Source organism: Phacochoerus africanus, chromosome 1 (assembly GCF_016906955.1).
Source record: "Phacochoerus africanus isolate WHEZ1 chromosome 1, ROS_Pafr_v1, whole genome shotgun sequence".
In the NCBI taxonomy this organism is placed as follows: Eukaryota; Metazoa; Chordata; class Mammalia; order Artiodactyla; family Suidae; genus Phacochoerus; species Phacochoerus africanus.
The window spans coordinates 177,971,861-178,260,218 of NC_062544.1; the positions used below are offsets into that span (position 1 = coordinate 177,971,861).

Genomic DNA, 288,358 nt, shown 5'->3' on the forward strand with positions numbered 1-288,358 from the left:
GCCATGGAATGTTTGTCTTCTTGACCTGTGATTAAATTTAAAATTTCTATTATTTCTCCTATAATTTATTTTGAAACCAAAGCCCCCCTTTTTTTTTTTTGTCTTTTTGCCTTTTCTAGGGCTGCTCCCATGGCATATGAAGGTTCCCAGGCCAGGGGTCTAATCAGAGCTGTCCCTGGCAGCCTATGCCACAACCACAGCAACTCAGGATCCAAGCTGAGTCTGCAACCTACACCACAGCTCACGACAACGCCGGATCCTTAACCCACTGAGCGAGGCCAGGGATCAAACCTGCAACCTCATGGTTCCTAGTCAGATTCGTTAACCACTGAGCCACAATGGGAACTCCAAAGCCCCACATTTTTATACATCTTTCAAGAGTTTGAAAATACACTACCATAAAATTATCTGCTTATATATTTTACAGTTCAACTCGCAAAGCAAAAATAATCCATAGCATTAAAAACAATGAATCTGAAGATGCTTAATTCAGGTGAGGAGGCATCCTAATTTTAAGGGCTTTTTAAAGCCTGTACCAAATAAAAGATATCATTTGGATTTTTTTGGTTTTCAGCTTTTGCTTTCACTTTATGGCCATACCTATAGTATATGGAAGTTCCTGGACTAGGGATCAAATCGAAGCTGCAGCTGCAGGCCTACCCCATAGCCACAGCAACACCAGATCCCAGCTGCATCTGCAACCTACCCTGCAGCTTGACCTACCCTCCAGCTTGTGGCAATGCCACCAGATCCTTAACCCACTGAGTGAGGCTAAGGATTGAACCCGCACCCTCACAGAGACTATGTCAAGTTCTTAACCCACTGAGCCACAATGGGAACTCCAGTGATACCTTTTGTATGTGACTGAAAATGTTCTGTTATCCAGAAAAAGACAAACTCTGTTTTAAAAGTAAATGAACCTTCCTATATTTTTGTAAATGAGAGTATCACTTACGTTCCACCCTATCCCTAGTATATCAGCTTCACTTTGACCTTTACCAGGGAAAGGGAGGCCAAATGAGAAATAAGAGGAAGTCTCAGCAGAGGAGGGAGGAAACAGTGGTGTAGGGGAGAGGCTAGGTAGGGGGAGGTAAGGAGCCTTCATTGAATAAAACACGAAGTTCACACAAGTGAATCATTGATCCAAAATAGTTGAGCTCAAAATGGAGGATATTCACCTTACACCTCAGCATTGAGTTTTGGTGCAGGTTCTTTTTTTCTTTCTGTTCCCCTTTGAAAGCTGAGACTTATTCAGAGTTGTACAACAAATTATTCAATCTTTACAACAGGTCAGGGCAACATTAGAATGTCAATTTACTTTAACTTGGAAAATGTCAACGATTTATAATTTGTTAACCACCCTACTGGCTTTGTTTCTGTCTATGGACACCTTCATTTTCATGGATCTTACTCATTAGAGAGAAGTCTATTTATCATGATTCCAATATTATTGTTCTAATGTAACAAATTCACCAAACAATTGCAGAGTTCCAGATCCCACTCACTGCTGGCAGCTGGCCCACTCTAATCGCCAACGGTTAAACCTGCATTTGGTCACTAATACACTAAAACATTACTAATGACATGGAGGTATGACAAGATAAGACCAGCCTCATAATGAATGACTCCACAAAAGCAAAATGGCAAAAGTAATTATAGAATCACATGGACCGCTGGCCTTGAATTGTCACGGACATCCCATTCCATGTTCAGCTAAAACAGCTCAGAGATAACCTTATGTTCATCAGAAGCTGAGGCTGTATCACAGATGTACTTCAATTGACACATGCTTCTGTTTCAAGAATTGTTCTATAGGAAAACATCAATTTCTTTATTACTAAGACGAATTAAATAGTTTTCTATGTTCAGATTGTATCTTGACTACACAACAAGCCCTGTGCAAATAGGAGTAAATGATTTTTTAATTTTTTAATAATCTTATATTGGGTTTTATTAAATACAACTCAGCAACTCCAACATCCCATGCATTCCCATAAAACTTTGCAAGAAATTTTAACTTATACATGATAGGTAACTATCATAATTACCAAAAAAGTTGAATACATTTAAATATACCAAATTTTAATTATATAAAATTATAATCAAGAAAAATCTAATCAACAAGCTGAATAAAGATGCAAATAAAATTGTATAGAAATATTTTAAGTTACTTAATGTAGTTTTATAAGTGTTTTGATGCAAATAAAAATCCAATGGGCAAAATAATGAATAAGTCCATAATACTATTAGGCTTAACATGGAAAACTGAAAATTTTTTAACTAAGCAAAGAATGGATTTCTTCACTGTGGCAACAGTGCAACAGTCTGGTTGGTCCATCATAAAACTGACCCCACAATCTAGCCCTGATACTGTCACTTTTATCCAGATGGATATTTTTCTTCACAGCCCGTTAATAGACAGTGTCAACGGGATGATAAACACCAGAATCTAGGCACATATATCAATACACTCTGACAGGAGGAAAAAAATACTGAAATAACCACAAATTCTAAGTAGACTTACTGCTGCGATAATCTCTACAATGAATGCAACACGTCAAAGTATTTCTAAACATTATCCATTTGTTTGAGTTCTAAGTCTAAAATAGCATCATCCTAATCTTATCAATTTGAAGTTCAGAAAAAAAACAAAGTCAGGGATGTGTTTGCTCTTGTAGCACTTGCAATTCCAATGACTGGTTCATCACTAAAAAACACCATATATTGGTTTTTGATAAGCTGAAATTAATAGGAAGTGACCAGTGAGACACAGTATAGTCAGGATAAGGAATCTATAAAGGAAAGAAAAATGTTGTCAAGGGATAGGAAAGAGATACGGGAAGTTTCTGAGATCCCAGGGAAATCTTGATATAGGACACTGGTTTCTGTAGAGCATATTTACTGCATACTGAAGGAGTTTACAGAGACTTCCATTTTAAGCTTTTGCTAAGAAGTATCATTTTTATTTCTCATTTTGCCTCAGACAGCAAGAGAAACAGAGCCAAAACTGGAGCCCACAGCTGCAAACTGACAAGACCTTGTAACATGTTTGTTTTATTTTTTTAATTCACCTTACCTTGGTTTAATTTTATTTCTTCATATTAAATCTATTTATTTTACTTTATTTGATGTACTTTGATAAACTGTTTCAAATTTCTCTTGGAAAGAAGTAGAAATAAATACCCTTTTTCATCGAATCTAAGTCCCCCTTTATTGTAAGACATACCATTTGTGTGTATGCCATTAAGAGGAGAGCAAAAAACCAACAAGGAACACAACAAAGCCACCTGAACTTTGACATGTCATCAATTCTAAGATACATCCTGATTTCAGAGATGATAAAAGAGAAACAAAAAGTCCATCTATGAATCACTGAAATACAGTAACATCATTCTCACTGACATATTTACTGACCATTCAATTTTGTGCTAGGCTTTGGAGGGCAAGACCAAGAATTTGAATTGTGTGGAGTTCCATCGTAGCTCAGTTGTTGGGTGTTGAACCTGACTAGTATCCATGAGGACTCAAGCTCTACCCCTAGCCTTGCTCAGTGTTGAGAGGATCTGGTGTTGCTCTGAGCTGTGGCGGTGCTGTGAGCTGTGTGGTGCAGGTTGCAGATACAGCTCAGATGTGGTGTTGCTGTGGCTGTGGTGTAGGCCAGCAGCTACAGATCTGATTCAACCCCTAGCCTGGGGACCTCCATATGCTGTGCGTGCAGCCCTAAAAAGACCAAAAAAAAAAAAAAAAGGGTATCAGAAGAGAAGGTAGTCTGAACCTTCAAGAAGCTTCTCATCTCATTGCATCTTCAGGGATTATATGACCTGCAATGTGCATTTACGTATTTACGTCCATCAATTACTCAAAGAATGAGGTATATTTATCACAAATGCGTATATTGAGACTAAAACTAAACCAAACTTATAAAGTTTTTCTTTTCATATGAAAAAAGACATATCGGAGTTCCCATCGGGGCGCAGCGGTTAATGAATCCAACTAGGAACCATGAGGTTGCGGGTTCGGTTCGGTCCCTGGCCTTGCTCAGTGGGTTAAGGATCCAGCGTTGCCGTGAGCTGTGGTGTAGGTTGCAGACGTGGCTCAGATCCTGCATTGCTATGTCTCTGGCCTAGGCCGGCGGCTACAGCTCCAATTCGACCCCTAGCCTAGGAACCTCCATGTGTCGTGGGAGCGTGGGAGCGGCCCTAGTAAAAGGCAAAAAGATTAAAAAAAAAAAAAAAAAAAGACATACCAATACCAACTGAGTGGTCTCTTACATCTCATTTTTTTATGCAAAATATAAACTATTTTCATTTCTGGCATCTCAATTATTATTGAGTCAATTATTATTGAGATGATTAAACTTCAACTATTTGATTAATGATTAAACTCTGTTGTGTTAGTTAATTTGTTAAATGTTAGTGAAAAATTTAATCAGGAAGTGGGAAAAGCCATCTCCTGTAGCAGTATCCCATGTTGGGGAATTTGACTCCTTGGGCTTTTCATATCTAGAATAAAATAAATTTTACATGGATCATGACACTCCAGGTACAAGTGAAAAATAAAATTTCTCTTGAGTTTTTAGTGTTGTATATGGATATAGAGAAAATGAGCCATTTAAGTCAGAATTTCTGATTTTCATTAAGTGGTAGATATGAGAAGATTTCCATTTTTCTTTAAGGTAAGGACTATGATAACTTTATCCCTGTAACATTTCTAACTGAATGGCAAATCTTATAAATATATATTTAACTTCAAGCTACTCTCCAGTTATAATAGAGACAATCAAGTATCATACACCTATATATTTTTAAAACATTCCATACTGAAATAAAACATGATTGTAAGATAATTGGAAATATGAATAGTTGAAAGTTAACAGTGATTTTGCCTGAACATACAACATTTAAACATTAATGATAGTAGAAAGCTAATTAGTAAATTTAATTAGATGTATGCAAAATAGTATAACGAGAAGAGTTAAAGCATATTTAATTTTTAATCCAAACACAAACTCTGAAGTGGAAAACCAGCTAAAGCCAATCACTGTAAAAGGTAGAGACTGACATATTTTAAAGACTACTCTATTAGCACACCGAATGAATTGATATCTAAAATTAAATGCAGTAATATATTCTCTTGTGTCTTAAAACACACACACACACACACACACACACACACACATACAAAATGCAATTACCTAATTGTTTAAAGACAAAAATTTGAAATGGAAGGGTGAACAAACGTATATGGAAAATGACAGCAGGGAATATAGTTTGAAAAATGAATTTTATTATATGCAGATAAGCAACCATAGCAAGCCGTTCAGTGGGCCAGAGAAACCTAGAAAGCAGCAAAAGTAAAAGGAGACATGTCAGGGATAGTGCCCAGTTTCACTGAATCTGATAGCAGGGCAATATGATATGGAAGTCAAAAAGGTCAGGGCTATTTCGGGGAATATATTTTACAGACAAGTCGATAGTCCCTCTCAGTACACTTGATATTGAAACCACACCCAGAGCTCAGAGCCAGGGAAAAGGTTCTATTGAGAGTAGATCACAGTCCTCACTGCACATTGTGATCATCTGGGGAGCTTTACAATACTGATGCCACACCAGACACTCCAATTTAACCATCTGGGGTGGGGCCAGGGCATGAGGATTTTTTTAAGCTGCACCAGGGGATTCTAATGGGCATCCAGTGTCGAGGCCCTTGGTTTGGAAAGACCTTGGAGCACTTTGTTCTGGCTTTCGCTGTTTGGTAGGTATGTATCTTTTTCTTGGAAGTGAGTATAATTTTTGGTTTTTGCCTGCTATTCTTCAAAGTAGAAATGTGATGTTGGCACACAACACAAGTAAGAAACAATGTCAAGATCAAAAATCAGAGATATGTTATCCTAAGCACTACAGTCAAGTCTGAAATGTTTTCCAGTGTCTTCTCTGTATGATGGATAATTATGCTAAGTATTGACCATGAAAAAGCCTGGCTTTATGGCTTCTCATCAGGGAACTTAAAATACAACATAATCAAACATGGATTGTATTTGTCAGGGTTTAGTTTTTTTTATATAATGATTTTTATTTTTTTCATTATAGCTGGTTTACAGTGTTCTGTCAATTTTCTACTGTACAGCATGGTGACCCAGTTATAGATACATGCATAGATTCTTTTTTTCTCATATTATCATTCTCCATAATAAGTGATTAGATATAGTTCCCAGTGCTACAGAGAAGGATCTCATTGCTTATCCATTCCAAAGGCAATAGTCTGCATCTATCAACCCCAAGTTCCCAATCCATCCCACTCCCTCCCCTCCCTCTTGGCAACCACAAGTCTAATTTCCAAGTCCATTATTTTCTTTTCTGTGGAAAGGTTCGTTTGTGCTGTATATTAGTGTCCAGATATAAGTGATATCATGTGGTATTTGTCTTTCTCTTTTGGGTGTGTGTGGTGGGGGGGAGGACTAAACCTGGATATGTGCAATCCCACTCTTGGGCATATATCCGGATTGATGTTCCCTCCACACACATCCATGGCATGCTGTAGTTCCCGGGCCAGAGATCAAACCCAAGCCACAGCACATAGCAGTGACAACACCAAACCCTTAACTGCTAGGCCACCAGGGAACTCCTTGTCAGGGTTCTTAGTAGCAACAGAAACAGCTAGCTTAGGCAGAAAAGGAATTCTTAAAAGGCTACTCTCTAAAAACCAAGAACCATACTTGAGGCTACAAACTAGTAACAGTGCTCCAAACCACACCTCAGCACTAGCCAGTGAGAACCCTGCTGCCTGTGGGCACATACCTGGTCAGTCACCAGCCTCACACACTGCTGGCATCCTCAATGCAGGCTGTAGAATGCTGTAGCCAGAAACCCCACCCACACCACAACAGAGTCCTAGCAGTCCCTGTGCTTCCACATCACTAGCCACTGGATCTAGGTCAGCAAAGCCACATACCCATTCCTCATGCTCAGGGAGGCTGGCATTTCCCACATCCATAGTGGAACATGTTCTTTCTTTCCAACTAAGACTCATAAGGTGAGAAATTCTTCTAACAGAAAGGGGAGTACATTCACTGAGAAGCCAAAAAAATATTACAAATGGCTTCTACGAGGATCTTTTACTTTTCCTGGAATTAACTAAAGCTAAAGGAAATTACTTGGTCTGCATTTTCTTTTGTCTATAGTTTGCCGTATTCTGAGACTAGACTTAACTTCAAGTTCCCATGTTCATTTTCATGTTCTTAGATTCATCAGTCTCTCTGACATGCAAATATTTTATTAAGCACTAAAGTAAAGTTGCACGGTTCATACCTAGCATACCAAGTTCTTATGCTGGTTTCCCACATTGTGTTGTGGTATGTTCTTATACTTAAAATTTGCCAAGTATGGGCAGGTATTACACATTGTAAAATATTGATGCATTCTTAATTATATGTGGAATATGAAACAGTCATGCCCCTTACCATATTCTGGACATTTATCCTAAAATTTCCATTTTATGTTATAAGTAGATCTCATTTTTAAAGGGCACAAACACCAGGTATATGCCAGGAACTATGAGGTTTAACACGGTTTTGTAGCCCTGAGATCCTAACTTGCTCAGGAAAGAAAAGTTTGTGCTGGCTCGAAGACCTCTCTAAAATTTCTTCTCCCTGCCCGTGATGCTTTGATTATTTCTAAAACATTTTCTGATCCTGTAAATTACATCTCCTCTTGCCATTTGTTGGCAGAAATTTTGAAAAGAGTGGTAACATATACTTTTTCAGAAACAGCTGAATGGTATGATTTCAAACCTACTTAGTTACTGTTTAGCAGTCTGGCCTTGTTCTGACAGGTTAGTCCAAGTCCTCTCTTTGGAAATATATTAGGTTATTATCTCAAGTACAAAATCAAGTGAATCTTCTCCAAAGCTTTGTTAAAGTCATCTCATTCAATAGGGAACTTTGTCCCATGAGAAGGAAAGAGGGCATCTTTACCCAACAGCAAGGATCCAGTTCAAACTAGAAAAAAATATGGAATAGTCAATCCCAAGATACAATTAACAGAAATAACTTTGGAGGAGGGAGCCTATATTCCCACAACATATCTTCCTAATGTAGAACTCTAAGTTCCCTTTTGGGAAAATAAAACAAGAGTCAAGTTAGTTTTGAAAGAGAGTATTTCTAAACACAAAGGATTCCAGCTCTAAACAAAGAATAATCACAAACAGGGCTTTTAGGAGTTACTAGGTTCCACCAATTCTATGAATTTTTCTGTAGAGAAGGTGCAGAGCTTTCAACACAATCAAAAAGGGATACAGCTCAAAAAATGAAAGTTAGGAAGCAGAACTCTGGAGAATATAGAGTCCCTTCCCTCTTCCAAGGGTGAGCCCTTCAACCACCAGTGGCCAGCCATGTAGCTGAAACAAGGAAATGTGGTAAAGCCAGTTTCCCAAATTTGAAATTTCTCTGGAGTTATAGTTTCTGTGTTTCTTAAACATAACTTCCAAAATCCTTATTTTAAGGGGATTTCAATAAGGGACTGAATTATTCTTCTATTCCTTCAAGAACAATGAGTCTCAAGTGGCTACCCCATTCCAATGTTTATAGACATGGTCACTGTCACCACCATTCCCAGTCTGAGCCACCACATGGCAGCAGGTGATCATGCTGTTTAAGAAGCAGAGATGTCCCTCTGTAGTAGGAGATATCATTATATGGAGAGAAACAGTAATCATGAGTGTGGCATTCAAGCCACAAAAAATGGCATTTTTTTTTTAAATTTAAAATGCTACTTGGCAGTTTAAAATTTTAAACGGTAAAGTAGACTCTTCTAATACTTTCCATTGTGTTTCCACAAAATTCAAAGGAGATAGTTGTCATCACATATGGCTAAGTGATTCTTTTTAAAATACTAAAAATATTTGATTTGTAATCCAGATAGCCCAGTCCTCATCAGCTTGTGATTATAAAATAGGTCATGACTGAACTGATCAGTAGCCTTTTCTTTTTCAAAAATTTTGAAAGTGGCCTCCATTATTCTCAGGAGTCCTCTACAATCCCAGGGTACTTTGTTTATGATGGTAATACACCAACACTTCCCCAAGTGAGTTCTCTGGAACATTAGACCGAGAAGAAGCCCCGGGAAGAAGACTCAAAGTCTGGAAAATACTGCACCTGGATCCTTCCTTGGCAGGAGACCATGCACAGTGAATCAGTATAGACAGTAAAAAGTTTCATTTTGCCTTCTCTAAAGTTACTTGGCTCCTGAGCTGGAAAGTGAAGAGTTTGTGGTAGAAGCATGCATTTACTCTCAGTGTAACATTCTCCAACTTCAGTGACTTCATCCTTGTTAAGTAGGTAAGGCAAATATCAGGTGTTCCATGTTGGAGATGAGAAAATTAAAGCATTAAAAGGTTAAATGATTTATTCAATGTCACCCAGGTATGTGTGACAAGGCTGAGACTCGAGTCCAATGCTTTTTCTATTACCCTGCTGCTTTGGGGCTTCCAAATAGTCGCAAGAAGCTGGGACAGCTGCTTACTAAATGCTATCTAAACAAAGAAACACACCTGGGCCTTCAGAGAAGCCACTGTAGGAAAACTTTCCTGTCACATGATTTCCTCCAAATTCTTGATCTAATTATCCTACCCTGTTACCTTATTAAGGCCAGAAAATCCCTATTGCTTTTTCTCACCAACCCACATCCAAATTATATATTAGCCTCTCTCAATTCACACCAAATCTGAAATTTTCAATAAATGATGAAATTTAATGAATTGGAGAGAAAAATATATGCAAACTTTATATGTAATGCTTAAAGATTCTTTTAAGCCTCTACAAATGTAAAGTTAATCATTAGTTTATGGGACATGAAATACATCAATTTGATTTGATCACAAAATCATTAGGTTTCATTACAGTTCAAATAAACCATTTAATGGATTCATTGAATTTACATTTACGTGTATTATAAATTCATATAAGTGGATCATTATGTTGCCAAACTTGAGCTGGTTTTAATATTTTTGAATTTTTGAGAAGCAGGCACACGCTTGGGAATAAATGAAACATTATACATTAGTAAAACAAAAGGTTATAATATTTCCTGGACAGAGTCTTCCTGTATAGGACAGAAGAGAGACCATATTTTTTACCAAAAGAGCTCAGGAAAAAGAAAAAAAATTTTTTGAATGATGAAGCTATCACCACAGGCAAGTACCAGCTTCTATTGTCTAGAAACTTATAAGGACCAATTTCTGCCTTTCAAAAGTTTCCTTTGCACCTTTTTTGTGAACTTCTGAAAATTACAGTTTTGTCCTGAAGGAAACACATTTCTTCTTGCCTGCTTTCCAACACACCTCACTTTCTCCCACCAGAGGCAGCCTTGTGTGGATGTACCTCAGTGGGATTCAAGAAACAGCCTTCCCCACCCCTGCTCTGTTCAAGTTCCATAACATTGGTGCCTCCTTGGCATATCATCTGGGAGTTCAAAAACGCTGGCCAGTCCCCTCAGCCTCCTTCACCCCACCCACTCACCAGCCTCTGACTGGTTCTTTTCCTAAAACTCCTCAGCTGCATCACTGCTTGGGATCTTTATCTCTTTTCAGCTAATCCTCACTCCACGGTTGCCTCTTGTTTTTCAACTCAGGTAGGTCTTAAAAACAAAATTGATCAACTATGTTGGAAGAATCCAAGTTGTGTGTAAGGTCTTTTCCCTGTCATTTCATTCATCCACTCCACATTCTTTTATTAAGAGCCAGCTCCAGCTGGTTTGTGTTCTGGGTGCCAAGGATACAGAAAGTGTTAAAACAGGACCCCTGGACTAGAAACACTCAGGCTAGCAGAAAAACAAAACACACACAAAAAAATTGAGTCCAAAATAAATTAGGACACCACAGAGTACACACAGGGTCAAGTGTTGAAGAAACAGAAAGAAGCAAATGACTCTCCTGGGAGAGTTAGGGAAAGGAGGAAGCCTTACAGCTAAGTCCTCAAAGGTAGACAGGAGTTGATCAGTCTGAAAATCTGAGCACGAGCATACCTGAGGCAATGGCATATTTTAATTGAAATAAAATAGGATGGCTACATGCATTTTAAGACACATGCCCATGAAGTGTTGGAGGTACAAATGCTGTCAACTTCAAAACCTCTGTGAGAGAAATTTACACATTCTGACCCAAAGGAGGCACATCAATCAACTTTTGGCATTCCCTCCACCTTACCTCACGGTCCTGTCAGGAACCTCTCCACACCTTCACCGACAATGATTTAAATAGGTTATCCCTTCTCCTGAGTTTTCAGGCCTACCTGTTAACATCCCCTCCTTCACACCTGATAAATGAACCAGCAATTCGTTCTCATGGAAATACAGCTGTAAAGGTTCATAAATAATAAATTAAAACTTGCAGTTCCCATCTAGGTTAAAATAATCTTCAGACCGACTGTTGGCAGAGCATTTAGTCAAGCCCGTGATGGAATATGGTTCCACTACATTCAGTTCTAATTTGTGCCTGAGGAGAACTTTTCAGGTAAAGGTGGACGGCACAGCGTCAAAAGTACCTGGCTGTCAGAGTTCCCGTCGTGGCTCAGTGGTTAATGAATCCGACTAGGAACCATGAGGTTGTGGGTTCGATCACTAGCCTTGCTCAGTGGGTTAAGGATCCAGCGTTGCCGTGAGCTGTGGTGTAGGCCAGCGGCTACAGCTCACATTTGACCCCTAGCCTGGGAACCTCCATAATGCTGCGGGAGCGGCCCAAGAAATGGCAAAAAGACAAAAAAAAAAAAAAGTATCAATGCCTGGCATTACATAGGCATATGAGCTAACTATAGTTTGGGAGGATTTAGTCATGATTCGTCCCTGATCCTGGTTTTCCTCATCTCAAAAACAAAAATTAAGAAATGAACAAAACCTCTGCTCCCCCTCTCCACCACATCTCCTTTATTTCCCCAGCAATTTGGGGTGCAAACCCCTCCACTTCCATTTCTTTACACCCATTCCCCTCTCTGACACCTTCCCCACCCCCACACAGTGAGATCTTTGTCAGATCACCCCAATCCTAGTCTACTAATTCTGCCTCTTGAAGATCTCTAATGACCCCTAATCTGGAATCAAGTGACCCCATCAATGGTTAATGTTTTATTCCACATTATGTATTATTCCTGCCCACCATCCCCCTGTCTCAAAGCCACCATCTATTTGGTCATTCATCAGACATCTAGTGATGGACCCAAGTCTGTGTTAGATACTGGGGTTAGCACTGTCTCTGCCCTCAAGAAATTTATAATCCAATATGGAAGTTAGAAAAGAATCTCATAGTTACAAACAGGCATGGCATGTTATTAGACAATTCACTGGGTGCATCCTTTCACCCAACAAACCAAAGCCAAAGAAGACTGCCTGGAGAATGTAACCTGGGTTCATAAGGTTAAGGTTGAGTTCACAAGGAAGGAAAATCAGGCAAGATTCCTGAGAACAAAAGTACATCTATGCTTCTTTTTTTTATTACTCAATGAATTTATTACATTTATGGTTGTACAATGATCATCACAATCCAATTTTATAGGATTTACATACCACAACCCCAGTATATCCCCCACCCCCCCAATCTCCCCATCCCCTGAACTGTATCTTTGGAAACCATAAGTTTTTCAAAGTCTGTGAATCAGTATCTGTTCTGAAAAGAAGTTCAGTCTGTCCTTTTTCCAGATTCTACATGTTAGCGAAAGAATTGATCTTGGTGTCTCATTGTCTGACTTCACTTAGCATGATAATTTCTAGGTCCCTCCATGTTGCTGAAAATCCCAGTATTTCATTCCTTTTAATGGCTGAGTAATAGTCCATTGTGTATATGTACCACCTCTTCTTGATCCACTCCTCTGTCAATGGGCATTTAGGTTGTTTCCAGGTCTTGGCTACTGAAAATAGTGCTGCAATGAACATCAGAGTACATGTGTCTTTGCGAGTCATGGTTTTCTCTGGATAGATGCCCAGGAGTGGGAATGCTGGATCAAATGGTAGTTCTATTTTGAGTTTTCTGAGGAATCTCCATACTGCTTTCCACAGTGGTTGAACCAATTTACATTCCCACCAACAGTCCAACAGTGTAATAGAGTTCCTTTTTCTCCACACCCTCTCCAGAACTTATTGTCTGTAGACTTTTGGATGATGGCCATTCTGGCTGGTGTAAGGTGGTACCTCAGAGTGGTTTTGATTTGCATTTCTCTAATAATGAGTGATGTTGAACATCTTTGCATGTGTTTTTTGGCCATCCATATGTCTTCTTTGGAGAACTGTCTGTTTAGATCTTCTGCCCATTTTTGATGGGGTTGTTTGTTTTATTTTGTTTTGTTTTTGATATTGAGCTGCAGAAGGTGTTTGTAAATTTTGGAGATTAATCCCTTGTCAGTGGATTCATTTGCAAAGATTTTCTCCCACTCTGTGGGTTGTCTTTTCGTTTTGTTTAGGGTTTCCTTTGCTGTGCAGGACATAAATGACAGCAACATCTTCTCAGATCCACCTCTTAGAGTAATGACAGTAAAAACGAACAAACAAACAAACAAAAACAAATGGGACTTAATTAAACACCTATGCTTCTCCAGTCCTGCTTCTCTACCTATCACTCTATCTCTTTTCTTCCATGATTCTGGGTATAAATAGAGGCTCAGTCCTCACTCCTCAGTGTTTTCTCTACTCACTTCTACTCATTAACTGATTCAGATTAACTACCTGCAATATGAGATGAGAGTCAAATGTGAGCCTCCTAGCTGAGATCCCCAACTACCTGCAGCCCAGCCCCACATGAAGAGCATGCCACCTCCTGGTCATCAGGGTGTTCAGACCCTGGCTCATTAGCTGCCCATGAGCAGAGGCCCTTCACAGCTGAGGATTTCCAGCGGTAGCACCATCTTTCTTCCAGGAACCAGAATTCAAAACTTTGAGGATACTCTTCTTTTCTCCTTCCCCCTACATAGTTTTCTATGTCTTCATGAATGAAGAGAACTACCATCATCATGGTTCTCCTTCTTCTAAAACTTCTAAAGAACTCTCTTTTGACCTCAAAATAAAATAAATTTTTGAGTCTAGATTTAAAACTCTCCATAATATGGTCACATTACCAATACCATGCTTTCTCACCACATTAATATTACATTTGATGGTTTTGAAGGTGTCTTCCCAAACCACTTTTGCAAACATGATCCCTTTTCATCTACTACAATGCCCCATAGGATAGGCAAGGCAGGCATTATTATTCCTTTTTTTTTTTTTTTTAAGAAGACAAAACCAAGACTGAGAGACAGAGTCAATCAGGTCTTCTAATTCTTTTGTTTTGGTTTGGTTTGGGTTTTTTCTCTCTTTTTTTTTTTTTTTTTTTTTTTTTGCTTTTTAGGGCTGCACTCACAGCATGTGGAGGTTCCCAGGCTAAGAGTCGAATCGGAGTTGTAGCTGCTGGCCTACACCACAGCCACAGCATCTCAGGATCTGAGCCGCATCTGTGACCTACTCCAGAGCTCATGGTAATGCTGGATCCTTAACCCACTGAGGAAGGCCAGGGATCGAACCCACAACCTCATGGTTACTAGTCAGATTCGTTTCCACTGTGCCACAACGGGAACTCCAGGTCTTCTATTTCTTAACTTGGGGGTTCTTCCCACTGGCTCACATCATATTTCATGTTTTGATTTGTTACAAGCACATGAATTACTTCATTTGAGTCATATATTCTCTCCAAGTTGTGAGCTTCTAAAAAGAAGGAAGAGTGAGTTTTTATCTGTAACTCCTAACATGGAACTGCACTATGCATCAAAAAGACACTCAATAAATGCTTCTTGAATAAATGTTCTAGACCATGTGTTTCTTCTTGGGGAAGTCACAGTCTTACTCCTTTGCTTAAATCTCCTCACACTTAGCTCTTCTGATTAGATCCTCTTAATCTAAATGTTTGACCACAGCTGACAAAGCCTTCATAATCCTGTCCTGGCCAACCGCTCTGATTTCATCTTCTCCCTCTTGCCTGCCAGGATTCTTCTTTCTGTTACTCAGGTTTGCAGAGCTCATTCCCACCTTGGAGCTTTATGCCAGCTGCTTCCTTGAGCTGGAGTGTTCTGTGGCTGGCTCCTGCTCATCATTTAGGTCTTGGCACAAATGCCACCATCTCAGAGAAGGCTTCCCTGATCACCCAACCTAGAGTCAGCCCCTAGTCATTCTTTTCCTGATGTAGTTTCTTCCCAGCACATATAACTCTAAACTTAGTGATCAGCTATGTATGTGTTTTATTGCTTATCTCCTACTAGAAAGTAGAAAGTAAACTCAATGGGTCTGAGACATTATCTCTCTTGTGTCCCTGTGCCTAGATTAGGGGAATATCTATTTGTCAAATGAAGGATGAATGAATAAATGAATGAATGAAGAGTGAATAAAACTCAGTTTCATCTATAATATCAAGAAGTTGAAGTAGATAACTTCTAAGGTCTCTCTCAACCTAATGTTCTTTAATGAATCCAGCCTCTTGTTTTTTCATAGATTCATTGTTCTTTAATGAATCAAGACTCTTGTTTTTTACAAGGTCTTTTACTGGTTATCATTAGGTCATGTGTTCTTCTTTCCCTTGACTTTAGTTCTCTCACTGAAGAGATTCCCATGAGTAGAGAAACAATATCGAGAAGAGAACAAGGTCAAACAATACAGATCAGGTAAAGAACACCTTGCTTCATATTGTGATGCAGCTGCCTCTCCTGTCACAGTTTTGTAGTGGGCTACAGTTCCCACAATCACATTTGCTATCAACTTTTTGGTTTTTAATATGTTTGCATTATTTTTCCAATATACCCCTTTGTTTTCTTTGGTCTTGATAAAGATATTCCCAAGACAGTTATTATTTCTGAGTTTTCCCCAAGGTGCAAAATACACTGACTGAGAAATCAGTTCTTCAATGGGTAATGTTGGCACATACATAATGGGACAAGTCAGCATGTAACTTCAACTGCCAGTGACAGAAGTTGTATGTGTTTGTGTATCATTCTCTTCCTACGTTGGGCATCTAATTACGGCTGAATTACAATTATCCATGGAAAATATTATTTTGCAGCTACCGTGAAGACAGTAGATATGTAAGACATTGTGATAAAGACTGAAACTAGCCATTTTAAGTGTTTCCAACCATCATGAAGAATAACCAACTACTAAAAGTGGCTGCAAATCACTAATGATTGCTGACCTTTACCTCTGCTTATCTTGGAAAAACAAAATCTACCACTGGATACTTCCTTTATCAAAAGCCTCCAGGAAATGCACTTTGAAATTTGTTCAAAGCATACTGAATATTTACCCATAATTTTAGCAACTTTTGACTTTCAGTGTTTCCTGGCCTCATTGCAACTTACTTACATGAAAATAAATTGAACAGCCTTCCTTAAAACCTGACAGGGTTGGATGTCCTTATTGTTCACAGTATGAAAAGGTCAGAAAAAGGAAGAAAGCCTCCTTAGTGACTCCTGTGGCTTCAACTCAAATAGAACTCTCAGTAGACTGGCCTTGCACACTTGACTTTTGTTTAGTTACATCATCACCTCTGCTTTGCTTTTTTGGCATGAAGCTGCCAAGCGAATCAGACTACAAATCATTTTCTGCCTTCACCCACAGATAACGACCCACAGACATCTTAGATTGCTATAGTTAATTAGCACTTCAAAGAACACAGAAAAAAACAGTAGCTGAGCTTTGATCAAAAGGTAAGAGTTTATGGTGGCTGCTTCTGGCACAGGGTGCTGGCATGCCTAACCCCAGACAACTGGGGAGAAAGGAGTCACCCGAGGATAGTCACCAAGGACAGAGGGTTCTCTGCCTGAGCTAGACCCTCTCTTAGATTTCTGCTTAGCTTCTGCTTAAACCCCCGTTATTTGATTACAAAGGTAAGATAAACGGATCCCCAAGGACTACATCAATTAAATTAATAACCTAGAATTTCAAGGACAAAAACTCCCAAGTCAAAAGATTCAGAATAATGGAATATTTACAGAAAAACTGTGAAAACCTGTCTTCCAGCAGTGAACTTTATAAAATAAAGCCACCTCAAATGTGCCAGATTTAATTGATGATCATAAATAATGCTACAAAGTACATTATTATTAAATATTTTCTCCCTTTAAAAAGGCTGGACAGAAACAATAAAAAAATAATATCAAGTCAATTTCAAAGCTAAGATGTAAATATCATAATTAGTTGTGCTCTGGGCCTTTATATTTTCATGAAAGCTTTTCTACTGATAGAGAAATAATTTATGAAAACAGAAGAACTATTTATTGCAACTTGCCTCATGGTCATTATTGATCATTTAATTTATAGCCAGAATAGTTTATTTCTACCTTTGAGGACATTTTAAGATCTGTTTTTAAATCATTACTATATCTCATTTCATATTATCTAAATATATAATCCAGAAGAAACAGCTTAAATTACTCTCATCACTTCAGAAAAAAAAAGTGATCTTGTTTCTTAATCATGTCTTTATCCTAGAGATTAACATGTTTTTTTACTGATCATTATTTCACTCAGATAAAAATAAATGTGGGAGTTCCTATCATGTCTCAGTGGAAAGGAATCTGACTAGCATCCATGAGGACTCAGGTTCAATCCCTGGCCTCACTCATTGGGTTAAGGACCCGGCATTGCCATGAGTTGTGGTATAGGTCGAGGATGCAGCTTGGATCCAGTGTTATTGTGGCTGTGGTGCTGACCAGTGGCTATAGCTCCAATTCGACCCCTAGCCTGCGAACCTCCATATGCCATGGAGTTGGGCCTAAAAAAGCCAAAAAAAAAAAAATGTGTGTTTCCTAGTACTGCAACAAAGACCAAGGACATATCTCCTAATTTCTCACTACTGCTAACTTAACTCAAGGGAAATTCTCCTTAGATAATCAGGAAAGGAAATCATTTTATCTCTATTGTTTATTTAAAATAAATATCAAGTGCTAACAACCAAACATGGAAAAATATCATTTGGCATTATAGATGGATAATGCTCAAAAAGATGTAAAAAAAGATAAATTTACATTTATAAAGGAAAAATCCCCCCAAAATGACTTAAAAGCAATATATAGTCTTCTATTCATTATGCTGTAAACCCATAAAAAATAATAGCTAGCCATGTTTTTAACCCATTTTCCCCTCCCCCAAACTATTCTCTAGGAGACCTTTAAAACCAAGTTTTAAAAGCCAACATTCAGTTATTCAACAGTAGAAAAACCAAAACTGGAAGAGGAACGAGTTGCCCAGCTTAATTCTGCTGTAGTGCCAAGCCTCAGCTAGAGTTCAGGACTCTTCCAAGACCACTGAACATGCCCCACAGGTTGTGGGCTGCTCACCTCCACTATATACCATCTGTGTAGACTATGGTACTCAGTGGGCAGAGCGCAACCAGCCCATCTGTATGTGGCAGTCCTGTTTCAGTGCTGTATTTATTCTACTTGATCTCACCGCTGTTACTTAAGTCTTCATTCTCTGGCAAACATTCTCCTACTGTCTTTTTTCACCTCCCTAGTACTTAACGTTTTTACTTCCTGTGTTTTAAGAAGGGAATTCTGGATGTTTTTATTGACCTAAAACTATCAATGTTTCATGCAATATTCGCCCCAAAAAGCTATGTTTAAGTCTACCAATTAAATTTCACAAATAAATTTCAGGGAGGATGTTATTTTTCCTCATGGCTAAGTGGTATAGAAAAAAGAACATGAGATTTAATGTCAAACAGATCTTCCTCAATATCTGACCTTAGGACATTTTCTTAACCTCTTAGAACCTCATTCAGCTCCTTCTTCTGTTAACATGGAAGAGATAAAAATTACTTTCACATCTTCTTGTAAGGATGAAAATGATGTACCTGAAAGAGCTTAGCACAAGTTGGCATAATTTGTGCTCAGTATGTACTAACTTTATGATTCTTTATTATTGTCCTTATCATCTTGAGCAAGTGCCAATACACCATTATGGTACTGAGTTTTCACATGCTTTCCTTATTTTTTTTTCAAACTCAAGACACACTAGTGCTATTCATCACAGGACACAAGACATAATGAGGCAATTCAAGACTTGTGCCTGACCTCATCTCCTCATGTCTCTTAGGAAGACACTGTCACTATGACATGTGTCATGGACTGAATGTTTGGGTCCTTTCTGCCCAAATTCACATGTTAAAGTCCTTACCCCAAGTGTAATGGTCTTTGGGAGGTAAATTAGGTTAGGTTAGGTTATGAGGGTGGGGCCCTCACAATGGGAGTAGTGGCCTTATAAGAAGAGAAGGATTTTTCTCCCTATCTCTCCTTGCACTCATGCTAAAGGAAAGGACATGTGAGAGCACACCAAGAAGTCAGCTGTCTATAGTCCAGGAAGAAAGCTTTCACCAGGAACCAAATTCATGGGCCTATTAATTTTGGACTTACCAGCCTCCAGAACTGTGAGCAATAAACAGTTGCTTATAAACAGACGGCTGATGTTTTTAAGCCATCCAGTCTCTGGTGTTTTGTTATGGCAGCCCAAGATAATCAATACAACATGATAACAATTTGATGGCACCCTACACTCTACTAGGGAGCACTGAGTAGGTCTGTGGCATTTTGATACAGAACATTCAAGAAAACTATATATCAGCAATAAGAGATCAATGCAGAAACTGATTGTGCACGTTTGAAAGCTGACAAGGCAGTCCACACAGAATTTTAAATCTTCAAGTTCATTCTGCCCAAGGGGTTCACAGTTAGCAAATAAATGGCTTCAGTGTTTGCTTTTCCCCTGTTCAGTATAAATAGGCCCTTTTTCTGGATGAGCAGTAATTTCCCAGAGTAGAATAACATATTCAACCTACTTCTGAGGCATGCAAAGTCTCTGCTTCACCTACAGGAAGAGAGCTGTGAATGATGAAGAAGGTGAGGGATCAGGCGGTTTCACACACATGTGGTTTTCCTATAAAGCAGCATATGTTTTTCAGGTTGATGTTAGCCAGATTAAATTGATCAGGTCTTTGCTTACTAAGAGTAAAAGAAATTTCTGGGCTATATCAAGTGAAGCGACAATCAGACAGGTGATAGCCCTGCATTGGAAGAATACTAACCACATGGACATTTCTAGATGGATGATGGGGTGTAGGTGTATTTTTTCTGCTGGGATGGGAATACAGCAAAGAAGATTGTTGGATAGATTGTTGAGCATGATCATTTTGTATCCAGAAATGAGATACTAGTGCTATTCAAATAGGGATGGAAAAATCTATCACTTCTGAGACAACTCCTTGAATGATTGCAGCCCTTTATTCTGAAATGAAGTGTCAGGGACAGTCATCCAGGCTTCTTTTCCCTTTTTTCTGGTGATCAGAAAGAAAGTGTAATTCTGGAGCTAAAGGCCATGCAGTAAGGTCAAATGTGGTGCTTCAAACAGTTCCCGCAACTAAATATTGTGCATTTTTCCTATAAAAAGCCATAGCTTGAACAAATTGAGCCACTCACCCCAACACTCTTTGTATTTCCCCACCCACTTATTATGCCTTTGCTCTTGCCCTTCCCCTAAATCCCCCTCACTACCTGGTGAAACTCTACTATCTCCCAAGGCTCAGCTCAAATTCTACCTTCTCTCACTGTGAAATCCCCACACCTCCCTTGACAAAAGTAATACCTTCTTACCCTTAGTTCCCAGAGCACTTTGTTTGTCCCTCTCCACTACACTGGGCATATGCCTTCACACATTCTAGTTGTATATTTCATCCCCTCCTTTGCCAAGAACATCCTGGAGTCAGGAGCAGTCTGACTCATCCCTTGCAGCACCTCACAGTAGGAACTCTAAGTATTTATTGAGTGAATAGCATGTCTTCTCTTAATTGTCTCTCATAAATGGTCAAAATTGCAATCAGCTCAAACCATACAGGATTTAGGACCAGCTGCACTGCACAACTCCAGGGGCCCCATTTTCATTGCCCACAATGTAAACAGTCCCCAGAAGTCCTGCAGTGCAGCTTCGCTCATAGCCTCAACCCTTCGGCATGCATGAGGACTTTAACAACTGAATTCAGAAGAAAGTCTGCTGCTAGATGGGTATCTCAGTGCCTCCTGGCTATTCATTTGCAGGAATAAACACTGATATTATGTTATATTTTTTCATGTTCCTTTTAAATATATCAGTACGAAGGCTTGGAGGGGGGTAGGTTTAGGGGCTAACAGACTGGGAGAAAAGATAAAGCAAGAACCAAACAAAAAGGGGTACATTTTTTGGAAGGCCCATTAGAGAGATGTGCCCCCTTCTTTGTCTTACCCCGGCCTTTGGACCACACTAAGAGGACCTGTTTTCTCTCTGAAAGAAGAATCTTTATTGGTCACAGCTGTACCTCATCCATAATGTACTAGCCTGAAGAAGAGGCAAGAACCTAAACCTAGAAGCTGCTCCAAGAAATGACAAAAAACCCCATGAAACAGCACATTGCTTTGATATGGTCTCTCTTCAGATTTAATCAAGTTTATCCCCAGAGGACACCCCCCAAAATTACATCTTCAGAACTAAGGGTCTGGGGACAGCACTGGGGGAAGGAAGCCAGGGGAAACAGTACTTACTGAGAGGGGTGGGGTGGGATATGAAGAGTCTCAGCTTTCCAAATAAGACTGCAGGGTGTAAAATGTGAGCAGTCCAAGGCAGAGAAGTAAAGGGGCTTACCCATGTCACACAGCAGAGTAGGGAGGATGACAGCACAGGGCTCCAGGTTCCCCAGGCTGAGTTCTAACCGCTACCTCCTAGCATCCCAGTGCCATACGATTGCCTTAAGGGCTTTACTCTGCCTAAGTGTGGTGCACCTTCTCAGGGCAAAATACACACAACAGCTGTGGCTTCAACCTTGTCAACTCCAATCTAAGATAAAGAGTTAACTGCATTTATGCCCATTACAGATGTATTTGTGTGCATTATTATTATTACTCTTAATCCCTGTTTCAGATAATAGCCATTAAAGTAAGGGTTTTACAGTCCATATAAGTACTGGAAGAGTGAAGGTAAATTTTCTTTCCTTGCTTGTGAGGTGATCCTATGGATATAAAATTCATTCTTTGAGAAAAAAAAACAAAGATTAGATTAACCAAAGAATTTGGTAAGCTATCTAAGTACAAGATGAACACACAAAAATCCCTAATTATTTTTTACAATGGTATTCAATAGGTAAAAATGGATATTGGGGAAATGTTTAATTCATAAGAGAGATGTCTATAACATAGGAAAACAGCCCATAAAAATATTGTCCAGGCCTTGTGAAGAAAAACACAAAATCTTATCAAAGGACAAGGTCTGAATAAAAGGGAAAATCTATTATGTTCTTGAATGAGAAAATGCAATATGATAAATTGTTGATCACCTAAAAGTTAACATATCATATAAAAAAACGTAATTTTATTCCTATTGGACTTTGGAGGAAGGTGGGTTGAATAAAGTTCCTATGGAAATATAAATCACCTAAAGATAGCAATGATGATAATAATAATAATAATAATAATAATAATAATAATGTCAAGCGTTTAGAGCAGAGATTGGTCAACTTTTCCGATATAGGCCCAGAAAGTAAATATTTTAGGACTTGTGGGCCAAGAGGCAAAACTAAGAATATTATGTAGGCAACTTGTCCAACAATTTAATATGCCACCATTTAAAAGTATAAAAACCAGAGTTCCCACTGTGGTGCAGTGGAAACTAATCCGACTAGTATCCATAAGGATGAGGGTTCGATCCCTGGCCTTGATCAGTGGGTTAGGACCCTGCATTGTCGTGAGCTGTTGTGCAGGTTGTAGACATGGCTCGGATCCTGAGTTGCTGTGGCTCTGGTGTAGGCCAGCAGCTGTAGCTCTGATCGGATTCCTAGCCTGGGAACTTCCGTATGCTGCAAGTGTGGCCCTAAAAAGAGCACAAAAACCATTCTAAGCTTGAGGGCAGTTCAAAGCAGGGACAGACCACATTTAGTTCACAGGCCATAATTTGCTCATGCCTGGTTTTGAGAGTCAAACCCCAACCAATGTATGCTCTTTCAATGGAAACCCTAGTTATAATGGAGGCAGCATTTTTTTTTTCCAAAGGAAAAGGAACCACTGAGTTGTGTGTGCTTTGGGGTCTTTTCAGTAACAAAATCTACATTATGGAGCAGATAATTCCTTCAAGTGAAACAGTGATTGGACCACAGGTTATTCACCAAGTCAAGGTGTTCTGGGCCAAAACCCTAGGAGCTATTCAGGATCAGTAAACATTTTCCATACTAGCACTTCTCTGACTCTTCATTCATTTCAAACCTCTCTACCACAAAGCATCATTAAATTAATTTTATCTTTAAAAATAAATAGTAATAAAACTTTCAGGCAATAAAAAAGAAGGAGGAGGAGAAGAGGGAGGAAAAGGAGAAGTGTTCTCCACTGCATTGAATAGACACAATAGCAGGTGTGCCTGAAGTTTCCAGGGAAATAAGATTTCTCTTGTAAAACTCTAGGGAAACAAATACATACAAATGAATCTACTATCTTAACACATTAGGAAAAAAAAAATACGCTATCATTAGAAGGTCAGGATGCTGAGATCCCTGAAATGCATTTCTCTCCAGTGACCAAATTTTACCTAAGTTCATAATGAAAATTTACATCCCTGGTGGAGAAGAACCCTCTGGAGCTATGATCTATGCACATTCTTTCATTTATTATCTTAAACAATTCAACACCAGAAAGTTTATCACACATTCCCTCACCCCATCTAAATATGGATCAGACTTTCCACATCTCAAGCCCCTCTGTAGCCCTCAGTCACTGAATCCTTCAAACAACAGTTTGAAATCATTTGCTGATTAGAATTTCCATTAAGACTTTAGTCAGAGAATAATTCTGGTCCTGGTTTCCCTATTAGAAATAATAGTAAATTATTAACCAGTATCTCACAAAACCTTCAGAACAGAACAGATCACCTAATCTGCACCCCTTAGAGAAACTGACTAATTCTCAAATTTGAGTCACATAAGCATCTTCATGTTGGAAAAGACCCTTGGCATCTATGCCAAAACAGAAACCCAACCCTTCTTTGTGTTTCAAGGATTCCATGCCTTCAATCATTTATGGGATTCCTCTTAATTTGTGCATTAATGTTATATCCTGGTAAATTTTATTCTTTGGTATTCATGTTTAGCTTCAGCTGGATTTCAAAATCCCAAGTCTGACCTGTCTATTGTCTCCTATATCCAATAGGATTAAAGATTGGTTTCTGGGGCACACAGGCCTAGTAGTTGTGAAGTATGGTCTTTTCCTGTGGACCAGCACTTGTCCCTAAGAGAACAAAGGTTTTTCTTAGTCCTGCTTGAGAATAAGTTAGGACCAACTGAGATGACTTAGTCAATATGAGTGAAAAGAGAGTGTCCCTCAAGGAAGGGGCTCCATCTCCCATGTTGAATAGTAGGAAGGGCCCCAGGAATAAGATAAAAATTTCCATAATCTTCTCTGCAGAGCTTCAAAGGTTCTTGGTACCCAGAGCACAAGCTGAGTCCCAAAGGGGATCCAGAAGGATTCACAGTATGAATCAGTGACTCTTAGATTGTGGTCAGCTCACCTGCATGTGGAATAGCTGGCTCCTTTATACATCTATCCACCCACCTAAACCAATCCCCACTATCCATCCCTGGATAAAGACACTTTTTTTATAGATTTCTCAGAGCCTGCAGCATTATGCTTTGCAGGCACTATCTACTCAGGACTTTCCAGTGTTATGCCATGGCATGGGCATGTGTTGGTCTCCTGGTCCTCTCTCTGTACCTGTCCAATCAGGACGCCCACAGCCCTTTGAGGCATCCCTAGCTTGCAACAAGAGAAGATTCATAGCTCCCTTCCTGATCTGGCCAGGGATTACCACTCCTCTCACAACACCTAATTCAAGACTTCCTGGTGGCACATTAGGTGGACTAAAGACTCCCTTGGGACTTTCAGTGGTTACCAAGGGTTCTACTAAGTGCCACGTGATGGGATAAAGTTTTAAGGATGCAAGAAGTGCTTCTTCCATCTCCAAAGGATAAAAATGTTTTAAAAACCCACTTTACTGGCTAATGGAATCTAGAGAAAATAAAATGGGCTTGCCATTTAATATACGTAAAGTAGCTACCACCGTGACCTGGCTGGTCTTAAAGCATGACAGCAATAGTCTTAATCACTGCTGTGCTTCCCCAGTTCCTACCAACCCAGCTGAACCAGTGTCTTTAATATCAGACACTGAATTAGATTCTGGGGGCACAGAAGAATCTAGGCCATGGTTTTACCACTATGGAGCCTGTAGACTGGGAATGAAACTCAGGATAGCAAAGGTCTTGCTGCAATACAGCATGATAGAGGAACAGCTGGATCATAGAAGACAAGGAAGTTCTTTGTGATACTACTTTGCATGTTGCATGCATCCAACCCTCACTTGGCCAAGGTCTTCTGAGCCTGCAGCTCTCATCTTGACAGTAGTTTCCTCTAGGACTCCTTCCCTGATTGGCAAGATACCTAATAAGACCACTGCTCTGGAGGGACATAGACTGGATCATCTTGTCCATCACTGCCCCTCACCTTGGGGCTCAGTCCAGTGCCTGACACTGCTTAATAACTGTCTGTTGAATAAATGAATAAATAAATGAGTAAACAGACTCCATAAATGAGGTAGCTATTGAACCAAAGCCTTGAAAAATGAGGTGGAACCTGCCAAGAGGAGGAGAAAGTAGGAGTAAGAAACAGGATACATGTCTAAGGCATGCAAAAGTCTGGCAACCTACCACTATGGTAGGTTCATGTGTAAATAAACCCAAGGATGGGTGGGGAGGAAGTGATGAGATCAGGCAGAGATTTATTTTTATTTGTTTTCTTTTTAGGGTGGCACCTGTGGCATATGGAAGTTCATGGGCTAGGGGTCAAATTGGAGCTGTGGCTACTGGCCTATACCACAGCCATAGTAACTCAGGATTCATGCTGCGTCTGCAACCTGTGCCATAGCTTGCAGCAATGCTGGATCCTTAAACCACTGATGGAGGACAGGGATTGAACCCACATCCTCACAGACACTATGTCAGGTTCTTAACCTGCTGAGCCACAACAGGAACTCCCAGGCAGAGATTTAGGTTGGAATCAGCATATAAAGACTCTTGTATGCCAGGACCTTATCCTAGAGGCTGCAGGGAATTTGCTGATCTCCGTAAATAAGATATAACAAAGTTAGCCTGTTCTATTTTTTTTCCAAACGATAACCAAGAACAGTGCAGAAAGTAAATTGAAGGTTGCCTGGGCCCAAGCCAAACACTCCCAATGCCTTCTCCCCCTGCTTTAAACTCAACTCTTGCTCTCTCTTTAATACCCCCTAGTGACTATTTTGCATTTTTTAGCGAATTTGCTATTATTTTACAGTGTAATGAGTTTGCATGTCATAACCTCCCTCTGAGATCCTGGAATGCATTTCTCTGTCTATATTCTTTCCATCTCCTAGAATAAAGATTCTAACCAAGGAATGTGACTGGGATACAGCCTCTTTGTTGGCGGGGGTTTTCTCTCATCCTTCGTGTAACAAAACCTTGTGAGCCTCCATCATATCAGTCAGTGCAGCAGAATGGAAGCAGGCATGTTTCCATGGGCCTCAGTGCAGCTACCTGGCCATACCCCAATGCCTGTGCATGGCAATGCCAGGCCTGCCAGTTTCTGAAGACAGCTCTGCCACAGAAGTTATTCCAGCTCTAACAGCATCTCAGTGGGTAAGCTGGTCGCCTGCCATCCTTCAGGGCTCCTCAGTGTTTGGGAGGTCACTGTTATTGGGGCCCCTGCTCCAGCGTATTTGATATAAACAGCCAATCGGCTTACATCAACACCTTCCTCAAATCCTTCCTGCAAGGAGTCTGCAACCTCTGCCTGCTGTTCTGTCTAAGCGCGTGCTTTGGGGAAGAACGGTGACAACATCCCCTTGAAAGAGAAACCAGAAAGAGAGAGTCCCGAAATGCAAGAAAAAAGAGAAAGGTGAGCTGGCCAAGATTTTAAAAGAGCCACATCTCCATAGGCTTCAAGATAAAAACCATTTTTGTCTAATAAAGGGATTATCCTAGAGTATTCATGTGTGGATTTATGGTTAAAAGACAGGCAACCTCCTTCTACTCCATAGGAACTAAACACACAAATCCTCTTTGCAAACAAATGGAAAGCAGCATAACAGATTTTAAAGAAACAGTAGATTGCAAGCATTCCAGCCTAAACCCTCAGCCCCGCGACCCACCAGTGCAGCCCATTCCAGGACCCCCAGCCCAAACCCCATCTTCCTACTGCCCCTTGCAACCCACCTCTCCTCCAGCTCCTCAATTCTACCTTTAAACTCTTTAAGCTTTACCTGCTTTTGCACTTTGCAAAATGCCCTTGGGACCCCAAGCCTCCCACTTGTCCTGTCATTTAAAAAAAATAATAATAAAACAAAATTTAAAAGAATCAGCTGTCTTCTCTTTGTTTTGTTAAAAAAAACTCTTAGCCTCAGTACCTTAAAAATAAGACAGTGGGCATCTAGGAATAATATGCAGCTTACTGGAACTAAAAGCTTAATCCAAATTAACTAGGAGCAGGAAATATAAACATATTTTCAGCCCCTTATTAATAAAAAATCTAGCACTGTTTCAAATGCTTATAGGGCACATGACATAGGCAATTCTGGTTCTTTTCTGTTTCAGCTTTATTTGGACTTTTTTGTACTAATGAAAATCAGGCATTGGAAGTAATGCTGCTTTGTGTTTATAATAAAACCTCATTAATTCAAATGCAACTAATTTATAACTTGTGATAATTTTACCACAACAGAGCTGAATTTGCCAAAGTGCAATATGTGATTTTGCTAAGCAAATTAATAGTTTAAATCAAATTTTAGAAAGACTATTTAGCTTCCCCAAACAAATTATCCTTAAGGACATTATTAGTAGGTATTTGCATGCAGAAACAGGAAAATTAATACCCATTTGTGGTTACAGTTCCACAGTCCATTCCCTTATCTAAAACCCTCAGATACAGATGAATTCAGAACTTTTCAAGTTTTAGGAAGTTGATAAAGTGTGCATATCATATATTATAGCACACCCTGAGTAGAATCCGAGGCAGTACCCAGTAATCAATGTGCATGAATATGTACACCAAGTGAGACAAAGGGTATACACAGCTTTATGTAACTTCAGAGCAGCTTGTTCTATCAAATAAGTTCAGATGAGGTCAAGTTTTGCCAAAAAATAAATTATGGAAATAACTTCCAGTTTCCAGATAAATAACTTCCTGGAGTGTCTAGATTCTGGAAAAGGGCCTGAGGACCTGTGCTGAATTATCCCTTCACAAAAGAAGCTTCAGGTTAATGAATCTGGAGTCATTGCTCAAAGGACAACTTTGAGAATGATAACATCGTGATGATTCCAATAACTAAAGCTTTCCATCTCTAGACCAGCTTTCCCATCAGATGGCCCACCTCAGCAGTCACTTGGCCTGTATATAATTTCTTAGATCTAAAGAAACCTCCTTTGTGATCCTCCAAAGTAGAACAGGACTTAAGTGTTGCATCCAGACATCTAACTGCCTCCAGAGGTGACCACAGTTATGCTGAAAAAGCAAGGTCCCAGTGCCCAAAATAGGCCTCACATTCCACAAACATTTGGCATAAGTGGATCACCCCAAACGTCTCCATTCTTCCAACTTCGGGCTACTTGTTCCTGAAGAACAGCTGTGGTTTTCAGTCTATAACACATGCCTAACCTAATCTTTACAAATTGCAATTAACAGTCAAACTCCACCATCCAGCATTCTCCAGAAAAGGTTTTTGTTTTTGTTTTAAAGAGGTAGATCAAATATTCATCAGAACCCATCTTCAGAAGAAAAGTAACTTTTGGTCTGATGAGGAAAAGTTGGTGGGAAATCATACCACACACCATTTAGTATGAACTAAGGGCCTCAGAAGTCCTTTTTGTTTACACTGGTTTATCTACCTAGTGGTTTATCTATCCAACAAACTTCCCAGAACTGAAAAGAATTAAGCTAAATATAAAGTTATGACAAAGTGCCATTGTTTCTCTTGAACAGTTTCCTACTGATTCTCTGCAAAAGATGCTTGTAGAAATTATTTGGCATGTGTTGTTTATCTGTTTGCATTCCTTTTCGGTTTCCAATTTTATATTATGAACTTGCCAGTAAGGCAGCATTTCATGTGAATTTTTAATATTTTTTTTAAATTGTGCAGAGATTTTTCAATAACCTGTTGTTAGTGAGTTTCCCCCTTAAAGGTATGTCCTTGTCAAATACCATTCTTTTAAAAATCTTTGGAAAATATTTACTTTATTACTTTTCTCTTCACTGGCAATACAGTTGTAACCTTAAAATAATTTGTTTAATGTCAGTTTTTAAAGGATCAGAGATTGCACTAGAAATGTTCATAAAGCCAGGAATTAGAGACTATTTTCCCCTTATTGTCCATGTATATATCAGCCCTAATTCACCAGTGGAACTGGAGGTCATTATTTCTGAATTTGCACATTAAAAATAACATCTACCCATAAGGGAATATCTTTAAACCACAAATGCCAGAAATAACAATTGTATTAAACTGCATTTCATGAATACATAATAAAGTTCAATTTACCACTATTTATCATGTTACTTAAATTAAATCTATAATGGAAAAGAAATTTAGTTCTGTTTGAAAATAACAAATTCCTTTATGCCAATTGCACAGGATTTATATTAGCCCCAATGCATCCATGTCAATTTATTTGTTTTTTGCTTAATTACTATTGCTTTCTATTGTTCGGATCCTGGGGGACAATTCACATTCTTTCATGTATTTTTTAAAGCTTAAAGAGACACATACACATAATACATTAAAAGTTACTATAATTCAGTTATATTTATTTATAAAATCTGAGACTTTAAAAAAATGGTATTTTAACTCATATATACATTCTCACCCCCTCATAAAACCTCCAACTTATATTTGTATACTTCATTAAGGTTTTGACAGTTGCCTGGAGTTGCCAGAAAAAGTCACTGTAAATGCAGACAGTGGTATTTTCAGAGCTAGTATTCACACACATTCACAAGTGGGGAACAGAAGAAATTCACCAGAAAATTCAAGACACACATCCTTTAAACTACCTGCACATCTTGGCAAAGGAGGAAGATAAGAAAGCGCTGAGGTGTCTTGAATTATCAAGTTATTAGATATTATTGAAGAAAAAATAATTCACTGTTAATCCTATATTGAATACATTAATATTTTTGACATGAGTTTATCCAGCAGTTTTAGCTGTGTCTCCATCTTAGTAAATGGCCCCATGATCTATCCAACCACCCAGACCAGAAATCTCCTAGTTTTTCTCTTCCAATCAATTGGTCACCAAGACAAGACCTTTGCAGTCTATTCTATGATAGTTCTCCATGCCATCTCCTCCCTGCCTGCCCCAGCTCTGCAACTGCCTAAGTACCAGCCCTCTGGTCTCTCTTCTGGGCTGGTACTTTAGTCTCCTAACTGATTTCCCAAGTGGCAGGCTGGCTCTCTTCTCTTAAAGAAAAAAAAAAAAATGCTGATGGTGCTACTCCCTTGCTTAAACTCCGTCACCAAAAAGACAAAGTACAGATCTGCACCATGGCTTACCAAGTCCTCTGTGATCTTGTTCCTGCCTTTGTCTCCAACTTTATCGCCCACCAAATTCACCTCAGAATGGCTCCAGCCTCACCAACCTGTGAGCCACTGGCCCTGGTGCAGCCTTTCCCAAATGTCTCCCTCTGGGTGCCCCAGTATGCATTTGTCAGGGCTCAGCTCAAGTCTGATACTTCCCAAAATCTTTCCTGGTTCCCCTCTTGCTCCACATGAAGAGACTGAGCCCTCATCATTACACTCTCATTTCCCAGGTGCACCTCCTAACCTACTCTCTGACCATTTTTATCGTGCTCATTTGCTTACATCTTTCCCTTCTTGTGTGGAAATCTTTGCAGACAGAGGCTATGACTTATTTATCATTGTATCCCCTATACCTTGCAGTCTGTTGGGTATAGTAAATGTCTAATCGATAGTTATTTAACAAATTCAGAAGAATCTGGCACACACGCTTATTTATGACTCCACATACCCCTCAAGTTAAGAGGGGAATCTTTTCTGGTAGGAATAGGCTAACTGTTGTGAAATACCCTTTAGCACCCCTAAAGTATCTTTTCTAATCATTCTGTCTAAAGCCCCAAATCAAATGCATTTCCCTTGGTGGCATATAATGACCGCCGTTTTGCTATGGTGTTATCTGGAAAATGTACAATTACTACTTAGCACTTATCAGGTGGCATGTTTATCACCAGAACAGGGCTCAAAAAATTCTTGAAGAAATAGCTTCCCTGCAGCTAATGTCTTCAAAGTCTCCTTGAAACACCAAATGAGGCAGGCTGACTCAGCACTTCCAGTAACACTCTCTTCCTCAAATGAGCTCTGCAACACACCATCATTGTAACTGACAGGCATCTGAAACTTGGGTCTGCACAGAGAGGACGATGGACGTTCATGATTTACACGAGCACAGGCAGAGCTTCCCCTCCCAGAACAGCCATGTGAGCCATCAGGAGTCCCCTTACCAGATTAGGAGGGAGGCACAAAGCACAGAGAATTCTGGCCCAGACTCTGCCATAATCACTGATCACATTGAGATGGGGAAAGAAAACTTATAATACGGTCCCCCAATATTTTCTAATCTAAACTCAAAGTATCTATTATACAAGTAGAAGTATTCATTATGAGATATCAAGCCAAATATTTTAATCAAGAAATAGGGACAACCATGATATAGAGAGGGTAGTAATAAATAAACTGAAACATCTTTGGAAAGACATGATTCTCTTCCTAGTACATGTGCAAGGAAAAAAAATGAGGAAAAAATAATAACAGAGAAACCATAGTCAAATTAGACTGTACTCTGAACCAAGCAGAGAAATAAAATCCTATTTTCCATCTCAGAGCTCACATTTACCAAAACGTAAAGAAAGAAATTTACTGCATATGATATGTTTGGTCAGATCAGTTTTTAAATCATTGTAACTAAATTAAACTCTTCTCCTAAGTGAAACAAGCACAAAACCAGACTTACTGAGCCACAATTTCTTGAGTACAGAAAAGCCCATTCAAATCTGTTCAATACAATCTAAAAAAGAAAACACTGATACAAATTATCTTCTTATAGTTCAGAATAGTCACATGAACTGGGCATAAAAAGGGTTGAACACATTAGCTGTAAATGCTACTCAATTTCTATTCAACAGATGTATCTCCTTTCTTGAAATAAATACTCACTCAGCAGGCTACATTCTCACCTTAAGGGTGAAACTCAATGGCAGCTTTCAAGATAGCTATGACATGAACTCGTGTATCAGAAAAGTAGAGAAATACCAGTATAATCCTTTAAAGCTGTGATTGAGAAGTGGCATTTGGACAGTATTTAAACTTGGCTTTGGCCATGAAAAAGATTAAACCAACTCCAGTTCTCTCCTAGCCTTATTTTTTCCTCATTAGTTAGATGTCATATAGGAAATGAAATTATTATAAACATATTTGACTTGTTTAAATAACTTTAAAAACATAACTTATAATCAGTGGGTTTCAAAATTCAATAAATCCTCTCACTTATTAGTTACAGAATATAGTTGCCTTTAACCTAATAAACTTAACATGGCTTTAAGGAATACTCTTTCTTGGCAAGAATTAAATTGGCCTGGTTAATTTACATTGTTTTAAATTTAGAGAGAACTGTGTATTGACTCATGATTACAATAAGCAAACCATTTCCATGAAATGGTCTGAATTAACCTCCATGCTATTTATATACACAGCACATATCACTGGATGCATTGAAGTCTACTAGATGGGAATTTTGCTTTCAATCAGCAAATTAAGCTTGTAATTTAATCCTTAGCTAACTATCAGAATAAGGGAAGTTTAGTATTTCATTATGTTCTAAATGATAGGAGTTCATTGTTTCTGCATGTTTTGATATACCAAAAGTAGTTAGTGCCTAAAGTTAACATAAAATCATAGAGTATTTGGGTGTGTATTTATAAAACTTATGTAATAAAATCAAAAGCAGCTAAACTATAGATGGAGTGATGACTGCCAAGTTAGTTCACTGGTATGTGTAATGAAAGAGTTGGGCCCAAAATCTTCCTGACCTTATTGATCAGAAAGGTATCCAATAAGACCATTCACCCAAAAGACCTAATGAAGACACAACTACCTGTCAGCTAAATACAGTGTTTACCTGTCAGTTAGGATCTTAACACTGTTAGTAGTCATTTGCTATCTAATCATGAGGAATCTATGTCAACTCAAAATAAGAAAAATATTCAGGATTAAATTTGTTAACAAAATCTGACACCCACAAAAGACCTGAAGAACAGCAGGTATGTGACTGGGCAGAAAAACACTGAAAGGACCAAGGATTACAACTTCTAAAAGAAGATATATTACCATTAAACAAGATACTGGTAGTAACAATATGATTTTAAAACTTCTTTGCAGCCACAAAAAAAAAATCAAAGAGAGATTTTTAACTGCATGTTTTCTTTGGCAAGTCCATGCTATGTCTTAAAATGGAGGGTTTTTTTAATATATAAGTTACTTGGTTATCCATATATTCTGCACCCTAGATCTCCCCTTCTACTGCAGATAGATCTAGCAAAAGTACTGTTTTTACCACTGATGTATTTGGCCCATAGCATTCCAGAAATAACTGAATCAAAATAAAGCATTTGATCTATTCAGACAGAAAGAGATTAGTGGTTGCTTATAGCTGGTGTGTTTGGAGGGGTGGCTAATGGGAAGTGACTGCCTGCAGATAGGTATGTGGCTTCTTTGGGGGACAATGGAAATTTTATTAAAACTGACTGTGGTGATGGCTGCTCAACTGTATAAATATCCTGAAAACAATGAATTGTACACTTTAATTGGGTGAACTCTTCAGTATGTGATTTATATCTCAATTAAGTTGTTAAAAAGCATACCACAAAGTTAATAAAAAAATATATGAAAGCAGAAGAAAAAAAAGCATTTGATTTTTACTCACGATCTCTCATGTCCCTCCAGCCACAGTTCATTTTTGTCTCTTCCAGTTGATTATGCTCATTACCACTTCAGGGCATTTGCTTGAATACAATGTGCTCTCTGCTTAAACCCTTCAGTCTCTATGTGGCTGGCTCCTTTTTCTCAACTCCTCGCCCACTCTACCTTAAGGACTACACAGCCAACCCACCATCACATGACAATTTTTTTTTTTTTTGGCTGCGCTCACAGCATATAAAAGTTCCTTGGCAAGGGATTGAAACTGTGCCACAGCAGTGACCTGAGCCACTGCAGTGACAACACTGGATCCTTAACCTTCTGCACCACAAGGGAACTCCCATCTTTTCTGTTCTTCATTGCACCATTTCCCCCCTTAGAATGTAAGAACAGGGAGGAGACAAACTTGTTCATGGCTGAACCCCCAGAGCTGGTCAGTGTCCAGGACAGAGTAAGTGCTCAGTAAACACTTGTCAAATGAATCATTTCTATGTTTATAACTCACCACTCTAAGTGTTGTTTAGTCAAGGTCAGATCCTGATACTTTAGAAGTAGAAATGTCAGTAGAAGAGAAGCAAAATACTTGACACCACTTATCAGGATCTTGGGTCTTGCCTAATTGCATCCATCCAGAGGGTCAGATTTGCTATAAGATTAGGTAATATTCCAGGATTTGGGGGTGTGGGGTGGGCTTCTATTTTCTAATTCTTTTCTCACAAAAACAAAAAACCATTCTTTTTGGCTAAGGAAGTTTATGGGAAATAGAAAGAATGTAAAAATAGCAATATCATCAGCCTTTCTCCATGGCCTCACTTTTCATTACAAACAAAAATGAAAATAATTGTACATGGCTATTCAGAAGAAAATGGAATCTATAAGTAATTGACAATAAATTGAAATACAGTAACTTTAACAAATACAAAGTCACATTTGAGGTACTTACACTTTCAAAAAACACTGACTTAAAATAGTAATGATAATAGCTGATATTTATTAAGCTTTTCTCAGTGCCAAGTACTATTATAAGCAAATTCTTTGTTTTAAATAATTTAATCATCAAAAAAACATATAATGGGTGCTATTAATTATCTGCATTTCACAAATTTTTTTAAAAAAATGAAGCACAAAGAGTTTATGTAACTTGCCCAATGTCACTTAGTAAGTGTAACTAGAATTCAAATCCAAGGATCCAAACTTTAGAGTCTACACTCTTATCACTGTTCTCTATAGCCTCATTAGGCTAGAGGTATCACATAAGAGTAGAAATAACATATATAAAATTCTTATCAAAAGTCTAGAATATTACAGGAACTTGATAGTGTCCTTAGCACCATTTATATTTCTACATCATCTGAGAGAAGGCAATTCAGAGGATATTAGCCCCTACCTACCTGGGTATACCTGGGTATGGGCCTCAGGTCCTTGAACCTGAGCTTGTTAGGAAAAATTGATCAGAGCTGAAGTCAAGCTATCAGCCTGGAGTGAAGAAATCAGAGATCAAGATTTAGGAAGCAATCGAAGCAGCATACAGGAAGTCAAGCAAGGAATGTAAGAGATGAGAATCATTTTGTCAAGTCAATATCAGATACACTGTAAGCCTGATAAAGTCAAGGTTAGGAACAACAAAAATCAGAGTGAGAATGATAAAGGAAGCTGTTGAAACCAATGGGTTTAAAGAGGCAGAATAAGACCAAAAAGCAGAGGGGACTGTGGACCTTTATACTCCGTTGGTCCTGAAGTGGAGGAGGGGCGGGAGTGAGGGATTTTTTTCCCATACCACATGCTGGCTCATACACTAACCTCATGTTTTCAGAACCCTCTACGTTCCCACAGGTCCTGACAACTCCATTTCACAGTGGCAGACACTGATTTGTGTATATAAATAATGTTAATCATTTTTCAGAGCACCTATTTATAATCAGTGATCAAAATTAAATTATGCTTAGATGCTTTTCTAGGAAAAATTTAAGATAACTGAGAGAACTATCTTAACACTGAGAAAAATAACATCTTTTATATTTTTGCTTCATAGTTTCCTTTCTTATTGAGGCATAAGCCTTAAGAAAAAGAATGAGAGAAAGAAATCCACTATCTTAACACTGAGAAAAATCACATCTTTTATATTTTTGTTTCATAGTTTCCTTTCTTATTGAAGCATAAACCTTAAGAAAGAGAGAGGGAAATCCAAGAACGGATGGACAGTATCAGTCCTGTCCCAATCCTGATGATCAATGGCTGAGGGTGACTTTTTTCCTCCCATCAGCCATGTCTTGGCTCTATAGGGCTGGTCCCAAGGGGAGACAATGACTTTCGTCAGAGCTTTGGGAAAGCCAAGAACGTGCCATAGCATCCAGTTATACTCTTAGTAAGCAGTCGGAAGTAAGATCCAGAAAACAGGTCTTTATCAAGTACAGTCTTAAATTATGTCAGAAGCATAAACATAGGTATGATCTAAATATTAAAAAAAAATAGTTTTTACCTAAAGATCACTATTTTGTATTGTCAGAAGGCACTTCCCTGGATGAACAATTAAAAGAGAATTTGTTGGAAGTAACAATTCCCTTGATTGGTTTCTTCTTTCCCATTGTTTACAAAGTTTCTGTGAAACTGAGAAAGACCATGGAATCATTTCTAAGTTAGACCTGAAGAGGAAGAAGGCATGGAAAGCTCTCCTTTTTAAACTGGGGGGTTATTTCTCAGAAATGACCACAAAGGGAGTCAAAGATGTCACTGAAGTAATATGTCAGAGTTCTGAGCAACACAGGGATTTTCTGAATTGTGAATCTAATTTTACATTTTCCCTTAACTTCTTCTGGAATAAGCTTCCAATTTAGAGTCCCATCTGTAAAGTAATAGAAATTATCTACTTATAAGCACCAAGAGAAAGGAATTTCCTGGTATGGCAATCTGGTACCTCATTAACTGGTGAAAAATGTCTACAGATTCAGGATTATGAATGTCACTAATACATCTAAAATCAGCACGTGTCAGTCATCAATATTCATATTCCTCAAACAAAACGACTCATACTGTAGCTGCTCATAAATCTGGCACAAATGGGGGGGAAAGAAAAGAGAGAAGTGAAGAGATAAAGAAAGAAAGAGCTCAGGGATATATGGAACACAAGAGGGGTCTCCATTCATTCAGTCTAACATCTGCTCAGCCTGAAGTGGAACCACCTGTTAGTTTATTAAATTGTAGAATTAATTTATGTGGAAATAAGAGAGGAGGGGGAAAGGAGGCTTTAATTCATACCAAAGGGGAAAAATTGTGTGTGTGTGTGTGTGTGTGTGTGTCTGTGTGTCTGTGTTTGTGTATCCTCTATTTGCTATCATCTTTTAAAAAACGGCTTTCATGGGCATAATCAGTGCTATGAATGACTAGGCTCATTATATAATTAATTGAAGAAATGAAATGTTTCCCATGACTGTTATGTAGGCATATTGCCTATAATGTATTCATCGTCTATTTCTTTGGTCCTCCTTGAAGAAAAAGACCACTGATCCCTTAGCAATTGCACAACAGCAGCAGCAGCAGCAGCAAAATGAGCAGAGAGCCCAAAAGGATTTCAGCAACACCAAAAAAAGTCTTACCTTCAAAATACCCGTCTATTTACCCATGTTTGTGGGGGTTATTTTCATTTCTCCTCAGCAAAGCAGAGGAAAATAATACAGCTTCAGCTAAGAAAGCTTAAGAAATCTTGTTCTGAGTAATGCAGAAGATTCCATTAACCTCTCTGCCTCCTTTAATGAAAGACATACTGCTTTGCTTCCTCCAATAGTCTCAAATCTCAGGATCTCAAATTTGCTAAATTAAAGTGATGGATATTATATCTACAGTTGATTTCCTCCTAAGTTTGCCAAGAATGTCAGATGGTCATCGAGGAGCACAAATATGAAAAGAGATGAGAAGAGCTATATAAACGTTTCTATGAATGTAGATAGAGATTTCCTAGTATCTCCCACATGTCAACATATCACATTTGTCTTTTTATAACCTGTGTACTGGTTATCCAAGTTGATCACAATTACCTGAGGCACTGCATATGACAGCCTCTTGCAACGTCTGCTTATCAATCACAACAATTTAGAATTTTCTTTTTGTTGTGGTTTTTTTTGGGGGGGATTTCTTTTTGAGTTGCATTTCATTTTTTTCAAACAATTAATGTTGTCCTTTTCTAAAGACTTTCATGCAGTCTAGACTTTATGAGGCAGCTTCCTTAAACTGTGCTTTTTGTCTGATTAAGGTTCGTAAACCTCCTTGTGTAAAAAACGAGAAGAGATTATTTCAAGTTGCATCTTTTTTTGTCTCTTGAAAAAGTTACCAAAAAAAAAAAAAAATCGAGGCCAACTTTCCATAAAGCTTTTTATAAAATGCAGTTGGAGAAGCCAGCCTTCCCTGGAGACTTATCCAATTACACGGACTGCGTGGTCTTACCCTAAGAGAGAGGAGCATTCAAAATTGTGTTTTTCTGATCATGGCAGTGAGTGTAAAGAGAGAAATCTAAGAAATTCAATTATCTCCCTAGGTGTCACTCAGCTTTGGGACTAATATAATTGGCTATAAATAATACGAGTACGTTTCGGGCAGAACCTCTGTGGGTTTCATTACAAATCCCCTTGCTACTGAGTTGCTAACAATTGGGCTTGCCATGTGGGTTAGTTGGGGTTGCAACTGCAAAGAGGTTATTTTGCCAACCACTGGTTTTCCTCATTTTCATGGACTTCTTTCTATATTTTAATTAACATCCCCAGTGTAACATTTTAAGCATGTATTGCCTTTTCAACACACACCAAAATGACCTTTTAAAGTAATGGTTTAAAAATCCAAAGTAATGCTTGATTACTAACTCAATGCCATAGAACATAACTTTTCTCTTTTTCATGCTCCTGAAATTGAATGGAATTCTACAATAATGTAGAATATGAATAGGAATGGCTGATGTAATAGAATTCTAATTCCCAAAGGCCCATGCTCGTGGCCCATTCTGATTTTGTGTGGCGGTTTCCCTTGACCACTCTCCAGCCAGGACTTCCCAGCCTTAAAGTGGGGAAAGCTGTAGCTCTCTACTTTATTGCCTGCACATAGTAGGCAATCAATAAAATTTGTTGATTTTATCCTAATTAAGCCTTTTGAAAACTGAAACATGTTGATAGAATGTTTGAATAGTGCCACGAAGGATGAGGCTTGTGTAACCATACCCACATGGATGGGCAAACCCAGATGTATTTCGAAGTTACCCAGTGTTCCAAAGAGTTTTTCAACTGTTTTAAGTTTAACCAAATCCTAAACACATTGTGCCAAGTACTATTTTCCTTTAAGTCTCAAACCCATGTGAATTTTAAGGGAAATTAAATCCACATGTTTCTGATTCATTTTTACTTAAATCATTAAAATGCTGTTTTGGATGAGCCATTTGACTTCCAAGAAGCTTTTCTTCACAAACTCTTTTACGCCTTTTTGGTGTGGGGTCAAAAGCAGGAAGTCATCCTTTGACAATGATAAATTAATTGTGACATCAAACACTGCAAATCCAAACTCCAGCACTCTAACAATACTTCAGCAGTTGACAAGTTCACTTTCTTAATTTTCTGTGGGGAAATGCTTGCATTTTTCTTCATTTTGCCAGCATAACCTAAGAAGCAAAACGTCTCATCTATAAGCACTATATAACATAGAATCCAGATTTAAGGTTTTACTGTTTTTGCAAAAAGAGGCAACAGCACCATTTTGCAGCTCTGCTCTATTTGAACAATCTTACCCAGAAAAAGTTGGAAAATATATAGTACAAAATCCTCTCTCCTTCACCCAAATTTAGCTACCCTGAGCAAGGCCTGATAGGAAGTTGCCCAGGACATTGCAAGGAAAACAGTCATAAAATCACAGGTCCCTAAAGTTTATCATACTAAGTTAAGTGCATCTGACAGAGAAAGACAAATATCATATGATATCACTTATATGTGGAATTTAAAAGTGATACAAATGAAAAAATAAATAAATAAATAAAAGTGATACAAATGAACTTATTTACAAAACAGAAATAGATTAACACACATAGAAAACAAACTTGTGGTTAGCAATGGTGAAACGGGGAGGTATAAATTAGGAGTTTGAAATTAACATATATACACCGCTATTTATAAAATAGATAAACGGCAAGTTCTTTCAGTAGAGCCCAGGGAACTATATTAAATATCCTGTAATAACCTATAATAGAAAAGAATCTGAAAAAGAATATGTACATATGCGTAACTGAATCATTTTGTTATACACCTGAAATATTGTAAATCAATTATATTTCAATTAAAAAAAACACAATGGTCTCACCTCATTCTTCTTTTGATTTCATAGTTTACATTAAGGCTCCCCTCTGTAATATTCCACTCTTAAACAGCTTTAATTTTTCCCTACCATCTCTAACTTCAAACTTTCATGAGCCTTCCCCATCTTTTGGGGGGGGAAAAAAGAGAGAGAGAAAGAAAAGAAACACTTGACCTGGATGCCTCCTCCCTTTAACTAACTTCCTATATCATTCCTTCCTTCCACTTCCAAATTTCCAAAACTTCGCCTCGCTAACCATTCTCTCTCTACCACCAACTGTCTCCTTAACTTCCTGTGATGATCAAAACTTCACATTTTTAGTTTTGATCTTGGAGTTGACTGGACAATCCCACATAAATATCTTGCCACCATTTCAAATTCAATTTGATAAAAATTCAACCAAAACTCATTCCCTGCTGCTGACGTCCCCATTTCTGGAACTGGCACTGTGCTTGAAACTGCTTTGTCACATTTCCAGTCAATAACCAATTCTGGGGGGCAATTTGTCATGAAAACCAACCTTGAATTCTCCCATCCTTCTTATTTCCATCACTCAGCCCCTCACTGCCTCATAACTGTGCCTTCTGAATGATCTGTTTATCTTGGTTTTCCCCCCAAATTCCAGCTTATATCTGGCCAACAGATTAATCTTTTTAAAATACCACGTTGCTGATTGTACTCCCCTACTTGAAAACTTCACTGGCACCCCATGGTCAAGAAACCAAAATTAAACACCTTAACCTTGCATTTGCATTCATAAAATAGCTGAAAGCATGCAGAAGTTCCTGGGCCAGGGATGGAAAGCTAGCCACAGGAGCGACAACGCAGGCAGAATCATTAACCATTAGCAACCAGAAAATGCCTGAAAACTCTTTATATCTGGACTTAATCTAAAATTTCATGAATTCTCTCTTCTAGGCCAATTGATCAACTAAAGTTCCATAATATAATTTCTCCCCTCCCTCACCATCTCCCCTCCCTTCCATCCCCAAATCTTCCCTATCCAATATAATTCAGCTCTCATCCAAACTCATTCGCAATGAGCCTTTTCCAGATTAGGCTTTGTCAGTCAAAAAGTTCTCCCTTCTTTTATATTCATAGCCCTTATTTTTCCTATTACAATAATTTGTCTTGTCATAATTTATGTAGAGTTCTGAATGTGTTATCATTTTCAAATGGTATGACCTTTATCTTCACTTTAAACTCCTTAAAGCCAGGGGCCCCTTATTGCTCGCATGTTTCACTATTTGACTGAGTAGTTAGATCATTGATAGCAAGGAAATTATATTAAGCATCAGCTTTAAAATGAAATAGGTACCAGTTCCAAGTCTTTTACATATACCTAGATACCTGGTGATTGTCCTATATACATAACTCAGCACCATAAACCCTAAAGTCATATTTCAACACCATGAAGGAATAATCTGACAAGAAGGAAATCTACTTCAGTTACACCATAATATGATATGCTGACATCACTATATTTGAGAAGTGCAGGTACACAAAAATATCTAAAGATGGAGAAATTGTATGATAAAATGGGACTATACAAGTTGATGGTAATGGTCCATATTTAACAATTTAATAGCCAACAATTATAGGAAATTTACGGTATTCCAGCCTCTGTTCTAATCTCTTAGACATATTATCTCATTTAATTTTCACAATAACTCTGTAATGTATGTATTACTATCTCGTTTTACCAATGAAGAAAGACGAAGGCTCAGAAAGGGTAAACAACTTGCCCAAAGTCACAGAATCTATAAATGGAATAGCTGGGAAAGCCCAGCACTAGTGGAATCCAAAGCCAGAGATTGTAACCCTTACATAATCCATGTCATTCAACTACATCATCTATTTGGAGTATACATCAGATATGTTTTAGTTTTAATTAATTTATCAATTAACCTTTCCATCTTAATTTTATTTCATAATATCCTCCTGCCTAGAAGATAGGTAGATAGATATTCTGAAAACCCAACAATAACATTTTACAATGTCTTAAAACTGAGACCAAAAAAAAAAATCACTGATCTGAAAAATATATGTCACTGCTTTGAACATCATTTGAGGGAGAGTAAATTACATGTGTTGTAAAGAAAGATGTTCTAAATGAAGAGACTGGGAAGAAGTAATTTCACATCGCAGCATTTATACATATCACTCACTTCGCCAAAGTACATGGCCTCTCTGGTTATCTCTTTCTTCATCTGTAGAATGAACTAGGTGATCTCTGATTATCCCTTTCAAATTTAAAATTCTTTGATACAATCAATATTCACAAGTCAGAAGCAAGGAGGAATAGCAAACATTTTCTGGATATATTTCAAACACTCAGTAGCATTAAATCTAAAATTCAAGCCCTGATTTGAATTTCCCATTACTGGTATAATCATACCATTTAATTGTGGTTCACACTCAGGAATTATGAGTCCCTGTCATTCGTTACTTGTGGGACTTCCTGACTAGACAATAGGCTCCTTGAAGAAATGGACTGAGTGTTCTTTAATTCTATATCCTCAGTGCCTACATCCCCAGTGCCATACAATACAAGCTTTCTACATACTGGCTGAATGAATAAGTGGGAATTTAGGGATCTATAGAAAATACAAGTAACCACAGCAATCTGTGTGAATTCAGGAAAGGAAGAGCAGCAATAAATAATATTTAAAATTTTTTTTTCCAGAAAAAAGAATAATTGCAAAATAGAAACAAATTGTGCCTCTCCTGGTGCCCCTTCTTACCTAACAGACCTCAAATGTGAGTGCAGAGGATTGGTGACGTGTAAAGCTGCACCTCATCCAACCAACAAAATGTACCACATTCAGTGAGAACTCAGGAAGTTTGCATCTGGCATCTACTACAAATGTAGCACTTCTCTTTGACAAATCAGCAGTTACGGGAGCAAGAGTTGCTCTTAATTTAGGTCTTCTTTGCTTCCAAAATATTTTAAATCAAATACTCATGCATCACAAATCATGAAAAATATGAAAATTGGTTGATGCTACAACAGATTCAAACAATATATATTTAACCAAAGAAAATCAACTGTAGGTTATCAGTATTAGTGAAAAGGGTATTTAAGCTGGCCAGACACAAAATTAGCATACAGAAATAGTTCCTACACAGTAGTTAGATGTACTTCAAAAAAAATAATGGAAAATAGGATACCACTACCAATAGAAGCCAATTGTATGCCATAAAGTACCCTAGCATAAGATGTCCAAATAATGAGTACTCTACAAGGAAAACATACAAACTTTTTTAAAGAATATCGGAGACTATTTTATCAATTGGAGACACAAACCTAATTCCCAAAAAGAATGTTCCAATATTTTTAAAGTATAAATTCTCTCTTCAAATTAAGCTATATGTTTAATGCAATCCCAATCAAATCCCAACATTAAATTTTATGGAACTTGACAAGCTGATTCTAAATAATATAAAGATAAAAGCCAAGAATGTTTGAAAAACAACAATATGGTGGCATTTACCCTATCATATATCAAAAAATATTTGAGAACCATAATAATTAAAAGAGTGTTATATTGATGCAGAAAGAGACACGGTTTAGTGGGATATACTAAAGAGTCTTAAAATCCATGGCTATGTAAGAATTTGTTTTATTATAAATAGGGTCTTATAAGTACCAAAGGTGTACTACTTAATAATTACTACAAAAAGTTAAAAGTATAAGAGAAGAGCTTTTAAATCTTGTGGTAGTAAAGGCCTTCCTACACGATATATAGAATTTACTACAAGCCATAAAAATATTAGCTTTGAGTACATAAAAAGTTTTAATTTCTGTGCAAAGAAAGATGCCATAAACGATGTTAAGGGATAAGAAACATTCATCAAAAGACACCATTAAATGAGTAAAAAGCGAGCTAAAAAATTGAAGAAGATATTTTTAGTACATATATGTAACAAAGAACTCATATCCAGATTATGTGAATGATTCCTATAGATCAAACATTTTAAAAGGTGATCTAATAGAAAAAATAATCAAGAAATTTATACCGCATGTTTCATGTGAGATATTTCACATAAGAGAATATCCAAATGGAAAATAAACATATGAGAAAATGTTCAGTCTCACCAATCATTAGGGAAATGCAAACTAAAACCACATTGAGATCTCTCCATATCCACCAGAATGGCTGAAATTCACCAAAAAAATTCCTGACAATACCAAGTATTGGTAAGGATATGGAGCAGGTGAAATTCTTGTACCTTCCCTGTATGAATGTATGCTTGGTATGATCTCCTTAGCAAAGTGTTATCTACTAAAATCTAACATATACACACTCTATAAATATACACAATCTCCCCAATGTATTCCCAACAAAAATGCAGTTCACCATAAACTATACAGCAGTGAAAAAGATTATTTTTTGGTGTTTAAGTTCCTCCACTCTTAATGTTTGATTGTGTGATTGGCCACTTTCTGGCACCTAACCTACTATTGTGTATAGAGACAATGGATAGAAAAGGATCTGATGAGTATCAGCATCCTTTTACAAGATGTCTTCTTCAGGTGAAAATGTGATAAGAGCCTCATCTGACCATGAAGGAGGAGCTGTTTAATCTGGAGAGCAAGGGAGCTTTAGCGGGAGCTGGGAGTCCTACAGAGTAGCAGCTCTTCTGAAACCTACTGTCTATACCTATTTCAGTTCTCTTACTTTCACTTTTTCTTGATCTATTACTGAACTTTCACATTAAAAAAAACTCAAGGAAACTATGAATTCAACTGATAGGGTAATTTTGGAGCTCACAGGATCAAACTTTGATTTGATATTGAGCTACATCAGTCCTGGGGGTTTAAGAGATAAAAGAGTCTTTTAGCCTAATTCTAGTTAAGTCCTCCTATTTCAATTCAACGCTTTGAGTCAAAAATTTAGGGGCTTAAACTGTTATTCCTTCTATCTAAGCTGCCCCGGGCTCTAGAGTAATGAACCTGCTCACAACCTTGAATACCCTTTCATACTGACTTAAAGCAATCACAAAATAGTTTTCCACCATTTAAGATGTATGTTTTTTGTTGAGGTTAAAAAGAAATCTGTAATCAGACATAAAGAACAAAGTGGACAAGAATGTTATAATCTGACTATATAATATTCTTTCATTCTTGATGGGTCACTAAAATGTCACAAAAGATTATTCTCTATGTTAATTTTAAAGTTGTCCAGTTAAACCATTATTTGGTATCCTTTCAACAAACTTCTTTATTGAAACTTTCTTCTCAGAAATATTCATGTATTATTCAGAAAACATTCAAAGTTTGAGAAACATTTTTGTTTTACATAAGATGTACAAATTTGAGATAAGACAATTTAAAAAACACCTAACTGTAGCTGCAACACTATCCTAGCTACATTGTGATGATTATGTTGTTCTGTCAGCTGTCCATTACATACTACTGGATTTTAACAGTGTAATTTACAAAGGGGCCAAAAGCCCCCCAATAGACAACATCTATCCTCAACAAACACTTCACTCCACGTCACCACAAGCAATGATTTAAATAATTCTACATAATAGTAATTATTTTACCACCCCTTACTAGCTACTGCCAAGTTCAAATCTTTGAACACTGTTGCCTTTAGTTATGTTCACACTGCGTAACCAGTTCCAGACCCTCCTCATCTCCTTGAAAATCTTTCGATTCTGACCCACTCTCTTATTGATTACTATACCTTCTGGAGTCTTTTTTTCTTTCTTTTTTTTTTTTTTGTAATCAGCAAAAATCATCTCTGGCTAACTTAAGCAAAAAAGAATTTTGGCGGAGTTCCCGTCGTGGCGCAGTGGTTAACGAATCCGACTAGGAACCCTGAGGTTGCGGGTTCGGTCCCTGCCCTTGCTCAGTGGGTTGGCGATCCGGTGTTGCCGTAAGCTGTGGTGTAGGTTGCAGATGCGGCTCGGATCCCGCGTTGCTGTGGCTCTGGCGTAGGCTAGTGGCTACAGCTCCGATTCGACCCCTAGCCTGGGAACCTCCATATGCCACGGGAGCGGCCCAAGAAATAGCAACAACAACAACAACAATAACAACAACAAAAGACAAAAAAAAAAAAAAGAATTTTGGGGAAGGCCATCAGATATCCCATTTTATCCATGGAAATCTTGGGACTTGAGCAGGAACAAAGGGAGATTAGCATAAAACAGGCCTAAGTCCTACTACAGAAACAGTCTGGTGAGGACATGGCTACTGGCACTACCAACTCTGCCATGAATAATTAATCAACTGTCCCCATGGTTTTGCAAGCTTCAGTGATTTAGGCAAGAGTAACCAATTTGCCAGGGTGCTTAGATGTTTTACTGACCAAAAAAAGAACTAATGTCTATTAATCAAACAGAAAAATAATCAAAGGATGTGAATACTTCATAAAAAGATAAACAAATGGCCCATTAACATATAAAAACTTTTACCTCAATATGAAAATACAAATTATAGGCATAATAAGAAATAATTTCTTACTAAAAAACTGACAGAAAAATAAAAGACTAATAATGAATATGGAGGAAAACTGGCACATTCTATAATATACATATTTGATGATAGTGTTGACTGGTACAGTCTTTTAGATGAGGAGTTTTTCATGATCTATCAAAATTTGCAATGTGCCCCGGAAATTTGACTGCTAGAAATCTAACCTAGGGAAATGTTCACATATGTCCACAAAGATGGATATACACAGATGTCCACTGCAGCACTGACTGTAATTGTACAAGTGGAAACTTAAATGTCCTAAAGTAAAGGCAGGTTAAATAAATTATGATAAATTCCTACAGTGGAAGTCTGCAAAGTCATTATTAAAAAAAAGATGGACTTATATACAATGCTTAATATCTCTCTTATGTATACTCTTAAGGAAAAGAGGCAAGTTTCAGAATAAAATTTAAAAAGCCATTTTATATAAAATAAAAAATAATATGTATGCATTTAGGTATGCAAAGAGAGGGTGCAAAAACATGCACACCAAACTTAACAGTTGCTACTTGTGGGGATCTAAGAATTGGGGGCTTCCAAGAAAGGGGACTTCTACATTTTGTTCTGTGAACATACATACTGTATAAATCTTTAAAGCAAGATATGTATCCATCTTTCACTTCTATTTTAAGAAATGCAGTATGTATGAGGTAGTTGATGAAACTGAAAAGGAGTGTTTCCCAGGAAGTATATTAATCAAAAAGGAGCACAGACTTTATATTTAATCAAGACTTGAGTTCAAATCTTTACTGCACCTCTTCCAGTATGTCTTGGAAAAATTACTTAGCCTCTCTGAGCTTCAGTTTCCCCATCTGTTTATAAAATGAGAAAAATAACAGCATCTTTCACAGAGTGGTTGTGAGCATTAAATAAAACAACTAAAATGATCAGTGCTGCACACAACCCACTGCATGATAATGAATGGTGACCATCTCTCACTCCTTTTTTTTTTCTATGTAAAATGAGGGAAGTATGAAGCATCACCCTTTTGACAACATATTCTACTCTAGAATCCCACTGTATGAGAAATAATTTATACAGAGAATTGTTGTTGTGTCCTTAGTTTTCAATTCACCCTCAAGAGGGTTTATAATCATGATTCCCAATTTCTCATTTGGGGGAGCTAAGTCCCCAAAAGACCGAATGCCAACTGCCTGGCTTAGGTCCCCAGCCCCACAGCTAAAAAGAGGACACCCAACTTTGCACCAGCTTCCGGTCCCCAGAGCCCACCCCTTTTCTAGTTAGACCTTAATATGTACTGCTTCAGAACACGTAGCAGAAGAACTCTGGCAGAAGAAAAACTCAAGCATTTGTTCGAAATATTTCTGCACAGAAAATCACATGTAGCTTTTGGTTTTACGCTTAAAAGTCTCTCGCTTTTTTTTTTTTTTTTAAGAGTCCAAAATCTGATCAATAGCAGGGAAGCTGTAATACTGATCCCTTTCACCAGAGAAATTTACAACCTAATAGGGCTTTAGAGCCAAGATTTTCACAGCAGTGAAAACGTTGTGGCCAGAGGGAGGGGGGTAAAAGAAGACGTGGGCGATAACATCCTTGGGCCATCTCTAAGCTCCATTACACCATCCCAAAGAAATATAATAGGATTTGAGGCCCAATTATTACTTCCTCCATCTAACCCCCCTTCATTTAACATATCATTTGTATTTTTAGACAAGTCCCTCCGGGCTCTCACACTTTTGTAGGTGAGTCAGACAGCAAGAGCCGTGGCAGCTATCCAAGGAAACTGATCCCCCTTTTAATGCTCCTTTCTGGTTACCTGCTATAATGTAATTATCATGTACTTGAAGCAATTTTCAGGAAAATGACTTGACAAGAAGAACTCTGTCATTTTGTAAACAAGAACAAACGTTGTAATTGGATCTTAATTACACAATGCTCCGAGAGGCTATTTTTATTTCTTTGTTTGTTAATGCAATTATTTAGCTTCCTTATTTTAGCCTTGACCTTGCAGGAAGAGGGTATTTTCCAGTCAGCATAATGCTTTATCTTTGAAAGCTACAATCAATAAGGATAATTAATGATGCCGGCTGCAATGATAGCCTCAGCAATCATTATCCCACATTAATCCCTGCAGTCAGACTGGGGTCAAGGCCATCTAAATCATTCACCTAGGGGTGGAGAAATTCAAATCATTTACCAATTTAAATCCTTGCAAACAAATCCCACTTTATTTTCAAAGCAGTTTGAATGCTGACCGGGTTTGTTTTGTGTATTTTCACTAGGCGCTTTTTTTCTTTCCATGACCGAATATATACTTTATTTTAGCACTGCAATTTTGCTGTTTGTGTTTTGATAAATTAATGCTAAAACTCACAGCACATGAAATGTCATTGTGCCTGGAGGTACGTGGCACATTTAGCATTTTACTCATCATCCCTGGCCTTAAAAGACGAGGGGCGGGAGAGAGAGGGGAAGAAGAAGGGACAGGGAAGGAAGAATAGAGGATGGAGGGCAGAATCAGTGTTAGTGGCCTTAGGCTGGCAGAGACCTGGGGAAGAAGGTAGAAACTACCTGCTGGAGAATCTTCGACATGGAACGGCAGGCTTACTCAGCATTATTGAAAGGAATGCTGGATGTGAACCTTCACGCTGGATCTTGCAAAACAGCCTCTTTGGAGGTCTGTTTCACCCTCATTTTGGCCCTTTTTCCCCTGCCTTTCTCTAACATGCAAGTTGGATGACTTGATGTATGCTTCTAATTGTCTGCTATAGATCACACTCTGTTATGAAGAATTCCACTGGGCTCCCAAATATTTTTCAATGATTTCATTTTAATTAGTGCTTTGCTATAAATCATATTCTTCGTCTGCATACACTGGAGATGATATCAAATTGATGTCTTGTCTCTTCCTCTCCCCTCCTCCTAAACCCCCCGACCACCCTTCTTTCTCTTTCCAGAAATGAATTAGCAAATAAAGGGAAGTCTGTGTTACACTGGGTCTCAATAAATATTTGTTGATACCATATAGCCAAATTTACCTCAATCCTCTTTTTTTTTTTTTTCAAGTCATGTAACATATGGGAAGGAATTATAGCAACTAAGTGAAATTTCCTGGCATGGTAATTAGGGAGTAGGATATTTACGGGTGTTTGGGGAAGATGGAGGAGTTAGAGATAGATGCTAGAAGCAGGGGAAAAGATCTGTAAAATGCTCAGCCAGAGTCCCTCTGTCCTCTCACCGTGAGAAATTCTCTGCAAAGACTGTATTACAAACTGCTGAGAATTTATCATCCGTTGCTTTTTCATTATGAATAGTGAGTGCTAAAGAGAAAGCACTTAACGTGTCTAAGCATAGTTATTATATTCACGACAAGGAACCCTTTCTAATGAGATTTTATTACTATTTCGCCATCTCCCAAATGCAGATCCTTATGTCATCCTGGCAAAAGAAAAACAAAAGATATTTTCTTAGGTCTTGGAATAGATCTGAGTGAAAGGAAAAAGTGAGTATAACTGAATTAAGAAGGGGAAAGTGAGCTCTGTGTTTGAACCTGGGAAAGCACATGCCATTCTAGGCTGGACTGTGGGTGCTCCAGCTCCCATCTGGCTGTCTAGGCTTTCGATCTTTTATGAGAAGCCCAGTTTTTGCATATATTGTCTTTTTCTACCTTCACTCTGCCCTATCTGGCCTCTCACCTTCCAATCCAATAAACACATTTTGTAGAGTATCCCACAAGCAAATCTGGTACATAATTTGCAGACTCTGTGCTAAGTGAATATGTGGAATCTCACCTAGGACAATCAAGTCAATCTCCCCTTCTTGTGAGCCAGTCCCTCAATCCACAGTGGATGGGCACCCCTCCCATGAAGGGACTGCAACTTCTGCTCTGGGTGAGCTAGGACCTGCATTAGTAGTAAGATCTAGAGAGGCCCCTACTGCATCACTCACCCAGCACCCTATGGAGCTGCCAGCTTGGGGAAGGGATGGCTGCTACCACCCTGATCTATAGAGATGCCAGGGGACACACAGCCAACCTGAACCCAACGGGGCTCAGAGGGGAATGTGAGCATGCCCCCCATCTTAGCAATGTGACCTGGTCATCATTTCCCAGGGGAAGGAGACCGCAGGTTTGGAGCAGGCAGGGAAGGGGAGGCTAGGTGAGGTGGGACACCAGAGGGCAGAGAACAGCCAGCTGAGAAACCATGCTGAAGAGGCAAGGGAGGCCATGTGAACTCCAAGTCCAACACACCCTCCAATATCCATTGTACTTCACTTACACAAACTCAAAGACATGACAAATCCAAATATTAAATTGTTAAGAATTTCAAGATAGTAATTGCAGAGCATTAAATCTCAAGCATGGGACCTTTCTGAGCAAAGGATCCTCTTCAGTTTTGCTGGTCACTCATCCATGTAGCCAACCTTCCCATCATGTACCAGGGGAGACCCAAAGAAGAATAAGACTCAACTCCCTCCTCCCTCTAGAGGAGGACATAGGCAGGTAGGAAGAAACCCAAGCTACATCACAGTGTGAGTGTGGTTCACTGAGCACCTAGTATGTTCCAGGCATTGTCCTGAACACTTCTCTGCATTACCAACATTATCTTCACAATGACCCCATGAGGTAGTAGTATTACTATCCCTGTTTTTTAAATAATGAAACTGAGGCTTAAAAAGTAACTTCATCAAGTTCATATAGCCAAAAAGAGGCAGAGCCAGTATTTGAATGCAAAATAGATACTCCTAAGTATGGTACTCTGCTGCTTCCATGGAGAGTACAGAAACATTTGTGCAAAGTACTTTATAGGGTGTAGAGGTCATAAGTACTGCCTTATGGGAGTTGAGAAAGACACTAAAAAGGTGAATTTTAGTTAGATTTTGAAAAATGTGCCCATCAAGGAAGGAGGAATGGTGCATACAGAATCATGGAAAGACATAGAAAATCCAAGAAGTTCCTTACAGATAAAGCAAGGGGTACATATCAGAGAGCAGAAGGGAATAAAGCCAGGGAGGCAGAGTGAAAGAAGTATGTCCTGTTAAGGCCTTAGACTTTACTCTGTAGGTAGTGGGGACCTAACAGTAACCACTAACCTGAATGTTAACATGATCAGATGGCTAATCTCTCAAGAGGCCAGGCCAAATTTATATGGAACAAACCACAATGACTATCATCTTTTGGAAACCATTCTCAATTTACGTCAAGGATTTTGCAAAGACTCTGCAACAGTAAAGTCATTCTTCCAGAACAGCTGCTAACTCAGCAGAAGAGGCCAAAGAATGAATAAAGACATACTAGTCAATGGGAAAGGGCCTTAAACAGAAGAAAATCTCAGATGATCAAACTTACATCCATTCTCACAGCAGCATGAGAAGGAGGCCATGGAATAAGGCTGCCTTTGGCAGCTAAGGTCTGGACCAGTGTTTGAAATGTATTAACATAATGGAGACAAGCATGGAATCCCAAAAGCTTATTTCATTTACAACCAATCAGTGTCCCCAACCTGGATTAAAATCAGGAGATGTCAGGTTATAATGCTGTCCCTGGCTCTGCCTCTAACAAGCTCTTCAATCTTGGGCCTGCCTCCAAGCATTTTCCCAGGAGTCAGGTGGGTGAGACCAAGTCAGTCTTTGCTTTAGAGTTAGAAAGGTCTGGGTTCAAGTCTCAGTTCTGATACTTGCCATCTGTGTGACCTTGGATAAGTTACCTATCCTCAGTGAGGCTTGGTCTATACCAGGGATAAAAATTTTAACCATACAAGCTTATTAGGAGTAAAAACTTTAAAAAACAAAGAAACATATGACTGGAATAGTTCACATGGTGGTGCCAAGAGATGTCAGTTCGCTTTCTTGTTCTGTCTTCAGTCTTCTCACCTATAGTGTGAGGGGGTATTAGGTGGGTTCCAAATGGCCCCCTAGCTCAACCTTTACTTGACTCTAAAACCTTCCTCCATTTCCCTCTTTGAGCACAAATTTCATGTGCCATTCACTGTGCTGTGTCCTGGGGACATAAAGGTGACTGCTCTTCTTAGCCCTAAGAGGTTTATTTCCCCACCTTGTAAGCATCCTGATAGCAATTATTTATCAGCAATAGCAGGAGAATGAGTTGCTCAGCAGTGGCCTTTATTTGCAGAATGGCTAGTCTGCTTCCTTGTCTTAAAATGTCTTTTCTAACACCTGAAAATTCGTTAAAAAGCAGTTTTTTGTTTTTGTTTTTTTTAATGTTCATTTCATTATTTTTTAATTACTCAAATGAATTTATCACATCTATAGTTGTATAATGATCATAACAATACAATTTCACAGGATTTCCACCCCATAACCCAAGCACATCTCCCCACCCCCCAAACTGTCTCCTCTGGAGACCATAAGTTTTTCAATGTCTGTGAGTCAGCATCTGTTCTGAAAAGAAGTTCAGTCTGTCCTTTTTTTCAGATTCCACATGTCAGTGAAAGCATTTGATGTTGGGGTCTCTTTGTATAGATGACTTCACTTAGCATGATAATTTCTAGATCCATCCATGCTGCTAAAAATGCCGGTATTTCATTCCTTTTAATGGCTGAGTAATAGTCCATTGTGTATATGTACCACCTCTTCTTGATCCACTCCTCTGTCAATGGGCATTTAGGTTGTTTCCATGTCTTGGCTACTGAAAATAGTGCTGCAATGAACATCAGAGTACATGTGTCTTTGCGAGTCATGGTTTTCTCTGGATAGATGCCCAGGAGTGGGAATGCTGGATCAAATGGTAGTTCTATTTTGAGTTTTCTGAGGAATCTCCATACTGTTTTCCACAGTGGTTGAACCAATATACATTCCCACCAACAGTCCGACAGTATACTAGGGTTGCTTTTTCTCTACACCCTCTCCAGCACTTATTGCTTGTAGACTTTTGGATGGTGGCCATTCTGGCTGGTGTAAGGTGATACCTCAGAGTGGTTTTGATTTGCATTTCTCTAATAATGAGTGATGTTGAACATCTTTGCATGTGTTTTTTGGCCATCCATATGTCTTCTTTGGAGAACTGTCTGTTTAGATCTTCTGCCCATTTTTGATGGGGTTGTTTGTTTTTTTGGTATGGAACTGAAGAAGGTGTTTATAAATTTTGGAGATTAATCCTTTGTCAGTCAATTCACTTGCAAAGATTTTCTCCCATTCTGTGGGGTGTCTTTTTGTTTTGTTTAGGGTTTCCTTTGCTGTGCAGAAACTCTGAAGTTTGACTAGGTCCCATTTGTTTATATTTGTTTTTACTGTCATTTCTCTAAGAGGTGGATCTGAGAAGGTGTTGCTGTCATTTACGTCAGAGAGTGTTTGGCCTATGTTTTCCTCTAAGAGTTTGATAGTGTCTGGTCTTATATCTAGGTCTTTAATCCATTTGGAGTTTATTTTTGTGTATGGTGTTAGGGAGTGTTCTAATATTCTTTTCCATGTGGCTGTCCAGTTTTCCCAGCACCACTTATTGAACAAGCTGTCCTTTCTCGATTGTATATTCTTGCCTCCTTTGTCACAGATGAGTTGGCTGTAGGTGTGTGGGTTGAATTCTGGGCTTTCTATCCTGTTCCACGGATCTATATTCCTGTCTTTGTGCCAGTACCATATGGTTTTGATGATTGTTGCTTTGTAGTATAGTCTGAAGTCAGGGAGCCTGATTCCTCCAGCTCCATTTTTCTTTTTCAGTATGTCTTTGGCTATTCTGGGTCTTTTCTGCTTCCAAACAAACTTTAAAATATTTTGTTTGAGTTCTGTGAAAAATGTCCTTGGTAATTTGATAGGGATTGCATTGAATCTGTAGATTGCCTTAGGTAGTATAATCATTTTGATAATATTAACTCTTCCAATCCACGAGCATGTATATCTTTCCATCTAGTTGTGCCATCTTTGATTTCTTTCATCAGTGTCTTATAGTTTTCAGAGTATAGGTCTTCTGACTCTTTAGGTAGTTTTACTCCTAGGTATTTTATTCTTTTGGATGTGATGGTAAACGGGATTGCTTCCCTAATTTCTTTTTCTGTTTCTGTTTTTTCTTTTTCTGTTAGTGTATAGTGTATGGTGTATAGAAATGCCATTGATTTCTGTGTATTAATTTTGTATCCTGCAACTTTGCCAAATTCATTGATGAGCTCTAACACTTTTCTGGTAGAGTCTTTAGGATTCTCTAGGTATAGTATCATGTCATCTGCAAAAGGTGATAGTTTTACTTCTTCCTTTCCAATTTGGATTCCTTTTATTTCTTTTACTTCTCTGATTACTGTGGCTAGGACTTCCAAAACTATGTTGAAGAGTAGTGGCAAGAGCAGACTTCCTTGTCTTGTTCCTGACCTCAGTGGGAATTCTTTCAGCTTTTCACCATTGAGAATGATGTTAGCTCTGGGTTTGTCATATATGGCCTTTATCATGTTGAGGCAGGTTCCCTCTATGCCCACTTTCTGAAGGGTTTTTATCAGAAATGGGTGTTGGATTTTGTCAAAGGCTTTTTCTGCATCTATTGAGAGGATCATATGGTTTTTGTTTTGTTTTGGCTGTACCCATGGCATAAGAAAGTTCACAGGAAAGGGATGAAACCTACACCACAGCAGCAACCCATGCCTCAGCAATGACAACGCTGGATTCTTAATCTGCTGAGCCACAGGAGAAAAGAAATTTTCTTAAGTGTGAATTATTGAATGAGTAATAAAATATATTAAGCTATTATTGACTAATGCTTTGGAAAAATTAGTTATCCATAAGTTAGGAGCTCTAAGGGAATGGAGGATAAAAGGGTAGATGGTAGATGCCTAGAATAATGCCAGAAGTGGGAAGGCATCAGAGAGAAGATGAGGTACCCCAAATACCAGACTCCACAGCTATAATATTTGTGCTAGGGTGGACTCCCCTCTCCCCAATACTCACCTAACCAACCTATGTGGGCCAAGTTCTAGAATACAACATTGGGTTCTAGAAGCTTCCTCAAGAGGGATGGATTGGGAACAACAAACCAAAAAACTACAATATTCACACTCATAAAGAAAGAAAAAGCAATTTAAATAAGACACTAAAGATAGTCATCAAATCACAAGAGGAGATCAAGAGGGAAGGTTTGCCCATATGACACACCCTAGCATTCTAGATTTTCCATGGTAACTATTTTTTTGGCTGTGCCCATGGCATACAAAAGTTCCAGGGCTAGGGATCAAACCACACCACAGCAGTAACAATGGCAGGTCCCTAACATACTAAGCCACCAGAGAACTCCCATAATAACTATTTTTAAACTAGCTCCATAACCTAAGTTATCTTAGTTTCCAGCTTTATCTGGGCTTTTACAGTCTCCATTAAATCCCAGATAAAACTGAGAAGCTGAGCATGTATTTAATTTTCTTTTCTCTTTTATGAAAAAAAAATTTTAGGAGTTCCCATTTTCCCATGTAACAAACCCAACTAGTATACATGAGGACACGGGTTTGATCCCTGGCCTTGTTCAGGGTTAAAGATCCAGCCTTACTAAGAGCTGTGGTGTAGACCACAGATGTGGCTTGGATCTGGTGTGGCTGTGGTGTAAGCCAGCAGCTGCAGCTCCAATTCAACCCCTAGCCTGGGAACCTCCATATGCTGTGGGTGCAGTTGGGAAACAAGCAAAATGTGTGTGTGTGTGTGTGTGTGTGTGTGTGTACACATATATACATACATACACATATATGTATAATTTTTAAATTAGTCTAAAGGCCTTTATTGATGTTTTTTTCTTTATATTATAGCCTCTCCTCCTACTTAGATTCCCTAGTTCAGAGTGTGAGAATAGTTGTGGTAAAAGATGGGGATTGTTGGGACTTTCTTGTCTTAAGAAGCTCAGAGGAGATGCTCAGGATGTCTCCTGTATCAAAAAGAGAGCAGTGATGACCAAGCCAAATTAGTCCAGGAGCTGTATACAAATCCACATGTTCATTCCTTTTCCACGTTTGTTGTGTGAGGAAGACAATGTCTTGACATCTCTCTGTGAGAAGTACAAAGACCTCCCTCACACTGTTCTGTCCTAAATATGAGATCTGGGATTTTGCCAGCCTCTCAATCACTTCCTGATGTCTTTCAGTGCTGAGCTGGCATTTCTTTGGCCTTGAGAAGGGATCAGAGAGAGAATTGGCTGCTTTCCAAAAGAGAAGTAGGAGCAGAGAAGGGGGGAAGGGAGGATGCTCCCCTTGGCATAGAATTTTTAAAAGAGTGAATTTTAAGGCATTTTGGGTTCCTCCCCTAGTTCTTTCAGGAGCATGGTCTGGTCTGTAAGTGGCAGCTCTGCCCATCCTGGTGACAGAAATGGAGGCAACCAGAGAGGGAGGTGGTTTGGGGAAAGAGGGAAAAGTCTGTTTTAAGTATATTAGGTAAACCTTATATAACAGTATGGTAGGACATACTGATGGACATGGCCTACAGCAAGCAATGAAGTCCAGAAGTTTGGTCAAGATTAGAAGACACTGATATTGTGAGTCACCTATAGGGAGCTGAGGACTGAAGTTAAATGGTTTACTAGGAGTGAGAATGGTCACAGAGATGAGCAGATATAACCTTTGCCCTGGTAGAGGCATCGCTACAGATGTTCCCTATTTATGACCACCCTTCACAAGTGTCCTTAGCCCTGACCATTCAGTTTCTACCTCCAAGCCAAGCATGATAACATTAGAATCACCTGGGAGATTTGTGCAGCTGCCAATGCCTAGGTCCCAACCTCAGATAGTTTGACTGACTTGGTCTAGGGTCCAGGCAATCGGAATTTTCCAAAAGTTCCCAGTGTGGTGACAGTATGGCAGTTTTATTTAAAAAGTGGAGCCCTCGCCTTTCAGAGATACAAAATAAAATATTTATAGATGAGATGCTATTATGTCTGGAATTTACTTCAAAATAATGAAGTGGGTACAGGGAGTGGGTTAGGTAAGAAGAAACCAGATTGGTCACAAGTTGCCAACAGTTGAAGTTTGAGTGATAGGTACATGAGGGTCCATTGTGTTTTACTTTCTACTTTCAGTAAGGTTTGAAAGTCTACATAATAAAAAGTGATACATTAATATAAAATCTTTCTAGACAACCACACAGTATGCCATGCTGAAGACCCCTGGGACACAAGTTCTTTATGGGTACAGCACATCTCCTGGATCCTCAATAGCATCAGTTAAGCTATGACTGTCAGACTTCCATGAAGATCCCATCCCAGGCTGAGAGCTTTCCTGCTTCTTTTTTATTTTATTTTAATTTTATTTATTTATTTATTTATTTTGTCTTTTTAGGGCCGCACCCACAGCATATGGAGGTTCTCTGGCTAGGGGTCAAATTGGAGCTGTAGCTGCCAGCCAGCTCATGGCAACAACAGATCCTTAACCCACGAGCAAGGCCAGGGATCGAACCTGTGTCCTCATGGATGCTAGTTAGATTCATCTCTGCTGAGCCTTGATGGGAACTCCTTTACTGCTTCTTCTAACTCTTCTAACCTAAAGCTGAGGGCTCTGATAGCAATCTTCACTCTCCTCTTAAATTCCCCAACAATGAAATTGACAGTTCTGGGAGAACTGCTCATGGAAATGGCAGGATTACCCACAGTAATTATGGTGTGTTTCTTAATCCCTGATTATAGATAACAGAGACAACATGCCTGATGCATGTACTTTAAATCCTTTGATTCAAAAATAAGCACTTCGTAAAATTGTTCTACTTTAGATACATGCTTTTAGAAGAGAGCACTCTCCTTCCCAATTCACCCATATTAGGTAAAAGAGGAGGAGGCAATCCATGAACAACTGAAATTCTGACAAATTTCAGTTACTTTTAGAAATGAGTTTGTTTCAGTTCCACTTTCCCCACAAAGCTTTCCTCAGAACTGTATTTTCAAACAGCAAGTTAAGCTCCTTCAAGCAATCAGGAGCGGTTGGTGGGTCAGGAGCAGTGATTTTATTAAAAAAAAAAGAAAGAAAAAGAAAAGAAACACAACTGAATAGAAAATATCAGAGTGCCTCATATGTGCTGGTGGTAAGTATTGTTTCTGTAAACATTAGTTTCAGTAATTATATATGTGTACATATGTATGTGTGTATTTAATTGGTCTTAATGTAAAATGAAGTCATTCTAATCCACTTTCTTTGAACTTCATGTTTTATGCTCAGTTCCACAGAAAAGTCCCTTTCCCTTCATCAGAGGGTGAATCAGGGAGGTCTGGAGCTTGGGGCAGGCCACGGGTAAGTGAAGAAGCCACGAGTCTGAAAGATGAATGAGATCAAGACCTAGGGTCTTGGGGAGGAAAAGCAAGTAGCAGGGCTAGATCTGGCAAGCAGAGCAGTTCAGGCATTGAGGATGCCAGGCAAATCCAGGAGCAGGGCTAGATGGCATGGCTCTGGAATCCCTACATTCAAAGGAGCTCAAGAATTGCAATCTCATTGGAAGGGGTTTGAGGCTTAAAGCTGTGTTTATATGGCAAAATTGGATTGTATCATTGGGGGAGATAGGTCTAATGAGTTCTGATGGAAATCATGGGGAAACTAAAACCCTCAACCCAAGCCACCAAGTCACACCCTTGTCATGACCAACCAAGGCTAAGGTAGCAGAATCCAGACAAAATCAAAGTGGATTCTAAGACTGAGATCCCCAAGGAACTCTTACTCTAGCCCTGTTGCTTCTCCAGCTGCCTTTTGGGTGCAGGCGCACCAGCACCTACCTACTTCTGAGGGGTCTTGCTGTGAGACCTAACAGCCACCTGAAATAGACCAATAACAAAGGAGAGGAGAGGTGGAAATGGATTCAAGAGATACCACAAAGGTGGAATTGACAGATGTTCATAAAGAATAAATTACAAATTTGTTGAAAGTTGGAGGTAGTGATGGAGAGGGAACACTCAGAGACAGCTTGGCTGGCAATCTGGAGTCTGAGTTACTGGGTGGTCTTTGGGCAGGCTGCGCCCCAAGGTCACAGGGTTACACTGGGTTGCAGACCCTGGGAGAGCCTGAGTGAGTCTATTAGAAACAACTCGAGAAGACATAATGGGATTGGAGGTCTCCATTGTGAGGGTCAAAGAACTAGAGCAGGACATTTGCTTCACAATAATCACAGACTATAAGGATAGTCAGGCTGCATAATTATAATAATATCCTAACCCTGCACTTGACCACATGAGAGAAGGTCTGTAAATACACACAGTCCCAAGCAGTTCCTAACAGATTTTGTTGACGCTCGCTCCATTTTACACTGTACAATGTGTTTTTCCCAAAAATGGACATCATCCCATTTGAGTCTCACTACAAGCATGTAAGGGAGATAAATGGACAGCGTAACTCCATTTTAGAGACTATGGAAGTAAGTTTTTGCCCAATTAAATGATTTCCACAAACCCAGTAAGGAGGATTTTGGCTTATAACCTAAGTCTTCTTCTGCCTCAAGTTATAGAAAACCAGCCCAAGGATTCTACTCCAATACTCAGGACCAAGGGAACAAGGACCAGTTCCAGAGAAATAAGAAAGAATCAGAGCAGATAAATGCAAGTCAGCAGCTCCACGTAAGTGACTAATGGGGATTATTTAAGCACTGAGTCTTTGCTTATCAGCTGACAATAAACCCAAGGGCAAGAAACCCTGAAAGGGGACAATGTAGGATGAAAAGAACCTGGTAAGTATAATTTAAATTTAAATTTTTTTTAAATTTTCAAAAAAAAAAAAAATTAGGAGTTCCCGTTGTGGTGCAGTGGAAACAAATCCGACTAGGAACCATGAGGTTGCGGGTTCGATCCCTGGCCTCGCTTAATGGGTTAAGGATCTGGCATTGCCATGAGCTGTGGTGTAGGTTACAGACGTGGCTCGGATCCTGCGTTGCAGTGGCTCTGGCATAGGCTGGCAGCTGTAACTCCGATTAGACCCCTAGCCTGGGAATCTCCATATGCCATGGGAGGGGCCCTAAAAAGCAAAAAAATACATATATATATTATAGTTGACTTACAACGCTATGTCAATTTCTGCTGTACAGCAAAGTGACCCAGTTATCTTTTGAATGCAGGAATGTTTCATATATATAAAACATATGTTAAGTATATATACATATAATTTATATCGATATAACATTTCATTTATATATATTTGGTACTGCATTATTCCTTGCTTGCTATTTAAATTGTTTTTAATTAAAATGAAATTAAATAATTTTATTCCGTCATTACATATACACAAGGCCCTCCTTTTCTGAGGTTAGTTGGTACCTAAAAAAGTTTTAAGTTTTAATATAAGGACATAATAAATAGTGGAGGACAAAAACTTCTACTATAATTTAACCTGAAAAACAAATAAAACTAAAATTATGAAAATAAGTTTTATGCTGTAGTTTTAAAAGAGTATAATTGCAACCAGTTGCTAATTCTTAGAAGGAACAAAGAATGTATCAAGTATTGATTGGTTTGTTTGGAGTTCATATAACTTTTTTTTTTGTCTTTTGTCTTTTTAGGGCCGCACCCTCGGCACATGGAGGTTCCCAGGCTAGGGGTCTAGTTGGAGCTGTAGCCGCTGGCCTACACCACAGCCACAGCAACACAGGATCCGAGCCATGTCTATGACCTACACCACAGCTCACAACAACACCGGATCCTTAACCCAATGAGTGATGCCAGGCATCAAACCGCAACGGTTCCTAGTCGGGTTCATTTCTGCTGTGTCACAATGGGAGCTCCAGGATTTCACATAACTTTTTTGATCAAACTAATAGCAAACTGATTCTCCTCTGAATGTCCATGGTAAAGCCATCCCTCCAGACTTTAAAATTTTTACTTGATAGATCTTCATTTGTCAATGATTTTACATGTGATTGAAGTAGTTCTCCAATATTACTTTTCTCAACTTCATGAAATCTTGCACATTCTGAAAAATTTCCCATTTCCCCCTACAATCAATTTCCCTTTGTTTGCATTTTATTATCAGATGTTTGCCACCTCAGAAACCCAGCAGGAGCCAGCTGACAAGCAAGCAGATGTTGAGTGGGAGCTAATTTTATAGGCGGTCACTTTAGTAATGTTTTACGATACAATAAATTTCACTGGCAAACTAAGGAAACTGAGATACTGTAGTTACTTCTTGCATCCGCATGGCAAGTGTGGAATGATGCAGCTCATATCTGAAGAATCTAAGTTATCTACACCCAAAGGCTGCCCCTTTCCACCACCAGCCCTCTCCACCAGAAATCAGAACTCTCATAACCTGGGAGCAGCACCACAGGTAAAGACATTAAGGGTGTGCTGCTCAATAGCCCCAGGAAGCAAAATCCCTAACATCCCAAAGCATGAGGAAAACATCACAGTCACAGTGCTGGCCTGAACTCTTGACACTAGTTTCCATCTTAGCACATCAGCACTGTTCCTCAAGCCTGCTCTGGCTGCCATTCCTCCTAATCCTGTCCTTTGGAGTCACAAAAGCCTGGTTTCTCTTAGCGGCTGAGCAAAAAAAGTAAAGATGGTAGCTCATTGGAATTAGGAGATCAGAGGAAGAGAAACCGCCAGTCCCATCTGCTATGATCCATAAATAGAGACAGTTTTACATGTGTGTCTATGGAAGGCAGTTAGTGGAAAGGAATGTACATCTTCAGATAAGGCCAACTGCATTAGCAATGCTGCTGGTATTTTTGACAACCAGCAATGTCAGTAGAATTAGGATTCCAGGCTTGAGGTCAGGAAGCAATTACTTGGATATGGGTCTTCCTTTTGGCCACCACATCAGCAATACTCTCTCCTGTGACTTTTTTTACTCAAGAAAGGATTCTGGTTGAATGAGTCATCTCCTTTCTAGGCCAAGAAATAAAATTTCTGAAATCCTTAGGGTAATATTTTAGAGAAGTGGTTCAAAACTGAAAACTTGTGATTCTGGCCAATCACTTTCTCTGCAAGGCTCACTGAGACCAAGTTTTTCACTTGATAAATATGGTGAAGACATATTAAAACAGACAGTGCTCTAGAGGTAATGAAATCTCTCATATTCGTAAATGGTGTTTATAGTTTATTCCAAAAACGGCAAGGATGTAAAAATTAAAGTCTGTTTCCAGGACGCATAGATTTGGGGAGAAGCCTGCCTAGCGCTGGATATATGTAAACAAAATTTTGGTCCCTAAATGCTAGGTAACTTTATCATGAGAAGAATGAAGTAATATCTTTGATGATGAATAGGAGTGATACAAGTTCCAAGGAGGATATATACTGGAATGTAGATGAACTTAGGACATATGGCTTGAAACAAAAGTAAATAAACAAGAACCCACATGAAAAGAATAAGAATGGCTACCTTCAGAAATAGGCCATTTCCACCAACTGAAATGCCAATAATTACATTCCCAATCTACCTGCAGAGAGCCTGGGGAATGTAAGTGATCACATGGACTGTTTGATCATCATTTATTAAATCTGCTACAATCCACCCTTCTCATCACCAAGTATTTCTTTGTTTCCTTCTTCCCACACAGAATACACTTAACTCCTCCATAAGGGAGACAAGCCAAAGTTCCATCCAGCCACCGCATTCATCTCAAAGTTCATCTTTCTGGATGATGTCCAGTTATTTCTCCATTAGATTCAGTTAAATGTGACTTTTCAAACCCTCGAGTTCTGATTTTACAAAAGACAAGTTATTTACTCCCTCTTCACATATATGCTTGTGCACACACACCCATTCACAAAGGTATGTGTAAATACTTCCATTTGGAAAAAGACTAGGGGAAACGCAGCAGCCACTGAGCTGTATGTAGCAGTTCTGGAATCCAGCCTGGCAGCCTGGGAAGACCTCGTACCCTGGGGATGGGAGGCTCCTTGGTTAGGCTATGATTCTGTTCTCTGAAAAGAAGCTCCCTTTTTCATTGTTCTCCATGGTTCTTCGATTAGTCCTTTGGAAGAGTCTTCTTTCCCCTTATTCTTTGGCTTGCTCCTGAAGTGAGCTTGGAGGAATTTGGACTCCTAGGGGCTATTTGGCTTTCTCACCTTGCTTTCTACCCATTGACTATTTGGGACCCCAGGATCGTTTCAAGTTCTGAATATTCAGATACCTTTTACAGTTGCTTTGGTGATATAGTTGCCTTTCACTCCATTGGACAATACGCACACTCAAAGGACTTCTCCATATGTGGTCCTCAAATCTGTTTTACTTCTTTGCTTCCTCATCTCCACATCTCCTCTTCTCACCTTCATGGTGGCTACTGAAACTAGGCTATTGGGTATGAATAGGAAAACCACATTGTGCACAGAGTTTGCCTTGAGGCCTATTAATCAACTGAGAGGCATTTTCTCCCTCAAGGTCTTGTTAAATACCATCTCTTAGGGCTGGGTTCTAGAAACAGTCAACTCTTCCAAATTTCTAGTTCCTGAATTTTGAACTCTCTACCTTTTCTTTTCCACTTTATAAACTGATTACTTCTCTCCAAAGCTTACCTCTTTCTTGTTTTATCTTGCCATGAACAGCTGATAATATCACACAATACTAAAGTCCTGTTTTTCACTCTCTCTCATAGCATTACAAGTTTATTACAAGTGATCTGCTTGCCTGGATATTAGAAGCAATAGTTTACCTGAATATTTTGCCACAACACATCAGGAATCATCATCTATCCAGCACCATATTAGTTTCTTCACAATTCACCCAAATGACTAAGACAATGCCATGTATTTTAGGTTTTTCTTTTGGCAGCACCCCCACTTCAAGACAAGAAGTTCTATAATAACCCAAGTTGCCACAACAGACCGATCCCCACATCTCAATGACTTAGCTCAACAAAAACTTGTGACTTGCTCACATAAGGTCTTGAACAAAACAGCAGGCACTCTCTTCCATTCAGTGACTGAGGAGGCTTTCTCCAACTGTCACTAGAGCCTGATAAACCTTGGCCCAGCCTTTAAAACTTAAGTACTGAACTTGTCAAGCAGAGAGCCAGCCCCTGGCACATGGTGACAATCTAGGGACAGAAGCCCAGCCTCAAGGGACACAGGCAACTTCTGCCTCTTCATGCCACCTTTATGGGGTTGGCATATGCTTTTGTACCTGCATCTTTTTAAAGTATTGGTTTATAAGATTTTGTGGGTAATGGTTTGAGTGACCAACTGTCTCAATTTGTTAGAGACTTAGAGGGTTCCTAGGACACAGGACCCTTCGTGCCAAAATTAGGGCGGTCCCAGGCAAACTGGGGCAAGCTGTTCACTCTAGTCATTATTCTCTTTAAAAAAAAGTACATAAAAACAAACAAACAAAAAACTATGTTTAAAGAAACTGCCTCAAAAGTCATCATCTTCTTCCTCCTGCCTCTATGAACATACATGACCTACTTTCCAAAAGAAGACACCAGCTCCTGGACAAACAGCCTGGCCCATATTTGTATGTGCCTCTGATTAATTAAGAAACCTCCGTTGTGCTCTTTTAAAATTTAAAATATGTGCAGATCTGTCCCCCAATACAAAGCATACAGATGAAGTCATAACAGGATTCAAAGAGGGAAATATTTAACAGGACATCCACAGGCAAAACTTCTCACCCCCAAAAGAGAGCAGGGTCATGATCTCTGCATTCAGCAAGGGTTCATTGTGAGCCTGAAGAAAGACCTGCTTGGGGACCTAGAGTTATGATGAAGTAGGTCAATTTTCAAAATAAACGTTCATTATATTTTACCCTTTGAAGAAAAATGCTGCTTGGCCTTAAACAAATTAAGAGTGTTCAGGCTTTTTATTTGGAGCGTTTTTTAGTTGAATATTATTAAAAATAATTACAGGCTGTGGATTTAATCTAAAACACAATCAGCACCCCCAAAGTCCCCTACAGTGAGTTAAAGCATCCTCCTTCTCAAAATTCAAAATTAAGTGGAAATTCAGATTAGTTTTGATTTATAACCACATTATGAACTATTTAATATTTTCAAGAAGTCATTCCCCTTGCCCATATTAAATTAATTTACAACAGAATATTATATAATTTATATATGCATACATATAATAAATTATAGCCTGACTATATAATTCCACATGTATAATTAATTACATTAACCATCTACATTTTAAGCCTACAATTAGATAACCCTAAAAGACAACCCCGTTAGCATTTTTTAATAAATACTTGTGTTTGGAGCTGTTTAACAGAGCACCTGATAGCTGATAGAGCAGTGTTAACATCTGTTCCATTATTTCCAGAGGACGTTGGTTGAACGCAATACTATTCACATAAAATATGCATTTGTTCTAGACTGTCAAGTGCCTCTATTATTTTATTAAAAAGTCAAAAAAGAATATAATCAGACTTCATAATTTATGTGTGACATTTTCATTACAGAAAACTTTATGCAAAATTGAATTCCAAAATTTAATTTCCTGTGATGTTTAAATTACTTACTATCTGGCTCCTCTCCAAACATCGTGATCATTGAAGGCCCCATATGAATTCTATTAAGGATACATTTTGCCTCTGCCAGAATATACAGGGTATTTTTCTAAGTAACTCTAAGAATATGCTTCTTAAATATATTTTGTGCCAGTTTAAATAGTTTTTCTCACACAGGAAAGAAAAGCAGGAACTTTTCTTTCTTTTTTTTTTTTTTAAACCACAGACAGATTTTCTCTGCTTCTCTCCTTCCCACCTTGTCTGTGACCTCTTATTCCTGATACTTTAACCCAAAATAAGCCAGGCTGGTCCAGCCTTGTCAGTTAGGGCTCACCACATCACAGGACAATAACCAGGTTCCCCCTGGTTTTCTTTTTCTTTCAGGCCGTCCGAAAAAGAGGCTTTGTCCAGGATAGAGCACATGGTGAGGAATCTGACTCTCTCTCTTGTCACCCCTTGATGTGATGGTGGGTACCTCCTTCCCCCACTCCCTCTGTTGCCATGTCAATAGGAGCAACCTGACTTAACATCATTCCCAAGGTGCTTTGAGAAAATTACATCACACCTCCCAGCTGCCAGGGAAATAGGACTGCTTGCCTGTAATGAGCAATAATTTAAATAATGAACCTTTGAGGGAAGGAGGGTGCCACCAACAGAGTTACCTTGATGAATTTTCTGTCAGGGAACAGATTTCCAAAATGGAATTTCAAATGGAGAAATCACAGAACTATCCGTGGTGAGGGGGGAAGAGCAAGTGTGAACCACTGTCAATTGGCCAAGGGGTGGCAGGATTCCCTGCACAGGGCTGCCACACACAGCTGGGGGCAATGCTTGGATTTGCCCAGCTATCCATTCCACCAAAGAGAGCTCCATGGCCAGGCACCATATGATAGGCTTGGAATACAACAAGGTATCAGACAGGATCTTTGCCTCAAAGAGTTCATAGTTCAGTAAGAGAGTAACTTTTACATTTAAGTAAGGGTCTACATCTTAAAAGTGACTTGACATGCTGTTTCATTTGATGGTCACTTGCCTGTGATGCAGAGAGCCAGACATGACTCCATCTAATGAGGGAGGGAAGTAAGCCCCACTTGAGTGATTTTCCAGAGGTCATACCACAAGAAAGTCGCCAGGCCTCCTAGAGCCCAGGCAATCTACTTTACTCAAATCCAAAAGTGGACTTCAATGGAGGAAGCCAGAAGCCATGATATTTGTGTGTCCTGGAGAAGGATCAGCTCATGCTTTCACTCTGTATTTCCATGGTCCTCTGCAATGTTAGAGCAGTAAACTCAACTAAGACAGTCACCCTTACAGCTCTTCTCATCCGTCTGCTGCTGTAAAAGTCTATCTGATCCAATGCAGGGGATCTTAAGGACATCACCCTGCCAACCTCATTCTCCCAAGAATGTTGTTACCCCCAGGCTGTCACTCCACTACCTGAAATTCCTCCATTGTGAGTCCTTTTTTCCTCTTCAGGCACTCTCCTTTAAAAGATTGCCCTAGAAGAGCCCATACAGTTAATCCATAAGGAGCTAGTTAGACTCCACTGGGGAAGAATTCATCAAATGCCTTTCTCTCAATCACCTAACACCCTCAAAACCATTAATGGGGCACTGCACACACCTGACCAGATTTCAATAAGGAGGTCGCCAGGATAGTTGCTGTAACCCTACTTGCTCCCTGTCCCACTCTCAACCCTACTTCTTGTCCTTGAGATCTGGCTTTCTCATCTGGTCTCTCCGAAGCATTGCCCTCAGCTTCTCAGCATGAGCTCTGCTCAGGCACGCATTAGCGTTGTAGTCAGAACATCTGTTAGACTATTGGCTCTTTGGGCCTCACCCTTCCACCTAGTGCCCTGATAAAAGGCAAGTGCTCTGATATAAGTGCCTTATATGGGGGGTGGGGGTGGAGAGAGAGACTTTGGGACTAAGAGGTGCCATGCATTGTAAAGCCTGCACCCATGGGCCCTGCACACATGGCCTGTGGTCTGAGTGAGAAAGGAAGAGTGGAAGGGGATGGAGGAAGAGAGAAAAGGGATTTTTCCAGACTTGGGCTTCCTGCAGAGTCAATTTATCCACTCCTATGCTTAGCAATGCAGGAACTTGGAGAAAGCAAAGCAGCAAAAGCCTCCCATTTCTCTATCTTCACTTACTCCCTTGGTGACCTTTTCTGGTCCCATGACTTCAGATACCCATTTATCTGGCATCCCCCAAATCAATACCTCTAGCCTCAAGCTCCCCTTTGAATTCCAGATGTCTTTTTCCAACTTCCTACTCCATGGAAGTCTATGAAGTATCTCTAACTTAACATATCGAAAATCAAACAATATGCACCCCCAAAAATGTTGCTCTTCTTCATCTTCTCCATCTCAATGAATGGCATTTACATTTGGCCAGACACTTAGGCTAAACACCCAGCAATAGCTTTGCCTCCTTTCTTTCTCATGTACCCACATCTAATCACCAGCAAACTCTGCCAGTCCTCCCTTTGAAATATATTCAGAATCCAACCATCCTTTACCACCTCCACCAAATCACAGACCCCAGGTTGCCATCATTGACCTACATTATAGCAATCATCTCCTATTCAGCTCCACCTCACACAACAGCCAGAAAGAACATTTGCAAACATAAGATCATGTCACCTGTCTTCTCAAAATCTCCAAAAGATGCCATCTCCTCCTCTGCAACCACACTTTCTTTGACTCTCCTCTGCCCACTCCAGGCCAGCTACTCTGGCCTCCTTTCTTTTCTTCAACATGCCAAAGATGCTAGCACCTTAACTCCTCTTACTTTACCATTTCCTCCGCCAGGAAAGGTTTTCCCCCAAATAGCCACAGGATCCATTCCCTTTCTCTGTTCAGGCCTCTACTTAAATGTCACATTTTCAGAGAGGTCTTCCTCAACCTCTAAGAAAGCTTCCCCCATTGCCTTCTACCTTCTTTACTTTATTTTGGCCTTCTTCATAGGGCTCATCATAACCAGACAAATGTATTTCTTTTTTAAAAATTGTTTTTCTCTCTCCTAAGTATTTTGCCATTTTATTCACTATGATATCCTCGACATCTAAACTTCAATAAACATATGAATGAAAGAATGAATGGGACTGGAAAGATTTGTGTCTTCAAACAAGTTAGGAAAACACTAATGTAAGGGTTTCATTTCAAAAACATAAAAGACAGTTTCTTTAATGAACCTTGGTGAGTTTTGTTGTGGTGGCAGTGGTTTCTTTTTGTTTTTAATCTTTGTATTAAACTCAGAACCACTCACTATTTAACCCTGCCAGCAAATATGAGTTTCCCCTCCTGGCGCTATGATCACTGTGGTGGCATCAGCCAGGAAATGAAATCTTAATCATAGCATCTGCCATGCACAGTTCACTTACAAGCCCACAAATGAAACTCCAGCTAGGCAATCTCATTTCACTAAAGTGTGGTTGGACCCAATAACTGGGGCTGGCGTTCACAGCACATCGTTCTGCCCAATGCTGCTTAATCTGGACAAGCTTCAAGGTTTATAGCACCCTAACCCCTAACTTAAACAGAAAAGCATGTGCTGGGCTACTTACTTAGCAACCTGCAAGCATTTCTTTTATACATGTCTACCTGAGAGCTTTTCAGTGTTACTGCCTCAGTTCCTTGCCAGAAAACAAAGGAGACAAGATGTTTTTAAAATCTTTTGGGACTGATGGTTACCACTGTCATTACCAGTTTACAAATTAATGGCACATAGGACAAGTCATGTCAAATCCAGCTTGACCTGCCCATGAACACATGAACAGGAGGGTGATGAGAGGGAAAGGGGCAGTTTTCTTCATTTCCCAGAGGACTGGGAAGGACGGACCAGGGAACTCTGGAGACTTAGAGGAAGTGGCACTCAATCAGATGGCCATATGTCAGCAACAGCCCAAGAGTGTCTCAGAGCTCCTGACCTGCTTCCTGTTTCAACCTGAGGGGGCTGCAGTGTGATTTCCAGGTAACTGACTGAGGCCAGGCAATCCAAATGTTGAGCCCTGTGAAAAACGATTAACATTCCAGAGCAAATGTGTTACCCGCAAGAAAGGCCACTTCCATGAGCACCTGGCCACTGAGCCAGGTGCAGTTTGGTCCCTGTGACCTCAGGGAGTCACTTGCAGATCGGATGTCAACAGGTGAGAGGAGCAGTCACTGGGGCAGACAATTTTATTGATGGAATTGGGTTTACAAATTACCCTCAAAACACGCTAAAGTGCAATATTAAATTCCCCATTCCCTAGAGGACTCCTTCCGGATTTGAAAGAAGGAAAGGCCAAAAACCACCTTTCCTAATAGCTATATCCCTGCTACAGCAATACCTACTCAGAAGTAGATTGAGGGTTCTCAGGATTGGCTATTGTGAAGATGTGCTGGACACATGAAATCTAAAAATCCTGGGATCAAAGAGCTTGATCAAATAAAATCAAGACACGATTATGACATGCTGGGAGACTCCAAAAAGTATCTATAGGCTGGTTCCTAGTGTGTTGGAAACTTCTTTTAATGAATTTAAGAATAAGAAGCAGGTGTCCTTTAAAGCCACAACACTACCAATATCTTTTAACATCCATATTTGGGAGTCATTTGGGGGTAAAGGTGCCCCTCTGATCTCAGAAAGAGCAATTGTCCCCAGATAGGCTTGCGAACTTGACTGGTGGACTATAAACAATAGCCCTTGACTCTGGATGCACGTTAGAATAACCACTTATACATCCCAGTCTCTATCAATGGTCCAAGCTATGGTATTTGCCAAGAAGCCCTTGATGATTCAATGAAGTCACGGATAAGAAACATTGCACAAAAAGAAGAGATCTTGGGGCTTGTTGAGTCCAAGGTTTCTCAAACTTGCATGGTCATAAGACTCACTGGGTGACTCATGTTACACATACAGACTATAAGACACAGTGCCCTGGAGATTCGGTAGGACTAGGGAAGGGCCCTGGAATCTATATGCTTTTACAAGAACCCCACAGGACTTTTATGACCAGACAAATTTGTGAAACCCTCATTTAATGCACCTCCTTATTTTATAGAGGCAGTCTGGTATGATTCCTCATTGTAAGCTCCTCTCGGCTGGGGCTGCTCCTGATGCATCTTGGAATTGATCTCAGAGTCTCATATACATAGCAGATGTTCAATAAATAATTTTTGAATGCATGAATAGAATAATGGAAAATCAAGCAAACTGGTTTCATATTTTTGATGTGGTCTCTTAATGATTACATAAGCTTGGCCAAGACTCGAGACTTTGTTTCTTCATCTTTTAAATGATGATATTAAGAATAATTCCACTTACATCCATAGGGATCAGATAAGAGACTGTTTTCCAATAATTTTCATTTAAAGTTTAAGATATACATTAAGTATTCTCCATATAAACAAAGAAAATAAGGCCCAGGAATGAAAAGTGACAATACCCACTTCACAAAGAAGTACAGAAATGGCAGATCTAGACCTAATCCCAAATTCCCTAACTCCCAGCCAAGACTATTCACCATTCTGCCACTAGACGTGGAATTTTCTGTCAAATGGCCCAGCTGAAATGCTTCACCTAAACTAGTGTGGTAGTACGGTCTCTTCATGGGAGACAGTTTCTTCAAGTTCCCCAGAAGTGTATTGTGCTCAGAATTCTGAGCTTCAAGCCCCTTGGTGAGAAACCAAGGGCTACCCCAATGGAACATCAAGGTTCCTGCATTTTTCTACTAATGCAGGATTCAGGAGGTGAAAATGGGATTTCACATCTGCTGCCACATGCACATAGACAGGCTCAGCCAGGGGACGGTGATCTCTGAGCTCAGGACTTAGTCACTGTGCCCTCTGAGACAATGTCCAAGGCCACTACATGAAAAAAAAAAAATGTACTGCAGCAGGAATCAGAATGGTCAAGGCAATTTCAAACACTCTGATTAGTTTTTTTAGTCTTAGAATAATCAACACATGTATGCCAAGTGCACACATACTGCAAACTGAGCCACAGGAAAATTACCGTATTAATGAGTTTAGGGGAGAAACTGAGACCAAGACTCTTTCCTGAAGATTCACATTTGCAGCCTTACTATTTTCTGAGGCAGCTCAAAGTGTTCTTGGTTTTGCTAGATCCATCTCTTCTACTTTTTTTTTTTCTTATTAAGACCACACCCTATAGCAGATGGAAGTTCCCCATTAGGGCTAGGGTTTGAATCGGAGATGCAGCTGTGGTCTACACCACAGCCACAGCAACACTGGATCTGATTTGTATCTGCAACCTATGCCGCAGCTTGAGGCAATGCTGGATCTTTAACCCACTGATCAAGGCCATAGATCGAACCTGCATCCTCATAGACACTATATCTGGTTCTTAACCCTTTGAGCCACAACAGGAACTCCTCTTTTACTTTTTTAAAGAAAAGAAAAGTTATGAACTACAGAGCAAGAACCAGGCATGGTAAGTCTATATGTTACCTGTATAGGTTACCCATGACATATGGAGCATTGTCATAAAGCCCCTGAGAAGTTAGGGAAAAGCTGACATCCTTAAAAGGTAAGTTCAGATACTGTCAATCCAGAACTTTAAGGTGGACATGGATGCTGACCTAGCTCTGCAGAGTGATGAGAGGAGCATAATGTCATCATAGGCAGACTTTGATGAGCTGAAAGAGTCCAGACAGCACAAAGCCATTTTACCTGCATTTCACGTGCCTGCTGTAGGGACTGAGAGCTGGTATCAGGCTAAGTTCTTTTTTTTTTTTTCCTTTAATGATCCCATGTCATTTTTAGGGGTATTAATATGTCCAACTCAGGGAGAATGTAGTACTTGGAGATTTGAAAAATATACTTATGCCCATGTTTGCAAAATGCATTAACTAATAATTGTGCTACAGTGCTAGGAAGGCCTTTGTCCTTCTGAGTTCTATTCTATTCCTTGGCTTCCATCTTGCACATGGGAAGGAGTGTTCAAGAGCAGTAGAGGGAGGCTGCAGAGCGGGTACAGGACTAAGTAGCCTTCCACTCTAGGAAAAGAAGCAGAGTCCATGCCCAGCCAATGGTATGTCAGCCTATCATTTTTCTGTCAGAGGTCTAGAATCTCTAATTCATGATCAGATATAATCCTTGATTTATTTCATTTGGGTATCAGGTATACGAATTTGAAATACGTGATCTTATTTTTTGCCTGCTTATTAAACTCATTGCCTAGAGCACAGTTTTAGCCTTGAATATAAGGCCCTGGTTTCATGCCTATGTCCTCTCTGAATCAAATAAATTCCCTCTCTTTTTTTGTTGGTGACCTCTTACTCTTCTTTCAAGATCTAGATTAAATATCATTTCAACATGGCCCCTTCTCATGGTCCCCATTTAAACAAGCTTCTTTCTATGGATTCATGAGAGGCAATATGACATGAGAGTGGGATGGCAAGGAAGAATAACAACCTTTAGAGACAGAGACAATTCTGAAGTTTACCTTGGGCAAATTGTTAACATTTGTGAGAATAAGTTTACTGTAATCTAGTGATCTATAAAAACACATAATGTGATCTCTAAAAAGGCATGATGGTTTTTACCTGGGAAGATGGTGATGGTTAAATGAGATAATGATATGAAGAACCTAGCACTGGCTCTAATACCATACTAAGATAATAATAAATGTTTCATTTCTTGTACCTGGCATAAAACTCAAATGTAATGCCTTTACAGAATGAAGAAATTCCCATCTTTGCCCAAAATCCAGCTCTAAAGCTTTTAATCGTCATATTTCAGATGGAAAAGAGAGGTCAATATTATTCCTAAGTGTTTATCAGGCTCTCTCTTCTTCTGCATTTCCTTCTCTTTTCCTTTTTTGTTCTCAAACTTAAGCCATCATAGAATATGAATGATACATGCATTCCACATCTGACCTAGACGAAAAGGCCATTAATAAGTCTGAAAACACAAATTTCCAACTTTGCAAATTCATGCAGGTCCTAGTGATCACTTTTTCTCATAGTGCTAGTAAACTATGTACTTAATATTCTACCTTGGATCAACATCAGATTTGATGGTCCAGAGTTTCAAGGTTCTTCTTTTTCTCCTTGACTTCTCAAAAATGCAGGGCACCATAGGACAAACAACTTAAATCCTATTTTTGAGCCACACAAATCAAAAGATTAGACTGTACAAAAGCTATTATATAGGGAATATTACATAAAAGCCCAAGTATATTTCAAATGAAACAGTGATTATTTATCCAAATCTATTTACAGTTTAATATTCTAATATTCTAACCATAATATTTAAGGAGATTACTATACCTATCTACCTGAGATTCCACAGATACTCCATGATGCCTAGAGGAGAGGCCTATAGCGCACAGGTGCATTTAATATTTTTATTGAAATGTAAGTCTCACATTTGAATCCAGGGGTTGCCCTATACTGATGAGAACACTATCAACATAGTAAAAGAAGCACTTATGGCCACCTGGCTCCAGTGCTGGATCTTCTAATGGGGTGAGCATTTGACATGCATTTGGGTTGTCTAGCACCATTCCCACCTTAGAAAGCCCACATTGCCAAGGTAAAAGTCAGATACTTATTTTTCTGGCCTCCCTGGGTGCTAGGCCCAGGCCGATGGCTTAGGCTTGGGAACATTCTCTACCACGTGGTCAAATGAGATAACAGTTCAAATGGAAAGAGAGAGATGAAAAGAAACAAGTGTCCACATGGAACCTGTACTGACAGCAGATGGAGAATGGCAGGAAGTCACCCAGGCCCCAGAGATGGCAGGAGGACAGGCCCAGTGCTAGCGTCCTGTGTGGTGAGCTGTAATGCCTGTGACCAGTGGCAGTAGCAGCTGGGTCCATAGGAAAGCCCTCCACAAGTGCAATCTGGGAATTGTTCCTGGTCATCCAGCCTTTAAGCTTGAGTCTATCACCTTCTGGATGCTCTATCTGCCACCTAATATCATTTAGAAAATTATTTTTCTTTTTAAATTACCTAATGATGATTCTCCTGTTTGCAGTGTGGTACTCTGATTAACGCATGTAACCAAACTTGAGCAAGTCATTCACCTCTATGGCCTTGAATTTTCCAAGCTAAAAAATGAGGACTAAATTACCCCAAAAGTGCTTTCCGGTCCTAAAAAATCTGTATTTATTTAACACTACAAGCTGATTTCTCAGGCTGACTTTTCAGGTCAATTCACAGACCAGTCTTCTGAGGCCTTGCAATTTGGAGAAGAAAACCAGCACACATCATGTTTCAAAGTGCAATTTTTGCCTACCAAAAATGATCATGTTTCTGCAGCATCATGGTCCCTCTCATTCAAAAGGCATTGTGAACAATGTGTTAGACTAACATTTTCCCCACAAGGGAGGGACACTGTATCACTATGGGAGACAAATGAGCAGGAATAAATTAATATTTTCAGATTTCATGGCCATGCAATAAGCACTGGGTTAAGCACCACCATGTATGTGAATTGTCTCATGTTAATAATCTTCAGAATAACTCAGAGGTAAGAATTATGATCTTCATTTTACCCTTGAGAAAACTGACACTGAAAAGCCATTCAGATTATTTGTCCAAGATAACACAACAAATGGGCTTGGTAAGACTCAGTAAGTTAGAAAGTAATATTTAAAATAGTAAAAGCATTTCTAGTAAGGCTGTAAGATGATAAGTAATTTTTAAATTCTATTTTTCAAAATTTCTATTTCTCAAAAAATAATTACTCACATTTAGAAAATTTTAAAAGTAAAAAGTAAACAAAATCTAATGTGAGCTTGGAGGAGCAAAAATTCAATCTAGAATTTCTCTCTGCAAGCTTATAGCTCTGCCTACCACCTGGGGCCAAATTTGTCATAAGAAGACTCCATCACCAGCCTCATTACTAAGTTTGCTCAAAGAGAGCCTGAGAGTTGAAAATGTCCATTTTAAAATGAGCACAAGTTGGTTTTGTCCGAATGACCTAGAGAGTTCCTAATATGGCTCATGACAAGCTTCCCAAGAGAATGGAATCTTAAAGAGGGTTTCAAAGATGGGAAGAAAGACAGTTAGATGCATACCAAGAATGAAAAGACTCCATGAGGAAAATATACATTCTTGTTTCCCTGTGCCCTCTCCCCTTTTTAAAATAATCTCTCCTATTAACTCAATTCGTTTACTAAAAACAGAAAACAAATGAAAACCTCGCATCCTAATGTATGTGATGTTCTTGCAGGAAACTACGAAATGTTTATTAAGGCCATACCATACATGAAAGGAAAGAAGGAAAGCATGAAGCCTGTTTCACATATTGTTACAAATCTGTAATGTTAGAATAAAAGGGAAAACTGATTCCTACCAATTATGAAAATGTACAGGATTAAATCAATTGCTCTGCCAGATCTGACCAGCATCTGGTCTGCAGCAGGGGCCAAGTAGATCTCATTTGGGATATTTATGAAAAGTAACTTTTAAAACATAAATCAGGACTATAAAATCATCATCTGATTACCCCCAAATTTTTAAAGCAGAGAAGAAAGTATATTAAAGTGTGAAATATGGTTTTGAAGAAGGGAGAAGGCAGGCAGCTTTAGCACAGAACAAGAAGCAAAAATCAAAGAGCAAGAAGAGGGAGGGATGAGTGTCTAATGCAGAAAATTTAGACTGTGCATTCTTGGACACGGAGCACAGAGAGGAGTCAAAGCAACAGCCGCCTCATTCCTGCCCTTCTGCAACCCAACACTCATTTCAATTGATGCTTTAGACCAGCTGAGAAGAGGCTTGGGGCCTCACTAATACAAATAATCATCTAAATTTGCTTTTTCTATTTAGATGTGGTCTTAAACCCAAGGAAACCTAAAGGAGAATTTATGGACCCAAGTATAAGAGGAAGAAAATATTGGTGTATTGAGAGGTAAACAGGGTATAAAGACATGGGGTTTGGTTTAGACACAGTTGCTATTTGTAACATAGAGATGGACTAAAAGCCCTGAAGCTGCCCTGGGATCAGTATCAGGAAGACAACATGAGTTCTTTGAACTTCATGTGTTTCAGTCTCTCTGATAAACATGAATAGACAAATTCAAGTCATGACCAGATCCCATTTTCCCAATTTCAAGGAATGCCTGCCTAATTTTAGACACAACCTAAATAAATAGAATACTACAGCTATATGATTTTTAATTAGGTAATTTCAAAAATTCTATTCTTCCATCCCTTCCCAAACAATGAAGAGGTTTACAAGAATCCTGTCCTTAGCAGAGCAAGGGGAGGCTGGGGCATGGGGGTGGGGGGACAGGGTTGGGATCTGAAGAAAAAAAAAAATCACTGAAAATAACTATTTGCAGAAATCCTTTCACTGACTGGAAAAGATTGAGCACTCCAAAACCACTATTTGAAAGAATATATTCTTCTAAGGATTTTTCTAATTTTAATATATAAAATTAAGAAATTAATGCATTTGACAAATATTTTCAGCATGTACTATATACCATGTGCCATGGCAGAAGTAAAGGACAGAGAATGAGAAACACAGTGTTAGCTTCCTGTTTGAGGGAATTTACAGTTTAGTCAGGAGGATAAAGAACATAAAGAGATTGTTTCAATGTACTGTGGTAACAGAAATGGGAGACTCATGCTCAGAGAGCTGTAGGGCAGAGAACATGGGAGATGACAAACAATTTTCTGGGAGTAGTGATGTCCAAACTAAATCCCAAGGAGTAACCTGGAGTAAGCCAAGGGAAGAAAGTCTGTACTGGGGAGGGGCCCTCGAGGAAAGAAAACAGATTGAGTGGGTTACCAGCAGCCTGGTAGGTCAGAGAGAACCAAAGGCAGTCCAGTGCTTCTGGAGTGTAAAGTGAAAAGTGGAAAATGGAAGAAGATGATTCCAGAAGTTCCAGATCAGAGGGCATCTTATTATCTTCCCTCAGAGCTAAGTTATTTTCCCACACAAAGGGCTAAATGTCACTGTTATTCAGGAAGCCCAGAAGATGCTAGATGATTCCACCTTCCACCAGTAAAAATAGCAAAGCAGAGACCATTGCTGACCATGTTTACCCACTTAGATGTTGCTACTGCCCAAAGTGCTGAAAAGGTACCCAGAGTCCAAGGGGCTTAAGATGCCAGATGAGGAGTTCCCGTCGTGGCGCAGTGGTTAACGAATCCGACTAGAAACCATGAGGTTGCGGGTTCGGTCCCTGCCCTTGCTCAGTGGGTTAATGATCCGGCGTTGCCGTGAGCTGTGGTGTAGGTTGCAGACGCAGCTCGGATCCTGCGTTGCTGTGGCTTTGGTGTAGGCCGGTGGCTACAGCTCCGATTCGACCCCTAGCCTGGGAACCTCCATATGCCGCGGGAGCGGCCCAAGAAATAGCAAAAAGACCAAAAAAAAAAAAAAAATGCCGGATGAGGCCAAAAGAGAAGACTAAAACCAGTAAGTGGCATTTGGAAGATTACAATTGGTCAGGAAAGTGAAAAATGCCAGAATCAATCAGAAGAGATCATTAGGCAAGAACCTCCTCCGTCCTTTGATTTGTTATTGGTTTATTTGTTTGGAATTAACATAAGATAGAAGGTCATTCTGAAATTTCTAGTTAGCCACTGCTTCTCTACCTTAACAAATCAGTATCTGTAAATTTAATGCCTCTTAGTTGTATAACGGTTTGTTCTTCTCAAATATTTTCATGAACTTTCCCCTACTTGCTACTATGAGAGAGATAGATGGGAGTCTTTAATGCTGTTTTTCAGATGAGAACACTGACGACCTCCAAAAAGCATGACTACCTTGCTCTAGATCATCCAGCCAACCATGGGTGGGTAGGGCAGGTGTGAGAATCCTGTCTTCTGACCGAAATCCAACCACTCCTTGGTAACTGTCTGAAATAAGTGACTTAAGAACAGAACGACTGAACAGTGTGGCCTAATTATTCCATCATGCTTCAGGAACCTTGAGTCCACACGCAAAACTGCATGTTGGAGATTAAAGAGCAATACAATAGGAATGGAGGAAATAAAGCAGCTTGAGAGTCACACAGGTCAAAATTTTAAAATCTGTTATTTACTATCTGCATGACTTTAGGCAAGTTACCTAGTGTTTTTAAGTCTCAGTTTTCTCATCTGTAAATTGGGAAAAATAACATATTCTGCAAAAAGAATTAAAAGTAATTTTGAAGAAAAGGATTTTGGTCGAGTATCTGGTATTGAGTAGGTACCAGGTCTATGATGACTACCAGAATATGATCATTATTCTGCACCAATTTACGCTCTTTGTTCCAAAAGATAAGACTGAAAACTCTTGGAGCAAGTATACAGAAAGTTTTGCCCTATATACACTAAAAAAAGGCTTAAAAATATCAAAAGCTCACTTTTGGCTGCACAATGATGCGTCTGCACTCTCTGAGCACCCAGAAACTGGTTAGACTAATGTCCTAATGCCTCCATGAACTAGTTTATTAGTAATTTCCCTCTGCTGATCAAGACAGAGAGGATACAAATCACTGATCACCAAGCAATTGTTTTTCCATGCTTGAGATATGATTAAATGGTCTGCAATGTTGAAAAGATGATTAAGGGGAGAAAAGTGATAAAACAGATGTTGAATAAAAAAATACAATTTCCCATCAAATAAAGTAGTAGTTGTGCCCATGAGAATTAGCTACACAATGCATTCTCCCCTCAAGGGCTTGAGAGGCATTCTATTCCTGTTCATTTGCCCCCTGGAAAAAAAAACCCAACCCCCTAGGAGAGTCATGAATTATTCTGTTTATTACCTTAATGTATAATGTACTCTATATCTTTTCTTAAGCGTAGGGACTTTAAGGTTAAAATTCAGCGTGTTTCTTAGCACTTATTCAGTTTCAGGCAACTAATAAGGGGCACCATGCTTTTCATGAACTTTAACAACTTCAGCAAGCTGGTTTGCTCTCACACTCAAAGATCCAGGAGTGAAATGAAATACCTCCATGCACCTCTTGAGCTGCTGCTCAAAGAAAGGCACCAAGAGCTCTTTACACATGGCTTTTTGCTACTAGAGACCCTCTACAGCTTAGTAAGAAGAGTGCCTCAGGGTTTGTCAACATTTTCCTTCCTATGGGTAAAATAAATAAAATTTAAAAGGAATAAAGGGCTAAATGGGTAAGAATTAAACCAGAGACCTAAAATAACACTGTATTATTCAAATGATCTAAAGCAGTCTAAGAAGGAAAAAAGAAATGTAAATATCACCAGTGTGACCAGAAGTCTAAAGAAGGCGTAGAACAAATCATTTGCTACTGGGCTTCTGTTTAATATTCATAAGAAGCTTTTAAATAGTTCCCTCATTACCCCATCCCTTAAAATATAAAGATGTTGAGTTTTACCACCTAAGGTTATTGAGCTCATTTTTAGGATTCTGTGTGGAAAGGAGTTAGTTTTTGTAGAAAAGGATGAGGTATGAATGATGATTAGGACATAGAAAAATTTTATAAGAATAGTCGTCTTCTCACATCCTACCTACTGAGTACTACCGCTAAGTTAAGCTTCTTGTTGCCAGGAGTTAACATTCTGAAGCATCCAGATTCTAATCAGAAATTTTTCAAGTCATTTCAAATTAAGCCATCTGCCATTTTCTTTCAAATTAAGCCATAGTCATTAATCTATTTATCAAATATTTTTACCTAACTTCTGAGCACATGGTAGGGTTATACTTTCTGGTTCCTTGTGTTGGGTGTAGCCAGTGGCTAGTTCTGACCAATAACTTCTGAGCAGAAATAACATATGTCACCTCTGAGTTGTGCAGTTAATTCCTAGATCATTCTCCAGATATTGCATTTTCCCTTTGACTTGATAATTGCCAATTCTCCAGATACTTGCTCTGTCTTCCTGGGTCCAGAAATGAAGAAAACCATAGGCATGGTGGCTATGGGCATATGACATATGAATAAATCTTCTTGCTAAGTGGCTATGGGTATGTGATATATGAGAGAAATAAATCTTCCCTGTTTTAGGTTACTGAGATTTGGAGGTTTTGTTACAGCAGCATAACATAACTCATGCTGATTGATACATTATACTTTTCATAACTGCACAAATTCTAACTCAGTGAGGTAACATCACTTATTCAGGAGTAGTGCTCCCTCTCACACCCTCTCTCTTCTCTCCTATTAATTCAGTCACAGCACTAATTCAATCTAAAAATCTTTGCTATACTGTAGTTAACAAATTTGATGTTGACAGAACACAGTAATTTATGGCTAGTATCTTAATTTATTTATTGGCTACTTCATTAACCTCTACTCTTTGCAACCTGTGCATTTTTAATGGGTTTATAGTGGGATTATTCATTTATCCCTGTGTGTGAAATGGGTCCTTCATAATTCACTTGTGGCACTACCAGATATTAATTATCAGGATCAGGATCTTACTAATAGAGAGATCACTAATTGTGAAGGTAAAATACATTCTCTTGTACTTTGAAAATCCCTTACCATTCCCAATAGCAGTGATAACATGTTTTATTACATTTAGATTACTGTGTTTGAATCTAACTTAGATCACTAACTTGGCTTACACTTTTTCAATATTATAAGGATGGGATAGGAAGAAGGAATATGATTATGAATGTTTTATTCCTCCCATTGATAAAATAACTCAAAGGTTGATTTCTCTAGAATGTTAACTGCTCTAAAAACAAAATCTTTTTTGTATTTATTTATTATTTTTAATAGTTATTTCCCCAATATAGTTTTTTTCCTACTGTACAGCATGGTGACCCAGTTACACATACATGTACACATTCTATTTTCGCACACGATCATACTCCATCATAAGTGACTAGACATAGATCCCAGTGATACATAGAAGGATCTAATTGCTAATCCATTTCAAAGGCAATAGTTTGCATCTATTAACACCAAGCTCCCCAACACCCCACTCCCTCCCCCTCCCCCTTGGCAACCACAAGTCTATTCTGCAAGTCCATGATTTTCTTTTCTGTGGAAAGTTTCATTTTTGCCTTATATTAGATTCCAGATATAAGTTATATCATATGCTATTTGTCTTTCTCTTTCTGACTTACTTCACTCAGTATGTAAGTCTCTAGTTCCATCCCCATTGCTCCAAATGGCATTATTTCGTTATTTTTTATGGCTGAGTAGTATTCCAAAGTGTATATATACCACACCTTCCTAACCCAATCGTCTGTCAATGGACATTTGGGTTGCTTCCATGTCTTGGCTATTGTTAATAGAGCTGCAATGAACATGTGGGTGCATGTGTCTTTTTTAAGGAAAGTTTTGTCCGGATATATGCTGGGTCATATCTGATCTCCATAGTGGTTGTACCAGCTTACATTCTCACCAACAGTGCAGGAGGGTTCCCTTTTCTCCACACCCTCTTCAGCATTTGTTATTTAAAAACAAAATTTTATGCCTATTTTAGGCTATTCCCAGATTAGGCATATATCAGAGTTCTTTGATTACAAGCACTACAGTCTACCTTTGGATAGTAAGCAAAAATGGGTGTCTTTACGATGATGTGAAAAGCTTATAGCATCTAAGAGGAGGCTGAATAAAATGCTTAAAATGTACAGGAATCAAGCAGTTCTAAAGGGTCTTGTAAAAAGAATGGCGAGTGTACTAGATTTCTTTTCCATCATTTACTAGTTTTTAAAAATCTCCTTCTATTGTTATAGTCCATGATTTCTCCTTTCAGTAGTTGTGTCACTTCTCAGAGCTTATTTTTTAAGAGATCATCTTGTACATAATTTCTTGGGAATACTGAGACCTATTTAAAATCTTCCTTTATTTTTGTGAATAATCCCTCATCTGGAAGCAATTCTTCATCTTCCTTTTGCTTATGTTCTTTTCCTCACTTTCTTTTGCAGATTTTCCCACATGGTTCCCCTCTTTCTTAATTCATGAAAATTTTTCATAGGAGTCACTACCTACCTGAGATTATCATAAGATTGGTTTAGTGCAAGACAGAAGAAATGGGGGAGTTCAGAGCCCTCACTTAATTTTATGGATGTATTACTTGGCTATCACAGCATTAAAGATATTTGATAAAATACCTAAAACACAATGTCTTACAAAACACTTGTTCATGAGTTTGTGAGTTGTCTGTAAAAGCTTTGCTTCAGGTGGGGTTGCCTTCATGCTCCCTGTAAGGCTCATGTCTTCTCCATTTCACTCCAGAATCAGGTAAAGAGGAAGTAGCTCCCTGGCACATATTTTTTTTTATGGCAATCACAGGAACACAGAGCTAGCCAAACTATGTATGCACTTTCAAGCCTCTATTTGCTAACTTCCCATGGGCCAAAGCAAGTCACATGACCAAGCCCAAAGTCAAGGAATGAGAGTTATTCCCTGCTACCATGAGCCATCAAAGACAATGAATATATAATTCCATTGAAGGAGGAAGTAAATAATACCACAGCTGCCTTCAGCAAACTGCTGTCCTGGGGCTGTTCCTCCTCACTGTTTTGGGCTTCAAGTGGTCAGTGAGATCCACAGTAAAACCATTAGGTTTCAAGCTCTCTGGCTTCTAATCTGGCAATCTCTTGTTCCCTCTCTACCTTCTCCTTTTATCCTTTACCCGTTAACTCCAGCATTGTCCATCATGATAGACAGTAGAAATAGCATGTCAGTAAGTTTCCTGCTCCAAATCTACCCTCCCCACCTTTCAGTGGTTGGAATGAGGTCTTTCTAGGGACATTTCCAACCACACCTTTGACTTGTTTTTGCCCTAGATCCATCGCTGTCCACATCCACATCCAGATTTATGGCCCATTAATTTTAGATTCTTATGCAAAGACAATCCAAAGATCCATATATTGCTACTCTCAGCAAGCTCTGACATCTCAGCCCAGAAGCCGCAGCATTTACCACGTGTGCTTCTTGCTTTACAATTTGGGATGTATCATTTTTCTTTGGTTTTGCTGAATAAAATGATTTTTTTTTCTTTTTCTTTTAAGTTTTGAGTGGGTTTTCAGGGTTAAAATGTTTTACTTTGCTGTTTTTAAATGGAAGCCACAAGATTATATATTGAGTGTGCAATCAAATTAGAAACCCCAGGATTTTTTTATATTTTGTTCTCCTCAGTCATGTCATCTGATACTATAGTTACACAGTTGAGTTTCTAGATTTAAGAGCATAACTCTAAATTTATCCTTATTTAATGATGTCTTGTTAAATTCTGCCTTGTCTGATATTTTGAAGGATCTAATCCTGGCATCCAGTATATTTATCTAGCCCTTCTGTCTTCCCATCATTCATAAATCCAATCAACTTACTGTTAATGTGCTCAGCCAATCACTGCTAAAATAGTTGAATCAGGTGGGGCTAAAGGCAGACACCAGTACCTCCCCCACAGTACGTCAGTCACCACAATCCATTTATCCTATATTTATCCATCTTGTGTCCAGGGATATGTGATATGTTTTGTCAAATGGTTACTGAAATTCAAGATGCTTTTTGTCTGCAGTATTCTCTCATCAACTGGAGTAGGGAGCTGTTATGGTCTGAATGTGTCCCTCCTCCAAAATTCATATGTTGAAATCCTAATGCCTATTTTTATGGTATTAGAAGGTGCAGCCTTTGGGAAGTCATGGAGAGTGGCATCCTCATGAATAGGATCAATTCCCTTAAGCAAGAGGCCTGACAGAGTACCCTGGCCTTTTCCACCACATGAAGATATAACAGAATGTTGGCTGCTAAGAAGAGGGCCCTCAATCAAGCATACCAGCACCCTGATCTCAGATGTCTAGTCTCTAGAACTGTGAGAAATTAATTCCTGTGGTTTAAAAAGCCACCCAGTATGGGGAATTTTACTATAGAAGCCCAATGGACTAAGACAAGCGCTAGTAATTTTAGAGGATGACAAAGACAACAATGACAAAGCAAAAGAAGCAGGAGAAGAAAGAGGAGTAGGAAGAGAAGAAAAGGGGGAGGAAGTGGGGAGGAAAAAGGAAGAGAAGGAAGAGGTGGAGGAAGAACATAAAATTTAAATAATAATAATAAAAATAAAAGAGAATAATGAAACTGATAATATAATACAACCACAGAACAAAAGAGAATTGAAAAATATTTGAAATAGGAGTTCCCATCGTGGTGCAGTGGTTAACAAATCCGACTAGGAACCATGAGGTTGCGGGTTCGGTCCCTGCCCTTGCTCAGTGGGTTAATGATCCGGCGTTGCCGTGAGCTGCGGTGTAGGTTGCAGACGCGGCTCGGATCCCGTGTTGCTGTGGCTCTGGCGTAGGCCGGTGGCTACAGCTCCGATTCGACCCCTAGCCTGAGAACCTCCATATGCCGCGGGAGCAGCCCAAGAAATGGCCAAAAAGACCAAAAAAAAAAAAAAAGAAAGAAAGAAAAATATTTGAAATACCATTCCCTACATTAAGAGAAGTATGGGGTTACCAAAACTATGTTCTGCAGAACAATTATTTAGAAGTGTCACAGTATGTAACAGATGCCTAAACCGCAGAATTCAGAGAACTTAATTTGCTAATTGTATTGCTAATTTCCTAAAGGGAAATAGTATCCAGAATTGATCAGAATTATTTGATCAGGATCCCCTCTTACACTAGCCATCTCTCAGGATTAGGATTGCTGGACTATATTTTGTGAACTGTTACACATTAGCGAATGCTGGCATAAAAAACCCATTTTATTATTTGACCTATCTGGGGGAGCACATGGAAATGCTCACCAAATTTACCTTGACTTTATGAAGAGGAATTGCTTTCTTGGAAAAAAAAGAAATCAAACCACTGCTTTGTAATGTTTAGCTCCAGAGATTAGAGTCAAAACAAAATTCATACAGGAAACCAGATCTGAGTTAAAGAAAGGCAGCACGAGAAAGATGGAAGAGAATTAAACTGGAAGGTAATTCCATGCCCTGCCAGACCAAAGAACATTGTTTAGGCAAAGAATCTACCTCTCTGTGTATCAGTTTTCTCCTGTGAAAAATAGAGATAATACTCATCCTTCCTTGCTCACAGAGCTTTTGTATCAAGTGAAATAATGTCTATGAAAACACACTGTACAAAGTACTTTATAACATGTTTACACATATTATTCAGGGGATGCTAATAGCTATACAAGAAAATGTCAGTAGTTTAACAGATATTTGTCATGCTCAAGTCACAGTCCATTGCAGGCGGGTTTTGTTGGCACCTTCCACTTAGTCCTGCAGAGATCCCCTTCCGTCTGATGGTGCAACTACCATCCTCATTATATGACTTCCGAGGTACTGTGGAACTGGACCAGAGCATGAAAGATAAGAACACATGGAAGTTCTGAATGGGCCATCTCATGAGCCAGAACACAGACACATGGCCCAACATATTGGGCCATGGAAAAGTAGTTTATACATGCTCCCAGGAAAAGAGGAGATGCATATGTACTGGCATTCACTGGCACAAGATACAGCTAGTAGGTGAGTAAAAGTAGAAAGATGGTAACCTACAGAGCCTTGCACCCTGCCAGCTCAAGGGCTGTTGTCTCTGAACCCATCTAAATTTATGATCTAACTTAACTAAGACTGACTCAAAAGGATTTCACATTTCAAGCTGACAAAGTGTATTTTAAATCTATTCATTCTAAATAAAAAAGAATTTTTGAGTATTGAAAACTAGGCAAATGAGATCCTCATTAGAACTTTCTAATAATTAAGTAAAAGCTAATGCTCTCCGAAAAAAAAATCCCCCTGCCTTTCTCACAGTATGAGGTGCAGCATGCCTTAAGGTAATATGCCATTTACAGAAAAGCTAAATAAAAAGTCCATTAACTGTTTTTAGTTATATTTTATCTTGTTATGGAAATAGTAAATGTTCACTGTAGAAAGGTTTAATGTAGATAAACAGCCATTATTCAAAAATAACTGCTGTGAACATTTTCCTTTTACTATTTTGTATCATAAGAAGGTTAAAGATTTGACGATGGCTCCTCCATAAAGAAAAACATGAATGAAATGTGCCTTCCCTCATTTGCCTTTTAATAATTTTTGCTCACAATTTTTGCTCACTCTCTGGCAATTGTGTAGAAAACCTGTTCCCTACCTAGCTCAATCAACAGCAGTAACCTCACCTGGTAAATTGGGTTATCTGTTACTGCATAACAAACTGCCTCCAAATTAGTGTCTTCAAGGAACAGTAGCCATTTGTAATTGCTCATAAGTGAGTGGGTTGACTGGGCTCAGCTGGGTAGTTCTTCTCTTCTAGGTAGTGTTGGTTGTGGCTACAGTCTTGCAGAGCTACAAATGGGATGAAACATTCAGAGGACTGACTCACATGGCTAGTAGCTGGTGAGGGTGTCAGCTGAAAGCTCAGCGTGAGCTGTTACTGGAGCACCTTCATGTGACTTGAGTTTCTCACAAGATAGAGGCTGGGCTCCAAGAGGTGAAGGTATAATCTGCAGATTTCCTTGGACCCTCCTTAGACTCAAAAGTTATATGGTGTCAGTTTTGTCATATTCTTTTTTTTTTTTTAGAACAATGAATATAATATGGGGTGATTGAAAATGTTTTACAGGTAAGTTTTTTCCTTAGTATTTTTTTTTATGGCTACACTTGTGGCATATGGAAATTCTCAGGCTAGGGGTTGAATTGGAACTGCAGCTGCCAGCCTTCACCACAGCCACGGCAATGCTAGATCCAAGCCACATCTGTAACCTACACCGAAGCTTATGTCTACGCCAGATCCTTAACTGAGTTTTTGTCATATTCTTTTAGTCAAAATAGATCACAGGTCATCCCAGATTCAAGGGGAGGATAAATAGACAAATGAGAAGGTCATATTGCAAAAGAACACAGAGGGGAAGAGATTGCTACGGATATTCTTCTGAAACACACTGTCCCACTTGTTTAGCAGGTATATCTTGTTCTGGTCAGTGCTTTTAAGAACCCCTCCCACCAAGATCAGAGCTATGGCTACAAGACATCCACACAAAATTATAGCTACCACCTCTTTTTCCCAGAGAGTATCTCCAAGTCCTACAGCCTAATTTCTGTTTCAAGCCTTCCCACTCTAAAGTGGCTTTCCAGGAGTTCCCAGTGTGGCTCAGCAGTAACAAAATGAACCTGACTAGTATACATGAGGATTTGGGTTCAATCCCTGGCCTCGCTCAGTGGGTTAAGGATCTGGCATTGCCATGAGCTGTGGTGTAGTTTGCAGACATGGCTTGGATCCTGCATTGCTGTGGCTGTGGCATAAGCCTGCAGCTGTAGCTCCAATTCGACCTCAAGCCCAGGAACTTCCATATGCTGCAAGTGCAATCCTTAAAAAAAAGTGGCTTTCCAGATTTTGTACCTAGACACTTCCTCTCCTCCTGGTCTCTATGGTTATTCCCTTTTATATTCATTATAAGAGCAGAAGCTGCTCTGGCACATCTCTCGTAGAGATGCTTAGACTACAAGCATGATTGGAAGGGAAAGTCAAAAGCATATTTTTACACATGGGATGTAGGTTTATTTGGATGTTGGGACTGGGGGAGGGTGCATGACAGAGCTCACAAGGGAGTAAAAGTCATGCAGTGCTGCCACTATAGAACATTGTGTCAGGAAAACAATTGGAGATGGAGGGAGATTCTTCTCAAGACACTTTATCTCCAAACTCACAGACATATGTGCATACAAAAACACAAAAAACCACACACTCACACCTATATCCACCACAGCACTACACATGTGCAAACACACACTCACACATACATTTACATAAACATATACTTACAAACACATTCACACATTCTCACAAACCCACATGTATTTTCCTGTAAACACACATACTAACAGATGCTCACATGCTCACACACCCACACAAACATAGATATACACATTTGAACACACTCATCCAATCACCTGAAGCCCAGTCTCCCAGTCCCCTAGCAGTTCTAGAAGAGAACAAATGGGTCCATGGTTTCCTTTGAGCTCATTCTCAAAAAGTTGTACCCTTTCAATAACTGTTTAGCTTATAGGTAGCCGTGGTGCTTATTGACGGTCATCCTGAGATGAAGCAGTGTGAAAGAAACAAGCGAAGAGAATGTAGTCAAAAAGGGCGACTGTCTTTGGGCTCACTTCCATATCACAAACCAGCATGCCCCACCACGGTACCCCAGGCCCACCTTCTGCCCTTCAAACCTGATATGCCTCTGCTTAAAGCCCTACTTGTCTGGGAGCAGAAGGCAGTCCAGGGGTCCTAGAGACCCTTTCTGGTGTCAGCTTTCTCCACAAAGATGCTGATCAGTGATTAGATTGAGCCCATACAGCCCCAGGGGACTAGATTCCAAGAAAAGATCACGCAACAGAGGTTTTCCATTGTGTGGATGTCAACTGTGGGCTTCAGAAAGCAGAAGGAGGCCAATTCGGAGAAGTACTTGCAGAGGTGACAAGAAGAGGAGGTCAAGGTTACACTAGGGCAATGGGATGGAAAGTATGTGGGAACTGATAGCTTTTCTAAAAATTTGCCAGCCCCTACCATTTTTAATATTTCTTTAGTATTGTGAAAATAAAAGGGTCAAAGGGAGATAAAGGTGAGCTTTTATCCAATTGAGGATACATACTGTTTTTGTGCCTCTGCACATTCATTTCATTTTAGTGTCAAAGAAAAACCAGCACGTCAAAATCCCATGCACACAGTTCATTTGTTTTATTGGGAAGGTTGAAGCGAAATCATTTGAAAAGACCACTACTTTATACCATGATGCATACGTCAACCTTTCAACTTCAAACATAGCCTCCCAAAACATCAAAGTTGATTTTTTTTCTTTTTCAGTTAAGTTTTCAATGACAAAGGTACTGATTTTAGGCTCCAAAAGAAAAGCTCCACCTCACACTGATGGTGATGAGAACATCATTGAAGGCTGATAAGTCAGAAGTAAGAAAAACAAGGAAACTGCAGAGTCAAGTCTGGTCAGCCCAACAAATATTTACTGAGCATCTTCCATGCATCAGGCACTATGCTGAGCGCTGGAGATAATAAGATGAATAAAAAAAGACCTCATTCCTTAAAAGGTATATAGCCTGGTAAGGCTGGCAGGAGGGTAATGTTATTTTTAAATAGTTGAGATATACACATGGTGCCACTGGACCCTAGAGGAGGAGCACTTAGCCCCACTCAGAGCAGATGAGAGAGACTCATGCAAAAAAAAAAAAAAAAAACTAACAAGAGGACAATCCAGCTTAGGAAGAAGCCAAGACTTGAAACAGCAAGGTGTGAGCAGAGAAAAAACCTAAGCCATCCAAAGCCTCCCGGGAGTCAGGGAGCAGCAGGAGATGATATTGGGGGGGAGAGGCCTCTTCGTGCTGGTAAGGAGCTTACACTCACCTGGAGGTAAACAGAGACAGCGGACTCACGAGGCCAGATTTGCATTTTGAACAGGTCCCTCTGGCTGTGGCTAAGAGGCTGGATAGGAAGAGGATAAGACCTGAGGCAGGGGACCAGGTGGTAGGCCAGTGCGATAGTACCAGCATGAGATGACAGGGCCAGAGCCAGAAGAGTGTTTTCAGGCTTAGTGAAGAGGAAATGGCTTCCAGAAAATATTTTAATTAGGCCTGATAAGGGGAAAGAGAAGAGAAGGTATCTCAAGAGATCAGTGTGATTAATTAAGGAAAGGGCTCTAGAAGGAGGAGCAAGACTTGGGGAAATTTGAGGCAGCAGGTTGGAGAAATATGATGATAAAGAGTCTGGGAGAGGCCAAACAGAGAAAGTTTCATGGAGAGGTCAGTAGGGGAAAAGGGTTTTAGGAATTAGAATCCAGAAGGACAGAAATCCTCCAGGGGACAGGGTGAGAAAATTAGTACATGAGGCAGAAAACAGTGTGATTATACCGGGGCCTATTCAAGCAGTGCAGGTTACAAGTATGTCCATGTTATAGAACGTTGCATGTGTGTAGAATTTTGGTACTGAACACTCTGAGCTATGTATTGGGTGAAAGCCCAGAAGTTACATTCTAACCAGAGAAATCATGGTGCCTTAGGTCAGGTAGTCAATCCATTGAGCTCCTTTCTCCCTTCCTCTAATCACCCCACAAATGGTACATCAATGCCAGCTAAATGTCTTCATTCTCTATGAACCACTGACCATGCCCCAGGCCCTGGGCTGGGCTCAAAAGTTACCCTATTGTAAAAGCATGTCCCTGCCCTGGTTGAGTTTTCTCTTGTTGTCTAGTTGCTATTTTGTCCCTTTGTTTGCCTATTCACCACAGCTAGTCTAGACCTAAGTCTTTTATTTTCTTACCCTCTACAAACAAGTCATAATTTCTGTCTAGCCAACTAGAATCGAGATGTCCCCTCTTTTGGCTTTTTTACTCTAAAATGTTTTATGCTTTATTTTTGTGGACTAGCAGTGTCTATAAGCCTTACAGGAGGGCCAGTTGCGGTGAGACAAGACAGTGAGCTACAACATGCTTGCTATTTAAGGCAGAACAGAGAGCAGATGTTCTAGCCCTTTTCCTCTCTGTCCCCCTGTCTCCAAGCTGAGTTTCCAGGGCTACTTTTTCTCCTCTCTACTCCCCCATCTTTCAAGGTTACCCCTCCCACACCTTAAATGGAAAGAAGTGATGAGCTGTCTATTTACATTCTAAATTTGGACATCATTAGAGACCATGGTTGTCCCAAAAGTAGAACTGATTTCACCTCCATTCATTCATTCAATTAATTCATTGAGAGCCCACCATGAACCAGCATCTGGTTATAGTGCGGGGGATATGACAATGGACATGGCAGACCAAAAATTCCTGCCTTCATTGAGTTTATATTCAGGTAAACTTTTTTCACTACCTGGCAGAGAGGCACTAACATAGGACACATTCAGGGGGGAGCCATGCAGACTCTAAGATGCCACCTGCATTGTTCACTCGTTCTCGCTGCTGAGGGAGCTGGCACTCCCTGTCCTCTCTGCCTCACTTCACGTGGGCTGCAGCTACATCTTTATTACCTTTGGTTCCTCAGCCTTTGCTTAAAGGAAACAAAGAGAGACTTATTTGGGAGAGCAAAGGGACTCACTGGGGTGAATTCTACAGTAAAAAGTGGCAGTAGTGCAGTCTTTATTCTAAAAATTGAGTTCAGTTTACAAGAAATGTTGGTTTATATGCTACAGTATACACTGACTCACTACCTGAAGAGAAGCAGGATTAAAGAATAACGTCTGCTTCTGGAGACAAGGGACAAACAGTGGCACTGCCCCGAACAGGGGGCAAATAAGAAGGGGAGAGGGATCCAAACTCAGCTACAGAAGGTGCCGTGCAGCAAAAGACAGCATAGTGTAGTTAGATTGCTGATCACATTTTTTTGCTCCTTTTTTTTGTTTTGTTCTTTGGTTTTTTTGTTTTGTTTTGTTTTTTGGGTTTTTTTTTTTTTGTCTTTTTGCCATTTCTTGGGCCACTCCTGAGGCATATGGAGGTTCCCAGGCTAGGGGTCTAATCCGAGCTGTAGCCGCCTGCCTACGCCAGAGCCACAGCAATGTGGGATCCGAACAGAGTCTGCAACCTACACCACAGCTCACAGCAACGCTGGATCCTTAACCCACTGAGCAAGGCCAGAGATTGAACCCTCAACCTCTTGGTTCTTAGTCGGATTCGTTAACCACTGAGCCACGACGGGAACTCCATCCCTTGTAATACAATTATACTTTCATACCCTTGTTGCAGGCTCAGTATGCTTCCCTACCCCTGGATGTTGGCTTCATCATGGGACTTCCTTTGACCACTGGGACACGGGTGGACTTGAATCTAGCAGAGGTGGGAATGTGCCTGCAGAGTTTAACTTGGACTCCATGCATTTGACAAAGCCATGGAAGAAGGTGCCCTGGCTAGCAGCTGTCCTGCCCATCTGGGCAAAAGAACGACACACCTGGGGTAAAGCCAAACCTCCCAGTATCCTGAGCCCAGATCAGGCAAACCCCCAATTATCCACACACCCATGAGCCAGAAAGATAAGCATTTGCTGTTCAAGCCACTGAGATTTTTTTAGGTTGTGTTTAATGCAGCACTGTTTTGACACTAGCTGATATACTGCTGAGATGCTTTCATACCCGAGTTCCTGTGCACATCCCATGAACATCAATGGCAAAAGGCATCCACATTCTTGTTGGCCGCTTCGCCCCATCCAAAAGGCCCACACACAGGACATACCATAGGCATGGGTCCTCCATCTCTCTCACCCCATCACAGGCTTCATTCAGGTTTAATGAACTGCTCTTCTATTTATCTAATGTCACTATATTCCCCAACTCGGCTGTACAGTACCTGGACTGTCTAGGAAAACCCATTACCTCTATTAGCCTGCCAATAGCAAATCAGTAGAATTGCTTGTTCCTTAATTGATAGAATACACTCCCCTCCTCCTGATAGATTACCCTGGTCTAACAGCTCCAAGACCGATTCCCCAGTGTCCGACTACCATGCAATCTGGAGCAATCAGTTTATACTTTCAGTAATAAATCCAAACCTATCAATATATAATAGCTCTTCATAATCAACATCCACGGATTCTGTCTGGGTTCAGAAGCAACCACCAGCCATTTTTTATGTGCCTATAATTAGCAGTGGCCAGATGATATTTGTGCATCCGAGCACAATCCTCCTTCCTTGTCCAATAATGATAACACATTTTACATAAATTCAAGCTGATTTAATTCCCTTGTCAGAGTATGGAGATATAAATATATTTATGCATGTGTAATGTTCCATAAATTAAAATAGTTCGGCTGACCTGAGTGCTGCGGTGAGCGAATCCAGCCTGACCTCTCTAAGAGGCTGACTGTGGGCTGGTGCAAAGGAACTGGCTCACACAGATCAGCAAAGACAGCCAGCTGGAGGAGGTAATGCACATCATTTATTAAACGTCCGTTGATCTAAGTGCGTCCTGCAAGCTTGTGAAGATCTCATCTCTATCTAAGAGCAACCGGTCAGAACAAAATGCGCAGTCCACTGATGTTTAACACCAAAGGGAATCAACATAGGAGACAACATTTGGGGGAAGGAAAAGCAATTTATGTTCGGGGGAGGGGGTTGTAGGATGAGTACCCCATAGCTAAATGCCCATCTTTCAAATGCCTCTTGCCAGCAAGTTTACCAGCTATGAAGCTAAGAGTATCCTCTTGCCTCTTCAGCCTAACACTCTCCCAACTGAGCTGTTTCGGCCGCTTCCCCTTGCCTCTTATAAATTAAATGTCACAAAAGAAAGCCGGTGAGAGGAAGGGAAGAAAAAGTGCCCTAAACAAGGTAATAAAACTATAAACTTAATGAGGGCCAGTTTAGCGCTTTGCAGTCTCTCTACTTTATAACATGCCCTTATGAGCCAGCCTGTCAGGATAATGTAATTGAGAACTTGCTATAAAACATATGTTTAATGGAGCCAGGGGCCAAGGAAAACACTGTGTAATTGTAATAAGCAGCCTGGTAAGTAAAATGATATCTTTTAAAGGTTAAAATAGAGTTGCTTTCAGAACTGGGCCAGTCTGCTTCTTCAAATATTGCTTCACTAATGATTTCTTCACTTCACTTACAAAATGCATCTCTGAGAAGATTTGTTACAAATGTGATCCCTGCCTGGAAAGTAAACTGCTCACCATACAGAAGGCTTGGGCATTTATTCTCCAGTTTTATATAACTTGGAGAATGATGTTAAAATTGGCAAATGCATCTGAGGCACACCAGGCCATAGGATTTTTTTTTAATCCACTCATTGTCCAATGCAGTTCAACTTGAAAGAGATACAACAGAGAAAAGATTGATCCTTTGTGGCCTATTCTCTTTCCAGAAGGTAAAAGCAATTCCCATCAACAGAGCTCAGTGCTCCATGGGGTCATCTCTATTCTGCTCCAGGGAATTCGTTGCTCATCGGGGCATGAATATTTTTAAAAATAAGAAAGAAAAGGAGAAAAATGAAAACTGATTCTGGGAGCTGGAAGACCCCACCTGTTAAAGGCCCATCCCTGATCTAAACCTAGTACTTGCTGACCATGACCTCAAAGATCCCCCTTTGAGGAACTCATAGATAAGCTTTCTCAATAGTAACTTTTTAGATTGATGCTTCCTAGGCTTTTGAGGTTGGCATTAAAACAAACAAACAAAAAAACAATACTCAAGGAGTTCCTTTGTGGCACAGCAGGTTAAGGATCTGGCATTGTCACTGCAGTGGCTTAGGTAGTTGCTGTAGCACAGGTTTGATCCCTGGCCCAAGAACTTCCAGATGGCATGGGCACAGCAAAAAAAAAAAAAATCTTTGTCAGCCACCTAGAAGTCTCCCCATGTTACCATAAAAACATAAACTTAAAAAAATGTATACGTGTAAGAGGAACTTGGTCCCCTTGCTGTACAGCAGAAAAAAATTAAAATTTTTTTAGAAAAAAATTTTTTAACTAAAAAACTTTAGGAGTTCCCGTTGTAGCAATCCGACTAGGAACCATGAGGTTGCAGGTTTGATCCCTGGTTGTGGGTTAAGAATTTGGCGTTGCTGAGAGCTGTGGTGTAGGTCACAGACAAGGCTCGGATCTGATGTTGCTGCAGCTATGGCTGAGGCTGGCGGCTACAGCTCCGATTAGACCCCTAGCCTGGGAACTTCCATATGCCGAATGTACAGCCCTAACAGGACAAAAGACAAAAATAAATAAATAAATAAATAACTTTAAAAACACTCAAAGCCACTCATTCCACCCAGTTTCATTGGCTGTTGTTTATTGTGTGATGGAGTAGGGGGCTGGGGAATCATATAACTGGTGAGAGGATCAGCCTGGCTCCTGCTAAGATGACTCAAGGAGGCTGCATGCTCCCCTCAGTGGAGCTGGTGACTCTCCAAGAGACTATGGATTCTTCATGTTACCTTCTGGAGCTCAGTTAAAGCAACTGTAAAAATGGTACCACAGGAGGGGTTGATTTAGCAGATCTTTAAGTCACTTCCAGCTTTAATGAGTTAATAAGATAGTATGAGAAAAAGAATGTATATTTATGTATGACTGGGTCACTATGCTTTATAGCAGAAATTGACACAACACTGTAAATCAACTATACTCTAATTTAAAAAATAAAATAACAATAAAAGTATATGGCAGAGAGATTACTAAATGATCCTCAATATCTTCTTTCCCTCTTCTTTTTTTTTTCTTTTGTGTGTGTGTGTGTGTGTCTTTTTTTGCTATTTCTTGGGCCACTCCCACGGCATATGGAGGTTCCCAGGCTAGGGGTTGAATCGGAGCTGTAGCCACCGGCCTACACCAGAGCCACAGCAATGCGGGATCCGAGCCACGTCTACAACCTACACCACAGCTCACGGCAACGCCGCCGGATCGTTAACCCACTGAGCAAGGGCAGGGACCGAACCCACAACCTCATGGTTTCTAGTCGGATTCGTTAACCACTGCACCATGATGGGAACTCCCATTCTTTCCCTCTTCTATAGTAGTAAAACTCCTGAGTTTTAGCTCACATAGAGACCCAGAGGAAAGACTATATTTCCTAGCTTTCTTTACAGTTAATTGTGACAGTAGGACTAAGTTCTGGCTTAAGAGATTTAAGCAGAGGTGTCATATGTCAGCTTCCAAGACAATTTGCATATGTTCTTTCCCACTTTATCTACCCTGCTGCCAGGAAGACAGATGCAATGGCTGGAGCTCTTGCTGCTATTTTGGACCATAAAGATAAAGGCTACAGTTAGGAATAGTGGACCAGATAGCCAAAAAAGGTCATAGTCTATGTTTTTCTTCTAGCTGAGCCCGAACATCAGCCGTGGAATTACCTACTAAGCATAAGAGAAATAAACTACCTCATTTAGGTCACTGATATTTGAGGTTCTCTAACTTGTAGTTGATCTATGCATTCATTCCAGAAAATACAACACATATGTATAACAGTCATTAGCATATTTTGAAAACATAAGACTTCTATGTGATTTCCTTGTTTAAAATCCATTACATATAGAATAAAATCCAAATAGCTTCCCTGACCCACAAGGACTATGAAATCATGTCTGATCACATCTTATACCTTTCTCCATCAGAACTCAGTGTTGCCCCAGCTACAAACGTCTTCTTTCCATTTCTGCAAACTATCTAGCTCATTCTGGACTTGGGATTTTATAGATACTATTTGTTCCTCCTGAAACATACTTGCCCAGCTCATTGCATGGCTGATTTGTTCTAATCATTCAGGTTTCCATCCAAACGTCACCACTCAGAGAGATCTTCCTTAACCAGCCTGTCTAAAATGACTTCACATACACACACTCCTAGCATGCAGAGTAATCCTCTACCCCATCATTGTATTATAAAATGCACTGAGCTGATCTTTAAAACAATTGAGATGCTCTTATTTCCTTACTCTGTCTCTTCTCCAGGTAGAGTATAAAATCCATGAAAACAAGGACCAAAGCTTCACTGCATTTGAGAGCCTAGAATGGCCTCTGGCATTTAGCCAAACACTCTCTGACATAAACGACAGCAACATCTTCTCAGATCCACCTCTTAGAGTGATGACGGTAAAAACAAAAATATACAAATGGGACTTAATTAAACTTAAAAGTTTCTGCACAGCAAAGGAAACCCTAAACCAAATGAAAAGACAACCCACAGAATGGAAGAAAATATTTGCAAATGAATTGACTGACAAGGGATTAATCTCAAAAATTTATAAACACCTCATACAGCTCAACACCAAAAAAAACAAACAACTCCATAAAAAAATGGGCAGAAGATCTAAATAGACAGTTCTCCAAAGAAGACATATGGATGGCCAAAAAACACATTAAAGAGGTTCAACATTACTCATTATTAGAGAAATGCAAATCAAAACCACCATGAGGTACCACCTTACACCAGTCAGAATGGCCATCATCCAAAAGTCTACAAACAATAAGTGCTGGAGAGGGTGTGGAGAAAAAGGAACCCTAGTACACTGTTGGTGGGATTGTAAATTGGTGCAACCACTGTGGAAAACAGTATGGAGATTCCTCAGAAAACTCAAAATAGAACTACCATTTGATCCAGCATTCTCACTCCTGGGCATCTATCCAGAGAAAACCATGACCCAAAAGGACACATGTACTCTGATGTTCATTGCAGCACTATTTGCAATAGCCAAGACCTGGAAACAACCTAAATGTCCACGGACAGAGGAGTGGATCAAGAAGAGGTGGTACATATACACAATGGACTATTACTCAGCCATTAAAAGGAATGAAATACTGGGATTTTCAGCAACATGGAGGGACCTAGAAATTATCATGCTAAGTGAAGTCAGTCAGACAATGAGGCACCAACATCAAATGCTATCATTGACATGTGGAGTCTGAAAAAAGGACAGAATGAACTTCTTTGCAGAACAGATACTGACTCACAGACTTTGAAAAACTTACGGTTTCCACAGGAGACAGTTCAGGGGGGTGAGGGGATGTGCTGGGGTTGTGGGGTGGAAATCCTATAAAACTGGATTGTTATGATCATTGTACAACTACAAATGTAATAAATTCATTGAGTAATAAAAAAAGTAAATTTACTCAGTAAATTAATTTAATGAATGAGTGATCCAGAACACTGTGCTTGGAATGGGAGAGGGATGAGTGAGTGAAAAATAAGTAAAACTTAGTATTCCTCTGGTTCCAAACAAGAGTGTAGATATGATTACAGAGACCCTCAAACTGTTAGACACAGATTGCTTTGGGATTCAGAATTTTTCAAATTTTATATAGTCTAGTGCATACATCATATGTCATATAACACCTAGAGTAGGGTTTGGGAGAGTACCTATAATTAAATATAATATTGTTATATAAAATGTAGAATATTTACTATACTTAAGGATTGAAAATAGCTTGTCAGCCCAGGGCAGGTTTAACAAATAAATGCAGGTCAAATCTTGCTGCCAAAGATTGTGGAGAAAAATAAAACAATTTTCAGAGATTTTTGAATTTCTGGATTCCAAATAAGAGACTCTGAATCTATACTTACAGCATCATTGGAGAGACTTCTAGAAGACCCTGATAATCACCACCAATACCTGAAACAACACTGTGATGATAAATGACAGAGGCATAATTATCTTTCATTCTAATTATTTAATCCAGGTTAACACTTTTACCTTCAAATAATTTATTATACCCAAAAATCCTAAAAATACTTAGGGAAGAAGTGTTTGTGTAACTGGTGATTAGGCAGTCATGGAACCACCCAAAGGGCTGGGGAATGAGGCTAAACAAGTGACTGAGATGAAACAGCTGGCATCTATTGAGCATTTACTATATGCCAGCACTATTTCCTTTTCTTTCTTTCTTTTTCTTTCTTTCTTTCTTTCTTCCTTTCTTCCTCTTCCTTTCTTTCTTCCTTTCTTCCTTTCTTCCTTTCTTTCTTTCTTCCTTTCTTTCTTTTACTGCACCCATATTTACTCATTCAGTCTTCACAAGGACATTCTGAGTCATGCTATGATTATTTTCATTTTATAAATGAAGACACTGAAGTCAGAGAGGTTAGTTTACCCAAAGTCACAGACCTAATAAGAGGCAGAGAGAACACAAACCCAAGAAATCTGGCACCTGAACCTGTGTTCCTGATGGCCTCCCAGACAGTCTTTTTGGCAAGTGGTCTTGCTCAGGAATTATGAACGGAACACCAAAGGTGAATAGACGATTCTAATTCCCTTTTCTTCCCTACCCCCCCCATTACTACCCCTTCTCTGCTTTAAATCTGAGCCAAACATTTGGCAGAAAAGTAAAAAATTTGGCATTGTCAATTTGGAGATGGCTAATATTGGAAAATGAAGAGCTAAGTAATCAGACTCAAGGGAGGGGCAAATAAAGGGTAAAAAGTGAATCATAATCTAAAGACAAAGAAGAAAGTGTCCAAAGGCAGATCAAGTTGGCCAAGAGAAATAAAACTAAAGGCAGGAGGGGCAACCAAAGAGGACATATCTTCCAGAAACTTACTCTGATATCCTGAGAGTTAATGACCATATGAGATCAGCATACTCTGAGCATGTGCTCTATGCTCAGAGGCTGGCAGCCCCTTAGTTATCCTGGCCCAGGCTGCATCCTCTTGCTTGGCTTCCCTTGGCCACCAGCTTAGCAGACCTACTCTCTTCCATCTCTCACATGTAAGATTTTTTCTCCATACACAGAGAGCAACTGCTTGGCCTCAAAATACATGTGCAACACTGAACCAATGTTTATTAAATATTTACTCTGCTGTGTTGACACTGAAGATGCAAAGATGAATAAGACAGTCTTTACCCTACAAGATCTCAATCTTCCAGGGAGAACAGACCTGCATGTACATAGTACAATAAGCATTATCTTCCATTCACTCAACAAATATTTATTGATCATCAACTATCTTCCAGGTATTAGGTGCCAGAAAAAGGAGTTGCAGAGTCATATGAGTACAGGAGCCCAGCAGGAGTGCTCTCACCTGTCCAAAGGAACATGTATTAATGTGAGGAGGTGGGCTCAAGGGGTGAGGAGGGGACCATGGCAGCCTGGAGAGTCTTGTAAAGGGGTCAGATGCTCCTCAGCTCCATTTAATTTTTCCATTCAGGAATGCAGATCGAGTGTTGCTAGATCTGATTTTGCAGAAGTATCCAAAACTCAAAAGTCTTCAGTGAAACCTTCCAATGTGTAAATGTTGCAGTTAATTCAAAATAATTTTAACACCGTACAGCCTTAACAAAGCAGGTTTGCAGTCCACCATGTTGTAATCTTCTGAAAATGTTCATAACACAGAACCTCATTAGGTGTGGCTCATCACACTTTGCAGCTTCCTCTCAGCCCATTGGAAAGTTATCTCTTCTGTCATTCTCCACTCTCTTGGCCCTTCACCCCTCCTAGCCCCTCCACAGTCCAGTGGTCTCCTCCCAACCACCTCTTTGTTCCACCCTTTTACTCCCCATCCTTTACTCCTAGCCAACCTGTCTCTGTTTCCTTCCAAAAAACATTGTGAAGAGGCCTTAACCACAGCCCCCTATAAATCCTGCCTGAGTTTCATCATCCCAGTCTTTTCCATTACTGTTTTCTCACTTAGATGAGCAAAGTAAAAAAACTGAGTTCTCAGAACTCAACCCAGCTGGTCAGGGAGAAATGAAACCATGTAATCCACAGTTTAGTCCTTCATAAGATCTTTGTATGTGTTCATCTTTCTCCACCAGAAATTTGATTGCCCCAGGAAGCCAAGTCTATTCTTGCAAAATTTATGGGTATTCTGAGTTTTTAATGATTTTCTTCCATAAGTCTGATTTCTGTTTCCTTTGAAGTTGGGAGACCCTGACGCAGACTTCTTCCTAGAACTGGGGTACATCACAAGCTAAAAGGTCAGTGATCACTGTAAGCAGTGACAAAATATATATTATAAATTATATATATGCATACATATATATGTGTATGTGTATATACGTGTGTGTGTGTATATATATATATACAGAGAGAGAGAGAGAGAGAATCTTATAAGTGCTACTTCTAAAAAGATCTGTTGGAAAAAATAACTTCCATAGGTTTGTTAACAAAAACTCAAAAGACGTTTTTATTTTTTAGAAAAACTTGAGCCTTTGTTGCAAAGGTATGAAACATCATAAAAACGATTGCAGGTGACTAGCTAGTCTTTTGTTATATCTCTAAACATAAGACAAACAGTAATGTGGAGGGTTTTTTTTTTCTTAAAAAAAAAAAAAGAACTCAATATTAGTCACAGTAAGCCTTAACATATGGGAATAGGAGCAGGGTGGGGAAGGGGGAGGGGAAGCCCACTCTTCACAGTTTTTTGAACCTTTGAAACTGAAAAAAAATATGTATCCCTGCTTTCTGTATATGCACATAATGTAAAATTTCATCCACCACAATATTTTAAAAGACAGAAATCATGAGATATATCACATCTAAATGGAAATATCATCTAAGGAAGGCACCATTTATCAACATCACTTTGAAATGCAGTGGAGGATGTGATGGCATTATGTAGATCTCAAATATCTATGGGTGAATGAAATTGGGTAACCTTAGCAACCCCAGGTACATCCATGCAGCTATAAATCAAATGTCAGCACTCTGAGCTATGCACAAAATAAAGAAATAATTCTTTGAAATATTCATAATGCTATGCAGTGTATTATTTTGTAAGTCTGTCCCCATTATGCATTTTTGAATCTAACTAAAAAAAAACAGACATAACATTTGCATAACACACCATCCCTGCCCACCTTCCCACCCACCCACCCACAGTAGCTTCTAGAAACAGGCAGACCTGCACTATATACTAATGGCCACAGCAGAACTCTGGTTCCTTGTGTGAGAAGAAAAGGGAATTTTATACACAGGCACCTAGTCTGACAGCAGCCCAAATGGTTCCATATTGATTATTCCATTAAAAAAAAAACAACTAAATAAGATATGAGAATTTTGGTAAAAATGTCATGATATAGGTACATTTTTGTATATGTGAGAGTAATATATTCAATATTTCACCCTCTGAAACTGGAAGAGATTTGCTTTAAAAATAAATTCTTGCTGGTGAGAAAATATACTAGTTTTCTAATCCAGGGCATCTTGTCAATACAGAAGTATAACAGGCAGCCCAAACGAAAGTCTTTTATTTTATTTACACTTAAGATTTTTCTTTGATTATTTAGTTCCTTTGGAGGAGTATGTTTTTTGTATAAATACATTTGTTAACACCTCATTTTTAAAATTCTGCCTCTGCCTGTTCCTGGCACTGACACTGCAGTGCCTGAATATCATAATACCTGTGATGAATTCCAAAGATCATCAAATGATAATAGCTGTGACACGAAACTCAGTACAATTCTAAATCACACACATGTAAATACGCTGATGCTACATAAAGAAGACCAAAATACTCAGGTTGACTAATTGTTTTGCTGTAAAAGTTTTATAACCACATTTGGTTTAAAATATCCAATACAGCTAACCAAGTGAATCATCTTCGAGACATTTAAGTGGCTGCTATAGGAAATAGCAGGGCTTTTCATATACAACTAGAAAAGCGTCATTTTACAAATGAGTTCTCTTCACTTTAAACGCTACGAAAGTGGAACCAAATGGACAAGGGGTTTAAATCAAGAATTAAACAAGCCATTCTAAGGGAAATCACCTTGTTTATCCTCAATCTATTTTTTTCCAAATTATTATTCTCTTCAAGCTATATTAATTGTTCTGGACCTATAGCACATGCTTCAATGAAAATAAATTACTTTATTTCTATTACACCACTAATGGCTGTGTGACTTAATTTCATTAGCTCGAACCTGTTGAGAGTATTCAGATTTCCATAGCAGGACGCACTTAAAATGAAAAGATTCTTTCGATTCTCAATTAACGGAATCGTTCTCTTTCAACTGAAATGAATGTTATTGAAACCAATTAGCATAGACTGGAAAATCTCTCGCTAATGAGGGGAGTGTGGGTGAGTAAACAGCAATGAAAAGATGAAATTAGAGGAGAGCCTCTTCTCGTTGGCCTGAATAATTACATGCTTAGTTGCCTAATTGTCTGGTGAAAAGCGCGGCAGTGATAGTAACAGATTGCCATGTTCATTAGGCAGCAAAAGGCCACCTGCTGCTAAGCTTCATTTTCCTGCAGTCGATATACACGTGTTTATCCCTGGGGATTGGTATTTGGACACAACACTAGCTGGGAAAAGCAAATGAGCTTGCCAATATGCTGCAATATTGTGTCCTTTATGCCAAGATACAGAAGCTTAATATGTCAAATAGAATGAATAAAAACCAACAGTGATAACGAAGTTTATGAGGATGCTGACCTTAGAACGGGCCCAGTGTAGGACTCTAAACCGTGTCGAGTTCAACCTTTCAATACAGATGTTCCTTTCTGGCCTGAGCGGCTCCAAATTATATCATACAAAAGATAAATTACAATGGTTAGAGCCTCGGCAATATTTTAGACAATGGTATAATAAAAGCATGCGATGTAACTGTTAACATTGAAAGCAAATGTTCAGTCCTAAAGGCAAAAGAAGTGTGTGAGAGGAAGGACATTGTTCCCATTGCCTCTCTGTAGACAGAAGATCAAAGGGGTGCCTTCATTCACCATCTACCCCTCCTTCACATCTCCTGCACTTCTTCGGATTGTTTGTCTATAGTTGTTTAACGTGTCCTCCAGCCAGCCTCTATGTTATATTACACACCACCAGCTTTCCCTCTACCATCATACCAGCTCTGATTGCCTATGATTCTGAGACTCAAGCAAAGCACAGACTTTGTGCAATGTCAAGCTTCTTTTATAGGCATTATTGTTTCATCCTTGGACATGTAGAAAGGAATTTCAATATCTTAAATAATACTCCTGATAAAATGCGCATTTTCTTAAAAATCAGTTCAGGGAAATTGGTAAGGAGCCCATCCAAGCTCACGTAACAGTGCTCTCAGTCAGATGGAGTGGAACAATTGAGCAATAAAACTTCTAGATGGCCTGGAGGACAGAAACACCGATGTTCAACCCTCAGACTGGATGGGTTCTGTAGAAGTGTTTGCCTTCCACAGTTTTCAAATTCTATTTACAGAGTTTCCACTGTGGCTCAGTGGAAACAAATCTGACTGGTATCCATGATGACACAGGTTCAATCCCTCAACCCTTGGCCTCGTTCAGTGGGTTTAGGAACTGGCATTGCCATGAGCTGTGGTGTAGGTCACAGACGCAGCTCGGATCTGTGGCTGTGGCATAGGATAGCAACTGTAGCTCCGATTTGACCCCTAGCCTGGGAACTTCCTTATGAAGCAAACGCTGCCCTAAAAAGATTAAAAAACAAAAAACAAAAAACAAACAAAACCCTGAAGGACTTAGCCTGGCCCCAGTTCCAACATGGCAACAATCAACAGGAAAACACTGATCATAAGCACTCAGTCTGCCACAATCCCCACCCAGTATGGAGGCGGAGTTGCATTCGTTACTACTCTTGTATTACTGTTTCTCTTATAAAAATGTAGTAAGTTCCTAGTACCCAAATCTTCCTCAAATGTGGGAAAAATAGTCATATATCTTTTGAAAAATAGTCTTCTTATAGCTGGCCTGCTTCAGTCACGCTGTTATCACTCTGTTTAGTAGCACTTTAGAATTCAGTCTGTGATTCCAAATGTAGTCCTATTCCTTATTTGAAAGAAGGAAGGAAAGCAAGCAAGCAAGAAAGAAAAAAGTCGAGGTGATGAAAGGGAAGGTGAGTTTTCAAGGTTCACTTAGTAACAGAGGAGCTGGACTAGAATTTGTGGCCTCCAACAATAAACTTCCCCCTATACAGGGTACCTCTGTCATATAAGAATACAGAATAATTTCTGAGCATTTAAAGGCATTGATCCTATCCTCAAGGAGTATGTCAAGATGTACACATTTGAAAAATAACTAACAAGCAGCACAACCCAACCCAAGATACACAGACACCATGGGTGGTAAACTGCTGTAATCATATACTGCTGGCATCACAAGAGGTATGAAAGCTGGGAAGGGGAGAGGTGGGAGGCAGGGGAGCTCAGTGTAAAGTAGGGGCTCCCTATCTCTGCTTTCAATTTGAGAGTGGAGGGAAAATTGAGACTTCAGAGTTGGTTGAAGTGCCGATCATCTCAACAGAAGCAAGAGCCACTCAGTGGCCACTTCCAGGAACCAACCACACCACCCAGCTCAAGAAAAGACAAAGGGGAAGCCAGGCCTAAGGAAACATTCTTGCGGTAACACCACCATTACCTGGATCCTGGATAAAGCCCAGTACCCCACACAGAAGGACACTGAAACCTGAACAAAGACAAAAGCCCATCCTCCATAGTCCCCAGGATTCCAAATTTAAAAATCCCTTTGGACCCATCAATCAAGACTTGCTTTGCAATTCCAAATGTTGATGCATGTGAGCCTGTGTTGGTGACAGCAAATGAAGGTCATGGATTAGAAACAAAAGCCTCACTTTGGTGAATGACGTGGATGCCCAACCTCAGTGCGTGTCACTTCATGTTGTCCCAAATTATGTTATGGGACAACATTGAAAATTTTCACAATAACTTTTCCCTTCCAAAAGCTACTGAAACAGATATTATTTTCATTTTTGGTTCCAAGTTCTTAGGATATGTGGGGGGTTTTTAAAGATAAATTATATAAAACTTTAAAGGAGCTTTGAGCCATAATTTTGTTATTTACTCCACAAGTAATATATGCATTTTTTTAATAAATGCATATAAACAAAATAAAACCATTTTAAATCACTTATCATCAATAGAAGTAAATACTATTAAGATTTTGATGTATAATGCTCCAGGCTTATGCGTGTGTGTTTATACATATATAGATTTTATTGCTTCCTTTTTAATTTTTTAATTTTCTGAATATAAGAGTAATACAACTATTTTTTAATATTTTTGAGTAATGGAAATTTTGGAAAATACATAAAAATTTTTAAATCACCTATAACTTTGCTACCTTACTATAAAACAGTTTTAGTATTTTACAATATTATTTCCAACTCATTGTGTTACAATTATTATATATATATATATATATATATATTTTTTTTTTTTTTTTTGTCTACGCACATGGCACATAGAAGTTTCTGGGCCAGGCATCAAAACTATGCCCCAGCAGCAGCAACCCAAGCCACTACAGTGACAATACTAAATCCTTAACCCACTGCACCACAAGGGAAATCTGATACAATTATAATTTAAAAAATTTTTAAAGTCTGAAAACATAGAAAAGTGTTTTTATTCCCATTAAAAGGTAAATAGTTACCCTTCCCAGCTATTTCCTGAATTTACATAAATATTTTTTACAAAAAAGTGTTATCATACTTGATATATTGTTTTCTTTTGCTTTTTAGGGGGACTGGGAACCTCAGTAATATATAGTGACTCTCCTTTCAACAAACTTATAGCCATATTAGCATTCTTAAATTCCACAGAGTATTCTGTTGTAGAACTGTTCCAATGTCCTCTTGCCAAGCATTTGAGCTATTGCCAATTTTTCACTATTATTTTTAAATTCCAATATAAACATCTTGGTACATATATTACACACACAGCCAATCATTTTCTTTAAGATACAGTTTTTAAAAAGATGTGCCCAGTTGAAAGATATGTCCTCCTATACTCTGGGTCTAGCTATGCCTCTTACCCTATACCCTGGCTATACCAGATATTGTCAGTCCTACAGTTAAGCACAGTTTGTTTTACTTTTAGTTTGTTTTTCTTTGATTACAAGTAACACCAAATATTTTAATGTTGTTTCTTGGCCATTTGCACTTCTCTACTGAATTGCCTACTTAAGTTCCTAGCACATTTTTCCATGAGAAAGATAATCATTTGGTTATTTACTTGAAAGAGCTCCTTATCTTTAATCATATGAAGCATCACTTTACTCAGTTTATCATTCCTGTTTTACCTTGCTTCATATTCTATTTTGCCATTCCATAGTTTTAAATGTTCAGATATCCACTTTTCCCTTTGCGATTGCTGCCTTCAGTCATGCTTTGAAAGTTCTTCTCCATCCTAAGATTTCATTGTTTTTCTGAGATTTCATTGTTTTCATCCACAACTTCTTCTGTTTTTATCGTTTTCCTTTCATTCTAATCTTTAATCCTCCTGGGACTTATCTTGTATATAATACAAGGTAGGAATATAACTTTATTTTTTCTAAATAGTAAGTCAGTTTTCCCAGAAAAAAATTATTTAGTAGTATATCCTTCTTCCACTGACCAGTGATTACATCAATTTTATCATATTATTACATACACCCAGTCCCACTGTCTGTTTACTATGGTGCCAACACATTGTTTTAATTTACCAAGTCATTATAATTCATAATGATTCCTGATTAGGTACCATGTTCCCAATCATAATGATTCTTTTATAAACATTTTCCTGGCTATTTTGGGATGTTTCCTATTCCAGAAGAAATTTAGAAAAAAAATTTTTAACATCCCATCTTCTAAAAAAAGTCCCATTTAGATCTGACATAAATTACATTAAATGTATGGATTAGTTTGGGAATAAAAATTTACTGTTAAAGTATAAATACATCACAGCAATGCTCTTAAGAGTAATTAAGACTTTAAAGGAAAAACAAAGGAATGTACATTTCATCAAAGATTTCAATAGCTGGGACACATTTTCTTAAGAGTCTAATTGAGTAGTTGCATTTTATAGGTGAAAAAACTTAAAAGTATTGATACGATGTTCTTATTCAGATGAGGAAACTGACCCATATAAGATACCCCATAATCATCAAGGAAGCTAACTGTTAAAAACCATCACCATATGGTAGGCACTGGGTGTTTTACACATAGTATCCCATTTTTTTCTTTTATTAGAGTAGATGAAGGCTCGATTCCCTTTACCTTCCAATTGCTGAAAACAATTTGGGGGATAACAGATAGGCTGAAAGGGCTTGTCAGAAACCAGCAGTAGTTTAGGGCCTGTTCAAAACAAACTTTTAGAGAAGATGCATTCTCCACCTCTGCTGGCTTAAAATTATGTAACAGAATTTATGTGCTCAGTGACCCCGCTTCATTGATTTGACAGGGGTAATTCCTGTGTACGAATGAACTATTTCTCTAATGTATTGAGTACATGCTTCCATGGCAGCGTTTTTTCTCCATTCCCTTAATTAAAAGGACAATGAATTGAAATGCAAAAGAATTTCTCTCCAAGAGATGATCCATCCTCAACTCTTTATATGTTTTGTTTAAAAAATTATGGTGAAAGAGCAAGCTAAAGAATCCATTCTAAAACTCCCCTGAAAATGTGTGTGAGTGAGATGGGAGGAGGGGAAGGAGGCCTACAAGAAAGAGACCCAGCCAGCCCTTTCCCATGGTTTTCACCTCAACACTTTGGGAAGCTTTTCAAGGTCACAGAAAGCCCCCCCAACTTGAAGACTCACTGAGCAGTACTCGTACCTCCTGAGCCTACCAAGGACAAATCCTCTTTTATCAGGAAAGGACATTCCTGTTGTCTGAGCCAGCAACTCAAAGCCTGAGGGATGCACACGGAGGTGAGGAAGAAAGAAGACACCGGGCCACCACATCAGTCTAATGGGACTTGGAATCAATGGTGTGGGAGGGTCACAGCCAGGTCACCCTCACATTCAACTCCCTGGGCAAGTCCTGTCTTGACTCAGAGGTTAGTCCTATGCTTATGTAATTGATGGGAGGCCATAGAGGGCAGAGGGTGTGCATGGGGGCCTTGGGAGTCAGCCAAGCCAGCTGGAGTACTGGCTGCCCTGACTTTCCTTCCCCAAGCCTCCATTTACTCATTGGGGTGATGAAGATAATAACCCAACCTCTTAGGGTTATTGTAAGACTCAGAAAAACATGTCTGCAAAGTGCCTGGCACAAAGTATTTGGTAAATAGTATCTATTATTGTTTTTCTCAGTAAGAAATAAGACTTGTTTTTAATCACTTTCACATAAAAAGTAAATATGTATTGCTCTTAAGTCTATTTCACAAGGAATTTTAGAATCTTAGAATTGAAAGGAATTTAAGAATTATTTAGTCTCTCTTTTATACTATGTCCTCAAAACTTTAAGGTAGATATATGTCTGGTAGCAAACCACACTGAAGCAGCAAGCCCAAGAAAATGCTTACTTTGTGCAAAAACCCTGTATCAACTCTGAGGATTTTAACTAACTTGTCAGGTTCAATTCTGTTAACTTCTTATAAATTTCTTAATCTCCATACTACTGCCTTCGACATATAAATCCCAATACAAAAAATTCTGTAAAGAAGGAAGCCTGCTTTCAGAAGACACACCTGAATGGCCAAAGTGGCTTCAGGAAAAGGAAAAAAGAAAGGAGAGACCTCACACCAGGTCCAGCCAGTGGCTCAGCTGATGCTCTGACTGTACATGTAAGTGGAGGCATCCAGAAAGAACTAGAGGCCATAGAATTTGTGGGGCACAGTGGAAAATAAAAGTGGAGGACACTTGCTCAAAAATTATTAAGAATTTCAAGACCACAGTGGAGCATTACACAAAGGGCAGGGCCCTCGAAGCCAACCCTGGATGCACTCTACCTGTCTGCACCCTCACACAGTCCTGGGAGTCAGAGAGGCCTATTGTGCCAAAAGTCTCCACCACTAGAAGAAGGTTATTGCAACTGGAGAACACATTCCTATTTGTCAACTGCTAAAGCACTAATAATAAATTAGAAACATTGGCTTTGGCCAAATCGAAACTGGCTTTAGTTCAGAATTGAATCAAGCAAAGATGAACTGCAATTGATTAAATCTCATCCTAATTTCTACCTAGAAGATAACTCTGATGCGTCCAGCCTCAGAAAAAAAAATGATATACAAGTAAAGAAAATGCCATTTGACCTATTTTGAGCAACACTGTAATACTAACACACAACAAAATGTCATTAATCTCTGAAGGAATCTTAAGGCTTAAACCAAACTGAATATCCACAGTACCTTATAAGTCTTAAACCAGGCCCAAGTGGTTTAAGGCCCTATTAGTAAATTGACTACATTAATTACTAAGTTCAGTTTTATTATGATTGGTGAGTAGGTGATTAAGTAGTTTACTACTTTCTTAATAGTCTAATCTGATTTATGGAGATGTGACTATTAATGTTTGCTTTGGGGAGACATATGCTAAATACAGCTCAGTGAAATTCCCCAGTCCGCATTCAGGAAGACAGTGAAAAATTCAATGCAAGTGAGCTGAATTTAAAACTTAATTAAAGTTATTCTGAGTAATGAAAAAAAAGTGATATGTGCAAATAAGAAAACTATGCACTCTATTAAGTCTAAACTTATTCAAGGGCAGGTATTTTTACCTGATTTTGTTTGGAGAACATCCACTTTGGATATGACTATTCTGAAAATGGAGAAATTTAACTAATTTAAGGAGAAGTAAACTACATGAATTAGTCTAAGAAAAATGAAAGTAAAGAAATAAAAATAGTACTGTTAATATGAGTACAATGATGTGTTCTGTACCACAAGCCATGAATAATAATTTATCATGTGCTTAATTTTTAATAACTTCACACTGGAAAATGCTGATATCCTTTGCCAATGCATTTAATATCAACCTCAAAGAATTTTCCCTTTCTGGCTACAGTTTCTCAAAGTTTAGATGTTAAGTGGTAGATTCTACAATGTGTCTTATCCTAAGACCAAAGCACCTGGTCCTTTTTCTGAAAGCTCTGAAATTTAAACTGAGTCCTTGTGTTTTGAGAGGGAGTTTTAAACCATGCTTGATTTTGGCAAGTTATGGGAGCTTTCAAGATTGAGTCTAAACATAGAGACACCCCTCAATTGGACAGAAATTACAGGCTCCTCTGTATCACCGTTAAATGCCTCATCTAGAGCAAACTGGCTTAACTGTTGAACTGGTGTGGGCTCACTATGTGATAGGTAGAACCTTGTGGGCAAGGCCTTTGTCTTGTTCAGCTGTGAGAGAATTGTTAACAAAAACAAAACATGCATCAAGTCCTTATTCTGCATCAGATCTATGCACTTTTCAGATAGATACCTCTTCACATTTAATGCTTACCACCTCCTTGAGTGGTAGAGATATTTCAGATGACCAGTGGTCAACAGGGCTAAGCAGCTAGTCCAAGAACAGTAAGCAATCGAGCTGGGATTGGAGCCAAAATCTCCTGTCCCCAAAACCATGCTCTTTTGATGATACCACAGAAGAAATCTCCAAAATGGTTTTGCCTTTAGAGAAAGATTAGAACATCTCAACCTACTTCTAAATGTCTGAAGTACAACCTCTCCTAGTCTATGTGTCTAATACCAGAAATATGAAAAATGCAGACTGCCAATTATAAAACCTGTTTGGATAAGAAAAGCCTTCAATCATTCAACCCAGTATTTTGCCACCACTGAGTGACTCACAGTCAAAGATCAAGGTGAAAAAAAAAAATGAGACAGAGGTTTATTGACAGCTCCCTTCTATGTGGGAGTTGACTGACCAATAGGAATTATAACAAAGCAAACTGAATAAATTCCTCCTAACCAAAAAAAAAAGAAAAAATTATGACTTCCACTTTGAAAGTCTAGTGGTTTTTTTTGTTTGTTTGTTTCAACAAAAACTGTAAAAGCACATAGGCAGTACCTATCAAAAGTCAAGTGTTTTTGGAGAGAAGTATGTGGAGAGAAGTTACATTATGATTTTCTAGAAAAGGAGAGACTGTTGTCCCTTTAAATAGGTATCAAATAATCTAATAAAAAAAGGTCCAAAATCAATGTCAAGGCAACTGCCTACCTATGCCTACTTTCTCAAACTAGTACAATAAGAGTGGGAGAGAAAATAATTACTATGTAACTAATTACCATCTGTCCTCACATATGCATATATACACACATATTATTTTTTCTAAACCAGCTCAGAGTAAGTTGTAAACATAATTCTCCTTTACTTCCTAAAACTTCACTGTGTATTTCCCATGAACAGTAGTGTTATCATACATAACCACAGTACAGTTTCAAAATCAGGAAATTAAACACTTTGAATTCAACACTGTTATCTTCATGCCATATTCCAGTTTCATCAATTGTCCCAACAATGTCTTTTATAGTAATTTTCCCCTTCAGTTCAGGATCCAACTCAGGATCTCACTTTGCATTTGGTCCTCATGCCTCTTTAGCCTTGTTTAATCCAAATCAGTTGCTCAACTTTTGTCTTTCCTGATCTTAACTCCTTTTTTTTAAAGAACAGGCTGGTTATTTTGTAGCATGCTCCTGACCTTGGATTTGCCTGGTATCTCCTCATGATTAGATTAGATTTCGATTATGCATTTTTGGCAGGAATACCACGAAAGTGATATTGTGCCCTTCCCAGGGGAACATATCAGGAGGTTCATGATGTTGGTTTGTCCCATTAACAGTGATGCTCACTTTGATCACCTGGTAAAGGTGGCATCTGCCAGTTTCTCCACTGTAGTGTTACCATTTGCTTTATAGAATTAATGAATAATGTAGGGAGACAGTTTGAAACTGTCCTTTGAAACTTTCAAACCTGTTCCTCATCAAATTTTTAGCCACTACTTTTAGCATCTATTAATGATTCTTTCCTGATGATTACAAAATGCTGATTTTTTTAACTCCATCAGCCCTCTCATCCTGCTTATACTTTGTTAATTTGCTTTCTATTGTAAGGAAGAGCTTTCTCTCTCCCTTGTTTTGTTTGTTTTTCTGTTTATTAGGAGTAATATGGAGTGACGAATTCTTGTTTTATTCATATATTATAGTCCACAAATATCTTATGTATTTTGCTGCTCAAATCCACAAATACTTTAAATATGATGGCAAAAACAAGGACCATTTCTCATATGTCAAGAAACTAAGACAATTTTGAATGTAAAAGAAATTGCCAAGAGAGCAAACAAATTTGTTTTTGATTTCCTGATTTCTGAAGGGAGCCAGATGTCAAAAGATAGAACAGTAGAAATGGTAAGAATAAGAAAGTAAAAACTCATCATGAGATCTGATTTTGATAAGAAAAGGGTAAACTTTGAAGTTATATTCAAGTGCCCGTTATTGCTTGTACCTTCATAAACACTTCCACTTCAACATTTCATATTTCTGGACTGTTTTTTTTTCTTTTTCAGTCATACCTGTGGCATATGGGGGTTCTTGGGCCAAGGATCGAATCCAAGCCTGAGCTGTGACCTACACCATAGCTGCAACAACTCAAGATCCTTCACCCACTGCATCACAGTGGGAACACCTGGACTCTTTTTTTTTTTTGTCTTTTTGTCTTTTTGTCATCTTAGGGCCGCACCTGTGGCATATGGTAGTTCCCACGCTAGGGGTCTAATCAGAGCTGCTGTTGCCAGCCTATACTGTAGCCACATCAATGTGGGATCTGAGCCGCATCTGCATCCTACACCACAGCTCACTGCAACGCCGGATCCTCAACCCACTGAGCGAGGCCAGGGACCGAACCTAAAACCTCATTGTTCCTAGTCAGATCTGTTTCTGCTGTGCCATGACGGGAACTCCTGGACTCTGTTTTAAGGAGGCATAAGGTGCGTACACCCTGAAATGAGACCAGTCACTCTCGAACAGACCAGGTGCCACATGCACTTACTGAATTGCTGCTGGAAACTACACGGTTACCATCCCTGTTATTTTCTCTAATTTAATATCATTTAATTTAGATATAGATGTTTTGCTCAAGGTCATCAGCCTGAGAAAATATTTAAGACACTGTTATTGTGTAGCATCCCTCTATATGACCCAACCTCCACTTCCAATAAGAGACATCTCATCTGGGTCAATGCTTCCAGCCTATCTAAAGAAACACCACATTCAGAGATCACTGAGTATCTGCTCAGAGTTCCACAAATATATGGTTAGGTCACAAATTCAGTTGACTTTAGTCCTTTAATCCTGAGAAATATGAATCTCATGAAGTGAATAATATGGATTAAATACACTGCCTGATAAGTCTACAATTCATCGTCACATTAAAATGTGAAGAAACTAAAAGGGGCAAAGCTTATGATGTTATCTCAGCAAGACAACTAAGTCTATCAATAGTTTGTTTTCAAACTTTTTCCTTTTTTAATTACTCAATGAATTTATTACACTTATAGTTGTACAATGATCATAACAATCCAGTTTTATAGGATTTCCACCCCACAACCCCAGCACATCCCCTCACCCCCCTGAACTGTCTCCTTTGGAAACCGTAAGTTTTTCAAAGTCTGTGAGTCAGTATCTGTTCTGCAAAGAAGTTCATTCTGTCCTTTTTTCAGACTCCACATGTCAATGATAGCATTTGATGTTGGTGCCTCATTGTCTGACTGACTTCACTTAGCATGATAATTTCTAGGTCCCTCCATGTTGCTGAAAATCCCAGTATTTCATTCCTTTTAATGGCTGAGTAATAGTCCATTGTGTATATGTACCACCTCTTCTTGATCCACTCCTCTGTCCGTGGACATTTAGGTTGTTTCCAGGTCTTGGCTATTGCAAATAGTGCTGCAATGAACATCAGAGTACATGTGTCCTTTTGGGTCATGGTTTTCTCTGGATAGATGCCCAGGAGTGAGAATGCTGGATCAAATGGTAGTTCTATTTTGAGTTTTCTGAGGAATCTCCATACTGTTTTCCAAAGTGGTTTTACCAATTTACAATCCCACCAACAGTCCAACAGTATACTAGGGTTCCTTTTTCTCCACACCTTCTCCAGCACTTATTGCTTGTAGACTTTTGGATGATGGCCATTCTGACTGGTGTAAGGTGGTACCTCATGGTGGTTTTGATTTGCATTTCTCTAATAATGAGTAATGTTGAACCTCTTTAATGTGTTTTTTGGCCATCCATATGTCTGCTTTGGAGAACTGTCTATTTAGATCTTCTGCCCATTTTTTTATGGAGTTGTTTGTTTTTTCGGTATTGAGCTGCAGAAGGTGTCAGACATTTTTCGTTTTATGGACACAGCATAGCTTAGGTTTTTATTCTTTGTTTCTACATCAGATTTCTTTATTTTAGGAATTTTCAGCACTATGATTTTATTTCCAAGTTATCGTATGTTCAGTCTTTGAACTTAACATGGGGGGTACTGCTATTCTTCAAAAGTAGCCCCAAAATATTCACTACTATCAGTTAAATATAGCATGTACTGAGCACTTAGTATTTGCCAGTCCTTTTGCTCAGCATCTGCATTCATTATTTCACTTAATTCCTGAAACCACAAAGGAAGTACGTTCAGATGAGGATGCTGAGGCTGCAAGGGGGTAAGGAAGCTGTTCAGTGTCCCTAAGATTAGTGTATGTCTTGGGTAAGTAACTGTGATTGAAACTCCAGCCAGTCTGTCTCCAGAGTCTTGACCAATGTGCTATATGCTCCTATGAGGAGTAGAGAGGAAGGGCTCTTCCTCTGATGTTGACACCAGAAGCCTTTGATCCAACCTTCTGTGTGATATTTATAACTCAGGTATACTGAGCTCTCCTAAAGAAAACACTTTCCTGGATTGGGAATGTAAGCAAGACAACTTGAACTGCTCTGGGATTCATCTTTCTCCTCCTCCCCTTTCTCCTCTCAGTATCCAATTCAGTCACAATATCTGACCAACTCTGCCTCCAGACTGTCCCTGAATAAAAGTCTCTCCCTTTTACCCCTTTTATGGTTATACCACTCAATACTCTCACCTCCCATCTCCACTCTCCTCTTCTTATTCTTTCTTCGTTCCTGCAATAAGGAAGTTGTCTCAAAAAGGTCAGATCATGTCACTCATCTGCTCAGAAACCCTCAAGATCTGCCAGTTGCTTACAACATAACATCCTGGCTTGGCCTGACATTTAGGGATGCCTACCATTTGGTCCTCACCTGCCTCTCCCGTTGTCTCTTTCCCACCCTAGGCTCTTTGCCCTCACTCCATGCACTGATACACTTACAGTTTTCTAAGCCATCCCTCCACAGCCCAGATTCCTGCTTTTGCCTCAACCTGAAATTTCCTTCTTCTTACACTATTCTTCTTTTCCACTCCACAATGCTCATCATTGTCACTGGTCCCAACTTCTCTTTGTCAAAAACCCACCAGTTCAGAGGGGGTCAGGCCAGGCTTAAAGGGGTCAAGCCAGGCTAAAAATTAGCTATAAGAGATATTTCAAAACTCACGTTCCACAAAGGGACTAGCTCAATCAGATTTAATCTCTCCTTCCTACATAACCTATTTCATTCTGTGCATGATTCTGTTACAGTACTTATCAAATCCTGCCTTGCACTAAAGTTAATTGTGTACATTTCCATCTCTCCCACCAGACTGTGAATATCTCAGAAATAAGAGTTATCTTATATGTCTCTGTTTCCTCACAGGCATATGTTGAATTCAGTGTCCAGTTATCAGTGAGAAAATTTGTGATTTGAGATGATGATTTTTATCTCTAAAAACTATGATATATAGATAGATCACTCTTAGATACATATATTTGTTGTGGGGTTTTGGTTTTTCTTTTTCTTTTTTTTGTCTTTTTTTTTTTTTTGTCTTTTTAGGGCTACACCTGTGGTATATGGAATTTCCAAGGATAGGGGTTGAATTGGAGCTACAGTTGCCAGCCTACACCACAGCCACAGAAACACCAGATCCAAGCCACATCTGAGACCTACACCACAGCTAACAGCACTGCCAGATCCTTAACCCGCTGAGCAAGGCCAGGAATCAAACTTGTGTCCTCATGGATACTAGTCAGATTCATTTCTGCTGAGCCACGATGGAAAGTCCTATATTTGTTTTATATATATTTCTATATATATATTGTTTTACACACAAATATACGTGTGTGCAGTAGATATCCAATAAATATCTATTGATTAAATGAATGAAATATATTGACTATAAACAGATAATAACTGTAAAATTTTATAAACTGCTCTTTTCATCACTTGAGATTTAGTATCCATCCATCTTTATCTAATGAGATATTTACAGCCCTACATAGTTCTCTTCAATTATAAGATGTATGGACAGATTAAAAATGTGAAATTGAGTCAATATCTTTTAATATATTAAAAGCTCTTACCAATCAATAAGCAAAGTGTTAACTGCACAAAAAGTTAAAACAAAGGACACTAACAGACATTTCTCAGAATAAGTATAAATGGCTAATAAACATATTAAAATTGTTCAGTTACTAGTAATCACAAATTGCAAATTCAAACAATGATATACCATTTTTTTAACCTATTGACTCAGCAAAATTTGTCTAAGATAATACCCATTCCCACTTTGGTAGGCTTTCTGGGAAAGTATTTTGGTGACACATATCAAGAGTTTTAAAAAGTTCTTACTCTTGACCATGTAACTCCATTCCTGGGAATCTATCATGAGAAAATAATCAGAAATATAAATAAAGATGTTCAAAAATTCCCATCATAAGTTATCTGTAACAAAAAATTGGGAAAACCACAGAGTTTCTGTCAAGGCTCAGTGGTAACAAAACAACTAGTATCCATGGGGATGCCGGTTTGATCCCTGGCTTCGCTCAGTGGGTTAAGTATCCGGCAGTGCCATGAGTTGTGGTGTAGCTCACAGATGCAGCTCGGATCTGGCATTGCTGTGGCTGTGGCATAAGCTGGCAGCTACAGCTCCAATTCAGCCCCTAGCATGGGAACTTCCATATGCCACGGGTATGGCTCTAAAATAAAATAAAATTAAAAATTGGGAAAACAAAAATTATTAAATAATAGGGAAATAAACCAATTACGTACCATCCATACAGTGGAATGTTTAATCACTAAAAATAACATTTCCACAAGCTATTTTAAATGTGGGAAATGATCAAAGGTAACATTATATCTGTACATTATATCCTATTTTTTTGAAAATCATTTGGTGGCATTACAAGTAATTGTTTTTTCACTCTCCATACCTACTTTTTCCAAGTTTTCATGTGGGCAAGGAGTCTTATTCTCTAAAACTCAAAATGAAAATTTTAAATGATACTTAATTGTCTTATTCCCAGTAGGAACCAAGATACAAAGACCAAACAAGTCCATTTTTTATTTCCTCAGAGAATGAAAACGACTGACTTCAAGAAGCCGCCAGAATGCTGCTGTAAGCTCCCATTTCAAAGAAATGGTGTGGTGTTTGTAATGGATAAATTTGAAGAGACAGCCAGTATTATTCTCATCTGTGATATATCATTTCTGCCTCTGATATGATCTTTAAAAAAAAAAAAAGATCCACTTTCACTTCTCCCTATTTTAACTCCCTACAACTGTAAGGACACCACTTGGTAATAAAAATAGCCCTCGAACCCTGTGTCTCATTATTTCACAGCTACTAACCATAAATAATAGTCTTATATTTTTGAGATTATAAATTATTCATGTGAAAGTAATGCCAAATTATTAAAAGCCATTGGGTGAAGCTGTGACCTTGTTTGACAGCCACTGGTGTGAGTGACAGCCTGGCAGACTGTGTAATCGAAGCCTGTATGGACCAGTCCAGGATGAGCTCTGTCCTCCTACCCACCAAGCTGCTTTAATTTGAAACCAGATGAACCACATCTCTGAGAAGAAGAGAGAGTCTTCCAGTCTGGAGTTCTGTTTGGGGTGATGTGTGTACTGTGGGTAAGAGAAATATTCAGTTCTTAAAAGAGAATAAATCACTTTCACATTTATCAAACCTCAGTACCTGCTGTTTTTCTAAACTCAGTGAGATAACCTGGATTTTCTTTTGCAACATCATATAGTTTCTCGTCTAATTGGAAGGATAAAGAACATTTATTTAAAATGTAGAGCATATTCATTTTGCACCACTTTTGTAGTCAATAACACTTTATTAAAAGCACAGCTATAGGAGCAAAACAAAACCAAAAGGCAAAGACAAATAACCATATCTTGAGTATCATTAGATCATTTTCATTTAGCAGCAGTCGACCGAGCTCTGAACCCTGGAGGTCCATCCTCCCTCAGCCCTTGCCTTTCCTTTGGAAAGCTACAGCTTTGCTCAGCTTGTGGCAAAAGATGCTAATTTGATCACACTGATTCCTTTTAATGCAAAGAGTGAATTGTTTTTAGACCACTGGTGATTAATGTGGGTATTGATTAGCTGATCAATAAGGCCACAGTGTCTAATTATTGATAATCCCTCTCCAAATGAAAGATCGAGTGTTAGAAGTCCTAGTTACAGAGTTCAAAATATAAAGTGATTCAATGTGATGCCTGGTAATTGAAAGTCAAACTAATCCCATAAATTAAATCACAACAATCCATAACATTTACCTGACAAATCCTTTGGAAGCTGTATTTAACTTTCTCTATTCTCTACTTTTTTTTCCCCCTTACAAAGCCCTCTGAAATGCACCCAACTTATTGAAGGAGGTAAAAATCATTCTAAAGTGATTTATCTTTATGAAGTAAGGGGTCCAATGACACCACAACTGAGGTTACATATTTTAAATAATGGCTCCATCTCTGTATCTTATCATAGAATGAAAAATAAGAAAACTTACCATGAATGGTCAAGAGAATGAAGGCTGCCCCGAATACACAGGCTCACAAACATGGAAGAAAATTCAGAGATCACATAATTACCTTCCCACTCTGCCACAGTTTAAGGGACCTGATGATTGTCATACAGCTAGTCCGAGAACAGAACAGCATTGAGGATCCAGGTCTGTTACAACTTCTGCCCTTTTACAATGTGTATGTGGTACGTAAGCATTAGTTTGTACCAGGGTCAAAAATTTACTCATAAAGTCAACTGCTACGATGTACAATAAAAAATAAAGCTTCTTTTATGTTCTGAGACAGATCTCAGCTTGCTCCAGAGTCCGTGCATTTCCACTGGCAAGAGGAGGGAACCATGTTAACAAAAAAATGACTAAATCTCTTCCTATTTGGGGTTACCTTAGTCTCCTTCAGATAAATACTCAATTTGGAAATTTTCCTCCTTCTCCCTTGCTCCTCCTCAAGATGATATCTGATCTATGAAGGGCTTCTGTGGTCCCACGGAAGTGAGGGAGCAAAGCCTCAAATCCGCATGGTCTTTTTGGCTGGCCACTGGAATTCACTGAAATCTGCTGGGGACGGCTGGGGACTGGTCACTACTAATTCACAGCTGTTCCTGCCTTTATTCTTTTTTTTCCTTTTATTTTCCTCCTGCATTTTTTATTTTGACACATTCGATCCGTGCAAAGTAACGTACATAATAGATAGGTTAAGTTAGCATAACAATGAATACTCACAAATCCACCATCCAACTTAAGAAATAGAATGTAATTATTACAAAGTCCACTAACTGTCCCTTCCCAAATTCTTCCACCCACTTTCTTGAGTTTTCTCTTCATCATTCCTTTCCTATCTGTACGAATTTAGGACGTGGGCAGATGTGCCTGAAAATATAGTTTTTTATATTTTTTATAGTTTTTCATTTTGCTTGTGGCTTTTTTTTTATTCAGCATTCTAAGATTCATCTATTCTTATTTCCATGAATTCTTAAGCCAAAGTTCAAGATGGTGAGAACAGAGTCTCTGAGGAATCAAGGCTACATTTTCATCATGCCTTTGCTCCTCAGAAAAATCCCTCTTCCTCCCACAGTGGTAAGCTTTCTACATCCTCTTGCTATCTGGTGAGAACATCTCTTTCATCATATTTGGCCCTCTCTGCATTATGGGTTATAGTAAAACTCTATTATACATAGATTGATCAAACTGGCTGTTGATATGTAAAGAGGAGTTTTATAAAGTTTAGAAAGCCTTTTTCTTAGGCAAGAAAACCAAGCTTTTTGGACTTCTATTTCCAACTAAGACAGAGTAGCTTGTATCAATCCAACCCTCACACCAAAAATAAATCTAAAAACTGCCTCTAAAAAAATTTTGAGGCCATCATAGAACAACCAACACATCCTGAACTTGAGAAGCGAAGATCTTAGAGAACAGACAAAAAGCATTGAGGTGAGCTTGACTTTTTCTACCTCTTCGCCTCGCAAGGTATTTACCAATTTGTAAGAGATTTAGGCAAGAAGCTAGAAAAAAAAGTGGCACCCGGAGCCTTCTACTCTCTCACAGGACTGAGACACAGACAGTGGAGTTTAGGCTTGCCAAGGCAGCCAGGACTTGAAGGATCAAGACCTAAGAGAGAAGGGGAACTCAGGGATGTGAGGCTGATGGTATGAACTGCTCTTTTTTCTCAAAGTATTTAACTGTTGGTCAAATGTGCAGGCAGAGAAGTAGGGAATCCAAGCAGAAAGAGCTGAGAGACTGAGAAGCTGCACAAAGCTATCTACAGCCTTCAAGGTTGGGGAGATAAAGATTTTTTTAATAATTTTATTTTTTTTCCACTATACAGCATGGGGACCAAGTTACACGTACATGTATACATAATTTTTCCTCCCATTGTTGTGTTGCGATGTAAGTATCTAGACATAGTTCTCAGTGTTACACAGCAGGATTTCATTGTAAATCCTTTCCAAGAGCAATAGTTTGCATCCATTAACCCCAAGCTCCTGATCCCTCCCACTCCCTCCCCTTCCTCCTGGGCAGCCACAAGTCTATTCTCCAAGTCCATGATTTTCTTTTCTGTGGAAAGGTTCATTTGTGCTGTATATTAGATTACAGCTATAAGTGATATAATATGGTATTTGTGTTCCTCTTTCTGACTTATTTCACTCAGTATGAGAGTCTCTAGTTCCATCCATGTTGCTGCAAATGGCATTATGTCATTCTTTTTTATGGCTGAGTACTATTCCATTGTGTATATATACACCACATCTTCCTAATCCAATCATCTGTCAGTGGACATTTAGGTTGCTTCCATGTCTTGGCTATTGTGAATGAATATGTGAGTGCATGTGTCTTTTTTAAGGAAAGTTTTGTCTGGATATATGCCCAAGAGTGAGACTGCTAGGTCATAGGGTAGTTCTATGTATAGATTTATAAGGTACCTCCATACTGTTCTCCATAGTGGCTATACCAGCTTACATTCCTACCAACAGTGCAGGAGGGTTCCCTTTTCTCCACAACCCCTTCAGCACTTCTTATTTGTGGACTTATTAATGATGGCCATTCTGACTGGTGTGAGGTGGTAATCTCACGGTAGTTTTGATTTGCATTTCTCTAATAATCAGGGATGTTGAGCATTTGTTCATGTGCTTGTTGGCATATGTATATATTCCTTGGAGATATGTCTATTCAGGTCTTTTGCCCATTTTTCCATTAGGTGGTTGGCTTTTTTGCTGTTGAGTTGTATAAGTTGATGGTGTATTCTAGAGATTAAGCCCTTGTCAGTTGCATCATTTGAAACTATTTTATCCCATTTTTTAAGTTGTCTTTTTGTTTTCTTTTTGGTTTCCTTTGTTTTGTGAGACTAAGATTGAATTTAAAGCCTAAGGAAGGGATGAAAGACACAAGCTTTCAGTGTGGATCCCTGAGGGACTATCTGTTGGGAGTATGAGTACATTGGAAAAAGACATGGCCTTACAAAGTGCAAAGTCAAGCCCTGAGACATCTCAATATGAGACTTTAGGGCAAGGTGATTTGACTCCACTTAAGCTGCCAAGAAGGCAACAAAGGAGTTCCCTCATGGCACAGTGGGTTAAGGATCTGGTGTTGTCACTGCAATGGCTTGGGTCGCTGCTGTGGTGTGGGTTAAATCCTTGGCCCCAGAACTTCCACATGCCACAGGCATGGCCAAAATTAAAAAGAAAAAAAAAAGCCAAACAAAAAAGGCTTGATATGTGTATATGTATAACTAAATCATTCTGTTGTACAGCTGAAATTATCACAACATTGTAAATCAACTATACTTCAATAAAACTTTTTTTAAAAAAAAGGACTTTTAGCATTTCCATGAGGCCAGAAAGACAAAAACTGAAGGTCAGGGTTACTAATCCTGAAGGCAGGATTTAAGGGACTAGAATCCAGGAACAAAGTGACCTTTAGATAAGTGAGTTCTTCTTGAAGCATCTTCTAGTGTCTAAGCCCTACAGGGCAAGAAGCCAAGATGCCAAGAAGAAAACAGCAGTGAAGTGGCTAAAAAGCCAAGTCAGATCTAACAAGGGGGAGAGGACTTAGAAGACATTCCAGGATTCCCCTTGAGACCCCTAAAGCCCAACCCCTAGTAGTGATGACAAACTCAAAATCAGAGAGTTCTTTACTAACATTGAAACCCACCTTCAAATCATCTCAATTCCTGACTAGATCAAACTGCCCACCAGAAGAAAATTAAATTTTACCGGGAAAATACTGTCACTCAAAGTCTCTACAAATTTTCATTTACAAAATCTAACATCCAATCAAAAGTTACTAGATATACCACTATATGAAACAACAACCACAATCCAAGATATTTTTTAAAGACAAACAAGCCCACAGGTGATTCAGATATTAGGATTATTATAGATTTTAAATATCTGTAGATTAATATGTTCAAAAAAATAGACTACCAAGTAAATAGTATTACCAAAGAGCCAAAATCATTAAAAGAGAATTAAATGGAAATTCTAAAACTGAAAAATACATTCATGCTAAGAATGCAATAGATGGGCTTGATAAGTAATAAAAGATCAGACATAGATTCGATGAAGAAGATAAGAATAGGAAGAGAGGTCATTACAAAATGTCCAGACTATGGTGGACCATGGTGAGAAAAACAGAAGGAAAATAAAATTTATAAGAGGCACATGAGACATGATGCAAAATATGTGTATATTTGGAGCTCCAGAGGGATAAGGAGAGAGAATGTGACAGAAGCAGTATTTGAAAAGATAATAGTTGAAAATTTCCCAAAATAGAAGAGAAACATCAAGCCACAGATTCAAATGTGTATATGAATGATCCTAGATAAAATTACGGAGGGTAAGAAGGAATGAAGAACACAAAAAAGTACAATTTATGGGGAAATAAGGATTACAGAGCATAAAAATAATAACATTTGATGATTTTAAATATATGTAGAATTCAAATATATGATAAATAACAATTACACAGAAAAGCTAAGATGAATATATGGAATTAAAATTTTCTAAGATCCTTGCATTTTCCAGGAAATTATTTTAAAATTCTAATTTAATGTAGGATGATGAAAGGTAATTCAATAAATTCAGAGTATTCAATAGTTGTTAAACATGTGGCTCAATATTGGAAACATAAAATTATATCTTACCATACATCTTCACAGAAATCTAAGTTCTGCATGGCTTAAATGTAATAGCTAAATGATAAAATTTTAATAAAATAAGTAAGAGTTAATTTTTTTATTTGAAAACTCTTCTAAAAGATTTAATATTTAAAATTCTCATTCATAATAGACACTAATGAGTCAAGGATACATAGTGTATTCTCTAATAAAGGACTAAAAATGACTAATAAAAGAATAGAAAGGAAAGACAAAAATAATGAATCCAAAAGACAATGAGGGAGGAAAAAAAAGCAAAGGACAAACAGAAAACAGAGTAAGACAGCAGATTCAAACAAACATAGAAGTAATTATATAACTCACAGGCTAAATAATCCATTAAAAAAAAACAAGCTTATCAGACTGAAAGTGGGGGAAAAAAAGACACCTGTAAGGCAGAAAGTAAAAGAATGCAAACACACACCACACAAACATTAGCAAAAAGAAAACTGAAAGTTTTACTGATAAACAAATTATATTATACTTAGGGCAAGAAGTCTACTTTGATCAAATAAAAAGGCAATACACATAAATTAGCAGTTTTAGCGGTTAAGAAGAGGCATTTCTTAATAATAAAGGGTCATTCATCAGAAAAACATAGCATTGCTAAAATTGTTATGTGCCTAAACACATAGCCTCTAACCATATAAAGCAAAAACAGACAAAACTAAAATGATAAACAGACAAATCACAACATAGTAGATTTTAACACACCTGTCTTGATAACTAACATAACAAATTGGTAGAACAAATGGACCAAAAAAAAATTTTGAAAATATAGAAAATTTGAACTAAATGACCAACTCATTTGACCTAATTGATTAGATGTAATCACATATATGTGTATATGTGCATGTATTCAAATACATATGTAAGTATGTACATATGTACATGTATCACTGTGTCCAATGCATATTCTTTTCAAATGACCATATACATTTATCAAAATCATCTAATCATTGAGGCAAATGAAGTTTCAACAAACAAAAAAGTATTGAAATCATTTGAAGTAGTTTCTTCAATCAGTAGAATTAAAATAAAAATCAATAACAAAATGATAACTAGAAAATCCCAAACTCTTTGGAAATTAAGCAGTATGCTCTTAAACAGCCCATCAATTAAAGAGAAAATCACCATGGAAATTAAAAAGTATTCTGAACTGAGTTACAAAAAAAAGTAACTTTAAAATATAACATAACTTGCATGATACAGCTAAGTGAAACTGAGGGATATGCATAGTCTAAAATGCATATACAGGAAAGGATGAAAATTGATGGTTTTAGGATTTATCTCAAGACACTTTAATTAGGAAAACTACATAAAAAGAAAGTAAACAAATGAAATAAATATAAGAGCAGAAATTAAATGAAATAAGTATAGCAGAGAAAATCAAGATAAAATTTGCTTCTTTGAAAAAATTAATATAATTGATAAACTACTAAAGATATCTTCAGAGGGAAAACGAATAAATTAGCAATATTAGAAACAAAAAGGAACATTGCTACAGAATCTATAAGTATTAAAAAGGTAGTAATAAGATTACAAACAACTTCGTGCAAATAAATTTTAAAATTTAGATCAACTAGATAATTTCCTTGAAAACACAACTTATCAGATATACACACAAGAAGAAAAATGGTAATGTGTCTATCAAACAATTTTATGTTAATTGAAGTCTTCCCCAAAATAAAACCCCTGGCCCAAATGTCTCTATCAGCGAATTATTTCAAATATTTAAGAATAGTGTAATCTTACACAAATTTTTCCACAAAACAGAAAAGAGAAAACATTCCCCATTTCATGAGGTCTATACAACTTCATAAAGGAACATACTAAGCCAAACTATCTCATGAACACAGATGCAAAAAAAAAAAAAATCTAAACATAACTTAATAAACTAAATCCAACAGTTTTTTTAAAAAGGATAATACATTAGAACAAAATTCAGTTGTAATACAAGGTCCATTTTATTTAGAAATCAATCAGTTTATCTTAATTAATCTATAAAAATATAATTCACTGTAGTACTAAAAAATTATTACATGATAATCTTAGTAGTTTCAGGAAAAACATCTGATGAAAATCAACACTTATTGCTAATTTAAAAATAAAAACTCTGAGCAATCCAGAAATAGATTTTTATTAATCTGACAAAGAATACCTTTAAGTGATAAGATATTGGAAATTTTCCCCAAAAGATCAAAAATGAAAAAGAATCTCACTATTATCACTTGTAGTCAACATTTTATTCTATTTAACGTAATTAGAAAGGAAATTCTATTTAACGTAATTAGAAAGGAAAATATTTAAATTCATATAAATCAGAAAGAAGAAAAATAAAACTCTCATCATTTGTAAATGATTGTGAAGGTAGAAAATCTAAATAAATCTAAAGATAAACTTTAGAATTAACATGTGAACTTAGGAAAGTTCTGGATACAAGGTCATTATGCAAACATCAAATTTTTTTATTTTGTAGCTGTATACATTTGAAGAGGAAACTTCAAAATTTGTATTATTTAATTACAGCACCCCCAAAATTTCTAATGGCAAATATTTAAGAATAAATCCAATGGAAAATGTGAATTACTCCTCCACAGAAAACTATTAATATTTCTGAGGGAAATTAACATAAACCCTAAATGTAAAGATAACCACACTTATGACTTGAAACAGTCAATGAAGACGTCAATTCTCCCCCAAGCTGATCTGACTCAATATATTCATCATCAAAATTATAATGGATTTTTTTGTGTGAAAATTAACAAGCTGGTTCTCAAATTCATATCAAACTGCAAAAAGCCAAGAAAAGCCAAAACAATCTTCAAGAATAGCAATGCTGAAAAATTTGCATTATCCTATGTCAGGACTTAGTGTGAAGCTACATTAAGAGGACAGGGTGGTATTGGTCCAGTACAGACAAATAGAACAGAAAGAAACCAAAGAAACAGACTTCACACATGCAGTCACTTAATTTATAACAAAGATGGCACTGCAGTGCACTGGGGGGAAAAATGATCTTTTCAATAGTGATGGATCAATTAAGTATCTATATGGGGGAAAAGTAACCCTGACCTTCTAACTTGCACCATTGGGAAAAATAAGACAATAAAGTTTCTAGGAAATGACAGAAGAATGTCTTCATGACCTTGTGGTGGGCAAGAACTTCTTAGACAAAATATATCTTAAAAGAAAAGACTGATAAATAGGACCATTTTAAAATTAAGATTTTTTTTCATGAAAAGATACAATGAGAAAGTAAAGCTATACACTAAAACTAACACAATATTGTAAACCAATTATAGTCAAATAAGAAAGAAAGAAAATGAGACAGAGAAAGAAAGGAAGAGAAAGACAATAGTGGAAGAAGATGATTATAGCATCTAACAAAGGATTTATATCTAAAATATATAAAGAACTGAAAATCAACAAGAAAAATACTGACAACAATTTTCAGGGACAAAACAACAAACCAAAAAAAAAACCCACCTGAATAAGCATTTTATAAAGGAAGATATATAAATGACAATAGATATATGAAAAGTGGTCAACATCATTTGTCACTAGGGAACTGCAAGTGAAAACCACAGTAAGATACCATTCACTATGCACCCAACAAAATAGCTAAAATGGAAAAAAGTCACAATTTTAAGTATTGCCGTCTGGAATTTTCATTCACTGTGTTGATAAATAAACTGTGATATATTTATAAAATGAAACATTATATATTAATGAAATTGTACAAATTGAACACTAATAATATGGATAAATCTCAAACCTAATTTTGAGAGGAAGAAACCAGACATTAATAATCACATACTGAGTGAGTCATTTTATGTAAAGTTCAAACATAGGCAAAACGAATCTATGGTGATATAAGTTAAGACTAGAGGTTAAGTTCTATGGAGAGTAATGACTGGAAGGGCCAGGGAAACTCTGGGGTGCTGGTAATGCTCTTTATCTTGATCTGGATAATGTTTGCACAAGTGTGTTCACTTTGTAAAAATGTATCAAGCTGGACACATGATTTGTGCATTTTTTTGTCAGTAAGTTATATTCAATTCAAAAGTTTATCCAAAAAAACCCCATCTTTTGAGACAATTATCTTATTGCAGATCAGAAGTCCTATTTTGGAATTCAAAAGCTGAACATTGGATCTTTCTCTTTTCATTCTGTTTTAACAGTCCTAAGCTTCCCCAAAGCGCTGGATGCCTCTGGCTGGATAGCAGAAGATCATGTAAAAGGAAATAGAAAAAAGAAAGAACATTAACATATTTCAAAAAAAATATTATCCCCGCTACACTTTTCATAAAGCCTAGAATCAAAAGAACAAACAGATGTAAATTAAAACTGTGATATAATTTTTCAAGATAATGGCAAAAATATCTTTGAGAGGATATCCTTCATGGTAGAGAGGATGTTTAGAAATACCCATTCCTTTGGGGTTAGTAGATGCAAACTGTTAAATTTAGAATGGATAAGTAAAGAGGTCCTGCTGTATAATAGCACAGGGAACTATATCCAATCACTTGGGATAGAACATGATGGAAGATAAATATGAGAAAAAGAATGTATATATACATGACTGGGTCACTTTGCTGTACAATAGAAACTGACAAAACATTGTAAATCAACTATACTTTAATATAAAATTTTAAAAAAACCCTATTCCTTATAGTAGTGGCACATGCATTCTGAAGGAAAATTTACAGAAAATCTGTAAACAGTGCATACTATTTGACCTAGCAACGCCCCTCCCAAAATATGGCTTAAATTTAAAAGGATAAGGGTTGGTCTGCAGGGCTCTTATTTGCAACTTTAAGATGTAGAGAAATGTGGAAAAATCTAAACGTCAAAAGGTAGAGAAATTATGATACATTCCTATATAAAACTGTAGAAATAACTGATTTTAAAAAGAAGGACATTATTTTAAGTGGAAAAAACAAGTCATAAAACATAAGTAAACAACATAGAATTCCATTTAAAAAATATATATTGAAGAAAAGTCCAATGGCCAGGAGGAATTTGCTCTGGATGATGGAGCTATTCATTAACTGACTAATTAAATGTTTATACACCAGGCCCAGTGTTAGAGAACAGGTGTACAAAGACAAACATTCTTTGCCATTGTGAAGATTAAAGCCACAAGCACTCATGTGTCTCACCTCACTAGAGGCCTCCTAAGCAGAGACCCCTAAACCATCAGACACAAGGGTCGTTTTTATTTGAGAATGAATTTGTTTTACATGTCAAGGCAAGCATCAAAATACATAAAGAGAAATCCAACGCATAATGAAAATGAGAGTTTCACACTAAGATTCTTCATGATCTGGGTAACCATGGACTAATATTTCTATACCTTTAAACACACTAGAATGATAACTTAGTGACTGAAAGCAGAGATACTGGAATCAGGCTTCCTGGATTCAAATCCTAGTTCACTTTTTAAGCTTTGTGATTGAGGGAAAGTTGCTTAATATTTTGAGCTTAAGTTTCCTCATCCATAAAATGGAGATAATAATAGAAAACATGCTGTTGTGCAGATGAAATGTAATGATTTAAATATTTCGTGATAGGACCTCATTTAAAAAGTAAGTTCTCAGAAACTACTGCTTATTATTGCATCTGAAATATAAAGTGACTCACTTCTTTTAACAGAAATAAAGGATTTCTGCAAACACTTTAAGTTCCAACAGATTCAAATTAAGAATTCATATGAAGGAAAAAGTGTCACTTTGCAGCACAATCTACTAGGTTACATCTGCAATTACTTGGTTAATCTGTTCAACTTAGATAGCCAATACAGATTATTAAAATACTTTTCCTCAGAAAAAAATATCTTTAGTTTCCTTAAAAAAATACAAATTCCGTCCTCCAGTTCATATTTACCACTGGAATGGCGATTTCCAGTATCCTGTGATGCTCAGTATCCACCGAAGCCCATACTTTCCTGGAAACTTCTATCCAATTGTGGCTTCAGAAGAGCAGGATAGTGCAAAAGACTGCTTGGAAGTGATGCAGACACTGAAGAGGTCATGTTTGACAATTATTTTTGCCCTGCCAGTCTCTGAGCTCATGGATTATTTACATAGTGCTTTACAATTGCTATATCAGATCATATAATTCTCTCTCCAGGTTTCATGGTTGGTTAGATAACTCTGTTATAGCTTCATTCATTGAAGTCACAATAATTTCATACGCATAACTTACACATGGCAAAGCAATCCCTAAATCCCCTCAGCCCCACATTGCCCCCATGTAAGTTCTTAGAGCATCAGATTTATTCCTTCCTTTGGATCATTACCTATTGGCACACATATGTGCTTTTATAGCTATTGACACACATATGTGCTTTTATAGCTATTGACACACATACATGCTGTTGTATCTTACATCTGGAAGGAATCTCCTGACTCCATATACCCCTCTAGATCCTCTCCATTATGTTTTCCTTTACAGTAAAACTCCTCCATGTAAGTTACTCAACAGCCTTTCTTCCCATTCCTTCTTGAACTGCTTCCAATCAGAGCTTCATTCCTACCATGCTATCAAAACGGCTCCCTCCATATTGCTAAAAGCAATGACCAATTCTCAGCTACTCTCTCTCAGCCACAGTTGATATAGTTGATAACTTCCTCCTTCTTGAAATGCTTTCTTTACAAGCACATTCGCTTGGTTTCCCTCCAACCTCACTGCCCACTCTTCCTCAGGCTTCTTTTTTTGTCTCTTCCTCCTCTTTCCAACATCCAAGTATCAGAAGGCCCCAAGGCTCCTGGGTGACCTTCTCTAGTTCCATGGCTTTAAATACTATCCATACACTGATGACTTCCAGATGTGTTTCCAGCCCTAACCTCTCTCCTGAGTTGCACCTGCCTACTCAACATCTCCCCTTCCTTTCCATCACTGCTCAGACTGGTTCTTTTGTCAGCCTTCCTCATTTCAGTAAATAGCACATGCCATTTCACCCAGGTGCTCTGGCTTAAAACTTTGCTGCCGTCTTGACTTTTCTCTTTCTCTGAAACATCACATCCAATTTATCCTCCAATACTCACCATTCTTCTTGCAAAATACGGCCCATAAATAATCACTTCTAGGCCTCCACTGCTAGCATCCTAAGCCAAGCCTCGTTCAAACCACCATCATTTCTCCCATGAATCTCAAGAGCCTCATCCAGCATCCTTACATTCCTGTCCCTCTACAGTCCCTTCTCCACACATTGTAATCAATTTAAAATGTCAATCGTATTTTGCAACTCCTCTGCTTAAAAGACTCCAAAAGCTTTTAATTACACTTAAGATAAAATCGGAACTCCTCACCATAGTCTCTAGAGGCCCTGCAATATCTGGTCCTCGCCTCTTCCTTCCATATGCCAAAGCCATGTTTGCCTTAGGACCTTTGTATTCACTGCTCACTCTCAGATGCTCTTTTCTGATATCTACATAACTGACTTCTCTTTGACATTCAGGTCTAAAATCAGATGTCATCCCCTGGCCTTCAGAAAGGCCTTCCCAATCAGCCCCTCACTGCCCACCCCTACCCCCATCATTTTCTGTGACATCACCCTGTTTTCTTATTCTCACCACTATCTAGTGCATATATTTATTTACTTGTTTCTTGACTAGATCCCCACTAAAACATTAAAGTCTTTGTGAAGAGGAACTTTACCTGTTTTGTTTGCTGCTATATCCTTGAGTCTAGAGCAATGGCTTAAATATAAATTTATTGAGTGGATAAATGATTAATATTTAGCTTGATGGACTATGGAATGTATAGGAGAGTGGCTGGAAATTCATTCAAGAGGTGTTTCTTTGCCCTATGAGAAAGCTGAGATGTGAAAAATGTGTGGAGTATGTGTTCACTCCCTACTTCCGCAAGCTCTGACTCCATCAAGAGGGAGAGCCTCTCCCGGGGGCTGCTGCTAGGGAATGTGGGAGTTTGCCTGGGGGACACAGCTCATGACCTGTGGACCCATGCTAGCTTCAGAGGTTGCACAGTCAGCCCAAACCAGTATTCAAGGGTTCTTACACAGGTTTCTAACCTCAGTGCAACTTTTGAAAACACCTTCATCTCTTTCTCTCATCCTTCCTCACAATTTCTGCCCCCTCCTCCCTTTATTCCTCAGCTTTACTGGCTCAATATGAGCAGGCTTTTTGTTCACCTGGAACACTGAGGCTGTTTGCCACTGACTGGACCTTCTGCTCCTGAACCAAAGGAAACCGTGTGATTCTGAAACCTTGTAAAAAATATACATAAACCCATCTTTCAGTAAGTGGCAAATCACCAACACATTGGTTCCCTCTCTCCCACAAACATAAAAAGCCTGATTTGAAAGCAATCAAGCAATAAGAAACTCCTGAATAGATCAGTGCTGGGAGATTTCACCTTCTATTGGCTCAACCACTGGTTACAGGTAACTCAATGATCTTAGTAAACAAAGATAAGAATATAAATGATTAGCGCCCACTGAGAAGTGATGAGACAGAACTTGGTTGTTCACAATAGTTCTCTCTCTTTTTTTTTTTTCTTTTGTCTTTGTTGTTGTTGTTGCTATTTCTTGGGCCGCTCCCACGGCATATGGAGGTTCCCAGGCTAGGGGTTGAATCGGAGCTGTAGCCACCGGCCTACACCAGAGCCACAGCAACGCGGGATCCGAGCCACGTCTGCAACCTACACCACAGCTCAAGGCAACGCCGGATCATTAACCCACTGAGCAAGGGCAGGGACCGAACCCTCAACCTCATGGTTCCTAGTCGGATTCGTTAACCACTGTGCCACGACGGGAACTCCACAATAGTTCTCTTTTCTCTCTCACCCATCAATGAAGATAGAACAAGTGTATCAGGAATGAAAACTAGATTAAAAAGGGAGGAAAATTACTTACTGGAGGTCTGCTGAGTGTGTTCTAGCTTCTCTTTCTTTCTCATTCCTATATGCTCAAGTAAAACTTAAATTTCCAGATGGGAAAAAAGCATATAACATCTTATAAAAGTATCTAAATTTCCCAATAAACTCCCCATTTGTGGTCATGGACATTGTAAATTTCTATATGTTAATTTGCCTCACTAGATGTTTAGGAAATGCATAATGAATGAATTTCAAAAACAAGCTATTAATGAAACTTGAGAGGTTTTTTTCGTCAAAGTGGAATGACAAAATTTGATCTTAGAGAATCACTACAGTAAGGTGAAGCATTTTTTAAAAAGTCAGTAAACCAATTAAAAGTCAGCACTGATTGATCGGTGTCTCGTTTTGATAGTTAATTCATCCCAACAATATTTATTGCATCCTAAAGTCCAATAACCTAATCACTCACATCATAAGCACTTAGAATCAGATACTTTTAAAGATAGAAAATGAGGAGTTCCTGTTGTGGCACAGCCAGAAACAAATCCGACTAGGAACCATGAGGTTGCAGGTTCAACCCCTGGCCTCGCTCAGTGGGTTAAGGATCTGGCATTGCCATGAGCTGTGATGTAGGTCATAGACGTGGCTTGGATCCTGCATTGCTGTGACTGTGGTGTAGGCCAGCAGCTGTAATTCTGATTGCACTCCTAGCCTGGGAACCTCCATATGCTGCAGGTGAGGCCCTAAAAAGCAAAAAAAAAAAAAAAAAAAAAAAAAAAAAAGAGAAATAAAAAGATGCAGCTCCCACTAAGGCCCAGCAGTTGTAGCACCCCAGGCCCTCACCTGAAGCAATGAAGATGAATGGAAGCCATTATGTATGAACTTAAACTCCAAACTTGAACCTTTGCTAACATATATCAATTCATCCTACTACAGAACAACAAGAGCAACCCAACTCCTTCTTCTGGTGGTTATTCACTTATAAATTTGAGCTAGTCAAAGTCAAAAGTTTCAGGGCTAGTAAAAGGGCTGCTTTATACTCCTGTAGAAAAACTCATAGATGTTGTCATACCTGCAGAAAGTATCATGTGAAAATATTGAATAGGAGCTTTCATTTAATCATAGATTGAGGGTAAATCCCTAAACCTTTTTAGCTCATGTCATGGAGAGCAATTGGGTTCCTACTAAACAACTCTAGGTATCATTAAAAGCCTAAACAAAGTTTGGATCCAGGAAAATAATTTTTATAAATTATATTTTATGAAAAAAAAATCACTTCATCTTTAATCAATATCCAAAATCATCTACTTTAGCAGATCAAAGTAAACTTGATGTTGCTAAATAACATTTTCTTTCCTCATTCTACAAACATTTATAAATTTCTCTTCTGTGTCAGGCTACATGCTCAGCTTTGCATAATGCTTTATAGTACATATAAATGCATCATCTCACTTGATTCTCCTACCAGCCCTTTGGGGCTACTGTTATTATTATTTCTACTTTATAGTCAAGTAAACAGAAGCCTTGAGAATTTAAGTCCCCAAGATCAGTAAATAAGAATGGAACTCATTCTTAACCCACATATTTCCCATGGAATTGGATATCTTGCTTAAAAGTGTATAAGTACTAAATTCTAAAATAAAACAGTCACCAGATTTTAAGTTTCAATAATATATATTTTCCAAGTTCCTTTCAACCAATCAAAGCCTGAAAGATTCCATAATAAAACCACAACTCTTCAGAGCATTTTTTTTTTCAGTTGTCCCTCTCTAAGTGAGACATGTTATTTTGGGCAGTCTCATGTGATGAAAGAGATAATGGGCTCTTTGGGTGGTAATAAAAACAAAATCACTACTCTGACAGTAAGTAACACAGAAATCGAAACTTTAAAAAAATAGGATTTTCTGATTTCACAAATGAGCCATCAAGAACTTTGGGTTTAATTTCTTGGTGTTATTTTCTGTCACTTAAAACAATAACATGTCAATTTATGAAGTCCTTTGGGCTCACTTTAACATGTAAATGAACAACTCAAATTCTATTTGAAAACCTAAGCTTTCATATATAGGATCAAAAATAGAAAATCATGGGAAGAAAGTGTTCTGATCTGGGTAGGTCCCCAAGCCCAAAGCAGCAGGCTAGGATGGGCTGAAGGAAGGCCCAGGCCGCAGGGGAGCTGGGGCTTCAGGGTCACAGTCAATCAGGAAAGCCTGATTATTTGAGGCAGAGTATCCTGGGGCCGTGCTTTTTAGCTGTGTGGTTTAAAATTGCATAGGTTTAAAGTGGAGATTAAGGTGGCATATGACCAAGGAACAGATACCAAGAGTGGAGATCTGAGGGAGAAAAGTTCACATCCAATGGGTCAGTCAGAAAACCTTGCTCTGCCAGATTCGGCAAGATAATGAGTAGAACAAGATGTCCAGCAGAGGAAAAGACCCACCAGCAATTCTTGTGCAGAAGAGTATCAATAACAGTGAAAAATCTGATATTTTATGCTATTTTCAAACTAAGTTCACTTGCCACAGTGTCATGGATACTGGCAGGAGACACAAGACTCCTGAATCAGAGACAAAGGACTTCCCACTCAGAGGACAGCAAACAGCATGAGCATCAACATGTTTGCATCAATTCCTCTAGTTCTCAAGTTCCCTGGAGCGACATTCATGGACTTCCTTGCATGCCTGCATATATAGTGGGTTTCACTACAGGAAAGAAATCCTGACCCTAGAAATCATACATCTTTTATAATGAGCAGTAAGCTTGCTGGCCTTTTGTTCTAAAAGAAGACACAGACAAAAAAAAAAAAAAAAGGGGTTCCCGTCGTGGTGCAGTGGTTAACGAATCCGACTAGGAACCATGAGGTTGAGGGTTCGGTCCCTGCCCTTGCTCAGTGGGTTAATGATCCAGCGTTGCCGTGAGCTGTGGCGTAGGTCGCAGACGCGGCTCGGATTCCGCGTTGCTGTGGCTCTGGCGTAGGCCGGTGGCTACAGCTCCAATTTGACCCCTAGCCTGGGAACCTCGATATGCCGCAGGAGCAGCCCAAGAAATAGCTAAAAAAAAAAAAAAGACAAAAAATAATAATAATAATAAAAAAAAAGGAGACACTATCTTCCAAGGCTGCTCACTATACAAATAACTTGAACAGAAAATCTAGAACAAAGAGTGATCAGTGTCTCTCTTGCAAGACAAATAGAGAGGCAAGAGAGATGCAGGGAGACTTATCTCTTTAAAAAGCTGCCTCCTGCATGGGTCTACATCCAGTTCCTCAGCTGTGGTCACTTAAAATGACAACTGTGACCCAATCAGAAGGCATTATCTGAAAATCTGGACAAAGAGAGGGAAATCTGCCTTATGTTGGGCTCTCCAAAAGCAGACCTTGAAATGAAGATTAATACGTGAATGATTTAGGAGTTTCCGTTGTGGCGCAGCAGAAACGGATCTGACTAGGAATCATGAGGTTGCAGGCTCGATCCCTGGCCTTGCTCAGTGGGTTAAGGATCCGGTGTTGCCCTGAGCTGTGGTGTAGGTCACAGATGTGGCTCAGATCTGATATTGCTGTGGTTGTGCTATAGGCCAGCAGCTGTAGCTCCAACTGGATCCCTAGCCTAGGAACTTCCATATGCCACAGGTGTGGCCCTAAAAAACAAACAAACAAAAAAGAATGATTTATTAAATAAATTATCTCAAGACAATCCCGTAAAGGAATAAGGGGGGAGAAGGGGAGATTTTAGGTAAAGTTCTATGATAGCTTCAGCCTAATCCTGAAGGAAAACTCTGGAGCATAGATTATGCCTTACAGTTGTCCGGTCTGAGCAAAGGGATCCAGGCTTTAAAACTCCTATCCCTTTCAGTCATTGGCTAAGGCCACTCCAGGAGAATGTAAACTCTCAGGCAGCTATAGCTGTATTTGCAGGAAAAGCAGCTCCAGTACCCTGCAGGAAGGTTCCTAAGGAAGAGATACAAATGAGGACTATAAAATGCAAAAGTATACTGAAACAAGGGTAGAGGCATTCAGAAATGATAAAGAGGGCTGAGGTGATCTAATTGCTTAGATTCACTTACATCTCACGTTATGTTCACTTTATACTGTTATGGTCTCTTCAAAATGATGGATGGTCAAAATTTCTAGGGAAAAACTTATGAGGAGAGTTAGTGGGATGAGTAAAAGCCCACTGCTAAAGTTGATCTCACGTTCATAACTGATATTCATCATCTCATTCCTTTACCATCCGTTCTAGATTTCCTTTATCATTAACCAGCAATGCTGCTGGTACAGGCAACTTGACTGATGGAATGAACTAGACCTTCATCTTTGAGGGACCTGAGCTCAGTTACAACTCTTACATCATACTTCAGTTGCTGTAATTGCCCATTCACAGATAAAAATAACCATGGGAGCACCAAGAGAAAGCCCAGTGGATCTCTTAGATCTCTTTCCCATTTTGTAGTAGCAATGTTACCTCTTTATGATGCTCAGGGTCAATTACCCCTGCCAGGATGATAGCTCTTTTCTTTTCTACTGTCACAAGGAGCCCTAAATGAGTAGGCGGAGGCCATAGCTTTTTTTTTTTTTTTTTTTATGGAATTCTTATTGTGTCCCCTGGAGGAAGCAACCTCTAAACCCACAGATGCTAAAGTTGTATGGCCATACGCACATGGACCCACTTGCATTCCTATAAGTGAGTCCCTGGGTCTGAGCTATTCACCTTTCTGACTCCAGAATAGCTATTCTGAGCTATTTCAGCTTTCTGACTCCAGGAGTCCAGCAGCAAACTTTCAAAGAATCACAGGTTCAGATCATTGGATGAAGTCAGAAGAGAGGTACAGAGAAATGATAAAAGAGGTCCAAGGGGCTGTGGGTTGGGAACCAATAATGTTTGCTATGGAATCAAATAAGAAGGTTCCACGCAAATTATTGCCTCAAGACGATTGCAATTTTCTATCATTATTTCATCCAATGAGTACCCACAATGCACTCAGTATACTCCTAGGTGCTGATTAATATAGAGATAAATAATACATCATCCTTCATGCACAGAGTTCACAGTTCATTGTGGAAGACAGACAAGGAAGCCAACATTTGATATTCTGGTGATAAGGAGCACAAGAGGGAAGCAGAGGTGACCGAAAGTCAAGGGGGTTCATGGAGGAGGTGCCTTCTTAGCTAGGTAGGCAAGATGAATACAAGTTTGCCAGCCCAGAGTATGAGCACCAGGAGAGGTAAGAGAGAGATGATGTCTTAGTTTCAGCTGCTATAACAGAAGATCATGGACTGAGTGGCTCATAAACAACATAAGAAATGTATTTCTTATAGTTCTAGAGGCTGGGAGTTCAAGATCAGGGTGCCAACAAGATCAGGTTCTGGTGAGAGCCCTCTTCCAGGTTACAGACTGCCAATTTCTCAGTGTATCCTCATATGGTAGAAAGAGAAGGAGAGAGAAAACTCGTTTGTTATTCTTATAAGGTCATTAATCTCATTCAAAAGGGCTCCACCCTTGTAACCGCACCTGAATCTGATTACCTCCCAAAGGCCTCACCTCTTACTTAAGACCATCATACTGTGGGTTACAGCTTCAACATATGAATTTGAGGAGGAGGAAGGGCACAAACATCCAGTCCACAACAGAGAAGGAATTTTCATCCAAATCCAAAACACATATACATAGCCCCTTTCAGAAGTATGGCAACAGTGGTGGGTAAGGCCACAATTAATTAATAATTAATTCTCAACTTCTAATGGGATCTCAGCTCTTGTGCTCATGCCTAATTCTGCCATGCAGAATAGAAAAACAGCATGAGTTAAAGTCAAGGTTATTTGGAGACCCTTATACTAGGGAATACAGTATTCAATGGAATGTTTGAAAAAGTTAAAAACTGTTCCTGCACTTAATTTTCTTAAAAATGGGAATAACAGTATCATTTGCAGGAAACTGTCCCTTGGTGTTTTGTTTCCTAGGTTTACTCCTATCTCTATTCTATTGCTTTTTTTCCTTCCTGCCTTGAACTCTGATAATATGATGGAGACCTCCAAATCTTAAGGCTAAGTAAGAATGGGAACTAGGACTAAGGGAACCCCAAAACTTCGCTAGAGCACCTTGAGAAGAAGGAAGCTAGATTTTATAGAAATCACAAAAACTCTTTCTCCTGCTCTGGCCCAATATTTAAACTAAAATCAATCTGGGAGTTCCCATCGTGGCACAGCAGAAACGAATCCAACTAGGAACCATGAGGTTGTGGGTTCGACCCCTGGCCTCACTCAGTGGGTTGAGGATCCGGCGTTGGGGTGAGCTGTGGTGTAGGTCGCAGATGCGGCTCGGGTCCCAAGTTGCTGTGGCTCTGGCTTAGGCTGGTGGAAACAGCTCCAATTAGACCCTGGCCTGGGAACCTCCATATGCCACGGGTACGGCCCTAAAAAGACAAACAAACAAACAAATAAATAATAAAAAAATAAAATCAATCTGTTTGACTTATTAAACTCACATTAATCTTGCCCAATTTATTGATATTCTATATAAGTCAGGGTTCCAACTGAAAAATATACGGCACATGGAGACAGCACGTATTCAGAGATTTGATGCAAACAAGGCCACTGTACCTCTAATAGGAGATACTAATTCCAAGCAGCTCAGGCCATCCCCCGACCAGTGTAAAAGTCACAAAGAAAAATGTCAAATTTAGACTACACACTTCCTAGACCCTGTCTGCCTCCTGCCATGGAACAATCTCAGGAGTACAGATAAAATACCCTCTATGACCACCAATTATGCCCTAAACTTTCACAATTCCTTTGTCCACAGAGGCACAACTCTGTCTTACCTGAAGTTTGTGCCTCAACAAAAAAATGGACTTATTGAATTTGAATGAACAGATATTACAGTCAATATTTTCAACAAACATTTATTAATTAACTGCTATGTGCCAGTGATGAGCTCTATGATAATTATTCAGTGGTCAACAAGAGAGGCATGTTACGCTCATGGAATTTAGACTAGGGACAAATAATAAACAGATATACAAATAATCATGATAACAAGTTATGATGTGTTATGAAGAAAAAGGATAGGATTTTACAAGTGACAGTTGCAGTGCATACAGTGAGGTCATCTACTTCAGACCAGTGATCAGGAAAGGCCCCTCTAGCTGAAGCCTGAAAGGTGAGTGGGAGCCAACCAGACCTCAAGCTGGGAGAAGGGCATTCACTGCAGAAAGAACAGACAATGCAAAGGATAAGGAATAAAGAGCTTTGGGAGTATTTGAATGGAATAAGGAGCAGTATAGCCAAGAAATAATAAGCAAAAGAAGACAGGCTAGTAAAAGAAGATGAAACTTTGTCAATTGTGAAAACATAGATAGAACTTGAGGGTGTTATGCTAAGTGAAATAAGTCAGATGGAGAAAGACAAGTACCATATGGTTTCACTCATATGTGAAATATAAATAAATACACACATAAACAAACAAACAAAAAACAAACACACAGATACCAAGAACACAGTAGTGGTCACCATAGGGGAGGAGGGGTTGGGGAGAAGGGTAAAAGGTAAAAGGAGTCGGCTACATGATGATGGATGGAAACTAAATATTTGGTGGTGAGCATGTTGTAATGTACACAGAAATAGAAATAGAATGTGTACATATGCAACATCTATAATGTTATAAGCCAGTGTCACTTTAATTTTTTTAAAAAAAGAAAGTCTAGAAAGGGTCAGCTGTGGTAAAGAGAATTTGCTCTGAACGGATCATAATGTTTCAAGAGAATGGTGACATGATTCAATTTAGGTTTGTGGTGGAAGGGGAGAGATTATTATCTTTCTAGCTGATGAATAGAGAATACATTTTCTTTTGGCCACAACTGTGATATGGGAAAGTTCCTGGGCCATGGATTGAACCTGTGCTGCAATTGTGACCCACACCATAGATGCAGCAATGCCAGGACCCTATGCTGCACCACAAGGGAACTCTCCCCATTTTCTAATTTCTTTATCTTTACTCTTCTATTTTTTGCCTGAGTTTTATCATTTTTAATTTTAAAAGTGGGTTGTGACCTAGTCTGGGGCCATTAAAGACAAGTTATCCAAGCTTTGTCCATTTGTCTGAGATTGTTCACACCCAAAGACAGAATGTAAGACCAGAAGCAGTGACTTTACTAGTCGTCTTTTCCCAAAGTAGACTTGGAACCAAACAGAGTCATATACATGAACGCCATGTTCAAGCCTACCATTTAAAAATGAATGGCTAAGAGTTGACTGAAAAGACCCTATTTTATTATCCACAAATTAATTTCTGAATCTATCTGGGTAGGGTATATGGGGTGGGGGGTGCTGTTAATGCAACCAGAATCAGGGAATGGTTTTGACTTTAGCAACTGCCCCACACTTGGTACAACATAAATTATCAATAAAGTGTTTTTCCACTGGGAGATTGTATTTTACATATACAAAACTCATAATTTGTGTTTATTGAAAAGATTTAGACACTGGAATGTTATTTATGTTTTTAATTTGTCGGTACCAGTAAATAACGTCCCACTTAGCTAGCAGTTCCTGGGGAGAGCATTTACTTCTGAAATACACTGTCTGCGACCTGTTCTGGCCACCTCCACGCTTGGGGCTGTGGATCCATAAAACCATAATCAATGTGCTCAATAAATATTTATGGAGTAGATGGATGAATGAGTGAATCCTTATATCTTTTCTATTTACCAGAAGAATCAACCCAATTCAGATCTTCTTTACAGACTGTTGTACCATTTAATTAACATTGGTACCCCTTTGTATTTTGTGACTTTAACTTCACTGCCACTACATACCCGTTTGTCATCTTTAATATCACTGTACATTTAATACGCACTTTTCATGTTACAGTTTCATTAAGTGCATTTAATCAACATTCACATTCATGGTTTGTACTTATTTCCTTTTAAAACCTTTATCTCTGAAAAGGCCAAATGTGTACAAAACAAATTTATAGACCCTGAGGGCAGCTATAAGAATGAACAAGGTTGAGCCCCATTTTCAAAGGCCTTTAACTGGGAGACAACCCAGCTGGCGACTAAAACCTATTGATTCTGCTCATTAATATTTCTCCAAACCATCCCTGGAGCCAAGGTTCAGTCCAGGCCTTTAGCATTGCTTACCTGGACTATTGCAATACTCTCTTAACTGTCACTTTAAAAAGAAAGCTGTCTTTTCTTTCCTCTTCCCTTCACTTAAGACTAAAATATATTTTGAGAAAAGACAATATCATCAATCCAGGGCATACAGATTTTAATAAATGGGCTTTTGACATGTTACATCATAAATGAAACTTCCAAGTTTATAAGTGGTCCTTTGACAGGATGCATCATGTCAATCTATAGCTCAGAACTTTACTGATTTAATCCATAATTCATATAGTAATGGATCCTGAAAATTCCATTGCTTCCTTGCTTCTTGCAAGGGCAGCTCTGCTCACACAACTTGAGACTGATCAGCTGGTGCTGTGTAGCTAAAACAGCACAGTGTCCTCTGAATGAGCTAATCACTGGACCCTCACCCAGTGTTTCTCAAACAGGTCATTACTGGACAACCTTACTACTTCAGCTATACCCACTTACCTTTTGCGGTATTAACCACTTCATTTTTAAAAATTCAAAACATTTCTTGGAGTTCCCATTGTGGCTCAGCTCTAATGAACCCAACTAGTTCCATGAGGACATGGGTCCAACCACTGGCCTCCCTCAGTGAGATAAGGATCCAGTGTTGCGGTGAGTTGCAGTGTAGTTTGCAGACATGGCTCAGATCCTGCATTGCTGTGACTGTTGTGCAGGCTAGCAGCTACAGCTCCGATTCAACCTCTAGCCTAGAAACTTCCATATGCCTGGGTGTGGCCCTAAAAAGACTAAAAAAAAAAAAAATTCTTGATTTACTTATAAAGGTAATTTTATACTATTAGCACAAATGGAAAACCAGTGTCAACTGCTATTAAAAGAAGCTTCCATAATTTCATAAAGGTCACGGCTTATTCACATAGCAACAGCAGAAAGAACATAATTTGGGAAAAACTCAACTAGCCCATTCCATCACCTCCACTGATCAGAAAGGGAGCTAGAGAATAATAAGAGGACATTATAGTAAATTCAAGACTGGCCTGACTTAGCATAAATAATCTAAAATTGAATTGGGCGTGTGACCCGTTTATCATCCGTATCTCCCATGAGTCCCATGGTATCCGTTTTGGCCAGACCTCCCAGGCTAGTCTGGGCTTGGAAGCATTTGTTTCATTGTCTGCTTTTTAATAGAATCAGATGGCTTTCTTGAAAAATTGAAATCCTGGGAGGATCAGGGGAAGAATAAGGAGAGAAAAAAATGACTCGGGGTGTATAATATTGAAGATATGGAAAAATAAGGAAAACACAAAGATATGGCAAGGAATCATAAAAATGGAGCATGTGTGGCCAAGAGACAACTTGATAGCAATTACACTCTGCCCTTCCAAAACAACTGTGACTTATTGCACAGGAACAAACCTGGAAATACTATTCATACAGAAGAATATAAAAAATCTTCTGAAATGTTAACTCTTCTTCGCTATGTTAACTAAATCCTAACAGCAACTTACTTATTTAAGAAGAGATAGGTGTTCTTTTGTTTGAAGGGTCTGGGCAGAGTCAGACTAAATTTTAAATCCTATGAATTTCTTTTTGTAATTTTGATGCTTTGAAATAATGTTTGAAAATGATAATGATACATTTACATTGTTATTATATTGACAAAAATAATAACAATTTCTAGCATTAGATAACTTTATGTAACTCTAATCCCTTTTTATTGACATTTATGAGGGCATTCAACAAAATCTCTAGTTTAACCTGTATCTCCTCAGCTAGCCGAATTTTATTCTTCTTTCTTTGGCTTCTTTCATTCATTTTTCTACCTAGCATATGTTTGCCCCTTCAACTATATTTACTATTGGGAGAATTGCCGACAAAAGCATTCACACACTTCTACCACTTCTCCTGCCAAAAGACCTGCAATATTCCAAGCCTGAAGCCAGGGTCTTCCTGCAGATACTCGGTCTTCCTCCAGACAAATCCACCTACAAATGGAGAGAAGCAAGGACCTAGAGGGTGTAGCACTCTGCAGCACGGCACCATATGGCTACCAAGCATGGTAGAACCCCCCAAATTTTGGACGGGAAACCCACCTATAGGCCTCTCATTACTTCTTTTCTGGGCTATGTGGCTCACAACACTAGCCCCAGGTCATTTGTTTTCTTGTTTGGATTTCTGATGGAACTGAATGAGAAGAAACCCTGTCCCCATAAAACCACTGACAGCTCCTTGGCCACTGGCCATCACTGAATCCTGTTTAGAGGACATTTTTCAACATGACTCAGAATAATCTTCAAGAACAAAGTGTCCTATGAATAATATCAACCTCATTTAAAATGAAGGTGACTAATGGCACTTGTTTTTGGATTAGCAACTAAAATGCCTCATAACACAATTAATGGTTGGATTTGTAGACCTTGTTTTAACTAAAGAAATGGGAATTTTTTTATTGGAAATAACTCCAATAACCATGCTAGACAAAAAAGACCCAATGAAGAGATATTTTTCACTTTTGTTTTATTCTAAAGAAACTTATTACCCTGGGATTTCACTTAGGAAATCTATTAATAGATAGATTCAACTCATTTACACTAAAATAGGACAGATTTCAGTCAAATAACATCAGCACATGTTTGAGTGCCTTCTACTGGAAGACACTAATTGAGGTACTGGAAGTACCGAAAACAGGTGCCTGCCCTCCAGCCATTGATAACTTAGATTCAGGTTGTCAAATACAAGATGACTAGCTAAATTTGAATTTCACCTAAACAAAGAATTTTTTTTGGTATAAATATTTAATATAAGGATGTCCCATGTAATATATGGATCACACATATTTTTAAATGTTCATTGTTTATCTGAAATTCAAATTTAACTGAATGTTTTGTATTTCTATTTGCTAAATCTGAAGGCCCTATCTAGAGCAGAATAATTGTTTAACAAATAGTTATGAGTGCCAACTGTGTGCTGATGACTGTTTTTGATGCTGAGTAGTTTTACAAAAAGTCAACATAAGTCCCTGATCTTATGGACTTGAGTATAACAGTAAATAAGGAGATAAAGAAATAATGACAAATGCTGTATATCACAAATGCGCACTATGAAGGGAGTCAGAAGGGAACTGTATAGTGAGTAATATTTGAGGGGTAAACATCAGCATTGTATAAATTTGTCACCTGCAAGATGAACTGCTAACCAGGAAAAGACTGGAGGAAAAGCCTTCCAATTAAAACAACTTTGTGCATCTGGGCTCCGATGTAGGATAAAGCTTGTTGTATCAAAATTCAGGGATGCACAATACTCATTCATTGCTAGACTGTTCTGTACGTTATAGGACAAGAGTCTCTCTGGTACTTCCCAATCACTGAGACAACAAAAAATTTTCTCACACACTTTCAACTCTCCCATCTCCCTACTAGCATTAAAAATCACTGAGTAAGAAGAACCAGGGCCCAATCACACCAAGTAGTATGGGCCACACTATTGTATCAAGCTTTAAATGAGGGGTTAAATAATAATTCTCTCAATAACTAGGACACAAGAACAGATGAGAAACAGGCCACCTAAACACTAATTATTGGCCAAGTTCCTGTTTTAGGCAGCAATGCTTAGAGGCCAGAAGTAGATGAGCTCACACTTGGCCCCATAGCTTAGGAAGGTCATCTAGAGAAAGAGAACTCAAGACTTGAAGGATTTATCTCAGCAGAAGAGATGCATAGAAAAAACAGGCCACTGCCAGTTGTTGGAAATGGTGTGAGCCCAGGCTCATAGGCACAAAAGAATGTGTATCTGCTTTGGGACCCAAAACACATCAAGAAAGCCCTCTGCTCAACATATGACCATGGCTGAGTGTTATGGTTGGCACAAGGTTGATTCCCCATGGGTCCCCAAAGTGAAGAAAGAGGAGAAGGGCCACATACTCTCCTACCACCAATCTGGTGGGAAGCAGACCTCCTTTGCATCTCACTATGGGATGCAAAGTTAATAGGCACTAAAAGCCTGCTTTAGCCAGTCCAATGTTAAGACCCCACATGTACTGAAAAGATGAATGGGAAAGAGGGATATGATTTGGTTTAGATAATAAGCCTTGCCTTATGACAAAATGGTTTACTGACCACATTGCCAAGTGGTTTACTGACATTAGAGCATGGGGCACTCAAGATCCCAAGTGATCTTCTCTCTTTGTCTCCTGCTGCTCTCCATGTGCCCTGGTCAGCTCATATCACTTGCTGTCATTCCAATCACATCTTACACATTTGTTCATGTTATTCTCTAGGCCCAGAAGGCTATTTCCCAATAGTCTGTCTGGAAAACTCTTATTCATCCTTCAAAGCTCAACTCAAATATTCTCTTCAATGTGAAGTCTTCCTTCCTGCTTTAGCCCCACATCCTATTACCACCCTCATGCCCTAACATGCACATTCACACAGGCATGAATCGATGGCCTCCTCCTTAGGGCCTAGCACTATTTTTTACATAGTCCTCTATTGTAGCACCCACCATATAGTATTACCTGGTTAGCTGGTTACATCCCACCATATCGTATTACCTGGTTAGCTGGTTACATCCTTCTTCCTTTACTTAACTATGAGCTCCTAACAGATTAAGCCAATCCATTCCTGATCTTGCACTAACATAAACACAACACACAGTATATGCTCAATAAATACTGGAAGAAAGGGAGACACAGAGAAAAGGAAAAAGGGGAAAGAAAATGAAAATAAGGGAAGAATAACTTTTCTATTGAGTTTAGCATATTATTGATAACCACAAAAAAACTTAATGAAGCCTAATTTAAAGAATACATGTGTAATTTTTTTTTCTTTTTAGGGCCACACCTCCAGCATATGGAAGTTCCCAGGCTAGCAGTCAAACTGGAGCTACAGCTGCTGGCCTATACCACAGCTACAGCAACACTGCACCCAGGCCACATCCACAACCTATACCACAGCTTGCAGCTATGCTGGATCCTTACCCACTGAGCAAGGCGGGGGTCAAACTCACATCCTCATGGATACTATGTAAGGTTCTTAACCTACTGAGCCACAATGAGATCTCCCTATATCTGTCCTTTAAAGGAATATACAATTGTTGATTATTCTTTTTGTTTGTTTGTTTGTTTTCAGCCACATCCATGGCACGCTAAGTTCCTGGCCAGGGATAGAACCTGAGCCACAGTAGTGACAATACTATATCCTTAACCACTAGGCCACTCCTGAACATTCTTTTTTAATATATAAGAAGTATGCTGCCAATGATTATTCACAGATTGGAGATTCTCCAAGTAGAAATGAGTCTGAACCAGGGACTCTGTTCTGAAGAGAATAGAGTCTAAACCAGGGGCTCTGCTCTATTCTCTTCAGAGCAGAGTCCCCGGTTTAGACTCATTTCCAGTGGAGAATCTCTGATCTGTGAATAGGCGAAAGGAAGGAGGAAATTTTCTTTCCCATATGAACTTGGGGAACACGTATATCTCAGCATGCAAAAAAAAAAAAAAAACTGGTAAGCCTCTGGAGTAAATTCCAATAAAATTTATTTTTTTGCAAATAAATTATAACAAATTTTAATATTCATGTACTTTATATTTTAAGTCACAAGATAACTGCTTTTTTTAATTTTTTTTTCTTTTTTGCCTTTCAGGGCCACACTCATGGCACATGGAGGTTCCCAGGCTAGGAGTCTAATCCACGCTACAGCTGCTGGCCTACAACACAGCCACAGCAACATCAGATCCTAGCTACATCTGCAACCCACACCACAGCCCACAGCAATGCCAGATCCCCAACCCACTGAACGAGGCCAGGGATCAAACCCACATCCCCATGGTTCCTAGTCGGATTCGCCTCCACTGTGCCAGGATGGGAACCCATAAGATAACTGCTTTTATGAGCAACACTATTTTTGACCTAGTTCTGATTTTTTCCCCAGCCAGCTATGGTCTGCTGTTATTAAAACAGGAAGGACTTAAAAGAAAATTAAGAGAAAATGTAGTATAAAACAACTGGCAAAAAATAACTTAATCTTTTCTACCAATTAAATGTTGGGTTGTGTTATAAAAAGATCACATAGAGCATGCTTGACAAATATAACTAAAAAAATAATAATTTCATTTTTCTTGTTGAACAATCAGCAGTTAATGATGAGGTAAAAAAATGAAGGTACCTAGTGAGGGTGGAGTTCAGGAGGTCTTATTAGTGGCTTCGTATTACAATCTAGAAACGTCTTTATGTAGACTAATTATATTGTGGGTCCAGAGGAGATTTACAATCTGATTTGCCACAGAGAACTCCATGTAATCTTCGTTGAGGACTGACACCATTTTATCTTTGCACGATTCCCTGTTTCTCACACAAGTAATTCCGCCCTTTCTACATTGTCAGCTCTGACAGGCTGATTTAATCTGCAGGATTCTGAATGCCTCTGACCACTGCAGCGAGTCATTAACCTTGACTCGCATAATTGAATTCAAGGTTGATTGCCTGTGACCCTCTGCGCTGAGGTCTTCTAAATGTACATATTCATTACGGGCAGCCTCGCTAAACGGATTGCACAGGGAAAGCTGTAGCAGTCAGCCTGTTTGGTATGCAGGGGGCGAAAAGGGCACTAATTGCATGTTAGAGTTGAGGATTAGATTATGAAACGAGTGAGAAAATGAAGATAGATCCTCTGACACTGTCAGATTAGGGGCAACAACGTGCGGGAATATGACATCAAAATTTACAGTGACATTAACAGAAAGAAAATTAGAAATAAATAGACATTGGGCATTTTTTAAAATCTTCATATTTTCTACCAACACCTAATAAACAGGATATGGGAGCAAGGGCCTATATCTTTTTTTCATTTGCACAATCACAGCAGAACAATAGAATTTTTTTTAGGTAGATTTGGAGACTAGGAAAGCACTTTATGGTCGCTTTAACATTACATGTTATGCAATATCTGGGCTTTACACACCACATGCCATTTTGGGTTGCCCAGAAAACATGTTCATATAACTTCAGTAAACCTGGAGAATGTACAAGTATTTAAATGTTCAAAATTATTGTGAACAGTTCTGTCAACCAATACTATCGGGCTCAATTTTAGTAAAAAGCCAGCTTATAAAGGTATCACTATTTTTACTTTTTTATTCATTTTTATGTCACTTCATAGTTAAAACAAGCATATAAATATTCAAATCAATCACGTCTTCCATACACAATCAGATGCTTAAGTCAATATCAAATAGCTGTACAAATCACTTCTATTTTCCAGAAGCAAATGCCCATAGTGTAACAAACACAATAAATAACTTGGTCAGAGGTGAAGCTATGTCTGTATTTCAGGAAACTTTTTCTTTTCCATTTAGGTGTGAGATGCTACTTAGGCAACCTTTCCTTGTACTTTTGCTAGTTGTTTTATGATTTATTTTAGAGGAAAATGACAGCCTATCTTTCTTAACAACAAAAAACATACACAACTTAATGGCATAGGACATTTAAAAACAAAAAACCAAAGACCTTGGTGTTAAATCAGAGCTAGAAATGAGTGTTAAGTTAGATAAAAGTTAAAAGATTCTATCTCTGGAGAAGCTGAGTTCAGTTTTGTTTTGATTTTGCTTTGTTTTTGAAACAAGCCCACAGAATGGTCCCTGTGGTACCACAATATATTTCTCCAGAAATGTTCTACAGCATTCTTAGATGGTTAACTTGGCTTGCACTGATCTTTCAAAATGAAACTTATTTTTGCAACTTCAAGAAACTCTACATGGAAGAAGTAACTTTCTAATAATTATGCCTTTTGGAGAAGTCCCTCCCAGTGTAAGCAATGAACTCATTGAACCAAGCCTCATAGTAAAAAGAAAAAGCCATGGATGACTTCAAAGACTAAGAACACTCCTGCTTTTCAGAGGCTGCCACAGATGGTCTCTGAGGCACCTTTCTGAGACATTTAAATGATTACCTACCAATAGTTGTATTTACTACCTGTTTTTCAAATCTTTTAAATACATAATTAAATCAACTTCCAAATGAACCAGCAGTATTTTTTCTTAGATTCAAAGGAAATAAGGAGTTCATGCTCCAGTATTTGACACTTAACATCAAGAGCCAGGTTCCAATACCAGTTCTGTTACTTTTCAGCCACAGGGCATTGAGCCAATCACTCTCCATCTCAGACTGGCATACCTCAAGCTTTCTAAGAAAAGAGCTGTGAAATGTTACATAATTTTAAGTATTATTAAAATCACCAAACTATTATCTCATTGCATAACAAACCACCCCAAAATGTACCAGTTTAGCACCATAGGGATTTGTTACCGATCATGATTTGGTGAGTTGCCAACTTGGGCAATTCCTCTGCTGGTCTTGCCTGGATCATTTATGAGGCTGCCACCATCCATTTGGTGGCTTGACTAAGGTTAGATGGTCCAGGATGGCTCTATTCACATGCTTTGCAGTTGGTGCTAGAGACCTCAGTCTATTCTTCAATCTATGACCTCCCATCCTGTAATAGTCTAAAATGGACTCCTTCACAGCTTAATAGTCCCAGAGTTCTAAGATGGTGAGAGCAGATGCCATGAGACCCCTTAAGTTCTCAGCTTGGGAGCCCGTACAACATCACTTCCACCATACTCTACTGGTCAGAGAAAGTCCCAAGGCAGCCCACATTCAAGAAAGTAGAGAAACAAGACCCCACTTCTTGATGGGAGAAGTGGCAAAGTTACAAAAGGGCAAAACACAGGGAGGATTGATTCATTCAGGGCCATTATCATCATAGCCTACTCACCAAAACACATGTGGGGCAATGCCACATTAATGTAAAAAACACATTCATTAACATTTAATTTGTGTTTTCTTGCACTGCTATGGTTGATGTTCCTTGCCATCCTCCTCTCCTCCCTATGCCTCATTCTGTGTGTGGATTGTTGACCTTTGCTCACTGAACCATAGTGCTTGATCCTGCTTCTGATTCTAATAAAATCTGAAGCCAATGAAGATTCCCCACACACACATACCACCAGCTTTACCATCAGCATTTGACTGAAGGTAATCATATAGCACAATGATTAAGCATGTTGAGTTTGATTAAAGTCTGGAAGCAGAGATTTAAATCTCAACTCCATCAATTAATGCCTAGGTGGCCCTTAATAAATTATCTAATCTCTCTAAACTTCAGCATCTCCATCTGTGAAAGAGAACCAAGGATTGTAACTAGCTTGGAGTTACGGTAAAGATTAAATTAGCATAATGCTTGTCAAGTACCCAGTGCATTGTCTGACACATCATAAGTTCTCTAAAGGAAAGCTGGTTTTTCGTTATGTTTATTGAGGTTTTGCCCAAGCTTTACTGAGATTTAATTAACATGGTATGAGTTTAAGGTGTACAACATGATGATTTGATATATTTATATATTATGAAATAATGACCACAGTAAGGTTAGTTAACACATTTATCACCTCACATAATTATCTTATGTGTGTGTGTATATGCATGTACTAAGAAATTTTAAGATCTACTCTCTTGTTAACCTTCAAGTACACAACACAGTGTTAACTACAGTCATCATGCTATACATTATATTATCCCAAATTTATTCATCTTATTTTTTTGGTCATGCTATTCATGACATGTAGAAGTTCCCAGGTCATGGATCAAACCTGAGCCACAGCAGCAACAACACTAAGTCTTTAACTTCTAGGCCACCAGGGAACTCCTTTTTTTCAAATTTATTCATCTTATACCTAGAAGTTTGAATCTTTTGACCTTCTTTCCTCATTTTTCCCACCATCCCCAAGGCCTATCTACCAATCTGCTCTGTTTCAGGAGTTAAGATTTTTTAAGATTCCATATATAAGTGAAATGACATTGGTATTTGTATTTCTCTGTCTGTCTTATTTCACTTAGCATAATGCCCTTAAATTTTATCCCTGATGTCACAAATGACAGAATTCCATTCATTTTTAGGGCTGAATAATATTTAATTGTGTATACACCACATGTTCTTTATCTATTCATATGGTCATTGTCATTCATGGTACTTGCCTGCATCTGGACCCTGCATGGTCATTGTTTTAGAGAACCAGGCTTGTCAGTTCATCATCCAAGGATATAGGACAGAATCTGAGTTACTTATTCCATAACTTAAAATATGCTTTTGGAGTTCCTGTTGTGGCTCAGCAGAAACAAATCTGACTAGTATCCATGAGGATGGGGGTTCCGTCCCTGCCATTGCTCAGCAGGTTAAGGATCCAGCTTTGCCGTGAGTTGTGGTGTAGGTCACAGACACAGCTTGGATCCTGTGTTGCTGTGGCTGTGGCATAGGCCGGCAACTGTAGCTCTGATTCGACCCCTAGCCTGGGAACCTCCATATGCCATGGGTGCTGCCCTAAAAAGACTAAAATAAAATATGTGTTTACCAACCTTTTACTACTTATCAGATAGTTAATAACAGTGATATAAAAATACAGAGATCCTGGATCCGGTTAAGTATCTGGCATTGTTACTTCAGTAGCTCAGGTCACTGGCATTGTCACTGCAGTAGCTCAGGTACAGGTTTTATCCCTGGCCTAGGAACTTCCCAATGCCACAGGCATGGCCAAAAGAGTAAAACATAAAAAATAAATTAAAGCACAGAGCTCTCTGAGCCTGCCCTAAAGCCAAAGGTGCTGTGATAGAGCAGCCCATCCATCTCAGATCACATCCAACACAGGAGCAGCTTCTGTTTCCCTGTCTTAAAATTAGACTATGTACACGTGTCCTAATTGAAAATGATATAAGTTCTACACTTGTCCAGCTAACAGCTTAGATCATCCACATTCTCTTCAGTCCTGCCTAAAATGTCTTGCCTTCATCTTACTGATCACCCATCGTGATTGTTTGCTATTCTATTTCCTGTCCAGGCAGACTAAAAAATGTGAAACTGTTTTGAAAACTAAGAGTGCTGTATACACATGAAGTATATGATTATTATTACCTCTTATTTAAGACAGCCTCATCTCCCCCTGAAATTGAACAGGGCAAATCCATGGTTTTCACTTTACTGGCACATCCACAGCCTCTACCACTCTATGTTTTGAAAATGAGTCATCCCGAAAGCAATGTCACAAGTCTCATGAAAACAAAGAAACCAGCAAAATACTTATAAAAGGCAACTGTTGGGGGGGGGGGTGTTAAGTGTTAAAGTTAATTGAAATGACAACTTAGGCATCAAGTGTTACTATGCCCTTAACAGGCTTCAACAAATGCTAATGGCATTTAAGGCAGTTAAAAAGAAAAAGGCCTGGTACCCATCTGGATTAAATAATGCCATCTTGGATTTACCCAGCACCTATTCTGAACTCAAAAAGACCCAGAGGACATTATAAAATGTATGTTCAGGACCTGGGCCTCTACCAGTAGTCCTTAACCACTAGCCTGGAATGGACCGAGGAAGAAGAAAATGGTTATGTGCACAGACACTCCCAAGAATTCCTCTCTTTTCCTCCCATAGGCTACCCACATCTTCACTCCTGCAACCAAAACCTGATACCTGAAGAAAGTCAGCTCTGGGCAGTTCCTTCTATACCCACTCACTACCATCCTTCCTGACACCATGAATCACTAGCTGCTTCTACTTTGTGTGAGGGGTTTTATTTTTCTGGTTGTTATCATTATTGTTTGATTTTTGTTTATTTGTATTATACAGGGAATGATAAAGGGGAGACTAGAAGCCAGAGATTAAATGGATAAGAGCCAGGTATATAGGCAACTAAATTCAACAAAAAGAAAAAAACTAGTTTTCATGCCTTTGATGAAAAATGACTTCTCTTTATCTCTTCTATGTGGGTATGTACTTGGATAAATTGAGGCAAAAAGGATTTTCTCAAAATCCTTTGAGTTATCATGGTACCGACAAAGCAAGTTACAAGCTAGAGTGCAAGGTCCCTGTGCTTATTAATTTACAATATTGTGGGGAAACAGGACATCAAGAATTGAATAGCAACTAAAATGGCACATGATGAGGACCAACGGATGGGACAGACAACAAGTGCTCTAGACAATCAATCCATGAAAGGAAGGCAGCATTAGCTAGTGAGTGGTAGGAGAGATTCTAGGAAAGGTGTGTCTTGAACTAGGCTTTGAAACAAGCAGAAATTGATGAGCAGAAATTGATGAGAAGAAAAGAGAGCTTCTCACACAAGAAATAGCATTGCACATGTTTACATTTGCAAAATTACACAGTTAGTAGCCCTAGAACAGAGAATTTTCAAAGGAGAGTGAAGGGTTACGAGATGATAAATTTTTTAAGCAACCCAGTAAGGTATTTAGGTCATATTATCTCATTCAGGATTCACATCCTTCTGAGGCAGAGAAGCAACACATTAAGAAATTAGATGATGTGTGCAAAGTCATCAGTCAGTAAACGGCAAAGACGAAACAAAAATCCAGGTCTTCTGACTCCCTTTATCATAGAGTTTTTGTGAGGTTTCAGTGAGGTAACCTATGCAAAGTGCTAAGAACAGTGCCTGGCACATAGTGAGCCCACAGTGAATGCTAGCTATTCTTACTATTTTTATCATTTTTACTAATACAGATCTGACTGCAAGGAGAGGAGTATGGACTCTGCTCTCTAAACCTGGGATTCCTAAACTTGAGACACTGGAGTCCTGCCTTCTTCACTTTGGCACATATGCCCTATTAGGACACTTTCAGCTGCACGTAGCAGAAAACAAGACAATAAAGAGAATATATGGACTAGGATTACCTGAAAATTCCTAGGCTAGAGTCTGAATGGGGCTCTGGCTCCCTTTCCCTACAGTTCTCCAGAGTCTGTCCCCCTTGATATGTCTTCTTCATCCTGAGGACGGCTTTCCTGTAGAGGTGGAAAAACGACTGCCTGCCTTCCTGCAAAGACCTCCCCTCCTCACATAAGACGGTCCGGAAGGAATGAGAGGGTTCTTTCCCTCAACCACCTCAACCACTGAGGAATAGTCCTGCGTTTCACTCTAATTGGACAATCTTAGGTAACGTGCCCATGCCTGGACCAATCACTGTGGAAAGGGGTTGGAACTCTGCTAATAGTTTAGGTCATTCAAGGATCCTTTCCTAGCCCACCCCCATCAGCCTGGCTGCTCAGAATGGGAGAAGAAGAAGAGTTCTGGGGACACCGCACAAAGTCCCACAACTGGGCACCACCTAGAATATCATTCTTATTTCAAAGATTATTTTTCTATAAAATAACTCTTTTAAAAAAATATCATTGTCTGCATTCTAATCCTTAATATAGCTGTAAAATTGCAGGTGTATATAACAGCTGTTTTTTATTTAAAATAAATACATAACTATAAAAAAGTTTTAAATTGTTGATCCAACTATAAATATCATTCCACTTATATCACTGCTGAAGGCTTATGTTCTGAATTCAGTCTTCAGATTTCTGTTCCAGAACTCCCTAATCTGAAGACCATACTAAAATCCACAGCCCATTTTTTCCATTCTTTTCAAGTAATATTTTCTATGCTCTGTCTGTTGAGATGGAAAAAAACAAAACACTGATCACACTGCAGAGCCACCATAACCGTTGCCTAGTTGACTTTGCAAACAAAGGAAGGGGAAAAAAAAAACAGAATACCCATTACATTAGTGAAGCCAGCATCACTGCTGCCTGGTTGACTTTGCATCCATAGAGGGCCATGGCTTAAAGGGCTAGAGTCACTGGCAGAACCTCAAGCAATAGTCTGCAGATTTCCCTGGCCTATGGAAACACGGTCTTGGCCAGCACTTGCTTTATGGTTCCAGTCTTCTAATAAAAGCATTCCATGTGGCTGCTAGTGAAGATGACAATAGGAAAGACAGAGGAAAAAATTGGGAGAGGTAGGCCTGGAGGAAATTCTAAAACTGTTATACTTTAAACTTTCCACTTTTAAAAAAATGTGTTGTCCCTTCTCCTGGGAGGGCATGAGCAACTCAAACCCTCCTAATCAATTATTTTCCATTGTTTTTTAAAAAAATTTATTCATTTCAAAGTATTAAATTACAATGCTAAATATGCCTTGTTTTTCAAGCTGCACATACACTCCGTATTTTGGTATAGTCCCCCAGGGTGGAAGAACGTCCACAGTCACACACCAATCACTGTCCTAGAGCTGGAAGATGAGCCCAGCCCCCACCCCTCCCTAAGTCACTAACTAATGGCCACCCAGTCTCTGAACACCTGTTGAGAGGTGCTGTGGGAAAATCCAGGCCCCTCTCCACTACTTACTATAGCAAGAAGCTGAAACTTTCCAGACCTCAGGGGTTTGCAGAAGGATTTCACCCAGTTGAAACTCAAAAACACACACACACAAAAAAAAAAAAACCTCTCCAAGCAATAATGCATAACTTTCATAAACAGACAGGGGCCCAGGATAAGGATAAGGAACCCAGGATTAAACTTATACCATTCAACTGCATCTCGGAATCACTAGCAAACTTCTCCATTCTCTTTGCAGCTGTCGTTCAGGACCAGCTAGAGTTTCCCAGGCCAAAGCAAGCAGCTGCAACTCCACCCAGAGAGTACTTTCTTTAGACTGCTAAGGAAATCTTTCTAGGGATACCAGCTGTAAAATCTACATCAAAGGGATAAGAGAGCCAAACTCAGCCTTCACACCCCAGAAAATAGAAGATATACCAGCTTTACCCAGGGGAAGCATGCTTGATTAACATAATTCTAGGCTCAGAATCAAGACAACTATTATCCTCGCTCTGCCACTTAAGTGCCACCGGTATAACATCTTGTCTATTGGTGGCTCACAGTCCTGTCTCTAAAACAAGATTTGGCATCATCTGAGCAAATACAATATGAATTGGGGTATCAATGAGGAAAGTTAATATACAGTGAGACAGGCTACTTGTATTATTGAAGACTATAACCAAAAGTAGATTTTGAAGAAATGGGTGACAAGATGCTTCCCTTTAACCAACATTTTAAAAATTGGCAAGAATTTCACATCGTCCCTGTGGTGTAGGTGCACCAGCATGCATATACATACATCTACACACACATACACACACACACACACACCTGTCACCAGGTCCTCTCTCATAATCATCCTATATATCCCTCTCAGGACTGGACCTCTCCAATGTCTCCTCAGGATGGCTATAAGAGCATCTTCCCTGCCTCTCTACCTCTGGTTCCACTCTACTACAGACTGGCCCCCCTACTGCTTCCAATGGAATCTTATTAAGATGTAAATATGATCCTGTCCTTCCCCTGCTTAAACCCCTAAGTAGGTCCAAGAGTTTCCAAAGAAAGTCAAAATTCCTTAGCCTAATACCAGAGCCGTCTGTGATATCACCTGTTGTTCATCACTCATCTCCCACCTCTCCTCCCTCCATCCCAAGCACCCTTCCATTGCACCAAATGAACTGTAGAAAGGCATGTCGTGTTTTCAAGCCTACATCCTTCACACATGCTGTCCTCTACCAAGAATATTAATTCTCATTTGTTTTTCAAAATTCAATTCCAAGAAACTGTCACACACATACACACACACACCTGGTTTGGGTTCCATTTCTTAGTGAGTCTCCATAATACGTCCTGCATGCTTGTTCAGTGTACCCACCATAGTGTCTCATAAGCGGTGACATATTCTCCTCCTCTTTCATTAAACTACAAGCTCTTTGAAGGTAGGGATTTTGTTCCATTTGACTTGGAAATTTAGTATCTGGCCTACCACAGTATCTGGCACATATGTATTCAATAGATATGGTTCTCTGGTTCTACACGTATTTTACAGAGTGCTAGAGTAAGGAATTTGACATCTGACTTTAAATAAATTCCTCTGTATGTGTTTGCTACCACTTCACACAAGGTGCCATTTTGGTCGGTCATTGTTTACTGAAAACATGGGAAGGATTTATTCCACCTTGAAAGACAAAAATGTGGTTGTAAATTTACCTACAATGGGTTTTACTCTAAAATAGAAGCCAAAAAATGCTTAGGAAGGAGGTAAACATCTCTTCCTAAACTCAAATAAGGTGATAGTTAACATTACACAGGTTAGAAAGAGACATTTCAGGGACTTATTGGAGGTCATAATTAGGACAAGTGCCACATTCTAAAGTATAACTCAATGGCCCTTGAGAGTTTCTGCTCACAGATCAGTCTCCTTGCCTTAGACCCAAGGCTTCTTGCTCAAAGAAAGCTAGAGCAAAGCACTTTGAGCTCTTAGGATGAAAATAACTTGTTTGGATTCTCCTGCAGCCTTGTTATGCCTTTGCTGCCATATGATCCCACTTTGGACTGGTATCTGTCCCATCTTTCATGGATCCAGCATTGTTCCATTTCTAGCCTCCAGTCCTTCTAGAGACTCTGAGGTCTCCCTGGTGGGCCTCCTTCTGAAGTCGCCCGATGTGCCAAACCAAGATGGTTCCAGTGTCAGCCCTGACATGCATCCCTAAATCTTTAAGACATCTGTAAACAGTACTCTGAGCTTTCTGTCATCATTTTATTTTGTCTACAGCAAAGAGTAAGCACAACAGTGAACATTGTTGTTGGGCTTTTTTTATATTTGAAGTCTTTTCTAAAGTAGCAAATGGAATTCATGGTTTTATCCCTTCATAATTCTCCAAAATCTAAGTCATGAAGTTTTTTTGGAAAACAACTGCTCTTAATATCTGCTAGATTTTCTTTAGTGGGAGTTAAGGTCAAAATCTGAATTCTAAATACAGAAAATCTCCAGGTTAGTAAATTCTCAATGATATGTGGCATTTTCAGTTTCTGTTTCAGATGGTTCCATTCAACTTATTCACATATTCATTCACTCAACAAAGATTTATTGGGCAGCAGTGTTCAGGAGTTACGTTTTATGGGTTGTAGATACCCAGAGGAAAGATGTCCTCCCTGAACTTGGTCAGTTTATAGCTTATTGGAAAAATAGACATGGAAAAAATTATAACATAACCTCCTGCTTGACTACAGAGAGGACACTTGGTACCATGGAAGCAGAAAGCGAGGCCTGAATTTTTGGGAGAGGAAACCGCGGGAGCAGAAAAGAGGTCAGTCCAGCATTTCCAGAAACAGAATGATGCTTGAAGAACAAACAGATGCTGAACATGAGAAGAATGGAAGAAAGGGCAAACCAGAAGAGAGAAAAGAAAGAACATACACAAAGGCTCAAGGGTGGAGGGTTCCAGGTAGCTGCTTTAACAGAACGGCAGTATCAGGTGGTCATGGGCCAAGTCAGAAAATGTTTGATAGCCATATAAGGGGTTTCAATTCCCTCTGGCAAGAGATAGAAGCCATTGGAGGATTTCAATCTTGAAAATGATCCAAGAGGACCTCTGAGATAAAAATATCACTCTGATGGCTGAGCGGAGGGTGACTTGGAGGTAGGTAAGATTATAGACATAAAGTCAAGGCAGTTGTAGTCCATGAAGGAGAAGACAAGGCTGGATCCTAGGCAGCAGCAGTGGACTAGAAAAGAGAAGCAAGAAAGGAGAGACTCAGGAAGTAAAAGGGGCAGGATTGTGCAGTGAAATAACTTCGGGGATTCAGAAGAGGACCCATTAGAAGATCACAAAGTGGAAATACCTAGACAGAACACAACCATATGAGGGCACTGGATAACATCACCTGGACTTGGCAATCTTTAGGAGAGGAAATTTAGGAGGGAGAAGTGAGTCTCAGCCCTTCTTTTCTTCACAAGAGTCATAATTTCCTGCATCCTTTCCTGGTTACACAAAAATTAGGATTAAGCACTTGTATATACCAAAACCCAGATCAACATATTTATCTATTTATCTATTATTTGTGCAAAACAAATAACACAGAATTTTTGGGGGGTAGGGTTGGGAGTGGTGGTTGGTATATCCATGCCCTGTAAATCAACTCAGTTTGATTAGATTTCTTTTACCTCCTAGTTCTTTTCTTTCTAACAGATACTGCTAAGAAGTAGGTCACACTGAAATGCTTCAGTTGTCTGAAGATGGCCATCTTGTCATTGTTTTAAAAATACACATCCTTTTTTTGTCTTCATTCACCAGCATAATTTAGCTTCCTTGCACACCATCACATATAAACAGGCAAATCTTATAAAGTTTACGTACTCTTCAATCCTTGAAATACTTTAGAAAATTTGCTTTATCCCTGTGCGATGACTTTAAAATTTTGATAACCCAGTTAGGAAGTAGGAATGTTTCTTCCCCTTTCCACTTTTAATAATACTCTTGTATAAAGAAATCAAAATTGTGTGACCCCAGAATTGTTCTGTGTCTTTGATCTCCCAAAAGGGCAGTTGACATTTTTTTTCTTTTTTGGTGTAGTTTAATTTTTTTTTTTTTTACTCAGAAGTAATGGTAAATCAGAGGCACCAAATAAAGCAGGTAGCATATTAAGTTTAAACTGGCTGAGGGCAGAAACAAGGTACAAATATTGGAAGTAATGTGTTCATGGACCAATCTCGAATCATGGCAGCACATTATGAGTTGGATATATAAACCCAAGCTCAAAAGGCTTGTACCAATTCAGCTAGCACCCATCAGTTTTTTTTTTATTCCCTGGAAAATGGTGATTGCAAGGAAGATGTATGGATTTAGAGAGAGATGCCTAAATTATAATCCAAACCAAAGATCTTCATATTGAAATTGGGCCTAAAAGAAAAATTTAAAGCTTGCCTTTACTTTAAGCCAAGTAAAACACATGCTAACTTTAATTTGCATTTTTATACAAATAGTTTGAGGTACAGAAATAGCATGATTTTGCATTGGCAAATTCTCTCTATACTCTTCTTTGATAATTTATTCTCTTGAAGGTATTTTTCAACTCTTACATTTAATTTTTTTTAGAAGAGTAATTCTACCTTCCATACAAAAGACAGGCTTTCCATTTATAAGCCTGTTACCTAGAGGCACAATTAAAATGGAAACATTAAATAGAAATAAAACATAATTCTTCGGCTCTTTTCATCCACCAGCTGGCTCATTTCATACACTCCCTCTTCAGTGAGTTCCAAATACATTAGTAGTTAGTGGATTACCTATTTGCATATTCTCCTTCAAAATAAAATTTAATTGTCCGAGTTCCAATTCAGGTAATCCTAAATGTTTTCATTTTATAAATAAAGCTTTTCTTGTGACTGTGAACTGGGACTTTAGACCAAGTTTCCTAATCAATGTTTTCTCCAGATAGAACTTCACATCTCCCAATCTTTAAGAATTCCTTCACCAAGCCCTCCTGTTCTCTCTCTGGCAGTGAGCCCACCTCAAGATTTCAACCATCACTGGAAATTTCTCATTAGCATCTCAGAGAAGGCTTTGAATTGTTAGGAACAAACTTAAAATTAAAATGTCCCCTTTTTTGTATGTAGGAAGAATAATACTGATTGCTTTTATATATTTTTATTATTAGGCACCTTGACGTGCTTCTGATGAGACTGCACTGCATTGATTTAAATATGTGCTGTTGTGATAGCTGGTTATGATTTTCTGATGTTTTTCTGCAACTCTAACCATATGTAATCTTGAATTAAATGAAAGTTAAGTACTAAAACATTTTGCCCAAAGGGAATTCGGATTCTCAATGTGCTTTTAATAACTGTTTGTAAAACATTTAGGAAAATCTATGGCAACATATTTTAGGGGAAAAAAATCAAATTACTATTGCCTTAAGATGTTATTCTAGTGTCTAAACTTTATGAAACATCCTGTGTGGCCCAATTGTTGAACTAATCCAGTCAGTAATACTTTAAAACATATTGTGTATATGGGCTCTAAATTTGATTTATATAATATTTTTAGTAATACTTCTTTATGAAATTCCTTTAAAACTCACTGAAAATGTTATAAATAGTGCAAAAGACATCAAATATTTCTGGAAAATTGAAAATAGAGTCTAATTAGTTAGCATTAAAATTAATTAGTGGAGTCATATTAAAAATCATTAAACAAACACTTCTTTTATTTAAAAAAAAAAAGAATATCAAGGTCTCTCAACTCTTCTACAAAATCTAAAATAAAACATCATGGCATACCCAGGGCCTAAGGTAAACAAACACAATCTTCAGTGGATGTTGGGACAATGGGAGAGGGCTTTCTGGAAGGCTAAATCTGCCAGTTGGTTGTGTAAATGTTCTTCTGAAGGTGCAATGTAAAAAGTGAACTCAAGTTGAAATGTGACCTGAATTTCCATTTTCTTCACAAAGAGAAATGGCTATGTAACTAATTTGGGAAAAATTCAAACCATAACCTTCAACGTACAGCTCAGAATCTGTGCTAAATGTGAATACTGGAATCACCTTTTATCCAGAAAGATAGTGTCCTTGAACCTAAGCAGGAGATAATGAGCCTTCTTTTTCTCACATTTGTAATCCCTTACCCAAAGCATCATTAGAATACAACCATCCCATAATACAGGTGTAGTCATTTATTTTGCTATTTACGCATGTCTTTATTTGCCTCTGTAGCCATTACAGAAACTTGTAAAATCTGTCATCCATATCTATCAAGAAACAAGTGAATTATGGTGATCTAAAACAGAATAGCAGCTAAAGGGCTTTAATTCTGAAAAGATCAGATTTTCTAAGTAACTGATATGTCAGAACCATCTCCAGCAACGATCTGACCAGAATTTTTATCCATCACCCATTAAATTATGACACTGTGTGATTTTATAAGCCCTGACTGAAACAGCATCCTTATTAAAAGGTTCATTTTAAAAATGATTGGAAGTATGGGCATTCTGTTTTGTATTATTTGGATGTTTTTTAACAACAAGAATATATCACCCTAGTGTAACTGGAGTTCCTTTACCTTTCAGTTATATGACACTTTCAAATGTCTGCCATGCCTAAGCATTGTTAATTGTGGAAGTTGAGTAGTGAGCACATGTAGGTTCATTTGCTATTCTCTGTGACCTCATGGATTATGGATTATTTGACAATATTCATAAGAAAATTTTTATAGAATGTATCATTTTTAGCTTAATATATGTAGTTCTAGGGAAATATGTTCACTGCAATCTGTACAAGTTTATTATTTGATAGTACACAAGGTGTTAATGGCAATTCCATACTTAGTTTTAGAACCTAAAAGTTGTATGAAATGCTTCCTTTCATATGCTCTGTATGGAAGGGAAAATCAATAACACAATGATGAAAATAAACTCCAAATAAAATTTTTTTATAAATATTGACATTTCTTTGACTTGAAACAGGTGTCTAAAAAATGTACCCTGAGGCTCGTTGAATTACTACCCAAGACTTTAAAATCCCTTAAAATGGGCCACTCAGGGTACAATTGTCCTTTCAACCATTACCCAAAAATATCTAATCTGGCTGGATTTTTTAAGCACCCACTCTATCTATTAAGAAGAAAAACTAACAATTCCTGAGTCTCCAATACGTAAGGACTGTGCTAAGTGTTTCACAATCGTTACCTCTTTTAATTCCTTTTTTTTTGGGGGGGGGCACACCTGCAGCATATGAAAGTTTCCAGGCTAGGGGTTGGCCTACACCACAGCCACAGCAACATGGGATCCGAGCTACCTCTGAGACCTACATCAATGCCAGATCCTTTAATCTACTGAGCAGGACCAGGGATCGAACCTGCATCCTCATGGATACTAGTCAAGTTCTGAACTCACTGAGCCACAACAGGAACGCCCCTCTTTTAATTCTCAAGAAACTATGGGGTAGGTTTTTTTATGTTCATTTTACAAAGGAGAAAACTGAGGTTAAAGGAGGATAAGAATGGAAGGTCCCAGAGCAAATCAGTGCCTGGGCTGGGATTGCCCTCAGGCAGTCTGGCTCCAGAACCAAAGCTCTGAGCCCAATCAAAAGAGGAAAAACAAGATAAAAATAAACCCCAATTGTACTTGGTAAAGTGAGGCCAGACAATCCTAATAAAATATGATGAAAATAAATAATTAGCAGATGTAAAATGCTCTGGAAAAAAATATTTTAAAGTACTTCTAGGTAGATCATCCCTTTGATCTTAATACTATCACAAGCAACAGTAAGCCCCTAAACTACAGCCTGAAAGGGCCAAGCTGGGAGCAGACTGTTCATGAATATTCATCCAGGACAGAGTCTGAATCCTCACCCTGATATCCTGAGTCCAAATCCAAATCTAATTCCAAAATTTCCCAGCTACCTCTAAAGCATGGCTTTCAGGATGTGCTTTTTTACTTCCTGTTATAATTATTTTGGCCTGTTACTTTCAATATCTTTATAACCTCAAGTATTAAATTTTGAAAATCAATTTTGGGAACAAGAAAGAAGGCCCCTCAGCCATTTTTGCATTTCCAAAGTCATCTGAGGCTCTGGCCTAGGGTGGGACTAGAACAAGGATATTGCTCAGGAAGCGATTCTAATGGGCATGCAGAGTACGGAAGTCCTACTCCCAGAGGACACCCACCCTACAAAGCTGATATGATAAGTTAGGTCTGGCACCATGCAGAACCCAGAGAAACTCAGCTTCACAGGCACAACCTCAGGCCATGGGGGCAAAACACTCGGGAGAAAAACAGGAGAGAACACAAGCATAAGTAAATCTGCCCTCTTAACCAAAGGAATACAAGAACTCTACACTGTGAAGGGTGTGAAGGAGATGGTGAGCACTTCTAGGTGCCTGGAGGGAAATGCTCAAGGTGTGACTATCATGTCATTAAACTCTGATTGTTGAGCTAATTCTAAACAAATATACTTTGTGGTCCTAAAAGCTGTTTGTTCTACTCTGTGACACAGGAAACCAGAGCATTTGCTAGGAACACATAAACATCTCTGAAGGATGAATTGCCAAGGGGATTAATCTTTGAATCTACATCAGCATCATTTCTTGACTATTTGCAAATAATTGATCAGCATTAAGATTGATACAAATGAATATATTTGCAGTACTAGCCCAAGCAGCTAAAGGCACAAGTTGGGAAGAAAAGTAAGAGAGTAAAAAGGACATTTTAAAAGAGAGGAAGTAGGGAATTACCACTATGGCTTAGCAGGTAACGAACCCAACTAGTATCCATTTAAAAGAGAGGAAGTAGGGAATTACCACTATGGCTTAGCAGGTAACAAACCCAACTAGTATCCATAAGGACGTGGGTTCAATTCCTGGCCTCATTCAGTGGGTTAAGGATCTGGCACTGCCATGAGCTGTGTGGTATATGTTGCAGACACATCTCAGATCTGGCATTGCTGTGGCTGTGGCGTAGGCCGGCAGCTGCATCTCCAATTCGACCCCTAGCCTGGAAACTTTCATATGCCACAGTTGTGGCCCTGAAAAGCAAAAAAAAATAAAAAATAAAAATAAAATAATAAAAAGGAGGAAGTACCTTTACACCCATTAGGTAGTCTATAATCAAGTTTTGGTAAGGATACAGAAAAATTGGAACCCCTATATATATCGCTTGTGGAAATGCGAAATAGCACAGCCACTTTGGAAAACTGTTTGATGGGTTTTTTTAAAAGTTAAATATACAGTGACTATACAACCCTACAATTCCACTCCTAGGTATATATGCAAAGAAATGAAAACATTTGTCAACACAAAACTGAGAAGCAAATATTCATAGAACTATTCATAAGAGCCAAAAAGTAGAAGCAATCCAAATATCCAGTACCTGGAAAATGGTAAACAAAATGTATGCTATGGACCAAATGTTTGTGTTCCCCTAAAACTCATGTGTTGAAATCAAATCACCAGTGTGGTGGTGTTTGGAGGTGGGGCCTTTGGAAGGTGATTAGGTCATAAGGATAGAGCCCTCATGAATGGAATTAGCACCCTTATAAAAGAGACCCCACAGAGGTCCCTCTCTCCTTCTGAGTGTGAGGATGTGGCAAAAAGACAGCCATCTATGAATAAGAAAGTGAGCCCTTACCAGGTACCAAATCTGCCAGCACCTTGATCTTGGACTTCCTAGTCTTCCGTAATAAATTTCTGTTGTTTATAAGCCACCCAGTCTGTGGTGCTTTGTTAAAGCAGCCCTAACAGACTAAAGAAATTTATTACATTCATATAATGGAATACTACTAGGCAACATAAAGGAATAAACAAGTGATACACATATGTGGGTGACTCTCAAAAGCATTATGTCAAGTGAAAGAAGCCAGACACAAAAAACAACATACAGTTTAATCCCATTCACATGAAATTTCTAGAAAAGGTAAAGCTGTGGAGACAGAAAGCAGATCAGTGGTTTCAGGAGTGGGAGCAGGAATTGACTATAGACAAACACAAGAGAATTTTTTTGAAGTGAAAGAAGTATTTCAAACTTGGATTGCAATGATGGTTTCACAATTACAGAAATTTACTAAAAATCATTGAATTATCCATTTATAATGCATGAATTGTACAGTACATAAACTATACCTCAATAAAGCTGCTAGAAAGAAAGAGAGAGGGAGGGGGGGAAGGAGAAAAGAGAAAAAGCATAGGAAGTATGAAGAGGGTAAGAGTGTTCATGGAATAGGAAAAAAGAAAGACATGCACAAATTCATGAAGAAGCCCTATCACCACAAACTGGATGCAGGCATAGTAGGTCCTTGCTTTCCATGTTTTATCCTTTGTGGCAATATTTTAGACTCAAATTGCACACTACCAGAGTTTACAAAATTTTAGAAATATTTGGTATGAAGAGCATGATTTCAAATGCTCTAACAGCTCGAAAATAGGTGCAATAGAACACCATCTGTATATATATCATTTACTGCTTATTTGTATGATGCATTTCCCTGATAATTTGGTTTCTTGATTTAAGTCATACACTTAATATTGTTTTTGCACCAAATGAATCATATCAATGTTTTACACTGTTTTCAGTAGCTTGCAGTACCTGTGGAGTTAAGTTGAATTGCTGTGTCTTGTTATTGCTGAGTACCATTTTTTATGACTTGAATATCTCCCTTTCTGATCACTTTTTGTATCAGTTTCCCCTGGTATTCAAATATCCTCTCCTTTCCTTTGTCAATGGAAAAAAATTTAAAAAGATGGAGAGACTATATAATAATAGAGAATTTACCCTGTGTTAAGAAACAAAACTTTTCCTTCTTCTATTCATGAAAGTGAAGACAACAGCAGCCCCATCAAAGAAAGGTTGGAGAAATACAGTTTATTCCCATTGCCTTACTCTTCCTTTGGTTGGGTCTCCAGTAGCTCACCTGCCATGTTCTTGCTGGGCAGACTAGCCTATGAATCATCTCCCTCCAGGATTCTATGCTTTGTATTTCTTGCAAGGTACATTGTATTGTTGCCAGTTGCTGTGCAACATGGAAAACATGATGCTTTAACTTTTTCACTCAAGCCCTCATATAATTCTTCCTCCACTTAAAAATATATATAAGCTAGATTGAAGAATATTTTAAGCATATAAATATTTTTATTTTTTATTGAAATATAGTTGATTTATGAAATCGTGTTAGTTTGATGTGTGCAGCAAAGTGATTCAGCTATTTTTTCCCCAGATTAAATTCTTTAAAATATGGGACATAAAAATATTGCCTCTTTAATAATAGTAAATAATAAAACCTCTCAATTGTCTCTATGAATTTTTTAAATAAAATTATCTTGCTCTAAAAAAGTTATTACAAGATAATGACTGGGAGGGTGATAAATTAGGAGTATGAGATTAAAAAGTACCCTTTATATCAAATAGATAAACAAAAAGAATTGACCTATAGTCCAAGGAACTATATTCAATAACTTGTTACTTATCCACCTTATACATGGTTGTACCTCTTAATCCCATACTCCTAACATGCCCCTCCCTCCTACCCTCTCCCCATTGGTAACCACTAGTTTCTTTTAAATTGAAGAGTATCTAGGTGACTGACATTTGGTACCAGTCATGTTGGAAAATTTGTCATTTGCTGAAAGTATAACACTATGTTCTCTGTGCCATTGACCTAAGAACTTTTACAGAGGGATGAATTGGAAATGCAATTTTTTTTTTAAGGAGAGTAGGGGAGTAAACATTTATCTCAAAAGTCTTTTCAACAACAAGACTAGGAGGTCTTTGGATTGTCTGCCTACATTCCAGTGCGTACCCATCTTGCATTCTGCAGGGTTTGCATCCAAGCTGTGTTTCTGCTCATTCAGTGCATGCTTGATGCTGATAGGACAGGGCCCTCAACATCAGCATTATTGACATTTTAGGTCAGATTGCTCTTTGTTGTGTTGGATGTTTAGCAGCATCCCTGGTCACTACCCAGCAGATGTCAGCAGTCACTCTCTCTCCCCCAACCTCCATTTGTGAATTGTGACAACCAAAACTGTTAATATCCCTCATGGGACAAAGTCACCTCCAGTTGAAAAACTGCTAGAGGGTATCCCCAGTCTTACCAGTGGACCCCAAAACACTGCAATCACGGCTAAACTGTGGGTATAGAGGACCCAGCCAGTGCATCCCAGGGTCTCTATAGAAAGGTATGAGCCCAGATTCAAACTTCTAATAAAATCTAAAAGTATTTAAACACCCTGGGGAAGGATAGGGTATCAAATCCTACAGCAGTTGCCTAATTATCATTCCTTCCTTATGAACATATCTGAAAAACTGCAATTTGGCTATTGTTGGGTCTCTAAATTATCAAGCAGCAAAAGTACAAACATCCACCGTGGTGACTTAAAAAAGAAACATGAACCACAATTTAGCAACTGACAAATAAATGTTCCAAACTATTCAATATATCTATTACTAGATTTTGCTAATCTGGCAGAGTTATTTTTTTAAGAGAAGTCTGATCAAGAGTTATAAATGGTTAAAAAAATAATTAAAGGACTTGACAAAAGAAACATGTGAAACCAAGCAGCTTAGCAGACAAATGAAAGCCTCTCTCTCATGGGAGAAAATTGGCTTTTGCTTCACTCACCCAAGCCTAATATACAGACATTTAAGAATATCTGTCCCCAAATGGCCATTTCTTTCCTCATGACAAAGATCCTAAATATTTTTATTTGTGGGGGAAAAAAATACCCTACTAACAAAAAACAGTTGTAGACATTTTGTGTTCTTTTTAGAAAAAATAACCGAAGACACAAAGTCTAATTCACTGCAGCTGAAATTTCATTTACTAACTAACCACAGTAATGAGCGGCTGCCCAGGGACTTCTAATTAGAGTCACTGTATTTCTGTCACTGACATTAATTTCCTTACTTCAGCTTCTAGAGAAAGTTTGATGTTCTTTGGATTTCTTAAATAGCTAAAATTTAAGGATTTCAACAATTTTTAACTGCTGAAGTTTGATGGCAAAATATTTCTGAATTGAAAAAGCACAACATTGACATTCCTATACATGCTAATACTCATTTTATCAAGATAGCTGGTAAGCTTGTATTTAAAACTGTTTGTCAATATACTATTTTTTGCTCTTTATGTGTACTTTAGGGTTAGGTCCAAAGATTAAGTTAACACGGTCACCAAATCATTTCCTCCAAATCAAAATTACATTCAAAAGACTTTCAGAAGATCAGCTTCCAACTAGTTTTCTACTTACTAATTCCACAATTGAAAACAAAATGTTGTTTTGCTACCATTTTATTATAATTATATTATACTGAACTTCCTCAGCATGAAATCGAAAGGCGTACTTTTCAAATGACTCTTCTGTGCATCTTCTATTACATGATTGAACAAATAAACACAATGCGAGCACCACCTAGTTTATAAACACCAGATTTACAAAGCACTCATCCTTTTAAATGGCCACAGCTGCCCTAACCCAAACCCAAGCCACGTGCCATCCCCACTCTGGAAGCCATTGTAGAAAAACTCAGAACTTTCAGAAAGAACATGGAATCCTAAATCACAGGCATGAAGAGATGACCCTGCCCAGAACCTATGTGGTGTCCATTCCCTTCTCGAAAGTAGCTTGCATTCTACAAGTCAGAAGTTCTGTATATCTCTTTATCACAGTGTCTAATATTCTTCAAATTACAAATCTCTTTGAATTAATAAGCTTCTTTAAAATGCAAATGACTCCCAAAGAGGTAATTATATTCTTTAATTAATTAAGGCAGATTGCATTGCTCTTAATACCTAACTAACGTTAACCAGAATGAAGGATTACCAGGCAGTAGCAGCAGCTGAGCTGCTGTCCTGATGGCCATGATAGTGGCAGCAACAAACATGGACTCTGTGCCGGGCTCTATGCTAAGACCTCTGTGTGGATCCCCTCATTTCACCCTCTCAAAATCCCTGGTGAAGAATTTCAGGGAGGCAAAGTAGGGTCATGGTCTCTGAACGAGCAACATCCACATCACCTGGGAATCTGTTACAAGTGTAAGTCTTCAAGGCCCCACCACAGACCTACTGAATCAGAAGCTCTGGGGATGAGCCCAGAAGTCTTCATTTTAACAAACTCTCCAGGTGATTCTGATGCATGATAAAGTTTGAGAATCACCAGGGGTACAGGTTTGTAGAAAAAGGCCATATGATATCACAAGTGCACACATTCACACACGCAAACTCACAATAAGTTTCCAACTTATGTCTAAAAGAATAGAGTCTAAGCAGATGATTGGTTCCACAGGGCAAGGTCAGACTACACATCCCATAATTTGCTTCCCAAGACCCAAAAATCCCCAACAGCAATTAACGATGTCTGTGCAAGTCAGATCCAAGGAGTTAACTTCATGCTGTACCAGAGTCTACTCTTTCAAAGGAATTCAAACAACCTCTCTGTTATTAAGGCTAGTTCTTGGGATAAACTCAGAGACCAAGAAGGAAAAGCCAAGTCAGCTCTCACAGACTGACTTGTGACTCTCTGTCCCTAGCTGGGTAGAGTCCCAGAAAGCTAGTATCACCACAGGAGTCCTAGTAGAATCCCTGTTTCACAGGTGCATAAACTCAACTCAGAGAAGTTAACCAAGTAGCCTAATAGCACAGACAGGAAATTACAAAATCTAGACAGAGAAACTCAAAGTCAACACCAAAATCCAAGCTCTAAACATCTTATGATGGAGGAGAAAGGATAAGTAGGTAACTGGGGAGCATGAAGCATTTCATAGGGAGAGCAGGTAATTGCCACAGCAATTATTTTAGGACAGAATAAGAAGTATACCTAGCAAGAGTGAGGGTGGGATAGAACAAATCATCTGGTTCAAAACTCATTAGGGTCACTCTCGTGACTCATCTTTTTCCTTCTTTCACCGTATGACTCTGCTCTTCAGCCCTGTCCTACTGGTATGAGATTTCAAGTAAAAGTGAATCTCAGCGCTTTAGAGGAGTAGGTGGAAATGAGAATCAGTATTTAAAATGCATCTAGGAAAAATGTTCTCTGAGTTACCACTGAACAACTGAAACACAAAGCTTTGCAAATAGTCCACTCTTAAAGTATGAACATTTAATCAGTCATTAATCTTCTTTTACATTTAGATAGCATTTATGCTGGCCCTTCTCATAGTCCTGAACTGGTTCTCCCCAAGCTGACCTTACCGGTAGACTCCCCACATTGCTCTGTATTCTGGGTGACTAACCCCTGCGCTCCCTGGCCCTCTGGCCTCTGGCTGGGTTTAGTGAATGAGAGGCCAAGGCAGAAGATCAAAGAATGGGAGGAATCTGAATATTTATTCTCTCCCATCCTCTCTGCTGTGCCAGCTTGACAGGAGCTGCCTTCCCATGGTTATAGCTCTCATGGAGGTTTGGTGACAACTCCCTCTCCTTCTGACTTGGGGTGCTAACAGCTCTCCCTGTTCCCAGTTCCTGGGTACTTCACCATCTCCTGGTGATTACCTACATCTGCCCACCTAGGGCAGGACCACCAAGTAGCTGGATGGAACCACCAAGTAGTTCCATCATTGAACTGTTTCCAGAGTGAGCTGTTAGCTGCTAAGACCCTGAGTAATGCGGACCACAACCATTGATTCATAGCCCTGATATTTTCTATCAGATCCCTATATGCTTTTTTTAAAAATGAATCTTCTTTCAATACACCGGCTTACATCAATATGCTTCCAAATGCAAAAGTCATATCACTCCATAAAGATCATGTGAGCAATTAATGTAAAACACCTTGTATAGTAAGTGTTCAATAAATGGCAAATGACATTATTATCACCACCATTGCTGCTACAGGTAATTAATATTTATTGCTGGAACTATACTCAAGGGATATAATTTCGAAGACGACGGATTTTGAATGAACAAAGAAAAGCTTTTTAATAATTACAAGGTCCAGCAATGAAATTGCTAGCATTATTAACAGAATTTATTAAGTACTTTCATTTCTGTGTTCTCATATCATTTTCACAACAACCCTATGAGGCAGATGATCTCTCGGCTTTTGTTCAGATGTGGAAACTGAGATTTAGAGGGTTTATTAGGACTTACCCAAAAGGAGAGCTATTGAATGTTGGAGCCAACATCGAAATCTTGCTGTCGGGCCAGGTTTACATACACTATCCATCTGGAAGTCACAGGGGCAGCTGATGAAGGAGCAGTGTGGGGAGAGAAACGAGGGATGGCATTCATTCCCTCTGCCTCAATCTGTCCACCTGAGCCCCAGTTAGATGTACTCAGGTTTGCCATGTTGTAAAATCTTGCTGTGACAAGAAAAGGGAAAATAAAATAGATGTAGGTTAGTGCTTCAGTAGATCATCAAGTCTGTGATGACTCAGGCTAAGAAGGAATGAAGGCACTGAGGTGAATGTATATGATAAAGTCATGATGAAATACATACTTCTTAAATATTTGGCCAATGCTGAGAGCCACCTGGGAGAGAATGAGTAATCCATGGCAAACAACCCAGCAGAGTGGAAAGTGAGGGAGTACATAAAACAGAAGTAAGTCATGGCCTCTTTTCATCTTAAATCTTTCTACACAACAGTGGAAAAGAGCTTCATGGGTAATGATGCAAAATTGATCCTCTGTATCTGCATTTCTAAATGTTATCAAGAGTCTCGGAAATTATGGTGCATATCATGAAATTTATGTTAGGCAAAATGAAGAAGGGCAATAGCCTTAGTAAACACAGTATTAGTGGGGGAAAAAAAACTTGGTGCTCAGCCTAACATTTGATTTTGTTAACATAAATAATATATTAACAAGTGAACAAGTTGGATTTGATCCAAACCACTCTAAGTGCTTTGCTAAAACTTACCAATGGTATTTACTTCTATAAATAACAGCCATAATTGCAATAGTTTTCTAGATATATCAGTTTATATCTTATGACAAATACCCCTTTAAAGATCTTTATCATTACAAGCATTTTAGAGGAAACTTTGAATTAGATGGTTTTGGAGTGGTGTCTGAACCACCCCTCATGTGGGACGAAAGATTTCAGAGTTTAGACCTGAGCTGGGTCTTGAAGGATGCATAGGATTAAGGCAGGTAGATAAGAGAGGGATAAGATCTTGCAGATTAGACGTGGAGAAATGCTGATGATGGAGTCTCAATGTAGAAATGGTGATTGAAAGCCAGAGTTCTCATTAATTAATAGACTCAGAAGGTGAGAAATTCCAGCCTTTTCTTCTTCCCAGGGTGAATTCATCTCTAGGGGTCACTCAGATGCCAAAGAGCATTTTCTTCTGATTGGTGGAGAGACTGAGACAGAAGAGAGAGGCCACTGGAAATCTGAAAGGATGTGAGCTTTGCTGGCAGAGGAACTGGCCCTAGTGCCAGCTTCCTGCCCCTTCCTGACTGAGTGACCATAGGTAATCCCGTTAGTCACGTTCCAAATGGACTGTGAAATGGAACTAATCCTAAAGTTGTTTTGAAGATTAACTACAATTACATGTCTGAGTATAATTTATGAAGGTCAAAATATTATGTGAATGTTAGTTGTTATTCCACGTGGGTGGAAAGGGACATTCTATTTCTTGGGAAACTCTTTCAATGCTAGGAAAATGACTAGAGGAGTATCTTAAACTTGAGATGAACAGGACAAAATGATTAATGTAGCCAGAAACTGCAGAGAAAATAACATTAGCAATGACTGCTATTTATTATGCACCTAGTATAAGCTATTCATTTTATATTCCTAAAATATGAATCTAGTCCCACAAGGTACTTATCATGCTCATTTTCCAGAAAAGAAAACAAACTAATAGGGGTCACTTGACTCTCCAAAGGGCACGCGTAGAAAGTAGCAGCTAAGATTTGAACCCCAGGATGTTTGACTCAAATAGAGCATATCCTTTAAATTTAACATAAAATCCAATGCACAGAAGAAACAAATCTCCCAAGAATCCTGTATTTTTATTAGTTGTCCTCTAGACATTTAGAATATAATAATAACTATGCCCACAATATAATGAGGACAGGAATAAACCATAATGGAAATGAATACATATGTATGTATAACTGAATCACTTTGTTGTATACCAGAAACATGACACCCTTAATCAACTATACTTTAAGTTTTATAAATATGTGTGTGTGTGTGTTTTACAAAACCTACAAAACTAGGAGTTCCCGTCATGGCTCAGTGGTTAACTAACCCGATAAGGAACCATGAGGTTGCGGGTTCAATCCCTGGCCTTGCTCAGTGGGTTAAGGATCCGGCATTGCCGTGAGCTGTGGTGTAGGTCGCAGATGCGGCTCGGATCCCGTGTTGCTGTGGCTCTGGCATAGGCCGGCAGCAACGGCTCCGATTAGACTCCTAGCCTGGGAACCTCCATATGCCACGGGAGTGGCCCCAGAAAAGGCAAAAAGACAAAAAAAAAAATCTACAAAACTTAAGAAACTTACTAAAAGACCCTGAACTACTAGGCAGAGGTGTCAGGATTTAAAACAAGCGTGTCTTACTCTGAATGCTGTGTTTCTTCTTCTACCCCACATTGTCTCCCTTGACGCCTCTACCAAACCTTTTCATGTTTGGATAGATGCATGCAAGTTAGAGGCGGACTAAGACATCCAGCAGCCTCTTGCAGAATCCACACTGCTCCGGTCTCCATCACTAGCATTTCTCTTATCCAATCATCAGTATTTCTAATCTCAAAGGTCTTCTCCCTCTCTGTTGCATCTATCCTTCAAGCTCAGGTCTCACTTCTCCAGGAAACCTACTTTACCCACTCTCAGCCAAATACCTTTTGTCCTTGACCTACTAAATCATTCTGAGTTGTGCACATATACTTTAACACATACAATAGGACATAGTCTTTTTTACTTATTACATGATGAAGTAGCATAGTTCAGTGGAGTTCTAGCCTGAGTTGACCACTAACTAGAATTGTGACCTCAAGTAACTCACTATAACCTCTCTGAGCCTCAGTTTTCTCACCTTCAAGTAAGTAATCTCTAAAGTTCTAAAAATGCTGTTTTCCTGGCCATAGATCTTTACTCCTTAAGAAAAATGTAAGTTTCTCATATTTTTGTTTTTCTATATAACATCAGATAGAAATCACTGCATAAATACTTGTCAGTAGTTTCAAATGATGATCAAAGAAACAAAATAAATAACATCCAATAGCAAAGGGGTATGTGAGAGACCTAATGTAAACACTGTAGTTCTAAATAGGCAATCAGCAAAACAGAATGAAATTATTTTATCTGCAATGAAAAATAAACTGAAAATTATTCAGTTATTATAAATAACTCCCCCACAAAATCAACCATTTTCAATTGATAATGCAAAAAAGAACCACTGACATAGATTTCATAGGAAAAAAGATATACATATATTTGGGTCATATGCTTATTACCCAAATGTACACATTATCTCTCAAAAGAGACCACGCCTTTGTGATTTGTAGGGAAAGCAAGCCAAGTTGTTCAAAAAAGTGCCAGGGGTTTTTCACTTTTAACATTCAACCAATGCCAAGGGGGAGAGGGAGGGAGTGGGATGGATGGGGAGCTTGGGGTTAACAGATGCAACCTATTGCCTTTGGAATGGATTAGCAATGAGATCCTGCTGTGTAGCACTGGGAACTATGTCTAGTCACTTACGATGGAGCATGAGAATGTGAGAAAAAAAGAATGTACACATGTATGTATAACTGGGTCACCACACTGTACAGTAGAAAAAAATAAAGTATTGGGGAAATAAAAAATAAATAAATAATAAAAATGCATTCCATTGTCAGATTAAAAAAACTGAGGCAATACATCAACATATAAATTTTTTGTCTAGCTGGCCTCTATGTCATTGTCTTCACAGTGAAAGATGATTGAAATTGTCTAAAAAGGAATTATAGATGTACACTTTAAAACTTGCACAACGATCCCCTAGCCCAGGAACCTCCATATGTGGTGGGTGTGGCCCTAAAAAGACAAAAAAAGACAAAAAATAAAAATAAAACTTGCACAGTGTTATATGTCAATTACATCTCAATTTAAAAAAATTTTAAGAATGTAAGAATGTGCAGGTAATCAGGATCCAAGTCTTTTTGTGAATCAAGTTTATGTCAATCTGCTACACAGCCCTAGAAAACTAACACCAAGAAGTTCCCATGTGCCCCAGCGGGTTAAGGACCTGGCACTGCCACAGCTATGGTGCAGGTTGCAACTTCAGTACAGATTCATTTCCTGGTCCAAGAACTTCCATATACTGTGGGGGAGTGAAAGAAAGGAAGAAGGAGGAAGGAAGGAAGGGAAAAAGATGTGAATTTCCACGCTAAGATCAAGGTGATGGCAGGACTACATTCCTTTCTGGAATCTTTAAGAAAGAATCCCTTTCCTTGCTCTTTCAGGTCATGGACAGAATTCAGTTCCTCCCAGTCATAGAACTGAGTTCCCCGTTTCCAGCTTCTACAGGCCACCCGCATTCCTTGGTTTGTGGCCAGCATCCTCCATCTTCTAAGCCAACAATTATGGGTCAAGCCCTTCTCATACTTCACATGTCTCCTGCATTTTCTTCTGTCCTCAGATATTTCAAAGCCACCATCTGCCCTCCTCTTCCACTTTCAGGGACACTTTAATCCAGGGTACTCTCCCCATTTTCAGGGAGAATGGTTACCTTAATTCCATCTGCAAATTTCCTTTTTTATGTAACATATCACGTTTTAGGGATTTGGACCTGGACATTTAACTGGGAGCAAGGGGAAGTACATTATTCTGCTTATCACACTGGAGCTCACAGAGCTTATGTGACAAAGCTAGCAAGTGGCAGAGCTGGCCTAAAATAAAGGCCTTCTGACTTTTTCCTTCTGTGCTCTTTTCACCACATTTCTGTTGCACAGTGATGTAACAGCCTAACTAAACAAACTCTTTGTACGATCCCTTTAGGGACATTCTGGCCAACCTGATCATTCTGAGTCAATTTGTATTCTACATATATGGTACGTTAGTTAAGTTTCTTGACCATGGAAAAGGGGCCTTCTGTAGGCGATGTCCTGTGTGTCCCAGCAGTGCTCTTGCCACTCATTGCAGAGCTATATGTTCTAGAGCTTCCCCTTAAGAGAGCTGTGTGGGTCCCTATGCTGTGGCAGCTATGTGGGTGATCTGGTAAGTGTGGTTGGCCCCTAGGCTAGTTGGGGTGTCCCAAAGTTTGTGCTGGCCTGCTAGTGGGCTGAGGGCGCAGCTGGTTCCTGGGCAGGGTCTGGCCTGTATTGTGGGATCTTAATTTTCTTCTTCTTGGTGCTGGCCTTCTGGTAAGTAGGACGGTGTGGGAGGTGGGGAGGGTTCTGGCCCTCTAGTGGGAAGGACTGTATCTAGGGGCATGTCTAGAGGCAGCTGTGAGCTCTTCAGGCAGCCTGGGTACTGATGGTTGTGGCCGTGTTCCCATGCAGTTAGTTGTTCAGTCTGAGGAGTCCAGCACTGGGGTCTACAGGCTGTTGGATGGGGCCAGGTCCTGGTGCTGCTGAACTAGAGGGAGGATTCCCAGGCCCCAGCACCAGTTCCCACGCAGCAGTAGAACCGGCTCCCAAATATGGCTGCCGCCCATGTCTGCATCCCTAGGTGAAAGGCAGCTGCTTTACTCCCTCCCACTCTACAGGTGACTTTTCAAGACCAGCAGATAGATCTAATCAAATTACTTATCAAGTTATTGCTTTTGCCTGGTCCTGGTATGCATGAGGTTTTGTGCACCTTTAAGAATGAAGTCTCTCCTTCCCTGAGGCCTGAGGGGCTCCAGCAATCAAGCTCTGCTGGCCTTCAAAGCTGAATGCTTTGGGGTTCGCCTCCCAAAAGCACGGCCTGAGGGGCCTGACATGGGGCTCAGAACTCTCCTGTGCAAGAACCTCTACACTATATCCTCCAGTTTGTGGGTCACCCACAAGGAGAGAAGGGGTAATGGGATTTGAATATATCACGAGTCCGCCCCCCTACCTGTCTCATTGTGGTTCCTTCTTTAGGTATTTAGTTATAGGAGATCGTCTCTGGTAGGTTCCAGGTTTTTTCATGATGGTTGTTCTGCAGACAGTTGTGATTTTGGTGTGCTCATGAGAGAAGCTGAGCTGAGGGTCTTAGGGCTCCGTCTTAGGTGCTCTGAACCTCTATGGTGGCCAACGTGGGACTAAGAGCTGCAGAGACCCCAGTGCTTAACGGAAAGCAGCAGAAACACAAGAGCTCCAAGATCGGAACGGAGCTGATCCCCACCCTTTACATTCTCTCCCTGCGCATGCACAGTGTGGAGGGGGTGGAGACCTTCTCTACGTCTGGAATCATAGAATGTTATAGCTTTAAGGCACCTCTTAGTCTAGCTCCGTCATTTCACAGACAAAGAAAAGGCGTAGAGTTCCCCTGTGGTGCCAGCAGGCTAATGATCAGGCATTGTCACTGCAATGGCTCAAGTCATTGCTGTGGCACGGGTTCAGTCCCTGGCCCTGGAATTTCCACATGCCATGAGTACAGCCAAAAAGAAAAGAAAAGAAGACCTGAGGAAATTAAGATCCCACCCTTAGTTCCTAAAACACCCAGAACTATAACAGCCTCCTCTGTCAGCTCCTGTGATTTGGCCATTACAAAATTCTTCCAGTTAAATATACATACTCACTAGATGCATCAATTACTCCAATTAACCTTATAATAGTCAACTATTAACAGCCATTCAAAATTCTGCCCAGAGAGTTCCCACTGTGGCTCAGCCATAATGAACCTTACTAGTATCCATGAGGACGCCAATTCAATACTTGGCCTCGCTCAGTTGATCAAAGGATCCCGCAGTGCCATGAGCTGTGGTGTAGGTCATAGACGCAACTCAGAACCTGTGCTGTTGTGGCTGTAATGCAGGCCCACAGCTGAAGCTCCAATTCAACTCCTAGCCTGGGAATTTCCATATGCCATGAGTGCCGCCCTAAAAAAAAAAAAAAAAAGCCCATAAAACTTAATTATCCCTTACTGTCAACAGCTTCTACTACCTATGTCTTTGTAACTTGTTCCCATTTACATTTTATGGCTTACTTTTTCTTATATCTAAGCCTGCCTAGAAACACAGATTTTCACATAGATTCCGTCCCACAAAAGGATTAAAGAAAGACATACACTCTATTTCTTTTCTGTGTGCTGATAGATTTCTGTTAAATCCCACCCAGAGCAAGATTTCCTTTTATGATTCCTCTAAATGACATCTCAAGTTACTAACAACAAGCCAGAGAGAAAGAGAGACTCTTCACACTACTGCTCCACACTCCACCTTCAGTCAGTCCTATGGACCCTATAGGCTCTAAGACAGAGAGTCATGGGAATGGCTTAATTGAAGCGACTATATTTAGACCTGCCCTACTAGACCTGCCCTACAGTGCAGTCCACTCCAGTCACCTGCACTCACAGAACAGAGCAGTGTGGAACCCAAATACCACTTCTAATGGAATTCTTATGATATTTCACAATATATTAGCCTTAATGGGTTTTTCTCTAGGCTGATAATAAAAATCCATGCTTACCAAATAGATGGCCCTGGTGGCCACCCAGTCTCCCATCCTTGTTCTGTTCAGCCATAGCCCTACCCATGACACCCCAGTTGTGAGCCTCTAAATATCAGGGAAAATTTATTTATAATTAGTTGTCCTCATTTTTGTTTTGTTTTGTTTTGTTTTTCTCTTCTTCCTCAAAGGAACAGACATCTCTCTGTTCAAAGTTAATACTTCCACTTGTAAACTCACTTACTGCCTTTCCATTTCCCCTTTCTATGAATTTTACTTTTTCCATTAACTTCTACCTTGCCCCTGACCCCTCTCTTTTGCCTTAAAACCTGTTCAATTCTCCCTAAATAAATAAATAAATCCCTTCTCTCCTTCCTTCCTTGTGTTAACAAGTTTCCAAGAAATAAATGGCAATCCCTTCTTTGTTCTTGCACTCACCTCTAATTCTTTATAATTCAGCTTCTGTCTTCAGCTATTTTATCAACATTTCACACATAGACATCAAAAATTACCTCATAATCACCAAATGCAATATTCTTTATCCATTTTTTTCTCCCTTCACTCCTTTGCCCCACCTCCACACCTAAGCAGTTACCAATTCCTATGCATTCTCTCTTCAAAGTCTCTAATGCTTAGTTCCTCCTTCCTGCTTCTACTACAACTGTCCTACAACCAGTCAAATATACACCACTCTCTCCAACCTGGAGTTTCTTTCCTATTTCTAACTATTGAAATGCAATCCCATGCTTCAAAACCTTCCAAGAACGCCCACAGAATGAAGGTCAGGGCTCTGTCTTCCACAACCTTGAATTCTCCACATACACCTATTACAACTTCCGTAAATGCCTCATGCATAAGGCATTTAATCAAGGTCTGGAGACTGACTTGTATAAGGGGAGGTCTCCTTGGAAATACTGTTCTCAGCAAGGAAAAGCTGTCCTGGGATGAGAAATCTGTTGTGGGACAGCCTTACAGTGGATAACCCACCTGCAGATTGTTAAGAATCGTGTGGATTCCAGCATCTGCCTAGTTTATTGCCCTCATGCCCAGAACATTCTTTCACTCCAATACATAGCTGAGTTTGAAGAATAGTTCTGAGTTTTGAATACTCTAAAAGATTTCCAAATAACACAAAAGGTAGGTTTTTGGTTAATGTTACATCTTAAAAGCTGAAGACATTACTAACTAGCCCAGCACAGCACCATAGACAGCTAGAATAAATACAATTAAGCATTGGTTACAAAATGAGAAGAAACTCCGTAAGAGTCAGATTGTTTCTGTATACTATTTCTGTTTAGTCCATTGATTTGCCTCATGACTATTCTGTAAAGTAAGTGGAACCGAAGTGACAAAAACATAGGAATTTGCAATTCTTCTATATAAACAAGTTTATACAATCTAGCTTTGCAAGCCTAAGGATAGTCTGATAAAAAAAAAAAAAATGAGGTGGTCCTTAACTGAAAACATGTTTTTGTTATTGAGGGCTTTATGTTTTGGCAATGAATTATTCAATGCCCAAAATAACATAATGAAAAAAAGGTGAATTTTTTTAAAGACGGCTACATTCAGCATATCCTCTAACCATGTCCCTGTAGCTATCATGTTACTCTGTAAAGCACAAAGTTACTAGGAGACACCATCATAATATCCCTTTGCAATCATAATTCTATTCTGAAAAGTGGCTTAAAGCCTTTCAAATAATAATCTATAGACATTTAAACAAATAAAAATTATTCTTCAAAAACCACAATTAGAATTATTCATTTTGTTAACACCAAAACCCTTAAGCATAAGAAAAATCAGAGGAGACCTGGAAAAATTTAAATTAGGTAGTGGAACTAAAAGAAATTAAATATATGCTGCTCCTCCCCATTTCCCTTATATTGGGCCATCTTAGGCAATCAGCTTAGGAAACTAACTGTATCTGAGTTCTATTATGCTCATTACAGAACAAAGAGTAGGAAAGAAAACTTTTTCTAAAAAAAAGAAAGAGGATTAAAAAATGGCATACGTATTGATAAGTTCTGAAAATGGAGTATATACAGAGCTATCTGGATGTTTCAAGTCGGCAAAAAGGTGTGAGATTCAAGGCTTAGCACCAAGGCCCAAGTCATTAGTGTCCCCCACTGTGAAGATCATTCATGAGCTGCAATATTCTGGCACCTCCTCAATCACACACACAAAGCACTTTGGAGTCTACTGGCGTATGAAAGGAATGTGGGCTTTAGGGTCAGATGCCGAGATTCCAATCTCAGTTCCATCACTTACTACTTTTGTGACCTTAAGCAGAGCTCAGCCTCTTCACCTGCACAGAAGAGTTACTATCAGCTTCAGAAGGTGGTTGCTGGAATTCAGTGAGATCATGGATGAGGCACCTAAGACAATTTCCTCTTCTCTTTGGAAAAGTGGTGGAACTGCAGCCTGGGAAATGACAGCTCCCAGCATTAGAGGGTTAATAAGAAGTTATTCTAAGCTGCTGGTTCAGGGATAGGCATCCTGTCCCAGACAGCCCATCAGCCCCACTAATGGGATTTAAAACATTTGCTGCCTCTTCCTCAGTCGTGTAATGATTTCTGGACAGCCTGAGAGGCCCATTATCTGCAGGCACTACTTCTGCTGTGTCTGGCGATAATGACTTCTTAGTACAACAGCAGAGCCGCGGTCTTCCACTTCCTGCTGCACCAGTTGTGCAAAGGACCCTTGTTGAAGTCAAAGACAAATTGTCATCTCACCACAGAGGCTGACAGTCTGTGAAATACTGCCCACCGACTGCTACAAGAGATCCTGGAGAGCTGTCCTCTAAGGCAAGGGTGCCCTCTGAGGGGTTTCCTGGGAGAATGTGAATGTAATAGATGAGTGCTTTCTGGTGAGAAAATGCCATCCCAGCATCCCCAGAGAGCCTCTGAGGTTGGTGTCAAGGTGCCAGAAACCTCCCAAGCCTCTGACTTGCTGTCTCATCCCACTCAGTTCTTACAAGCTGCCTGCAGAACCCAAGGGTGGGGGAAAAAAAAAAAAAAGTGTGTAGAAAAATGCCACAAAACTCCAATTTAAAAATCAATGCCCAGATGTGATAATTAACTTAGGTTCCTATTAACATTTTTTCTTTTATTCTTTGTATTCTTAATCTTACTGTTTTTATCTTGTTATATATAAGTCACCTCAAATCCAGTTTGGTAGTAGGCAAGATATAAATTCTAAATAAATAAAACAAATAGGATAATAAATCAAGGGCTTCTACCAGGCTTGAGCAGATCCCAAAAGAATTCTTGGCATTAATCAAGGAAGGAAACTTTTGCCCAAATTAAGGAAGATATTACATGTTCATTCTACAGTGTGATTTGTCAAATTAATGCTAATGTAGGACTCCAAATGAAAGAAAAAGGATGTGCTTGGTTGTGGTTATAAAGTGGATACAAATGAATTTTTTAAACTGATTTGAAAGTAGAAGAAAAAGTTTCTCCTACAGTTAGACCACTACCTAAAACTTTCTCAACTGACTGATTTAAGGTAAATATCAAATTTATTAAATAGTATCACTTACTTTAATAAACAAACTTGTATAATTTAAAAACATTTACCTGGTGAAACTGAAAGTCATGTCAAATGCTGATTGAATTTAAGTCTATGTTGTTATAACCATTCTGGAAAGCAATCTAGCATGATGTTTTAAATATCTGAAAGGGTTCATTCCTGTTGTTCCATTTCTGGAAACCTACAATAAAGAAATAATCCCAAATACAGGCAGAAATTATGTAGAAAGCTATAATAGGAAAAAAATGAAAACAAGCTAAAAATGTCTTATTATAGGGAAATAGTTACATAAATTATGGCATGCCTTTATGATGAAATAGCAGCAATCATTAAAATTTTTTAGGGATGTAGGAAAAGATAACTGAAAATAAAGCAGAATTTAAAGAATTTAAAGTGCGTATGCAGTATAAGATCAACTATGTAAAACAGACAAGTGTAAAAAATTCTAGTAATAGAAGTAATTTTAATTTTGTTATACATATTTCTCTAAAAATTCCAAGTTGTCTACATGAATTATATTTATATTCTAGAAAAATAATACTACTTATTTGTGAAAAATAAATGAGCATGAATTATATTTATATTCTAGAAAAATAATACTACTTATTTGTGAAAAATAAATGAGCATGAATTATATTTATATTCTAGAAAAATAATAATACTTATTTGTGAAAAATAAATGTGGTTAATTTGCAAAAGAAAAAAGTTATTTTTACTGACTGAAATAGCCTATGCAGTCTTGGTCATCAGGCATCCTGAATCCAGAAGAGAAGTGGCCAAGCAGAGAAGAGTGAAGTAAGCCAAGAGTATGAGGGGTCTGGTTGGAAGGACCACCCAGCTAGGGGACTGGTCCTAAAGTGGATGGTCAGCTCCAAATCGTTGGGTCCCACAGGGTAGGGTGAACTGAAGTGCAAGCCAGAGTGTCTGATCTGGTCAGTAGAGCTGCAGCATTGCTCAGAGCCTACTAAGACCAGAAAACAAATCAACTGAAACTGATCCAGAAATGATACAGATAATATAATTAGTATATAAAAATATTAAAAGTTATAATAACTATATTCTGTGTGTTCCACATTGAATGTGTTTAAAAAAATGTGGAAAGTATAAAAAGGTCCAAGTCAAATTTTTAGACATCAAAACTACAATGTCTAAAAAGAAAAATAATGGAATAGGATTAAAATTAACATTAAACATTGAAGGGAAAAAAGATTAGTGAACTCGAAGACATAGTAATAAAAAACTATCCAACATGAAACACAAAGAGAAAATAAAGATGAAAGAAAGAAAGGGAGGGAAAAACAGAGCCCCCATGAGCTGTGGAATCACTTTAAATGACCTAATATACTCATAATTGGAGTCCTTCAAAATGAGGAAAGAGTGGGAGGCAGAAAAATAACCAAAGAAATAATGACCAAAATTCTGTCAAATTTGATGAACTCTTTAAACCTCAGATTCATGTAGTTCAAAAGCAGCTCAACAAAGCCAAAGCACAAGAAAACTGAAGAAAACCATACCAAGGCACATAATATTTAAGTTATTTTAAGCCATTAATAAAAAGAAATTTTAAGCAGCCAAAAAAAAAAAGGCTATGTGTTATACACAGAGGAACAAAGATAAGGGAGATAACAGATTTCTTATTAAAGATATGCAAACCAAAAGACAATGGAGCAGTATTTTTGATGTATTTTTAAGTCAACCTAGAGCTATATACATAACATAAAATATCTTTTAGTATAAAAAAGCAAATAAATACTTTTCCGACACGCAAAAGCTGAAAGAGTTTATCACCAACATTCCTTCAGGCAGAGGGAAAATGATACCAGATGGAAGTATGGATTTATACAGGGGAAAGAAGAGCACCAGATATACAAAGGTTAATATAAAAGATCTTTTTCTTGGAGTTCCCATCATGGTATGGTAGTTAACGAATCTGCCTAGGAACCGTGAGGTTGCAGGTTCAGTCCCTGGCCTTGCTCAGTAGGTTAAGGATCTGGCGTTGCCATGAGCTGTGGTGTAGGTCACAGACGTGGCTCAGATCCCATGTTGCTGTGGCTGTGGCATAGGCAGGTGGCTACAGCTCTGATTAGACCCCTAGCCTGGGAACCTCCATATGCCGTGGGAGTGGTCCAAGAAAAGGCAAAAAAAAAACTTTTTCTTATTTCTAAACCTATTTAAAAGATAGCTAACTACATAAAGCAGAAATGATAGCAAGGTATTGTTAGGTTTATAATATATATAGAAATAAAATGTAAGACATGAATAACACAAAGTCTAGAAAGGGAGAAATGGAAGTATACTATTGCAAGGTTCTTATATTCCAAGTTTGATATCCAATATGTGAAGTATGGCATCTCTAACTTATCACTATAAACCCTAAAGTAGTTACATAACTAGTATGCCAACAAGAGAGTTAAAATTGAATCACAAAAAAAAATTTCAATCCAAATGGAGGCAAATAAAGACAATAAAGACTAAAATCAGATGAAAAAATAGAAGATCTACTGGGAAAAAGAAATTTTTCACTGTTAAATGGTAAACTTAAACCCAACTATAGCAATAATCACATTAAATATGAATGGTCTAAATATCCCAAATAAATCAGTAATTATAGATTGAATTTTTTAAAGAGTCTAAAAAAATAAATTAAATAAAATAAATAAAAAGAGTCAAATACAAAGGCACAACTAGGTTAAAAGTAAAAAGATGAGCAAAAATATACTATGCTAACACTGATTTTAAAACCTGGAGTGACTATAATATTATCAGATATAGTAAATATTATTGCTTTTTAGAGCAAAAAATTGCCAGTGATAAAGAAGGCATCTCATACTGATAAAAGGGTCAAATCATCTAGAAAATATAACAAGCCTTAAATGCTAATGCACCTAATGACAAACTTTAAAATATTAAACAAAACTTGATAACGCTGCAAAGAGAATTAGACAAATCAACAATTATAGGCAGAGATTTCAACATTCTTATTCAATAATTGATAGAACAAATAGACAGAAAATCAGTAAGGATGTAAAAAACCAAAACAGACTATCGAACCATATTGATGTAATTTAAAATTATAGACCATTGCACTCAAAAGGATTATTTTCAAGTGCACACAAAACATTCCGTAAAAGAGACCATAATCTGGGCCATAAATCATTTCAATAATTAAAAGGACTCAAATTATACAAATTACATTATCTGTACAAAATTGAATTAAATTATAATTAAAACATAAAATTATCAGAGTTCCCGATGCGGCACAGTGGGTTAAGGTTCTGGTGTTGTCTCTTTAGCAGCACAGGTTCAATCCCCAGCCTGTAGCAGTGGGTTAAGTGGTGTAGGTCACAGCTGTGGCTCAGATTTGATCCCTGGCCCAGGAACTTCCATATGCCATGGAAACAGCTCAAAAAAAAATCTAGAAAATCTCAACTATTTGAAAACTACACAACACACATTCAAATAACCAATTCATAAAAGAAGAAATCAAAAAGGAAGCTAGTGTTTGAACTGTCCCATTCAATACTTTCCCATTGTGGCTCAGTAGAAACGAACCCATCAGTATCCATGAGGATGCAGTTCAATCCCTGGTCCTGTTCTGTGCATTGAGGATCCAGTATTGCCATGAGGTAGATTGCAGATACAGTTTCGATCTGGCATTCCTGTGGCTGTGGTAAAGGCTGGCAGCTACAGCTCTGATTCAACCCTTAGCCTGGGAACTTCTGCATGACACACCCGGAGCCCTAAAAAAAAAGGAGAGAGAGAAAGAATTTTGAAATAAATGAAAATTAAAACACAATGTATCAAAATTTGTGAAATGTGGTTACTATTAGAGGGAAGTTTATAACATTAAATGCCTATAATAGAAAAAAAAGAAAAGCCTCAAATTAATCATCTCATTTTCTACCTCAAGAAACGAGAAAAAGAAAAGCAAATTAAATTCAAAGTGATCAGGAGAAAGCAAAATAATGAAGATCAGAACAGAAAGCAATGAAATAGAAAAGAGAAAAACAATAAGAGAAAAATCAATGAAATGAAAAGCTGGTTCTTTTAGGAAATCAATAAAATGAATAAACCTCTATTCAGACTGATCAGAAAAAAAAAAAGAATGTCAGAAATGTGAGCTGACATCATTACAGATTCCAGAGATACTAAAAAGATAACAGTGTGGAGTTCCCAGTTTGGCTCAGCTGGTTAAGAATCCAAGAGAGTATCCAAGAGGATGCGGGTTCAATCCCAGGCCTCACTCAGTGGATTAAGGATCCGGCATTGCCACAAGCTGCGGCATAGGTTGTGAATATGGCTTGGATCTGGCATTGTGGTGGCTGTGATGTAGGCTAGCAGCTGCAGCTCCAATTTATCCCTTAGCCCAGGAACTTCCATATGCCAGGGGTACAGCCCCCCCAAAATAAAAAGATAATAAAAAAGTTTCAATACATTTGATAACTTAGATAAAATAATCAAATTCCTTGAAAGATATAAATTACCAAAGATCACTCCAGAAGAAATAATCTGGTATTTAATAGACAATCCCAAATCTACAGAAGAAATTGAATTTGTAGTGAAAAAGTTTCCCACCAAAAAAGCTTCAGACCCAAATGACTTCCCTTAATGAATTCTACCAAGCATTTATGGAAGATATAACACTAACTCATCAAGAAACTTGGAAGTCAGTAAAGATTTCTACTTGTTCTATCAGGCTGGCATTACCCTGATACTAGAACCGTACAAAGGCAAGTCAAGAAAAGCAAACTACAGACTGATATTACTGATGAACATAAAATTCATGATACAATTTCACTTAATTCTTGATAAAATTTACTAAATCAAATTCACCAACATATAAAAATTATAATACGGGGGGGGGGGGTCCTCTGATGGTCTAGTGGTTGGGACTAGACAGTCTAGTGGCCTCTGGTCTAGGAACTGAGATCCCACATCAAGTCACTGCACGCCAAAGCCAAAAAAAAATTAAAAAGTAAAAGTATAATACATCATAAGCAAGTTTCATCCTAAGAATGGAAGCTGGGTTTAATATTTCAAAATCAATTAATATAGTTGGCCATATCAATGGACCAAAAAACCCAAAAACCATATGAAGCCCTCAATAGACACAATCATTTGACAAACTTCAACTTCCATTTATTATAAGATCACTCAGAAAACATGGAATAGAAAGGAACTTTCTCAACCTGATAAAGGGCGTCTACAAAACAACCAATAGTGAACATCATAGTTAATGGTAAATATTTGAATGCATCCCCCCTAAAATCAGGAATGTGTCAAGGAAATAAAACTGTCTTTATTAGCAGACAACATGATAATGTATGGAGAATATCCTATAGAACCCATGAAAAAGCTATTAGAATAGGTGAGTTTAGGAAGATGGCAGGATACATGTCAATATACAAAAATCAACTGTGTTTCTATTACTTGCAACAAACGATTGGAAATAGAGATTTTTTAAAACAATATCATTTACAATAACACAAAAATATGAAATACTTGGGAATAAATCTGACAAAAAGTTATTTAAAACCTATACACTGAAAATCACAGAATATTGCCTAGAAAAATTGACTTAAATATATGGACAGATATTCCATGTTCATGGAATACTATGACTCAGTATCCTTAAGGTGTCAGTTCTACCTAAAGTAATTTATAGATTCAATGTGATCCCAGTCAAAATAAAAAGAGTACAGAATCTATCTTGGGGACAGCTGGGTGCAACCTCCATTCTCCAAGGCTGTGACCTTGCACAGCCTTCTTGAAGACCGAATACCCCAGCCTTCACTGCTGACTCCCATGACCAAGGAACAGAAAACACTGCCTATGAAAATCTTCATTGGGCTGAAGTGAAAGAGAGAGTCAGAGAATCCCTGGTAAAACCAAGATAGACATATGGTTCACCATGTCAAATTTCAGAGATAGCCTGGTTCCAAATTCCTATTGGTTCTTTTCAGAATTATTACTGTAGAAAAGATTTTTTTTTTTTGGTCTTTTTGTCTTTTTGCCTTTTCTAGGGCCGCACCCATGGCATATGGAAGTTCCCAGGCTAAGGGTCGAATCAGAGCTGTAGCCACCAGCCTACGCCACAGCCACAGCAATGAGGGATCTGAGCAGCATCTGTGACTTAGACCACAGCTCACGGCAACACCGGGTCCTTAACCCACTGAACGAAGCCAGGGATCAAACCCGCAACCTCATGGTTCCTAGTTGGATTCATTAACCACTGATCCATGATGGGAACTCCCAGGAAAGACTGAAATAGGTGAAGCATAACACTTAATTCTCAGTCCATATCTCTATAAGAGTATTCCAAAGTTTTATTAGTTTGTGGCCAATTTGTTACCCAATAAAGCAGACTAAAGTCAATCAGTAAGTATTTCCTGAGGTCCTACTCTGCCTAGTGCTGACCTCAGAATAAGTAGAAAACACAACTTTTCCCCAAGAGCCTCACCTGTGGCCCTTTCTCCAGCTGAAAATCAGTTGCTGGCTTCTCTCCTGGCTTGGGCATTAGTGGGCATTAGTGGGCATTAATGGGAAGAAAATCCAAAGTGCATTGACAAAGTCCCTCTTGCTCAGTTCTTCTGTATACATAAAAATTAGCATATTGAATGACAGTAAAAAATAAAAAGAGCAGACTGATGGGCATAACAACAAGGATGAATCTCAGTAATATTAAATGAGGGAATTCCCTGGTGGCTAAGGATTTGGTGTGTCACTGCTGTGCCATGGGTTTGATTCCTGGCCTGGGAACTTCCCCATGCCACAGACACAACCAAAAATATAAATACAAAAATAATAAAACTAATAGGAAATGAAAAAACTGAGTCACAAAAAAGGAATACATACTGCATAATTCCATTTATGTTAAGTATTAGAAAATTTAAAATCTATAGCTATAGAAGACAGAAAGAGGTTGTATGGGGATGGAAAGTGATGCAGAGAGAAGCAGGACAGGGGATTACAAAGAAGCACAAAGAGTTCCCATTGTGGCTCAGCAGATTAAAAATCCAACATAGTCTCCATGAGGATATGGGTTCAATCCCTGGCCTTGCTCAATGGGTTAAAGATCCAGTGTTGCCGCAAGCTGCAATATAGGTCATAGATGCAACTCTGAGGTGGTGTTGCCATGGCTGTGATGTAGGCCAGTGGCTGTAGCTCCAATTTGACCCCTAGCCTGGAAACTTAAAGGTACAGCTGTAAAAATAAATAATAATAATAATAAAAAAAAGAACAAAGAAGCATATGGAAACTTTGGTGGGTGTGTTTACTTTGATTATGTGATCACAGGGTACACATATGTTGAAAAATGATCAAATTGTACACTTTAGCTAGGGGCAGTTCATTTTATATCAATTATACATCAATTACAATTTTTACTGAAAGCCCAAAACATGGAACATTAGCCAAAAAAGACAACTCAGGTGAGGTGCTATAGGTGTGGGAGGGGGAAGTGTTGAGGAAACCTAAAAATGCCATCAAGGGAGTGAGGAAGCCTGTGGGGAGGGTCTCTGAAGACAGACTTTTATCTATTTATCAATTTTGCCTGAGCAGCAGATGAATCTAAACATCAAGTTCAACTAAATGTTCCATTTAGCTACCATCATTTTTTAGGCCTGTTTTAATTTTTTTTTAGCCTGTAAAACCATGCTGACTTTCCTGGTTGTTAAATCACTTAGAAAATGTAGAATGATGACGCTGACCATTAGGAAGAATTTGCAAACAGGCCCAGGCAAAAATGTGATTACATACATGTTTGGCTCCCTGGGTTCAAGAAGAACAAGTGGTGACCAGCTTTTCCATTAGCTTTTGAAAAATATAAAATTATTGACACTCATATCAATATGGAAGAAATAAAAGAAGTCATAAGAGCACACAATGAAAATTATTGGAAAGTTGACTTTATTTTACAACAGGAGGACTGGAAATCACATGCCATCTAAAAGATAACCACAAGAACATAAAGTAAAATTTAAACTTTCAACTATGTCTGAAATCTATAAAGCTTCAGTCAGACCTACTATTGGCAAGACGCAAGTACTTTGTGTGACACAGGGACAAAGGCAAAACAGTCCTTCAGAATCAGAATACTAGGCCTAGCTGCTGATGTAATAGGGAACAATGATTAAACTATCAATCAAACAGATTTTTTAAATATGTTACATGTCATAGCCAGGGATTTCAAATCCAGGACAAAATCTGGTGTTAGTTACAACACAGATGAATTGGGTGGTCTCTTAGTACACAGATGATCACCAAAATCAGCATAATGTGGAAATCAATTCAAGGACTCCTCTCTTCATCTCAGCTCATGAAGATTCCAAATTAATAAAAGCAGTGTTATAAATTTATGAGCCATGACCCTGCAAAGTGTTTTGTGCCATTTTCCAAGTTATTTACCATGTTTCAAAGCAAAATCATTTAATAAAGTCTCCATTCTCTAACTATACCTAAATATCTTTACTTTTTAAACAATTGAATTTGTGGTTATTTTTTCCAGATGCACGGCACTTCCAAAATTAAAAAAAGTAAATAAAAATTTTAAACTGGGTAAATTTCATCCATGTACCATCTGGAGAGCCAGAAGTAATGGAGTTGGTCTCAGTGCCATTTCTCTCTAGAGCCTATTTTATGCTCACTCACATCCAGTTCAATATCCCTCCCTATATGAGAATGTTTAATTGAAATATTACAAGCTCCCATGTGATCACTTCCTCCTCAAGTTCGTTTCCAGGAAAAACTCTTTCTCTGCAGCTGAATGTTGTAGGCTGCTTATCAGAAAATGAAAACACAGTATGATTCTCTTTATGTTAACAACTGCCAGAAACAAAATCCAAATTTCTTGCTGGAATATCATAAGCTGCTTGGCCTTGGTGCCTAAAAGAAGGGAAAATTTCTCCTTCTGAAGTATGACTTCTGTTTCTTAGCAAGTATTCTATTTCAATGTGCAAGCCACTGTAAGACTTTTTAGAAGTGGATAAAATGTACAACTAAAATAAATGTAATTGAGAGACAAAAATTAAATGTCCTTTCATGTTTATAACCTACAGCAGCTTGCATCATCCCACAAGTATTTTGTGTTCATTATTGCGTGTCAGGTACTGCGTTAGGGCCCTTATATGGAGATGAACAAAACTTGGTTCCACCTCAAAAGTCTCATAGGCTAGTGAAGGAAACAGGCAAGAAAAAATGAAATTTCTATGGGTGGTTGCAGATCCTTACAAGAAGGAAAGCATTTGAGGGATCCCAATATCTCATTTCATCTAAAGCCACAGCCACTTAGAAAGACAGTTATTACAAATGACAGCATCCTTCTGCTTTGTCCTCCAATTATTTCTCCAACCTTAATACTCCCTTTCAGTCAACATCCACTCACCTCTTCTCACATGAAGACAGCGGCCCCAGTTTCAAATATTCTTCTGCAATCCTCAGACTAGATCACATGCTCCATGGTTCAGAAATGCAATCACCAGATACATTCATTCCTACCTTCACACACTGGCTCAGGCTGTCACCCACCACCCAAAAGGCATTTTTGCATCTTCACAATTTCCTCACCCATCCAAATCTTAAGTAACCTTCAAGGCCCAAAATAAGTACCATTTTTTTCCCCTTGTTCTACTTCCTGTTCCTAAAATGGTCTACCCTCTCTAGTCTCTGAACTCCTGATGCACTTGTGAGAATTTATACCCACTTTTACCTCCAGTCATCATATATATATATTAGTTTTACATCTGCAACTAAACTCTTAACTTCCTTTAGGAACCACATGTTCCAATAATGCTCAGAACATGGCAAATATTCAAATGTGTATATATATATAGATATATATATATATCTATATATATAGGTTAATCCTAATTTACTCAGAAATTGAGGCATAGTGAGGCTATAATTTTCCCAAGATAACAGAGCTAAATAATAAACACATGTTAATAGCTACCATTTATCAAATACCAATATGCCAAGTACTGTGTTATTCAAGATTAGACCAAAAAATAGATTCTGGGTTCCCCAGCTTTCAAGAAAGCATTTATATCACATTTTACTCAAATCTACCATATTATTATGACAATAAGTTTTATTTGTTGAGTATCGACTTTGTGCCAAAAACTGTATATCAGCTATTTCATATAATCTTCATAAAACCATATGTAGTAAATATGATTACATTCCTTCAAAAAGGTCAAAGAACTTGGCCATGTGCTCACTGCATGGGATTGAGGCAAGATTCTAACTCGGGTCTCTGTGACTTTAAATCTTTTGTTCTTTCCCACTTTACACCACCTAAGAATTACCAAAAAAGTCAATTCTTACATCAACTCATTAATTAATAAAAAGTGTAGGAGATGTGTTCATCCAATTCATAGCTCATATCTAGGTCCACATGACGTAGCACAAACTGGAGAGTCTGCAACTTTTCATAGCTTTTTAGTTCTGGAGATGTTAAACTTCCCAGTTATCCAGCATTTGTAAGAATTGTATGTCAGTCACCTGAGTGATCCAGGTTTTCTGGACAAGGAGCAACTAAGAACTGTATTTTGTATGGTTCCAGATCCCACACCTGATGATACAGACTTTAAATTGTTTTGCTACAATGGTGTGTGTGTGTGTGTGTGTGTGTGTGTGTGGTTTGTTTAAATAAACTGATAGCAGATACTCTAGATTTCATCCTGAAGAGCTTATTCCTTTGTCTTTTTCCTCTGGTTAAATCATTGTATTTAATTGTCTAATTAATTGCATACATTTGCAAGTGGGATTCCCCCCTCACCCAAATCTATTGCTAGTTTCTCAAGTGGTGTAATAATTACACTGGATCAGGGAAATTTATTATAGAATGCAGTTCCTCTACACATGCACACATTTTGTTAATGCAATTGGTAATTATTTACTTATTTATTATCAATAGTGCCTCAAAGTCAGTGGGACCTTAATTACTTCCTAATTATCCAGACCCTCTATTTCTTTATAAGATGGACTTGAAAAAAGCAGTTCAATAGCTCAGACATTTTACAACTGACATCGACTTCTCCTCCCTCCTCATTTATTGATGGGCCATTCTCTCTCTTGTATTTCTTTTTCCCTGATAAAGTTGTAAATGACTCTGCTTTTTCTTTTTAATTCCTTCAGTTTGCACTAGCTCACTTGGCCTCTTTATTTTCTTTCTCTCTTCTGGCTGTACTAGTTCTGTTGAAATTCTCTTGTTTGAATCCTTCCCTGTGATCCTTTTTCAGTAAATTCTCCTTTTGCCTTTATACCTTACTGTTTCACATACTATAAATATTTTGCTCCCTTCCACAAAATAATGCTGCAGAATTATCACCCATACTTCATGTCAACACACACTCTTTTTTCAATTGTCCCTTTTTTCTTTTCTAGCTTTAATATACCTAAAAGTTTCAGATACTCTGTCACTTATATTTCCACAGGGGAAAAAAAACAAATTAGTCAATGAATAGCATATGTATTTACCTCCAGTAGCCTGGGGAAAATAGAAACAATCACAATAATTCTATAAATAGAAGCTTCATCCGCTTAATCCTTTCAAAATTTCCACAAACATAGCCATTCTGCCCAAGGTAAGATTATCTTCCATGATTTGCTCTGTCCATAGCTCAAGACCCCTTATTTATCCTCCCTTCTCATTCCAGGCTCAAACGTATGCTTCAAACTGTGAGTAATCTCTGCCCAGTGAAATGGAAAGAAAGATAACCTTTCTACTTACATAGCAGAGAACATTTCTTTACTAACATCTATACTCTTTTCTACCTTTCCTGAAAGTGATCCTTATCCTTCTTCTAAGCATTCTAAATTATACATAAACCAAAGAACTATAATTTGGGGGGGGGGTCGTGCCCATAGCATGTGAAAGTTCCAAGGCCAGGGATCAAATCCCGCGCTAGAGCAGTGACCCAAGCCACTGCAGTGAACGCCAGATCCTTAAGCTGTTGCACCAAAGGAGAATTCCAAAAAGACTATGATTTTAAACTTAGTCATAGAAAAGTCAAAAACCATATATCATCCCAATAGATGCAGAAAAAGCACTTGACAAAGTCCAACATCCATTTATGATCAAAACTCTCACCAAAGTGGGTTTAGAGGGAACATTCTTGAACATAATCAAAGCCACTTATGACAAACCCACAGTAAATATAATCCTCAATGGAGAAAAACTGAAAGCCTTCTCACTCAAATCTGGAACAAGACAGGGATGCCCACTCTCACCAATGCTATTCAACATAGTTTTGGAAGGCCTAGCCATAGCAATTAGACAAACAAAAGAAATAAAAGGCATCCAAATAGGAAGAGGAGAGATAAAACTGTCACTGTATGCAGATGACATGATACTATATATAGAAAACCCAAAGGACTCAACCCAAAAACTACTTGAACTGATTAACAAATTCAGCAAAGTAGCAGGATATAAGATTAATATTCAGAAATCAGTCACATTTCTGTATACTAACAATGAAATATTAGAAAAGGAATACAAAAATACAATACCTTTTAAAATTGCACCCCAAAAAAATCAAATACCTGGGAGGACACAAGACCAAGGAGGTAAAGGACTTATATGCTGAGAACTATAAAACATTAATCAAAGAAATTAAAGAAGATGTGAAGAAATAGAAAGATATCCCATGTTCATGGATTGGAAAAATTAATATTGTAAAAATGGCCATACTACCCAAAGCAATCTATACATTCAATGCAATCCCTATCAAATTACCCAGGACATTTTTCACAGAACTAGAACAAAAAATCCAAACATTTATATGGAACCAAAAAAAGGCCCAGAATTGCCAAAGCAATCCTGAGAAACAAAAACCAAGCAGGAGGCATAACTCTCCCAGACTTCAAGAAATACTACAAAGCCGCAGTCATCAAAACAGCATGGTACTGGTACCAAAACAGACAGACAGACCAATGGAACAGAATAGAGAACCCAAAAATAAACCCTGACACCTATGATCAACTAATCTTTGACAAAGGAGGCAAGAATATAAAGAGGGAAAAAGAAAGTCTATTCAGCAAGAATTGCTAGGAAAACTGGACAGCTGCATGCAAATCACTGAAACTAGAACACAGCCTCACACCATGCACAAAAATAAACTCAAAATGGCTGAAAGACTTAAATATAAGACAAAACACCATCAAACCCCTGGAAGAGAACATAGGCAAAACATTGCCTGACATCAGCCTTATGATTATTTTCTCAGGTCAGTCTCCCAAAGCAACAGAAATAAAAACAAAAATAAACCAATGCTACCTAATCAAACTGATGAGCTTTTGCACAGCAAAGGAAACCAAAAAGAAAACAAAAAGACACCTTACAAAATGGGAGAAAATAGTTTCAAACAATGAAACAGACAAAGGCTTAATCGCTAAAATACACAAACAACTTATACAACTCAACAGCAAAAAAGCCAACAACCCAATGGAAAGATGGTCAAAAGACCTGAATAGACATTTCTCTGAGGAAGATATACAGATGGCCAGCAATCACATGAAAAAATGCTCAATATCCCTAATTATTAGAGAAATGCAAATCAAAACTACCATGAGATACCACCTTACACCAGTCAGAATGGCCATCATTAATAAGTTCACAAATAAACAAATGCTGGAGGGGTTGTGGAGAAAAAAGGGAACCCTCCTGCACTGTTGGTAGGAATGTAAGCTGGTACGGCCACTATGGAGAACAGTATGGAGGTACCTTATAAATCTATACATAGAACTACCCATCACGCAGCAGTCCCACTCTTGGGTGTATATCCAAACAAAACTTTCCTTAAAAAACATACATACACCCACATGTTCATTGCCGCTGCATTCACAATAGCCAAGACATGGAAACAACCTAAATGTCCGTTGACAGACGACTGGATTAGGAAGATGTGGTATATAAACACAATGGAATACTACTCAGCCATAAAAAAGAACGACATAATGCCATTTGCAGTAACTTGGATGGAACTAGAGACTCTCATACTGAGTGAAATAAGTCAGAAAGAGAAAAACAAATGCCATATGATATCACTTATAGCTGGAATCTAATATACAGCACAAATGAACCTTTCCACAGAAAAGAAGATCATGGACTTGGAAAATAGACTTGTGATTGCCAAGGGGGAGGGGGAAGGAAGGGGAGAGATCGGGAGCTTGGAGTTAATGGATGCAAACCATTGCTCTTTGAATGGATATACATTGAGATCCTGCTGTGTAGCACTGAGAACTATGTCTAGATACTTACATCGCAACACAACAATGGGAGGAAAAAATATGTATACATGTATATGTAACTTGGTCCCCATGCTGTACAGTGGAAAAAAATAAATAAAAATTTAAAAATAAATAAATAAATAAACTTAGTCATGGCACGATACACCACAATGTCTGTTTCATTGTTTGAAACTATTTTCTCCCATTCTGTAAGGTGTCTTTTTCTTTTCTTTTTGGTTTCCTTTGCTGTGCAAAGTCTCGTCAATTTGATTAGGTCCCATTGGAGTATTATTATTTTTGTTTCCTATTGCTGCTATAACAAATTACAGCAAAGTTGGTAGCTTAAAGCAGCACAGGAGGTGCTGTGGAGGTCAGAAGTTTGAAATGGGTCTCATTAGTCTAAAATCTAGGTGGTGGCAGGGCTGCATTCCTTCTGGAATGCTCTAGATAAAAAAGAATTTGTTTCTTTACCTTCTCCAGCATCTAGGGGCTATCTGCGGGTTTGGTTTCTGGCCACTTTCCATCATCAAAGCAAGCAATGGAGAGTTTCTCACACTGCATCACTCTGATTCTGGTTCACCTGGTTCCATGTTTTACATATAAGAACCTCTGAGACCATCTTGGATAATCCAGGATAGTCTCCTTGTCTCAAAGTCAGCTGACTGGCAATCTTCATTTTTTTCCTTGCCACATAACATAACATATTCATAGGTTCAGAGGGTTAAGATGTTTATTTACATCTTGAAGGACCGTTATTCTCCACAACACAGTATTATGAATGAATTCAGGTATGTTTTAATAAGTCCACAAATAACAAATGCTGGAGAGGATGTGGAGAAAAGGGAACCCTCCTACACTCTTGGTGGGAATGTAAACTGGTACAACCACTATGGAAAACAGTATGAAGGTACCTCAGAAAACTAAATATAGAACTACCATATGATCCAGCAATCCCACTCCTAGGCATATATCCAGACAAAGCATTCATTGAAAAAGATACATGCACCCCTATGTTCACTGCATCACTATTCACAATAGCCAAGACATGGAAACAACCTAAAATTCCACTGACAGATGATTGGATTAGGAAGATGTGGTATATATACACAATGGAATACTGCTCAGCCTAAAAAAGAACAAAATAATGCCATTTGCAGCAAGATGGATGGAACCAGAGACTCTCATACTAATGAAGTAAATCAGAAAGACAAATACCATATGCTATCATTTATATCTGGAATCTAATATACAGCACAAATGAACCTTTCCACATAAAAGAAAATCATGGACTTGGAGAACAGATTTGTGGTTGCCAAGGGGGAGGGGGAGGGAGTGGGATGGACTGGGAATCTGGGGTTCATAGATGCAAACTATTCCATTTGGAATGGATAAGCAATGAGATCCTGCTGTGTAGTGCTGGGAACTACATCTAGTCACTTTTGATGGAGCATGATAGAGGATAATGTGAGAAAAAGAACGTGTGTGTGTGTGTGAGAGAGAGAAAGAGAGACTGGGTCACTTTGCCGTACAGTAGAAAATTGACAGAACACTGTAAACCAACTATGATAGAAAAAATAAAAATCACTATATAAAAAAAGAACTTGCATTTTCAAATGAATATTATCCCTTTCAAAGGTAACACCTGGGGAGATCTCACACATATTAATTATGCTACAAATGTCAGAGGAATTCCTTTTTGGGTTTTGTCTTCAAGTACAACACAGCATTCTTGAATATCCACAATCATAGCAAATTTTTATGCATTTAAGTATGAATTTGCAAAAAGAGCCAAAAGTCATAAGAAAGTAAATGTGTTGATTATGGCAAATAATAGAATGAGAAGTATCACTTTTTCATAAGGTGAAACCAATGAAATAGAGAGATTAGTTTTTCCAGTAAATTAATATTTCTATGAATAATAATAATGTGTTATAACAATAATAAAAATAGCTAACTGAGCACTCTCTAGGTGCCCAGTCCTGTTCTAAGAGCTATACATGAATTATCTTAACAGCCCTGAGAGATACTTACCATTATTAACCCCATTTTACAGATGTGTTTGACTGAGAACTAGGTGGTTTAAATAATTTCTTTAAGGTTACCAGGCTGTGACATAGAATAGCTGACATTCCAACTCAAGTAATCTTTCCTTAATCCTGTCACAAACACTACTTCCATATAATTCTCTCTACTTGCTTTACAATTAACTCTCCACCCACATTTCCTATGTATTTCATTAGCAAAGCAGTCTGCAAAAAAGCAGGAAAATTCTTAAGTATAACACTAAAAATAATAAAAAGCAAAAAAAGGAATTCCCGTCGTGGCACAGTGGTTAACGAATCTGACTAGGAACCATGAGGTTGCGGGTTCGGTCCCTGCCCTTGCTCAGTGGGTCAAGGTTCCGGTGTTGCCGTGAGCTGCAGTGTAGGTTGCAGACGTGGCTCGGATCCTGCGTTGCTGTGGCTCCGGCGTAGGCCTGCGGCTGCAGCTCTGATTACACCCCTAGCCTGGGAACTCCATGTGCCATGGGTGTAGGTTGCGGGTTTGATCCCTGGCTTCGTTCAGTGGGTTAAGGACCCGGTGTTGCTGTGAGCTGTAGTGTAAGTCACAGATGCTGCTCAGATCCCTCATTGCTGTGGCTGTGGCATAGGCTGGTGGCTACAGCTCCGATTCGACCCCTAGCCTGGGAACCTCCATATGCCGCAGGAGCGGCCCAAGAAATGGCAAAAAGACAAAAAAAAAAAAAGCAAAAAAACCCAGATGATGTATTTCTTTTGTTTGTGCTTTGTGATATTTAATTTTCAAATAGCATTGTAACTACAAAATTAGACAGAAATAAGACAAAGACCATGAGATGACTCCAAACAGATTCTTAAAAACCTTCATCTAAAAAAATGTAGTGCCTCATATTTTCTTCCCAGTGTTCCTGGGAGTAGACGTTAAGTACTTAAAAATTTAACACGTTACTCTGCCATAGAAAGATCATCTCTAGCTGTCATCTTTATTGACAAGTAGGGGGAGGTGGGCTTTCAGTCCTAGAGGTAAGTCAGAAAGACACAGACATCCACAGTGTGACATCTCAGTATCAGGGAATGGCTGAGAGAAGCCAAACCAGCCTGGTAGGCAAATTAACTTCTCTGAGGCTCCTATCTGGGCAGCAGCATCAAGAAGCCACTGAGGCAACTTAGGCCTAGAGGGCATATACTCTTAAAAGAAGCAGATGTATTTTGTCACCTCTTTTCTCTACTAAAATAAGTGTTTAAACTCAACTTTATCCCTATAAAGTCATCTTATTCCTTAAGGTCACAATAAGGGAAACTCAAACCCATACCCAGTGACTTGAGGAAAGTCCATCTCCTCCCTGGGATTTCTGCAAATTCCTAGAATCCTACTGTCATGAACACCTTTCACATTCAGCTCCCTCCTCTGCTCAGTTAGTTCAGTTTAAAAATCATTTTGCCTTTCTATCCCAAAGCTGTTTTCATTCCATATCAACCCAGGTGTAGAGCTCAGTTCCTTTCTGTAATTTACACACACCCACACACAAAAATGACACTCACTACTCATGGCAGCCTGGCATCTGTGCCAGAATGTTTGGGAATACTGAAAAAGGATGCATCACAATACATCACATGGAGTTCTCTTATGGCACAGAGGGTTAAGGGTCTAGCATTGTCACTACAGTGGCTTGGGCCACTGCTATGTCACAGGTTCCTTCTCTGGCCCTGGAATTTCCACATGCCACAGATGCAGCCCCCCCCCCGCCCCAAAATAAATGCATCACACAAAAAAGTTACATTTGATATTGGAAATCACCATTCATAAAAGTTCTTGGTATCCATTGTGCCTCCTCTACCCTTTTCATATCTTCCCTTCTATGTCAGCTCAATCAGGGGAAAAAAGAAAAAAGCATATTTGTTTTTACTTGCATGTCAGTTTCAGTACCTGAAATATTCCTTCTTTTTCATCCACACATTGGCACTTCAAAAATGAGGTCAAGTTTCTTCTCCTATAGGATTTGTCAGGTATTGATGTCACCTGACTGGTACCAGTGCTCTGCTCTGAGCCCCTATATCAGTTAAGGACTCTGTCACCTATAAGCATTAATCTAACCAAAATAGCTATCATTCTTTGAGCACTCATTGTATGCTAAGCACTTTGCATAAGTATTAGCTCATTTAATTCTCATTAAAAAAAACAACATTAAGCATGTGTACTAGTATCCCCATTGAATAGACTAGAATACTGATGCTTAAAGAGATTAAACATTTGTCCAAACCCATCTAGCTGGAACATGGCAGAACAAGATTTTAATCCTAGGATCTCTGAGTCCATCGCCTATGCCTTAACCACAATACTATAAAACTTTCAGGAAAATTATATTATTCAAAAACAGAGTCATTTATGTTTGTCTAATCTGTTATTCCATCAAGACAAGACCATGAGCTATTGAAGGTAATCAATGGTTTCTTCTAACTTATTTATTTGTATTCCTGAAGGTAATCAATGGTTTCTTCTAACTTATTTATTTGTATTCCTTATTTCCCCCTTTTTTTTGATATTTGACTGAAAAATATGAGTGGGGAGGCAGTCAAAGAGGAAAGATGTAATATTTATTCTTTCATCAGTGAAATTTGGTTACTCTATGCCCAGGCTCTCAGCACTAGCCATCCTTGAGTTAAAGTTATCTCAGTAGATATCAATAAATCACTTAAAGGTGATAGGTTTATACCTAAAATTACTACAAGTTCTCATCAGGGAGAATTGTTGGAAATTCTTCAAAACCAAATTTCTATAAAATTTCCAGACAGCACAGGAATCTCATTGGCTCTATTCTCTTATCTTCAAGGAGTAGAAAATAATAAATATAGCATTTCTGTTATATTAAAGTTCTTCAGGGAGGGAGTTCCCGTCGTGGCGCAGTGGTTAACGAATCCGACTAGGAACCAAGGGGTTGCGGGTTCGGTCCCTGCCCTTGCTCAGTGGGTTAGCGATCCGGCGTTGCCGTGAGCTGTGGTGTAGGTTGCAGACGCGGCTCGGATCCTGCGTTGCTGTGGCTCTGGCGTAGGCCGGTGGCTACAGCTCCGATTCTACCCCTAGCCTGGGAACCTCCATATGCTGTGGAAGCGGCCCAAAGAAATAGCAAAAAGACAAAAAACAAACAAACAAACCAAAAAAAAAAAAAGACTACATAACAACCTTCTTGATGATATACCTGAGTAACGACTGCCAGAATTTATTATATAAGGGTCAAATATTCCATTTCCTGCAGCCATTACTCATAGTAGGCCTTTAGATGTTAAATAGCCTTGCAGGAATAAAATTAATCAAAGAAAACAAAATCATACTTCTTCCTCAAAACTGTAATAGGAGAAAAATTATGAAAGTGATGGAATAAGCAAGTAGTACAGGAATTATTTTACAACCACCCCTCAAAGACCACTCCCACGAAAGCAAATCTTAAAACCCTCTGTAAAAAATAGAAATTTGATAGATGTAGACTTTTATTTTACCTGTTCTTATTGGCTACATAATGAATCAGTTTTCAACTACCAAATAGCAGAGCTAGGTTTGGGGCTCTATATTGGTGAACTTGTAATCCCCCCCTTACCTGGCAATTAGTCCACTCAGAAAATGTGATTTTTCTATTACACTTTTTTAAAAAAAAAATTAAGAAATAAACAAATCTACTGACAGGAAAAACAATTGTGTAACACATTCTAAGGTATCCTGCAAAATTTTCTCAAAATATATGTTACTTTCGGTTATCCATTTTTAGCTCTCCTCTATAAGCAGAAAACAGAATTGGTATATTTTAACATGCATTTCTTTTTTCAAAAACTGGGTGTAATAAAATGAACCAAAATACTTTCATGGAGTTATATTGATTTTAGATTAATGTATTTTATATAAATGTAGAAGCTGGCTTATTCATTCAAAATTGTAAAAACATTTTTACTACTAGACCCTCTTAACTCATTTAAAGACTTTATGCCAGTTTTATGTACCTAGAGATTTTTGCACAGTTCACTATGAAAACAGAGTTTAAAGATAAAGACCAACCCTTCATAATGTTGACAAAAATCACTTATATGGATAGAATAGTCAATGGGACTTTAGATTGCATTAAACCCATGCAGAAAAGAGTGTCATTAATTCTCAAAATGCTCATACCTTAAAAGATATTTAATATTATGTAAATGTGACAAGGACTATCCAATTCATTTCAGGGTGATTTGAGCAGAAGGCAATCATCAGGCAAGAGGGAAGGAAAGCATATTGATCCAAATAAGCATTTGGTCATGTAGGAAAAGGAGAAGGAGGGAAGGAGGGCGGAGGGGAAGGGAGAGAAGAAGGCTTCTTGAGCACATCTGATTTGCTCCTTACTACTCCAACTGTCTTTGATATGAATTACTACATTTAAGTCTCATGAGCTCCATGAAGTAGGTAACAGAATTACCCCCTTACACAGATGAGAAAACTAAATAGTAACCAGCTCATGTTTACTTTTCCTATTTTTTCTAACTCTCTTGAGCAAGTAGCTTGATTGAGGAGAAGGGGAAAAAGAAAAGGGATGGCCATGGGTAAAATGTAAAATACTTCCTTTCTTGGGTTCTATGTTCGTTTTCTATGCAGGGCTCTTAAACCGAGATTAGTGGGGAAATCTCCCCTTTCTGAAGGAATAGGAATTTCTAAACCCTACTGGGCAGGGCAGAGTCTGTCAAATTAAGCCTCTGTACAAAGCAAGAAAAAGTGTTCCTGACTCCTGGAGGAGAAATCATAAAAAGAGAACTCAGAATACAAATTGGAAAAAGCATCCATTCCTAGTGGATCAGGTAGAAAATTCTATACTTCCTCTGGGCTAGGGTACTGAGTCCTGGGAGCAAGTGGGTAGATTAGTTTTGTTAAAAGACTTCATACTGTATCTCTAACAACCTTGGGAGCCTCGTTTCCAGCATTCCTTGGAGCCCAAGATCTAGCAATACCCTTCAGGTCATGGCACATCATGTTCCTTTGCCTAGAACACCAGCTAGGCCCTTGCCTACCTGGATAATCTCTACTCAGCCCAGCTCAAACATTACTTCTGGGGAGCTTTCCCTAAAGGAAAAGTTAAGAAATAGAGAATTTGGACAAAGCAGACCACTGCCATTGCCCGAAGGAAACATCCAATAGCCAAAAACAGCCAAACCTTAGTCTGAGGGTCAGACAGGAAAAGAGAAGTATCTCAGGTTCAATTACTGTTCTTTCCTCAATTTACTACAATTTTAGTGGTGAGCTCTCATATGTTTCCAATATTTACCCACTCTACATATATTTCCAGAATCCCTATTTCCAAATGGGAAAGATTGGGTTTGAAGTCAGAAAGACCTAAGCCGTAACCCTTGATAAATTTCCCCAGCAAGAAAATTATCAAATACTTACCTTAGCAACAAAATACTTACCTTAGCAAGTGTCATAGCAAATACTCTAAATGTTGGTCCCTCCCATTCCCTTAGACAGTATGAAAGATACACTTACTCTTCCCCAAACTTGCTAATATGAACTTCTAGGGCCAAAAATATGTCTTATTTATACAGATGCTCTTTGTATTTTTCTCCTCACTCTGCTCCCACCCCATCACAAGACCTTACACATAAATATTTGCTCAATGAATATTTGATAAATTCATACAAAAAGCCATATCGAACCTGCCCTTAAGGACTCTTACAATGTGTAGGAGAGATGCCAAAATTTCCCATAAAAGCTATAGTATACAACAAAGGAAGAACTGAAATATTAAGAATGATAGAAGTTATTCCTTTCCTCATCTCTAATACTCATTTATTATTTATAACAAATATTTAAAGAGTATATGTCTTTTAAAAAAGAGAATGTGTTAAGCAGAAGGCACTGTATATAGTTGGAGCTATGGGTGGGATGAAGACAAAAATAACAGGCAGCCTCTGTCTTCAAGTCTAAACAAGGACAATAGATATATGCCTAAATAATTAGAAGTCAGTATAGATTGTAACAATTGCCATAGGAAGAATCAAGGCAAAACTCCAAAGCCATAGAGAAAGGAGCAGTGTGAGAGGACAAGCTGTGGTTTCCTTTGCCCTTGTGAATGACAGGTGAAGCAAGAGAACACTGTAAATACCATAGAAGGATAAGTTAGGGGACCTTGGGCCAAAGATTTTGCCTTTATTATTTTGATGGTCAATATGTGCTGTATTGCAAAACACAACAAAATAAAAAACTGGAAGCTATAACGTCAAAATGCTAATAGAGGTGAATTCAGTGTGATCATTCAGTGTGATTATAATTTTTTCTAGATGCATATTTTTCTTCTTTCTATATTTATTCCCCATAAATTAGTTGTTGGTTCTATAATTAGAAGATTTTTTAAATAGCCTTTCTTGTTTAATGTTCTTTCTGATTACATGTTACCAAGTAATCAAACACATGAATGAGGTACCTTTAGTATGCTTACTCTTGGCTTTTAAACATAAGGTTTTGTGTGCTTAACCGACATTCATTTCCTTGTTTCTCTTGGAATCATTTAAAATAGTATTTTTCTCAAATTTGGAATGTGTTCATTATATGTTATTTATACATGTCCTTCTAAGCTAATTTATTAAATTATCCAGCCAAAAAGATAAAAGCTAAGATGAGCATCCCAATTGCTTTTAAGTATAACAACATATGTTACTAAGAATGTGAAGGAATAGGAATTCCCATGCTAGCATGAAATGGCTTCTAAAATTGAAAATGTGGAGTTCCCGTCGTGGCTCAGTGGTTAACGAATCCTACGAGGAACCACGAGGTTGCAGGTTCAATCCCTGGCCTTGCTCAGTGGGTTAAGGATCCGGTGTTGCAGTGACCTGTGGTGTAGGTTGCAGCGCAACTCGGATCCCGCATTGCTGTGGCTCTGGCGCAGGCTGGTGGCTGCAGCTCCGATTAGACCCCTAGCCTGGGAACCTCCATATGCCACGGGAGCAGCCCAAGAAATTGCAAAAGACAAAAAATAAAATAGAAAATGTATATAGTTTATGGCCCAGGAATTTTATTTCTATATATTATACCCAAGAAGATATGTACAAAGAATTTATTGCAGCATTATTTATAATAGCAAAAATAAGAAACGATCTAAATGTCTATAAAACAATGACTGGATAAATAAAATACAGCAGTCAGTGACTGTACAGAACAGTAAAACGTAGTATTTGACTGAGTCCCCTTGTGATGAAATATTATACAACTTATAAGAAGGATAGACAAGTTCTACACAATATCTACATGAATACATCTCAAAACATAAAAGAGTACAAAAAGCAATTTGCCAAAAGATAAAAAAAGTGTTCCATTTACATAAATTTTAAAAGTGTTCAAAGCAATACTTAGTTGAGATTAACATATACACACTACTATATATAAAATAGGTAAGTAACAAGGACCTACTATATATCACAAGAAAATCTACTTAATGCTCTATAATAAACTATATGGGAAAAGGTTCTGAGAAAGTGGATATATGTATGTGTATAATTGATTCATTTAGCTGTACACCTGAAACTAACACATTATAAGTCAATTATACTCCAATAAAATTTTTAAAAAGTATACAAAGCAATACCTATAGAGTTGTGCTGTCCAATAGGAACATGTGGTTACTGAGCATTTGAAATTTAAATAGTGTGGCTCAGAAACTAAATTTTTATCTTATATATTTCAATTAACTTAAATCTTAAAACCAAAGCAATGTAAACTATGTTTTTCCATTAAGAACTAATATTTCAATGGCACCACCTTTCACTTTATCCATTATGATGTAAAATATTGTTGTGCTGTTGTACATGAGTAATTTTTGTTTTTTAAGAGTGGCTGTTAGAAAAGTTTACATTATACATGTGGTTTGCATTATATTTCTATTAAACAGTATTGCTATACATTCTTCTTAAAGAAGCATTAAGTGTATTTAAAGCTATTTTTGAAATGGACTGAAAGAAGCGACACTAAAGTCATAATATTGGCTGCTTCTGGTCAAGGAGGGAGGGAAGAATGGGAATAAATGTGAGAATCAAAATAAAAGGAAACTCTACTTTCTGTGGTTTTGTTTCCTGTATTCAAAAGTGATAAAGCAAAGAGGTAGATAATCTAAGTACAGCAAAATCTGGGGTTACATGGAGGTATACAGAAGAAATTCATGAAGCTGTTAACTTAGGATTGTGCACATCACTATCAGTTATCCTTCATAAGAAAGTAAAGAAATAAAATTATTATTTAGGATCTTTGCATCTATGTTCATAGGTGAAAGAGGCAATAATTTTCTTTTCTTGTGTTACCTTGCTTGGTTTTAGCATCAAGATTATACAAGCCTCAGAACACTAGTTTGACATCTTTCACTCTTGAATGTTTTTTGAACTGTAGAAGGACCTCCCAGAGTCATTGTAAGGAGCAATTAAATAATATATGAGTGCATGTTGAATAACACAAAGCTCTGAAATGTATAAAGAATCATTCTCTTATCATTACCATTGTATTTCAATTTTTTTCTTATATATAAACTATTCACTTCACATTGGAAATCATTTCTGTTTGGCTTCAACAAGGACAGCCCTGAAGATTCCAAATTAGTTTTGTTTGGAAAAAGAGAGAGCGAGAGCAGGGTTTAGGGATATGAATATCAAATGCAGATAATCAGAGTTAACACAGAGATATGAATCAAGTTCTGAATGTGGTTTGGATAGAAATAAAGGAGCACTCACTTGTACTTGACTCTTAGCCTAAAAAAATATTAAATAAGATATGTTCCATTTCAATTTTCTTTAATTGTGGCACATTAGCCGCTCTCCAAATTGCCTTTAATATGAAAGATGAAATCACTTCAAAACACTTGTATTGAACACTGAAATGATGATATAGATACCTTGCTTTAATAATTCTGGCATACTTTCCTAAATCCTAAAAAAAAAAATGTGGTATATAAATAATTGTAATGAGTGGACAAATCACCACTTTTTTAAATAAATTTTAGCTTCTCCCAGGCTTGAGACTTGAGTGGCAAACATCCAGGGGAAGTGTTAGAAGAATTGGCAAGGAGAATTAGGGTAGGGCCAGAGGCTTTCACATTACATGTAAGTACAAGCAAACCCCAGTGAGGAAAATATTATCCCTACTTAATTATAAACAAACTGAGATCAGAGGTTAAGTAACATGTGAGCAATCATAGGACCAGAAGACTCGCATAAAGCCTGGAATCAAGATCTCTCCTCCTCCAAGACCACCCCCCCCCCGCTTTCTACTTCTATCAACTAGGGAGGCAGAGGTTCCCACCCCATTTGAAAGTGAACTAGTGAAAATTGAAAAGTGACTCAGAGTAATCACAGATGAACAACATTAGCTGCAACAGGCACATTTGAATGTCATCTGAACATCTTGTGGTTTTGAAGAATTATCCCTTTTCCCAGGACGAGCAAAGTCCAAGCCCATTACATGCCATACATCTTCCAGAAGACATAAATATTTTCCCTTGTTTCTTCATTTCTCTAACTTGTCAGACATAATGAAAACAGAACAGCTTACCAGTAAGCGATGGTTTCTCTTTTTTTCAGTAGACTCTATTAAAGCTTAATTAAGTGACAATCAGAAGACAATTAAAAATTAAAGAATGATAAAAGTTAAATGTTTTCAATACATCCAGAAAAACCACAGGTAAATGTAAATCAGAGAGATAGGCATAGAAAGGAAAAATCGTTTAAACAATAATAAATCACCAAGCATACCATGTTTAGAGACTGTCCAATGAGGCAACTCCATCAGGTCACTTCCAGTGTGTTCACACTAACATTGTCAGGATGGCTGGTCCAGAGCAGTCCTGTTCTCAGCAGCAGGGGTCCCTGGCTGGAGATCTATTTAAGTGCAGTCATGTTAGAGCCCTAGGTAAATCACAGAGGGGGAGATGAGAAAGGCGACTTGGGAACTCAGCCCTGGGGAATCCTAGGCTAATCAGCACACGAATCATTTAGTGATCATTATTATAATTACTGGTAAATTATTGTTGTGCTGGGGGACAGGGAGAAGGCCTATTTTTGCACTCTGATTTCACTGAAGTTTCCAAGATGACTATTTAAATTTCCAGAATAAATAATTTCCTTTCCCACGATTGTCTCAGAGAAGCCAAGGCTTCCCCTGTGACTTTCAATTCTAGTTCTCTAATCTTAATTTTTCACTGGCCTTGGGCAAGGCATTAGAGTGCTCCATGCCCTAATTTCTCTAGTCACTAAATAGCAATAATGATGCCTGCTCTCTGGGGGCTGTAAGACTGATTGCTTAAAGATTGCTAGACACTTTGAAAAAGAAACCACTGTGGGAAGAAAGAGTATAGTTTTTAGGGGAAGGCACAATGTAAATATCTTTGAGTCTTTTATCAGCTTCTTTCCATTTATTCTGAACTTCTCTTAGCTCTTCAAGGTCACGCAACTTCTTCCCACCTCAGCTCCTGCCTACAATTGGATCCCTATGCATGAAAAATGATTCCCTCATCTTGTTGCTGCTCCACATCCATTGATTAACTCCTACTTATCCTCTTGTCTCAGCTTAAGCGACCCTTCCTTGGAAAAGCTTCATAAAAGCAGGTACAGGATCTGTCTTGGTCACCACTACATGACTAGCACCTAGCACAGCACGTGGCAGGTGGAAAAGACTCTATCAATTTGTTTTTTATTTATTTATTTAACAAATGTATGTGAGATCTTGGGCAATTCATTTAATCACTCTGGGGCTTGGTTTTCTCATTTGCAAAGTAAACAGCTAAAATAAATCATCTCCAGTGTACTTTTAATGCTAACTTTCTGATATTATGAGTTGGGGGTCAGGATCCTCTCATTGATCTTAAACCCTTTTTTCATTTTATTCTGCCTGATGCTTAATTTTATGTGTCAACTTGGCTGGACCATGAAGTGTCTACATATTTAGTAAAGCATTACTTTAGATGTTTCTTTTTTTGTCTTTTTAGGGCTGCACCCTAAAAAGCATATGGATGTTCCCAGGTTGGGGTCAAATCAGAGCTGCAGCTGCCAGCATACACCACAGCCACAGCAACACAAGATCAAAGTCACGTCTGCAACCTACACCATGGTTCATCTCAATGCTGGATCTTTAATCCACTGAGAGAGGCCAGGGATCAAACCTGCATCTTCATGGATACTAGTCAAGGTTCGTTACCACCAAGCCACCATGGGAACTCCTATTTTAGATGCTTCTGTTGAGGATGAGATTGACATTTAAATTGGTGGACTTTGAGTAAAACCGATTGCCCTCCATTGTGTAGGTGGGCCTCACCCAACCAGTAGAAAGCCTGAGAAGAATAAAAAGACTGTCCAAGGTTAAGCAAGAGAAATTTTTCCAGCACTCTGGACTTCATCTGCAGCCTAAGCTCTTCTTGGTTCTATAATAGACTTCCTTCAGATTAAAATTGGAATATTATTTTCCTTGGGTCTCCAGCCTGCTGGCACACCCTGCAGATTCTTGACCTGACAGCTTGCTATAATCACGTGAGCCAGTTCCTTTTAACAAATATCTGTCTTCTATATATCAATCTATGTGCATTCTTACATGTATGTGTGTGTGTGTGTGTGTGTGTGTGTGTGTCAATGCAACATTCTGAAACATTTTGTTTCTTTGGAGAACTCTAATACAACCACATAGTCCTTCCTATTCCTAAAGAGTAGTATAATTCTACTCCAAACTCAGGAGGGTAGATTCAGACTCCAGATTTGAAGACCTGGAGGGAACTGATGCTGGGTACCTGTCAGAGTCAGGAAGAACTTTAACAAGAGTAGCGCTAGGTATCAGCCTATTTGTCTCTCTTCTCTACACCAATTTCCCAGTCTGGCTCTGAACAAGGTAGATGTGATGATTTCAAGGTAGATGTGTGATTTATTTCACTTAACATAATGCCCTCAAGGTTCATCCATGTTGTAGCGTATGTCAGAATTCCACTTCTTTTTGAGATTGAATAGTATTCCATTGCAGGTATATACTACATTTTGTTTATCTCTATTCATCCATTGATGGACACTTGTGTTGTCTCCACCCTTTTGGCTATTGTGAATAATATTCTATGAACATGAGTATGCAAATGTCTGTTCAAGTTACCAGAAGTAGGATTGCTAGAACTGAAGCTAACTTTTAATCAAGCTGCTGGCATAGCCACTCAGAATAATTACTTCAAGTAACTTGAAAATAAAATCACTATATTTTTACTGTACCTCCCTAGAAGGATGTATCCTAAAAATAGAAAAATAGCAAACAATTAAATAATAAATTACATTAAATGTAAATCAAAAATAAAATAATTATATGTATGTCATCAGGAACCAAGATTTTCACTGTAAAACAAAAGAAATAGTAATATAAGATCAAAGAGTATAACCGAAAAGCCAGTTATCTTGAAATATTTCTCTCAATAAAAAGAATTCACATTCCTGTCTACTGAGAGGACCTAGAAACAATGACAACTCAGAGGTAATGAGCATTCCCAGTGCCAAGCTTATGGTCTCTAAATGCCATTTTTCTGTAAAAGAAGTCTGACTCAGAGTTCCTGCTGTGGTGCAGTAGGTTAAGAATCTGACTGCATTGGCTTGGGTTGCTGCAGAGGCTTGGGTTTAATTCCTAGCCTGGCACAGTGGGTTAAAGGACCCCGCATTGCCACTACTGTGGCATAGGCCGCAGCTATGACTCAGATTTTACCCCTGGCCCAGGAACTTCCATATGATGTGGGTGCAGCCATTAAAGAAAGAAAGAAGAAGGAAGGAAGGAAGGAAGGAAGGAAGGAAGGAAGGAAGGAAGGAAGGAAGGAAGGAAGGAAGGAAGGGAAGGAAGGAAGGAAAGAAAGAGAAAAGAAAGAACTTTTAAAAAAAAGAAAAAAAAGAAATTGGGGCTCTTTGGAAAGATGGCTGATTCCAGTTCTGCAGCAGAAAATATACAAAATGGGGAATTCCCATCGTGGCTCAGCAGAAATGAATCTGACTAACATCCATGAGGACGCAGGTTCAATCCCTGGCCTTGCTCAGTGGGTTAAGGATCTGGTGTTGCCGTGAGCTGTGGTGTAGGTCACAGATGAGGCTCAGATTTGGCGTTGTTGTAGCTGTGGTGTAGGCCAGCGGCTACAGCTCCAATTCCACCCCTAGCCTGGGAATTTCCATATGCTGTGGGTGGGGCCCTAAAAAAGACAAGAAAAAAGACAAAGAAAGAAAATATATAAAATGATCCTGGAACACTTTGTTGTACCAGGAAACAAGGAAGTTATCACAGGACACTGAAGATGTACCAAAGGGACAAAAGAACCAATTTGAAAGGAAAAGCACTGGCCAAGGATAAGAAAATTTGAACAGCTAAAAGAATAAGAACTCTACTGGAACAAAAAAATATGTAAAATTCATAACTTCAGAGATATACTCAAAAAAGAAAGAAACATCATTGATCACCTTTGGAAATAGCAAGGATACCAACTTATATTCTGAAATTTAGTAAGGGGAAATAATTAAGCATATATTCTACCTTTTCACAACAAACGCTATTTTTTTTTTGTCTTTTGTTGTTGTTGCTATTTCTTGGGCTGCTCCCGCAGCATATGGAGGCTCCCAGGCTAGGGGTCCAATCGGAGCTGTAGCCACCGGCCTACGCCAGAGCCACAGCAACGCGGGATCCGAGCCGAGTCTGCAACCTACACCACAGCTCACAGCAACGCTGGATCGTTAACCCACTGAGCAAGGGCAGGGACCGAACCCGCAACCTCATGGTTCCTAGTCGGATTCGTTAACCACTGCGCCACGATGGGAACTCCACAAACCCTATTTTTAAAGTAACAAAACTTAACAAGGGGCAGTTCTTTATTATCAAAGAACTCTAAAAGTAAGAACAAAAGAAATGATAGAATTTTTAAATGGCACATTTTACAATTCATAATGAAATAGTGGATCAAGGCTGCATTCATTTTCCCTTATTAGGTAATGGTTGATGAGAAATTTTACATCTTTATTAATTTATTAGGCTGATAACACCTAAACACACTAATCAATCTTATAATCTAAAAAGGAGGCTCCTGGAGTTCCCATGTGGCTCAGTGGTTAACAAACCCGACTAGTATCCATGAGGATGCGGGTTCAATCCCTGACCTTGCTCAATGGGCTAAGGATCCGGCGTTGCTGTGAGCTGTGATGTAGGTCATAGACACAGCTTGGATCCTGAGTTGGTATGGCTGTGGTTTAGGCCGTCAGCTGCAGCTCCAATTCAACACCTAGCCTGGGAACTTCTATATGCTGTGGGCGAGGTCCTAAAAAGACAAAAGACCAAAAAAAAAAATTAAAGATAAAATGGGGCCTCCTGATACGATGCAAGAGAAAGCACACGGCACCACTTTTGAAGCACTCTTTCAAAGCAAATGAAAAACAGTCAAACTCGGTTTCAGCAAATAAATGAAATTTAGGGAGTGGTGTGTAAAACTATAGAATAGAGACTTAAGTGATCTATCAGCCAAATACAAAGTGTAAGCCCTTTTGGATCTTGACTCAAACATATCAACTATAATAGGAACTTTTTGAGACAACTGTTAAAATTTAAACATGGACTGGGTATTAGATGATGGTAGTTTGACTAGATGTAACACTGGTACTTTTGTTAAGTTGGGGCAGCACTCTTCTCTATTAGTGACACTGAAATATTTACACATGAAATAATATAATGTCTGAGATTTGCTTTAAAATCCTTCCACCAAACAGAAAGTTGTAAAGTATGGCATACAAAATATGGGGAAATAGAATGTGTTGCTCACCTTGACTCTTAGCTTGTCAGTGATGGTAACCAGGACTCAGTGTCTACTCCTGTTGCCTGCACTTGCTGACTGGCAGCCACGGTGTGTGAGTGCATCTCTATCCACATTGGCCAAGCTGGTGTCCAGATCAGCAGTGCCTGCTGGGAGCTATACTGCCTGGAACAGATACCAAGTAACAAGACCCCTGGGGGAGGAGATGACTCCTTCAACACCTTCTTCAAGTGAGATAGGAGCTGGCAAGCATGTGCCCAGGGCAGGTTTGTAGACCTGGAACCCACAGTCATTGATGACGTTCGCACTGGCACCTACTGCCTGCTCTTCCACCCTGAGCAGCTCATCACAGGCAACAAAGATGCTGCCAATAACTATTCCAGAAGTCACTATCCCATTGGCAAGGAGATCATTGACCTCATCTTGGACGCAGTTCAGAACTGGCTGACCAGTGCACAGGTCCTCAGGGCTTCTTGGTTTTCCACAGCTTTGGTTGGGGAAACTGGTTCTGGGTTCACCTCTCTGCTGATGGAACGTTTCTCTGTCGATTATGGGAAGAAGTCCAAGCAGGAATTCTCCATTTATTCAGCCCCCTAGGTTTCCACAGCTGTAGGTGAGCCTTACAATTCCATCCTTACCACCCACACCACCGTGGAGAACTCCGATTGTGCCTTCATGGTAGACAATGAGGCCATCTATGACATCTTTCATAGAAACCTTGATATTGAGCACCCATCCTACACTACTCTGAACCACCTCATTAGCCAGATTGTGTCCTCCATCACTGCTTCTCTGAGGTTTGATGGAGCCATGAATGTTGATCTGACAGCATTCCAGACCAGCTTGTTGCCCTACTCCTGCATCCATTTCCCTCTGGCCACATATGCCCCTGTCATCTCTGCTGAGAAAGTCTACTGTAGCAGAGATCACCAATGCTTGCTTTAGGCCAGCCAACCAGATGGTGAAATTTGACCCTCGCGTGGTAAATACATGGCCTGCTGCCTGTTGTACCGTGGCGTCATGGTTCCCGAAGAAGTCAATGCCACCATTGCCACCATAAAGACCAAGCACAGCATTCAGTTTGTGGACTGGTGCCCCAATGGCTTAAAAGCTGGCATTGATAACCAGCCACCCACTGTGGTCCCTTGTGGAGATCTGGTAAAAGTACAGAGGGCTGTGTGCATGCTGAGCAACACCACAGCCATCAATGAGGCCTGGGCTCACCTGGACCACAAGTTTGACCTGACATATGACAAGCATGCCTTTGTTCGCTGGTACGTGGATGAGGGCATGGAGGAAGGAGAGTTTTCTGAGGCCAGTAAGAACATGGCTTCCCTTGAGAAGGATTATGAGTAGGTTGGTGTGGATTCTGTTGAGGGAGAGGGAGAAGGAGAGGAAGAAGGAGAAGAATACTAATTACTATTCCTTTAAGCTCTGCAGCATGTCATACTCAGAATTTCAGCTTCAGCATTAAGTGACAGGAGTAAAAGCTTTCTGATTAGATTGTCTTCGGTTTTAACTATGATCATATATTACTTTTTCCATATGTACCTGTAAGATTTTTTCTGTCATGTCTCAAAAAGTAAAGGCTTTAAGAAAGAAAAAAAAAGGAGCTCGCATCATGGCGCAGTGATTAACGAATCTGACTAGCAACCATGAGGTTGTGGGTTTGATCCCTGGCCTCGCTCAGTGGGTTAAGGATCTGGTGTTGCCATGAGGTGCAGTGTAGGCCGCAGACACGGCTCAGATCTGGCGTTGCTATGGCTCTGGCATAGGCCAGGGGCTATAGCTCCGATTAGACCCCTAGCCTGGGAACCTCCATATGCCGCAAGTGCAGCCCTAAAAAAGACAAAAAGACCAAAAAAAAAAAAGAGAGAGAGAGAGAGAAAGAAAGAAAAGAATATGTGGAAATAGGTGAAAAAATTGTCAAAATGTTAGATAATTATTGAAACTGGGTGATGGTCCATTTGTATTAGACCATCACAAATAAAAATGGATGTGGTTGAAAATTTTTGTAATGGAGTTCCCTTCGTGGCACAGTGGTTAACAAATCTGACTAGGAACCATGAGGTGGCAGTTTTGATCCCTGGCCTTGCTCAGTGGGTTAACGATCCGGCATTGCCGTGAGCTGTGGTGTAGGTTACAGACTCGGCTCAGATCCCGCGTTGCTGTGGCTCTGGCTTAGGCCAGCAGCTACAGCTCTGATTCGACCCCTAACCTGGAAATCTCCATATGCCGCAGGAAGCAGCCCTAGAAAAGGCAAAAAGACAAAAAAAAAATAAAGAAAGAAAGAAAAAGAAAATTTTTATTTTTTTTAATTATTATTATTATTTTTTTTTTGGTCTTTTTTTGCTATTTCTTTGGGCCGCTCCCACGGCATATGGAGGTTCCCAGGCTAGGGGTCTAATCGGAGCTGTAGCCACTGGCCTAAGCCAGAGCCACAGCAACGCGGGATCTGAGCCGAGTCTGCAACCTACACCACAGCTCACAGCAACGCCGGATCATTAACCCACTGAGCAAGGGCGGGAAACGAACCCACAACCTCATGGTTCCTAGTCGGATTCGTTAACCACTGCGCCACGACGGGAACTCCATTTTTTTTTTTTTGTCTAGAAAATTTTTATAATAAAAGTTTAAAATGAATGAAAATAAACAAAAAGCATTCTGTTTAGACAGACAAAAACAGAAGTTTGAAGAAAAGAAGTTGGTTAATTAAATTCATTTGAGGGTTTCAAAATTCTAACTTCAATATATTATGTGTTGGCAACAAAAGTGTGCAAACCAACTTGGCTGTTTTCAAGATAGAAGAGGTGGTTTTGTCTAGCTGGTGTCACTAGGATCCAGCCCACAGTTTTCACATTCAAGAACTCTTTTTCATGAGTTCTCCAAAATGGTTATCTTATACCTCTTAAGGGACCAGATACTCAAAAATGCGACCAAGGCCCCCTTATTACTGGACTTGGACTTCATGGACAGCTAATTAGTAAAATTAGAGTGCATATTATAGCAAAAACCATCAATATTAGATCATAGTCTACTGTTAATTCTGATGAATTTTTCCTATCTCCCTTGAGTATGCTCCTTTGTGGGAAAACAGACCTTCACAGCCTACACAGTCAGTCTACTAGTTCATCATTGAAGAAACCCTGACACACTTTCTACACACTTTATAAGAATCACTTCCCTTCCATTTGTACTCATCTTTACAACACTCTTGTTAACAAACTTTTTAATGCATTACTATTCATGAATTAATAATTTACATTTCATTGCTTATATTGTATATCGGTTTCCCTCTGTAGTGTAACATAGTTATATTCAGAGATTAATGCATGTTTTTTCTATTGTAGATGTTTTTGTACAAAACTTAATTAATATGGCATCACCATTTTCCCTGAAGACTCAATAAAAATTTGAGTAGGTCATAGCAATTTCTGCCTAGGCAATAGCTTTTCAGTTGGTATAAACACTTAAAGATGGCCCTGCTAGTAAGTTAAGTATTTCATGAAATTAATTTTAGTAAAATTTCTGAAGTTCCCATCGTTACTCAGTGGTTAGTAAACCTGACTAGCATCCATGAGGACTCAGGTTCGATCCCTGGCCTCACTCAGTGCGTTAAGGATCCAGCATTGCTCTGAGCTGTGGTGTAGGTTGCAGACACAGCTCAGATCCTGTGTTGCTGTGGCTGTGGTGTAGGCCAGCAGCTGTAGCTCTGATTAGACCCCTAGCCTGTGAACCTCCATGTGCCATGGGTATGGCCCTAAAAAGCAAAAAAAAAAAAAAATTCTACTCCATTTTGCCTCATCCCTAAAAGTTCTAGAATAATACACTAGAAATTAGTCCCACAAGAAAGTCTAACATTTTTCTAGACTAAAGAAAAATCACATTTTCCATATGTGAAAAATACCATAAATGAAAACAATCAATTCAAACTCCAGGTGACCAGTTGTGCGTTGTTAAATCAGCACACTATCAAATAAATTTAGTCTGGACAGTTTCTCATTAAGCTCAGCAAGTTCTCTGTCTCTTTCTTCTTTTCAGTCTGCAAGTACTAGCAAAATAACAGCCAGATATCAACGAGAAGTCAGAGCAGATCATCAAAAACAAGAGAAGCATGACAATTCTTCCATGATGGAACATTTATTAAAATGAGACTAGGATTAAAAAAAAATGGTAGCACTGGTGACATCTGTTATGTCACACAGTTTAAAGGGCAGGACTTAATTTTTATGTTACACTTTATTTCAAAGTTCAAAATGCAAAGGAAGAAATACATAACTTTTACTCAAAAGTTATTTTTAATTCAAATGGATTAAAGACCTAAATATTTAAGACCTGAAGCCATAAAAATCTTAAAAGATAACACAGGCATAACACTCTTTGTCATAAATCATAACAATTTTTTCAGATGTCTTCTAAGGCAAAAGAAATAAAAGCAAAAATAAACAAATAGGACCTAATTAAACTTAAAAACTTTTGCACAGCAAAGGAAACTATCCACAAAACAGAAACCTACAGAATGGGGAAAAAAATTGCAAATGATATGACTAACAAGGGATTACTATCATAAACATATAAAGAGCTCATACAACTCAATATCAAAAAAAAACAAATGGCTGAGAGTTCCCATTGTGGCTCAGCAGATTAAGAACCTGACTGGTATCCATAAGGAGACAAGTTCAATCCCTGGCCTTGCTCAGTGGGTTAAGGATCCAGGGTTGCTGCAAGATGTGGTGTAGGTCACAGATGTGGCTCAGATCTGGCTTTGCTGTGGCTGTGGTGTAGGCCAGCAGATGCAGCTCTGATTTGACTCCTAGCCTGGGAAATCCCATATGCCAAAGGTATATCCCTAAAAACAAAAAAAAATCGTATTAAAAAAAATTTTTTTTAAATGGGCAGAAGACCTGAATAGACATCTTCCCAAAGAAGACATACAGATGGTTAACAGGCACATGAAAAGATGCTCAACATTGCTAATCATGGGAGTTTCTGGTGTGGCTCAGTGGTTAATGAATCCTTAGACCCCTAGCCTGGGAACCTCCATATGCCACGGGAACAGCCCTAGAAAAAGCAAAAAGACCAATAAATAAATAAATAAATAACATTGGTAATCATCAGAGAAATGCAAATTTTCAGAGAAATGCAAATCCAAACCGCAATGAGATATCACCTCACATGTCAGAATGGCTACTATAAAAAAAGTCTACAAGGAAGTTCGCATTGTGGCTGGGTGGAAATGAATGGAAGGCTAGGGGTCGAATAGGAGCTACAGCTTCTGTCTTACACCACAGCCACAGTAACGTGGGATCCTTAAACCCCCTGAGCAAGGCCAGGGATAAAACCCACATCCTCATGGATACCAGTCGGATTCGTTTCCACTGCACAACAATGGGAATTCCAATAATAACTTTTTAAATTTTAATTTTATTGAATTATAGTTTGTTTACAATGTTGTGTTAATTTCTGCTACATAGAAAAGTGATTAAGCCATACATATACGCATATCTTTTCCTATATAGATTATCATAGAACATTGAGTAGATTTCCCTGTGCTATATGGCAGGTTCCCACTGATTATCCCTTCCATATTCAAAAGCGTGCATTGCCAATCCCAAACCCTAATCCATCCCTCCCACTACCCTCCCCCTTTAGTAACTGTAAATTTCTTGTTGAATAACTTTTAATAAGACAAGCTATAAAAATACTGAATCACTACATTGTACACCTGAAACTAATATCATAAATCAACCATACCTCAGTTCTTTTAAGAGAGACCCCCAAAGGTAGTTTGAGTTCATAACAGCACTGTTCATAATTGCAAAACACTAGAAAAAACCTAGTTGTCCACAGCCAGGAAAATAGTTGAATAAACTATGGCACATCCATCCACACAATGGAGGACTAAAAAGAAGAACGAGGAAAATCTCTGCAAACTGATATGGTGGAATTTCTAGGACACACTGTTAAGTGAAAAAACAAAATATAAAAAATTAACTATAAAATGACACCTTTTTATAAAAAGGAAGGGGAGATAAGTAAATATACACGTGTCTGCTCATTCATTCAAAAAAATCACCAAGATAATAAGACAGACACTTTCAGTATTGATCAACCACAAGGAGAGAACTGGGGAAAATGATAGAAGAAATTGGTGGAGTGGAAGTATTACTACTCTGAGTAGTTGTTTACAGTTTTGTGTTATGTGAAGCCACGTAAGTGTTTCACATGCTCCCCAAAAGAAAGAAAATGAATAAAATTAAGAAATATGGAAAAGGGAAACTAAAAACTATCCACAGGTTTTTGTTTTGTTTTTGCTAAGAACAATATTAAGTGCATATATTCAAGACACAGCTTGCTTGTTGGTTCTGGAAATATTTTCTTTAGGCTTTATAGTCTATTTCTATATCTCTACCATCATGAAAACATAGATTAGTAACAGTTGGGCTTCCAAAATATTATTAGAATAAAAAGTAGTGCTTATATATAACACAGAATCTAATTTTTAATGTGCATAAAATTGTGTACTTCCCTAAGTGACATTTGAAAACATCTGAAATCATCCTTTGGTGTGCCTAAAATTGGGCAGATTCAAAATAAACATCATAGTTTTGTCCTCTTATAGACATTGCACTCCTTCCATTCTGTCTTATTTAGTGTGGAGTCCTTCATGACAACCCTCATGATGGTGCCTCAGCTTACCCCAAATAAATGAGAAATTGTTAGAAGTTACCTCCGAAATGATACTGTTAAGGGAAAAAACAAAATACAAAAAATTACCTATTAAATGACACGAAATAGGTAATATTTAGGATAAACTCTCTCTCCTCTCTCTCTCTTTTTTTTTTTTTTTTGGTCTTTTTAGGACCGCACCCGGGGCATATGGAAGTTCCCAGGCTAGGGGTCAAATCAGAGCTTCTGCTGCCAGCCTACACCATAGCCATAGTAATGCAGGATCCAAGCTGTGTCTGACCCACATCACAGCTCACAGCAATTCTGGCTCCTTAATCCACCAAGCAAGGCCAGGAGTCAAACCCAAACAATTTGGTTAGCTACCACTGAGCCATGACAGGATATCCTAAACTCTTTATATAAGACGGCACTAGCCTATTTTTCTTCCAATAGATAACCATTCACTCTTTCTCTTCTGACCCTGTTGCCTGTCTGTAAAATTATAATCCTTTTTACAATTTCTTATTTTACAAAGGGCTTCATTCAGCTTAAATCTGATAGAGTCAACTTTTAGTTCCAGAATCTATATGATGAATTTTCCCATATAAATCACATTTTTCCTAAATAAATGAATATGACTGAACTACAAAATTATACACAGGGATGTGAGAATTTAACTCAGACATTAAGGATCAATTGGAGACAATTTGATCCTTAGTAGATGATTCTCTTTTCTAGCAAAATATTATTGTTAATATTGCTGTAACTATAATGAAACAAAATACATCATCTACAAATTCAGTTTTCTGTGGTAAAATAAGAAGATGGCTATCTATTAAAAATGGGGTCCCAGATCTGAGAGTTTGGGAAAAATAAACCTCTTAAAGCCATCTCAACTCTAAAGTGTACAGTTTATGAATTATACCATAAATCAGAACAAAAGCAACTTATTGATTCCATTTTAAAACCATGAACTAAGAATTTCCAGAGAACAAACATGCAAGTATTTTTTGCAGTGTGAGACCCCTCTATATATAGTCTGTCTTGTCTCTTTCAAAGGATGAAGTAATAAACATCACTCATCAGAGAGCAAGGTAGTCAAGTGAGCATAGGAGCCTGACCTGAGAGGGAACCATTCACACATTACACAGCTCAGGGCCTTCCCTCTGGGACCATGTCTTTCTCAATGTCGCTTCCATTAGAGAAAGGAAATGGCCAAGTCTGCTTCAAAGAGAAGAGCCATAGATTTCCCTGATGCCATTGCAGCAACAGGAACACAGCCCCATCTCTTTAACTCACAGGAATTTTGACTTTGTGAAGGACATATTGTTCATGCATTTCTTGCCAGGGTCTCATTTTCTATACATGTTTGTGCTTGGAAAATGCTGTGTATGTATCTTCATTGCTATAATGAGTAGTTGTCTTCTCTCTTCTCCTAGCCTTATTTTAATGATTCTGAAGTTCAGTATGTTAATGTTAATGGGACCATATTAAACAAGGGTATCAATTTGAAATTCAAACCAGGAAACAAAAGTTACTAGCATGAAAAATAAACACTTATAATCTAAAACATTAACTTTATCAACAGAAGTGTAATCACTATTCAATAAGATACACACATCTACACACACAATTCTAATTTAATGTACAACATGAAGCTTGGCATTTGTAAAGTTACTGCAAAATCAACTTCATTAAATTAATCATGTTTCCTTGTTGATTTACTGGAGGATTAAAACTAGGCAGTGATTGGAGTTCCCGCTGTGGTGTAGTGGGATAAGAATCTACTGTAGTGGCTTGGGTTGCTGCAGAGGTGCAAACTCAATCCGCAGCCCGGCCCAGCGCAGTGGATTAAAGGATCCAGCATTGCAACAGCTGTGGCTCAGATTCAATCTCTGGCCCAGGAACTATCATTTGCTGCAAGTGTGCCTTAAAAAAAAAAAAAAAAAAAACTTGTGATTGTCATGAAATCAAATCATAACCAGAGAATTAGTAAATCTTGTTTATCAGAGTTATTAATGGAAAATAAAGCTTTGGAAAATATTGAGTCAATTATCCTAATCGAACTAATATAATTCATGCTAATGTGCCCTGATTCTCTTAAAAACCATTGGAAGTGAATACTGTATCACAAGCTTAAGTACACCATGATTGGCTTTCCCATCCATTTATTTTCATTGTATAGTTGTAGAAGTTTCTTTCTTTTTCTTTCTTTTTTGGGGGCCTTTTGAGGGCCGCTAAGGGCCGCACTTGTGGCATATGGAAGTTCCCAGGCTAGGGGTTGAATCTGAGCTGTAGCTGTTGGCCTACACCACAGCCACAGCAATGCAGGATCTAAGCTGTGTCTGCAACCTACACCACAGCTCAAGGTAATTCTGGATCCTTAACCTACTGAGGAAGGCAAGGTATCAAACCTGCATCCTCATGGATACTAGTTGGATTCATTTCTGCTGCACCATAACAGGAACTCCAGAAATTTCTAAACTTCTTGATACTTTAGGGAAAATTTCCACTAACTCAGACTTTACATCCCTTTAAAAAAGAGGTTCCATCATTTTTTTCAACTTTGTACCTTGCCGTTAATCAGTGTATTTCCAAATGTTATAATGCGATTTTTAAACTGAGGGTAGTGTCATCACCAACAGAGGTTATTAAAACATCAACATGGGGGGTGGGAGCCAGGTTAATATCCGACAAAGTGAGAGTTGTTGCGTCTTAAGATAAGCAGCAACTCCAGGAACAACAGAGGACACACTATGTGGAATGTGATATATGGGATGGGAAACTGTCATCTCACAGAAAGTCAGTTAATGGAATTCCAAAATTTAAGAAACTGGGCTTTTTCATGGCTTTACTACAGGGGGTAGAATGCTTAGATTTAGACATTTACAGGTTAAGTTTTCACTAAACTAGGAAGGATTGAGAGTTCTTTTTCACTAGAAACTAACTTCTCTTTCTGTGTATTTATTAATTCAATACTAGTATTTCTTCCTTCATATAGCTTTTTCTACATTTAAGGAAAAAAGTAAGATATTTATGGGCAATAGGGGAAATAAAATAAGATGACAAAATACGGAAAGAAAGGACTATAAGTTCACTGATCTTAGTGAAAGTTAAATTTTCTTCATTCAACAAATATTTACTGGGGGCCTACTGGGTATCAGGCATATAATCCCACTTAGTCATGATGAGCTATGAGTTCTAAGCATTCTGAGTCTAAGCATATCTCTAACTTAGCAAATAAAAAAATATGTGGATTTTTTTGGGACAATGAACATACGTAATATACTGTGCAGTTCAGCTAAGGTCACTTGGCCACTCTGGGCTATGGGAGTTGGGTTTTCCACACCAACAGCGGGTACTAATAGGACAGGGCCGACTTAAAACTTCAGTGAAAAGCAGAACTGATTTGATTTCTAAGTGGTTTCTTTTACCTTTCCATTTCAAAGAAATAGTTCAATTTTCAAACATTTCAAAGGAGCTGCTTTGATTACATTCATATTACGTGTTAGAAATGTTGGCTCTTCCCTCACAGGAAAATCAGGGTATCAGCGTGGTAGACCTTTTTTTTTTTTTTTTTGTCTTTTTAGGGCCTCACTTGCGGCTATGAAAGTTTCCCAGACTGGGGGTCATGTTAGAGCTACAGCTGCTGGCCTGCACCACAGCCACAGCAACGTGGGAGCCAAGCCGCGTCTGTGAACTACACCATAGCTTACAGCAATGCTGGGTCCCCAACCCACTGAGTGAGGCCAGGAATCAAACCTGCATCCTCATTGATACCAGTCAGATTCATTTAAGCAACACCACAACAGGAACTCCCAGGGTGTGGGACTTTCACTGAAAGGAGAATATATGGATGAATTACTTACTTCATCTGTAAGTTTGATACGCATAGACCCCATCATAGTGAATGTCACAATTTTTTTTCCATGTACTAGTTACTTATATGCATAGGAAAGCTAATTTGGTTTGTTCTGGGCTAAAAATTGCATTTCTTGCCCCCTAATCCCAAAAGATAAATATTAGACTCACACACTAAACCACAAGAACAGCAACTAAAAATGGTACTTGTACCAGTAAAAATATCAGAGGCAGTAAAAATAACAGATATGATTCTTTTCCCAGCACATCATTTAGACCTAGTAGACAGGCATAGTGAAAAACCCACAGTATGCTACTGTCATACAAACCAACTATTTGTACTATTGACAAGCAAATCTTGAAGTCCAAAATTCCCTCATGCAAATACAATGAAAATGAATTTCTTAAAAATCTACAAGGAAGCTATTTACAAAAACATATTTATAGCTCTGAAGTTAAAAATAAACGAAGGAAACCTAAGCCAAGCAATATGTGTGTCTGCCATCCCACTCAGCAAAAAAATGCATTGCCCTGCATCAATTCCCCATAGGGGAAGACTCTACTTTTTTTATTGATCAGGATGAACAGAATTGTTCTCTGATCCTATTAGCTACTGATATTAACAAAGATGTTGGACTCAAAGACCCCACACAATTACATGCAGAAAAGGAGCTGGACATACTCTAGTTCTGCAAACCAAATAGCTTTAAATTTCCACTGATCCAATGAATGTTCCATCAAAGCATATTTTGGCTAAAAAAAATTGCAGCCCCAAACTACGCATTACTCATTCCTTATGCAATCTGACACTCAATCACAGTTGTCTTTTCAAATCGTACCACTGAAAGAGTACAAAAACTGTACATCCTTTCTACCATGAAATGTACCATTCAAGTAATATGAAATAGTAGAATAAAACTCTCAGTCTGTGAATAACTCCACTCTAATACAATAAGTATTAGAATGCTAATGGAGATTTCACATGCATGGTAGAAAACTTAACCCCATGCAGCCACCCAAACAATGACATCACTATAGGGGCCGAGGGGGAGACCACAGCGGAAACTAAGGAGAAAAACAACACATATATTTCATGACCTGTCAGCTTCTTTTAAAAATATCATAACAACAGATTTGTACATGTGCCTACAAATATTCATACAGACTCTGAAATGAAAGCTATGGTATTATGGCATTCACACAGCAATTCAACCTAATTGTGGAGGCCATCTGTAAAACGGCTGTTTCTTGGACGGTTTTCTGACAAAAAAGAATGTTGTTAAACCTTCTTCTCTGACATCTAATGTTTCAGGTTTTTAAAAATATTGTATAAAAACTGAGATTTATTTCCTAAGATGTTTCATTAATGGTTGTGGCAGGCAGCTGGCCTGAGGTTTGACACACAATAAAATCCATGTCAAGAATATTAAAGATAGTGCAAAAGATAACTATGAATTTACATTCAAACAGGCTTTTGACAAAGCCATTGCAACAGGCTCCTAATCAGGTCTTGAGACCTAGCCTGCCCTCTCTTTAAACCCGTGATCTTGAAAAGGAGCTTTAAATTGGAAATTATTACACATTAAAACCTCAACATGGGCCAGATCGAAGTGGATCGATATCTTGCCGAGCACAATAAATCAGCCTTCTGCTCTGCAGTTACTGTTTGCTGAACATATTTAAATTTTCTTGTAACAAATTAATTCCAACATTTTCTCTTGATTGAATTAGAGCAAGTGTTGGAGCTGTCACAAGTATTTCGCTGCTTCAGGGAGACAAATTGCTCGTCTGGACATGGGTAACAAGCCAAAGTGTTGAGTCCCTGATAATCTTTCCACTAATTCTCCATTACAGCAAAATGAAGCCATAAATCACCATGACAGCTGATCGATGTAAACATTGTTTCCGCCATGATTGCCAGAGCTCCCTGTGGAGTTACTGTCCGCTTACAATTCGCTGAAATTACTCCCCATGCAGCCTCCCTGGAAACTAGGGGAGCCTTGGAACCAAAGTCACTCCTGCCTGAAAAGTAACCATCTCATTTCAGACCTCAACCCACTTTCAAAATAGAAAATATTAATCAAAATGCCCTATTTAGCTACAGGCTAGGTAATCTTTTAAAGCTAAGAAGTATTCCTTAGGCAATCACTCTTTCTGAAAAAAAAATGAAATTTTAAACTGCTATTTTATAAAATATATTTGTGGAAATGTAACAATGTCAGCCTCAAGTACTGTCATTTTCTCTTAACTAACTAGTGGCAACTTGGATGAAATTACTTGACCCTTTATCGAGTTCTACTAATGTGTTCTAAAAAAGAAATTAAACCACCTTGTGGCTTGCCCTATGGCAGCCTTCCATGCACATTTAATTCCAGAAAAGATGCATTAAGTAGTTCTGGTAGAACTAATTCACAGACTGAGCCTCTCCTGTTGGTAATCTGTCTGTATAATGCTCTACTACTATTCAAGGTTCTTATAAAACATTTCAGTTAGTTACCTGACAAAGCAAGAGTGGTGATGTTTTTCTCTCCTTTTTTTTCCCTAATTATGCTGAATATATGCAATGATGATACCTGGACATATTTTCTTATCAGTTAATCTGTTCCCATGTGGTTACATTCCCCTCAGAATAGGAACAAAAATTTTTCATTCAAGTAATATTCCAAGTTTTCATGCTAAAATATAGGATAAGAATTACCAATAAACGTGCAGGGTCTATCAATATTTTGGGGACAACCAAATAATAATTTCAAGGGTGGATTTTTAATGCAACAGTTTATTAACATGAGGGGTGGATTTAAGTAATTATAAAGAACTGAGCTGTAAGAATATTTCAGAGTACACCAAATTTTTTTAATTTAGGTATGTCCAAGCCAAAAATAAAACTTGAAATAAAGCAAGACACATACAGTGATACAATAGCTTCATATTTAAATGTGAAAATACACAATCTCAAATAATCACATGCATATACAAATTCACCCTTCATATCTTCTACCGAAAAGTTCTTTTTTTCTTGAAACAGCCCATTTGAAGTACACATTTATCATTAGAAATGTTCCCAAGGTACTGTTGGATTATCCTATATTTTTATTGAATAGAATATAAATAATAAAACTTTTAAGTAGCTTGGTGTTTTGAATTTGCCTATTGCAATCTGTACTCACTATAAAAAAGCATTCTGCTTTGTGATGTTCCTTTTTAAGCATAGTGAACAGCAATTATAATTTAGTCAAAAATAATTAAAATGAAAATAAATGGTATTAAAGTGTAATGTCCAAAAAAGCCAGTAAGAAGTTTTCCTCTGGCCAAATTCTAAGTACATTAAGAAATAAATTCATGACATTGAATTTCATTGCAAAATATTATGCCTACCTTCCTTCTCATTAAAATAACACCCTTGGATCTAGGTGTATGTTTGAGTCTGTGTAACAGTGAATGCACGTACACAAATAAAATTCACTAGAGAATCCATAATTTAGCATTTGGCCCACACATGCCCCATAATATAGAAACATGATGCAATTGGGCATATAAATATTGCACTTTCTCCAGAGTCACAGTTTATATAACGCTAAGGGTTCTCCTAACTTCTCAGGAGAGTACTTCCCTCATAAACTAGACCTTATGGGGTGGTGGGGAGGTACTTTCCTAATCCTTTTTGTTAGTTCCACACTTTTAGGAAAAAACCCAGATTCACAACACATGTCCCTGAGTTCATCACACTATTGGATGTGTAAAGTAAGATGGGTAAGTTTCATTCATCAATGTCCATCTCAAATCATTGTTCAACCAATCACAAGTTCAGATCAATGAGCAGTAATTAGAGAGGAGTGGAAGATGATGTTGCAGTGACCACAGAAAGGCAAAGGAATCAGAAACCAGCGATGACAGACCACATTTTTTTTCATCATCATTAGAATTACTCTATAAATTACTAACTCTATTGAGTAAGTATTTACTCAAATCACTGATTCCACTGAGTAAGGCACAGCTATAAATGACTATTTTTTTCCTAATCTAGGTTTTATTTGTTTGGTTATAAGGTAAATTTGAAATTTGAACACGGTATTTAGGAGAAAACCAATTAAGTTTTTGTATCTACCACTCAATTAATTTTGTGTCTTTAATTCAATATATTTCTAGACTGAAGAGAGGGATGAATCTTTGTGTATATTTCCAAGGAAACATTTGTTTAATAAACTTATTGATGCTGAACTCAAATACTTACTCTGCTATTCAACTCACAGATCTTATTAAGGGGATTTAAATAGGTAAGGAACCCCCAAATAATTCCGTTGATTATTTTAACACCTACTTAACAGCTTAGAATAACTGATGTGTTGCCCATGTTTATGTAGTTTATAATTAAAACAAAAATCCACTTCAAAATGTCCTAGAGTTGTTCAATTATATGTTAAAACTGAAACAAATATAAAAACTTCAATAAATATACTTTCTTCCAAGAAATGACACACTGTGACTTTTTTGTTATTGTTGGGTTTGATGTTTTTGCCTCTAAGGAGGTCAGCAATATGGAAACATAAAGGCCAATTTAATTTGTGCATCTGCGGCTGCCAAGTATTTTAATTCAGACAGCTGTGACTGAAGAGTTAATATTTTACTTGTCAAAATCCAAAAGAAGGCCAGTGAATCACTCTAATTCTCATTAAGAGGCTTTCCCCCAGTAGCACCCTAATTCAAAATAATGAAAGTAGAGACTGAGTGCGATTCTAATACCAGTTGAGACCTATCTTTTAATATTTCTCCAGTGATGGATTAGGGATCGGGGAAATTCATCTCAGATCATAGAGCCTAATTTAATAAGGGATCATTCCAAGAGTATTGCATTTTATAATAATGTCATTTAATGTGTCGTCTTCCATTTTTACTGTCCCATATGTATGCTTACACGATGGTGCCATAGGGATAAACTTTTAAAGAACCAGAATCATTTTTAGTTTTCATTTTCCTTAAGTAGGGGGCCCATCAATGAAAGCATCCATTAGTACCTTTATTATCACAATATAAGGGAGTGAGGGAAATGCCTGATTTGGAAGAAAACTTAATAGAACTGTAAGTAAATATTTAACTTTTTACTGAGTTGAGCATTGAAGAGGGTGAAAATGTTTAAGAGAAGGTTTTAAATAAATCAAATTTCATCATCTACTATATTACCATAATACAAAAGTCAGGAGACCTAGTAGTTTAAAATGCACAAAAACAGTATTCTAAAAATCTAATCTTGCTTTTTCTTATTGCTCCTTGTTTTCAACTGATTTATAAGGCAAGTGAAGCTTTAATAACTGCTTAGCAAAGGCTAATTATTTATGCTGCCTAACTTAGGGAAATAATATGAAAGGCTATTTTTCCATAAATTGCATTCACTTACTCAATGAGGAAAACAAATTGTCAGGAACAACATTATATGAAGTACTTAACTTTATTATTTTATATTAACACCTAACTGTATTTAATCAACTTTGTTATTTTTATCTTGGCATTATAGTGAATGTGAAATACTTGGCGATTACGAGGGCACTGGTTAAGCAAGTTCGGGTCAGAGCATCATAACCATATAAATGTCAATACATTATTATTGGCTATAACTCCTACAGCAGCAGCAGGCGTGTTGCCTAACCACAATTACGTTCTATAAAGCCTTTAGGACAGCTGGTGTCATAATAAGAAATTTTCCTTGAAAATATATTCTTGTGATTGGGTCTTTACCTTTAGATAATGTTTTTGATAGTTTCCTTTTCCATTCTGCTGGCATTCGTTTAAAACATAAACTCTATGGATCTAAATTATGTCCTAGAAACCTTCCTTTTTTTAAATGCTCATCTGATTGCTGTAATTTTTTTAAAAAATAGAAATAATCTGAATAGAAATGTAATAAATTTTTAATATTTTAAAATATCTTTTCTCTTGTATATCTTTTCCTATATGTTTTTGCAATTCAATTTTCCTTAACACTTTCCCTGTACTTTAAAATAAATCTCATTTTCTTATAGTCTTTGGGTTTTTTATTCTTTTCTTGCCTATTTTTTGTTCTTCTTGCTATTTTTTCCTCACTTATTTTTAGTATTTCAATTCCTACTTTTCTTTTTTACTATATTATGTTGTCTATTGTATTCTAAAATAATTCCCTGGGACATGAATTTTTTTTTACTACTTCTTTTTTACTTTACCATATTTTCCCTTTAACTGTTCTTAGTTCTGCTCATTCAGTTTGCATGCTGTTATCCATTTCATGTTATCTTTTCATCTTTTACTCTTTCAAGAAAAAAAAAACCATGAGTTCTCCCACTAATAAGAATAAGCTAACACGTATACACATTTGACACCTGGAATACTTAAGGAAGCAGTCAATTTGCAAAAAAACAAAACGAAAAACAAAAAACAAACAATGCCATTCAAAACCATATCAGTAAGTCAGGAAAAAAATAGTGAGTGTGTGTCATCTAGAATAATTAGAAGTGATTATTTCAATCATATGTGGTATGGTGGGGATGGGAGTGAAAAAAAAATAAAACAAAAAATAAAATTTTAAAGCTAAGTACATGTTATTTTCAATCATTTGGGGAAAATAATCACAGCCAATTCAGACATACTTCTAGTAGTTCCACTTGCTTTTCTAAAACCTGACTCATTTAATCTTATCTCAAAAGCCAAATGTGATGTAAAATTTATATTTAAATTGTTTCTGTTTTATCTATTTTAGTGTGAAATGCTGGCCACATGGCATTTCACATAACCCACTGGTTGTTGTATGAAAATATTGATATAATATTCTCAATCTTTAATATTAACAGATAATATACTATATTCACTTGAAAACTAGAAAACCTTTGTATGAGACCACAAAAACATCTCTTTATACGCTATGATTAGGACCTTAGAAGACTCATGTTTTTTCTTTACATTCCAAATTTATTTGCTAAATGACAAAGAAGGGTCTAATCATTAAAAAGACAGTTTGAATCTGAACCTGCTTGCATGGTGGAGAGGAGGACTAGGATTTTCAGATGAAATTGAACAGACTGATGTTTACATACAAACTTTCATGACAAAATTCACATAAGGTGAATCAAGGTAATATGAGAATTCAGAAACTTGTCACAATAGGAAAGGTACATCCCAAGGGGTAAAATACTGATATATGTAGTAAAGACATTCAGAAAAGAACCAGACTGAATTTAAGGGATTGTGCTCTGCATGCTGATCAAAAGAACTATTCGTATTTTATTCAACACTTTGTAAAAAATCTACAACGTACAAACATTTTTAACAGTTCTTTTATGAACTCAATTAAATTGACCCCCTCAAAAAAAATTAGTCCCTTTTTCATTTAATTTACCAATTTTTTGTTTTGACTCAGTAAATCATAACTTAAATGCCTTTTTTTTTTTCAGTACTTTTGAGGCCAAGATCTGGAAAGTTTTCCTTATAAGAAAGAAAATGGAGTGGCAATGACATTGAAATCTACAAAAGAAAGATCTAGTGATTAGAACAGTTAATGGTCCCTAGAGGTTAAAATCACCAGTTTAAAAAAATATTTTCAGAAAAGTTAGTTGAATGCATTTAATACAGGATTACCTCTAGGAACTAATTAAGGTTTTCTTTAATGTAATTGTATAGGTAGCGTATCCATAGCACATAATTCCCATGACTATGCATGCACGCTTAACTTTCCTGCATACTCTGTTTTTTCATGATATAACTTTTTGAGGTTAAACCTACTTGGAAATTGTTAAATTTCAGAAGAATATGATATAAGCTACTGATTTATGGTATACTAGCTTGGCTGAGCTAAAGAAAAACTACTTTACTGCTTCAGGCATTTACTTGGGATTGATACACAAATGCACTTTCACATGTTAATTCCTTTGAGCCTCATGATATAGTATTATTCCTATTTGTTCATGAAGTTTTAGCAATTTACCAAAGATCACATGTTAAATTAGTAATTAGTTGCTACTTTAACTCATCTTTTGATACCAAGTTATGTGAACTGTTCTACTTAACATGATGCAACACAGAAAAACTAGAAATATGTGGTTTGTTCCTGAAAATAAATTATTTGTCTATTATAGTGTTATCTTTAAAAATGGACTCCTATTGGGCTCATAGGCAGAAATCACTTAATGTGTTAAATTTCTTGAAGTCTTTTTCTCATATTCAACCTAAATCATTCCATTCCATTTTTGCTGCTCCAAGAATATCCTCTTTCTGGCCACTATGGTATCATGACTTCAAAGTATTTTTTATTCATAACTTTTTGAAGGCATATGTAATTTCTTCTCACCTCTTATTGGTTAGGTTATATACAATTAGTTCATTACGTCAAATTTTCAGGTCCTTTATATATAATGGACTTTATTTTTCTATAAATCTCCCAATCCCCCAGCCAGTTCTTTCTAACTTCCAAACAATCCAGAAAAAAACAATCATTGACACTGCTACCCAAGAATTACAGAGACAACCACAGTGACATGTAAGCCTATTATTTTTAAATCTACTGTTGATACAGTTCCCAAATATGACAAATAATTTCTTAATTTGGTCAAGTATAGAACATCTTTGGCATTTTGGTTTGGTGATCGGTTTTCATTATTCTACAATAGTACTTTCTAGCCTAGTTATCAATTATCCGTGTGAAAGGTTCAACTTTATTTTGTTGGGTGAATTTTCCTCGTATATCCGATTCTTTTTAGACTATGGAGTTGTCTCTCAGAATTAAATGCAAAATAATGACTACGTATTTCATTGTATTTCATTTTAAATGTTTTTTTGACACTTTCCTAGTATTTCTAAGCATTTCCAAGTATACCTTAAGGGCTATTTAAGTTTACATGACCTTGAAAGGAAAATATGTTCTAAGTCTCCTCTGCACCTCTACTCTCCTCTATAACTCACAAGGTGCCAGTCCTTCTTATTTCTTCCACATCTTTCATTTTAGATTCAGAATTCACTTTTCCAAGGGGTAAAGTAGATGACAGTCTATTTATAAAGGCACTGGGACAGCGCCTTTCTTTTTAAAAAAAAAAAATCTTTGATGTTCAAAATTAAGCAGGGGAAAAAAAAAACCTCTAATGTTTCAATTAGAGATAAACTAAATAATAAATGAAAATATTTCAAGGAGAAGTAATCCATGGAATTACAGTCCCACCAAAATAGTCCATGGGAGAGTGGAGAAGGAAAGACAGAGAGTGTCAGAGACTGAAAATGGACAGAAAACTCAAAAGCCAATAGAGGAGACCAGAGATGCAGAACTAAATTAGGACTGATGTCTCTGGTTAGAGTGACCACTCTTTACTACTACCCTCTGTGAGAGCTTTCTCAGCTAATCATAGATGGGAGCAAACTCTAGTCTACATGTTGAAACAACCTGGCTTTGCATATCCACAGTGAAAATTCTTAGTCAAGTTGTTAATAATAATATGTAAGAACCAAATCATAATGATATCAAACTGTGCTCCATTCCAATTCTTTTTGTTTTCTAATGAAATGTTCTTGTTTTCCTCCTGGGCTTTCTTTTGATCACTTAATGCCAGATAGGCTAACCAGCGATTTCCTTAGTAATTATGATTAGCATATTATGAAGAATAAATATCATGCTTCTGCAATAAATAAATAATCAAGAAAATAAAAACGGGAGCAGAGAATTTGTTGTCAGTCTGTTAAACCCTCAACTGATTATAAATTCTGCCATAACCAGCATTGCAGATTAAAGAGCAAATATGGTCATAAGCTTTTGTGTCTGTATGTCATAAAGAATCCTGGAGCTAGATTTATCCTTCTCTAACCAGAGATCCTAAATATAATAAGAGCATTAGCAGGACCTTTACTTTTAATTTCTTTCCTCTTGAGAATGTCATCACTGTTTATGGATTCTTGCATTTATTCAAAACCCCTCAAATTTTAAATGTGAAGGTTAAAATCCTTAAATTACAGTCTCAATTTAAAAATGTTATAACTACAGATGAAGTCATATTCTATCTTCTATTGCTCAAAACTTTCACAAAGCCTTGCATCATTTTAGCTTCAATTATATCCAATTTATAAGGTTTAAAAGGTTAAATTAAGATTAAGAACAGAATATTTTGCTTTCATTATTTCTCCAGAGGGTTGGCTGATTTGACGACTCAATTGTAGGAAGCACCAATGGGGTCAAAATTATTCCAGGTGAGTTTAAAAAAAAAAAAAAAGTCAGTTGAAACTGAATCAGTTATCTGCCCTTAAGAATAACTCAAGGCAGGACTTCCCATCATCTATGAGGACAAGGGTTTGATCCCTGGCCTTGATCAGTGAGTTAGGGATCCACCATTGCCCTGAGCTGTGGTGTAGGTCGAAGATGCAGCTCTGATCCCGAGTTGCTGTGGCGTGGGCCGGCAGCTATGTCCCTGATTGGATACCTGGCCTGGGAATGGCTGTGAAAAGATAAAAAGACAAAAGAAAAAAAAAAGAATAACTCGAGGCATTATTTTAACCTGCTCTTTATAAGGACAATGAAGGGCTTGTCTGAGAAGTAAACTCATGCTATGGAATAAATCACATTTGAATTTCTAAACAATTAATGGCATAATTATGTATAATTAAATTATGTCTGCTATGCAATAAATGGAAAACAACTCTGATGAAACCACAGTGTGGTCCTGGTACTAGCTCCACTTTACTAGGACCCTGGTGGAACCCTCTTCAGGAGAGGCTGCAGAAAATGGTTCTGCCCTGGTCCTGCCAGGTTCTCTTTTCTGTGGCTTTTTTCTGTCTCATCTGTACAAGTTTACACCAAACCATCACTTCTTGAATCAAGGCCAAAGCAGTGATTTTAGAGAATTTTCACTCTTCCTAAGTTTAAACTGCAGCCACTCATTCAGCAAATATTTTTTGAAAAGCCCCTATGTGCCCGGCAGTGGTGAAGCCAGGTGTGGCCCCTGCTCTCAGGGAGCAAAGAGTCTCCCTAAGGAGATATCAACCAAGTAAGTACAAGTATGATGAATGTTACACAAGAGAAGTTTAGTGTATAATCTGTGGAGTTATGGAAAACATTTCAAAGATAAACATAGGACCTGAATGATAAGATGTAGGGTAGAGAGAAAGGGTATTTCTGTCAGGGTCCTGAGATAGGAACTGAAAGAAAATCTGCATGGCTGAAGTACAGGGAGTAAGGGAGCAAGTGCTATGTAATTAGGCTGGAAAGATAGGCAGAACCCTGAAGGCAATGTGAGAGATGATGACAGTGGACTCATGGGTATGGGTGGGGGAAGCCACTGAGGGGGTTTAAGGCGTATACTGTAAAAACATGCTGAGTGAAGAATGAAGAATATGGTGGGGAGAGCAGAAGCTGGTGCACAGCTGATGGGAGAAGCCAGTTAGGAAGTTCTAGCAATAGTCTTGGCCAATGTTGTTGATGTTTTGACATAGGGTTATGCAGTGGTATTAAAGAGAAGTGGATGTGTGTTCAAGATATACCTGGAGAATCTGATAAGGCTTGGTGACAGGGATAGATATGAATGGTAGAAGATTCCAGGGGATGAGACACCTGTGAAGAGATTGGGGTACCAGGTAATTAAGTGGTAAAGACCTGAAATTCCTGCCAGAATTACAGAGAGGAGACAGTCCAGAGTTGGTGCCAAGGTACATATTCACATACACACACATACACACACACACACACAAGTGCCTTTCCTTTCTTTCAGTAGGTTTACCAGTTACCCTTTCCACTGCTACCATTTCTTGTTCCTGACATGTCAATATTACATACTAGTGAGGAGATAAGTAATAACACAATAAGCAGATATATGTCAAATGATAGGTACTGAAAAGAAAAAAGCAGAGGATGAGAGATGATTATTGGCCTGAACAACTGGAAGAGTTATCATTAACCAAAATAGAGAAGACCATGTGAGAACCAAGCTTGGGGGAAAGCCCAGAAATTTGGCTCTGTATACCAACAGGGTTTTTTTTATATAAATCATATTTCATTTATAGTGTAGGATTCTATGCCACCGCTAACAAGAATGAGATAGATCTAAATGTACCATGTCAAATAGCTCCAACATTTATTATTAAGTGAGAAAAGTCACTTTGGGAATAATTTGCGTCCTATAATCCCACTTTTGTTAAAAAAATATTTATATATGCATATTAGACACAAAAATTTTTATTCAGGAAAATACAAAGAATAATATCTGGAAGAATTTCCCCAATGTGTTAATAGTTTAACTTATAAGAAGTGGAAGAGAGAAGGAGAAAAAAAGAGAGAGATTTCAATTTTAATACTCTGAGTTTGCATATTTTAATTTTTTACATTGAAAATGAATTAATTTTTTTATTTTCATAAAACAAAAAATTTGAATTCACTGAAAGATGGAATAGCAGAGGAAGTGCTAAATTTATAGTATCATGCAATAAGGCAGTGACCTCTTATGGGCTCCGTAAAACAGAATCCCTTTTACTGAGCCAGAAGAAAGGCTGAATATCAAATTGTGAATTTTAGTAAGAAAAAAATTGTTTAAAGGAACCTCGAGTAATCTGAAACAGATATTAAGTGTCAGAAAATCAGCTTTGAAATGGAAAGGATATCCCTGAGTGAAACCACAGGAAACACAGGCAGGGTCCCAAAAAGATGTAGAACTTTTAGACCATGTGAGGGATGCTATTTAGGGCAAAACAGGCAACAGACGTTGGAAGTCTGTGCTAGAGGTCAATTCCCCAAAGATGGGCATGTCTTTCAACAGTTTCTTTGCACACCTATCATAAGCTATTTGTAATTCTGAATCTGTACATCAATTGGTCATAAAGCTGGGATTGCCTGTATCTTATCTTGAGAGAAGAGGAGAGGAAAAATAAGATGTGTTAAGTGGTTCCCATATACCAGCCACTGGGCTAAACTATTGCACAGTCAACTCAGTTAAGCAACTAACAGACTCTAGAAGAGTGTGTGAAAACATTTTAAGTGCAGTATGAAGCACTCTAGGGCAACAATCAGGTTCATTCTTTTGTGTTTTCACAGTCCCTAGCACAAGACTAGGCACCCAGTAGCTGCTAGGTGTTCAATAACTGTTTACATGTTGATTGAACAGGTAACAAGAGATCATTCATGGGAACCCAGTAAATCAATATTGTAAATCCTGTAAAACAAGAATAAACAAAAGAACTCTTCTATAACTGAGCACTAATTGTGTGCTGTGAACTGTCCTAGATAGTTTATATATTTCACTTCACTCAATCCTCACAAAACCCAATTTAGGTAGATTTTTTTTATTTAAAAGTTGAGAAAGCTGAAGCCCAGGAATAGTGACCTGCCCACGATCATTTTGGTAATCACAAAACTACATTTAAACCATATCTATTAGATTCCAAACTTAATGCTCTTTTCACTCTAGCCCAACACTTCTTCAAAACAAAGTCTTTGGTGATCCTATAGGGAAAAAAACCTCTAATATATTTACTTTGAATATCTGATTTTTGTATATTTTATTTGCTTAAGGAGCATATTAATATATCGACATTTTTCTAGATTTTTAATGGACATTGACTTTTACTTTACACCATGCATGGTAGCATAGAAACAGTCTACACTTCAGTTTTGTTTTATTTTTTCCTTCTTTTTAAATTTTTTATTAAGGTACAGTTGATTTACAATGTGCAAAGTTCTGCTGTACACAAAGTGACTCAGTCATACATATATATATGTATGACTGAGTATATATATATATATATATACACACACACATTCTTTTTTTATATATTCTTTTCCACTGTGGTCAATGGAAGGAGATTGGATATAGCTCCCTGTGCTATAGAGTAGGAACTTGTTGTTTATCCATTCCAAATGTAATATTTTGCGTCTATTAACCCCAAACTCCCAGTCCATCCCACTCCCTCCTTCCTCCCCCTTGGCAACCACAAGTCTGTTGTCCATGTCTGTGAGTCTGTTTCTGTTTTGTTCATTTGGGTCATATTTTAGATTCCACATATAAGTTATATCATATGGTATTTGTCTTTCTGACTTCATTTAGTATGAGAATCTTTAGTTGCATCCATGTTGTTGCAAACGGCATTATTTCATTTTTTTTATGGCTGAGTAGTATTCCATCATATATATGTACCACATCAGTTTTTTCTTTTTAGGGCCACACCTGTGGCATATGGAAGTTACCAAGCTTAGGGGTTGAATCTGAGCTACAGCTGCCAGCCTATACCACAGGCATAGCAACACTGGATCCAAGCCACATCTGCAACCAACACTGCAGCTTGTGGCAATGCCGAATACTTAACCTACTGAACGAGGCCAGGGGTGAAACCCACATCCTCACAGACACTACGACGGGTTCTTAACCCACTGAGCCTCTGTGGGAATTCCAAGTACCACATCTACTCATCTGTGATGGACATTTAGGTTGTTTCCATTTTTTGGCTATTGTGAATAGTGCTGCAATGAACATAGGGTGCATGTATCTTTTTAAATTATAGTTTTGTCTGGATATATGCCCAGGAGTGGGATTGTTGGATCATATGGTAGTTCTATATTTATTTTTCTGAGGAACCTCCATATTGTTTTTCATAGTTGTTTTACCACTTTACATTCCCACCAACAGCGTAGGAGAGTTCCCTTTTCTCTACACCCTCTCCAGCATTTGTTATTTGTAGATTTATTAATGATGGCCCTTCTGACTGATGTGAGGTGGTACCTCATTATAGTTTTGATTTGCGTTTCTCTAACAATTAGTGATGGTTAGGGCCTTTTCATGTGCCTACTGATCACCTGTATGTCTTCTTTGGAGAAATGTCTATTTAGGCCATCTACTTATTTTTCGACTGGGTTGTTTGTGTTGTGTTTTTATGTAACTATTAAAAGTTTAAACTAGAGATGATGTATAAACTGTATTTATGGATACCCCCTCAACCTGGATTTTACATAAAATAACTTAAATTACCAGAATACCCAAACTCCAGAAGTTTTTGCCTCATGCCATAAGGAAGCCTGGGGCTGTCTGGCAAGTGCTGGGTTTACAATCAGCTAGCTCTCTGATGCCCCACTGCTTGCAAGTCTTCTTCTGCTTCTCAGATTGCTAACCCAGGGCCCTTCACCTTCCCTCCTAGCTCTTCTCACCTACGTCTAGGAGGTGGAAGTTACCTGAACATCTTCCCATCACATCCACATGCCTATTTATATCTGCACTCTCCCTTCTCCTGATCACTTACTGTTTAGCGAGTGTCCCTCTCCTTGGGCTCCAGGTCTCACCTTGATCCTCCCCAGCCTTCTATGAATCTTGAAAAAGTGACTAACAGTAATCCCCTCTCTTGTATCTCTAACCTCTGTTTTATGGAGCCTTAATATCATTATTTTTAATTAAATTTTTAAAACTTCTAGGTCCCACATACCCTCAAGTTTCTGCTCTCTTTCACTTCACAGACCAGCTTTTGAAGAGACTCTTCAACACTACTTCTTCACCTCTCATTTCTTTTAAACCCACTCCTAGTTGGATTTTTGTCTCGACTCCTTCTCCAGAAGATCTTGGGCCCCCTCTGAACTTGACCTCTTAGCAGCATTGACACTGGTGATTACTGTCTCCTTAAGACACACTTTTCCTTACTTCCCAAGAAACACTGCATTTTCTCCTCCATCTTTGGCCTCTAAGTTATTTTTATTTATTTATTTATTTATTTATTTATTTATTTATTTAGGTCTTTTTGCCTTTTCTAGGGCCGCTCCTGCGGCATATGTAGATTCCCAGGTTAGGGGTCTAATCAGAGCTGTAGCTGCCAACCTACGCCATAGCCACAGCAATGCAGGATCCGAGCCCCATCTGCAACCTACACCACAGCTCACTGAAATGCCGGATCCTTAACCCACTGAGCAAGGCCAGGGATTGAACCCGCAACCTCATGGTTCCTAGTCGGATGCATTAACCACTGAGCCACGACAAGAACTCCTGTTTTAAGTTCTGTTTTCAGGCATCCTCCTGCTCTTCTTGGCCATGAAATGTGGGTGCTCCTCAGGCCTTCCCCAGGCTCCCTCCACTTTGCACTATGTCCTCTCTTAGAGGCAATCACTGTGCACTCCATGACTTCAGCTGCATCTGTGCATCATCAACCCCTTCCCTCTAACTCAAGCCTAGACCTCTCGTCTGAGTTCCAGGCCAGTCCGTAAATTTATGTGCCTAGCCTGTTACATCTGCCCTCTACCATTTCGATCTCAACAGGCCCAAAATGGAATGAATCATCTCCCTGTGTATCACTTGCTTATGTGTTCCCTATCTTAGTAAACAGCAGCCTTTATCAACGTAGCTATTCAAACTCCGTATTAGGAGTTTTCTTGGATTTTCCACCTTCCTCACTCCCTATACTCACTCTATTAGCAAATGTTGTTTATTCTGATGCCTGTTAATTAAAATATCACTTTCTACAAAAAGCCTTTTCTAACTCCCTAAACCCGGTTAAATCCACCTTTTATAGACTTACTGTATTCCCATAGAATCTTACAATTCTGTACACTCACTGAACTTGTAATTGTTCCATGTAAGTGAGTGAGTAGAATTGCTGGATCAAAGCTTACATACATTTAAAATTTTGATACTTATTGTCATAACTAAATAGCCACCAACTGATTTTACATTTGTTCTTTTTACATTGCCAATATTAATCATATTTGCATACACATCGTTTTGTAATATATTTGTCGCAGTTTTTTGATCATGGACTTTGAAGTTTTTTTTTTTTCCCAATGAATTTAATGTTTCCCATGAGTCCTCTTATGACCTGGCTTCCCAATTTCTTTTACTTTTCTTTTTCTTTTTTTTTTTTTAGCCACGATCATGGGCATATGGAAATTTCTAATGGAACCTGCTCTGCAGTTGTGTAGCAGCTGCAGTAACACAGGAGCCTTAACATACTATACCACAAGGGAACTTCCCCCATTTTCTAATTTCTTTATCTTTATTAATCTCTTTGTTTCCTGAGCTTTATTATTAATTTTTTTTCAAGGATTCAAAGATACTATGTTTGCTTAATGCTTGTATGTCAGGGAAAATTCTTCTGCAGTTTTAATCAAGTAACTACAGTATTTGTCGAAATATTGTATTGTACCTTGTATGTTGAATTGGCAGAGTAGTAGACAAGTTGGCCACTGTGACAGAACAGAGGCTGCAGAAATTAATCTTAGTATATATAAAATGTAATATATAATAAAAGTGATATTTATATTTGTGAAAATAGTATTGGCATAACGGGCTAACCATCTGAAGAAATAAAATTAGACTTTTATACGACACACAAAGATTAATTCAGATTAATTAAAACACTAAAAGCAAAATTTTAAATAACACATATCTCGTAAGAACATATGAGACCATAGGTACAGCTAGTGGTAGAAGAACTTTTAATTAAAGCAGGAAAACCTAGAAGCTATAAAATAAAAAATAGACCTTGTAAATATATATTTTTAAGCTGAAGACATATATAAAGACACCACAAGCAATAAATAACTATTGCAAAACTATTTGCAATGCAGATGACAGATAGAGTTAATAGATATAGAAGAAAACATAAAGGGGAAAATGAATAAGATATATATACATGTGTAGAAAATTCACAGAGAAGAAATTAAATGCTTAACAAGCATGAAGAAATGCTTCAAACCACTATTAGATAAATGTAAATTAAAGAACAATGCAATACCAATATACCAATACTAAAACTGAAAAATTTAAGAAAAGCTATAAGGAGTTCCCATTATGGCACAGCAGAAATGAATCCAATTATATCCATGAGGATGCAGGTTCAATCCCTGGCCTCATTCAGTGGGTCAGGGATCTGGTGCTGCTCTGAGCTGTGTGGTGTAAGTCACACACGCTGCTCTGATCTCATGTTGCTGTGGCTGTGGAGTAGCCCAACATCTGCAGCTCCAATTCGACCCCTAGCCTGGGAACCTCTATTTGCCATGGGTGCAGCCCTAAAGAGCAGAAAAAAAAAGAAAGAAAGAAAGAAAGAAAGAAAGAAAGAAAGAAAGAAAGAAAAGAAAAGCTACAAGGTTTTTAAGTGTATTATAAAACGATTATAATTTTTAAAGTATGATAAATGGAATAGAAAAGAAAGATAAATGGAATGGAACAGATAATCCAGAAATATGCACAAATAGTTGTAAGAATATATTCTGTGATAAAGGTAAGATTTATAGTCAATTACAGGAGTTCCCATCATGGCACAGGGGAAATGAATCTGACTAGGAACCATGAGAATGAGGGTTCGATCCCTGGCCTCATTCAGTGGGTTAAGGATCTGGTGTTGCCGTTAGCTGTGGTGTAGGTCGCAGATGCAGCTCTGATCCTGCATTGCTGTGGCTGTGGCGTAGGCTGGCAACTGTAGCTCCAATTAGACCCCTAGCCTGGGAATCTCCATATGCCACTGCCAGTGTGGCCCTAAAAAGCAAATAAATAAATTAATTAAATTTTAAAAAAATAAAATCAATTACAAAATATAAATTATTTATTATTATTATTATTTATTATTATTTATTGCTTTAACTGACCAACTATTTAGGGAAAAGTTAAATCTTTATTTCACACTATACACCAAAATAAATTTCAGATGAACTAATGATTTCAATATTAAAAATGGAACCATAGATGTGCTAGAAAAATAGGCATATACCTGTATGTGTCTATGTACAAATACAGACACTCTTGAGATAGAAGGCTTTTATCAAGTATTGCGCTAATAATGAAAACATTAAAGAAAAAGAATGATACATTTAACCACAAAAAAAATTAAAAATATACTTTATGACGAAGTCAATACAGTAACTAATGTTAGAAAAAAAATTTGTTGGATATTACCTCATATTTTGCATGAAAATAAATTCCACTACAAATGAAATGATCTCCAATCATTTAACATATTAAATCAATGGAAAAAGTATTAGGAAAAAAATATAGATGATTGGAAAAGACCTTCTAAGCATGATTTTTAAAATAACAAAACTAAAGGAAAACTTTGATATAATTAACCACCTAAAATTTTATAGCTTCTATATACACACAAAAAGAGTATGTACAAAATTGAAAGATATCATACAAATTAATAAAGAAAAATACAATATGTGTGACAATGGAATTATATAGGTTTTGGAGTTACATGTTTAATGCATAATGAATATCCGAATTTAAAAATTGACAAGTGACACAAATAAGCTATTCACAACAGAAGAATAATAAACAACCAGTTAAAACTTGGGAAATATTTGTTCTCATCAAAAAGTACAGAAATAAGATTCTTTTTCAAATAAATACATATATTAAATTATAATTTTCAATGTTGGTAGGATTACTAGAGAAATAAACTCTCATACATAGCTGATAGAATATAAACAAGAACAGCCTTTGATCCATCACCACCACTTCTAGGATTTGGCATAAGAAACTTATCAAAAATGTACACAAATATTTAGTTATAAGAACATTTATGACAGCACTATTTATAAGAGAAAAATGGTGAGAAATATTTAACAATTAATGTTTTAAGTAAAGCAAAGTTTATCTAGGAGTTAAGCCTTGTGGTGTAGCTGATTAAGAATACGTGTCATCACTGCAACATCTTGGGTTGCTGCTGTGGTGCAGTTTTGAGCACTGGCTCAGGAACTTCCACATGTTGCAGGTGTGGCCAAAAAAAAAAAAAGGTAAAGTTTACCTATGTAATAAAATATAATACAGTCAGCAAAGATTGTGGTGTAGACCTATATTTATTGACATAGAATTGTCTATATGATGTTATATTCAATCATGAGTATATGTACACATATTTTATGAATATCTATACATTAAGTATCTAAAGAATATTATTAACATTATTAACTGACCACTTTTTAGCCTATCTCATAACTATATTTTGAGCAGTGATTATCTTTGGATGGTAAGACCTCAAGATTTTTTTACTTTCTTTTTATTTTCTGTACTGTTGGAATGTTTTTACAATGAACTTATTTCATTTTTAGAAAACTATTAAAGCTATATTTACTGTAAAACTACATGATTCCAGTATGGTAAAAACATATGTATATGGATATCGAAACAAGCAAGAGGTTTATATATAAAAAGTTAACAGTGGCTTCCCTAGATAATAAGATTATAAGTGGGTTTTTCTACAATAAACATGTAACTATAAGGAAAAAGATAATTACAATTATTATAAGAAAGAAATCAGCTCTTGGACATACTCTGCTTCTATGTCTTAGGCAAATCTCTGTTTCTTAGGAAATGGAAGATACTGAATTGCATGATTGCCAAGATCCCTTCCAGTCTTCCCATTTTAATATTCTGAATAAAGTCACAATGTACACTTTCAGATTGAAGTCCTATTTGAAATTAAAAATAAGTCTTACCAAGTGTCAAAAGGAGAACATTGTATTCTCACCTACTGTTTTATTCAAAATTATGCCACTAGAATGGAATTGTCTTAAAATAGCAATGAATAAAATAAAAGAAAAACAAGATTATGGTAACTAAAAAAAGAAGCAGAGGCAAGGGAAAAATAAGCCCAGATATGTTTAGATGCTGATAATTATTACTCATGTTCAGTTCTAGTCCAGACACTGAATTTTACATTATCTCTTTGTATTTAAAATTGTTCTCTCAATTCTAAAATGCAACAATTCTTCTGGCTTGTCTTTAGTAATATTACACCATAGGAAAGAGTTGTTGTAAAATAACAATAACCTAGTGAATTGGTTTTGGATGGTTTCTTAACAGCAGAAAGAGAATAATATGCTTAAACTGTCATGGGAACAAAAAATAGATATGAATAAAATATATGAGGGAAGGAGTGTGGAGGGAAAGGAGGAAGGGGGAGAGAGAGAGAAAGAAAGGAGGAGAGAAAAGTAATGTCTGGGTTTCCTGAGACACCTAAACAGTGTTCCCTCCTTTCAGGAGTTTCATAGGTGGCCAGCAAAAGCCAAATAGCTGATATTCAGAATGCTTTAGAAAAGAATGTTACATAATACCTCTGAAAGTGACCACGCTTCATTTATGCCATGAACCAGCTCTGGTACTTATTTCCCATTGTACTCCTGTGATGTGAATATTCCAAGCTTAAGTTTCAAGACAAGAGTAAAAGCAAAGTCATTTGGTCAGGACCGTGGTGCAGCCATCTGAGCTCAAGTCACAGGCTCCTAAATGTTTAGAACCGCTCCTCCCTATGAATGAAGTAACAGTTCTGTGGCATTTCCTATTTCTGTAGATTAATAATGGAGGCCCATTCTGCCCTTGGTTGAGGGCCCAGGATCTCACCCTTGCTAATTCCCCTAGGAAATGCCTGAACTTGACTAGTGAGAAGCAGGGTCAATAACTGAACTAGATTTATTTGAATTTCTTTCAAATCAATTTCTTTCATGTTTCCATATGCACTTATCCAGGAATAAGCACATGTATAACCCTTTCTGTATCATTGCATATATTTTCAATATACCTATTCTACGAAATAGGTACATGTCATAAAATAAGTCACAGGGATGTAATGTACAGCATACAGAATACAGATAATATTATAATAACTTTGTATGGTATATAATCTATAAAAAGATCAAATCACTATGTTATGCTCCTGAAGTTAATATAATACTGTGAGTCAACTATACTTCAATAAAAACAAAAAACAGAATGACCACTACAGAAACCCTTTAAAATTTTACAAATAATGAAGCAATTGGTTATAAACAATATACTTCAAAGAAATTACCTTTGGAATCACCCCAAATATTCTAGAACTAAATAGACTATAGTCATCTCAGGTGCATTTCAATGAAACATAATATCTGTAAATAGGTGAGGAAAACTAATTTAATTTCAATATTTTTAAAGTTTTTAAACTTGCTTTACAATTCAAAACTATGAATTTAAAACAATCTAATGAATATTCTGATTCATCACCATATTGGTACAACATGGAAATACCACAGGCATACAAAATAGATAATTGGGTACTAATTTACGCACTTTAACTCTAGAGACTTAAAATGGAAATAAAACACTTGGACTTTTAAAATTTACTCCAATTTAGTACCACATACCACAGAGAAAAACCTGAAATCAATATGCTAAAGTAGCAAATATTATTTACTAAATCTATGAATATGCATGGTACCACAGCCTGTGCTTTGTGAACAGGAAATCTGTAAGTTCGTTTTATAAATGTTTCCCATCAATTTCTAAATATTGCTCAGTCCTCTTTCTTATGAATCTCCCTCTGCCCATCCGCCTCTTCTGCTCTTGTACCTGTGTAGGGGACCTAAGGAGGAGAGGGTCAGTGAGGGTAAGCATGGATGATCAATGAGCATCATTCCCACCTTGTCCTGGGAACCTTCATAGAACCTGCTACGTCCCACTCCCCACCTCAGGGAATCCTAAATTGCGAATTAAGAAATTTTGCTCCAGCCAACAATTTCAAAGATTTGCTTTCACCCAAAGATGAATTATTATTAAGTTAAAAGGAGTGCACAGAAAGAAGCAGTTCCCTTTATTTTTCCTGTCTCTACCCTCTGAGGTACTGAAGAAAACAGTTTTGTATGTAAAACAACCACTTAGACATTAGTAAGAGAAATTAAAACTCCACAAGGAAGAAGAGAGATTTTTGCTTCCCTTTTTTTCAAAGAGCTCAATTCAGGTACCTAGGACAGAGAGAGTAATTGTTCTCAAAGTTTTTAGTTTAAAACCAAATAACTAGAAATTTTACAATATATGAAACAAATTGATGATATGAAGGCCAGTAAGACAATCAGTAAGCAACATTTGTGAGTTTGTGTTTTTAAAGGTGCAAGGAAGCCCGAAATGTACTCTATTTTTTATTTTGCATATTCTATTTGAAAATGCATTAGATTTGATCAGCACCTTGAGTCTTCTAACACAGATATCACCTAAACTTTTGCAGCAACATAGATCTTAAAAGATATCTAGTAAGAGTAAATATTCAATCACTCACAAGCTGCTTTCTTTAGTGATGTGACTGGAGCTGACATCTTGACAAAATCTATACTTTGAAAAGCATGAAGGCAAAAAATTCTGAATTACTCTGGTCAAGACACAAAAATACCACCATCATTTCACACTGCAATCCTGGCAATAAGAACACAAGAGGGAAACAAATTATGCACATTGTATGAGAGTATTGATAGGAATAGTAAAAGATTAATGTAAAAAAGAAGAAATACTTAGTCTGAATCCTAAAAAAAATTTTGATTGAGAATATTTCAACAGTGGATAAATTCATCTGGTGAAGTAACTAGAAGAGTCCTTGTTCATCCAAGGTCTGAAAAGAATCCTCTGATGTTTAAAGAAATTCATAAACTTAGATATTATTTTACCTTGAGATCACCCCTGTTTTATATAATAAATATGCAAACGTTTTTGTGACCCAAATTTTCACTTATTTTCTTTTGAAAAAACAAAAAGCTCTTATCTCATATTCAACCTTCTCATTTAACACATCTGTTTACAATGCTTGTATAACATGTCTTTTAATATGCTTTAGATTACTACTAATGAGGGAAAATTCTAAAATCTCAGAAATTCAAAAATCCTATGTTACAAGGGACTACTGTACTGATTTAAAAGTATTTCCATGTTTATGTAACTGATTCATAAATTTATCAAAATAGAAACATTTTCAACACATGTGGACATCTGTAAATAACAACAGAACAACAGAACTGTATTGATATAAACTTAGAAACTTAGAACTCTGCAGAACATTGACTTTTAAAAAGAACTTTTGTGTGTATGATTGGCATCTTGAGAAACAGAGTTGCTATATTTTTATAAAAGCAAAATGTAGACTTCTGATTTTACTTATACACAAAGAATAATGCACTCTTCTTCATTTGTATATATTGATGCATCATTTTAAATATTTATACAAAGAAAGCGAATCCTAAATATGTTGACTCTGAGTCTCTCCATTTGACCTCTGACATAATACCATTTCTTGACTTAGAATCATTGATTCCAAGGCATACACATTCATTTATAAAGTATGTCCTACTAACTTTAAATCATTTATCCACAGAAAAGGCTTCCTAGATTCAGATTTATGTTTTAGATGAAATTAAAATTTAAACTGGGAAAGGCATGTCTGTATAAATGTGAACCCCTCACACTCTCCTTTGAAATGTTGGTGATATCTTTTATTTATAGAAATACAAATACTATGGTCATTTAGGGACTTTTTTTAAAAGTGCCGCACCTGCAGCATATGGAAGTTCCCAGGCTAGGGGCTGGATTGGAGCTGTAGCTGCTGGCCTATGCCACAGTCACAGCAATGCAGGATCTGAGCCGTGTCTGTGACCTACACTACAGCTCATGGCAATGCCAGATCCCTGACCCACTGAGTAAGGTCCGGGATCAAACCCGCATCCTCATGGATACTAGTCAGATTCATTACTGCTGCACCACAACGGGAACTCCCTATGGACTGTTTTAATGAACAGAATATTTATAATATTTATAAATGTAACATTGATGAAAAATTCTAACCTTGATTTTAGAAAAAGCATTAATTATATCCAAAATTGATATTCTAAATTGTGGATCTAACAGAAAGAATGTAAAGTTGCCCATTTAGTAATTAAAAACAAAACAAAACATCATAGCTTTTATTCAGCCAATGAATCCCCAACTCAAGAATTTCAAATTATAAATAGTTGGTATTTCCAATGTCAATTAATTGTCACTGAACCATAAAGAAGTGGTAAGAACTCAAAACTAAAGTGTTTTCATCCTTTGGAAACAATATGAATATTAGTGACGCCTGACAAAAATGGCCTTTGCTCTGTTTAACATTTAATCAAGTAGTCAATATTAAAACTGGAGACAGGAAAGATGTGTTGAAAGCACTTACTTGTATATTGAGATTTGGAGAAAAAGTACATGTGGTTTCCATTGTCCCATGGCCAATATTTTGGAATTTCTTACAGAATGATATATTTACATTTCTCAAAACTGAAAAAGCCTGCCTTCTTATTGAAGTTTACCATATGTCAAAACACTTCAAAAGCTAAATATTTTATATAAAGAGAGAGAAAATGACTAATTTATAATGTATATAAAATTAACCAAAGGAAATTTAAGAATGTCAAAAACAGTGTTCTACTTGTCAGTTAATTAATACTCAAGTAATACTTGATAAATCATAAATAATATTTTAATTTATGTGACTTTATTGAATATGTTCATTATATTGCTATACCGTTTGTTAATTCAATAAACTTATATGTAAAAGTTAATAAAATATATATAACACTATATTTTAACCAGTACAAGGGTACTCTAAATACAGGATCTTCATATTTATTCAATTAACTCAACTCTATCAGTAAACACAGTGACCTCGGGGCCTAACTCATAAAAAATGCATTATTTACATGGAATCTTCTTGAATTTGCTTGAAAAATTAATTATAAAGCAAACTTTTCTCAGTTTATGTACACAGCAATTACCCCCAGGCTGTTGAAAGCAAGTGTTATTGAGCATAGCTCACCTGCATCAATGAGATGACAGAAGCATCAAAAACTTCAGTTTGTATCCAAAGGCTAAGGAGTCAACTTACTGCACGTACACAGACATTTTACTGTTCTGTAAGGTATGTTGTTGCAAGCACAATGGCCATTTAACATATGGTAAAGATGAGGAACTATAAAATGCACCTAGGGGGGGGAAAAAAACAGCTAATGACAAAGAGCAGGTAAGTGAATATTTCAAACCTCAAAACATACACCAATCAGCAAGTCTGAATAACATCTCTCCCAGTATATAAACAAAAATGACTAACACAGACTTTATTGCTTGCATCTTTTAAATCATAATAACTGAAAAGATTATATGTTGATTTAATCCAAGTGAACCTAGAGTCACAAAGTGTTACCACTAGAAGCATAATTGTATCAGATGCCTAACTAATGAGTATTTTACCAAGACTTGGCAAATTCTAAGAGGTGACAGAATCATGGGCAATAATAATGGAGACTTATAAAACACATTCTGTGGTTGATAAAGGAGTTGACTTCTTGAGAGAACTGTAAAATTATCAGGGAAAGCAGAGCAGATGTTGCACATTTGGACTTGGTAAAGCATTTGATGCACTGCTTCATGAAAAGTGACTTGAGAAATTAGTCCAAATTGGCTTGGATCTGATCAGTGTCACACAGATTGAAAACTGCTTGAAAATCAGTAAACAAAAGATCATAATAAATGGTCTTGTATCCATTTGGGGTAGAGATCAGCCACTGGAATTGGTGTTAAATCTGGTCTTAGTTAATGGTCTTATGAATAGTTTTTTTTAAATAAACAGTTTTAATAGAAGTTTCAAATGCTGGTGCCTTGAAAGATGATGCTTACAAAAGAAATAACTGAAAATCATAGAGTTACAAAACAAAGAGTTAAACACATAGGATATAATGTGAAATTTAGTTTATAAAAATTCACTCCGGAAAGTAGGATATGACTGTAAGAAAAATATACTGACATTTTTAAACACAGACACCAGAACTTGCAGATCCAAGTAAATCTTGTCCTATGAAGTAGTCACCCCGAGAAACTGAACACTTAGTCCAGGAATACTGTCACTGCTCTAAGTGTTTTTAGAAAGTCATCTGTGGAATTGTCTTAGAAATCAGTGCCAGGAATCTTTAGTGCCCTTTATGAGCCATATAAGAAAATGTGCCATGACAAAACAGCCAAGCTTAATTTTTTCCTACACTTCATTTGTAATAAAATTTATATTTTCCAGCTTCTTCATCAGACTTAATGCCAAACAGTCTTTGGCTAGTTTTAAAAATTAAAACCACCCTCAGAGAACTAAGATTTGTTTCTACTAAAGTTATCTAAAAGAATATACCATCAATATATTTTTCACAGGCTTATTTATTCTACCACTACATAGTGAAAACCTGCTATATATTTGCCCCTACTATTTGATTCTGTAGAGCTACAAAAAGTAAGTAATGATCCTTGACCTTGAGGCACTCACATTCCGGTTGGAGGAGGCAACCACATAAATAATTACACTGTAGTTTAGTGGGGCACCAATAGAGGCACGCAGGAATTCAATGAGAGCACAAAGGGAATCTGCAGAAGGGCATCCCAACATCAATAGATGTTTGACAACGGTATGGTATCCAGGTACTGATGGTAGCTCCAACGGGGGCAGAGGGTAGGTGGTAGAGCAGTCTCAGAAGATGAGACAGGAAAAAAACAGTAAAAAAGTCATATTAAATGTCATAGTGAACAGTATAACTCTTCAGCAGAAAAAAAAAATAAGCTGGGGGGGTCACATGACATAATCAGAGATTTTTAGAAAGATAGTTAGGGGCTGTGATATGAAGGATGGCTTTGAGGGAGTTCCCATTGTGACACAGCAGAAATGAATCTGACTAGTATCCACGAGAACTCAGGTTCCATCCCTTGCCTCACTCAATGGGTTAAGGATCTGGCATTGCCGTGAGCTGCAGTGTAGGTCACAGACTTGGCTCAGATTCAAGATCCAGCATAGCTACGGCTGTGGCATAAGCCGGCAGCTACAGCTCCAATTCAACCTCTAGCCTGGGAATTTCCATAGACCGCAGGTGCAGCCCTAAAAAGCAAAAAAAAAAAAAAAAAAAAGAATGGATATCAGGAGAGAAAGACCAGAGTCTCAGAGAGCATTTAGACGGTTTTTTGCATCCCACTTTCATCAGGCTTTGGCCTCCACCACTCCATCCAAAGTTCCTTATTAAGATTCCTTGTTGACCGGCACTATGGTCAGTTATCAGTCCTCACTCCCTTCTCCCATTTTTTTTTATTTTTAAAAGTTTTATTGAAGAATAGTCGATTTATAATGTTGTGATAATGTCCTCTGTACAACAAAGTGATTCAGGTATACATGTACACCTATAGATTCTTTTCCCACACAGATTATCACAGAATATTGGGTAGAGTTCTGCATGCTATAGAGCAGGTCCTCACTAGCCAATCATTCCATATACTTCAGTGTGCATATGCCAACACCAAATCCTCAGTCCATCCCTCTCCCTCAACCTGTCCCCTTTGGTAACCATATATTATTCAAAGTCTGTGAGTCTGTTCCTATTCTGCAAATAAGGTCATCTCTATCCTTTTTTTAGATTCTACAAATAAGTGGTATCATATGATGTTTGTCTCTCACTCCTTTCTCCTGGATGCACTTTTCTCACTTGGTTTCCAGGACACCACATTCTCTAGGTTTTCTTCCTCCCTTGTTGGTAGCAGTTCCTTCTTAGTCTCCTTTCACTTCTTTCCACTCTTCTCCTCAACCTCTTAATGCTGGGGCACTCCAGGGCACAGTCCTAGATTCTCTCCTCTCTTCAGTTAGTTTTTGGTGATTACACCCAGTCTCATCACTTAAGTACCTTTTATTGAAACCTGGAAATAAACTAAATGTACATCAGTGTGAGAATAGATACACAAATTGGTATATGCACTCTATAGGCTAGTACACAGCAGTCAAATGAATTATAGTGACCTCAACAATATGGGTGAATTAACAGATAAGAATTAAAAGTAAATGTAGGAAGGTAAAGCAGGCTATTTGTCATCGCACATATAAAGGAGTGAAAATTCAGAGGACATAAATGGGAATAGAAAATGTTTGGATTTGGATGTGTTTCAAGGGCATTAGTAAAAGATTGATAGAAACTATAAAAGCAAGCAACAACAGGAGGAAAAGAAGTAAGAAAAGGTGAAGAAAACTGTGAATAGATTAAAGAAGGTCAACATTTTCCCTAAGATATATTTTATAATTATTAGTACTAAGATATAACTTGGGAGATAACTTTGTACTGCTGAGCAGCATGCATCTTGTTAAGAAGGAAATTAGGTCTCAGTCAGTGCATTTCCTGAATGCACAGCCCAGGAGAAGGTGTCCCGACATCAGCTGCTGCCAACCTCCCAGTGCAAAAGCACACATCCCCCTTCGAGCTCTACAGACATTTCTGAGATGGTCCACCTCCCTTTGACCATTTTTTTTTTACCCATTGTTTTATTTTTTAAGTTTTTATTGTAGTTTATTTAGTGTTCCATCAATTTCTCCCTTCGACCATCTTTATCTTGCTTCAGTCTCCTACTCACCATCAGTGTCAGGCCTATAGTAGATGCTCAAGTTGTTTAATAAATACCTTGAAACAATTATTATGATCAATTAATCTCCTCTCCCTACAACTGAAAAGAATGTTTAAGGCATGATTTAGTTGTATATTTTAAAAAGTTGTACTGGATGTAACAAATGAATAGCTTCTGTGAAGTAAACAGAAGCATCCCAAATCATTCTTGAAATTATTCCTTATTAAGTACCTGTTGCAGCGTATGATACTTGGACATCACAGGGTTTGGTGAGAGTCTTCTAAGTTTAGCTCACTTACTCATCTTCTTTTTTTTTTAGTCTTTCTGCCCTTACAACTTGCCTACTTCCCTTTCCCATTCCATGTCAACCATACCCCCTCCTCTCTTTCAACTCCCACTGCTTGCAACAATGTTGGGCTCTAAGGTGAAAGCAGAAAGGGATGTCTGACAGGTTAAAGTAGAAAGGGAAAAGACTCAAAAGCATATAATAGATTTTTTTTTCTTTTTAGGGTGGCACCCTCGGCATATGAAAATTCCCAGGCTAGGGGCTGAATCAGAGCTACAGCAGCTGACCTACACCACAGCCACAGAAACACCAGATCTGAGCGGCATCTGTGACCTACACCACAGCTCATGGCAGCACCAGATCCTTAAGCCACTGAGCAAGGTCAGGGATCGAACCCACATCATCAGGCTCATCCTAGTTGGGTTCGTTAACCATTGAGCCACAAAGGGAACTCCAGTAGATATTTAATAAATATCTGTTGAGTGAATAAGAATAAATGAGTTAAGTTCAACTAGGCTTCTGGAATGAGTAGCTTGGAAGAGAGGAGGACAAAAAGGTGAGCTGGAAGAGGTGGGAAGTTGCTCAAGATGGAAACGTAGGTGCTTCTCACGTAGTAGGTAAGAAAAGAAAAACCTCTCCCTCGTGTTATGAAGAGCTGGTGAAGAGAGGGTCATAGGAATTGAGACTACTTGGGAAAATTTTCTCCCCTGTTCTGTAGCCTACATTTCAGTCAGCCAAAGAATGTAACCAAACTTCTTCATATATTCAGCCCACTGACTTACTGTATATCTCATTTTGCATCCAAGTTAGGTGCGATTGTAAATTTGAGAGTGGTGGGGATGGAGGAGGTTAGAATAGGTAGAACAGAACTAAGCCCTCCTCACTGTTCTGCTAACCTCAGAAATTAGAATGTTATCCAGCTATTCCTATCCCCACTTGATTCCATGGGGAGCCCTCTGGTAAGCAAAGTTCACAGCATGAAAAATAGAATCAGCTCTGTGCCCAGATCCATTGCTTTGTTGCTGATATAACTGAAAACATTCCAGAAATGAATCTTCCCCCTGCCTGTCAGGACCCACCTATTCTAATTCTTTACCCTGATCTTGGAAAAGTACAGAAAGGACCAATTACCCTCTGAGTTAGTCAGAGCCTCATTTGTACTCAATGAGGAATCACACACACAGGCACACAACTCCAATAGCACAACTGGTGCTAACTATTAACGTAGATCAATAGTTTCAACAGAAAAGGTCAAAGGTCCAATGGGCTCTGGAAACCCCAGACCACATTACTCTCCACCTTGACCAACTTGACAGACAAGCTCAAATTGCTCAGGCTGTCCCATTTCAGTGCACTAGCAAAGAACTTCAGGGGTTGAAACTAACAATCCTTTCCTCTACATTAAATGCTTTTTAAAAAGTAGATAACAATGATAAGATGACAAAGAAGAAATAAGAACAATACAAACAAAGGTAATAAAACAAGACAAGAATTTTAATTGCTGATTTACTTTTCATAAGGAAATGTACATAATTTTGCAGATTTCTTCTATAGGCTTTATAGCAACAAAAGACATTTGTGGAGGACTCTGCTGAATGGCCTATGGAGATCTGGATGCCTAAGATCACACTCTAGGGTACAACAAAGTGCCCTGAGTTTTGGGGGACTCTTGCTACTGAACAGGCTAAAAAGGCCCTCTAGCATTAAAAAATGACCAGAGCGTCTTATACATAAAACAGCTCAGAAACTTTGTGATAATTTTCTATGACTGCTATAACATTTCCACAAGCGTCATCTTAAACAACACAAATTGAATATCTCAACTTCTCAGTTCTTTAGGTTAGAAGTCCAATACAGGTTTTACTAGTATTGGTAGGGCTACATTCCCTCTGGTGGCTCTGGGGCAAATTCCTTGCCATGCCTTTTCTAGCTTCTAGAGGCCACTTGCATTCTTTGACCCTCCATCTTCCAAGCCAATAATGTTGATCTCTTTGACCATTTTTTCTTGATCCTCTCTCTCTCTGAGTCTTCTCTTTGGCCTCCCTCTTCCACTTTTAAAGATGCTCTTAATACAGTGGGCCCCCCCAAATAGTCCAGGATAATCTGTCTGTTTTAAGGTCAGTTGTTGAGCAACCTTAATTCCACTGCTAACTAATTCCTCTTTGCCATATAAGCTAACATACTGACAGGTTTCAGGGATTAGGATGTGGATATCTTTGAGGATGTCTTCATTCTATCACACATCCTTGTTACTCCCAGGCAAACTGGAGGACCAGGCTCTCTCTTTCCAAACCTTTTGATGGCTAGTCCCACCTAATTTTGCCTTTCTAAAAAGTTTTGGAAGGAGGTCTAGAGCTAAAACTCTTCCAGAGAGGGTACTAGGTCCTTTTAAATAAGTATTAAGTGGGACTAAGTTTTAATGGAAATGCTATAATCCTTAAAAGAAACACAACTGCTGACAGGTGGGAATTTCAGCAAATAAATATATTGCCCGCAAAATTGGTAACTACATTTTAAACCACTAATGCCAGTAAATGTAATACAAAATACAATGTAGCAGGAGTACTGAAAATTTGGATAGGTTGATACAGACTTTTTAAATCATTTTTAAGAGTAGTTTATTGTCTTCTTCCTTAGCACGGAAACATTAAAAATGTATTTAATAAATAAGCAAAGGGAAGGACAATCAATCTAATATCAAAGTGACTAGAGACTTAATGCCAGGTCTTAATTTGTATGCTGACATTCCAGAATGTAGAAGGTTGAAGGTCAGGGACTATGGGTAATCTTGGCATTGAGAATGCCTTGAGTTATCAGGGAGGAAGGGAGAGCCCTCCCTATTCTATACAAAGGGGCAGCTCTAGGATCATGGTCCCTCAAAAATTCTGTGTAAAATAAGCTTTGCAAAATTTGAAGGAAGTTTTATCCCAAACTGCAGGCCACACAACATACATGCATGTTATCAATATTCATATTGGGGGGGTTGAAATAAATATGCACAGCATCTCCCACTATTTTCCAAAACTGTTTCTAATCACACAGACAAGTAAATTTAACATCCTCTCTATGTGGCAATAATTTGAAGACAAATCATAAAAGTATAAAAGTAGAGAAATACATTTGTGGAAACATTGTATGACAAGCATTTTGAACATATTTGATCCCACAACACCCTGCAAAGTGTATGTTATAGGACACTAAGAAGACACAGCGTCCTAGGGATGCTAAGAAATTACCTGAAACGTCACATTTAATTCGTAAGTGATATAGTTGAGATTTGAACTCAGAAAAATCTGCCTCTAAAGATTAGTCATATAATCAATCTAATTTATTAGTGACAAGTAGCTTTCTCTCTTGCAAAATACTTATTTATTATTAAAAAGTGCTAATATTTTTTTAAAAGATTAGTCATATACTGTGACATCACACTGACTCCCAAATTAAGAAAGTATAAAAAGTGCTCTGAGTTCTTAATAGATATTATGTAAAATATGAGGCAATTCTTAGAAATACATCTAAGTTTAGCCACTGGAAAGAAGTCCCTCTTCATTATATCTGTAATTAGGACTCAATTGTTCATTTTACAGGTCCTTACACTAGTAATTAAACATTTGGTCTTTTGTATTATATGTTTTCAAACTGCTATTAAAGATCATTGGTCAGCAGCCTTTATGTCTTTCAGCATTTTACTGCTAATGCTCTACAAACATGGACAGCCAAAGAAAACGCAGATGGTCCTGTGGAACACAAACCAGGGTAACATATGGTATGCATTTAATTCTAACAAAGTGTGCTTCTTAACCTCTGGGTGTCGCTCCACCATTTCTTTATAAGGCTACTCATTTCCAAGGAAGGTTCAATTTCCAAACACAGGGCAACAGGCCCCATATGTGTTGCATGGCCATTCAGATATGTCTAGTGTGTCTGAATGCCTTTAAGCAAGTGCATTTAGTACCTGCTCCCTAGCACCATTATATGTATTTATGAACTCTCTCCCCCAAGATGGTAAGCCCCTTGAGGGCAAGTGCCATGCCTGATATTTTACCTTATTAGCTGCACAGGGCAGAGTAACAATGCTATCTGTCATGTATATGGCACCCTATATATGTGATCTCTAAATTGCTCTCCTGATAAGACCCTAACTGTACTGTGACATTTGCCACATCTTCCAGAGGAGGCTCTCAGAGGCCAAGCAACTAGCTGGAATCACGAACCAATGGGTAATGTTTTCCTCTTGCCCACGACAGAAAAGTATTTATTCCCTGTCTTCCAAACCACTCTGTTATTTTCTTCTTCTAAGGTTTTAATGCCTATTGGCCTTTGTATCAAAATCGCTATCATATAGTGCTAATATATACAAGTGCAAGGAACTGTTCTTAGGGCTTTTCAAATATTAACTTATTTAATCCTCCTAGCATCCCTACAAAATAGATGCTATTTTTATTTCCATTTTACAGATGAGGAAACCAAGGCACTAATCCAAATTCACAGGGCTGGTAAATGGCAGCAGGGAGGTTTGAATCCAGGAAGTCTGGCTCCAGAGTCCATGCCCTTAACTTATTCTGCACTATTCTGCCCAAATAAAAATCTCAGGACATGTGAGTAGTTGTTCAACAAGGGGTAGGGAAGTGTGTTTACTCCTCCCTATGTGATTTATGCTATTATATTCTAAAACCTTTCCTCATGCCAACAGAACTCCATGTAAGTACTATACTAAATTTTCCTGTACTGAAGGCATATGTGATGGTTACTTTGACTGACACATAAAATACCCAAAACAAAATACCCCAAGACTTGAGGATTTTTTGTTTTATGAATTAGAGACATGAAAGGATTACCCAGGCATCAGAAGTGCTATAAGCTCACATCTGTAAGTCTTTCTTAGAGATTTTCATATTTCTTATGCACGAATGTTCCCTGTCTGAAATATTCCAGTGTTCACGCTATATCTGAGCTGGAAAATTATCCAGTCCTTTTTAATTTTTAATTTTCAACTACTTTTTCTTCACATATAGGACAAACACTTGCTTTCAATATAGTGTTTAACACTTATATTTTTATTCCAGTCATCTTGAAAACATGCTAGTAAACATGCAAACATATTGTAAAGGTTTAAAATTCGGGATGTGTATACATATATCAGCAGGAGTTATGAATTATGTATATCCCAAGCCTATATAAATTAGATTTTGAAGAACAAGCATCACAGTACTCAGGCAGGTCATAATAAGAGATTCCATGTGAAATGTAAAAACTATCTTGAATAAATTACCCATAAGTTAACACTCTCATTAGAATGACATATTTATTATTTCTGGGTTTGTGACATTCCTTTAATGCACTTTGACTAACTGTTCTAAAGCACATTAAGAAGCCATTGCAGGCTTTCTTCCCCACCTTGGAATTAGCGGACTATATTTACATTTGAACTAAAATAATTTAAAATAATATAACATTAAAAAACAATCACCCATTTCCCAATGTTAGAATACCATTTTCTTCTGCCCAGAAATTTAATTAAAGCAAGACATAACTTTAGTAACTATTTTTGCACAGAATGACTACAATTAATAGACAATTGTAAGACTTTAAAAATTGGGAGACTGACAATCAAAACAGTCTTTGTTTGTGTGACGAAAAGGCGTGATCCTTTAATTCCCTCACACACATTAAACTGATTTCACAGACTTTCTGTACTGGTGTTTAACATAGTCAAGTGCTTGAGGTTACATAAAATAAACAATCTTGAGATCTTATTGCAAATGTTTGCAATTTATGATGTAAACTGATTTGTGAAAAAATAACAGGATTCCATGTCACTGAAGCCAAAAAGACATTTTTCAGAAATCAAAATAGTTCCGAAATTTGAGCACTGCCTTATGCTAAAGTATTACCATCTGAGGATCTAAAAAGTTATAAATTTGGGGGAAAACTCACAATAGATCTTTATCGGTTCAGCTTCAAGCAAAGGGCTCCTATCTCACTGGGCCTCCTGTGTTTTAGGGTCTTTAACACTAATGGTGCCTTGAATAATCTCTTTTAATGCTGTTTTCCCTAATCTGGGATTGTATGTATAGTTTCTGAAGGCTTCGCACACCCCCAGAAAGATTCGGGGGACAATTAGGGGGAATTTTTATTTATTACCATTATTGAGTTTGGACCAAAACGATATACATGTCCAGGCTTATTTGAATTTAAAGTAACGACTTCCTCGAACCCTCTTCTCAGAGCGGTTCTAGAAACTCAGGGTTTGCTCACACACTCAGACGCCTGCCGGAGAGTTTGGGCCGTGAGGCTCCGGGAAAGCCGGCTCAGCGCGGGCGCGTGTGGGAGGCTGGACTCGAGGGACCAGCCCCGACGGGCCAGGAAAGGCGGCCTCGGCCCTAGCTGAGTCGCGGGAGGAGGCGAGAACACAGCGGGCGCCGTAACACGCCGGTCCACAGGCCGCGCTTCAGGCTCAGGTACCGCCGACGGGGCCGAGAAACTTCGGCCTCTCTCGCCGGGCCGGGCTGTGACCTCGGGCACCTCCGCCATCCGCGCTCCAGCCTGGGCCCGATCCCCGCGGGGCTCCGGCAACCTTCCAGTCCACTTAGGCCGCGTTGTAGCGCCCCCTCCCTGGGGCCTGGCGCCTGGGCCGCCTGGGCCGCCTGGGCCCGAACGCACCACCTCTTCTGACCTCAGGCTGCACGGAGCTCAGCTGCGGGCACCGGCAGCGCCCAGGTCTGGGCTGCGGACGGAACCACCAACCCCTGGCCCCAAGTTCTCCCGTGACCTCCGACCTCCCTCGGGGTGCGCGGGGAAACGTCCGAGCCTGCGTTGGGGGCTGCATTAGGGTTGGGGCTTGGTGGCTGCCCGTTTGGACCTAGGACCCCTGCGCCAACGGGAGGTCGCCGGAGGCCACCCGGCCGAGGCGGGAGGCGCGGCGGCTTCAGAGTGTACCTCGCCCCGAAGCAGATGTTTATTATGAAAACTAGGGATGCTAGTCAAGTGGAAGACCCGCAAGGCCAGAGCGATGAATACCGCCCAAGTCCTGTTCAGGGTCTTTGAAGGCTAAAAGATAAATATAAACAACATATCACCCACGTCTACGGGTAGGAACAGTTTTGAGAGCTAGCTCAATCCGGGAGAGGGCGGGGGGAGCACGGTCCGTCCGAGGACACAGGGCTTTGTCGCTGGGAGGGTCTCCTCTGCGTTCCAGGGGCCCCAGGGGACACTTGGGACACCCTCAATGCTGGCGGAGGTTGTCCCCCATCCCAGGTGCCCAAAAGGGATAGGAAGGTCTTGTCTCAGGTCTTCACGTTTCTGCCCACCCTCAAACAGGCAGCGCTTTCGGGTACGATTTTTTTACTAGGTACGATTTTTTTCCGCGAGAGAGGGGACAGGAGGAGGAGGGCGGGAGGGGCTCTTCCGTATCCTGAGGACCGCTAAGATCCGTTTTTTGCTACACAACGTTTTAGCTTCTACCTTTTCCTAAATTAAACCAACGAAGAAGCTGTTTGGGCCAAAGCACTAAACTGAAGTGGGAGGTGTGCGACCCGCCTTCCCTGGGGCCACCGCCCCACTTCTCGCTCTTACCCTGTTCCCAAACTGCAGGGAGGGTTGGCGACCTGTGACCAAGTGTTTGTTTTGCTACCATTAACCCAGGAGGATTTCGCACTGCACGATTATGCCTTCCTTCCTCTCCCAAATATTCCCCAAATGAACTTTAAGGGTGAAAGTGCAGGAAAACGAAGAACGAGAGTCCCCGCCTCGGGGAAGGAGGTTATTCTATTCTATGTTATTTTACATAACGTTCCTTTATTGATTTGGTGTAAAATCAATTCGGTTTCTGTGCTGGGTGGATAAAATGGGGCGGGGACGGGGGGGGGGGTTGCTCAGGGCTACCGAGAGCCGCAGAGGCACCATTCTCACCGCCCCTTGATTGTGCATTTAAGAGCCGAGGCAAAGGCTTTTCAAAGTTGATAAGGGAGAGGGAGAGGAAGGGAGGGAGGGAGGGAGAGAGACAGAGAGAGAGAGACAGAGAGAAAGAGACAGAGAGAAAGAGAGAGATTCATCAAAAAGAAAGAAGGAAAGATTATCCGGGATAGTTTAATAGTAACAGGAACAAAGATGACGCGAACCCCATCAAATGAAACAATACTATTTTCATTCAATTGATCGCAAAGTGTCTTCAATTAATAACTTGGCACTTATTTAAAATGTTTAACAGAGATGAGACCGAAACATTTTGTACCGACAACACGTCATGAAATAACAGCATCTTTTGTTTAAAATAACTTAATACACTAGAAAAAATATGGCAAATATAAATAATTTGTTTTCATGGAGAACAAATAGTTACAAAGCTCAACCGCATACCAAAGTTCAGTTAAAAGAGCTTTTCCTCTCTTGTAAATTAGAAGGGATTAAAAAACAAAACAAAACAAAACACTAAGGAAGATTTTTAGAGAATCTGGATACAGATTGCTTAGTCCGGGGTACCCCAGTTTAAATAGCTGCAAGAATTGAGACAAAAAAATTACTTGAATATACACCTTTGTGAATAAAATGCAAATGTTTCAACCATCAGTTCACACATTATAGCCAAAATAAACTTTGTTCGTGTGTATCAACATATTTTACACAAACCTAGTGCCTGTATCTAGCTGGGTGTTGTTTAAAGTGAGTGTGATGGGTTAGAGAGGGGGAAATAAAGCAAGGTCCTGAAATAGGACTTCAGGAAATCAGCAAGAGGGAATACAAGAAAGGGGGAGGGAGGGGACTAACACTGAGCGCCTACTATGCATCAGGCACCACGTGAGGCGCTGTACCTTCATTATTTTATTTGATCTTGTTTCCCTTTTCCTTTCCCCACATTCTCTACCTGCCTCTGTTTTCTTGGGATAAACAGAGTGTAAATTTTTTTCCCTTCAAACTTTTTTCTTTTGTCCCTCATGATCAAAGATAGGGCAAAAAATACAGATAGAAATATATATCAATTTCCAGACGCTTTGGGTATTGTTTTCATACTGAAAATGAAAATGGAGTTAAGTGCATGTGAGTAAAGCGGGAAGGGGGGTAGACACTATCAATGGAATACAAGTAACATGCAAACCAGGATTTACTGTCAGCAGTCTGGACAGTTCTGCCATAATAATTTCTCAGAGAAATCATTGTCTGTGGTATCATTTTTGTATGAATATCATTTTTTTTCCTCTCCTCGTTTTTATACTGTCTTCCCTCTTCTTGCTTTTCCATACGCGGTGGTTTTTAACTCAAAGCATCTGATTCAACGTAAAAGGAGGCCCGCCTCTCTTATCAAATTTCTTGTATTAAAGTGAACTTCGCAGAAAAAAAGGTCAGTTTCAAAACCTGTGAACTTCCCAGCTGCGTACTTTTTTATCTTAATTCTTTAAATAAGTATACTTCTTCCTTCTGTCTTGCCTTCTTAGCCCATTAAAAAAAAAAACATACACTTTAAGTTGGTAAACCCCCCACCCTCAAATTTCTCGAGATCAGTCCAGGTTATTTTTTCCATATTTTCAATGTACAAAATACTTTAATTTTTAATTTTTTTCTTGCGTGGTTCGCTCTCCGATTTTAGCTTTTGCCGAATAGCAATAAGTTCCCTTTCTCTTTTTCTCTCAGGTTTGTCTTTTCTACTCTTCCCTTCACTTTTTATTAACAGGATTTTTATTTCTACGCGAGTTCTTCTTGTAGTTTTGCCATGAGTCACACCTCCGTCCCAGTACTCCCTTGTCCAGTCTCTCTCCAGACTTCCCAAACCCGCCCCACAAAGCCGAATTCTAGGCCCTTGGGTAAGTCAGGAACCAGGGAGCTGGTACGCTTCGTGGGATCCTGCGTCCCGCCCTCCGAGTCTGGGATGCGGAAGGGGGCAAGGGATGAACAGGGCAGAAAGAGGCTGGGCTCCAGAGGTCCGGAGCGGGTAATGTAGAAGCAGTGGGGCTCGGAGGACGTGCAGGCAGCGCGCGCCGCAATGCTGGCGCAACATTGGCTCTAGCGTTGGCGTCACAGACCCAAGGCTGCCGCGTGCTTTTTGGCTTTCAGTCTGAGATCCGCGATGCTGGAGTTCTTACTGGTGGTCTTGGCGGCAGCGGCGGCAGCGACAACGGAGGCGGCAGAAGCTGAGTCCGCGGCCAGCGTGGCGAGCGGCAGTCCGAAGGGCGGTGCCGGGAACATCATGTAGGGCGCGTGCGCGGCCAGGTGCGGGTGCAGGTGGTGGTGCGCGTGCGCCACGGCGCTGTCCAGCTGCAGCTGCGCCTGAACCTGAAAGGACAAGGGCGTCACGTTGCAATGACTATCCTAGGGTGACAACAGAATAGAAACAGAGCATTAACGGCGTCCAGCTTGGCTCGGGGAAGGCTGGGGCAGGGGGCGGGAAAGGGGCGTTTGGCTGACCTCAGTCTGATACTGTATCTGGGGCGCCACAGGGATGCTCCAATGCCCCTGAGTCTCTGCAACTCTCTAAGTGTAGCTTATCCCCTTGGGCCCCAGGGATTCCCATCTGCAGGAATGTGGTCATTCCCTCAGGAGCTGGGCCCATCAGAGAGCAACATTGCCATAGTGCAAATACATTACCTTCCTCAAAATAACAATGATATATTGAACAGACAGAGAGGCTGAGGATCATTACCATCCTCTCTCAATGCTGTCATCCACCACTTACCCAACTAGTGAAGCACTGAAATACCAATAAGCAAACTACAAAACTTTGTAAATGTCACTTAGAGAAGTTACTGCATTTTCATCAAAACTGTTAGTACTTCTAACCTTTATTTCTACTAAAATTACCTCGGGATCTTGTTAAAATGCAAATTCTGATTCAGAAGGTCTAGGTTAGGGATAGAGATTCTTCATGTCTAACCATCTCTCAGGTGATGCAGATGTTGCAGACTTGCAGATTACCTTCTGAGTAGTAAGAGTCTCCTGTTAAGAATCCCCTCACTATCCAGTCATTCTCTCTTGCTTCGAAAGTCTAGCATCAGTATACCAGAATCCAGTGGTGGCCAAGAGAGTTAAGATCTCAATAACACTAACCCTCAATACATGGGCACACCCAGGTGTTTCCCCAGACCAGGACAATGGCAACGGAGTGTGAATTCATGATTTCACAGTCCCACAGAGCATGGGCCCTTGCTGAAGATGGGGAAGGTCAGGTACTGGTTGAGAAAGGATTTTACGTTTAGGCTTGGAGAATGGGGAGTTCAGAGCACTGGGATTTCCCAGGATTAAGTCATTACTGCAGGCTGTTCTTTTAAAATATAGTCTTAAAGGTTTCTTTATGGTTAAGAAAGGGATTGAAGAGGTGCAGCATCCCTGGGAACACCAATGCTTCCCTCTCTACTAGAGATGAGGCTTTGCAGCTTTAAAAAAAAAAAAAATCAAGTCTGAGTTGGGAATATTTTTATTTATATTTTTTTCTTCTGTCAGAGACATTTAATGTGACTAAGAGGTAGAAAATATCTAGAAAAATACTTAGAGATTTGCCTTAGAAACACCTTAGGACTAACTTGTGTATTGAATCTGACAAAATCTTAATCAAAAGGCTTTTCCTTCCTCTCCCAAGTGCTATCTTAAGTGCATTTTTAAAGGGCCAGTTGCTGCCCTCAGGCCTCTGTGAGTTTCCCATGAGGACAGAAAGGACTAGCTATGTAAGCCCCTGACACTGTATAGGTTTTTAAAGGGGAGTAGGTACACTATATAATCTGAAAATTGTTTTTCTAACTGTACGGACAGAAATACTGGGGCTCACAGAGAGGGGATATTCAACAAATTAAAGCAAACATCCAGGTATTTTTGCAGTTACTAGCAAGTTGTAAGTCGGGCTGTACTTGCCTGCTGAAATGGCATCCTTAAAGCACCTACATTGACGTAGGGTGCTACTCTACAAGCTTCAAATTGGCTGGCAGCCCCTATGAGGACGCCTGTAAAAAACAGATGAACAAAACACAATAAAGTGAGGTTAACATTTTCAGCATTGTTTTCCAAGGTTCCAAATGGTACTGAGATAGAATTATTTATTTTGGAATTGGATTGCTATCTTCCTAAACTGCTGTCATAATTAAGATCAAGGTAATTTACTCCCAAACTTTAGGATCCTCATTAACTGCCTTCAGAGCAGATTTTAAAAATAAGGACCATAGTTATCTTTGAGAAGATTTTTTTCTGTCTTCATACTAAAAATATTCCCTAATATTCTTTTTACATAAAGTATCAAATGTTCTTTGTCTGAGACACATACCTTTATGAAGTTGATTTTCTTGTTTTCTACATTTAGCTCTTCGATTTTGAAACCAAACCTACAAATTGGAGGGAAAAATAAAACCTAGATGTTATGACTCATTTTTTTTTTTTTAATTTACAAGAGTACTATGAAAAAAAGAATAGAGTTTTAGGTAAGGATTGGGAGATATAGCAAGCAACCTTTGAATTACATAGAACAGTCTCAACCTCCTAAATTAAAAATGTAAATGAATGACCAAAAAAAAAAAAAAAGATTTCATTGACTTTTGCAAGATAAATTGTTTCTTGAAAAATTGTTAGGGACCTGTTTTCATGTGTCCACAATTACAGAGTCCCCAAGGACTAAAACTCACCCTGATACCTGATACTAAAGTGATAATGGGTTTAGATGTTTGCCCAATAAGACCTGAGAAGAATGTGCTCATTAATAGCGTGTAATATTAATTAGCTTCATCTTCAAGAAAAACCAAACACCAAAGCATATAGTGACTCTGGTCTTTTTTTTTTTTTTTTTTCCTTTCCTGAGGGTGGGGGAGATAAGAGTGGAGGAAGAGGTAATTAGTGTCATAAAAGCCTCACTACAAAGTAGTTTAGAATTTCTCTGTTCCTCTGTGCAGCAGAGTGTAACATGGTAGCAGAATAATTGTGCCATTATCATGATAATCTAATTTGCTTCTATAGAAAAAGCGGCTGCTTGCAGTTAGGGTAGTGGAGTGGCATCCAGAAAATAGATCAAAATTTAAGTAAAAGTATGAAAAAATAAAGACAAGCAATAAAGTTCACTTATTATGAGAAAAAAAAGAACATTCTGTGAGATGGGAGTAGGGTACAAATCAAATAACTCCTGGATACTATCTTCTCCCAGATATTACCTACTTAGACAAACTTGCCAACTTTTAGAGAGAGTAAGGCATACTTTTAAAAATTCAAAAGAGCTTGCTTTATACTCCAATAATACAGTATTATGTTCTAATAATATAGCATATTAACTGATTCACAAATTAATGCTAAAAACATTAAAGTAAAATATTGCTTTAGAGATTCTTGTTTTTGAGAGCAAGAGTCACAGTCAGTGTAAATCTTCAAAAATTCCCCTGCCATTTGGTGTAATAGAAGGGTAGATTTCATGCCAGGGTGGCATCCTTTGTGTATCTCACATGGCCTGAGGCTTCTTGCCTCGTTTTTCGCCTAGAAGAGTTGGAACTGAGATACTAATGCTCACAACTGTAATAATTATCACCATGTCTTTAAGGGATTGCTGAGCCCCTAGAGATCTCAGTACACAGAGCAAAGTAGGAGAGGCTTAAAAAAGGAAGGCTCTGCTGTTGCTGCTATGATGACCAAGGCAGCCTATTATTACTTTTCCTCCTTAAGGTGACTGCTCTGTTTTTGTCCTGATTCTATTACAAGATGTGGGGAAGCCCCATAAGAATTGCATAGTTCTCTGCAGATGGTGGTCTCTGTGCCCAGAGACCTAGGGAGTATCTGTTACAGTGATACTTTGTAACAGCTGCAGATGTTCAGGCCTAAAACTGCTCCATGTGTTCAAACAAATAATGACCATCATTTTCTACTATTTTATTATTTTAGTGGAAATACACTCTGAAACTTTTAAATTCATTTTCCAAAAAACTAAAAGGATATGTATGCATGTATGTAAATAATTTTTTACCTTAAATGCTCCCAAAGCCTACTTTTGCCATTGCATTCACTCCCATAACCAGTAAAGAAAATCTGCTTCAATACTAACTTCATTGAGGTGGCACTTGCTGGGACTCAGACTTTGGAAATGCCAGTACTAAGGTACGTGGATTGTTTTAAAATCAAGTTTCTGTAGGTTTAGGTTCACTTCCCTGGTTAAGTGAAGGAACAAACAGTGACCAAATTGCACTTATTTCTCCACTACCTCACATACAGTTCGAGATCAATTGCTAAAGGCAGACTGTAAATTTCTGCACTTAACAGTTGCTAATTTTCTTTATAGTCTGTACATCTATAAACCTAATTGGCATATCCGCTTGGCAAACCTAGATCTCAGAGCAGACCCTCAAGGAAACCCAACTCCAGCGAACAAAATATTCGTTGTAACTTTTAAGGCCTTCAGAAGATAAAACGTTTTCTGTGGGATTTTTTTTTAAGGCTTATAAAAGTAGGCCCATTAGGATTAAACCACATTAAAGGCATCGTGAGGCTAGGGGGGTGTGGTTTATAGAAACTCTGGGAGCAAGCCCAGAATAGCTTTCTTCTGCTGGGAACATATGTTGGGATGGGGGGGGGGCTTTAAGACTAAGATCTACTCTGGAAAACACCTCTAGCAAAGAAACCTCTTCTCACCTCACTCTAGTCACTTGAATTGCATCCATACAATCTGTCTGTACCCCAGGGGACTCTCCAACCCTAGGCATGCCCCTCATTTGCTCTCTGCGACCTGCTCCACAGATACCTGCACTCGGGCCTCGGACAGCCCCAGCCGTTGGCTCAGTTCTTCGCGCATAAAGGCATCCGGGTAGTGAGTCTCGTCAAAAAGCCTCTCCAGCTCGTTGAGTTGTTCTAGGGTGAAATTGGTCCGACTTCGCCTCTGCTTGATTTTGGTCTGGCCTTCGTCCTCCATCCCTTTCGCATCCTCTTTGCGATCCTTCAGCTCCGGGGACACTGGAGGGTCACCACGAACAGGGCCACACACGTACGTTCACACGCGAGTGCGCGCGCGCACACACACACACATGAAAAAAACACAGCAAATCCCATTACCAGATTTGTCTCCAGAAGGATGGAGGATCATGCCCCCTCCTGGAGTTCCTGTCCTGCTCCTCACCCCGCTGGCTGCGAGGAAGAGGATCCTGTAGACGCGAAAAGACCAACTCTGGGTGGCCGCTCGCGGGCAAGGTGGGCTTTCACCCAGGCTTCCCTTCTGCAACTGTGGCCCCATCTCACTCACTGCCTCACTGTGCATCCCACAGTACCCTGCCCTCCCCCGCGAAGACCAAATCAATTCTACATCCTTTCCTGCATCCACTCTCTCCCACGTACCCACAGAAATCAAAAGCGCCGCACCCAGAGGTTCACAGAACGCAATCTGAACAGAAGCATGAGGCGAGGCCATTTACTGGTCTCTCTCACTGGCCATTCCCAGGCCGTTTTCAGGCCAGCTCTGGCGGCCGGCAGCGCTCTAGTGTCTCCCGCAAACTTGCTGGTCTAATTTGGGAACAATTGGGCTGAAGGGGCACAGCGGGAGGACGTGACCCCGGTGTTGCGTGATGCTGGAAGCCACATCCCTGGGCGTTCTGTGCTGACCCAGGGCTCTGGCCAAAGCCAGCATACGACCCACGGACAGTCATACACTCCCTATCCCCCCTGCCAAATCCTGGTCGCCCAAGCAGAGGCGCCCACGCCATGTTGGCGGCCTGGAGGGCTCATCCCCCACGCCTGGCCAGAACGCAGGAGGAGAAAAACCAGCTTCGGGTGAACTGCGAAACAGACCGCTGCCTCTGTTCGCTCCTTCTCCCTCCCCACTGGAAAGGCAGGCTGGACCCTAAATGCTTAAACCCACAGAGATCAACAGGTTCAAGCGGAACATTCACGATTCTCGGTTTCTATTGGTTGCTCAAAGCCTTTTCATGCATCCAGCAGCTCCGATGTTTAATAAAATATGCATTTTTTTCTGCTCTAGGTTTGCACACACCCGTTGCCACTTTCCTGTCTTTCTTTCACCTCCCTTTAAAAACAGGAGCTTCCCGAGTGCGAGCATACAAAGACACCAGAAAGACATGGCCCTTTAGGCCAAGGGGAAGTGATCAGGGAGCCGGTATCAACATAAGCTGCCTTCATCCTCAGCGCCTGAGTCGGAGACTTGGGTTTTTAAGGTGCCAGAGCTGAGTTTGGATAATCGGGGCTGTTTGCAGTTCTTCCCAGCTCAGAATCCCAATCAACATGGGTGTTTAAAATCATTTCCAGAAGAGCCGGCCTGCAGAGAAATGAATATTTACCCTGAGCTCGGAAATCAACAATCCCAGGACTTCCTCAGCCCAGAGTTCAGACCCATCTCCATACAGCTCCATGTGCTATTGTACTTGGGCCTGAAGCTGGGGACTCAGGCTGTAGAGGCTGCTCGGGACTACCTGAGAGTTATGCCATCACTTTCCAAATTAGGAGTACCTGGTGCCCCATCTGGGGGAAGAACCTCTAGAACTCGGTCCAGCTTGGCATTCCAGCTACCGCGATTTTAAGTATTGCCCGAATTTCTACTTCTCAGAGCTCATTTTGTGGACATTTGTCCTTCCTCCAAGAAGGAAGTGGATAATATTATAGTAAAAACTCAAGCCAAGTTAATGGGAAAATATTTCCACTGATACTGTAATGAAATTTAAATATGAAAACACACCCTTCAGATTCTGCCAAAGGGGGTGAGAAGGCTTGTTTATTTCGTGCCATCCACAGTGGAAGCCTCTCAAACTTTTGCGGCTTCAAAGAGAAAGATTTCCAATTGATTAATAGACTTAATATAATCTATTTCACCCCCAAATTTTCCCTTATTGGTCTAAACAAGAACAGACTGTGTTATAAACAACTTAATTGCTTGCTTAAATATGTGATTCTACGCATGTCACATATTTTCTTAATTGGAAAAATATGGCAGCACACCAGTTACTGCAGGCACCAAGTGCCAAATTAATTTTATTGTTGAACTCCTTTGAATTGGCACAGGACGTTCCACCATTTAGAAAAAGCCTATTCCTAATACTTTGCTGGCACCAAAAGATTATCCCACCACTAAACCCGAATACTGGATGTTGCAAAGCAGTAAATATCGGAAAAACAAAACAAAACAAACAAAAAGGAACCTAACCTATCTTCTGAAATAAGCAGCGCACGGCCTGAATCATAGCCTGCTTTGGCCTCATTCTACCTTCACAGCTCAAAGAAAATGGGAAGTTTTGGGCCCCAAGATTCAGGGATCCAGGGTCTTCTCAGAGTTAGAGCGGTTCTTAGCAGAAGCCCAAAATCCGGGGTGACTCCAGGATGAAATCTACATCAGTCTCTCTGTCTCTGTCCATCTCTCCCCTTCCTCTTTTTCTTTTTTCTCGGGCCTAAGAAAGGGGCTCCGGCAAACTCAGTGCTGGATGCTAAACGTAATCCTGCCGCCTGGCCCAGCTGCTGCCAGCACCCTCTCCCGCAGTCCGGCCCTGAGAACTTCCCCATCCGCCCGCGGGCCGTCTGGGTTGCGGGCCCATCCTCCAGTTGGTGAAAATGCATTTCGGTGGAATGGGAGTAGCGGGAGCATCTGAGAAGTGTGCGCGCAAACCCCACACGCCCCCCCTCTACACACACACTTGGACCCCACCCACGACAGTGCACACCAGCGGACTCCCACCCCTCCATCATTACTCTGGCTTCCGAAGCTAAGATCCAAGGGCCCTCTCCACGTCCCGCCCCCTTCCCCGCTGGGCCTTGGGGGTCCTCTCCCGCCTAAGAGGAGTCCGGAAGGCGGGAAGGGAAACTGTGGCCGGGGGTCTGGCCGTTACCCTCAGTGAGCCGCGGGCTGCCCGGCTCCCTGCTTCTCTCGGCGGCGCCCATGTCCAGCTCCCGGACGGGAGAGCGCCCTCCTCCAGCTCCTCCGCCTGCTCCTCCTCCTCCTGCACCTCCTCCGCCTCCTCCGCCTCCTCCGCCTCCGCCTCCTCCGCCGCCGCCACCTCCGCCGGCCGCCCGGACTGCCGGGCTGCTGCGGTCGTCGCGGCCCGGCTCAGCGTAGCCGGTCGGCTCCTTGGCCCCGCGCAGCGGCCCGCTCTCCAGTACCTCCCGGTACGTGATCGCCTCCTTCTTCTCCTTCACTTTCTGGTCAAAAGACTTCGAGACGAACGCCGTAAGTTCTTCCATCGCCGCAGAAGCCCGTCAGCCCCACGCTCAACCTCTCCCAGCCGAGCCCCGCTCTTTTTTTCCTTCTTCTTTTTTTACTGCTCCAGCCCCCCCAATAACCACACATCAATGGGGCAGGGGGTGGGGGAGGAGAGGGAGGAGGAGGAAGAAGAAGAAAAAGAAGAAAGAAGAAAGAGGAGAAGTAGAAGGAGGAAAAGAAGTAAGAAGAGAAGGACAAGGAGAAGGAGGAGGAAGAGGAGGAGGAGGTGGAGGAGGAGGAGGAAGAGGAAGAGGGAAGGGGCGGGGGCCGCCGGAGGGAAATGGGAACTGATGCTTCCCTGCCGGAGCGCGCTTGTTCAATGTTAAGATCTTTGACAATTCTTCCTGAGGAGAGTTCAGATCTGATAGCAACGCAGCGCTTGAAGTCTCACTATTTATACTTCGCAAAGGCGGCCCCTTGTTCTGAGTAAATTACCTCCCCTTCGCAACTCCGAGGGAGCCCCTTCCCGGGTAGCACCCGCGCCAGTACCTGGGGGTGGGGGGAATGGGGGTTGGGAGATGGGTGTGTGTGTGTGTGTGTGTGTGTGTGTGTGTGAGAGAGAGAGAGAGAGAGAGGGAGAGAGAGAGAGGGGGAGAGAGAGAGAGAGAGAGAGAGAGAGTGAGAGACAGATTGATTAAGGCTGGAGTCCAGGCTGTCTAGGGCTGCAGAGGGAGGACAGCGAAAGGGGACCGGAGGGGGTGGGAAGAGGAGTCAGGTCCCAGGCCGTCCGGGTTTTCAGATACCTCAGCCGCCTGCGCTCTTGGCTATTAATCCAGGATTGACAAGAATCCCTAATTAATTTAATTAGGCTTGGATTTTGCGTTGGTGCCACGACTTACTTAAACACTGGGGAGCTGGACTTACTCCGCCGGGGCGTGGCCAAGAGGGAACTGACAAGTGCGCGGCTCCCGGAGTCAGACCGGTATCCTGACTTGGCTGCGGAGCCTACGTCCTCGCCTCGCGTCAGGGTGCAGCACAACTCCTCGGCCCCGCATCGCTGCCTGGCATCCCTGTCTTGCATCAGGCGCCCCGTACCCCAGTTCCGTATCTTGACCCTGTGTTCTAATTCTATATCTCTGCTCCCTTCTACCCGGACTCGAATCCTTGTAGCCTGGTATTCTGGCTTCACAACGCCGCAGAGTCAGTGTCCCTTACAGCTTCTCAGGCCTACGCAGCTCCTTTTAGGTGCTTCTCCGCCCACAGCCAGAGCTGAGCCTGGGTCTTCACTAAGTTCCAGGGAGTTTGTGATTCACCCCACTATTCGCGTGCTGGAGACCAAGAAAACTCCCCTATGGATTAACCCCAGTCGTAGCTGCCGGTCGATTTAACACATTTCCCAAGCAGCTGTTCGCTGACAGTTTCCACTTTAAAGTGTTTCCTTAGCGCTTAGTCAAGGACAGTTTGACTTCGTTTCTTTTTTGAGGTCTCAGGACCCTCACCTCTCTCCCTTACTCTCTGCACACGGACCCCGCCCACAATGAATTGAAGAACTCTTCTTTAGCATCCTGGGAAACATTCTAATCGATTTCCTAATTTTGAAAAGCAAGTGATTATCTCTCAGTGTTTGAAAAAAAATCGATATTAAATTTGTGCCCCATCTAATTTTATTTATTGTGGATTATGAAAAACAAAAACAAACAAACAGAAAATGACGCTGTCCGGCCCCAGGAGAAAGGTTGTTTTGTTTTTTGCTTTTTGTTTTCCTTCTCTCTCTCTCTTAAAGCTACGGTTTAAAATTATATTCCTGAATTATTTTTTTCGAAAGAGTTTCTTGTATGGAAGGACACATCTGTATGGAAGGACACATCTGTATTCCGGAGACATTTGTCCGTTTTGTGCAAGAAAAAGCTTGCTGGGAGAAGTGTGTGTGTGTATATATGTATACACTCACATGAGACTATTTATATATGGAAAGTTATATTTGCCTGAGTGTGTAAACAAATATGCCTCTTCAAGTATGGCTTTAGGGATATTTTTGAGTTGTCTGAGTATTAATACAGTCTATTTGATGTCAAAGGTAACGTGTTAATTTTCTGGGAGCTTATACTCAGTAAAAGTAAAAGCAGTTATAGAACTTTGATTCGTATATCTTCCACCCATTGTTTTAGGGTATTAACACAAAGTTAACATTGTTTTAGGGTATTAACACAAAGTTAACAAACAATTTGAGAAGTTCTGTCAAAGCAACCTGAAACATCTGTAAAAAGAGAAAATAGTTATCTTAATATATTAGTGTTTATAGAATATATGTAAATAGAAGCTATATGTAATAATGCACTACTACACTACTTCTCTGATTAAAGTATTCACAGTTGGTGAACTTAAGATGGAAATCATGCCTTTTAGAATTGTTACTTTGCCTTTTAATCTCTTGGATCCTGAAGTTTTCTTTTTTCCTCTTAAAACATTTCAATTATTGTTACTTTCAGGAGAAATAATTAAGATCTTTAAGATTTCAGTAGCAATAGCTTTTAGGTACTAAATTATATGAGTGCTTACTTTTATTTTATTACATTACAAGAGCCTCAAATACTTTGAAAAATTATATGAATTTAGAAACATGATTTTAACAGTCTTGGGTTAACTACTTGTGACCACTTTATCTTATTATCATAGGGTGATAACCATAAACTTTAATCCTTTAATAAAATTCGTTTTTAAGTTTTTATTTATTTATTTATTTATTTTTAGCAGAATGACAGTGGGGTCAGCAAAATGGATGTGGTGCTCAAAAAGCTTTCAAACTGAGGTGTTAAATATGTATTTACAAACAGCTCTAGAACAGCCACTATTAAAGTCTGATAAGGAATCAGGAGACTCACCAGCTACTTTTTCTACTTTTTTGCCCTTTCAAGTACATGACTTTTTAAGTTTGAACTCAAATTCCATCTTCTGAGCTTGGGGGAAAGATGAACACTTTAAAGGTAAGCAAGGAAGGCTTGGATACAATTGTGTAAGTCACACCAAATAGATTTCCCCATAGATTTTTCTGGCTTGTTGTTCTTAGTATTTTTACAAACAGTGGTGTTCATATGAGATGCAGCTATGAGAGAGCTGCAGTATCTAACCACGGATTCCTATTGGCCTAAGGGAATTTAAAAAATGCCACCAAACCCAGGTTTTGGAATTATACACTAATAAGTGTTCACCAAGTTCTAACTATGTCATTTCTTTAAATAGTATATACTTTCTGGGAAGACAGGAGTCTTCAAAATGCAGTTTTGGTTGAAAAAAATTCAAAAACCAAAACAACAACAACAACAACAAAAAACAAAAAAAAACCCCAAACCCCAAACCCCAAACCCAATAACAACAACCCATTGAGAATAAAGTTCAGTTGACACCTTGCAGACAGATATACAGGTTCCAGTAAGATTTAGGACCTCAAAGTCTTCCTCTCCCCAGGTCTTGAACTATTTAAAATAAACATGCAGTGTTGCTGTTAAGTTTTAAAATGGTCCCTCAAAAAGGGTTGATAGGTACAGTCATTTATGAGAAAGATATTTGTTGAGGTGTTTTTCACCATTTCAAATGTCTGTGGAAAACTTGGGTATATAGCTGTTGTGAAACGAGTTGGTTCTCACTGTCCATCAAAACCAAGGCCAAAAATTTACCTCCTTATCATTGCTTACTGACAATAAATAAGGGAAAAATGATGTTCATGAAAGGACAAAGAAAGTATACATTGCAGAAAATGCTGAATTGCTCTAATTTCTTTTGGTTAAAATAACAACAAAACCCCTCTATATTTAATTTCTCTTTCAGAAGAAACCTCCTCTCCCTGCCTTGGGCCGTCTTCTCCCATTCCTCTACCAACTAGTTACTTTAATGTGAGAAACAAATTTGCACCCAACCCGTGTCTTCACCTTCAGGGCAGAAGAAACACCGACTTTTAATGCATTTTTGCAAATAAATCATTACAATTTAATCACACAGGACTCTGATGCTATACAGACACGCTCCCATGATTTATTATTTTGGGGCCAGTTTCCTCCTCTCCCAGTAGATAACCGATTTTGCTAAGTGTGGGTGTCTTCCTATGATGCAGATTGTTTACTGATAATCTGTGACGATAATGACGATTACTATGGCAATAACGATCTTCAGTCTCCATCTTTATTGCTTTTTGGTTACTAGAAAATCAAATAATTAAGCACGCGGAAGCAACACCAGACAAAAAAATTGGCGGCGTGACAATCTACTCCTTCGGCACTCCTAACGCCTGGCAGCCTCCATCGATGCACTCGAAAGCTCGGTTGACGCTGTCTGGCGCTGGAACCAGGAAGGCGGTGAGCTTAAACTGAAGCAAGTTCGGAGGACGCCGGCGGCGCCCAGATTTGAAGAAACGTTTCCAGGTCTGAGGCCCTTGCAAGTCTACAGGAGGTGTAAACCCGAAGGCCGAGATCCAGGTGATTGCCCGAGTCTGGGGCCTGGGAGGCGGCGCCCGCGGCTGAGAGGTTCCGAGGCCCTGCTCCGGCGAGAGGCTGTGCGGGCCCGATACTGTCTGTGTCCGGGAGGCGGCGGCGGCTGGTTGGGTGGGGTGAGCGGGGCAGTTGCGGCCTGGCGGCGCGGTGCGCATGCGCTCAGCACCTGGCGGGTTCTGACCCTAGAGGTCCAAGTTGGGGCCTTAGGGTGGTAGCGACTATAGGGTGTTGCTCGGTCGCAGGCCTCTGGCTAGGCCCTGACTCTAGAGGTGGTGAGGAAGAGTAAGCTAGCTCTTCTCACTCTTCCCTCCTTAACACCTTTCCTACCCCTACCTCAATCCGCATCCCTAGTCCCTGCTCCTTGGCAGCAGCTTTTGGGTTTCTGCGTTCGTCTCCTGACGTGCGACCGGTGCTTCATCACTACCTCTAGGTAGGGTGGAGCTAGAGGGAGGCTGCGACCCTACACTCTGTACACTCTGGTACACTCTGCCCTTACAGACTCCGCTCTCTCCACTTTAGATTGGCCTCTTCTTCCAACAACCCCCACCCCGCTCGCAGCCCCCTGCCCTTCCGGCTCACCCTCATTTGCTGAGAGGTGAGATACTGCAGAGTGAAATAGACATTCTTTCCTTAACAAATAAATGTATTCACCTTAAACATTCTTTGACTTCAGGACACTCCTTGACTAAAGGACTTGTGGCCTTGTGGTCATAGACCAACAGCATATGTCTACCCTTAAACTGTTTACTTTGGCGAGAGGTTATAATGCACTGTTATACTCGTTGCCTGTTCTTGATTTTAGGTCAGCCTTAACAATAATTTCTCAGATTTATATATCTTTTTTTTTTGTCTTTTTTGTTGTTGTTATTGTTGTTGTTGCTATTTCTTGGGCCGCTCCCACGGCATATGGAGGTTCCCAGGCTAGGGGTTGAATCGGAGCTGTAGCCACCGGCCTACGCCAGAGCCACAGCAACGCGGGATCCGAGCCGCGTCTGCAACCTACACCACAGCTCACGGCAACGCCGGATCGCTAACCCACTGAGCAAGGGCAGGGACCGAACCCGCAACCTCATGGTTCCTAGTCGGATTCGTTAACCACTGCGCCACGACGGGAACTCCAGATTTATATATCTTTAAATGCACAGTGGAAGCTAGGTTCTTTTTTTTTTTCGTTTTCAGAATTAGCGGTAACCTATTTGTGTTTCAACTAATACTAGATGATTAAATAAATTAAAATGTGTTGTCACAGAGAAGTATTCAAGTTGTCTTTTTTGAACTTAGCCGTACAAGCTCTAAGTGAGGAAGAGATGCAGTTCTCAAGTTTAAGGATTGGAGTAGATGTGACAGGTGCAGCCTTGTGAGGAAACTGGGTATCCTTTGAGAGCCCCTTTAGCCTTAGCGTCTATAAATATTCACTTTCTTTGCAGGCAGAGATTTTCTGCTAAGTGGTAACACTTTATTCCTGTATGTTTTTCAAAAAGAGGGCTAAAGTGTTTGAAACCAAAAAAGATATAGGCAGCTGACACCTATTAATTGGCCTTACCATCTTAACTAGTCTCAGCAAAGAGTTGTGTTATGACTTGAAAAACCTCTGTAATAATATTGCTATAGTAGATGTATAGATAAATTTTCTGCTTTCATTTGCAAACCATTAGGAGGAAATTCCTGTGGCTGATAATTTTTTTTTTTTTTTTTGGTCTCTTTTAGGTTCCGATCTGCGGCACATGGAGTTCCCAGGCTGGGGGTCAAATTGGAGCTGTAGCCACTGGCCTATATACCATAGCCACAGCAACACCAGATCTGAGCTTCATCTTCAACCTGCACCACAGCTCATGGCAACACCTGATCCTTAACCCACTGGGTAAGGCCAAAGATTGAACCTTTGTCCTTATGGTCAGATTCTTTTCTGCTGAGCCATGATGAGAACGCCGATAATGCTTTTTTAAAAAGATGCTAGTCTGTGACTTTTTAGTTGTGCTGAGAAGAGTGGACAAGTCTGAATCTCTTTTGTGTTTTGCTTTATCATGTGTGTTAAGCTAGAATTTTACCTTAGTTCTTTTATTGCCTTTGGGTGGTTCTATACTTGTTTGTGGATTTCTTCCTATGCTAAATGGTGTTAACCCCATCTTTTTTCTGCCTCTTTGAGGTGAATTTCCCACGGAAATGACTGTTTCTCCCCACCCCCATGCCTTTTTGGCCAGGGGTGCAAGATCAAAAAGATTATAGTTTGATATAGTAATGAATGAGTATTGGGGAAATAATTATAAACTGTCATGTCCTTTAGGAGTTTTTGGTCTCTTTAACTGCCTGCTTTCTGAAAAAGATAGCTGCTTCTTGTACTTTTATTGATAACTAGACAAAGGAACTACTTGAGAATGCCTTTAAGCTTGCTTGCTGTCTTTTTTTTTCCCTTTTTTATCTTTTTATAGTTGTACCTGTGGTGTATGGAAGTTCCTGGGTGCCACAGCCACAGCAACACTGCATCTGAGCCTCACCTGTGATCTGTACTGCAGCTTGTGGCAACATGGATCCTTAGCCCACTGAGTGAGGCCAGGCCGCAAACCCACATTCTCACGGAGGAGACTGTGTTAAGTTCTAAACCCACTGAGCCACAATGGGAACTCCTGAGCTCTTTTGAATGAACACATTTTGGCTCCACATCCTCAGTCAGTAACTTAAACTTTATAATAAGATGTTTTTATAAATTGTGGTCCTACTGTAGTCATTATCTGTCATGGCTTCAATTCTGTAGAATAGTTGGATATGGTTTGTGACCACAAGACTAGAGTGAGAAGAGAAAACTGAGAGCTGTAGGAGTTCTTTCCCTGTGTTGCCTTTTCTGCTTATAGGTAGATTGAAAATTTGTTAGGTTCTGGAACTCCTAAAAATCTGTGCTCAATTCATCATTGCCCTTATCAGAAAGAGCTATCATCAGATCCTTGCATGCATGGCACTTTACCAATGGAGTTAAATATAAACAGTTCTTCCTTACTAGGAATGTGTAATATAAATTGACTGCCATGACTTGAAAGACTAAAAACATTCAATTATATGCTAGTGACATTATGGAAATCCAGAGGAAGTATATATTGAGGGTAATGAGTAGGAATTCAGTACTATCATTGATAGAGAAGACTTTTTTTGTTGTTGTTGTTGTCTTTTTGCCTTTTTCTAGGGCTGCTTCTGCGGTATATGGAGGTTCCCAGGCTAGGGGTCGAATTGGAGCTGTAGCTGCTGGCCTATACCAGAGCCATAGCAACGTGGGATCCGAGCTTCGTCTGTGACCTACACCACAGCTCACGGCAACGCCAGATTGTTAACCCACTGAGCGAGGCCAGGGATCGAACCCGAAACCTCATGGTTCCTAGTCGGATTCGTTAACCACTGCGCCACGACGGGAACTCCCGAGAAGACAATTTTTGATATACCTCTGATTTGTTCTTAGTGTTCGCTTTTTCTGAATAAATATTTGAAATTAACTATAATAAGGAAATATGGTGGCTTTTTGCTTTCTATTTTGAGATTAATTTTTTTTGTGTGTGTGTCTTTTTGCCCTTTCTTGGGCCGCTCCCACGGCATATGAAGATTCCCAGGGTAGGGGTCTAATCAGAGCTACAGCTGCCAGTCTATGCCAGAGCCGCAGCAACGCGGGATCTGAGCTGCATCTCTGACCTACACCACAGCTCACGGCAACGCCAGATCGTTAACCCACTGCGCAAGGCCAGGGGTGGAACCCGTAACCTCTTGGTTCCTGGTCAGATTCGTTAATCACTGAGCCACGACGGGAACTCCAAGTGTGATTTTTTTTTTTTTTGAAATGTAAATGTGTTACTTGAAAAAATATTTGAGTATTTGTAGTTTTGTGATGGTGACTTTTGTGTCTTTTTTTTTTTTTTTTGTCTTTTTGCCATTTCTTGGGCTGCTACTGCGGCATATGGAGATTCCCAGGCTAGGGATCTAATTGGAGCTGTAACCTCGGCCTATGCCAGAGCCACAGCCATAGCAATGCCAGATCCGAGCCGTGTCTTCAACCTACACCACAACTCATGGCAACGCTGGATCCTTAACTCACTGAGCAAGGCCAGGGATCAAACCTGCATCCTCGTGGTTCCTAGTCAGATTCATTAACCACTGAATTAATGACGGGAACTCCTGTGATAGTGACTTTTAAACCTTTTTTCACCTGACTGCTCTGAAGAAGAATTTTATATCTTCCATTAACTTTTGAGTTAAATGTAATCATTCTTCTAACACGGATGAATTATGTTACTTGAAATTAAAACAGAAAATTTATACTCACCTCTCATTCTCTTTTTTGGTCACCAACAAGATACATTATTAGATGTGTCCTTTTCTTCATTAATAAGCTGGGCAAAAATGAAGAATGGAAATGAGTGTAGGTACTTTTGAGTAGTGAGTCTCACACTTTTTAATTTTAGGATCCTTTTACATTCTTTTTTTTTTTTTTGGCCCATCCTTGGCATGCTAAAGTTCCCTAGCCAGGGATCGAACCCGCATCACAGCAGCAACACTTCTTAGTTTTAGGATCCATTTACATTGTTTTTTTTTGGCCTGTCCTTGGCATGCTGAAGTTCCTTAGCCAGGGATCGAACCCACATCATAGCAGCAACCTGAGTTGCAGCAGTGACAATGCCAGATCCTTTACCCATTGAGCCACACAGGAATTCCTTTTTATTTTTGTTTTTTGGTCCTTTTACATTTCTTTCTTTCTTTCTTTTCTTTTCTTTCTTTTTTTTTTTTTGCTTTTTAGGGGTACATCTGCAGCACATGTAAGTTCCCAGGCTAGGGGTTGGCCTAAACCACAGCTCACAGCAATGCCAGATCTCCGACTCACTGAGCGAAACCAGGGATTGAACCTGCATCCTCACTGATACTAGTGGAATTTGTTTCCACTGCACCACAGTGGGAACTCTGGTCCTTTTACATTCTTAAAAGTTATTGAGGACCCAATGAAATTTTATCTGCATGGGCTATATCTAGAAGTAGTGCCTTACTAGTAATTAAAACAGAAAATTTCAAAATATTTATTAATTCATGTGAAAATAATAATAAATCCATTACATGGTAATATAAATAATACATTTGATATAAAAAATAGCTATATTTTATATAACAAACTTGGTGAGAAGAGTGGCATTATTTTCCATTTTTGCAAATCTCTAATTTTGGCTTAATAGAAGATAGTTGGATTCTTATATATACTTTTGCATTCATTCTTTGTGATGAGTTGTTTTGAATGAATTATATGAAGATGATCTAGATGCATACATCTATGTCCACATCTGGTGTTGGAAAAAGTAGTATTTTAATAGCCTTTTCATATTATTACTTCTTTAATACTACACCAAAACTTGACAAGTATTATTTTCTTAAAGGTTGGTTGCAATGTGGTATTTGAAATGATATCAATGACCTTTTCATGCTCTGTATGGTAAAATCTATTGGTCTGTCTCGCACTGTGAATGCATTTTTTACTCATACATGATTCTGATATCATGCGCTGGCCTACTGGAACATACTGCTTCACTGGATCTTGCATATCTTCCAGATGTTGACACCATTCATTATATAATATTGTAAAAATTCACATTTGTTGATATCACCGCTGAATCTCTTCAGAGAAATCTCCAAGTGCTGAGAAGCTGTAAGTTTCATGGTGATGGATACAAGTTATCCAGCATTCTCCTTTTTGCTTCAGAGCTCAAATTTTATCATTGGCAACAAATTGACACTTCCTTTGAAGTGAAAGACTCCATCCATATTTGATGAAATGTCTGTCAAGTACTCAAGTCTGAATAATCATCCTTCTTTAAAATAAAAATGGTGTTTCATGATAAAAGCAGCTAGTTCAACTTGTAATTCACTTGCACAAGTGCTTTTCTCAAGATAACCATCTAACCATCTTTCGTCAGTATGCAGCAACAGTTAGGGGAGTTTTATATTTCATCACATAAAATATAAAGATTTATGCTCAAAGGTTGACATTTAATAAGATTAGTGATTTCTGTTTCTTTTTGTTAATGAATTTTATTTTTTTTAAATTATAGCTGGTTTACAGTGTTCTGTTTTCTACTGTACAGCAAGGTGACCCAGTCACACATACATATATTCATTCTTTTTTCTCACATTATCATGCTCCATCATAAGTGACTAGATATAGTTCTCAGTGCTATACAGCAGGATCCCATTGCTTATTCATTCCAAAGGCAATAGTTTGCATCTATTAACCCCAAATTCCCAGTCCATCCCATTCCCTCCCCCTCTTCCTTGGCAACCCCAAGTCTGTTCTCCATGTCCATGATATTTTTTTCCCTGTGGAAAGGTTCATTTGTGCTGTATATTAGATTGATATAAGTAATATCATATGGTATTTGTCTTTCTCTTTCTGACTACTTCACTTAGTATGAGTGTCTACTTCCATCTATGTTGCTGCAAGTGGCATTTATGTTGTTCTTTTTTATGACTCAGTAGTGTTCCATTGTGTATATATACCACATCTTCTTAATCCATTTATCTGTCAATGGACATTTAGGTTGTTTCCATGTCTTGGCTATTGTGAATAGTGCTGCAGTGAACTTATGGGTACCAGTGTCTTTTTCAAGGAAAGTTTTGCCTGGGTATATGCCCAAGAGTGGGATTGCTAGGTCATATGGTAGTTCTATATATATTTTTCTAAGGTACCTTCATACTGTTTTCCATAATGGTTATATGATTTCTGTTTCTTTATCAAGGACATTCCTAAATAAAGCTGTTTCCTAAATGAAGTTGCCTTTTTTTTTTTTTTAAACTGTGTGTTGCATTGAAAAATTCAATGACTGCTAGTACAGTTTGGTCCCATTCCTGTTAAAGCACCAGCAGTTTTGCCTACAGTTGCTCTTATTATATCATCAGTATAAAAGTCAACACAGTAACAAATATAAATAATTTTTAATATTATAATGAAAATGGTTTTGACTTCTTAGATTCCTTGAAATCTTAGAGACTGCCCAGGGGTCTAAAGAACCCATTTTGAGAACTACTGTTAAACTAGAATGTAGGCTCCATGAGGCAAGGATTTTTGTCTCTTGTTCATTTTAGGTATCCCTTATACCTAGGCCTGCTATTTCGTGGGACTTTTTAACCTACCTCAAGTGTTAGATCCCTTGTTTTTTGAATCTGGGTAGTCTTTGTTCACTCTTTTTGGTGGAGCACATCCTTCATTACCTTCCGAAAAAAGAGTAAGTGTGAGGTATAATTTTGAGCCTTTGTGTATCTGAATAGCTGAAAGAGTCTTTCTTCTTCTTCTTTTTTTTTTTTTTTTGAAAATGTCCTTATTCTGATCTCATATTAGATCTGTGATTGGGCTAGATATAGATTCTGGGTTGAAAATAATCTTCACTTAGAATTTTGAAGGCAAGTCTCCATTGTTTGCTGTGTTGCTGGTGAGAAGCCCTATGCCTTTTTTTTTTTTTTTTTTTGGTCTTTTTGCCTTTTCTGGGGCTGCTCCTGCGGCATATGGAGGTTCCCTGGTTAAGGGTCTAATTGGGGCTGGAGCAGCTGGCCTACGCCAGAGCATAGGCAGATCCGAGCAGCATCTGTGACCTATACCACAGCTCACGGCAACACTGGATCCTTAACCCACTGAGCGAGGCCAGAGATTAGACCCACAACCTCGTGGTTCCTAGTCGGATTCGTTAACCACTGAGCCATGACGGGAACTCCCCTATGCCTTTTATTGTGATTTCACATTTTTTTTTTAATCTTTGAAAGTTTCTAGGGTCTTAATTATATTCCAGGTTTCTGAAGTTTTATGAGGTGTGTCCAGTATATGTCTTTTTTAAATTCATTGTCCCAGGGATTTAGGTCAACTCATGTCTTTCAATTCTGGAAAATTTTTCAAATTATTCTTTTGATATTTTTCTTTATTTCTTTTCTATGCTCTGATTTTTTTTTTCTGGACTGCTTATCAATTGGATATTGGATTTCCTGGATTGATCTTCTCTTATGCCTCCTAATTTTTTTTATCTGTTTTGTTCTATTTTCCACGAGTCTTTTGATAGTATATTCTAACCCTGTTGTATTTCTTACAAATTATCATTTGTTTAAATTTCCAGCTTTCTTTCCTGTTCTGTGGATGTTTGTCCTCTTCCTGTTTTCTGGATCATCTCTTCATGTGTTTCTAGGGATATTAACTGATTTTTTTGTTTTCTTGCATGTTCGTGGTTTACTATGAGTTGCTTTTTTTTCCCCTGTTTTATTTCTGTTTCTTATGATGAAGGCTTTCATCATGTCATTGGTTGTCTTTTGTTGTATAATTACTAAAAAGTTAACAGAAAAAAGTTTGTAGAAAAAGTTTACTGTGTTTAAGTTTTGTGCTTGTTAACTGATGGGCTTGGTTATAGGGTGATTGGGTGAGGGCCTGGACTTTTTGTAAGGGGAGACCTTAAGGACTAATATATCTTCTTCCAGGTACTGTTTAGTTTTTGCAGAAAAGACTCCTCTGTCTGAATTCTTGGATCCAAATATACAGAGGGCTACAGTGTTTACTATTAGATTGTAGACTTTCACTTAATCTCTTTAACTTTTGGTTGAGCATCCCTCTGCCCTCTTTTACTATGCCCCTAGACTGACACTTCAGTGTTTCATCATTTTTCCAAAACCAAACCAAACCAAAACCAAACCAAAACCAAAATACCCCTCCTGCTGGGATTGGGGAATAGTAGTTACCTATTTGGGTTGGATGGTGGGAGGGACCTGGGAGATGATTTCTTTTATAGACTTTCAACTAGTTTCCTTGTTTTTTTAGTTCTGTGGCTTATTGTGCATGCTGTGGTAGTTGGTGTCTCAATTTCTGATCCTTTCTGATTTTTGCTATGTGAATTGGCTTTTCTCCTGTTGGAATTCTCTGCATTTGGGTATTTATCTTTCTTACCTCTAAATCTTCCATCTGCTCCTCAGTTGCTAAAGATTTATTGACATATCTTGTCTACTGTTCTTGTTGTTTTCTCTTCTGGTCTCTTTATCCTTGTGCAATTATACTATTTTTATCCTTTACTTTCATTTTTATATTTTTTAAACCAGATTAATAAAAACTTAATAAAAACTCAATTTATATGATTATTTATGGGTAAAGAAAATTCTTAACTATTTAAAAGTGAAAACAAAAAGGAAGGAAAAGACAGGAAATAAGAAAACTTAGATGATCATTATTACTCAATTATGTACAAATTCCTTAATGAAAATGCACACAACAGCATACAAAGAGATATGTAGTTATATATGATATATAATGGATATACAGATATAAATATGTAGGTGGGCATTATATACTCACATTTAAGTATATATATATACATGTATATTTTATGTATATGTAGAATTTCCTAATCATAGTATTTTGAAGCTGGAAAGGATCATGGTGATCTTATATACAGTGCATTTTCATTTTCTTTCTTTCTTTTTTTTTTTTTACTTTTTAGGGCTGCACCTGCAGTATATAGAGGTTCCCAGGCTAGGGGTCTAATCAGAGCTACAGCTGCCAGTCTATGCCAGAGCCAAAGCAACTTGGGATCTGAGCTGCATCTTCGACCTACACCACAGCTCATGGCAACGCCAGATCCTTAACCCACTGAGCAAGGCCATGGATGGAACCCACAAACTCATGGTTCCTAGTCGGATTCGTTTCCGCTGTGCCACGATGGGAACTCTGAGGTTTCATTTTCAATGAGGAAATTGGTTTAGATATGCTAGTGATTTACTGAATGTTTCAAAATCAAGTTTTCCCAATGTATTGTTGAACTGTTAAGTGTTAGAAGTGTGAGCAACCCTGGGGTTCAGAACTTTATTTATTTATTTATTTAATCTTATTAGAGCTGAACCTGCAGCATATGGAAGTTCCCAGGCTAAGGGTCAAATCAGACCTATAAGTTCCAGCCTGCACTGCAGCCACAGCAATGCCAGATCTAAACCTCCTCTGTGACCTACACCATAGCTCATGGCAATGCTGCATCCCCAACCCACTGAGCAAGGCTAGGGATCAAATCTGTGTCCTCATGGATACTAGTCGGGTTCCTTGCCATTGAGCCACAGCGGGAACTCCCAGAACTATATTTAAAATTTAATTCAAGCTCCAGGTGATTAGCTTTAAGTTTTGAATTGAGTTCTAACAGTGATTTTCATCTAGTATTGCTTAGAGTCAGGGAAGGGATGACAACTAATTCTGAAAATAAAGCTGCAATTTAACATATTGCGTTCTTTATAATGATATTTAACTCATTTTGAATCAATATTGAAGGAAAGTGTGATCTGATCCACTATTTATCCTGACCATTACATAAGATAGAATTTGCTTTTGTGACATTGAAAGATAGCTGAAACTCTTTTAGTAAAAAAATAAGATCACATATGAGAATCTAACTTAAAGTAACACAAACTTCTTATCTGCTGAGTTAATCTCTAAATATAAAAACCTTATATTCTATTTCTGTTTGTTTTTTCCTTTGTGTATTAAATATACAAATATAACCATAGCCATATATAACATAGTTAAAAAAGAGAACTAGTTAAATCACTTAAACTAGTTTTCATCACTTAAATATCAATTGTCTTCATTTTTGCTCTTGTTCATGTATACATATATTTTTCTAAATTGTATTATTGTAATAGTATTAAATTATGCTATAGTGAATATCTTCATGAATATATCTTTCAAGAAAAACTTTTCAGATGTATTCCTAGAAACAGGGTTGCTTTGTCAAAAAAGCATCAGTGTTTCTATGACTTTATTTAAATTGCTTGATCGCTTTTGGGAAAGATATATTACCACTTTATATAGGTACTAGCAGTGTGAAAAATTGATTTGACTTCATCTTTAGTACTTTAATTAATAGTACTTCATCAACTTGGTACTTTAGTTAACATTTCCTCCCACAGATTTCACAAATGATGTGATGATAATGTATTGTTTCAGTTTGTACTTTGTGGATGATTAGCGAGGTCTTATCCATTTAGAATTTTAGAATTTTCTTTTTTTTCTTTCTTATTTATCA

The 288,358-nt window shown here is 38.6% G+C and overlaps 2 protein-coding genes and 1 pseudogene across 3 annotated transcripts in view; 2 read left to right on the plus strand and 1 right to left on the minus strand.

Annotated features, from left to right (window-relative positions):
- Window positions 1-91,684: 91,684 nt before the first annotated feature.
- Window positions 91,685-216,227, plus strand: LOC125110811 (tubulin alpha-1 chain-like; annotated as a pseudogene).
- A 46,647-nt stretch (window positions 216,228-262,874) lies between these two features.
- SHOX2 (short stature homeobox 2) lies at window positions 262,875-272,972 on the minus strand. 2 transcript variants are annotated; one of them, XM_047785494.1, is made up of 5 exons: window positions 272,516-272,972; window positions 269,437-269,645; window positions 266,992-267,049; window positions 266,586-266,674; window positions 262,875-265,016 (listed from the first exon to the last, which is right to left on the minus strand). In XM_047785494.1, the coding sequence occupies exons 1-5, from the start codon at window positions 272,865-272,867 to the stop codon at window positions 264,759-264,761; spliced, it is 966 nt and encodes a 321-aa protein (XP_047641450.1). In that variant the 5' UTR covers window positions 272,868-272,972; the 3' UTR covers window positions 262,875-264,758. The 2 variants fall into 2 exon arrangements, with proteins under 2 accessions (XP_047641450.1, XP_047641439.1); XM_047785483.1 differs by having other exon boundaries at window positions 262,875-265,052.
- A 194-nt stretch (window positions 272,973-273,166) lies between these two features.
- The window catches only part of RSRC1 (arginine and serine rich coiled-coil 1), a 449,666-nt gene continuing 434,474 nt past the window's right edge, over window positions 273,167-288,358 (plus strand). The window contains exons 1-3 of the mRNA XM_047752433.1: window positions 273,167-273,312; window positions 273,695-274,194; window positions 277,116-277,295. Coding sequence (XP_047608389.1) covers window positions 273,167-273,312; window positions 273,695-274,194; window positions 277,116-277,295 — 826 coding nt within the window. The remainder of the gene's footprint in view (window positions 273,313-273,694; window positions 274,195-277,115; window positions 277,296-288,358) is intronic.

What these genes read in the sequence shown, in the direction of transcription:
- SHOX2 (XM_047785483.1), bottom strand. Translation starts at nt 272,867, where the DNA reads ATGGAAGAACTTACGGCGTTCGTCTCGAAGTCTTTTGACCAGAAAGTG. An exon ending in CAGCCCGCGGCTCACTGAGG is followed by an intron (nt 269,646 to 272,515) that starts GTAACGGCCAGA and finishes GTGACCCTCCAG; the next exon opens with TGTCCCCGGAGCTGAAGGAT. An exon ending in AGAAAATCAACTTCATAAAG is followed by an intron (nt 266,675 to 266,991) that starts GTATGTGTCTCA and finishes TGTTTTTTACAG; the next exon opens with GCGTCCTCATAGGGGCTGCC.